Raw genomic sequence first — 266672 nt, forward strand, 5'->3', positions numbered from 1 at the left:
ATCAAGCTGGGTGCTTGCAGAGCCATCCTGAAGAAAGTATTATAGAAGTAGCCAGGAGCCAGAATAAAGGCATTTAATAAGCCAGAGTTCCCACTAGATTGCAAGATTCAAAGGTACAGGGGCTTCTGTTTTATCTAAACTTGTCTCTCCCCTAACATGTAGCACAGGGCTCTTGTGGTACTATAGCTTTTTCATTTTGCCACTGTCAAAAAAAAAAAAAATCACAAAAATATCCACAAACATCCCTCCCCCCCAATCTCTAATAGTATTACATTTTTTTTCTCCCTTTGTGAGTTTTTTTTGATTGATTTTCTTCAGTTGGTATAATATTCTTCAAGAGAAATAAGGTTCCAAATTCTATACTAGAGGTTACCTCTCTATCAAACTATATAGAGTAATTCTCTTAGTGGCACACATATCTCACTAAAGATTCTGGATGATCAAGGAGAAGGTTTGAGTCAAACAACAAAATTTAAAACCCAGCACCTTTCTTCTGTCTCCCTTTAATGGGTTTGGAGTTGAGGAAGGAAAGAAGAGCCAGAATCACAGTTGCTTGAGGGAAAGGAAGCAAAGACAAAGACAAAGAGTCAAAATTGTCCCAAAATATTGTGATAATGGAACAGCAGCAGTAGGTTCCAAGGCTTCAGTTTGACTTTGGAAAAGAAGTAGTTATTGGGTGGAAATTGCAATGAGATGGTGTTAGTATAGGAAAGAAATTTTGTCTCCCTGGCTGATGGAATACATGGCAGGGAAGAACTGAGCAGTAAGGCTGACAGTCCTGTTCTTCTTGGGTTTGTGCGCTTAAGGGTATTTTGCCAGGGCACCTCCCTTTCCCTTATTGACCCTCCCTCCCCAAAATTTTTCTTTCCTTCCTAGAGAAAACTTCAGATAAATGGAAACTTGCCAAGTGTTTGCTGATCATCTCCCACCCCCTAACCCTTTCAATTTCTTAGCCCATATTCAAATTACTCATTGATATTTAAAAAAAAAAAAACCCAACACAACTTTTCTTTCATTATAGCCAAATTAAATTAATGGGAAAATAATCAACAGCTGCTTCTCAAGACCTGCATACACAGTCTGTCATCATTTTGCTATAAGTCAACATTTTAGGATTAGAGAATGTTAAATTAAAAGAAACAATGTCATTCAGGAAAATAAAAAGTAGGATAGATGATTCATTTTTTTTCTTACATGATTAATGGTTAATAGTTGTTTTTTAAAGGAGGATAATGGAACTCCAAAATAAAAAGTATCTGTAATTGCATGGTCTGCTGTCCTTCCTGGGAAAGCTATTTTCTATTAAGAATCCATGAAAAAGAAAAACCAACCCAAAGACACATTTAAATAAAAAGAAATTTAATATTTTGCTTAGAGAAATGTAAAGTGTTTTAGTCTTCTGCTTTTAAATTTAAGAATAGGAAACAGAAAACTTCATTTAAGAAATACAATGAAAGATAAATTAACATTCATATTAGTTAAGAAAGGCAGAGAAAGGGAAACAGCGGGAGGAAAGAAGAGACAGTGGAAAGAGACAAAGAGAAAGAAAAAAATTATAGACAGAGGACAAGAAGAACAGACAAAATGATAGAAGAAAAATAAACATATGGATAGAGGGAAAGGTTCATTAGTTCCTGAGGCCTACAGTTTTACCTAGACAGTAGACTTACACATTATAATTCCTTTAAAATTCTTATTAGGTGAGAAATCAGTCTGTTTCTTCAATTGCTAACAAGACAAAATTAAATCAAGTCAAAGGGAAGCAGTACAGTGGCATGAAAAGAGCACCTGGTTCCAGAATCCTTATCTATATATAGGAGGCTGCTATAAGATATGTATGTCTATAAGGGTTGTCTAAATGCCGCTCACAGGAGGTAATGATTGATAGATATCTCTGGAATCCTGCCCAGCCCTCACCAAGAGAGACTGTGATTCTTAACTTGATCACATCAGGTGAAGGGGGCCACCAGAATGGTCCTTCTGTTCTCTAGGCCCTCAGAGGGATACTGCATTAGAAGTATATCTAAGATTTTTAGGTTGGAAAAAAAAAGCTATTTTCCTGGCCATTACTCCTTATTGGGGCAGCTAAGTGGCTCTGTAGATAGAGCACTGGGTCTGGAGTCAGGAAGACCTAGGTTCAAACCCAGCCTCAGACATGTATAGTTGTGTGATCGTGAGCAAGCCCTATTTGCCTCGGTTCCTCATGTGTAAAATGGAGACACGGGAGAAAAGGAAATGGCAAAAACACTCCGGTACATTTTCCAAGAAAACTCCACAAACAAAGTCCATGGGGATCACAAGATCAGACACAACTGGGCAACTGAACAACAACCTCTAGCTTACACCCATAAATTTACCTCCTCACCAAGGGCTAACTAGACAAAAGACCATCACAAATAGTGAATTAACCCATTTATCCAAGAAAAAAGTAAACAGAAATTAGATCAGTTCTTCAGATTAGAATATGCCAGAAAACAGAGAGGGTGAATGATCTCTTTAGATGGGCGTGAAATGAGATCTCAGCTCAAAGAGGCCTTAATCTCACTCATAGAAAAATTCCCTGAAGTCTCTAGGGCAGCAAAGCAGAAATCTGGGACATGTAGAAGAACCAGTTTCCCATATACGTCTGCAGTTTTCAAAGTTTGTCTTCTCTCCCTTCCTTCCTCTTCCTTCTCCTTCCATCTCCTCCTTTCTGTCTGGCCTCTTTCCCCTTCCTTCCCCCTTTTGTCTCCCTCCCTACTTTCTGTGTCTGTCTCTCCACATGTCTGAAGTTGGTCCTTAAGAGACCTTCCAGCACATATGACTGTTAAAAACAATGTCTTTCCTCCCCAAAACTATTGTAGAAACTCCTGTCTTCATCTAGCTAGTGTTACATCATCACTCTGTCTACCAATTAGGAGAATCTCAGGTAAAAAATGCCCTAGGTTTGATGGGATCTGGTTATATCCGTAAAAATGAGGGACTTGGACTAGATGAGCTGTGAGTTACTTTAAAGCTCTGGAAGCATAAATTATTCTGCTTACTTCAAGGAGCAGAGAATCTCTTGTCCAGGAGTAGCTATGATCTGTATTCAAGATTCCCCACCTAAAAAAAAAATTGTTTTATAGGCTTGAGATCCATAAACCTGGATTGATACCTGGGCTTAAAGTCAGCCTCTGCTTTAGATATACATCTTCCTCCAGTTTAATATATCTTACCTTTTCTGGAATCTTCCATGCCAGAAAATTCTAGCCCTATGATTTACTTAGCTGGGTAGTTATCTCCTGGTACTTACCTGCTTGTGACAACAAAGATGTACCTAAGAAAACTTCTTATAAAATCCCTGGTCCTCATCTGCATTACTGAGCAGCTGGGCTGTGGAGGACAGAGCCCAGTCATTTTGAAACTAAACCTGGAGTGATGAGACCTTAACATAACCAAGGTAGGCCAAATTCAGGGGACAGCTTCTTGGAGGTTCATTGACCCCCTCACTCCTTCCTTCTCCTGCCTGAAGGTCATTGCACCTAAGGCAAGCCTTTCCTTGGGTGAGTTAAAACATACCCATAATTAAAGGGAAAAAAGGAACTGGGTGGGGTTAAGAGGGAGGATAATCCTGTGAGGTAGATCTATGGATATTTATTATCACCATTTTACAGATAAAGAAACTGAAGAAGCTTAGTGAGATTAAGTGACATGCCTATATAGCTAGTAGGTATCAAAGGCTATATCTGAATCCAGAACTTCTTTACTCCAACTCCAGTATTCTATCCACTATGGGACACATTGAAAATAACAGGTGTCAGAGGGTAGAGTCAAGATAGCAGAGTGCGAGGAAGCATTTTTGCCTAGCTCACCCAGCATGTCTCCTTCCACAACTAGAAGGGAAGGAGAAGAAGAGAATACACGTTTATATAGTGCCTACTATATGCCATGACCTATGCTAATCACATAAAAAAAAAGATATATTATCTATTTGTTCCTCATAGCAACGTTGCAATGAAGGTACAATTATTATCCACCTTTTACAGTTGAGAAAACTGAGGCAATCAGCAGCTAAGTGACTTGCCCCTGGGTCACAGAACTGGTAAGTATGTGAGGCCAGATTTGAACTCAGGTCTTCCTGATTCCAGGCATTCATTGTGTCATCAGTTGCATACAAAATATGCCAGACTGAATTCTGATCAAGAAAGTCAAGAGTCACAGTGAGTCATTTTTCCAGGCCAGGGAAGTTTCAGGAGACAGAGAGGTCTGTGGACACATGAGTGGAGGCTAGCCAGAAGCCTGCAGCAGCACAACAAAGGGGGAGTGTGTGAGTGCTCTAGTGCCTAGGGATAAAAAGGGGACCAAGACACAGCACCGTGACTGGAAGCACCAGAACAGAAAGAGATCCCAAGGATGGGAACAAGGTACCACCTGGTAGCTCCATTACTTCTTACCCAGTTCTGGGTCACAGATCCAGGGCAGAGAGGAGTGGTCATGAGCAAGTGGGGCTCTAGCTGATCACTGAACAAGGAACAAGCTCGGGAAATTTAGCAGGGTGGCTCTGAGTTCAAAGAAGAGCAGTCTCCATTTTAACCTTTAGTTTGACCCATAAGCATATAGTGAAATAACCAGGGCAGGAGACCCAAACCAAAGGACAACCAGAAGTTCAATCACTCAAAACCTTGCAGAATCTCCTAGTGGGGTAACAGTGATTGAGTCCAGCAGCAATCTACTGAAGCTCAACTAGGAGGAATACATTTATTCAACATTTTATTGTCCCCTCCATAACATTTAAAAACAATTTTTAACATTCATTTTTTTAAATTTTGAGTTTCAAATTTTCTCCCTTCCTCTCCTTCCCCCTAATTGAAAAGGCAAGTAATTTGACAGTTTACTGAAACTCAACTGTGCACAAACCAACAGACTCAAATCTTACTCTCATATTAACTGGTTAAAGGAGGGGAAAATACGTACACAAACACAGTTGGGAACAGAAATTCTTACCTACAAAAGCAGGAGGAAAATGGCTTAAGGGTAAAGGGAGGAGGAGGGGGGATGAGAGGGAGCATAGATTAAAGAAAGCAGTGGATAGAAGCAAAACAGATTCTTAAGGAGGAGACAGGGAAAGAAAGAGAAGGAAAAGGATAAGAGAATAGGATAGAAGGAAAAAGAGTTAATAGTCATAACTATGAATATGAATGAGATGAACTCACCTACAAAATGGAAGAGGACTGCAGAAAAGATCAGAAACTAGAATCTAACAATATGTTGTTTATAAGAAACATGCTTGAAACAGAAAGATACATAGAGTTAAAATAAGGGCCTGGAGCAGAATCCATTATGCTTCAGTTTAATTTAAAAAAGAGCAGGAGTAACAATCATGATCTCAGACAAAGCAAAAATAAAAATAGAATTAAAAAGAGATAAACAGGGAATCTATATTTTTCTAAAAAGATAAAAGACCTGGCAAGACACACACGAAGACTAGGTGAACACAGTTATGAAAAACTTTTCACAGAAATAAAGACCTATAAATAATTGCAGAAGTATTAATTGCTCATGGGAAGATTGAGTAAATATAATAAAAATGATAAGACTACCCAAATTAATTTATTTATTCAGGGCCATCATACTTAAACTACCAAAAAATTGCTTTATAGAGCTAGAAAAAAATAACAACAAAATTCATCTGAAGGAACAAAAGATCAAGAATATCAAGGAAATCAATGAAAAAAATGGGAAGGAAGGGGGTCTGGTAGTAACATATATCAAACTATACTACAAACTTAAACAATTTGGTACCAGGCTAGAAATAGCAGCTAGGTGGTACAGTGGATAGAGTTCCTGCCTGGAATCTGGAAGACTCATCTTCATAAAATCAAATCTGGCTTTGGATACTTACTAGCTGTGTGACCCTGGCCAACTCACTTAACTCTGTTTGCCTCAGTTTCCTCATCTGTAAAATGAGTTAGAAAAGGAAATGACAAACCACTCTAGTATCTTTGCCAAGAAAACCCCAAATGTGTTCACAAAGAATAGAATACTACTGAAAAATAATAAGAACAAAAAGAAATAGAAAATTTGATCAGTGGAACAGATTAGTTACACAATATACAAAAGCAAATAAAAACAGTAATCTAGTGTTTGATAAACCCAGTTACTGGGGCAAGAACTCACTATTCAACAAAAACTGTCAGGAAAATTGTAAGTTGTCTGGCAGAAACTATATATAGACCAACAATATCTCACACCTTATACTGAGATAAGCTCAAAATGGGTACAGAATTTAGACATTAAGGGTGACATCATAATTAGTGGAGCATAGAAGAGATTACCTGTCAGATCTTTGGATAAAGAGTTCATGACCAAACAACAAAGAGAGGTTTGCAGAAGATAAAATATATCATTTTGAATATATAAAATTTAAAATTTTTACACAAATGTAGCTAAAATTAGAAGAAAAGCAGGAAACTGGGGAAAAATCTTAAGAGAAAGTTTCTCTAATAAAGGTCTCATTTCTAAACTATATAGGGAAATGAGTCAAATTTGCAAGAATAAAAGCCATTCCCCAAATGACAAATGGTCAAAGGATATGAATAGGCAGCTTTCAGAGAAGGAAATACAAGCTATCAATAGCCATACGAAAAAATGCTCTAAATCACTAATAGAGAAACGCAAATTAATACCTAGATATTCCTCATGCCCATTAGATTAGGTAAGATGAGAAAAAAGCATATTAATGCACTGGTGGTGGAACTGTGAACTAGTCTAGACAGTCTAGAAAGCAATTTAGAACTATATCCAAAACTATTAAACTGTGCATAATCCAGTGACACTGCTACTAGGTCTATAACCCAAAAGGATCAAAAAAGGATAAAAAGGAATATTTATAACAGTTTTTTTGTGGTGATAAAGAATTGGAAACTGAGAGATGCTCATCAATTAGAGAATTACTAAACAAGCTAAGGTATACGAATAATGTGATATTATTGTGGAGTAAGAAATTATGAAAGTGATGGTTTCAGAGAAACCTGGGAAGACTTGTATAAATTGATAAAAATGAAATGAGCAGAACCTGAACAAGTAATTAACATATATGTTTATATATTTAATACATATGTACTGTTCATTATACATAATACATATATATTTACACATACATACATTCACACCAAACCACTGGTAAGTTTAGACTTTGTGAGAAACAAATTCCCACATTGTCCATGTCCAAATCTAACTTATTATTTATCCGATATGGGAATCTATTTTACTTGACTTATACATGGTTGGAATTTTTTTTCCTTTCTCACTGTGGGTGAGAGGAGGTGGGAGGAAGGGAATCTAGATCCTCCTACTTCAGCTTTTGAGATAGCTCTCATCTCAGCCCTCTCCCAAGGACTGTGGGGTGGTGGTAGAGAAGGGAATAGATTGAGAACAATACTGTCTTCCTAGGCAGAACACAATGATACACTGTATCTGTCTCCAATTTGTACCGGATTTGCTTTAAGAAGACCTTCAAATCTGTTTTGCTATTTATTAAACTCTCTGATCCGGGCAATAACAACTTCTTTGGGCCTCAGTTTCCTTATCTGCAGAATGATACAGCTGTAACAGATTCTAAGATATATTTTCATTCTCAATCCTGTGAGACTATGTAATTTTTAAGAAATCTCATTCTTGGAACAACCAGCTTTGGTCATTTTATCAACCATTATGGAACCTTGAAAAACCTCTTACCTCTCCCCTTCCCTCCCTCCAATTTTCCCTTTTTCCAGTTCTGAAACAATCAAATCAATGCTGCCGTTGATACTGAAAAAGGTGTATCCATGAAGGTTCCATTTACTATCCGAATGCCCTTCTAAATTACAAAACCCTGTTCCCCTCCAGTCATTCAGTTCCCAGTTTATGTTGTCACCTCATTAAAAAGAAAGCTCCCTGAAAGCAAAGAGTGTTTTAGCAACCCTTTTCATATTCCCAAGGCTAAGCACAATGCTTGGCACAGTTAGGTGCTTAATAAAACATTGTAAAAATTCATTCATTTATTAAAGTGGAATACAGAAGTCAAAAGGGGAAGGAAAGTCAACGCTTTAAGTCTCCAAGGAAAAATTCTGAACATTGGCCCCAACCCGTCCGGGGACAAAGTCTAAACCAGGTCTCCCTACCCTGAGTGAAATGCCAAATATCTTCCATTAGCCTGTGACTCTTTATTATACGCCTTAGAAAAACTAGAAGGAACGCTTGATCACTGAGGACCTTTACTTAATCTGGTGCCTACTAAGGTGGCAAGCTTTGGGCATTGCTATAAAAAATTACCATTTTAAACCTTTATACAATTTCCATGCCGCAAAACTCTTATTTAGAAAAGGTCCGTCTAGTTTTAGGAGCCCATTTTCCCTAAGTTTCTCCCTGGAGTAGTTTTAGACTTTTTTTAGGTGGAAGAAAGCGGAAGGAGGGGGGGTATGGAAAACGAAAGATGAGATGAAGGGTGCTATGGAGCTGCAATCACGTGGCCAGAGGGAATCAGAACACTCCACTCTAAATCGAGACAGCGAGAAAGCAAAGCGTGATCGATTTCTCAGCTCACTATTGCTTGCGCCTGGAATGCGAGGTCGGAGGGGGGACTTTCGGCGTTCGAGGGATTAAGCCTGGAGGAGGCCCGGGGACGCGCACGCCGGAAGGGGCTCGCCACCGTCGTGCACGCTCGTCGCCGCAGCCCAGCTCCCCGCCTTCTGGTCGTCCGGTGCTTCGCTCCTGTGGGTAACGGCTGCTTTCGCCGCCTCTCCGCGGCCAGCTGCCCGGGAGGGATGTCGAGGAGCTCCAAGGTGGTGCTGGGCCTCTCTGTGGTGCTCACGGTGGGCACGGTCGCCGGGGTGCATCTTCGGCAGAAGCAGGACCGAGAGGTCAGGACCACGTGATATAGCCCCACTTTCCCCTCCCCCCACTCCCCACCTCCTCCCCTCCTGGGAGGGGCGGAGTTTCCTTGGACGTGCTCCGCACGCGGCCCGCGGGCACTAGGCGACTGCGGCTGCGCGCTCCGAGGCCCCGCCTCCCGGCCCGACCTGGCTCGGGCCCGCCACTTTCACTTCCTCTTCCTTTTCGCGTGGCCTTCGCGTTGCTGCAGCCCTTTTCGTCTGCGCTCTCACCGGTCGAAAGCCCAGCTGCCTTTAGTGGGGTTTTGCCGCCGTGATCGTGACAGTGGTAATGCTGCTGTGTTCTCCGTTTACCCACCTACAAAATGGGGCGAGTCTTAGTGTTAATACTCCGGGGGTTTGGTGTGGAGAATGGGTCGGTAAAGCCCCAAACGCTGTACAAACGTGAGTCCTTTCACACGTGTTTGTCTCTTTTGCCCTTCTTAGGCTATAAGCTCCGTAAACCCAGGGTACCCTTGTGGATAGAGCTCTGGACCTGGAATCAGGAAGACCCGAATTCCAATTCGGTCTCTCACACTTACTAGCCTTGCGGGTCGCTTCACCTCGGTCCGCCCCCGTCTTTATCTGTAAAATGGGGTAATAATAGCACCTATCTCTCGGGGTGTCTTGTGAGATGCTTATGAATGAGATGAGTAGTTGTAGAGTGTTCTGTAAACCTTGTGAAGCGTTAACGTTAATGCCAGCTGCTACAATTAATTGTAACAAAGTACATAATGTGTTCCATAACTGTTACCAATTTATTGTTACTATGTTGTTTTAGCTCATTGGAGCTGTGACCAGGCATGCTAGACAGGAAGATCTGAGTTGGAATCTTGTTTCACACACTTATAACATTGAGCAAGTCACTTAAATTCAGTTAGCCTCAGTTTCCTCATCTGTAAAATGGAGATAATAATAGCTTCTACCTCACCAGGTTGTGAGGATCAAATAAGATATAAAATATGTAAAGATATTTACAAACTTTATTGTGCCATTTGGGCTAGCTATTTTATCACTTGCCCCAGGGTTACACAGCTAGTAAGCATCTGAAGCCAGATGGGCACTCCAGTCTTCCTGACTCCAGACCTGGCGCTCTATCCATTGTGCTACCTACCTGCACTCCATGCAAATTTATCAAGCTTAAATTTGTTTCCTTTCAACTTGCATTCTTTGCTTCTCACCAAAAAAGAACAAATCTAATCCCTCTTCCTTGTGAACAGTCCTTACAGTACTTGAAAACTGGTTTCATTTTCCCCTGGGGAGCCTATTTTTTAGACTCCTAGTTCCTTCTGCAAACACTGGAGTGGCATAACCTCAAGACTGTTTAATCTTGTAAAATGTGATGGGCCTAAAGCTTCTAGGACAAAGATAGTCTCTTTTATTTTCCTATAGCTAGTGCTAAGCAATCCAATCTTAAAAGTTTACTAAGCACCTAATTTATAAGGAACTGTACTAATCACTGAAAATACAAAGGCAATGGAAACCAAGCTTTGCCTTAAAGAAGTTAATGTTCTACTGGGGGATTTAGCATTTAAATAGGTATGTGCTAGATAACTTGTGACATCAAGTAATTTTTCCATACATTCTTGATGAATAAATGACTGAAGGAATGCTTACTAACAACCTATTGTCCTTTACTAATCCTCCACACTGCTAGTATCCTTCCCAAATTATTCTTATTTTAACTATTCTGTATTTGTTTGCTTTCTCTATACTTACATTGTATATTTATGTACATATGATATAAACGTGTTTTATACTTATATTTACTGCTTCTAGTACATTACACAAGTATGGGTGTATATACATCTGTAATGATGCATACACACATCATTGTATCCTCTGTTAGAATGTAAATTTTTTGAGAGTAGGCATACATTCTTTGTATCCCTTATGCCTAGCATACTGCTTGGCAAGTCATAGGTGCTGAATAAATGCTTGTTTGATTACATATGAGCAGTTTTCAAGTACTGAAGGTTGTAATTTTTTTTCTTCATTTGATCAACAAAATGATTCCCAGTGATGAATTTTATGGAGTAGTCCAGTACTCTTTGTAAATGTAAGTCACCTTTTGTGGGGAGGTTATTTTTAGTATTCTTTATTTCTTAGATTATTTTTACACCTTCCCTTTTTTCAACAATTTCACCTGAAGTAGATTTTATTATACTTGATACTTGTAACAAATAAAAATTCTTTTTTCCCAGTTATTTATTAATGAGTGAGGATAATTTATGATAACTGAATTCTTGGTACCCAGTTACAGTAATTAAAAGTTGTAGTTAAAGCAGTGTGTTTCCTAATTGTGAAATCTTACTCTGGTTTACACTGGTTTTAAAAAAAAAGCCTAAGTAGCATTATTCTTTACTTTCAGTTCGTTCTTAAGCCTTCAGAAGTTTTCTGGGAATATTATGAAAATGTTTTGTTAAAATATGTGTTAAAATACAAGATTTAAATGGTGTTTATTAAATAATCTGTATTATATTGCATATTTGTAGTTAGGTAAATTAGAACAAACACTACTTGGGTTTGTACTTGGAAGTCTGAAGTGCATCTTGGTGACATTTTTTTTCTTGTATTACTAGTGGGTGGAAATCTGGTGTTCAAGGTGTTACTAAAGTTCCTTCCTTGTGTTTTAGAGGCTTCGAGACGGAGTGTTCAGAGACATAGAGAGGCAAAATCGGAAAAAAGAAAATGTTCATCTTTTGGAAGAACAGATTATTTTGACTAAGCATCTTGAAGCAGAAAGAGAGAAGATGTTATTGGCAAAAGGTTCTCAAAAAACATGAGTTGTGAAGTGAACGAAATATTAATGAAACAGGCTTAGATTGTTTTGGAATTTTTTTTGTTTAGCTATGTCGTGTCATAAGTTAAGTGATTGCTTCCACCCATGTAATTTTTTTTGCCCTTTAAACATTCAAAGAAAAAGACAGTGGGTTATAGCACTTAAGTTTTAAAATTGCTTTAAAAATTCCTGCTATTTAAGTGATTTTAATTGTGATCATTCACTTTTTAAAGACAGCCTCTTTTTATCTGTTATGAACAATATTAACTGGGTAACCATACCCCAGTGTTGTCATTGAAAAAAATAATCTTCCTGGCAAGAAAGGATGGATAACAATGTCCACATTGGTGGGCTGATGAGTCGTCATGATGATGATGCGACGAGAACATCCACTTCAGAAGGTCTGGAGGAAGGTGAAGTGGAAGGGGAAACACTCCTGATTGTTGAATCTGAGGATCAAGGCTCAGTGGATTTATCTCATGATCAGAGTGGAGATTCACTGAATAGTGATGAAGGGGATGTGTCATGGATGGAAGAGCAGCTATCTTATTTCTGTGATAAATGCCAAAAGTGGATATCAGCCAGTAAGGACCTTTTATTTTTTTCTTTCTTTCATTTTCTTTCCTAAAGCTTAGTGGTTTTTTTTTAAAGTAACAATAATTGAAAACTGATTTTATTGACTAAACAGAACTTGAAATTTTCAAGGAGGCTTTCATAGTAATATAAATTCAAGTAATATCTTCTTGTTACTTTTCCATGTTGTTAAAGTAGTTGTTATTGAATCTTTTGGTAACATCACAAATCAAACATCATACCTTACTAAGTAGTTAGCCATATAATCTAATACGGAGATAGGGATTCTTCTGTTGGACTTTAGTATAGTATTGTGTGTTAAATGGATAAAAATTATTCCATTGTAGTGTAATTTAGCTTAAATCAAAATCAATGTCTGACAAATTCAGCAGGGTATATTCTTTGTAGGTCCAGTTTGAGAAGGGGAGTTGTCCTGTGTTTTGCCAAAAGTTATGCAGTGGTTTATCATCTGCTGGAATATTAAAGCAATTTATTCCTGTAGAATCAGATAGAATGATATTTATTAAAAATGGATCTTACCCTTTTTTATGCAAATAACTTCAAACATTTTGGTCCTGAAAACTTGACTTAAATTGCCATTTTTTTCGCCTTTTATCTCTTTCCCGCTAAGTCTGTTGAAGTGTTAGATTAGAATTGTAAAGGTATATAGACGTTTTGAAGAGATGACCACTGGAGTGATAGATTGTTGAAAGTTATATAGAAGTTTTTAGGATAAGACTACTAGAGTGACAGATCATTGAAGGGAGAAGGAGGTTTGTCTCCTTGTCACCCTTTTTTTCGCTTACCACAATTTTCTCCTTGCATAAAATAATGAAAGTTTCAAGGTGAAAGGTTGGCATCATAGAGAACCCTTCTACCACTGGAAGAGTTTAGATGGGCAGCTGTTGTCCTTCAGCTTTGAAGAAGACCAAAATGACATCACCATAATAAAGTGAAATTTCAGTGTGTCCAGCTGTGACTGATCAGACCAATACAATCTCGGAATGTTTTATCACAGGTTGGGCACAGATAGTCCATGTGAATATTTGGGGTAGATATCCCAGATTTGCGCATCTTGCCTTTACTTTGTGCTTTCTCAATTCTGCTTTTGCTCAAAAAGCACAGCACCCTTTATGATGTAAGAGTTTAGATATGATCAAAGATAGGTAGAAAAAATTGAACTGATAAAATATGATAACCTTTTTGCCTGTTATGTTGAAAAACTTAAATAATTGTGTTTGCCTTTTACTTTGTTTTAGATCAGCTGAGGGAACAGCTCAGTTATCTCAAAGGTGATAACTTTTTTAGATTTACTTGCTCAGATTGTTCAGAGGATGGTAAAGAACAATTTGAAAGGCTGAGATTGACATGGCAGCAAGTAAGTAAAAATCTATTATAGAAGGTTGACAATAGTATCTCATGAAAGTTTGGTTCATATTAAAAGAAAACAACAATTTAAATTCTCTCTCCCTATGTGTATGTGTGTGTATATATATATATATATATATATATATATATATATATATATATATATATATATATATATATATATATATATATATATATATATATATATATGCAATACTTCAGCCTTAAAGATCTAGTTCATCCCTACCTTTTAGTGATGTAGACACTCTAGAAAATGGTTAAGTGGCTTGCCTAAGGTATTATAGGCAACAGAAAGAAGCATAAATAATCTGCCCGTCAAAGCTAGACTTATACCTTTTCTGGAGGTTGAAATAGCAACTAACTGTTTTAACAACAGCACCTCACCTCTCCTTTTGTTCTAGCTTTTGCTGATGTGATAGCACAGAGGAGAGGCAAAGTGGTATAGTAGAAAAAATACCGCTTTGAATTTGGAGAAGACCCTGAGCTGAAACTATTAGATTGTGTACTCTGGGGGCATTTTGGCCCACATAACTAGCTGAAAGTTATAATGGAAATTTTTTTTCCCTCCTTTCTATTAAAGTCTCAGCAGCATACCTTTGGTATCTGATTTATTTGGGTAGTTGCAGTAACTCCTAACTGCAAAAAAACTCTTGTTTTTTGAAGTGGTTCAAGACATCTATTTTCTTTTGATTGTTCTTTCCTGTTACACACTTGGATTTGAGCCACTGGCTTGCAGCATATGTGAAATGATGATGAAGTTTATCCATTCTCTGAGTGTGCTGCTTTGCCCTTCCTGCAGCTCTCAGCTCCTGTTCTAGGAACTGAGTTAAGTAACCTCCAGATGCCCTCCAGACTTGCAGTGTTCTACTGTAGATGGTAGGTGTGTGGTGGTCTTACCGGTAGGAAGGGATGGTGTCAGCAGGGGTGGAACCTTCTCTGTTTAAGGTGCCATCTTGCCAAGACGAATGACTGGTGTCTGATCACATGCTGCAGCCTTTAAACTGTTTCTTTAATAATGCCCATACATCTGAGTTATGAGTCTTTTAAGAACTTCTCTGGTCACTGTTCTCCTTACATATGGGTGAGAAACCGTTTTCAGACATTTGTGCCATCATCAGGCTTATGCTTTGTCTATAGATGCCATTAACCTGTATAGGATGTAAATAGATAAGTAGTAGGTAGAAAATTTGAGTATTTTTTTGGTGTAGTGTAAAGAGTGCTAGACTACAAACCTGAAGACCTGAATTCTTAATTAGAGCAAGTTCTTTTAGGCCCTTAGTTTGAACTAGATAATTTCTAATTTCTGTTCTGTGATCTTGTAATTGAGGGAAAAAAACAGAAATTAAAGAAAGGCATTAAAATTTTTTTCTGTCAAATCTACCTTCAGATGCAGTTATCTAAGTATAGAACCAAATTAATTTTGATAAGTTATTCTTGTTTATACAAAATAAAAGAAGCAAGGTGATATACGCTAAAAGAGTGCTGAATTTGGTTGGATAAGATGTGGTTTCTAATCTCACTGTATGATGATAAGCCAGATTGCTTAAACTTTCTTACCTTAAGTTGCCTCTTAGGTAAAATCAATCAGTTAACCAAATAATCATGAATAAAAGGTCTAGTATTGTGCCAACTAGGAATGCAGTTGTATAAATGACATAATCTTTTCCTTCAGGGAGCTTATTATATAGGAGCAAGACAGCAGTTATACAGAAAAGTATATACAAAATAAATACAGGGCAAGTTTGTGGATAAGTTTCCGGCATCAGGTGGAATATAATGGTGTGAAGATAATGATCATTGTATCTGCCCCAAAGGATTATTGTGATAATCAAATTACATAAAAACTCTTTGGGAAGTTTAAGGGGCTATATGAATGTTAGCTGTTTTCTTTATTCTTAAAAAAATTGAATTGGTCTTAGTGGCCAGTGCTACTTTTTCAGCCTTCCCTGATTTCCCCTTCTTCAGTTGGTAATACCCTTTCCTCTAATTTCCTATAATAAAAAATGTATTATTTTTATTATAGTTTCTGTGTTATTTTATAAGTCTCATGAGAGCAGGTATCATATGTAAAATTTTCATTTCCCCCAGCTCCTAGAATACTATCCTGCACACCTTAGGTAATTTGGTTAAACAAAAAAAAAAAAAAAACCCTTTAATTATGTGTAAGGTACCAGTACTATTCTCAAGACTACAGCTACTGTTCTTAAGAAGTTCACATTCTAATTTTGCAAATGACTATGATATGATAGGCAAGCTAGGTAGCACAGTGGTTGGAGACCTGGGCCTAGACTTCCTGGATCAGGAAGATCTAAATTCAAATCCACTTAATAGCTGTGTGAACCTGGGCAAGTCACTTAATTTCTGTTTGCCTCAGTTTCTGCAGCTGTAAAATGGGGGTCATAGTAACACCCACCTCCAGGGTTGTTTTGAGAATCAAATGAGATGTTTGTAAAGCACTTAGCATAGTGCCTGGCACGTATTAGATTTTAATAATCTTGTACTAAGATAGCATGTAAATGTTATTAAGCAAAGGACCACACAGTGTATCATGAGAAATTTGAAGACATTATTTTTGGGATAGAGTGTTAGAAGCTGTGTTTGTGGAGGCAAGAAAATCAAACTTGAAGTGGTTATTAGAGTTGAGAAGGGACTTCAGTGGATGGAGAATCAGAGTTGGGGTGGGGGGGCGTCCATTGAAACATGGGAAATGGCTTGTATGAAGAAAGTGGGGTTGAAGAGAATGGGATGATGAGGACAGATCCTTGGGTAGCAACAGGAAGAATTACCATTTAGTTCCTTTAAAATTTATTGACCAGATGTTAGATAAGTGCATAGCAGTGTGCTAGGTTATATCTTGAATATGCCAAAGAAATAAAATATTTGTCTCACATTTTTCTGGAATAGTGTAGGGTTGGCAGCTTACTGATGTGAACAAAATTTCTATTTGTCCTGCCCTGTATAAATCACTTAGTCTCACACTTCTTACTCATCTATCAAAGAAGGGGTTGGACTTAGTGGTCTTTAAAGTCTCTTCTAGCTCTAAACCTAAAAATTGAGGTTCACTTTTCTGCTGCTAATGACTTAGTGACCTTGTTGGACCAGTCACTTAGTAATTTTGGGCCTCAGGTTCCTTATCTGTAATTGAGGTTACCAGACTAGATGCTTTTAAAGGCTTTTCCAGTTCTATGGTTCTTAAGAATTTTAAGATCCTAACATAGAGAAATCATAGAAGTCAGAAAAAGTTGAAATTAGATTATTTGAAGCATCTCATATAAAAAGCTAGTTTGAAAGGAGTGTATCAACAGGTCTTCCTGTTGGACATGCTGTTTGGTAAAATGGTTATTTAATTTTTGTGAATAATTAATACTTTGTTGGTTAACTGTGATACATCCCAACCTCTTACATTCTCAAAATAACCTTTATAGAAGTCCTTTCAGAATCTGATACAAACTGTTAAAAAAAAAATTGGGCAAAAAATGTTTTTTAAGGATTTCAAAATTTTTTGAAAAGAGACGGTGTTGCGTAGTGGAAAGAACATTGTGCTTGAGAGGAGATGAGACGAGCATTTAAGTCCTAGCATTGATCTGTGACCTTGGGCAAATTGTTTAACTTTGCTGGGACTCAGTTTCCCCCCCTTAAAAGAGCATTGAATTAGATGATGTCTCAGCTCCTTTGCAGTTCTGAATGTGTATGATCTTTTTCACTTTTTTCCTCCCATTTGTGTGCCAGGTTGTCATGTTGGCTATGTATAATTTGTCTCTGGAAGGAACTGGACGCCAAGGTTATTTCAGATGGAAAGAAGATATTTGTGCTTTTATTGAGAAACATTGGACCTTTTTATTAGGAAACAGGTAAAAATGTTTATTTGAAATTACAAATTGTGGAAAGTAAACCGTATTACTAGATTTATTTGTGTTATCTTAACCTATTCACTCCAATGAGGTACATAGTATTTAGTGTGGATTCATAGTGACTATTACTATAGTGATATTTGTAGGTCCTAAAAGTTCTGTTGATGACATTTATGGAGCTGGAAGAATGGATAAAAACAGGGACTTTTTCCAGGGGAACCCTTAAAGGATCGTAGCGGATTTCTGGATAGGAAAGGATGGTGATAGCTAGTATATTCACTGCTTTTTTCCAGGTTGGGTAACAATTTAATTACTTGTATTCACTCCTTTGGTACTTAAATAGTGTTTGAATAAATATATACTGACTCAACTAGATTCTAAGTACCTTGAAGGCAGTCTTTATGCTTCCTTTATATTCCCCACTGGGCACATGCTAGGCACATTTCTTTGTTTGTTTCATTAGGTTTTTTTCATATTAACAGTGTCACTACCACTAAACTATATTTCTCTTAAACTTTCCATTCAATCTATTTATGGGGCCCTTCTGACATTTGACTGTGCTATTGAAATTGATTAAATCTACTTACCTTTGAATTTTGTTCAAGATTCTGAATTCATTAGATACTGTATCAAGTCTTGGATAAGATGAATAAATTTTGCACAATTCATTGACTATAGAAGTCTCTGATCAAGTCAGAGCAGGATTTTTATTAATCGCTGTCCTGTTTAATGTAGTCTTTTGTGTGTTTTCTCCAAGGTAGTGAAAATAAATTTACCAAATAGATGTAGATTTTTTTTAAAAAAGCATTTCAGGTTTTGTTGGTGTTGCTGTGAGAATACTTTGGAGTGAGTGAGTCACCAGTAGGGTGTGACCATATGAGACGTTGTAATAAGAGAAATCACTAAGTCTCCTTTTATGATAGGGGTCATTCTAGTTCCCAAATTATTTATTGGTGTTAAGAAAGAAGTTGACAACACAAAGGGTTGTATTCATTAAAAGGGAGGCCTATTGCCTTAGTATTATAATAACTTGGCATTATTTATGGAATTTGTTTTAATGTACCTTTGCTGTGTGGTAAGAAAGAAAGTGAAATTATAGCTTTGAAATGTTTGTGGGTTTTATGAGTGTTTTTTTCTTATAGCATCTTTTAGTAAGAAGTGTTTGCCAAATTTTTGTCTGTTTTTTTTAAAATTCTGTCTGATTTGATGGAATTGGCTTGTTTGTTTGTCCTTGTTAACCCTGAGTCCTGGGGTTTAGTTGGAGAGTCATCTGCTTAGAGCTGACATTATTTTCTTTTTACTATTATAGTATTTTTTTGTTTTGTTTCGTTTTTTTTGCCATTGAATCTAACATTCTGGCTACTTTCAGGTCTCTGCTAAAATGTCATCATCTACAAGAAGCCTGTTGCAGTTGTCCTTATTTTTAGGGCTTTTCCCTCTGATACTATTTCTAATATATGCTGTATTTATTATTTTTGTATATAGTATTTGCATATTTTCTCCCTCATTAGACTGTGAGCTCTTTGAGAGCAGGGACTGTTTTTTGTATTTGTGTCACCAGTATTTAGCATACACAGCAGTCATTTGGTAAATACTTGTTGACCTTCTTTTGAGATGTCACTCCTTATATAAATGATAAAAAGAGTCTTTATAAAATCCTTATGCAATTTTAAAGTTTTAATAATTGAGATTTTAGGTGAGATAAAGACTACAAATATTTTTCAGAGACAAATTAAATTTTCAGAGCTGAAATGCATCCTGATCTTTTGTAGCTGTATGATAGTACATATCTTAAGAGAGTAATTTTTTCTTTTTCACAGAATCTGAAATAAGAATACTGTTTTAAGTTACTTTAAAATGAAATTTATGAATGTCTATAGCATACTTAGAACCTAGATAAAGTTTGAAAGTGCACTTAGGAAGATTGTACAGTGTATGTGAGATATTTCTATTCAGTTCCAGACTTAAATAACTTTTTTGCTTCTTTTTGACTAGACCTGTTATTTTATCACTGTATATACATATTACAGAAAGTCAATGAAAACTTGACTGGTAACCCAATACTACCAATTTAGGTTTCTAGGTTTCCATGTCTTTAATGACATGAAATAATTTTTGCTGGCTCTTGTAAGTTACATTTGTTATTCTAGGTTTAAATTTCTCTAGAGGGTATGTTTTTGATGACTAAAGAACAATTTGAGCATGTCTGTTTCTAAAAGCATATTTTTAATTAAACACAGAATATGTAAATACGTTGTCTGTCTTGTCAAGAAATTCATGACAAAACCCCCCCAAGCTGGTTAATGTTCCTAATATGAGAAATTAACTTAAAATTTGTATATGTCAGAGGTTTAGGCTCAGGAAAATACTGTGTGTTATGATGATAGAAAAAGGTTTACATGTGGATGTCTTTGAGAGTGCATAGTATAATTAATGAGTTTGCTAATTGTTACTCAGTGTTATGAATATTATCAGATAACAGTTTTAGAAATAATTTCATGTTCTCTTTGAGGCCTCCCTTTTCCTCAGAGAAGTGGAGAAATGATCCTCTGGGCTTCATAGTAGAAACCAAAAAAGTTGCTTTCCCATATTATTTCTTATCAACTCAGTCTGCATCTGTTAGACACATGAGCAGATAAGAAATTTGGGATTATGCTCACCAAACACTTCCTAATCTGTTATCGTGAAAAATTGAGGTGCAAGTCTGATGCCTCCTGAGTCTTTTCTAATCTGTATTAAAGACACCGGTGTTTGACTCTTTTTGCCATGGTGTCGTAGAATACTAAAAGGTATTTTTAGAAGAGGCCTTTAACTGGGGACAGTGGGTTTATTTCATTTCTACACCCAGGTCATGGTATGTATGAGGATTTCAGAGAGAGTGGAAGTATAGTGAGGTATTTACTAACCTTTTTTTCCCTTCTGCTGATTCAGCACTTTGAATTTCAAAGGGTGAAAGAAGGAAATGCAGAAGGGTACTCTCCAGTGGAGCTCCAATTAGGCTGGTACTTCTTATCCGAAATATTTCTCATACCCGTATCATTGAAAAAAATGACCTTTTTGCATTTTCTTATTAGTTCTAGTGTTTCTAAATAACCATTTCTTCTTGAGGATCTTCTAATTTAGTCTCTGGAGAGCAGACCATGCATGGCCTTTACATTGAAAATTTTTAAGAGAATTCTCTTAATAGCTTCTTTCATAATGTTGTGAAAGCATACTTTGAAAGTTTTTTTTCCCCTATTAAATAAGCTAACATTTTAGGACTCCTGGGACATAGCATCTTTTTCATTCATACTTTAGAACTAAAACTATTTTCCACAAAATTGAAATTGAAATTCAATTTCCCTGAAGTTTCAACCCTCAGAGCTTGTGGTACATGCCATGCAGTTCTAGTTCTGCTTCAGTACTGCTAATGGGTGTTTTCCAAAGAAGCCCTCAGGCAAAATGAACTGGTCTGGGCAAAAGAACTTTGTAAGCCACTGATTCTCAAGCTTCTGGAAATAGTTATAGCACCTTGTTTAATTTTTTGACATCTGTGCAATATCAAATATATTTTTAATACCTTTAAATGAATTAAAATTTGTTTCCTTGAACATCTCAGTAATGCAATAAACATTGACTGTCAGAAAGTCACATTTGCTGAAATATATAGGGAATATTATTTATCTGCACCTAAAGATAGTTGTCAGTTAGAAAACATATAATTCTTGATTTTAAATAAACTTTGTCCTTTCTTTTAGAAAAAAAACTTCAACCTGGTGGAGCACAGTAGCAGGTTGCCTTAGTGTGGGCAGCCCAGTGTTTTTCCGTTCAGGTGCTCAGGAATTTGGAGAACCGGGATGGTGGAAACTTGTTCATAACAAGCCCCCAACAATGAAACCTGAGGGAGAGAAATTGTCTGCTTCTGCTCTGAAAGTAAAAGGTACCTGGAACAGTACAAGAGGTGCCAGGCAAGCCAAAGTCAACCAAGTTTAAACATAAGAGATCCTAAAGATAGAGCCCTATTTTTAACTGGAATAGCTAGTTTGTATCTGTGTAAACTACTTTGTTGATAAGTTCCATATGACAGTATTTTTAAAGTGTTTTTTTTTTAAACCTAAAACACCTTCCTCCTTTTACTAATAAAAGTGCACGTTTTGTAATTTATCTCAAGTATTTGAAAATTTCTTGCCCAAAATCAGATTTCTAAATATCTTTTACTTTTTAAATTGACACTTTGGAGACATTAAAAAGCCTTATTTTAGCATAATTAGGCGTTCATTGAGTTCTGAGTATAAAGCTTTGTACTAATAAGCACATAGCTGAATGTGTACCCAAAGGATCTAAAGTTGAATGCTTGCTTGAGTAAGGGTCAATAAAAATTTCTTAAGCACTGTGTCTGACTTATAAATCAGAATGAGGATACCAATCTGAAAAAGAAAGACTGTGCCTGCCTTCAAGGAGCTTACTAAGGAAATAGGGAAAGGCTGCATACAAAAGGAAGCTGAAAAGGAAGGGGCGGGGTGCCAGAGCGTACCCCACTTAGGGCTTGAGGTTCTTGGGAATCAAATCAAGCAGAACAGCTTGTGGTAAATGAAATTTTTTGGAAGCCCTCTATATAATGGGAGGTCTTGGGAAGATTTTATTTTTCTGCCCTCCAGCCCTCTAATCTGAAGGGACAGGCTAGTTGGGAGGGTGTGGATTCTCAAAGCTGAAACCTATCTCTGAGATAATGAGGTGGTGAGTTTAACCTGGGGAAGGCTTAATGTTCCTGGAGTTGAAACCAAGCAGAACAGCTTATGGTCAGTGAAGAGTTTAGATACATAAATGGTAAATGAGTGTTTGCATGTTTATTTTCTTTAGCTTCAAAACCAGCTTTGGATCCTATCATCACAGTAGAGGGGCTTAGGAAAAGAGTGAGTCGAAATCCTGTGGAATCTGCCATGGAACTGAAGGAGAAGAGATCACGAACTCAAGAAGCTAAAGACATTAGAAGAGCCCAGAAAGAAGCAGCTGGTTTCTTGGATAGAAGCACATCTTCCACCCCAGTCAAATTCATCAGCCGTGGCCGTCGGCCTGACATGGTTCTTGAGAAGGGAGAGGTGATTGACTTTTCATCCTTGAGTTCCTCTGATCGAACCCCTTTGACAAGCCCATCTCCTTCTCCTTCTCTTGATTTTTCTGCTCCTGGAACTCCAGCTTCCCATTCAGCAACTCCTAGCTTGCTGTCAGAAGCCGATCTTATTCCAGATGTAATGCCACCACAAGCCTTATTTCATGGTAAGAGTTGCCTGTTAGGTTCTGCCAACCCTCACAGTCTTTTCTTCACTTTGATAAATTTTGTTGACTATTATATTTAATATATTTTAAATTTATTTAATATTGTATATTGGATAAAATATAACTCTAAACCAAATTTTCATACATTCTGTTGTTTAAAATTTTTTATTCTGACTTAAATACTAAACATTTCTGTTTACACAACAGAAGACCCAAAAAAGGGCTTCTATGAAACTGAATCTATTTCAATGCTGCCTTGCTTTTTTAAAAGTATATAATAAAATCTACACATTACTTTCAAAATTCATTGTCTGTGATTCTTTCCTAATTTATTTTTCTTTTTAAAAAGTTTTAGTGACCTTTTTTTGCATCCTTATTGCTAACTCCTTTTCAAAATCAGAAGAACAAGAAGGATGAAGAGAAAATCCTTGTAACAAATTAGCATAACAGAGCAAAATGAATCCACACAGTAACTGTTTAAAAATGTCTGTCTCTGCATCTTGTGTTCATTACCTCTTGTTAGGAGGTGCATGGGTAACCTACTACATCATAGATTTTTGGGAGACGTATTTGGTCATCACATTGATCTTAATTCTTTTCTTTGCAGTGTTTCTGTCCTTGGGTAAACTGTCTTCCTGGTTTCCTTCTCTGTTCTGCCCAGGATTCTCTGAAATAGCCTCTCCCTCATTTCTTCTTTTAAAACAAATTCGCTGTTATTTTCAGTTCTGAATTCTCTTTCTCTTCTCCTCCCCCATTTAGAAGCAAGAAAAATAAAGCCTATTACAAATACATGTACTCGTACGATTCCTGCATTCACCGTGTCCAAAAGAAAATAAACTTCAGTTTGTACTCTGAATCCATCAGTTCACTATCTGAAGGGTAAATAGCATGTTTCATCTTGAGTTTTTTGGAGCTGTGTATTGATCGGTTACTAATACTGTCTTTAAAAGTTAATTATCTTACAGTATTGTTACTGTAAAAGTTGTTCTGCTCACATCCCTGTGCCTCAGTCCTTACAAATCTTCCTTGGTTCTTCTGATACCATCTCTGTCATTTCTTAAGCGCAGCAGGATTCCATCACATTAATGTGCTGTAATTTGTTCAGCTACTCCCCGATTGATTGACATCCCCTCGTTTTCCAAGTATTTGCCACCACGGAAAGAGCTGCCACAAATAGTTTTGTTCGTATACTTTTTAGCTTCTTTCATTGATCCCTCTGTGATTTAAATATAGTAGAGGAATTGGAGGGTCAAAAGGTATATATGCGCAGTTTAATTGCTTTTGGGACATAATTGCACATTGTTTTCCAGAATGGTTTTACTAGTTCATAGCTCCACTAACCAGTGCGTTAGTGAACTTACTGGCCCATAGACCTTCAGCATTTTCAGTCTTTACAACCCGTCTGATGGTTATGAGACCTTACCTGAAAGTTAGTTTTATTTGCATTTCTCTAATAGTGATTTAGACCATTTTTTCACATGGCAAATGAGTGGCCTGCCTTTCATCATTTTTACAGCATAGTCCATTATATCCATAAACCACAATTTGCGCGGCCATTCTCAAGCTGTCTAAGAGGCAATCTGAAATATTCCTTTAGTTCCTTGCTTTTCTTTTTGTCATCTTGTAACTTCCCTTTATTAACTGATCGCCTCCATATTTACTCTTCCTATTAAGTTTGATGTATTCCTAGAATAAACTGTTCCTATGTGTATGCTTAGCTCTTGTCCATTTCAGATAAAAGTGAGATTTACTTATATCTGCTCCCTATACCTTGCCTCCAAGTTGTATGTTCTCCTCCCGACACAATTGGAGAAATAGCAATTTCCTCACCTTTTTTTCGTTTTCCACACTAGCATCATTCCTTTTACTCTCCCTTGTGTCTACCCTAGAATCTCTGTTTTCTTTCCTAACTCCCTTAATATACTTTGAAGACATTAAGGTTCTGAAGGGACACTTTCTCCATTATAGTGTTGGCAATAGATTAACGAAGTACTTGGGAGTCTTCTCCATTAAAGGTCTGGTGTTTTGTTTTTTTTACAGAATTGCATTCCACTCTGCACAGTAAGTTATTTTCTTTCCATTGTAAGCTTATCCCTTGCCTTTTAGAATGTTGTATTCCAGAATCTCTGGTTTATAGTAGAAATGACTAGGTCTTAGGTGATCTTGACTTTAGTTCCTCATACACTATGGGGTTTTTTGTGGTTTGGTTTTTTTGATCTTTTTTAAACTTGAGAGCTCTGGATTTGGGCTCTAGCATTTCCAGGACTATTGTTTTGAGAATTCCTTTCAGGAGGTGCTTGATATTCTTTCTGTCTTTACTCTTTACTTGTAAGAGACCTGGGCAGTTTTTATTAGTGATTTCTTGATAGAATGTCTGGCTTTGTTTTTTAATTATAGTTTTCAGAGAGTTCAGTGGTTCCTACATTATATTTCCTTAACCTATTTTCCAGGTTAGTATAGATCTTTTATATTTTCCATCTTTTCAGTGGTTTAGTTTTTCATTATTTCTTGCTATTTCATGGAGTCTGTCATTTTCTATTTGGTCTATTCTTATTTATCTCTTGTTTCTTTTAATTTGGTATTCATGTAGTCTTTCTTGAAGATCCATTTTTTTCCTTTGAGTCTTTGTTTGTAGGTATCATGGAGTTTTACTCACTCTTTTGGAATCTCTAGATTTGCAGTAATTTTAAATAGTATTCTGTGTTTTCCTTGATTTACTCATCTCTCTGGCTTTCATTCTTGAATTCACGCTTTGTGGCAGGATCAGATTCTGCTCCCTGCTATACTTTTGCATGGGATGATTTCCTTGAATGCTCTCACCTTAAGTTCCTTTCCCTTCCTAGACAGGCAGCAAATAAGCATTTATTAAGCACTTAATATGTGTCAGGCATTTTGTTAAGTGTTAGGCACAAGTAAAAGCCAAAAAAAAAAAAAACCACTTGTTTAAATTCTTTAAAAAAAAAATTAACAGTATTGTGTTTTTTCCAGTTACATATAAAGACATTTATTTTTTGAAAGATTTTGAGTTCCAAATTTTTCTACCTCCTCTCCCCAACATGTCACATAATCTGATGTACATGTGCAATCATGTAAAACAGTTTCGCATCAGTCATGTCCTAAAAGAAAGTAAAAGGGAAAAAAATCCTAGAGGATGAAAATAGTATGCTTCGATGTGCATTCAGACTCTCATCAGTTCTCTCTGGATGTGGATAGCATTTTCCATCACGAGTCTTTTGGAATTGTCTTGGACCATTGTATTGCTGAGAAGAGCTAAATCAATCATGGTTGATCATCGAACAGTGTTACTGTATACAATATTCTCCTGGTTCTTCTAGGAGCTTACATTCTAATGGAGGAAGACAGTACAAAAAAGTGAGCTGAAAATGGGTAGTGGACTGGGGATAGAGGTACCCCAGCATGGTCATGTGACAAAGTCTAGCGGTGTCAGAAGCAAAGCTGGATTAAGGATTGGCCTGACTGGGTCTCTCCAAAATGTAGTCCTCCCAGAAGGAATTCACCAATGGAAAAAAGATGTGATGGGTAAGAAGGCAATTTGTCAGTCTGAAATCTAGACCCTTCCCAGGGGTACACACCATCCTCAGCATTGCTGGACCTCCAAGGCCCTCTTTGGCATCTCTGAGCAGGGTATTAGAGACCTCACAATCTCTAAACTGCAGGTTTTAGTTCCATGACACCACACTAACTGATGACTGCTGTCCTGTTTGCCAGCACTTTATGATTGTTCTGTAGCTTTCACGGGGTGTCCGTCCACTCATGCTTCCTGTAGACATGGGCATTGGTGGCACTGTAGTACTACCCTGTCTGTACTAGTGCTGACTTTGCTGATGGGTCCCCTTTTCCTATTGTTCATAGGATTCTGGCTGACTTTTTGGTGTAGTTTTGGGGTGGAAGAAGTAATTTTCTATAGTTTCTTATTGGGTTTCTTGGTGATCATTTGGTCTGATGCAGACTAAAGAGTTTTTGCTGGAATAGGTATATGGGAGCTGGGCTGTATGTCTCTGTGTTAGTGGGAAATGTAACATTCTTTGATTTTTAAAAATGTGTAATTTTATCACTCAGCCAAAGTAATGTAGACAGTTTTCTATGGGCTAATTGCAATGATGATTCTGTAATAGAGATATGTTCTACCATTTGCTATAAAAGCATTGGTAGGTTATTCTGAAAATATATTATCTTTCAAACAAAGGCTATCCTATGATAAGGATTAAAGGAAACATGGGTGGATTAAATGTATCATTATTAACTTCAATCTGAACCCTTTTAAAAAAATCTTATTGAGAATGTTTTCATATCACGTTCATTTTCAAATATATCCTTTCTCCTCCCTACCCGGTGAACCATCTGTTAAAACAAAGATTACAAAGAAAGGAAATCAGTTCAGCAAAACTAATCACATATCAGTAAGGTGTCAATATATGAAGTATTTCATATGCATTGTTGCTTCCACTAATGCAAAGAAAGGGAGGGAGGGAGGGATGCATTTTTAAAAATTCTTTTTCAGGGAAAAGAGTGGTCATTAGAATTGCACATCCTTTGAGGTTTGGGTGGGTAGTTTTCTCTGTTTACATTATTGTGATTTGTTTATTTTTTTGCTGTTTCTGCTGACTTCATTGTGCATCAGTTCATATAAATCCACCCCTCATACTTATTCTTTGGTAATAGTTAATTAAATTCTTATGACATTTTGTCTACCTATTTGCCTGTTGATGGTCATGTATTTGGTATAGATATGAAGTTCTTTGCTACCAGTAAAAGTACAGATGTGAATATTTTGGTGTATGTGGAACCTTTCTACTTTTTGCCTAATTTTTTATATGCTTAGGAAATGAATCTCAGGGTCAAACAATATGGACATTTTACTCACTTTTTTAGTATAATTCCACATTGTTTTCTAAAGTGGTTGGACATTTAACTCTACCACATTTTCATGTGCTGGTCTTTTGTAGCCCTTCAAACATTTATATCTTTTTTTACCTTTTCCTGTTTGCTTGAATGTGGGTTAAAACCCCAGAGATATTTGATTTATATTATTTATTTTAGCGATTTGAAGCAAATCTTTGATAAGTTTTGTGATTTGCCTTCCTTTGGGAATTGTCCATATTCTTTGACTGTTAGAAATGGTTCTATTAATCTTATACATCTTGGATCTCACACTTAGCAAAGGTATTTGATATTCAAATCCTTTTTTAAATTAACAGTTTAAATATCTTTACCAGACTTTTTGCAAAAACTACCAACAAATAATTGATTTGACTTTTATACTTTGTTTGGCTGGAAAGAAAGAGTTGAGGGAGAAAAAAAGGCACAAAAAATATGAAAAATTCATAAATTGAATATTATGCTCCTTTATAACAATATTGCTATAAAGACTCTCAGAATGAGGCAAAATAAAGTATATATCATGGCCACTGAATGAATTCTTGCCTATTTTTAGATACCTCTGCCTAAAATGGCAATGTAAGTTCAGTTCACTTTGAACAATCTCTTTGAAGTCTATTAGAAAAGCATTAGGGTCATTAGTGGTGACTTGTGCTAATTATAATTAAGTCCTTGCCCAAGTAGAAACTAATTCAGTTGCCATTCGTTACTGTTTGTAGTCTGCATGCAAGAAAAATTCTTACACCTGACTCCTGAAATGTCTTTTCTAATGAGTTTATTGGTGGTTTGTGGAGTTTTCAGGGATTTTTTTAGTTATACTTAAAGTCTGATCATTTTAGGTTTACATTTGGTTTTGAATGGCCCTTTGACTGCATTTTGAAAAGAGTTCACCTAGCAATTTGAAAACAGGAAAATTCATTTTCAAATGTGCATGTTTTTACAAAATACTCCCTGCGTAAATGCCTTTAGTTTTCAAAGAACTTTCACAACTGTTACTTCTATGTTACAAATAGACCCATAATAAAGTAAAGTAATATGGTGTCATTTGAACGGGCAGTGAACTTAAAATTCAAGAAAATTGTCAGGACTCAAGGGTCAAGAAAAACCTAGGTCAAATCCTGGCTCTGACGTTGGAAGCTTGGCAAAGTCAGCTTATCTTTGCCTTTATTTTTTCATCAGAAATTAAGTTAATAATATCCATAGTATTTACCTCATCAGGTTATTTTGAATAAAAAACTTTCAGACATTAAAATATATAAACACTAGTTAGTTTTAGATAGCTAATGTGTCAAAATTGGAGCTAGAACCAGTCTTCTTACTCACAAGCCTCTGTTTAAAAAAAAAGGTTTTGTTGAAAAACTTAACACTGAACATCTGTACAGCTGCCTAAACTTGCTTAGTAAACATTTACATTTAAATTAATTTTAGTGAATAAAGCATCATAATTTTTTTAGCTGCTCCAAGTACCCATTAGAATTTTTTGTTCTCATTCACTTTTTCTCTTACATGGGTATAGTATGTATTTTATTATTTTTTCTTTTCTCTGCATTATTTCATTAAAGTCTTTTTAGGTATTTTTTGATCATTGTTACAGTCCTTATACTTGTTTACAAATCAGTGCTTCAGGATTGTTGCTTCTAACCCTTAGAGGTTTGTGGTCATGAGCAAGTCATTTAGCCTTTCAGTATCCCAGGCAGTTTTCTAAGATTATACATTACTAGTGAACTGCCAAGTAAGAAGTCTCCATGTTGAGAGTTTCCTATGCCACTGAAATCATTTCTAGGCATCCTTTCCCTGAAATATTTCATTGCATTAATGTTCACTTTAACCATTCTGCCATTGTTGACATTTACTTTTTTTTTTGTGATTATGCATTTCTGTGAAAATCTTTGGGCAGTTCGCTCTTTGTTTTTGATAATACTTGCAGGGTATATTCTCAAGAATGAAGCTGTTGGTCAAAGGGCATGATAATTTTTCTAACTTTTACTCAGTGCTGTTAGATTAATCTCTTCAAAAAAGATTTTTATTAGTTTGTACTTCTATCAATGAATGGATTTAACCATGTTTTCATAATTCTTTCATTATGTTCTATTATTTTAATCTGTTTAGTAGGTCTGTTAATTTAATCTGTTAAGGTCTATTCTCTTTGTATTAAGCCATCCTTATAGTTATTTTCTCATTTCCATAGAAAATGTTTATTTTGCCTAGTAGAATAAAAACTTTTGAGGATAGGAACTGTTTAGTTATTCTATCTTTCACATAGTAGGCAGTTAATAAATATTTGCCAAATTTAGTTACCTTTAAAGAGAGTGTGTTCATTTAGTTTCCTTTGGTCGTTTTTTTTTTTTTTTTTGGTAATTCTTTGTTTTTGTGCCATGTTTAGATGATGAGGAAATGGAAGGAGATGGCGTTATAGACCCTGGAATAGAATACGTGCCCCCTTGTCCTGCGTCGTCAAGCTCTGGGGCTGCGGTGGGAGGGAGAAAGAAAGTCAGAGCACCGGAACACATCAAGCAGGAGGTGGAGAGCGAGGAGGAGAAGACTGAGCGGGCAGAAGCTGACAGTGAAGACACCGAGGACTCCAGTGCGTCCTCACAGACAAGAGCAAGAGAGAAGAGGAAGCCGCAGCTGGAGAAAGAGAGGAAGCCCAAAGGTCCCAAGTATGCACCCCTCAGCATCTACGAGGAAAAGCTCCTGCTGAGGAGACTGGAGGCCTGCCCCAGGGCCGTGCTGGGCACTCCAGAAGCCAGAAGGTTAAAGCGGAAACTGATTGTCAGGCAAGCCAAGAGAGAGAGGGGATTGCCTCTTTTTGACTTGGACCAGGTTGTTAATGCTGCCCTGCTTCTGGTGGATGGTATCTATGGATCCAAAGATGGAGGAGCATCCAGAATTCCAGCTGGACATGCCACTTACAGAACAACCTGTCAGGACTTCAGAATCCTTGACCGTTATCAAGTGAGTGGTGCTAGAGGCAGAGAACCAGTAAAGTGCTTTAACTGGGCAAATTCGAGTTTGTGTGTTAATGATTGCTGTAGAAAAGAATGACTGAACATTTTATTTTTTGAAAAATTTCAAACATTTTAATTGTATTTTGTTTTGATGCAGCAGATGTGTCCTGACATTCGAACATTTAACTTACTCTGTATTCCCTGAAAATAATAGAATGAAGCTGTTTAATAGTATGAACATGATTGATAATACATTTCACTTTCCACATGGAACATCAGGACAGATTACAACCCATGTTTAATTTAGTGAACAAATTTTCAAAGGTTGTGTGAGGCTCAGAGGCTAAATGAATTGCCTATGGTTGTATAGCTATTGCGCTCACTAAAACTAAGCTTCTTGAGATCAGGAATTGTTTTTTACTTTTCTTTGTATCCCTAGTGCTCAGCATAGTGCCTGGAGGTTGACTATTGATTGTAGGAGGCAGGATTTGAATATAGGTCTTCCTGAAGACCTGTGATCAGTACCCTGCCTACTCTGTCACGCTACCTCCTATATATAGTCTTCTCTCTTTTTTCTGCATTTTAAGTTCTCTTTTGTGTATTGGACACACCCCCAGCATGCGTCCTTGCCACTAATAGGCACTAAGGATTGCTGTTAATGCCTCCTGCTTTATAGTGAGAATATCATGTGTCAACTAGGAAGCACCTACTGTGTTTTAAGTGAGTAGGTTAGGCCTTTGGGAGCAAGAAAAATCTCAGTTCTTCTCAGAAAACTTGGAAGTGTATCTGAGGAGATAGGTGGTATTAAAAGGATACTAGGTGTTAAGTGCCAGTTGAGTGGTACAAGCAATAAATGCTGTAGGACTTCAGAAGAGGGATAACTTAGGTTTTGTTAGTCTTTTACAACTTTGGAAAAAATTAAGTGTAATTTGGGTGACTTGGATTCAGAATTTTCTAAAAATAAAATTAGTGATTGAAGCACAAGCTAGATACTATTTTCCAGCCTAAGAGCCTGGCTACTATATTGAAATGGCTCTTTATTGTTAAGCTTTACCTTCATGCTTCAGGAAATAACCTTATAAAAATCGTGAGTTAAGTAGTTTCTATGCTATAAAACCATAATAGTTCAGGGCTCCATGACTCAGAGTACGTTGTAGTAACAGTGAGAACAGAATATTTCTAATTTGTATTCTTAAGAAAATATATGAAATCTGCTAATTCAGTTACAAAAGGAACAAAAGTTGTGTCTCTTAGGACCTTTTAACTTCTCTTTGGTATGTGCCCTCTTATAACAGTGTATATCTGCTGTCTACAATAGGAATTTGTTTTAGATGTTAATTTATGTCAATACTAGGTTGTTGCTTTTTCAAGTTGGAGAACATAATCAACATGCCTTTATTAAATGCCAGGCATTGTGCTAGGTACTGGGGTTTCTAAAACAAGAGGAAGGTAGTCCCTACCTTCAAGGAGCTTCCAGGAAATTGAGAATACTTCAGGCTTGCAAATACTGAAGTATAGATTGTATTTAAAAACATTCACACACACAAAAGTGTCAGGGACAGAGGAAAGGGGACACTGACAGCTAGGGGAACCAGAAAACCTGAAAAAAAAATTCATGTGTCCTTACCGGTACTTAACCTCTAATCCTAGTCTGGCTAATGCATTCAGTCTATAGATGATGTCTTCTTTGTTATTGTCGGGATTCTCTTGGCAGAGATACTGGAGAGATTTACCATTTACTTCTCTTGGTCATTTCAAAAGGGAAGAAAATGAAGCCAATAGAATTGAATGACTTTCCAACAGTCACATAGCTGATAAGTGTCTGAGGCCGGATTTGAACTCAGGAAGATGAGTCTTCCTGACTCCAGGCCTGGCACTCTATCTATTGAACCTACTGTCCCTAATGTTTGCTTTATTGGTATGTGAAATTGACTGTGTACTCTTTATCTGTATTGTATGGACGTAGAATGTATAGAAATCTAAATGGGGTTAGGAGAAATGTGATGAAATTATGCCAGCTTATTCATCTCTGGCTGAGTATTTAAAAGCCCATGCAGAAATTTAGATAGTTCCTGTTGCAGGTGTAATCCCAGCTGCTTTAAAAAACACTTTTTTTTTCAGACCTAGCAAGAAAAATCACTTCTAAAGTTTTGGAATGTTTCATTCTAAAATATTTGCAGTGATGTTATTCCATAGATTTTTAATATCAAGATAAGTCTGCAAGAGCCTTAAGTTTTCCAGATGGGTAACACAAAAGGACTTGTTTTCTGGTCACAGAAAAAGACTTGTAGTTTAATTGCTGATTAATACTTTGAGTAATCTTATATGACACATTTTTCTTTGTCTTAGACCGCCTTGCCATCCAGAAAAGGGTATCGGCACCAGACGACGAAATTTTTATCCCGTTTGGTGGGATCAGAAGATATGGCAGCGGACCAGAGTATCGTCAGCCCTTATACTTCTCGGGTATTGAAACCTTATATCAGGTATATGGCAACAGAAGTTTTATGTCCTGTCTGTCATTGACGTGATCCTTGTCTCCCTTCCTTTTCGCCTTGTCAGTCTGCTTTCTGCATGGAGCCTAAGGGGAGTGGAGATGAAGGGTTTCTGAGTAAAAGTGAAGGTGGCTCTGTTTTTAACTTCATTCATCTAAAGGCCAGGCTTCACCATTTCTTTCTCATGCTTTTTTTCCTTTTGTCAAGTTTAGCCTCTTGTCCTCTTCCTTAATTTACATTACTTACCTCTTCCAATTTTTTATTTTGGTAGTTCCCCTGATCTCTCTCTTGTTTCATTCTTATTACTTCTGAGGGAGAGAGAGTTTGCACACACAGCCAAGTTTCAGTCATACTCTGCAGTGTTACGCTTACCCAGCGATATGACTTGAACTTACAGTTCTATTTAGTGTCCTGCTCTTGTTGTTACACACAGCAAGAACAGTATTATTATGAGGCATGGTAGGGCAGCATAATCCTCTAAGATCATGCCATAGGATTCTCCCATTGTAGTGAATAAAAACTCCAGATTGTGAGAGGACCTCAGCAAACAGAAGATAAGGCATTTTCAGATTTCATTCACTTACCATATTCATACCTGAAAGCAAAAAAGATAGCTTGGGATATGAGAGTCAGAAAACCTTGGGAAAAAAATATAGACCAAAATTATTTAGTTTCTCTGATTTTTCCAAAGAAGAGATTTTAAAAAGGATTTGGAGATTTTAACCATTAGTCCAACAGATTCAGAGTAATAGTTAACTTTAAAATGAGATCAGTAAAAGTCCTTTTATTAAAATTCTTAGTTTTTGCATGGTTATAGCTATTAATAATAGGAAATAAAGTTGTATGGAACAGCATCCTACTTTAGTGCCTAACTGGATAATACTAACATTGTAATGAACACCATCGTAGTTTATAATAATGGGTTCTATTGTTGAAATAGGCAGAGCAAACAGAAGTTGAATGAACTAATAACTTCTTAATCCCTAGAGTTGGTCATTTCAGGGATAGAATCACTGAGCAAGAAAAAACTTGGACCTGTATTATTTGTGCTTCACATGTTCTGTGGTTGTGTGATTTTTAATTTCTGAGTCTTCAGTCTGACTTTTCTTAACCAGCGCTAAGTTAATGGAACAGCAGTTTCCTTAAGAGACATTTTGAGTGTGTTGTTCATATGCTAAGAATGTTATTTTGTTGTCTACTTCTTTACTACGTCAGCCCTATAAAGAAGAGCAGGTTATCTTGAATTTTCAAACATTATGTGTTCTATGATCATCAAATAGCTTATAATAATAAGGTTTGGTTTTTTTTTTTCACGGTGGTGTTATTTTGTGTTTTCTTCCTTTGATACTGGGAGGCGTGATTATGAATCAAAACCTCCTAAGCTTCAGCTTCTGGCAGAGATACGTGCCTATCTTCATAAGAATGATGCCAATTGGAAACCAGAGCCTGAAGCACCTATTGATTACTGCTATGTTCGCCCAAATCACATCCCCACCATAAACTCTATGTGTCATGAATTTTTCTGGCCTGGTAAGATACTCTGATCTATATTTAACATTTCTTTGTTCTTCACTAAATCAGATATTCTTCTAAGTCTTTCTTTATTGGATAAGTTTTGTAGCATCATTGTTAAAAACCTGAGAAACATAGAATGTTAAAGTAAGACATCAAGTCCAAACAGCCCCCCTCATTTTACAGATTAGGGAGCTGGTGTCCAGAGAGGTGAAATGACGATCTAGGGTCACTCAGTAGAAGAGCCAAGACTTAATTCAGCTTTCCTGATCCCCACCCTTGCATTGTACTCCTTCAGACTTGTGCTGTTTTTTTGGTTTTCTAAGATTAGACAAAAAAGTGGTTAAAGTAGTGAGATAGCTGTGTTTGATTCCTGTGACCTGTCTCTCTGCCTTCAGAATGTATTTCACCCTTTTGTCACAGCCACACGGTGTTAGAGACTGCCTGCAGAGGCCACATAACCCACCCCCTGTCTGAGCCTTGGTGGTGTTCATCTAGGCTGTCTGCCAAACCATATAGCCTCTCATTATCAGCACATTACACATTTGTATCAGTTGTGACATTTGTTTGTTTTCTACCTCATAGGACCATAGATGTAGAACTGGAAGGGACCTTTAGATGTCATCTAGTGCAACCCTCTTTACAGATGAGGACACTGAGGCCCAGACAGGGTAAGGGACTTGCCCGAGGTCACATAGGTAGTGAGCCCAGAGCTGGGGCTGGGACCTGGTTCTTTTGCCTCCAAATCTAGCATTTTTTCCACTAATCCTGCTGCGTCCCAAATGATGCTTAGTGATTTGACTGATCTTTAGCAGTTACTAGAACACATAATCAGGGATCATTTCAAAGCAAGATAAGGAGTGATGAGGGCAAAGAAGAAATACAAAGTACTCCAGGAATATTTGAAGAGGGAGAGAAACTGTCAGCTAAGGAAAACAAGGATACATAGAGAGTTGGTTCTCTAGAACTGATATAAGCAATGTTATACCCATTTAAATATGAAAAACTGAGGCTTGGGCAGGTGTCTCCAGTTAAACTGTAAGATTCTCAAGGGAAGGGACTAATTGTTTATTTCTCCGGCATTTAGCACAGTGCCTGGCACATATTAAGCATTTGATTGATTGATAGGTTAGTTGCCTTGCTCATGATTTGGCAGAACCACGTTTTGAAGTCAGATCTTTCCACTCTACCATGCCACATCTCAGGATTCTAAAACATGGGACATAAGAAGTCCTTTCCAGGCTTGGAGGACAGAGCGTACTGATGAACAGAGGTTGGAGGTGGTACATCAAGTTCATTTCAGCTAGAGTGTAGAATTCATTACAATGAGAGATAGTGAGATTATGCTAGAAGGATAGGTTAGTTAGCTTGTAGAGGACCCAACGTTTTTCTCAGATCTATTTGTCCAGCCCTAGCCTTTGTCCTCACCTGTGGTTATCTTAAACCCAGGATGTCTGTAACAAGCCATATTTTTTCCTCTTACACTGCCACCATTCTGGCACAGACCCTCATTTCCTCACTACTTGATTATCCCAATAACCTGCTGGTGGGTCTCCCTTCCTCAAGTCTCTCCCCACTCTAGTCCACCTTCTATTCATTCTATAAAGTGATTTTCCTAAAGCAAAGGTCTGACCATCTCATTCCCTTACTCTGTAAACTCCAGTGGCTTCCTATTGCCTCCAGTATCAAATACAAAATGTTCTGTTTTGCATTCAAAGCCCTTTATAACCTACCCCCTTCATCCCTTTTTGTCTCGTATGCCTTATACTCTTCCATCTTCTTGGATATATCATGTGTTCCACAAACACAACACTCCATTTCTTGACTCTAGGCATTTTTTCCAGTTGTCTCCTTTGCCTGGAATGCTCTCCTTCCTCAATTCTGCCTTCTCTTATTCCCAGTTTTAATTCTGAACTAAAATCCCATTTTCTATAGTAAGCCTTCCCTCTTCATTTAATCTTTAATTTCCCTCTATTAATTATTTCCTATTGTTTGAACATGTTTGTTCTCTCCCCCATTAGACTGTGAGCTTACTGAAGGCAAGAACTGTCTTTTTCTATACTTACCACTTAGCACAATACCTGTCACATAATAGTGCTTAATAAATGTTTATTGACTGACTGTTTTATACTCCTCCTCCATGAACCTCTGCCATGAACTTTCCTGTTTCTGTCAGTGGCACTATCACCCTCCTGCCCTCTCAAGTTTCCAAGCTCCCAGTCTAGGTGTAATTCTCTACTCTTCACCTGAACTTATTCCCTCTGTCCAGTCTATTGCTCTTTCTACTCTTGTATAGCTCCTGTATACATCTTCTCTATTCACGTCACCACCTCCCTAGGATAGGCTTTCATCACCTCCAGCAGGGACTGTTGCTGTTGCCTTCTGATTAGTCTTCCTGCTTCAGGTCTCTCCTCACACCAATGCTTCCCCTTGTCTGCCAGAGTAGGGTGGAGTTCTGACCATGCCAACCCTCTACTTGATAAATTCCAGTTGCTCCCTATTACTTTCAAGATAAAATTTAAAATTGTCTGTTTGGCTTTTAAAGACCTTCATAACTTTGATGTTTCTTGACTTCCCAATTTTGCAGTGTGCTCCCTCCAGTGACACTGTCCCCTTTGATGTTCCTTGCATACTACACATCATCTCTCCATCCTGCATTTTCATTGGCTGCCCCCCTCCCATGCCTGCAGTTCTGTTTCTTGTCTTCCCCTGACTTTCCTTCAAGATTCAACCCAAATCCTACCTTGTACTAGAGGTTTTCCTATTCTTTCCCCCTCCCTAAGTCCCATCCCTCTGAGTTTGCTTCCTATTTGCCCAGTGTTTGTCTTATACATATATGTATGCATATGTACAGAGATGTGTGTATTTGTACACACAGAACTATGTGTTTCATATATAATTGCTTCCATGTTATCTCCCTCATTAGAATATGAGCTTCCTTAGGGCAGAGCCTATGCTTTTTCCTTTCTTTACATCCCCAGGACTAGGAATAATGCCTCAAATGCACTAACAACATAATAAATATTGATGACTGACTGGATTTTTAAAAGTTTGCAATTTCTCTTAGAGACAGTAGGAAACCACAGAAGATTTCTCAGCAAGTAGAAGAATGACTTGGACATTTGGGGAGATTATTGTCCCGGTAATGTAAAGTATAGATTGGCAAAGGGGGAAATACACAGAAAGGGGGCCTGTAATAATAGTCTTCCAGGGCTAGAGCAGTGGCATTGTGAATGAAGAAAAGGAAATGAAAGAGATAGGTATTGTAAAAAGGGCATAATTTTTGAGCACAGCTGATCAGATGTGGAAGATGAGTAAAGACTCCAAGATTTCAGAGTTGGGTAATTTGAAGGGGATGGTAGTACCTTTAGTAGACAAGTTTGGGGAGGAAAGAATTGGGGGGATGGGTGGACCCAGTAAATTCTCAAGTTTTCTGCATTTGAATTTGAGGGACCAGCAGGATATCTAAGTAGAAATGAATAGCTGGCATCTAGAAATAATAGGAGGAAACCACAGGCAACATTAGGGCAGTATATATAGAGAGAGAGAGAGATTTGGGAGTCATCTTTACAGAGGTGACAACTGAAATGTGAACTAATTAATAAGGAGGAGAGAAATTGGTCTACCACTCTCACTCCTGTAAAATATGACATGATTCAGAACTCCCTTAAGTTAAGCATATGGTTGGCTGAAACTCAGACTTTGGTTCTAGTTCCAGCTCTGTGACTTTGTAACCTTGGGCAAATGATTTCACCTCTCTGGGCCTCAGTTTTCTCTTCCCTAAAATGAGGAGATCAGATTAGAATATTCCTAAAGTCCCTTCTAACTCTAACACTTTTTTTTTGTTCAGTTTGGCTTTAGAGTACTTTATTCTTTCTGTTTTCACAGAATTCATTAAAGTCTCTAGAGGTAATTTTTATGTTTTGAATATTACATCATTTTCTTACATGAACATGTGTTTTTAGCATGTAAGTATGGGTTTTTCATTAATTTCCAAGTTATTGTATTATGAATACTTGATATAAGATTTACTCTTATTTGCCATATCTTAAGTTCCATTTGTTTTTTGTCTTTAGGTATTGACTTGTCAGAATGCCTTCAGTATCCAGATTTCAGTGTTGTTGTTCTATATAAGAAAGTCATTATTGCCTTTGGCTTCATGGTTCCTGATGTGAAGTATAATGAAGCTTATATATCATTCCTATTTGTTCATCCTGAATGGAGGAGAGCAGGAATTGCAACTTTTATGATTTATCATCTTATTCAGGTAATTTATCCCTGTTCATAATAAAATGGAATGAAAAGGTATTAAGCAATTATATTAATGTGCCCAAATACTGTACCTAGTGTGCTAGAGTTAAGTAAAAATAGAAAAACAAGCCAGTACCTGCTCCAAGGAGCTTATATCCTAATTAAAGGAGAGCACACATGTAGGCAGGTACAGCTGCTGTTTGTTCTTTGTTCCCTAAGAAGACCATGACATCAAGGAAATGATGACAAGACTTGCAGTTGACTACGAGTTGAGGGAGGGAAGGCCGTGCAAGGTCACCAGCCTCACTTTCTTCTCTGGAGCCTTTTGGGTCCAGTGGCCAGATATTCATCAGGATGGCTGGAGATGACCCAGGATACAGTAGGAGACCATGGCTATTTTAGGCTAAGACCTCTTCAGGTTTTCACTTTGAGTGAGGTAGTGCCCATTCAGTGAATGGGCCTCTTTAAGAAGTTAATCAAAGGATGACCCTTTTAATTTTAAAAAAAAAAAAAATCAAACAGTCTTAAGAGAGTTGTTTGGGGACTTTGAGAGGTTAAAGTGACTTGCTGAGGATTACCTAGTTAGCATGTATGTGACATGGGGGCACTTGAATCCAGGTCTTCCTGGCCCCAGTACATTATTAATAGAGTGGGCTGTATTTTAGCCATAAAACATAGTTTGCATTCCCCATGCAGAAAAATTCATACTATTTATATACTCCCATTGAATTGGATGGGTTGTTGTTTTCTGTGTAAGAGATTTTTTTTCTGGAATTTTCCCATAAATTCTCCATTTTTAATGTCTCTAGGGATTTCAAGTTAAATAGACTTTTTCAGGAGACTAGAACTGATGAAATGCTGTTTTTCCAGTTCAGGAACTAGATCCAGAGTTTCCAGATGTTAGCAGTTCCTGAAAGCCTTCCTGTCTGAACAGTGATCTTCTTAGTATTTCTCTAACATTTATTATCTATATAACTTACATCTGACCCTTATCCCTGGAATGTTCTTCTCTTGCATCTCTATCTCTTAGTGTCCCCGTTTCCTTCAAGACAGAGCTTAGTTCCCACTTTGTACAGGAGGCCTTTCAAAGTCTTCCCAGGTGTTTTCCCCTTTGCATATTACCTTTTATCTCTTATGTAAATATATTGTATGTGTCTAGTTATTACATGTTTTCTCCCAATCAGAAGGTATATTCCTTCAGACAGGGATTGTTTTCTGCCTTTATTTGTAGGCAGCCCCAGCACTAGTGCCTAGCACTTAGTGAGGATTTTATAAATGACTTGACTAACCTCATAATTTAGAGCAGTATGGGATCTACAAAGTTCCCTCTGGTTTATAATTAGCCTTTTGACAGTTGGGCAAGCCCCCTTAACCTCTTTCTGCTTCAGGCAACCAAGTATTCACCACAACACCTCGTTGTTTTGTTTTTGTTATTATCTTTTACATATTTGTCCTCTTCCCCATGGTCCCTTTGGAGGACAGGGACTATGTATTATAATTCTTTATTATATGAGGTGCCCAGTATTTTATGATGGTCAGAAGCTTAGATTTTTTTTTCCATTTATAATTTAATACACAGATGTTCTTCTCTAGCTTAGCTTCACAAGTAGCTATGGGACTGATTCGGGTTATGGGATGTTCCATGATGTTTTGTTTGTTGAAATAAAATGTAGTTCGTTAAGCAGAAAAACCTGGAGGTTGATCAGGTTAGTGTCAGCTAACCTAAGAGAGAAGTTGTTAAGTGTAGACTTTGGGCACCATCAGTCAGATCTCTAGGAGTATGTTCAGTCTGCTGGTTATACTTTTTGAGAGCACACTACACATGAAAGAGGGAATCTTTTTTTTTTTAATTTTTATGACTTTGGCCTTATTTTTAAACTTTAATTGATCAAAGAGCTTACTTTTTCATGTAGATGTAATAATTATAAGGAAGGAGAAAAGCATTTTAAGTGTTTACCATGTGCCAGGCCTCATGCTGTAAGCACTTTTACAAATGTCTCATTTGATCCTCACAATAACTGTCTGAAGTAGGTACTATTATCTCTTAGTTCATAGTCAAGGAAACTGAGGCAGACTGGTGAAGTCACTTGTCAGGTCACCCAGCTAGTCAAGTTCTGAGGCTAGATTTGAACGCTTCCTGACTCAAGACCCAGTACTCTGTGCACTCTGGCACTACCAGCTGCCTCTAATTATTCAATGTTTTTGAAATTAACCCATTTCTACCAAGTGGAGACAAACAGTGTAAATTTTCCAGGACTTTAGCAATTCCTTATCTGCTCTTTGTGTGATTTTTAACACAGATTTTTAAAGAACACAGCAGGCTTGAGTAGTCATACTAGCTGGCCCTTCTTCAGAAGGTTGGATGGAACATGGTGAATCCCTTATCTTTGTCTTCAGAATGACCCCTGAGAGTCACTTGCTAAGGGGCAGCCTCATTTTGTTCTTGGGGAAAGTGAGGCATGGACAGAGGCTGATTTGAACCCAGACTTGGCTCTTTTCTGTTTCTCCATGGAGGCTGTTTGTCAGCCGCTTACTGGTGTGTCTGGGTATGTGTTCTGTCCATGGAGTCCCTTGCTCGTGGGTGGCTCTGGGTAACTAATTTTATCAGGTAATTTTATTGTTATTATTTTTATTATTATTTTGGCAAGAGAGCACTCAGTTATAAAAACAGATCTCATTTTTTTTTTCCTTCAAGCTATTCACAAGTATTTGATATTGGTGTGTTCTGAAAATAATTAAATGTAATTGAATTGTAAATTAGATTGTAAAGTTGACTATATTACTCCTGATCTCTCCTTACAGGGAAAATAAATCAACTCAGCCCAAACCCTGCAGGGTGCCTGAGTCCTGTGAATGTTTGCATAAGCAGCAGCATTCCATTCTGCTTCCAGCTGTTGCTATGTGTTGTAATGTCTCAGTTTCAGGGCTCTGATTTCTCACGTTTTGCAGCTACTTAAGTACCTACACTTGAAAGAGTTTCTTAACCTACTCATTTTCCCTAGAGGCTTTTTCATGTTATTTTTTCCCCCATCTTTTGGCAGACCTGCATGGGCAAGGACGTAACCCTTCACGTCTCAGCAAGCAACTCTGCTATGCTTCTGTACCAAAAATTTGGATTCAAGACTGAAGAATATGTCTTGGACTTTTATGACAAATATTATCCCTTAGAGAGTAAAGAGTGTAAACATGCGTTTTTTCTGAGGCTGCGTCGATGAGTTAGATGGAATACATAGACATCTCAGTGGAAAAATATTTATGAAGTATGACATTATGGACTACTACAAGGCTTGCTGCTTTGATCTTTTTGTGACTAAGTTGTAAAAATCGGTGTGGTTATTGAAGTTCCTGGTCAGTCTGTAGCGCCAGCTGTGGCGCTTGGTGTGCTACCTGACTGGGACACTGAGATGAATGGAGTGCAGAGAGCCAGTCTAAATGAATTTCCTGAGCTGCTTTTTGGAGAGGCCTTTAGACAACACCTTGGGACACATGGGCACACAAAACTGGACAATGCAGAGTACTGCCTGTTTTACATGGTACGCAGTTTTTTTGTATTAGTGTTGCGTGGGACATTCTCCATGGGACAGACTTTATAAAAACTTTTGGACAGTTTAATTGTCAAGAAAATATTCTTCATGTTGAGCTGAAATTCTCATAATATCTCTTTGTAAAGTTTGTCTGTAATGCTAGTGTGTCCTCTGGGCTCAAGCAGAATGAGTCTGATTCTTCTTCCTTCTTCCCCTTTAAATAAATGAAAACAGCAACTATCTCTCATTACACACAGGCACTGAGCACATCTTCTCCAGGCTAAATGTCCCCAGTTCATCCAGTCCTCATGTCATAGCTTCTAGGCCTCTCCTCAGCTTGGTCTCAGAATGAAAAGGAAAATTTTTAGACTAATAATCATTGTCGAGCTAGAATTTAGTGGTTTTTAAAATCCAAATTAGGTAAAATATATAGGAGTTGTATTCTAAAAATTGTCCTGTGTTTCTAATAATGTCTAAGGAAATAAATTTTGATGTTTGAATAAAGGGAATATGTGGAATCCTGATAACTTTCCCCAACTTTGGATTGTCTTCATCTCTCACTACTTCAGCTACTCAGGTGGCAATTTATAGAGCACAGATCTTGGAGTCAGGGACACTTTATTGAGTTCAAATCCAGTCTCCGATCTTTTCACTGAGTATGCAATTTCCTTAACCTCTGTGAGCCTTTCCCTATACCTATAAAATGGAAGGAAAGAAGAAAAGAAGCTAAAATAGGAAGTCGGGGAAGGGGAGCAGGTTTTGGTTTTTAAGTCCAGAGAAAGCATCAGGAATTAGGCTGGAAGGGAAATGAAGGCAAGCTAAGCCTGGACCCCTTCACGAAGTGGAGACTGTCCAAGGAACTTACCAACAAGAAGAGAGAGAAGGATATACCAGGCCGCAGGGGTGGGGTATTAAACTTCCCAGGCCAAGAGGCCCAGGAACTAAGTAGAGTTCCAGGAGGAACCAGCAGTAAGGGGGAACATGATTTTGAAGTCCAGAGTAAGTCAGGAGCACAGCCAGTAGGGCCATGAAAATGATGGTAGCATCTCTCTCAGTTGTGAGGGTCAAGTGAGGTAACATGGTGCTTTGCAAATCTTAAATTGCTCTCTAAAGTATTAAGAGATCATTATTACTACCGTAAATGTGAGGGTATGCAAAAGTAAGTTGGTTCAGTGTGTTTTGTAGGAATTATAAGTACAGAGTTGGATTTCTTTCAAGTTAGGCTCATATATATTCCCATTTTACAGACAAGGACACTTGAAACCCAGAGCTTAAATGATTTGCCCAAGATCACAGATAGGAAAGCTGGTGTTTGAATCAATCCAGTGATCTGACTCTTAATGTTGTAATATCCTTCCCACTATACTACACCCTGCTACTCTCAAGATGCTAATTTGTCTACTCTCTTTTATAAAAGTCATGAAGATTTCAGTAAAAAATATACACAGGAGGACCCACAGCTAAAGCTTCACTCAGTCCAGTCACTCTGCTGAACCCTAGCTGGATTAAACACAAGAAGGAGGAAACACCAAAGTGGGTAAACATTCTGCCCTAGAGGAGAGAAGCAATTCAGTTCCTCCCTGGCCCATAGAGTGATGCAGTGATAGTCTGCCTAGGCTGTGGTGGGACTTTGAGCTCTGGCCACCGTTTAAATTTGTTTTAAGAAATTATAGTAGTTATAAGGAGAAAGGTTCCGATTTCCTTTAAAGGAAGAAATGACATTTTTACTTTCTCTGTTTAGCTCCTTCAACTTTTAGAACTCTTTGATTAACAAATTGGATTACAATCTTTGATCATGTTTTCCAAATGTGAATACCTATCTTTAACTGTGATATATAATGTGTCATGCCTACACTTGCTACAAAGAACAGATGAAATTTTCCTCTAATCTTGTGCAGAGGAGTTACCTGAAGATTGTAATCATTGCCTTAATTGTCTCCATTTTTATAGAGGTTGTTTGGTGTGAGCAGTTATATGTGTATATGTTGTGTATGGGTGCATGTGTTTACCTGTTATGTAAAAAAGTTTTTTTTTTTTAAGCTCTCAGCAGGGAGAGGCAATTAAAACTTTATAGCACGGTGCTTTGCACTTAGGCATTCAATAAATTCTGAATTATAGCCTCTAAATCTTTGCTGTTTATGAAAATTTGGGATTTACTGAACTCTAGGGGAAAAAAGCACATCAGTCTTTTAAAAATAAAATAAAGCTCCTTCCCTACCCCACCCTTCCATCACAGAGCCTCCATATAGTTTTTCCAGCTTTTATCATTTCTTTGCACCTTTTTTTTAATCTGAAAAGAATCAGATTATAGTTTTAATTTTTTGGAGAACCAATATGTATAATGCATAATAATGTAGTTATATGTTAGTTTTTTATTAGTTTAATAAATATTTGTTGATTGATACAGATGCTGAATACAGCTTTTGCTAATAGTTTGGAGATGACAGATTAAATTGCTTGTTATGGTGTAACAATCAGATTTGCTCATATTTACATAGTTCTTTTTCTTAAAAGAGCCCTTAAGCCTATGAAACAGCTGGATATTTCAGAAGAATCTCTATGAAGAAAATTGCTATTTGATTATATTGTAAGCAAGATTCATTTTCTCTGTAAGCCAGTTATTACCTTAAATTGTAATGCTCCATATGTTGGTGCCAAGGTTAGGAGTAAGTGTAAACCATGGCCCAAAAGCCAGTGTGTGAAGGGGAAGCGGATTTGGGCCTATCCTGAATGGGGAGCATTCCCATGAAATCTTGGCAGAATTGCATGCATGGCCATACAGTTTTCTCCCTCATATCCCTGTATCCATGTCTGGGGAGTAGGCTTTGAATGTTCTAGGTTCATGATAGAAATTCTGCTCATGCACTGATGTTGCTAGAGGTACATGCAGGGAAATGTAAATGACTAAAGAGCGGTGTCCACCTTCACATCACGAGAAAGTACCTACAAGTTACATTTCTGGGAATTCACTTTAAAACAAACTTTGTCCCTTCCCCCAAGGACCCTTAATGAGTCAGATAAGGCCTGTGGGAAGCACCCCAGGTTTTTGTATCCTGATGAATACTAGGGCTTATTCAAAGGATGGTGCCAAATTGAGAGCTGCTTTCACAGTGATAGTGTTTTTCTGTCAAATGGTAGAGTTTTATTTTCTTCAACCACAGATAACTTGTGTGAAAAATGCCCACAGGACTGAAGGCTCTCTCTAGAGGGAAGCTGGATTGAGAGAGCATATCCCCTACTGCCATGTCATCTGAGGAGTGTTTTCGCAACAAAGAGTTTCCATGGGTCTGGATGTGTGTGTACTGGGCTTGTGCTAACCAGTTGTCACTTCCCTAAAAGCCCATCTTCAGGCAGGGGTCCCAACTAAAGTTGTCATGTGCCAGAGATCTGCAAGGGTTCAGATTGCGGCAGAAAAATGCCCTTGAAGCGTAACGCTGTTGGATAAAGCACCCATTGGGGTCATCTAGCTCAGCTGTTCCATTCCCTATGAAAAGTAATAAAAATAGTCTCCAAACACAAAAAAACAAGGTTTCAGAAAAAAGGACGAAGGTCTATTCTACTCTATAAAGTAGAGTTCTCTAAGGAAGTTCTAGTGAACTTAGAAAAAAAAATAGGGAAGAAACAAAAGCTGAAGAGCCAAGGAAGCAGATCAGCTCAAGTGCCGCCTCCTTTGTGACTTTTTAACATTTCCCTATTTGTTAGTGCCTTCCCCCCATGACTTTTTATTTATTTTGCATATATCTACGTGTGTGTGTCTCTGTGGATAAGACTCAAGTTCTTTGAGGGGGGAGACTTGTTTATTTTGTTACTTTTGTAAGCTAGCAGCATAATCCAAGACACACAGTAGGGGCTTAATTGCTATACAAAGTGGCACAACCTGGCCTCCCATCTTGACCAGAGCTTCAGGTCCTACGTATTACCATGACCTTGAGCGAATCGCTTGGATCCTCTCAGTGCCACCAGCAAATTATGGCTATAAATTGCAAACAGTTTTTGATCTGCCCTGTGCTGCTAAAGTCATAGGCCTAAAAAAAGAAAAGAAAATCTCTTAAAATTTGAAATGAAAAATCAAAAGCCACCTCTCATACGCTCCTAATCCCTGGAACTGTATGCTTTTGTTGTACTACATACACACTGTACACACATGCACAGTACCTGGCATGACCCTAAAGACAAATAGTCCTTAATCATTTGGCCATTAAACCATCATGGCTCAAGACCAAGGCACGTGAAGTACTCTAGAAATGACACATTTGTCCTCAAAAGAATTTTTGGGTTGATTTTGCTTTGAAGATCTGGAGGCCTGAAAGTGGCATCTTATCACCTGCCAAGTGACTCAGGGGTAGAGGAAAGAACAGGTTGCATCTTTTCTGTCTTCCAGGTTAATGCTCAGGTTAGTCGTTGGTTTTGACTAGTTGGATTACATTCAAGACAAAGAAGCTTTAATAGGACTTCCCAGTAACTAAACCTCCTTGTCTGGGGTCCAAGACAGACCCAACTTAGTACTGACTTATTGTATGCTATAAATGATAGTAGTCTGAAGAAACTGCAGTGAATTTAGAAAATGGGAGTAGGACTAGCAAGGGAGAGGAAAAAGCTGAAGAGCCGAGAAAGAAAAGCAGTTTAAAACACATTCATCCTTCACATTTTGCCAAATTGCCTCTAATATTTAAATTAAAGATAAGTCTAATAAAAATGTATGTCCAGTGAAAGATTTGGAACTCTGGAAAACAAAGCTTCCTTTGAAGAGGTTATCCTATGAAGGTTTTTGGAAAAGTGAAAACGTTTACTCAGGTTAGGAAATTTTGGCCTGAACTATGACCTATCATGTCTACTTACCTGTACAGTGCTTGCAGGCTCAGTAAAGATGTGACAGCAAATGTGGGTCAAAATGATTAGAATTTCGTGAAGATACACACAGCAAATCACAGAAGATTCTGCATGAAATCATGACCATTTCATACCACTTGCTTTTTAAATGATATAAGTTCCTTATGAACTGTGCATTTTTAAAAAATGTTATGATGATTGTTTGGGAGTATCATTTTTGAAATTTTTATTTTATTTTAAATGTATGAAATTGAAGCATTTCCATAACAGAGTAGAATCTTTAGAAAGGCACTATTACTAAACTTCCAAACCCCCTCTCCCCCAATTAAAAACCATGAGAAAAAAAGCATTTCTCACACTGGCCACATTAAAAAATTTGTCTCTATACGTTGTGTCCATCAACTGTCAGGAGGGGGTTAATTGGACACTGCATTGATCAGAATTCTTAAGTGAAAGTTGTTTTTCCTTCCTAATGTTTCTGCCCTTGCATAAGTTGTTGTTTTACTCTTCTCTGTGTCAGTTCATACTGCCTAAGGTTCTATAAAATCTTCTCTTTTATAACTTCTTATGTAATAATCCATTACATCCATATTCCACAATTTGTTTGGACATTACTCAATTGTTTTGAGACCATTTTAGATGCCCCTTTAGATTCTAGTTCTTTGTTTTTCTTTCACCCCTCTTTAGTCCACCCTTCAGGATCAAGAAGTTTGTTTTGCTTGGGACTATTTTCTCCTTAACATTATCCTCCTTAATCCTCACCCCACCCCTACTCCTCCCTCTCTATATAAAACCTGATTTTTTTTGTTGTTTTGCTATATTTCTACAGCAAGCTATGTTTGTGTATCCACTCATCCTTTTTCCATTTCATCCGATGCTCATGCTCACTCCCCCCATCCCTTCCTCCATGTTTGTATACACTTTTACGTACCCCAATACCCTGATGACTCTGGAGGAGAGAGTGAGGCTGATGACTTTACACATCTCTGCCTCACTTAAATCCAGTTGACTTGCAAGTGAAGACATCATCCCCCAATGCCACTGGTACTCTTTGAGAATGAAGTGTGAATAATAACAACAGTTATCCTCAGAAGAGGGTGCCCTGGAAGGAAAGATAGAGATATTTTATACATCTGTATCTACATGTGTCTATGGATATGTGTGTATATATGTTGAATGGCCATGTGTGCCCAGAACCAGTAGGGATATGTTGATTGTTTTATCAAAAGTGTGAGGGGTGTGTGACACAATGAGATACTCTAGCTTCCCCTAACTCTGGTAGTACCATGAGGGGCCAGCTTTCCCATAATCCTCTCCTATGTCAGATTTCTCCTCAGAAGGAGAGCAATAGGCAAGGGGTAAGGTGGCTGTTTCATAATGTTCAACCATGAGGCCCCAGGACAGGTAGAGAGTCCCAAACACAAACATGTTGAATCTCAGTAGCTTCATCTTGGTCTAGCAGTCCCATCAATGTCCAGCCTTGCCCTGCTTCATTCCTTTCACAAGTTTCTCTTCACCATGAAGGGCCAGGAAGAGAAGACAGGAATATTTTATAAAACACATGGCCAAATGTCACCATAACTAGTAGGGATTTTCAACCAGAACAAGTTCTAGCTTCTAACTCCAGTTACCATCAGGGGCCAGCCTTGCTCTAAATGATATAATGGAAGGATTATATTGGACTCTGAACTAATAGAACCCGATTGATGGCAAGGCAAAATTTCAGTATATAAGCACTAAGTTAAAATATGGCCCCTCCTGTAAGTTGGGTGCATTGGGTGCTTCATAGTCACATATTAAGAATGTTTGAGGAGCTATATACAGGCTTTTAATTTTTCAATGAACAAAACTTTATTTTTTCTATCTCTTCTCCCCTCTGCTCAAAAAAAAAAAAATACAATACCCTTATTACAAATATGCACATATAAGCAAAAAATGTTCCCATGTTGTCCATGTTCAAAAGTGTGTGTCTCATCCTGCAGTTAAGTGGTACAGGGCCTAAAAAACCTAAATTCAAATCCAGACTCATACATTTAGTACTTGTGTGACCCTGGGTAAGTCATATAATCTGCTTCAATTTCCTCAGCTGTTAAAATGGAGATAATAGTACTTACTTCGTAGGATTTTTGTGAAGATTCAATGAAATATTTGTAAAGTCTTGGTCATTTATTAGTCATTTAATAAATAGTTGTCAATCAATTGAGAGACAAGGCTGTCCATTTTTATTACATGTCATCATTATGCTACTTAATCAAATATCTGTACATATTATATTTATTGTATGTTTAAGATTTATTTGTTATAAAACAAATTCTCAATTTTATTTTAATAAAAATTTTAATAAAATAGGAGCCAAAAATCAGTTGTGTTTCCCTGTCAACTGGCCCCCCTCTGCAGCCTGTAGGGTATTTGCCTACACCATGACTGAATGGCTAGGATATGTACCAACTGGTTGGTATAACCTGCCTGGGTCCTACAAACGAGGCAAGCTAGTAAGGAATGAAGTCTTAACCTTCTCTTCTAATGTATGAAGAGATTTTCCTAGTATTTCTAGAACATTTAGTTGAGTGCAGAGTTCTATGTAAAGAGATTTCAATATCTAATTGATTCTTGACATGTAACTTGGTAATGAAGGAGATTTCATACAATATATTTATTAAATTCCTCCTCTTTATTAAACACCTACTATGTGCCAGGCTCTGTGCTAAGCTCTGGGAATACAAATATCAAAGAGGACAGTTCCTGTCCCTAAGGAGCTCATCATCTTTTTTTAAAAAATATATTTTATATATTTCATTAAATATTTCTCAATTACATGCAAAAACATTTTTAACATTCATTTATTAAAATAATGAGTTTCAAATTACCTCCCTTCCCTCCCTTTGAAAGGGCAAGCAACGTATCGATTATATACATGAAGTCATGCAAAACATTTCCATATTAGCCATGTTGCAAAAGAAAACACAAACACACAAACCCAAGAAAAATAAAGCAAAAAAGTATGTTTCACTCTGCATCCAGCGTTCATCAGTTCTCTAGAAGTGGATAGCATTTTTCATCATGGATCTTTTGGATTTGTCATGGATCATTGTACTCAAGCATTTCATAGTTGACCATCATTACAATATTGCTGTCCTTGGGCAGTGTTCAAGAGGCTCGTAATCTAATGGGAAAAGACAATAGCCAAAAGGAAACTGAAAGGAGTAATGAGGCATGACGATAATGGGAGAGTCTTTTTTTTGCATAGAGTAGCCGGTGGCGAAGGAAGAGATTGGTGGGATTGTGACTTTGGGGGAAGTTTGGATCCTTTCTTCAGTCTTCCCATCAGAGGAGCAGAAACTACTCCAGAGTACCAAAGCTGCAACAACCTCCATGATGATGAGTTTCCTGGTGATGAGTTTATGGGGGTGGGGGAGCAGGGCAGGAAAGGGTGTATATGCCGCTAGAGAAATGATGATCATAGAGGCGAAACCAAGCAGAGTAGCTTGTGGCAGATAATTGCTCTCATTATATTTCGATCAGATAATGCTTAGGGAAGCTTTCCTGGAAAAGTGGAAAAGCTATGGGGTCTATGTCCAACTGTGGTTTCCCAACTTGCAAAATGGTGATTTTGCTGCATACCCTAGGGCTGTTATAAGGATATCACTGTATTAAATGTGAGTTGTTATAATTTGTAAGGGTTTCTCTATGAATATCCAAATAGGATTGGAATTCCTGGATCAGCAGACACATTTAGTATACCACTATAGTGGAAATTGCAAACTTTTCTCTCTGATGAAGGCATCACAGCAGGTCAGGAGCCCAGCCTGGGGTCCACTGGCTTCACCCTGTCCCCACGGAGAACTTTAATGAAACAACCCACAGTTGATTTGCATTACCTGGAACTGCTTTTGTGGAGGAAAATGGAAAACAGACAAATGGAGAGCCCTTAACAAGACTCAATAGGAGGTTTGCTGCCTGCCCAGGTAAATGAGGCATCTTCATCATGAGCTGATCCAGAGAAAAATCCACCTGTTTGGGGTGATATTAAAAAAGTAGTGTTTCTAATGCTATCTGAAAATACATAACCAAAATGCAGAAACCGAACGTAAAACAAGCGAAGACAACCCATGGGTCAGGGACAGAATTCTAGAACTCATGTTTCCTTCCTGATTGTACTTCTGACTGTCTCTTTGAATTTTGTCCTGGAATTCTTGAATAGCCTGAAATGCCCAGGCCTCAGTGCCATAGGTCTTCTTGTCCTAGAACATACCTTTTGGGCAAGGGGAGTTCCTTTTGACCTTCATAGCCTTCATTTTGGATACAATCACCAGCTAACCACTTTTCGTTTCTCTCCCAGTTTCTGATGACCTCCACATTTATTGTATGTGGAGGTGTGTACCTAGGTGGGTACTTTGTCTCCTGCAGGCCCCTATTTTTGAGCTACCTTTTAGCATGCTGTCTTCCCCTACTAGTAGGTAAGCTACTAGAGAGCAGGACCAGTCTTATTTTGCTTGTATGTGTATCCCCAGCACTTAGTACCATGCCAGGGACATAGCACTTAATAAATGCTTGTTCCCTGCTCACCTGTCAGAAGAAATTCTAAGGTAATCACCCAACAGTCCAGTTGCTCAAGAGCTAGACCCTAGAGGTATATTCTAAACTGGGCCTGACTTAAGCCAGTCACCTGGTGGTTTAAGTCTGATATTGAAATGAGGTAGTCATACATCCACTCAGCAGTTAACAAAAGTTCTACTTAGCCATAGCAAGGGAAGGCTTTTAAAGGACTTGATCAAGGAAAACTTAAGTTGATTTCAGCTGAGTGAAACTCCCGTCTCTTTGAAATGTCTATCATGGTCCACCAGCCAAACATCAATGGGCACATGGAATGATTATCACCACCTTCTAGAAGGGAGTCAGAAGGGAAATAGCAAAACAGTAATGACCAGGAGAGAGCTGCCCAGTGAAAAAATGCTGAGTCCAAGGAACAGGGTATTTTGGTTACATGATGAGTGTATGGAGCAGTAATGTGAAAGTTTCTAAAGATAAACTAAACTATGACTTTTGGGCCAAGGAGTTTGTGATTTATTTTAGAGGCAATGGGGAGAGCCTAAAGGTTCTTGAGTGGGAGGAAGGCAAGGTCAAGCTTGCCAGTTCTGTTCTCAGGTTCCACTTGGCTAGGGACAACGACCTCAATGAAAAGGTACCTCAAAATACACCAGGCTCTTCAGGTTAAGAGGGAGACAAGCTTCCTCAGCATAATTGTATTGGTGACTCAAGTAAACTACACTATGTACCTTGTGAACAATGGTCCCTAGCCGGAGTCGTCAGGGCATCAGAAATTACAGTACATCCAGACCCTGTTTGAATGGCCCAGGGCTGTGCAGAACCGGATTCGCTTACAATAGCTGGTTGGTTTTGGTGACTAGAGCAGTTGCTGTCTCTAGCCTCGGGTAGTTTCGCCACGGTAACAGTTGAATCTTGCCTCTTTCTTTTTCTCCTCCCTGCTAATGGGTGTGTCAAGGGATGTTGAGAGATGTGAAATCCTAGCCCCAGAAAACCAGAGAACCCACTTGGTGAGTTCTCAGCAGAGTGTGACATGTTTTTAAATTTTTTTTTTAAAGAGAGAATTAGCAGCCAAAAATGCCTGTCAGTAGAATCAATCATTTTTAAAAAAGAACTCTGTTTCTTAAATATAGCAAAAACTACAAAAACAGAGTATGTTATAATAATGTTGAAACTATTCTCTCCAATCATGTTAATGATCCCCTAATGGACAGATCCAAAGGCCTTTTCTCAATCTTCATCCTTCTTGACATGTCTCCAAACTCTGATATCATAATTACCTCCTCCTCCTGAATATTCTCTCTCCTTTGGGTTTTCCTCATTGCTTTCTCTTGGTTCTCTTTCTGTCTGTCTCATCACTCCTCATTCTCTTTTGATGGATCTTCCATGTCATGTCTGAACTGTGTTTGTCTCCCCAGGGTCCCCCCAGAGTCCTGGGCTCACATTTCTTTTTTTCTCTAAACTCTCTCATGTTCAATGATCATCTCTACGCAGATGATTCACAGGAGGAAAACATACTAATTTTGATATTAAGACTTTTGCTCTGGGCCATATTTGATTGTCCAAAGGGCTTTGTGGAAGGCAGGTTAGATTTTTTCTTTTTCTTCCTCTTTCCCCCCATCCCCATTAGTAGTGAAGTCTAGTAGCAGAGCAGGAGATAATGCTTTCAGCAATTTGATTCTTCATTTAAAGAGAGGGAATACACTCCAGATAGATACCATGATGAAAGACAATCCCTGAGGACTTTGAAGAATAGGACCTCTAAGAGCAAAGAAGAGAACAGGCCATAGACTCAAGAGATTTGACCGTGAAAATCTAGAATGGAACTAGGGAAAGGACTAGCCCCTGGCAATTCAGCTAAGCAACTCCCCAGTAGAGTTTCTTCATGAGAACTCTCTCTATGAAGAGAAATAGAACTTCCATGCCCTACGGTGCCAGGAATTGTGTGTTGCCCTGGCCACACATAAATAATATGTGTATATATATGTATATATATATATACATATATATAATATATACATATATACACAAATACACACATATATACATATATGTATGTATATACATACACACACATCACTACCATTGTCTTTTCTCCCCTTTTATTTACTTATTTTTAATTTATTTTATTTTCAATTCATGAAACAAAACAAGCATTTCCATAACAGTACAATGAAAAGGATGATTGTGCATATAAATGCAAATTTACCACATACAACTTGAAATTCCCTCCAAAGATACAACAAAATTACCATGTAAATTTTTTTCTTCCCTCCCCCAGAAATGGCTACCATTAGACACAAAGAGGCATATATACATATATATGTAAAATTATTTTATATATACTTCTATTGATCAGTTCTTTCTCTGGATGCAGATAGCATCTTTCTTCAAATGTCCTTTACTTTTTAATGTCTGTATTTATAATAGTCAAAATGACAGTCACTCAAAGTTGTTCTTAAAACAATATTGCTGTTACTGTATACAACATTCTCTTGGTCCTGCTCACTTCTCTCTTCATCATTTTGTGCAAGTCTTTCCATGCCTTTCTAAGATCACTGAGCTCATCATTTCTTATAGCACAGTATTATTCCATCACAACATACAACTTGTTCAGTCATTTCCCAAAGGACAGGTGCAAGAAGAGATATTATGGTGTCTTGTTTTGCTTCCACAAAAGTTTATTGGGAAATAATCAGGATTTGTGGGAAAGTTCCTTTATTTTATCTTACCAAGACAATGACCATCAGGGGCCAGGAGGATTCCAAAGGGTAAACTGGAAAAACTGGTTCAAAACTGAGGGGTCATATCCTAGTCCCAAGTACTCTCATAACCACCCCTACATAATCTACATAAATCTATATAATCCACATACAGAGAGGATATAGGAAAAAGAATGTGAAGAATTTGAGGAATTTGATTCACCCTAACTCTAGCAGGAGGGACAGAACTGGGTAACCTCACTCCTGCCTCCATACAGGTGTGAGCGTTCCTAGTTCCTAGTTCCCACTTGCTCTCAAGAAACATAATACCCGCTCTGTCTCTGAGTTCTTTCAGTGAGGTGTTTATTGTACTAAGGGGTATATCACTTGGATCTTCCTAAGGCACGCTACCAGGAAAGCAACAGGTAGTGGCAACTCATCCCAGCTAACTTCCTGACCCTGCCTGGGAAGTCTTGTGATCCCCACAGCTGAGTTTCTCACAACAGGGATCTCTGCAATTTCCAGCTCTTTGCCACCACAAAGAAAGCTGCTATAAACATCCCATTCACATTCAAAGTTATAATTACTATTTGTAAATTTCCCTCCATCTTATTTTTACCCACTATTTTCTTTCTCAGGTTCTCTTTTTACCCTATCCCTGTTACCTTATCTTCTCCCCCACCCGCCTATCCTCCACTTCACTCACCCCTCCAAGAGTCCCCCACACCCCACTCTCAATCCACAAACCCCTCCAAAAGTTCCCCCACCCCTCACTGTCCCAAATCCCAATCCATACATTCCTCAACCTGTCCCCCAGTTTTATCACCTCTCTGCAAGTTCAGAAGACTTTTACACACCTTCTACGTTGTTTCCTCTTCAACCCAGAGGAGAGCTCAGTAATGTTCCAACATTACCAGCTTCCACCATGGCTTGCTTTCTCTGTATTAGTTCTTCCTTTCACTCCCCATTTTTATATTATAATTTTCAGAGCTGGTCCACAGCCTGCAGTTTCTTGATTCAGAGGAGTTGGCCTGGTGGTATCTATACTTCACTCAGACCAAACCTCAGCCCCAGGAGTTCCTGTCTTTTCAGAAGTCCTCTCAAGTTCTCCTAGGAGGACAACTGCTTTATCCCTTTATTTTTGCTGCTCTACATTCATTTTGTGGCAATTTTTTGTTTGTGGAAGAAATCTGGAAAGTCTGGAAATTTCTGAGCTACTCTGCCATCTTCCCAGAATGCACCTTCTTGTACTTTTTAAGATTGAAGCCACTCACCCTATATATGCCATATCTATTTATGGGAGAGCCCACCTCAAGTTGGTGAGGGGATTATTTTTAGTTACTATTTTTTCCTGTTGTATTAGTAGATCCCTTTGCTAAGAACTATTAAGTAAGTCTACTCACTAATTATTTTCGGAAAGTATATCAGTAAGGGCTCATGAGCTATAGTGTTAGGAGTACAGATCTAGAGTTACCCTTAGGATCCAAGAAATCAATTACCTTATGGAGATCTAATCCACAAATTGTGACTGCCTGTTGAGTAAGTAAGTAGCAGAGGAAGTGTTACATTTATTTAGTTATTTGTTTTTATTTATATTGAGTTGATTAAGTGTTTTATTTATTTTTCTTTGAGGCAGAAGAACTGAGATGTGGTCTTCTGTAGTATGGGAAAGAATATTAATAGATCAGAAAACCTTAAGCACCTAAGTGCTTAGTGCCTGTGTGCCAGGCACTATGCTAGGTGCTGGAGATAAAAAGACAAATGAAGATAGTTGCCCTCAAAAAGCTTATATTATATAGGGAAGATGATCCATAGGCTCACTTCTTGAACCCCAACCCTTGTCCTTAAAAGCCAATGAAGGCCAGCACAGCCAATTTCTGACCAAAGAACATCCACATGATCCATTCCAGGTTTCAGCAATCTCTTTAACCTTAAGGACTGCCACTAGGGTGAAGCAATGCCCAGGAATGCCATGGAAAATCCTAAGGTACAGCACAGTGAGGAGCAGAGGGAAGAAAAGAAAAGGACAAGAAACAAGAACAAGGAAGCTGTGAACAATGCTGGCACTGAGCTGAGTGCTACCAACAATTTTTTATATATATATATATATGATATGTGTGTGTGTGTGTGTGTGTGTGTGTGTGTGTGTGTGTGTGTGTGTATATAAAAGACCCTGAAATAGCACATTAACAGCACTGTTAGATTTAGAACTTGAAGGAACCTCAGAGGTCATCTAATCTAACCTCTTCATTTCAGAGCTGGGAAAACAATGAAGTAACTTGTTCAAGGTAGCACCAGCTGATAAAGTTGAGATTTGAACCAGCCTCCAACTCCTGTGGTCTCTTCACAGCACCCTGAGAAGAAAAACTACAGGAGCGATGGCCATGGGACTTGGCCTCCCATTAAGCCAGTGGGAGCAGCCAGCTCGATCTAGACAGCTTCAGGTGTCCCCCACTCCCACCGCAGGGGTGCTAGACGGATCCAGGAGGGTGGTAGTAGCCTCGGGTACAACTGGGGGACATTGAATAAAAATAAGGGGGCAATGGAAGTATGAGGAAAGAAGAAAAGATCAGAACATTTTGAAAAGCTACTCATTCATGTTTCATCTGTTGTGTAACAGAGTTGAAGTCATAGTGATTACATTTTTTTTCCCAAATAAGCACAGAAAATGCAAGCTATAACCTATGTCAGTGGTCAAGTCTGTTGACAGGTCTTAACAAGTAAGTGTCAGCAGATGAGCTTGTCATGCATTGTCAGGAAGTCCAGCATGCATTGGAAGGAATGTGTGCGAGTAATGACTTGTTTACAATATGATACTAAATGCTTACATGATACAATATTGCATCTTCAAAATTTCAATGCAGGAAAACCCCCACAATTTATGATAAATTATTAAATTTAAGATATCATTTAAAATGTATATATTATTTTGAAATGATATAATTTTCTTAAAAAACTATTAAAGGGTTAAAGATTTCCAGAGGGGCACTGAGTAAATTTTTTTTTGAAAAGGGGATGGTAAGTCAAATAAGTTTAGGAACCTCTGTTCTAAGGCATTCAAAGCTCTGTCTCCTATTTACAATCCTCTTGTGGAGCCAGCCTTAAGGCTGGAGGTGGGATGGCCTGGTGTCTGTGCAAAGTTCTCCCCAAACTGCATTATTGTCACTTTTCATAGAGACAGAAGACTGAGGTCCCCAGATCCCCTCTCATAAATTATTCCACTGATAAAGGGAGGAACACAGGTGGAGAGAGGAAAGTGGCAAACTTCTCTAGGAAACTAGAGTTCGCAACTTGTCTCAGACACCAGATATGTCTTGTGTTGGCCTCTCCATTTGCCTTCATGTTTCCATGAAATTTCTCCTTCCCTCTTATGCACAATAATGGTTTTTTGGCAAAGCAGGGAGAGGTTCAGAGGGACTCTGGTCCTGGAAGAAATTTCATCCTCCTCCTTTCCTCCTCCCCTTCCCCATATTGTGTATTCTTTTTCTAAACAAAATTTCATTGCTTTTTTTTGTTTCTTACCTCACCTGCATTTCCCAATGTATCCTGACCTTTTCCCCATCTCAGAGAGCTGTCCTTTAAAACAAAGGGAGAAGGCAGGGGAGGGAAACTTCATAAAAATTAACCAACACATTAAGAAAAATTTGACATTATACAGTGTTTTACCCTCAGTCCCTGTCCTACCATCCACCCCCCAACTTCTGCAGAGCAGATGAAGAGCTGCCTTTTTATATCTCTTCTTTGAGACCGAGCTTGGTCATCATAATTTTACACAATTTATCTCTCATTCCCTGTATTTGTATAGCACCTGCCTCCTTCAGGACTCAGAGAATTTCCCTAGGACAATGAGCCTAGAGTCTCATTTTCTGAAATACCTTCTGTCTTTGATGTCACAAGGCTCATGCCTTTAGTAACTGACTTCTGAGAGCTTGCTCCAAATGAATGAATGAAAATGCATTCTTCTGTGCCAAGCATTCTGCTAAAAACTAGAGATAAAAATAGAAAAACAAGACAGCTTCTGTCCTCAAGGAACTTACATTCTTTTTTTAACAATAATTTTTTATTTTATGGAACAAAATAACCATTTCCATAACATACAACAAAACAATAAAAAAGACTTATGTAAAGTTGTTCACACACAACTTGCTATTCCTTTCAAATATACAACATACTTATCATGTAAATTTTCTTTTCTTCCTCCTCCTTCCCCATCACACATAGGAGAAAGATTTTTTTTGGTCTGAGAGGTCACTGCAACCAAAAAGCTGGAAAAGTGGGCAGTCCACTGACACACCCTTTAGAAAGCTGTTCAGTTGTTTTTCAGTCCTGTTTGACTTTTTATGACCCCCTTTGGGGTTTTCTTCACAAGGATATTGGAGAGGTTTGCCATTTCCTTCTCCAGCTTACTTTACAGATGAGGAAACTGAGGCAAACAGGGTTAAGTGATTGGCTTAGTACTCCAAGATATCACCTGTGATGTCACTGGCCCTCTTTAAAAACATAGGATGAGCAGCATTCCATTACATTCATATATTACACTTTGTTTAGCCATTCCCCAATTAATGGGTATCTATTTAGTTTCCAATTATTAGCTATCAAAAAGGTGCTAATTTACATATAGATGTAAATATATATATATGTACATATATACACACATACATAGACATCTACATATCCCTAGGTGTTGCTCTTCTATTAATTATGCCTTAGTTTCCTTCCTTCCTTGCTATTCATAGATTCTAAGGGATGGAGATGACATGGTTAAGAACAGCCACTTAAAAGAATGCCTTCTGTTTTTTTCAGTTGTACTGGTTTGGATAAGGAGAACCCAGAATGCCTATGGATTTGACACATACACACACATATGGCAATTAAATTCTCATCCTGAAAATCTCTGTCATAGCCATGGACAGTACCCTTCACCCCCACCCAACTACCTCAGCCTCATCTGATGGGGTAAGGGATTAGTCCAACAGTTGGAAGACCACATTCTATTTTTCTGCTCCTTAACCCATCCCTTTTTTCCCCTCCAATATGCTCCATCCCAAATGGAATATAAATTTATTGAGGACAGGGTCTGTTTCATTTTTGACTTTATATCTTCAATGTCTACTTTACCCACAGAAGGCATTTAATAGCTGCTTGGTGAATTGAATTGAGTTTTGGTATTTTTCCCTTTTTGAGATATTTTCTAAATGGATGCCTTGGTCTCTCTCTCTCTCTTTTTTTTTTTTTTTGGAAGAGGACACAGTTGTTTATTTTATGATCTAAGAAGCAAAGGGAAAAGAATGCACACTTGGATCAAGGAGAAGGCACCCTCTCCCCGACTCAATGTTCTGACAAGCAAGTATTAGGAGGCCAATAAATAAACAGCACAGCCGGAGGGGGTTGTGGAGGGGGGGGAGCTTAGCTGGCAGGGCATCAAGGACTAGACATCCATGGCCTGTCTATTGATGATTCTGATGTGACAAATGATATCTGGATTGCTTCTGAGGTGGTGCCTTGGGCCCCCAGTATCTGGGGTGTGCATATTTTCATTGTCCATTGATGCCAGAACAGCCTTCTGGATTAAGGTGGCATATGCATAGAGCTTCAGATGGTCCAGCATCATGCAGCTGGTCAACAGGGTGGCCATAGTGATGCTCTTATTAGCAATGCTTTTACCTGTGTTCTGAGTTGCTGTCTCAAACACTGTACTCATGTCCATAATTTGCTCCAGCCACAAGCCCAGGGCTCCCAACCAGGCCAGTGCAGACATTAATGACAATAATGTCATAAAGATTGGATAACACCATGACATCAAGCTGCTGGGGCTTAAATACTAGCTGCATTGTGGTGTTGTCCACAATCATACTCTCAAAAGTGATGTTGGGATTGCCTGCAGCCACATTGTTATATCACTGGAGAAAGAGGCCATCTCCCAGTTTCATGATGTTGGCCTTGTGCATGTTGGTCACTTTCTTGTGCCCAGTTTCCTAGGCCAGGCAGAAAATATACTCAGTGATGTGCAGGGACTTGGCCTTGGTGATGATCTTCAAGCTCTCCACCACGCCTGAAACTCTGTCATTTTCCAGGCTGCTGTACTTGCCCTCTGTGTTCTCCCTAACAATGAGGATGTCTATGTCTTTGTGTCGAGTCACCATGCCTGGCAGGCTCTTACAATGGATGACATTGGCATAGAGGTCTAAGCTGATGAGGAGAATGTTGTTAGAGGACTTATAAGATGGTAGCAGATTGTGGTTGGCTTCGATGTTTCCCTTCAAAGCTACAGGAAGGACTATGTTGGATAGCCATGATGGTATTGCAGATGTCTTCTTCATCAGCATTAGAGCTCACCCGTACCTCATCAAAATCCACAGCTCAGGCCCAATGCCATCCTCAGGAATCATGGTCAAGGTGGGTCAGCCTCCATACTTGGCAGACAATGGAGAAATTGTTTGTGAGAAGAAGCCCCTCCAGCTGGCCTCTTGGGTGCCTAAAACCTCCCAAGGGCAGCTAATAACCCCTAGCCTTAAGATGGCCTTCCAGCTGAAGGCTGTCACCACCTTAGTCGCCATGGTTGAAAGTTGAAAATTTGTCTTTTTCTGCACATACAGATGTCTTCTGAATGTGGCACTCTTTTCACCCTCATCTTCTTAATTTCCATTTCTATGTCTTCATACAGCATAGTAAGGAAGGAAGGAAGTTGTTAGACTCTGAATGAGATGCTCAGCTCTGGCCTTGATTACAGCAATAGCCTCCAATAGGTCTTCTTGCATCCAGTATTTTCTCTACTTTTAATCAATCCTATACATTGACAGATTGATCTTTTTAAAAATGTATTTCTAATGCTCTCATCTCTTTGCCTACTTTCCATGGCTCCCCATTGTCTTGTGAATAAAGTTTATCTACTTAATTTGGCATTCAAAGTCTGCTACCACCTGTCTCCAGACTGCCTTTTCAAACTCATCTCCCACTATTACCTTTCACATATTGTAAGACGGATTCAAGCAGAATCTTTCGAACAAGAACTTTCTGTTCTTGAACTGTTTCCTATTTTCCACCTTTGTTCCTTTGGTCAGTTCAACTCAACATTCATTTATTAAATGCTCCCATGTGTAAAGTATGATTCTAGATGCTGAGCTGGATTGGTTCATGCCAGTGTCACTGAATCACAGAGTATACTGGGAGAAATTAAGACATAACAAAGATTGGAAAGGTGGAAGGGGTCAGATTAGAAAAGGCTTTGAAGGCTAAACAAAGGATTTTATATTTGATCCTGGAGGTATCTCTACTAGACATTGAGGATAAAAGAAAAACATGAAATCATCCCTCTCAGTCTCTTGATCAAGATCCCCAAACCTAGATTTCTAGAGAGAAAAGGGAAGTTATAGAGCATGGCTAGGGTGTTCACAAGATCATGTACATGGCTCCCCCACAGCTGAGGGAGCAGTAAAGGGACAGGCAAGACATGAGGGACCAAAAGACCTCAAATTTGCTAACAATGGCTTTAAGTTGTTCAAACAGTATAAGTCCAATGGGAAGGGAGGCTGTTTCTCTAGCAATTCATTTTTTTTCCTATTGGGAATGAGGGAATCCAAGCCTTTAGAGTACTTATAACTATGCCTGAGGTCAAAATGTGACTGACCAGAATGTTGGCAATCCTGCTCAAGTCCCCATGGCTAAGTCTGGAAGGGGCTAAGATATAATATGGAAAAGCAAATTACTTGGTCTTTATCCTCTGGCATTGCCATGAGCCATAAGCTGGCTGAGAAGAGCATTGCCTCTCTAAGGAACCCTGTTAGTTTTCCTTCAGTCTAAGCTACAAGAAGGCACCAAGAACCTGGGATATTATATAAGTGGGAAGGAAGGTTATACAAAAATGAAGAATCGGTTATAGGCAACTATAAGTTCCTTATGTGTTTCCTGAAACATTTGTGGGACAAAATAAAGGCCTTACTATACTTCATGTGGCACACAATATCAAACTGGCATAAGCCATACTGCATCCAGTGTAGGGGAAAGTCCATGCCAGGCATTGCCTCTGTTAATGAGATCACAGGCCTGGAAAGAAAGAAAAAAAGTGCAATGATTAATAAAGTGAGTTGAGGGGAATGAGTGCCATAAATTGATATTCTAAGGAGTACTCTTCACCTGACTAGAGGAAAGAGTTAATGAAGCATCTACTACACACAGCCATTCAGAGATTGATTGAGAACCTAGGAAACTTGAAGGATTAGAATGTCTGATGTAAATAGGAGTTTGGGAGAGGATTAAGTTTAGGGAGGAAGGTAATGACTCCCATTTTGGATGTGTTGAGTCTGAGGTGTTTATGAGAAACCTAGACTGAGATGTTCATTTTTCAGCTGGAAACATAGGCTAAAAGGTCAAGAGAGTGAGAGGTTAGATATGTTAATTTGGGATTCATATTCATAGAAGTAAAAAGTGAACCCAAGGGAGCTGATGAGGTCACTGAGAGAGAACTAGAGAAAGAACAAAAAGGAATCAAGAAAAGACCTAATATATCTACAGAGAATAGTCAGGATATGGAAAGCCTGAGAAGGAATTGTATACAAATAGGAAGAACATGCTCGAAATAGTAATGGTAAGAAAACTCAAGTAGGAGAGAGTATCCAGGAGGCCTAGGAGAGAAGCCAAGGGTGAGGACGAAGAATAGGTCACCGCATTTAGGAATTAAGGGCTTGTTGATAACTATATGAAAAATTAGTTTCAGATGAGTAAGAGAATTGATGAAATGCTGCTTCCATTACCTATGCAGATGATTGACTGGAGCCTCTCTAGAGCGGTACTGAAGAGATATCACAGCAGAAGCTAAGTGCTTAACCTGTGATGAGAGCTGTTCCTGGAAACAGATTCTAGTGCAGAGAAAGGCCATTTGTGACTCCTGGCTGTGAAAAGGCAAGCATTCAGGTAAATTCAGCTTAAGAATGTCTAATATGAAAGTTATGAACTCAGCAGTAAGAAGCAAATTTACAACATCAGTAGGGCAGTCTCTGTAACATGAAGTTTTTTCTGTTGAATTCCTCCATCAGAATCCATCCCATCCGTGTAATGGGAGTCTGGGGCATTCCAGGCTCCTGAGATGGTGTCTCTTCCTGAGGAGAAGGCTAAGTGGTTGCTTCTAAGAGAATGCAATGACAAGTAAGCAAAGTGCCTTGGAGAGACTGGAACTTATATAGACATTTAGTCATTGGTTCTGGTCAGCTGACCATGTGATGAAGAGGAGGTTCATAGACTGTCCATGGAGTCATTCTAAAAGGCCTATCAACTTCAGATACCTCTCTTTGTCTTGGTGCTCTTGGAATAGCTCAGCAAGTGGTGAAAAGGGTATAATCTTGCCCTTGCAAGTTTAAGAGGTCCAGAGGGGTCTTCCATGTCCCATCATTCCAGAATTGTGGTTTGTGGCATCAGTGTCCCCAAGGTGTGAAGATAATAGGGCAAAGGTTTGCTGGCTTGTGGGAGCCTATAGTGACTGGAGTGGAGCCTCCCTTATCTTGGCATGCAATCTGGGGTTCCCAGATGATTTAACATCATTGTCCTGAGGGGCAAGGATTGATCTTTGGTAATAACCTTCAGGATCAAGTGGCAGTTGAGATGCAAGCTCATCCATCAGTCATACCTCATCTGGACATAACTTTTGCTACGTAGGAACTGAACTAAGTTGAGACTACTTCTCCAGAGGCTGAGGTGATATAGAGGAAAATCTACCTCCGAGAATGGGGTAGGGGGAGGAGTGAGGGAAACTGTAGGGGGTTTTGGGGGTTTTTTTGTTATATTTTAGAAGTAAATATCACTTCGTAAAAGCTAATTCAATGATAAGTGGACACTTAGTAGCTATGTGATCCTGGGCAAGTTACTTAACTCCTATTTGCCTCAGTTTCTCTATCTATAAAATAGGAACAAAATAGCCCTTACCTTGCAAGGTTGTTGTGAGGAATAAATGAGATAACCAATGTAAAATGCTTAACACAGTGGTTGGCACATTGTAATTATGTTAGCTATTACTATTAAATGGTACTGGGGCGCTAGCAACTTTGTGGTTGCGCAGTCAGTCATTTCAGTTGTCTGACTCTTGGTGACCCCATTTGGGGTTTTCTTGACAAACATACTGGAATGGCTTGCTACTTCCTTCTCCAGCTCATTACTTGCCCCAGGGTCACATAGCTACTAAGTGTCTGAGGTCAGATGTGAACTCGCAAAGATAAGTCTTTCTAACTTCAGGTCCAGCACTCTATCCACTGTGCCACCTAGCTGCCAGCGAGTAACTGTTCCTCCCTCCCCCCCATCATGGGGGAACCTGTTGCCGGGTGGGGTTGGAGAAAACACTCCTCCATCTACCCGAAAACCTGAGGGCACCTTAGGTTCAGGGGGCAGGCCTGACCCTAACAGAGGCTACATGCTCTCCGTGGAAAATGGGCATAGGAACACCTCTACACTAACTTGGAGGACTATGGAGGTGCCAGTTTCTCCCTGCCCCCCACGGGGACAGATCATTGGGCACTTGGCCCTAGGAGCAGTCATGGGTACATGATTCCATCTCAGGTACCTTTCTCAATAGTCCACGTGGCCTTGAGCCCAACGAGAAGGAATGTTTTTACAGGTGGAAACTCCCACACCACGTTTGTCCATCATCCTTTTGATTCGTCTCCAGAGACAAAATGAAAGCCCAGGGTCTCAGCGGCTGCCGCCTTGGGAGCCTCGGGCTTCCGTGCTTCCTGGGCTCAGTTGGGCATCTTCAATGAGATAGTGTGTCTGAAAAAAACGCTTTGAAAAATAGCAAATTCCCGCAGGTGGCTGGTCAGAGAGGGCCAGGGCTGTGAGTGGGAGCGGCCAAGGGTGAGGGCCAAGGGTGAGCAGAGGCGGCCGTAGACAGGGGGGCTGGGGGACCCAATTCCTGGGGCCCCAATGAATCCCACGAGGGCTAGCCGTAAGGCAGCGCCCAGAGGTCTCAAGCGGCTCCACGGCACCCTCTAGCTCCTCCGGGGAATGTCCCACTTTCCCTGCCCAGAGGCTCCGGAAGCCCGAGGGCATCCCCAGACCCGCGGGAAGGGGCAGCGGGCGGCCGCTGGGGCTTGGGGGAGGCCCGGCAGTGGGGTTTCTTTTTCAGCCGCAGGTTTTCTCAGGAGGGGAACGTGGTCCTCAGGGGCCTCGAACCGACAGTGGTCATGCCTCCCGCCCACGTTCCTCCGCCTCCTGCCCGCATCCTTCCCTCGGTGCTCCGGGAGGGGCAGCCCCGGGGACCTTCCTGCCCACCCTCCCCCCGCACCCCCAGAGCCGGAATCCGCGCCCCACACCAAATGCCCGCCTGGAGGCAAAGGCGGTGCCTCATTAGCACTTCAGTGGGCCGAGCAGCAGGCAGGAGCTTGCTGTCTCCACCCTCACCCCGCCTTCCTTCCCCTCCTCCCAGGGACTCCAGCCTGGGAGCTCCTTTCCCAAGCAATCCCACCTTCCCAAAGGGGCTGGGCCCTAGCCTTGGGGCAGCCCCGCCCGATTCCCAAGGTGTTATCAATCCCACGATCCGGGGCTGGAAGGGCTAAAGGGTACGTCCTCTCCGCTGGCGTGGCCACACCTAAAACCAGCACCAGATCTGAGCCCGAAACTTTAAGGCTCTGCTTAAAAGGTAGGAGATTCTTTGTATTTGGTTAATCATTCTCCACCTAACAATCTAATTAATTGGGTTGTTAACCTCTTGCAGCCTTTCCCCAAGGACTTCCCCATCCCTCACAAATATTCCTACACTGACCTTCCCCCTCTCCATAGGGTGATAATTAAGTGGCAACCCGAAGAGAATTGATAGCAATTGTGAACCCTCTATTCTCTTCCAGGGTGAGATCCTGCAATATTTCCCTATCACAACAGGAAGACTTAGTTCTTGGTCAGTGAGTGTTTTCCATACTGGAGAGCCTGATCTGTAGAAATAGTGCAGACCACAGGATTGTTTCCCACAAATGAACTCCCTTCTTATCTTCACCCCTTAGAATCCTTAACCACCTCCCAAGCTCACCTCACTCAGGTGCCTCAAAGAGGCATAATAAGGAATAATAAACTGAGTGAGGAAGAGGAGGATCATCCCCCAACAAGCCAGGCCCAAAGCTTCTAGAAGGTTGTCAGAAGATGAAACATTTGGGGAAGGCAGACCTTGGAAGAGGAGAATTCTTGTTGCATCATTTCAATTGTATATGACTTTTTGTGACCTAGTGTGGGGTCACAAACTGGAGTGGTTTTTCATTTCCTTCTCCAGTTCATCTTAACCTTACAGATGAGGAACTGGGGTAAACAGGGTTAGGTGACTTGGCCAGGGTCACATAGCTAGTAAGTGGCCAAGGCCAAATTTGAACTCATGAAGATGAATTTTCTGATTCCAAACTCACTGTACCCATAGAAGGACCATGGGGGTTGGTAACCAAGGGATGGACCAGGAAGTAGGGTGCTTATTTTACAAAAGTAGGCCCCTTTATGGTGTCAACACCTTAGCAAGAAACCACCATTGCTGGTTCTTATTATACTGTTGGGCATATAGTAGGTGCTTAATAAATGTTTATTTATTGATTCCTTGTTAGCTGATTTCCATGATCAAGGGAAACTTAAGGATGGCATAGTAATCAAATCTGTTCCTTCTAGGCAAGCTTTTCTGAGGGCACTTGGGCTGTCTTCAAGGCCAAACAATCTGGGGTGCCAGAAAATGAGGGACATTTAGATTTTCTTCTTTTTGAGGGTTTATAGACCCTTCAGCTCTGCTTTCTTGGTCTTAAGTTCTTTGATTTGGTTTCTGTCTTGGGGAGATAGCTCCTTTCTTTGCCTTCTGTTTATCAGTGTATGTCCTTAGAGGCAGTGTGACATAATGGGTACAGTGTTGCAGTTAGATTCTGAGAGATCTGGGGTCAAATCCACTTCACACTCCAAGTATGTGACTGTGGAAAAAAACACTTAACTACTCTGAGCCTCAGTTTCTTGATCTATGTAATGGGAATAATAGCACTAAATAGTACTGTTGTGAGGATCAGATGAGGTGGCATAAAAGCTTTTCGTCCTCTTAAAATGCTGTAAAAATATGATGATGATGATTCTCCCCAGGAGAACAGAACTTCATTGAGAGCAGGAACTTTTTTGGCCTTTTGTTACTCTATCCTTGGTACCTGGTACATAGTAGGTGCTTAATAAATGATTGCTGCTGTGGTTCTGAGTTCCTAAGCACTGCTAAGGGGAGGAAAGACCCAAGAAGGGGCAATCTCAGAGTCTGGTGATTTATGCTGAAATCTGGCTTTCTGAGTCTCTGTTTTTGAAGAATCCTCCAAGGGGAAAGCCAAGAAAAAAAGAGAATGCATCCTTCATTTGGTATCACAGGACTGAGCAGGGTCCAGAGTGTGTCTGGTCTCCAGATGTTGTCTCTGCCCTTTTCTTCCGAGACTTTGGTGAATAAGGGTGGACAGAGACACTAATAAGAACCGATGGTGAGAGTTGTGGAGCCCCTTGAGAACTGTATAAGGATGGTCCCCTCTGCCTCTGTCTCTGTACCAGGTGGGGACACAGCTCCCCATTAACTGCCAAACCCATCTGGCTGAGAGTTGTTAGGATGAGAAGAAGCCAAGATAGTGCTTCTAGGGAATGTGTCTTCCTTCATGCCCTATGACTTACTGTCTTTCCATTACTCACTCCCCCTATCTCCATATATAAAAAATAAATCTAGCAGCCACTAAATCCTTGTCTGGTGTGATTAATTCTGGTACAGGCTGAGATTAAGGAAGAGGCTTGGATTTTATGGAAGATACAATTCTACTTCACAGCTCAGGGACAAGGGGAAGAAGAGCAGACAGACTGCACTGGAAAGCGTGTGTTCGTCCTTCCTTGCCGAAGAAGACCATGCCAACAGGGAAATGATGACATGACTTGCACTTGACTTTCTTTTGAGTGAGGGAGGGCTGTGCAGGTCACCAGCCTCACTTCTCCAGAACCATCTGAATCAGATATTAATCAGGATGACTGGAGGTGACCCAGGATGAGGCAATTGGGGTTAAGTGACTTGTCCAAGGTCACACAGCTAGTGAGTGTCAAGTGTCTGAGGTGAGATTTGAACTTAGGTCCTCCTGAGTCCTGAACTGGTGCTCTATCCACTACACCACCTAGCTGCCTAGAAAATACAATGAAGGCATATTGAAATTATATTCCTTCACAAGTGTAGTTTTCTATAAATATGAGAGTAAATATGAGAGAATTTAGATAAATAATATTTATATATATTTACCAAATTTATATACATAAATTATATATAAACTCATATATAGTATATATTTCTATAAACTATATATTTTATCATATATAATTTATATATTTATAATGTGTAATTTATATACAAATGATAAAAAACCTCATACAAATATAATACATATTCTGTCTCTACACACACATGCACACACACACACATGCACACATACACATCTCTAGATTTGGTGGAAGTAGAAAGAACTAAAGTCCTTGCCTTCAAGCCAAGCCCAGAAAGTAGGGTTGTATCCTGGGGATTCTCATCATTTATCACACATGGGAACACAGTCCAATACCCCTAAAAGCCTAGAACTAGAGCCTCTTGGTGGGAACATATCTACTGCTGTGCTGTCACATGTGGGAATCACACAATTCTGTTGCATTCATTAGGAGTGGAAACCACCTTCCCCTTTCCCAGTTACACTGAATTGAATTAAATAGTCCATCACTGGGTTGAGATATTATATTTTTCATTCATTCTTTAGCCCTGTAGTAGTAGGCACCTAATAAAGATTGAATTTGAATTTTGAATTCATTCAACAATATTTATTAAAGATTGGTTCATTAATATACAGATATAACTCACAGGCCCAGTCCCTATCACATATGTATGATCTCTCTCTCTCTCTCACTCACCTCCCCCCCAAAAAACATATACACACATGTACACATACCCATAAAAGAGTGGGTAAAGTGTGCTGTCACATTCTGGAGCAAACATTATCCTTGACCCTTCTCCTGAGGAGAATGGGAAATGACATTGGTACTGTTTAAAAACCTGTGAGAGCTTTATGTAGGCCTATAGCCTGTATAGAAACAGCATATCCACATATACACACAATATACATACACATCACCCTATAGGTGATGCAGAAGCATCTACAGGTCATTCATTCCACAAATTTATAGTCTAGTTGGGGAGATAAAATAACCAGGTAATTGTCATGTCATTGCAAAATATATAGGGCATCCCAAAGTTTTAAAATAGCACCAAGACTTTGGGACTCCCAGTATATATAAATATCATACGAGGCCTGAACAAAGATGAGGTCTGCTCAATAAATACTTTTTCAGTGCTGTGGTGGTCATGCTCCAAGGCCATGATGTTCTCAGAGGCAGCAGCAAGGCTCTACCAGAAACAAAATGGTGCATGGGACAGGTCTCAGAGACCCAACAGGACTCAGTCCTGCATAAGCTCAGCTTTCCTCACTGTGATGTTGTTGCAGGTAGAGGTGGGACTGAGTCCTGAAGAAGCAAAGTTAGCTCCCCTCCCCCAGCGGTGGTGATCAGGGCTTCCATTCAGGTCCCTTACACCCGCAGATCTCAGGTATGTCCCAGGCTCATAGGATGTTGGAGTTGAAAGCCAAAGACTTCCAGATCATGCCCCAGGGTGACTGGCTGGAAGAAGTGGGAGAAGAGAAGACTTAGGAGGAGTACATAGGGGTCACAATTCTAGAGCTAGAAGGAGCCAATCCCTTCCTTTTGACATATGAGGAAATAGGGGCCACATGACTTACCCAAGGTCACACTGAGGCAGGAGATGATCTTAGTAATCCTATAACCCCAATATTAGTGCTCTTTCCATCATACCTGCCACACTGGCTTTTCCTCTCACCTGGAATAGTGCAACAGCATCTTGGTTGAAATCCCTGCATCCCCTCTCCAGTTCATCCTCTTAACATGTGGTGAAAATAATCTTTTTAAAGCACTAGTTTAGTTAGGATTTTCCCTTTTTTCTCTAGCTTAAAATACAAATTCATTAACTGGGCATTTAAAGCCCTTAATAATCTTAACTCTAGCCTACATTTCTGGTCTTACTGGGCATGAGTTCCTCTCATGAACGCAAGAGAGCTAAGTGAACATTGGATACAACAATGGACTTGAAGACAGGAAAATTTGAGTTTAAATCTTAATAGTTGTTTGACTCTGGGGAAGTCACTTAACCTTTGCCTGCTTGGTTTCTTCCTCTGTAAATAATAATACACTTCCCTTGTAAGGTTATTGTAATGATGAAATGTATAAAGCATTTTACAAACCTTAAAATATTATGTTTATTATTATTATTAATTCCAGCTAAACTGGAGTACCTGCTACATCTCAAACTCCACATCCCATTTCTAGTTTCTGCACCTTTGCAATTTTCTCTCATGCTTAGAAAGGATTGCCTACTTGATGGGGGATGGGATTTGTGCTAGACTCCTAAAAGGGAAAGACCATGTCTTTGGGACCTGGACTTCCAAGACCCTGAACCTAGATCTCTGGGGTTCCCCTAAGGCACCTGGCCCATCCCAGTCAATAAGTCTTTTAACTGCTCTTCCTACGTGGCCCTCGGAGTCTACACCTGGCCCCACCTCAGAGTACTTGCCACTCCTTAATCCCATCCATATCTTCCCATAGTCTTTCTGTATAAAAGTGTCCATCTTGCCCCCATTAAATTTCTCAGATTCTTAAGATCTGGCAACTTCTATTGGTGATACAATAAACACTGTCTCTGACTGAAAGAATTGTCGAATTCTTTCAAGGTTGACTTGTGCCCCTTGCCCTTGAATTTCGGGGATCCCAGAACGCCTAGACCGCAACATACTGACCTCTGCCTCTAAACGTCCCTCGAAATCATTCATACATGATTACGTCATGCATCTTCTAGTAGGAGAATTTTTTCCAGCTTCTCTTGGCTGTCACTCCAGTCTTCCTCACCAAAGAATATTTGATCCAGAAGGACCCACAGAGATCATCCAGTTTGGTGGAGTCAAACAAATAGAAAGGAAAGCTGGTGGGCCACTCAGCCATACATAAGGATCCATACTGTTTCAAATTGCCTTCGAAAACTATACATTCACAATATCTTGTATTTTGTTGTATTTTTATTTATTTTGTTAAATATTCCCTGGGGGCGGAGCCAAGATGGCGGAGTAGAAAGACACACATACACATAGCTCCGAACCCACAACCCACAGAACGGCTAGAGGGGATCAACTCACGGTGAATTCTGCACCCAGAGGCCATGGAATATTGGAGCGAGGGAGATTTCTGTTCCGGGGAGACCTGCAAACCTCTCGCGGGGGTCCTTCGTGCTGCGAACTGGGCGCTGGGACTGGGAGCTGAGTGCAGCCCTGCAGCGGCCGCGACACCGTGAGGAAAAGATCCGAGCGGGCTACGGAGACGGGATATCCTGCGGCCATGCGGGTCCCTCCACCCACAGAGGGACCTGCAAACCTCTCGCAAAAGGTCCGTCGTGCTGCAGACGCGGAGCCCAGCCCAGACCTGCAGTGGCCGCGGCTCCGAGAGGTACAGATCCGAGCAGGCTTCAGGGACAGGATCTCCAGCGGCCGCACAAGTACCTCCACCCACAGGTGACGGGGGTCGGTGAGAGAGTCTCTTTGGCGGGTCGAGAGGGGAGTGGGGTGCCCCCATGGCTCAGGCCCCCCCCGGGAGATAGAAGCTGAGAGGCGGCTGCAGACAGGGGCTCCCCAAGCGGGCGGGAGCCTGAACCCATTGTGGAAGGTCTGTGCATAAACCCCCTGAGGGAACTGTGCCTGAGAGGCCCCGACCTGACCACCTGAACTTAATTCTCACACTGAATAGCAGCCCTGCCCCCGCCAAAAGCCCTAAGGCTGGAAGCAGCATTTGAATCTCAGTCCCCAAACTCTGACCAGGAGGCGAGGTGGGTGTGAGGAGAATATTCAGAGGTCAAGTCACTGGCTGGGGAGAATGCCCAGAAAAGGGAAAAGAAATAAAACTATTGAAAGCTACTTTCTTGGAGAACAGACATTTCCTCCCTTCCTTTCTGATGAGGAAGAACAATGCTTACCATCAGGCAAAGACACAGAAATCAAGGCTTCTGTGTCCCAGCCCACCCAATGGGCTCAGGCCATGGAAGAGCTCAAAAAGAATTTTGAAAATCAAGTTAGAGAGGTGGAGGAAAAACTGGGAAGAGCAATAAAAGACTTGCAAGCTAAGTATGAACAACAGATGAGCACCCTGCTAAAGGAGACCCAAAAAAATGCTGAAGAAAATAACAACCTGAAAAATAGGCTAACTCAATTGGCAAAGCAGGTTCAAGAAGCCAAGGAGGAGAAGAATGCTTTCAAAAGCAGAATTAGCCAAATGGAAAAGGAGATTCAAAAGCTCACTGAAGAAAATAGTTCTTTCAAAACTAGAATGGCACAGATGGACGCTAAGGACTTTATGAGAAAGACAGATATCACAGAACATAGCGTGCAGATTCGAAAAATGGAAGATAATGTGAAATATCTTATTGGAAAAACAACTGACCTGGAAAATAGATTCAGGAGAGACAATGTAAAAATTCTGGGACTACCTGAAAACCATGATCAAAAGAAGAGCCTAGACATCATCTTCCATGAAATTATCAAGGAAAACTGCCCTGAGATTCTAGAACCAGAGGGCAAAATAAATATTCAAGGAATCCACAGAACACCACCTGAAAGAAATCCAAAAAGAGAAACTCCTAGGAACATTGTGGCCAAATTCCAGAATTCCCAGGTGAAAGAGAAAATATTGCAAGCAGCTAGAAAGAAACAATTCAAGTATTGTGGAAATACAATCAGGATAACACAAGATCTAGCACCCTCTACATTAAGGGATCAAAGGGAATGGAATAGGATATTCCAGAAGTCAAAGGAACTAGGACTAAAACCAAGAATCACCTACCCAGCAAAACTGAGTATAATACTTCAGGAGAAAAAATGGTCTTTCAATGAAATGGAGGATTTTCAGGTTTTCTTGATGAAAAGACCAGAGCTAAAAAGAAAATTTGACTTTCAAACACAAGAATGAAGAGAACCATGAAAAGGTGAACAGCAAAGAGAAGTCATAAGGGACTTACTAAAGTTGAACTGTTTACATTCCTACATGGAAAGACAATATTTGTAACTCTTGAAACATTTCAGTATCTGGGTACTGGGTGGGAGTACACACACACACATGCACACACGCACACATACATAGAGACAGAGTGCACAGAGTGAATTGAAGAGGATGGGATCATATCTTAAAAAAAAAATAAAATCAAGCAGTGAGAGAGAAATATTGGGAGGAGAAAGGGAGAAATTGAATGGGGCAAATTATCTCTCATAAAAGAGGCAAGCAAAAGACTTATTAGTGGAGGGATAAAGAGGGGAGGTGAGAGAAAAACATGAGGTCTACTCTCATCACATTCCACTAAAGGAAAGAATAAAATGCACACTCATTTTGATAGGAAAACCTATCTCACAATACAGGAGAGTGGGGGACAAGGGCACAAGCAGGGTGGGGGGGAGGATAGAGGGGAGGGCATGGGGAGGAGAATGCAATCCAAGGTTGACACTCATGGAGGGAGAAAGGATCATAAGAGAATAGAAGAAATGGGGGACAGGATAGGATGGAGGGAAATATAGTTAGTCCTATACAACACAACTAGTATGGAAATCATTTGCAAAACTACACAGATTTGGCCTATATTGAATTGCTTGTCCTCCAAAGGGAAGGGGTGGAGAGGGAGGGAGCTAAAGAAGTTGGAACTCAAAGTGTTAGGATCAACTGTAATGTCCTTACCACTAGGAAATAAGAAATACAGGTTAAGGGGTAAAGAAAGCTATCTGGCCCTACAGGACAAAAGAGAAGACGGAGACAAGGGCAGAGAGGGAGGATAGAAGAGAGAGCAGATTGGTCACAGGGGCAATTAGAATGCTTGGGTTTGGGGGGGGAGGGGATAAAAGGGGAGAAAATTTGTAACCCAAAATTTTGTGAAAATAAATGTTAAAAGTAAAAAAAATAAATAAAAAAAAAATATTCCCCAGTGACATTTTTATTTGGTTCTGGCCGAGTGTCGGGGCCACAGTTAGCCTGCAGGTAGTGTGACACTCTCACCTTGTCCCAACTGCCTCATTGCACCAGTGAGGAAACAGGCCTTCAGAGGCAGAATGATTTTTCAAGGTCAGACAGGTGGTAAGAAACAAAGCAAGGTCTTGACCTCAGTTCTGCCTTTAAAAGCAGAGCTCTTTCTATACCTGTCTCTAGGGACCTTGAGCTTGGAAAAAGTTTCTGACCCTAAATGTGGGATCCTTTCTGCCTTCCTTCCTTTCCTTATCTGTAAAATGAGCATAAAAATAGATCTCACAGAGTTTTTTGTGAGGATCAAATGACCAGATTAACGTGTAAAGCTTTTGGAAAACTTGAGTTGAAATATAAATGTCAGATAATATGCAAAATACTATGTCAGGCATTATAAGTGCTTTGCAAATGTGAGACATTATTATTATTGTTTTTATCACCTTAGACAATCATTTTGTCTTTCTAGTACTCGTTCTCATCTTCTGTTATGTCATCAAATCAACTAGCATTTATTAAGTGTGTACAAGTGTCAGGCAGCTAGGTGGTGCAGTGGATAGAGTGCTAGGCCTGGGGGCAGGAATATTTACCTTCCTGAACTCACAACTACCTGTGTGACCCTGGACGAGGCACTTAATTAACCCTGTTTGCCTCAGTTTCCTCTTCTGTAAAATGAGTTGGAAAAGGAAATGGCAAACCAAAGGAGTATCTTTGCCAAGAAAACCCCAAATGGAGTCATGAAGAGTTGGATACAATTAAAATGAACAAGAAGTCAGTTGTCACTCAATAAACATTTATTAAGTGCTTATTATGTGCCACACATGATGTTAAGTGCTGGGGGTACAAAGAAAGATAGATTTTAACGGAAAACACAGAATATCAATAACCACATGCATGCAAAATATAAAAAGTGTGACTGGAAGGTAATTTCAGCGGGAAGGGACAAGGAGAATCTGGAAAAGATTTACACAAAAGGCTGAGCTTAAACTGAGTCTTGAAGGAAGCTGAGGAAGCTAGGAGGCTGAAGGGAGGAGAGAGCATTTCAGGGATGGCAATCCGCTAGTAAAAAGCATGGAGGGAAGGAAGCACATATTATCTGTGTTATCAGTCTTCAGTCATGCTCCATTTTTGCAACCCCATTTGGGGTTTCTTGGGAAAGAGATTGGAGTGATTTGCTATTTCCTTCTCCAGCTCATTTTACAGAAGAGGAAACTGAGGCCAATAGGGTTAAGTGACTTGTCCAGGATCACACAGCTGTTAAGTGTCTGAAACCAGATTTGACCTCAGCCAAAGTCTTCCTGACTCCAGACCCAGCTCTCTATGTACTATGGTGCCACCTAATGGTTCCTTATATAATCTGTAAGGAACAGTAAGTAAGTCAATGTAGCTAGATCATGGCAGCATCATGGTAAAGTCAAGCCTGGGAAGTGTTGGAGTAAGGTCCTAATCCAGAAGACAGGACAGATCAGAAGGGGCCAGGCTATGAAATACTGTAAGAGGATTTCATATTTGGTTCTGGATATAGCAGAGAGCTATTAGAATTTCCTGAGTAACGGGGATGACATGGCCAGACCTGAGCTTCGGTAAGATCTGTTTGGCAGCTGTATTGACAATAGATTGAAGAGTGGAGAGACCTGTGGCAAGGGGACTAAATAGATGACTATTATTGCCAAAGTCCAGGGTTTGGGCTCTGTGAGTAGAGGGAAGGGGATGGCGGAGGAGAGATGTGAAGGCAGACAAGATTTGACAACTAATTGGATATATGGTGAGAGAAATGATTATTAAATAACTAGTTGTTACTATTGGGGAGACCCAGGATTTTTTCCCTTCCTAGATCCTCATTCGGTAGTAGGCCAAGCCAGCCTCTGAAGGACACTGTTAATGGATGAGGTTGCTCAAATCCCTGGGGTACAGGGATTCATTCCATCCAGGGTGGGAGTTGTTGCCCCACTTTAATCTAAGGTGAATTCTGGCCCATTGTGTTCTACTCTACCACCTCTGAGCAGAAGTGGACCCCCTTTTGTCTAGATTACCCTGGGGTGTAGTCTGGATAACAGATAAGTCTCTTAGAATAAGACTGGGTAATCAGTCATATCCCCCAGACTCTCATTAGAATAAGCCCACCTCTCATTATAATAGTCATTCTCTCATAACTTGTTAACCAATGAGAGCTGATGGCCACTCTCAGGAACACCCACTCTTCCAAGGCCATATAAGCATTGAGTGGGTTCCATGAGGTGTCTTTTGCCACTGACCCCTTTTATTAATTATTGCTAGCATGATTAATAAAATGATTAATTCGCCAGACGCTGTGTCTCTCAGACTTTTTATATCCCAATAGGATGAGTGTGAAGAGTCTATGATGACAATGAAGTTTCAATCCTGGGGGACCAGGAAGATGGTGGTGCCCTGGATGGTAATAGGAAAGATGGAAAGAAGGGAGGGTTTGGGGGGAAGACACTGAGTTTTGTTTTACACACTTTCAATTGGAGATGCGCAGGGAGCATTCAGTTTGAGATAGCTTAATTCTGAGCTTCATTTTATTTTGTGGGTCCTAAATCCCAAAAGATAAGGGGTTAAAATATGATAAAGGAGGCTAGAAGACAGCATTTAAGCAATGACAAAAACAAACATGTTTATCTAGCACCTACTGTCTATAATTTCTCAATGCTTTTGGTTTGAAACCAGTAATACCTAACATTCCTGGGAGGTAAAAAGAGATTCTGGACTGTTTGAGACCTGGGCAAAAGAACCAGTAAGAGAATCATCTTCAGCAAGGCAGTGATAGGACAAATCCAAGAACTTCATTCTTTGTAGAATTCAGGGTTGGCCTGAGGTACCACCTCATACCTATCAGATTGGCTAATATGACAGAAAAGGAAAATGATACATGTTGGAGAAGATATGGGAAAACTGGAACACTAATGCATTATTGGTGGAGTTGTAAAGTGATCTGACCATTCTGGAAAGCAATTTGGAACTATGGCCAAAATCTATAAAACTGTTCATAACCTTTGATCCAACAGTACTACTACTAGATCTATATCCCAAAGAGATCATAAAAATTGGGAAAGGACCCAAATGTACAAAAATATTTATAGTAGTTCTTTGTGTGGTGGCAAAGAATTGCAAACTGAGGGGATGCCCATCAACTGGGGATGGCTGAACAAGTGTGGGTATATGAATGTAATGGAATACTATTGTGCTATGAGATATGATGAGCAGGGGGATTTCAGAAAAACCTGGAAAAACTTACATGAACTGATGATGAGTGAAGTGAACAGAACCAGGAGAACATTGTACATAGTAACAGAAACACTATGGGATGATGAACTATGATAGACTTCAATCTTCTCAACAATGCAAGGATCCAAGACAATTCCAAAAGACTCATGATGGAAAATGCCATCCACATCCAGAAACAGAACTGATTTGGAGTCTGGATACAGGTTGAAGCATACTATTTTCAATTTTTTTGTTTTTTGATTTTTTTTTCTCATGGTTTTTCTCTTTTGTTCTGTTTCTTCTTTCACAAGATTAATGCAGAAAAATGTTTAACATGATTGTACATGTATAACCTGTATCAGATTGCCAGTCATCTTGGCGGGGGGAAGGGGAGAGAGGAAGAAAAATTTAGAACTCTAAATCTTGTAAAGGTGAATGTTGAAAGCAATCCTTACATGTAATTGGAAAAAAATAAAATACCATTAAGTGAAAAAAAAAAGAATTCAGGGTTGCTCAGGACTTTATAGGACATGTAGTCCCATTCCTCCCTTTTTTTAAAAAGGAGGAAATTGAGACTTGCTGAGGTTGTGATCTTCCCCAAGGTCACCTAGGTTATAAATAATGGAGCTCCAATTTAAACCCAAAGGTCACAGATATAGAACTAGACGAATCCTCAGAGATCATCTGGACTAGTTCCATCATTTTATAGATGAGGAAACTGAGACCCAGAGCAGTTAGGTCATTTATCTAAGGTCACAAAGACTTTAAAGAGCAGAGTTGGGAGTCACCAGTCTTTTTATTACTCTATGAAGGAAGGTTGAATTTGGAGTCAGAGAAACTGGGTTCATGTTTTAGTATGCAACTCACCGCTTCTATGAGCAAGCCACTACTTAGAATCTTAGATTCTTCATTTGTAAAGTGGGGATAACATCCCTTGTTTTGTTCTTCAGCAATTTTTGATTCTTTGTGGCCCCATTTGGAGTTCTCTTGGCAGAGGTACTGGATTGGTTTACCATTTCCTTCTCCAGCTCATTTTACAGATGAGGTAACTGGGGCAAACAGGGTTAAGTGACTTGCCCAGGGTCATACAGCTAGTAAGCATCTGAGGCCAGATTTAAACCCAGGAAGATAAGTCTTCTTGACTTCTTTTTACCCCAACCTAGTCATCAAACTGTTGGAAATCAAAAGTAGATCCCATTAGGAAAAGTTGGGGGACCCCTTGAACTACTTGATCACACGCAAATTGAAATATCCAAAAAAGAAACAAAGTTGCATATTGCAGCATAATGATTTATTCGAACATAATTTGTAGGGCCAAAGATTAAATAAACATATCTGACATAGAAATGGTTTATAAGGATCATAAGAGAAAAAATGTCAGAGTTTTATAAGCAAATATAGATATATTTATCACAATATGGAGTAAATTCGGAGTGGCTTTGTGTGCTAGTTCTATTCTCATTTAATTATTCTCATAAACACAGTCTTCTAACTGAATAAACTGAACTTCTTTAATTCCTAAATTAAAAAATAAATTGAGAGTGTGGTGTGTTAAAATTTTCTTTCAATAAAGACAAAGTGGCATTTAGGAGTAAGGAAACTTAGGGTCAAAAGTCTTCTAGCCTGAGGTTCCTAGATTGGGTATGTTGGTCCAGGATTCCTTGGCCAAGTTTTGCAGCAAACAGTGAGATGATTTCATCATTCCCCATCTTCAGAGCTAAATCATATGCTGACTGGCCTTCTTCGTTTCTCTTTTGAATATCTGCATTGTATCTGCAAATGAAATATATGAAAGAAGTGGCTTGTGGAAAGGGTGTCTAGTCAGCTATATCCACCATACATCATAGAGCTCAGTCTAACTGACCTTTGTACCATCTGCTTTCATAGAGAGGTTATGATTGTATCTGGCATAAGAAATATACATACGTTTGGCAAATAAGGAAAAGCTAAGATCTGTACAATTTATACTTCATTTATACTACATTTCATAAAAAATACAATTCTAAATCTTGGGCACTACATCAAAGCAACACATCCAGGTATAATGAAGGCAAACAACCGAAGGATAATGCTTTCATTGTGCCTTTGAAAGTTATTTATCAATCCAGGGTTACACTGGGCTAAAAGGGAAGGTGGAGCTCTTTCTTTAGTGGTGGCTTTTTAATACTCCAAGAACTCCCTTTAGGTCCTCTTTTCAGCAGTTTTATTTCTATGCCCACATTTCACTTCCCTCTTTTCAATATCTGACTCACCCAAGAACTAAGGAACTTACCTCAATAAGGCTGCTATGCATTTCTTTCCTTCTGGCCCTAGCAGACATGCTTCATGAAGAGCTGTGTTTCTGAGTCTGGTTGGAGGAGGAGGAAAGTTTGTTTCATTCCTGGCTAAGGCTTTGGTATCAATAGGAACAGATACTGTGAGGAGAGGATGGGTTCTAGTGGGTAGGTACTGTACAATGCTAGGAACCAACATGGATTCTACCTCAAACCCCATCACTGACATACTCACTAATTGTGGAAGATCACATCAGTTTCCTCCTTTATCCTTTGCTTAGAAAGAGGCTGTGAAGATGAGTGAGTTTAAGTTGCAGAGAGAAAGAAAAGTCTCATAAATATTAATTTAGAAATATTGATATGAATAAATACAAACGACCCGTGTATCAAACACATCCTCCTTACATGAAGGGCACAGATATATACATATGTATATATAAAATGTATATATGTGTGTCTCTCTCTATATATGTATCTGTATATACGAATATGTGAACACACATACATTTTGAGAACTTCTATGGCTTATTTGTCACTGCCTAGGTGAAATCTGGGAACTTCAGTAGATAGCACCTTCTCCAAGTTTCTCTTACAAGCACTTAGGTTCACAAGGCTTCAAAAAGGCCATAGAAAAAACTTACATCTGAGTCTATGGTGAGTCAAAAAATCCCTTTCTCTTTCAGGTGGATTTCCATCTTTTCCTCCTTCTAGGCACCTGTAATGTCCTTATGATTTATAGTACTACCCTGAATAGTACTACCCCAAAGAAGTCACAACTTCCCCTTCGTGACTTGTATGGTTTCTTTAACTTATAATATTAGATTAGGGTTTATTGGTTGTTTGCTACTTTTTCATTGGCATGTTCCCTGGTTGGTATTTCCTCCACTCCAGCTCTGCTGTTTCTGCTTCATACTGTCATCAGATATTATGGGTCCCTCTTCTCTTTGTCACTGCCCTCTCTTCCTTCCCACTGTTGTTGTCCTCAGTTCATTAGAAAATGAACAGGAAATGGTGTCAGCTCTCTAGCAGGTGAACCATGAAATGATTCTACTAGAGTCTTAACTTGGATTTTTTGATGTTTTAAGAGCCAGGATTCCTCTAAGCTATTTAACGCTCTGATCCTTACAGTTGAGTTCCAGAGTCCTGCAATGTGTCCAAAGGATATCTTTAAGTAAGGGTGGGAATCTTCTTTCACTCAAGTAGAATAAAACTTCTCTACTTAACCACAGACTATTTTCTGCCCTTGATTGGCTTACAGTGAGTTGACTCCACTTCTTTCTTTTTCTGACTGTTAGCACTTTCCAGTGGGTCTTGGGGAGAGGGTACAGAAAGGCTCTTGAACGCTCACCTTCCCTTTCTATTTCCCTTTCTACTTTCCATTCTATTCCTTGGTAGCTGGATCTAGTGAGGCAAATTACCCAAATTCCTTCTCCATAGGTCTCTGAAAGAGGAAAGAGAGGAGGAAGGGGGAGAACCAATGGATGGTGCCAGTGCTCTGGAATGTGGTCAGCTCTGTTCTACAAATTACTGGAGAGACATGTTCTTGCTACATATACAAGAAATTCATTTTTAGTGAATAATGTGTTAAGATGATATCACATATGTAGATAGAGTTCATAGAGACCACTTATGGTACCTGGCAAATTTCTAGGTAATAATTACTTATTTATAACATCACTCACATATGCACTCTTCTCTCCTCTTGCCACTGATACCATCCTAGTACAGGCCCTCATCAATAGCCTGATGGTTGATGTCCCTGCCTCAAGTCCATCCTCCACACAACTTCCAAAGGGATCTTCCGAAAGTGCATGTTTGACCATGTACCTTACCCTGCTCAGTAAACTCCGGTGGTTCCCTATCTTCCGTAGGATCAAATATAAAATCCTCTGTTTGGAGTTCAAAGTCCTTTATAACTTGTCCCCTCCCATATGTTTTCAATCTTCTTACACATTACACTCCCTTGGCACACATACTCTGTGATCCAGTGACACTGGTCTCCTTGCTATTCCTTGAACATGACACTCCATCTCTCAACTCAAGGCATTTTTAATGGTGGTCCTCCTCATTTTCACCTCCCGGTTTCCATGGTTTCCTTCAAGTCCCAGGCAAAGTCTTACCTTGTACAGGAAGCATTTTCCAATCTCCCTTAAGTCTAGTACTTTTCTAAGCAGGTATGATGATTTGTGATCTGTATAGCAGATCTCATATTCCACGCCCCCAACCTGCTCTTTTCCTAACTTCTCTGTTTGTCAGAGGCATCACCATCCTTCTAGTCACTGAGACCTTGATGTCATTTCTGATTTCTCAATCTTATCCAAACACTTGCCTATTCTTGTCATTTCTCTCACATATTTCCTTCTCTGCCCTCATACAACCACCACCCTAATTCAGGCTTCATCACCACTTGCCTGAACAACTACATTAGCCTTCTGATAGGCCTCCCTACCTCGTCTCTCTCCCATTCCAATCTATCCTTCTCACTGTTGCCAAAAATATTTTCCTAAAGAACAGGGCTGACCATGACACTCCTCAAATGAATAAACTCCATTGGTTTACTACAGAGCCTAAGATCATTGAAATATTTTTTAAATCTATTTTTGTTTCTTTTTAAAATAATAGATATAATTATTAGCATAGTAGAATATATACATATATGTGCATATGTGTATATACATATATGTGATTTGTTAATACATAAATATATATGGGTATAGTCTCATTTTTTCATTTTGCTGATGTGATACATTTGCTGCGTGGTCTCCAATGTCTGGAGACCATGCACTTATACAAGGACCTAGGCCTTGTTTCTCTTTGGCCACCCCCCACCCACACTCCTTTCTTAATCATCTCTAGGGTCAGCCAGCCAAATGTCATCTGGACTGTTAATATACTGTTCTGATGAGAATGGATCTTGGTTTCTAGTCACTGGCTTCAGTTTGACAAAATAGCAGGCATGTCAGTTGTCTTGGAATCTTCCCCTTCTACCATCTGTCTTCCTTACCCTTAGTTCAGAATATGAAAGGCACATGCCATGAAGGCACTTCCTATCCTATTTTCTCTCTCCCCTCCCAGAAAAGCCTTCCCTTGCAATTCTACACATGTAAGAAATACTTGCCTCTTTTATGCTAGAGGCCCTGCTGGCCAAGGTCCAGAAGAGCCCTGTTCTTATTCTATGGCTTCCCCTGAACTTCAGGCTGCAAGAAATTTATACAGAGACTGGAACATAATAGTGTTTAATAAATGCTTATTGACTGACCCATAAGCACCTTTTCTTGTTGCTGGGTATCCTAGAACAAATCTTTAACCTCAACCCTACTGCAACTATGTAGGCCTAACTAGATGGTTAAAATCTAATAATGACTTAGGCATCTACAACAGCAGGAACATAGGCACAATTTCCTCTTCCTTCCAGCGTACCCATACCATGTGCCTGCCTCTCCCATGACCCAAAAGCTGTGGCAGGAACCTTTCAATGAGCTCGAGCTCATTGAAATCCCTCGGGCAGTGGATGGCAACAGCTCCACTTTCCCCTCACCCCCATTTCATTTTTAGGGGGACATGAATGTTCCACAGGAGATATCAATATTTGGCCTTAGAAAACTCTGGTCAGAAATTCTGCATTACCTTTAACTATCTTCCCTCTTAATTGATCTGAATGAAGCAAATCCAACAGTCTTTAAAAGTGGCTGGTTTGACCTTTGTTGGTGAATTTGATTTTTCTACCTTATTGCTATATAGTGACATCTGACTACCTTTCTCTATGGCAGTCATGTGGGCTAGGCACCATGAAATCTAATCTGTCATATTCCTTTTCCTGGGTGAATCCTGGGATCTCCATGTTGTTTCCAACTGCAGACCTTCACTTCAGTCTCTTGTTCTCAGAGCACTGGACTTAGAGACACAGGACCTAGATCTTGAATTATACCTCAGATACTATTGGTATGACCTTGGGGAGGTCACTTAATCTTTCATCTTCATTTTCTTCATCTGTGAAATCAGTGAATAAAATCAATGCCCTCTAAAGTCCCTCCAGTCTCTAAATTTGATGACCCTTCCATTAAATTTCTGATTCTGGGATTCTGGGCTCACAGTTCTTTGTAAGATAGACATAACTGGTAAATCCCTGGGGCATATCAACTATGGACTCCCTTTCCCGATCCTCCTGTTGACTCTTCTTATACATATTACTGCTTTCTATGTGTCCTGAATTACTGAGCCATGGTACATGTTCCAGCTCTGGTGTATGGAAGGAAGAAAAGGAATGAAATTTTAATCATATAGTAACATTAAGCCATTCCTTTCATCTGTCAGGGAAGGCTTGTGATATCAAAACCAGTTCAATAATATCAAGTTTATCATCACCGTGGCATGGGGGCACTTTATAGTCAGGTAACATTTGTAGGGAGGCTACAAATGTTTCAGTTATGAGAGATGCGGATAAATGGCAATGCATGAGAAAGCTGACTCACTTATTTCCAGAGAGTGGGGCCTAGACCACATGTCTTAAGATCCCCTCCCAAATCAAGATTTTTTGATAAATTGTGAAACTTGCTAAGGAGAAAAGTTTGGATTAATTCTTCTTTCAATCCAAAACACAGATCTTACCAAGGTTTAAAAGGCAGGATTGCTGTTTTAAAATAAAGTACAGAATTTTGAACTAGAATGAACCATGGAAATCAGTTACTCCACCTCACTCTTTTTATAGCTAAGGAAACTGAGGCCATGAGATGCTGAGATACGTGATCTCCTTTGCTAAAGTCATGTAGCTAGTGGCAAATGAGGCCAAGTGCCTCTAATTTCTATGTTTTAGTCTGTAATCACATGGAATAAAATGAGTGATAGTATATGCAAATGTATCTGGCACCTTATAATCAGACAGAAACAGCATAGGATCATTTTCGTATTTTCATGAGTAAGCCAATATTCTACTGCAAGAAGTTTCGGTAAAAAGAGATATATACCTTTCTCCCTGAAATCTTGAAAGCCTCATCTCATATGTGGCCCAAGAATATTTTAAAATGACTATCATTTATACAATTTAAGTCCCTTTAGCATGTTGGGAGGACCCTTTGTGGAGGATTTATGGAAGAACATGGACAAAAGTCACACAGGATGAGGGAATTAGAAGGGTTGCAAGCTCTTCTTAACAGGATGTACCTATATTGGTGAGATAACAAGATCTCTCTAAGAGAAGTAAACAAAAGACTTGGTGATTCTGCAAAGTTCCAGGTGGAATACACATCTACTTCTGTGAGTCACAGAACAATCTATCTTTCATGTTCTTTGGCTACTTAAATAACTTAGCTAACATTCTTAATGCCAAGGAGGGTTAAATTGTGTGGTTGGCTACTCTACTGTTATGCTTTGTCAGATGAAATCCAAGATTGACCAGGTAATTGCCATTGTGCTAGGCAGCAAAAACGTCTACAAAATGCTTCAAAGGGCAGCTAATGAAGGACTGAGCTGCAGCAACAGACCTCCCTTTTATCAGCAAAAACAGCTATCACAACTCAAGGCCTCGTTTTTTTTTTTTTTAACCTATAAAATGAGGAAGTTGGACTATGGGCTCTAAGGCCCTTTCTAGCTCTAAATTTTATGACCCTATGTTTTATGATGGTGCTTTCCATATTGCCAAATGAGTCTATTATCCCATTAACAGATAATGATAGTGTCCTATCTGAACCACAATGAAAATGGTATGAGAAGGAATTTTGAATATTTTCATGTGCTGCAACTCTAATCTTAGGACATTTTTCAGTTAAGGGTTTTTTGCCTTGGATGAAAATTTTTTTTTAAATCCATTATTATCAAAACTTCTGGAAGTTTCCTTCTTTACAATGAACGTTCACTTTCCTCATAATGTCTGGTGTCAAGGCCATCTTTTCTGAAGCCTTCTTTAGTGGACTAACTCTTCCACTATGATCAAGTAAGGAGCTTCCATAACTTAATTTCATTGATTGATTTATCAGTGATTGACTATCTGTACTACTCAGGATACTGGAGAAATTCTGTTTATATGAAGAATTAAGAAAATGTAGCACAGAAGTGTACACATAGCACCTACAAATGATTGTTAACTATAGAGAAGGATTTCACTCTATGTTTTCAAGGTCAATGTGTTAGGGCACTGTTGGTCTCAAAGGGGAAAAAATTCCTCCCTACAGGTTTTCAGCTTCCAAAAAACAAATCTAGTAATACTCTAAGTGAACTCTGTGCTACATACGTTAGTATATATGGTGATGGTCAGAGGCAAATAGGGTGGATGAATTTAAAATTCAAGTGAACTGGTCTTGGGAACAGAGTCAACACAGCGGGACGATCTGCTCCAAGATTCGTCTCAAGCAAATGAGACTTCTAGTTTTCCACCAACCTAAGGTGTAGAGAAGAACTGAAATTCGATCTGTCCAAGTACACTGTGATTAGGTTACAATCTTCTGGCCAGGTTTGTCTCAGCACCAGATTTAAAGAATAGCCCCGAGTGCTCGTACTCCTCTAAGGAAGGTGGCCCAGGTGGAGGTGATAGGCTTAGAGTCGGAAAGGCTAAGTCAGTGACTGGAGGGTAAGAACTGGTCTGAGTTTAGAGCAGGATTCCCACTTCAGTTGAGAAAGAAATCTGAGTCTAGATTCAGTTCCCTGGGTTTATCTGGCTGAGGGAGGGAAGTAGGAACACACATATACCAGGACCCAAGTTCTGGCCTGGCCTAGAAAAAAGGGAGAGAGGCCCCGCCCTAGCTCTGGACCCTTCAGGGGTAAAAACAGTATCCCTTTCAGGGGCTATTTTTGTGGCACATTTCCCCTAGAGAGGCACAGAAACCCAGCTACCAGCTGGGTCAGGGGTTGAAAGCTACATTGGTCCCTTACTCCCAAAGGGGCAGACCCTTCATATGGGACAAGTTAATGAAGGGACATACTGAGAAATATTTTCGTGGCTAAAAATCTGAGCTGTTAGGCAGTAGAACTGTAGTCAAAGTGTGGTGGGTCAATCAATCAGCCGACAAACACCTAACTGCCTACCGTGAGCCAGGTATTTTCAGAGGGGAGTGTTCAGCAGCCACAGGTCCAGCAGGGGATGAGGGCTAGTTTAGTGAAAGTAGAGAAAACTTCCTCAGGTCTAGAAGTTTTCAGTTGTCTCTGAGAGTGGGGTACAGGGAAGGGAAAGGGAAAGGAATGAGTGCTTATTAAGTACCTATTATATGCCAGGCATTATGCTAAATGCTTTACAAATATTATTTAATACTTAGAACAACCCGGGGAGGTAAGAAAGGTCATTTCAAGTAGCCAACCCTTCTTTCCCTCTGAGTTGTGCCCTCCTCACCTCTCCAGCTTTCCTGCTAGCTAGAAGATGCAAAGTGAACTCAGTGCCAGGATGTAAGTGGAATTTGGACTGTGGTGAGCAGTCACTTGGCTGCTTCTCCTGAGCTATGAAATCTGGGGCAACTGTTCTAGGAGAGCCAGTCCCCAGGAGGTGGGTATGAAGAGTCTAAGTTTCAGTAACTTGGCCAAAAAATCCCTGGAGGAGACAGGACACTGGTGTTCTAGTACCCTCTTTGACACTAATTCTGGGTCTCTGGGTTTTTTCTGTCAAAAAGGGCTGGTCAATGGTATCTCTAAGTAGTTGCAGTTCTAACAGACCGTGAGTCTGAGATTTGGGCTCCATCTGATTCTGCCTTGGCTCAGCCTCAGTTTCTGTAAGGGTTCAATGATCTTTCCTCTGTGGCCAGGGGCAAGTCATTCCCCCTCTCCGGGGCCTCAATTGCCTTCCTCTGTAAAAGGGAGGTGGTTGCACTAGATTAGGGGTTCTTAATCTGTGAATTTAGGTTTCACTTAGGTTAAGTGAACTTGTGAAATTGTTTTAAATGTATTTTGCTAACTATACTGTATTTCAGAATATTTGGTTTCCTTTGTAATTCTTTGTATTTTATTTCATGCGTTTCTGTTTATTTTTGACTATTTGATAATAAGTTGGTGCCTTAGAGAAAGGTGCCTTTTCAGCTTTAATAGTTTACAAAATGTGATGGGAATGGAAGCGATAAGAAGGTTGGATGACTTACCTATAGGCAGATTGTAGTAGAGATAAGATTGAAATTGAGTTCTCACACTCTTTTCCCTTACCCACTGGAGAGTCCAATGTTTATGGTGGTTGTTTTTTTTTAAGAACTTTTACCAGTTGCAATTCCTCTATACCCTTACCATACACACACCATCTCATAACTTAATTGTCTTTACCTGTTACTATAACTCATTCTCTATTTCCATTCTAAGGTAAGGATTGCCAAGTAAAACTGCTTGCCATTCCCCACGTTTTACTCTCTCTTGTCTATAAACTATTATTATACGAATCATTTAGTTAAGCTGGAATATTTTTCCTTGCTATTACATTTGCCACAAAGGCCTCACTCCTTCAAAAATTTGCATCTCAGCCCAATCCCATTTGTTCTAGTTACTCCAGTCATGCAAGTCATCTTTTTATCTTCATCTTTCTCATCTTCCTGATTACTTAGCATTTAAATGTATACCTCCTGTAACACTGAAGTTGGTTGGATATATATGCTTATGTTTCCCTCATTTGGGTTGAAATACAATAAACTCGTCCCTTCCAGTAGAATACAAGTTAAATGAAGGCAGAGCTATCTTTCCCATGTGTTTTGTACTCCCTTCACAACCTAGTCTTAAGTGTTCTATACACAACTGAACTGATGACCTAGATTTAAATAATACCTTATTTGCTGTGAGAATCTCTCAGGTGTGACATTATAAGCCATCTGAAATGTTATAGTAGAATTCTGTCACTGTGTACTTTGTACTAATTCCTTCTTGGTTACTGTTGACTGCATGTAATACTCTTCAAATGACTGCACTGTATCGTGGCACATATTTTTACTTTGGAATACTATGACTGAGGAAATGTAATATGTCCTTTAGTCCTTTAGAGAGTCTCTATTATTTGACGGAGACTCAATTCGTTACATGTTTATTAAGACCATAGGGATAAAAGGACAGAAGTGAGCTTCCAATCTATTTAATACTACATTAAACAGCAAGCTCTGCCCACTACAGCTGGCCAAGGGGCTCCTCAGTAAGAGAAACAACCACAACTTTATCTACAGAATCTGAGTCAAGATGGATTAAGACAAATTTCTTCTTAGAAATTCTAATCAATTAAGGGAAAAAATTCTTCTCAATTAAGCAAAAGAATGTGGGAAAGAACAAAGAGGAAGAGATTATTTTAACCCCTGGGGAGACATAACTATTGTTATCCTTGAATATGGTAAATTTGAGAACTGAGACTTTTTTTTCTGTGCACTTTATGCAAATGCTAACCCTCCCTCTTATCTTTTCAAGTCATTCAGCTAATAATTTCAAGAATCTTCCTTGGAGGAAAGTGTGATTCAGTAAATATGTAGGCTGCTGTTAAATGTGATAATTTTCTAGTGGATATGTATTTTTCCTCAGCAGATTCTGTCAGGTATAGATAGGTTCATTATGGTAGAAATGACATGGAACATAAACCCTTGGAACACTTGGAACCACTATCTCAAAGGGAGAAACATAACCAAATAAATCCTAAATAGCATTAACAGTATACATTATTCTATAATATTGGAGTGAATGAGATTTGATATATGTTATTTATTAATGTATCTATATATTCATTCATTTATTTATTTAATCTGCTTTCACCGAGATACTGGGATAGGAAGAGAGATAATCTTCTATTTTGTTCAGGGAGAGACCACTTGTTCCACTTTACTCCTTCACCTAAATGTGATCTAAATCATATCAATAACAATGATGTTAATAGTAATAAGAGTTATGTAAAATACAGATAAATCATTATAATTATTATACTTAGGAGAAACATTACAAAATCTTATACAGAAACAGTAAATAAATATGTGACTCTGACTCTGGAATTAAAGCAAATGTGGAAAATTGGAGAACAAAGTACCAAACATCACTTCTGTTAGGTAGCTCCCCTAGCTGGGGAACTTCCATATTTTAGGACCAATGAAAAACGGTTTCTGCACAATTCCTTTGTCAAAAGGCTTCTTCCAGTAATAGATAACTATTATACATTAGGCCAATAGAGCTAATAATGCCATAAAACCAGAATCAGATATTATGAAAATATAAAGTAAGCCCAATATAAAAAAATGTATATTAATAACACTCCAGCAATTAGCCCTCAAAAACAAATTGACAGAAGAATTCACACAGTACTTTTAAGATTAAACACTAACAAGATTTGAGACAATTATCTGTAAAACAGATCTTCAGCAACAGGTAAGATATTCTGCTATGTGATAAAATAATGTAGTAATATTATAGATCTAAAGCTGGAAAGGACTTTAGAGACCATGCCATCCAGTTTAGATAGACATAAGGAAACAAGCCCAGAGAAATACTTGCCCAAGGCCATCAGAGACAGGATTTAAACCATGGATGGTCTTCTGCCTCCAGAGCCAGTTTTCTTTACACTATGCTAGCAGACTTTGCACATATAGGTGCTCTGTTTGGCAGAAATATTTAAAACACACACACATACACACACACACACAATCATTCTGGAGAAGAGGCTAAAATAAATTTGAACACTAAAGAAAGATTAAGTTATTTATAATCTTAGTAACTGGAGTAGTTTCATATACACCAGGGGTACATTTTATTGAAATGGAGATATTACTTAGTAGTCAGTTCAGAAGAGTAGCCACAATAGTAAGAAGTTTCCATTCTAATAACAAATTAGTTTAATATCCTTGTTCCACTATGCTATAATGACTAAATACAAATACAATTAATCCATGCTAGAAATGATACCATTTAAAAATACTCAGGAATTGATTTTCAGGGTAGTTTAAAAAGGGGAGATTCCAAAAGGAAAATATTAGTGATGCTATTACAAACTAAAACAACCTGACTGAGATGATAGCAACTACTATAGGGGTGCATAGTGGTCAAGGTATGCTGTCGTACCAATCCCATGCTCTCTGCATGACAGCCACACACACCTGCTTTTCATCTCTATAAAACTCCTCATAAGAATGAACTACACATGTATCAAGGATTACCCAAGTAGGAGACAAATTTGGGGTTATTAAAATAAACTTGTGATTTCTCAAAAGTTAGATTCTAGCTATTTTCTCTCCTTCTTCTGTTCTATTCTGGCCCAGCTAATTGCCCATTTGCAGTATCTGTCCAAAATAGATCATCTCTATAGATCATCTACTCAACTGCACATTATAGTCTGGACAACAGACATTCCTCATCTACTTGGTTTTTCCTCTGTGGATAATTAGGCCAAACTCTTGAGTGGTTATGGATCTCAGTAGGTTTTGGAACATTCCGAAATTTGATGCAATCAGCACATGGTCATTCACAAACTGAAGTATCTGAAGGCCCCTCTGTCTAGAAAGAGTCCCTCTTTGACTTGGACTTGGCACTGGATCTCTTCCAAAATAGTGGAGAATACCTTTGGTGAGCATGTCTCCTTGTTTTATCCTTTGCTTGAAAATAACGAACAATGGATCACTGAATGAAGTTATCAACATCTCTTTAAAGGCATCTAGTACATTTTGGACATATAAATATGTAATGGGGATAAACAGGTGAGTCCCTCTGATTTACAGAACCCAGAGCCACTTTTGGTAGGCCAAGAGTAGTCTGGCTCAGTTCTGAAGAGCTTAGCTCTTCAGGAGGGCAAGCATTTTTTTTAAAGATTTCAAACAAACAAACAAACATGTTTCCAGGGATTTGAAAGAATGTAGATGTCTCTCTCATGACCATTTGTCCATTCCTAGGAAGATAACATCTTCACAGACATCCCCTAACTTTTGGTGCTCTCAGCTAGGAGTAGTACCTAGATCCTAGGGATGGGGACTCTAGTATCCCCTCTGCTAAAGATAAAAGGAGAGCACACATAGAAGAGCTATGAATCTGTAAATCCAGGGTGGCCCCTTGATGTCTCCTGTAATGACAGTAGGACAAAGAGGGTCTGTATCTTCCCAAAGCACCAAATCTTCAGGAATGAGCCACAGAACATTGGAAGTGGCCTAGAGTCTTAGAGATCATGGCAAGGGGAGCTTACCTATTTACTCCCATTACAAATAGGAGATAATTTGTTGCAGTAGAGCCTTTAGGATGGAATTTTACATTAGCAGATTAAATTCTTTTTTTATTGTCAATAAGCAGTAAGCACAAATACATTTTATAGATTTTTCCCCATCTTGTATTTGTTTGTTTTTCTCCTTCCAGTTTCATTCTTAATTGTCCTCAGTATAACTTTACTGAGTTGGATCTCTGTCAGTTAATAAACCTTTAGCACCTAGTAAGTACCAGGTACTTTTCGAATGGCTATGATATAAAAATAAACAAAAGATAGTTCCTGTCTTTGAGGAGCTCACAATATCATGGGGAGACAACAAGCAAACAAAGATGTACAGACAAGCTAACTACAGGATAAACAGGAGATAATTAAGAGAGGGAAATCATTATAAATAAGAGAGAGATTTGGTAAAGGATTCCTGTAGGTAGATCTCAACTAAAATGTTGAAACTTAGAGGAAGCTAAGCAGAGAGGAGGAGGGAGAGCATTCCAGGCATGGGGAACATGCTCACGGTCAAGAGCTGGAATGTCTCGTTCATGCAATAGCAAGAAGGCCAGTGTCTTCCTTTGAACTGTGTTTTCCCTCTATTGCTCTGTGTTGTCTTATTACAGGGCTGCTGTTCGTAATCTTCCATCATCTTTTTTCATAACAGTTTATGATGTTTGAGTGGCAGCAGAGTGAAATGGACAGGGCACAGGAAGGCCAGGGTTCAAAGCTGTATGACTCTGAATGAATCATTAAACCTCCCTGTGCCTTGGCTTCCTCCTCCGGGAAATGAGAAGTTGCCCTCTATGGCCTCATCCAGCTCTAGATGTACGATCCTATCATATTCTAAAGTAGCACTGCCCTTGGCTGCCGTATTGTTCCACTTTTCACTATGTAAAGCATCTGCTGACTAATGCGGTTTTTAGGCCCTAGGTTTTCTCAATTATAGAAGTTTGTTTATATTGGTTAAACTTCTGCATAAATTGTTATAAACACAATGGATGTCCTTTCCTTTATGCATTTCTCCTTTTTGGCAGTTTGTTCAAATATGTCAAATTGGAATTGTTTTAAATGCGCTCCATAGTGGTCTCATTTTTATTTTCTTCTAACTTTGTATGACTTTTTATTCCTATTCTAGGATATCCTTGATGAAAAGATAAGAAGGATATAGGTAGACTTTTACAGCTGTTTTCCAGTAGCAGATCAAATCATTGTAGTGACCCAAATGATTGAACAGCATAGTGAAGATAAAATATCACTCTCTCTATTGTTTCTTGATTACAAACAAACATTTGGTGAAGTAGAACAAAAAGTAACCTTAAGGGCTCTCTAGTAACAATGGATCTTCCAGACTCCAAATCAAATAAGATTCCCTGAAGTATGTGACCAAGGAGATAACTTTGTATACTGATCTGCTAAGAATCAACACCAAAAGAGATATCAGACAGGGAGACAAATGCTCAAAGCTTATTTGCCAGTGTTGCAGCCTATCTCCTTAAATGATATGCAGGTGAGAAGTGGTATAAGCATGTTTAACCGGGGCCAGGAATATAGCAAGAACAGATGAAAGGCCTGAGTTTTGCAACAGTGTCTAGGAGATAATTTTTGAAAGCTACAAGGAGGCTTTTGACTTGTTGGGTGAAGGCTTTATGGGAAAATAAGGACAAGAGTTATACAGGATAAGAGTATGGATACATTTCAATCTGTACCAGCAGAAGGAGTACCCAAACCAATGAAATCATGGGTCCATTAAAGTATAAGAAGTAGTACTCAAAAGCAGAGTTTTCCACCCTATATTCCCAAAAAATTTTGTAGGGGAGCAATAGAAGGAGAAAACTGAGAGAGGTAGGTAAGTAGCCTATTCTTAGCAGGTATTCCTCCCATTTAGTAGATGGAGAATTTAAGATGGATAAGTGATACACTCAAAATTATCTAGTTCCTCAGCAATTCCACTGAGAAGAGGATCCAGAACTCCTGATTTCTTTCTGAGCTCTTCACTGACATTTTAAAGTAGACAATGACGCCTCCTTTATGAGAGACAACATGGACAGTTAAAATCTTGATGATCCTAGACAAATCACTTAACTTCTTAAAGACCAGGCAACTCTCTAAGCTATAAATTACAAAGCAAGCGTTGATCTGAATAGAGGAAGTTTCCTCGCCATAAGTTCCCTGTACCACTGAAATCACAAGTCTAGACCAAAAAAATCTTGATAAAATTTTAAGAATATTCTTTTTATCCTGGATGTTAGCTATAATTGAGGGCCATAAAATAGTATAAAATAATAAGTTAAAATTTAAACTAAGAACAGTTTTGTTGTTTTAATGTTCATTTAACGAGTTCTATGGAAAACCCACTGAAAATAGGTAAATCAAGGTTAAAGAAAATAACCTTTTTAATACAGAGAGATAGCTTGGTGTAGTGGAGAAAGGATTTGCATTGTAGCGAAGAAGGCTTGGGCTCAGGTACTGCATCTGACATATAACCACTTTGTGACTGACTATGTATCTAGTCCCTTAACCTCTCAGCGCTCCAGGTGATGCTAAAATGAGGAAGTTACCATAAGGCAAGGTCCCCCACTGCATCCTGGGTAATCTCCAGCTGCACTGATCTATATCTGGCCTCTGGACCCAGATGACTTTGGAAGAGAAAGTGAGGCTGGTGACTGTGCACAGCCCTGCCTCACTTACGTCCAATTCACTCGCACGTCATGGCATCACCTCCCTGATGTCATGGTTCTTTTACAGAACAAAGGACAAACCACACCAACCGTACGGGAGGAAGTTCCTCATACTCCGAGATCACAGGTCTGCACAGAAACACTGTCAATGACCAAGTGGCTTTAACCATCTTCAAACCATTTACATTGAATAGGGATTGTGTTTTCTTTTCATTGTGCCAAAGGAAAGTCCTAGAATATTTTTAAATGGTTGCTACAGGAAATGAGAATACGTTACTCACGGTCCTGACTGGTGGTCAATGTCTGCACCTTTTTGCAGAAGAACTGGTATTGCTTCATGGTGCTTATTTAAAACAGCCACCGTTAAAGAAGGTCTGTCTTCATTATTCTTACAATTGGGATCAGCTCCCTGCAATGGACATAAAAGAAGATGTTTTAACGACAGTTCTGTAGTCCAGCTAATAGTATTGTGAGGTGACTGCAGAGATAGGTAAAACCTAACTGTTCATGGAAAGGAGATCAGATCCAGAGGAGACATGGAGCAAAACCACTGTAAAACAGAGAAGGCAACTCAATTTGCAGTTCCATGAATTATGGAAAGAGGATTTCCTGGCTTTTAATGAGCTAGGGTTACAAACTTTTTTTTCCAAAGAACCCTCAGGCAAGTGCTGAAGTTGTGCTTTAGAAAAGTGTGAACTTAGAAATCGTCCATACACTTTCAGTCAGAAATCCTACCACTAGTTATATATTACAAAGAGATTAAAAACAGAAGGGGTCCATAGATAACAAAACATTTATAACAGCACTTTCGTGTCAGGAAAAAAAATACAACTGGAAACAGAGGATAGCCATTGATAAAAGAATGGCTGAATAAATTCTGGTTTATGAACAACAGAACGTTACTATGCTTTATGAAAAGACAAACATGAGGAATTCAGAGATATGTAAAACAAAGAAAACAGAACCAAAAGATAAATATACATAATAATTACAGTAATATAATAAAAACAACACCAAAAAGCAGCTGTTTATTGATTTCAATGACTAATCTTGGTCTCAGAGCAAGTTAATGAAATATACATACTCTTCTTTTTCTTAGCACAGAGGTGGGAGACTATTGGTGCATAATGTATTGAATGCTTCCAGACAAGTTTGCTCTGTTGGTTAGTTCTGTTGTCTTTCTTTGTTACAAGAGAAATTTCTGGGGTGAGAGGAGTGGGAGAGTATATAGGCAAATGAATGTGGTATTAAAAATAGCCATCAGTAAATCTATTTTTCTTTTCATTCTTTCCTTTTTTTCCCTTTCTTTGAGGGAATTGGGGTTAAGTGACTTGCCCAGGGTCATTAAGATAGTTAAATTTCTGAGACTGGATTTGAACTCAAGTCTCCCTCATCTAGGACTTCATCCACTGCACCATCTTGCTGCCCCCAATAAATCCATTTTTAAGGACAGATGTTAAAATTTCTAAAATTGTGCATATTGCCTTTATACTATTAAATGGAAAAAAAAAGGTAGCATTTAGCTTAAAGTTTTTAATCTATTGGTTAGATCCATACCAAGCAGCTTTTTTATTTAACACATTGGGCTTAAAACAACATTGAAAAATTGTTATCAGAAACAAATAGACAAGAGGCAGTATATTTAGCAGTTTTGAAGATGGCCTTTGTTGTCATTATTATACTTACTTCATCAAGCATTTGTTCAACCACAAAGATTCTTCCATCTCCTTTTAGACTTATTTCCTTCAGAAGGTGTCTACTTTCAGCCTGTAGAAACACAGAATAGGGTTTATAAACATTCTCTTCTGAGTTATACCCTTCCAATCTCTATCTCAGGCCTAATATTGGGAACAAACCACCTGACATTAAAAAAAAGAACCCACCCAAAAAAAAACCCCCACCAAAACCCAAAAACCTCCTGATGTATCAGTAGCTTAAAGATTAAAGTGGTATTGAAATAGTTTTATTTCAATCACCAACTTTGACAAATTAACATGGGATCACAAATTATTGACAGAAGAGCTGAGAAGTTGGTGGCATAAAGGAAACAAGGAAAGAAATGAGCATTAATTAAGCATTTATCATGTGCCAAACACTTTATAAATATCACCTCATTTGTTCTCATAATACCACAAAGTAAGTTCTATTATCATCCTCATTTTACAACTGAGGAAACTGAGGCAGTAGCCAGTTAAGTGATTTGCCCAGGGTCACATAGCTAGTAATTGTCTGAGGCAGAATTTGAACTCAGGTCTTTCTGGCCCGGGCCCAGAATTCTATGCACTGCCTCACAAACTTCTTCACAATAAGCCTGTGATATGGCTGTGGCAAACAGATGGAAGTGGTTAGCATAAAATGGTTAATTATAAAATCTGTGTCTGAATTATTTATGGGATCCTTTAGGTCCTTTGCATTTTCAGCATCTTCTCTGTGGTATAATAAAGGTTATCTTGTACCATGTTTTCATTGTTACTATGAGTGCTTACATAGGATCTGCAGGAATCCTTTAAACCACATCTATAGAGATGCTAACAAGAGTTATTTGCTGGGATTTCCCAGAGAAAACTCTGGGTACAGGTAATAAAAGAATGTCTTAGGGGTCGTTCCCTAAGATCAGACACTGTCTTTGTAGATGTTACATTTAACAACTAGAAAAATAGAGCTTTTACGTCTTAAAGTTAGAAAGGAACCTTCTTAGGGTTTTTAAAGGAAAAAAGAGAGTAGGCATTAGCAGATAAAAAAAGCCTCAAAAGAAAAAGACTATTTCACCTTTACCCACTACTTTCTGAAGCTAAGTCTGTAAGTCACCTGATTTTGGAGATGTCACAAGATTACTCCCTCTCCCAATGGTCACACAACTTCAGGGATATCATGACTACTTCTTCCTCTCACCTCAGGGTCTCCTAATTCTCGCCACCAAAAAAAAAATCAGGTGTCTCAGTCCCTATATCCTGATTTTTTTCCCTTTTCACTCCCTCCAAATTGTATATTATTTGTATAGAAACCAATGGTCAATGTCCTTGGTTACGGAGAACTTGGACCAGATTTGTTTCTGCCACCAAATATATTGCTAAATAAGTGATTTGCCTGGATGAATCTCAAGTTTCTTTATTCCACTCTAACAATCCTCTTTCATCTGATTACCTGTAATAGTTTTATTTGGTTTCCCTACCTCAAGTTTCTCCCTAGGACAATCCATACATCATATAGCTGTCAAAATAATTTTCCTAAAGAGCAGATCTAACTATGTCACTTCCCTATTCAATAAACACCAATAGCTCCCTATTGCTTCTAGGATATAAGCTTTGTCTGGCTTCTAAAGCCCTTTACAATCTGTATTTCCAGTCTTCTTAAATACAGATGCAACTATATGGGCACAACCAATGGCTCTCTATTATGTCTAGGAAAAATATAAACTCCACCTGGCTTTTATCTTGAGGCAGCTAGAGAGAATAACCAGTGGCTTCCTATGACCTCCGGGATAAAATATAAACTCCATTTGCCTCCTGCATTAGACCATGGGCTCCTTGAAATCAGAGACTGTCTTTTGCCTGTTTTTGTATCCCCAGTGCTTGGCACACAATATGTTCTTAATAAATATTTACTGATAGACACAGCCTATCTCCCAAATTACTTTATTATGCATTGAAGCAGCTGGAGGCCAATGTGGAGAGAGTGCCAGATTTGGACTCAAGAAGACCTCTTGTCAAATCATGCCTCAGACACTTCCTGGCTGTGTGATCCTGGGCGGTCATTTGACCTCTCTCAGTATCAGCTTCCTCGTTTATAAAATAAGGATAATAAATACTAGCACCTACCTGACAGGGCTGTAGTGGGGATCAAAGGAGGTAACTTTTACAAAGCACTTACAAACCTAAATATGCTACACAAAACCGGCTATTACATTATCATTATTATTCTTATTCTTATTACATCACTTCCCTTTATACAGCCTGTGGTTCAGACCAGGGCTGGGGAACCTGAGGCCACTTGTGGCCCTCTAGGCCTTCCAGTGTGGCCAAGAACATTCTTGGAAGTTTGGAATCAGTCCGAGGGCCTAGAGGTGCCACACATGGCCTCGAAGTCATAGGCTCCTCACCTTAGGTTAGCCAAACAGGCCTTCTTCCTGTTCTTTGTACTCAGTACCCTCCATGCCTTGGCAATGGCTGTCCCCTCAAACAGAGGGGATTCCCTCCTCACTTCTCAGAACACTTATTTCCTTCCAAATGCAGCTCAAAGGTGACCTTGTATATTAAGCTGTTCCAACTCCTTGCGTTGCTGTTAGACTTGAGCTCTCTGAGGGCAGGGATGATCTTTTGCCTTTCTCTGTATCCTCAGTGCTTAGCACAGTGCCTGGCACTTGAAAGGTGCTAAATGAATATTAATTGAATGACTGTAACCTTTCACCCATTATCTGTATTTATTTTGAACATAATTATACACAAATATGTTTTCTTCCTTGAGGGAAAGAACTGTTTCACGTTTGTCTTTGTATCCCCAATGCTGGTCAATATCTGACATCTAACAGGAGCTTACTAAACGTCTGTTGGTTGACTAGTTGTTTGAAGCATTCCTTCTATATATATGTCCCTAGGCTTTTATGACAGACCTGAAATGAGAGGGGGCTTCTGTTGAGGCTGCAAGTACTCACAGAGGAGATCTTGGCAAATATTCAGTTCAAAGGCTCATATCCTAGAACGACTCAACTCTAAGGTTTGGTTGGTGTAAACTACCTACAAGGGGCAATACTGCAATGCTACCACAAAGAGTAGATTTTTTTTCTCTGCCACTTATTAGTTGTATCACGTTGGGCAAATAACTATACTTCACTGAACTTCTATTTCCTAATTCATAAAATGGGAATAATAAGATTTTCATTTACTTATCATACAAGGTACATGCAGAAAGTACTTTGAGATAATATTTCTAAATGTGATTTGGGCCCTCCAAAAGATTTCTGTGATTATTTCCCCTTTTAAGAGGTCTTTAAAAATATTGTCTAAGAATTTGAGAGATTAATAGGCAGAATTGTAAAATGAAAAAAAAACTAAAATGGATGATAAATTGAGGAGACGAGTTCTTGCAGTAGTCTGGTTAATGATTTAGATCATCATTTAGCTTCTTTTGACTTATTTCCTTATGTAAAATAAAATAAGACCCTTAAGGTCTCTTCCACTTCCTAAAATTCTGTGATTCTGTTTATTAAATGTACTCATTTTCTATCCCTCCATTTAATTATTGCAAATGGCATTGCTATCCCCTGTACTAGAGAAGGTAATCACAAAGAATAAGTGTTGTACATACTGAAAGAAGGTCTTCCTTTCCTTGAAGTTGTCTTATCTTCCTTTTATTCATTATGTCCCTTGTAGAGTCTGAAGTGCTATGGTTGTTTTCATTTACTAAAGAGAAACATAAAAGAGTTAAGATTCAAAGAAGCGTTCTCTCCTTGCAGTGCAATGGCAGATGAGGCAATCTGTGTTCAAGGGGACATAATCTTCAAGAAGATTAGACAGGAGAATTGGTGTGCCATTTATCCTGTAAGAAGGGTCTCTACAATTTCCACATGAAGTTTTCTCTTAACCAAGCCCCAGAACCGCATCATCTTGTTTCCAGGGCATTTTAGCTGTTATATCCTTAATTCCACAGAAATATTAAGTAAGTAAAAAGTGTCGATATATGAGTTTTTATAGTGGGTGGTCAAGTACATTATTTTCAGATTCTCTTCTACTACATATTGCTATTATCAAGTTATATGGGATACTCTTAACTTGTTGAAAACATTAGGGGAAAACTTACCTGCATACAATTGGCTACCATAATGTCCATTTCGACCTTCTATTGCTGTGCTTGGAAAATGCTTGTCATAATTTACTGGATTGTTGGTAGAAATATTCTGGCAAAGGACATAAATAATGCATTTTAATGGATATCCCTGAAATTTTTTTTCTTAATGAATACAATGATTCTTCCTAGCTAATTCAAATTTTTTTAAAAAGGCAATGTCTGAAACAAAAAGAAACAGTGAAAAATAAAACTTAGCAAGTTAATTTTCAAAACAATTAACTTTTATATAATGTATATGTAAAATATGTATTCAGAGTCAGTTAATATTAAGAACTAGTAGAATACCAAAGAAAAAACAAAGTCTAGAGAATGCAGAGCAGTTTACCATGATGTTTAGCTTGATGTCTAGTTTACCAAACTAGCTGAAAGACCCCAAATTTTAAAAAAGGCATTATATATTAATTTAGACAAGCTAAGAATAATGGGTGCAAGAAAGGATTAAGCCCTAGTACTGATAGTTAGAACATCAAGTAGATGCGACATATTTAAAAGGAGATGAAGAATACTTCAGGATATAAAGGCACAGGCAATCAGAGAACAAATTGCTGCAGCTACAAACACCATTACCAATGTCAGTGGAGATAAAACTTATAAAAAGATTTTTTAGAGTTAGGTGCACTAGAATATTAAAAAAGGTAAGAGTGAAAGATATAAAGTAAAATCAATGAGTAAATTAGATTATATACAATGAGAATTACACAGTATAAACATTCTTTTCATGGTTTCTTTCTACAAAGATAGCTGTATTCTATGCCTGCAATGTTCTCCCTCTTCAGCTCTGCCTATTGACTTCCATGGCTTCCTCTAAGCTCCAACTAAAATCCTATCTGTTATGGGAAGCCTTTTCCAATGCTTTTTAATTCTACTGCTTTTTCTTCTGTTAATTATTTCCTATTTATCCATGTATATATGTATGTATATATATGTACATTTGTTTGCATGTTGTCTCCTCCATCAGATTGTAAACTCCTTGAAAGCAGGATCTGTCTTTTACTTCTTTTTTGTATTCCCAAGTGCTTAGCACAGTGTCTGGCACATGGTAAGCCCTTAAGTATTATTGTGTGATAACAAGGCGACACAAATTCCCACATTGGTCATGTCCAAAAATATTTCTCATTTGCTATCTTAAAATAAATCACCTCTGTCAAAAACTAGTACTACTTACTTTCTTAGGATCCTGGAGGTAATCCTAAACATTTGGGTTTCTAATATTATTACTCATTAGCTCCCTCCATTGTGTCTCCAATTAATAATTATCCAGTAGATTAGTAGACATTTTAAAAAAGTATTTACTAAGGAGGTTGAATAAGAATAGTTCATACAAAATATCATCCCCACAATTCTCTCTCACAAATATACATAGATCCATGATAACAGTAGACTCAAACTTAGAGTACAATTGTAGTGAGAAATATTGGTAGAATTCATGCAAGCCAAAGGGATAACTCACAAATCCTGTTGCTTTGTGGCCTGGATGTACTTTCTCGAATCCATAGCTGGCATTCTCAATAGGGCTGGGAATGGAGGCATCAAAAATAGAAACTAGTTCCCTGTTAGGGGCTTTGCTCTATCTTTGGAACTTAAATCCTCACCAAGCAAACCTAAAGTTTTCCACTGACTTGAAATAGTTTGCATCTATATCTATCTGTGTGTGTGTGTGTGTGTGTGTGTGTGTGTGTGTGTGTGTGTGTGTATCTCCACCCCAAGGTGCGTGTTTTTATATTGTTGACCTGGAAGTTTGGTTAAAAAAGGCAAACAGGCTAAATGCATATTGTTTATTCCCTTAAAGCTAGCAGCTACATGATCATGGAGCCAGAAAAACTTCTGATTGACTAATACGAGAATGACCAGGCTTAAATCTGTTTAGGACATCCAAGGTTGTCTGTGTCCTTCAGATTTATGGTCTCCATGAGTGATTAACTATACCACGAGAAAGGAATTTCTTAATTGGATAGGTGGTGAATATAATAAGATAAAAGAGTGAACAAGGTGTTGATTGAAATTACAACTCAGAACATCTGTGTTTTCTTTATCACTAACATGTCATAACATAGTACATGTCCACAAGACAACAAAAAAAGTCCCACTATTCAAGATAGTGTCTCAGGTTTGGGGTCTCATAAGGAATGCTAAGTCAGCCCCATCTGGCCTTGTTGACATAGGAGGAGGTATTCTCTAAGTTTACTTCAGAGAACAAAGAGACTGTTAGGTCCAGGCTCTTCTTAATTCAAACTTTGGCCCTTATTAAAGTCCAAAAATGATATTAAATATTATCAATATCAATGAATTATTAAGATACTTCTAATGTGCTATCTGATTTCATCCACTGTCTAATATCCTAAAATTCGGTAAAATTTACTAGGCATTTATTCATAAATTATGTTGAAGTTGAAGGAAAATTCCTTAATATCCAGTACACTGATTCTACTGAAGCATCTAGAATTTCTGTGATTATGTTAATTGGGGTGGAGGTACAATCCCCACTCCTTATACTTTTAACTTTCCCAGATCCTCATTTTCCTCAACTGACTGTCAAACATAGCTTAACGGATATCATACATTTACTAGCTGGGTAAATGACTTCACTTCTCCTATTCTCATCTGTAAATTGGAGACAAAAATCCTTTCCAGACTTGTGAGGCTCAAATAAGTTCATATATGTAAAGTGTTTGTGAACCTCCAAGTGCAATACAAATGTGAGCTCAAACATGGTTCGTCAATTAAAAAGTTGAGTTTTTGTAGCAAAAAGAGTTTTGGAATATGAATTCATTTCTTCTTCTCCTTCCTCCTCTTCCCTCCTTTCCTTCTGTCAAAGCTACACTTATTTCATCAATACAGAAAGTACTTTGTGAAAAACTCTCTTTACCAATAAAAGCTCAGCTTTAAAACTAACTTTATTCTTAGAGAGTTGCCTGGGACACTGAAAGGTTAAATGATGTAATAAAGGAGATATTTGTTAAAAGGTAGGTTTTGAAAACCTTCCTGACTGGCAGACCAGCTCTCTATATACTACATTATGCTACCACTAACAAATTCACTGATGAATTAAAAAGTAATAAGAATTTAGCTCTTTTATTTTAAAAGACAACTTTCTCAGATTACAAGTTGCAGAGGTGTGTATTATCATTGGTAGAGGGAGCTTCCTCACTTAGAAGTTCCTTACATTAATGAAATTGCAAGTCTGACGCTGTTGAGTTGTTTTCAGTCATGTCTGACTCTCTCTGACCCCATTTTTGGGGTTCTCTTGGCAAAGATACTGGAATGATTTGCTATGTCTTCCTCCAGCTCATTTTACAGATGAGGAAACTTATGCAAACAGGGTTAATTGACTTGCCCATGGTCAAAGTTATGAGGCCAAATTTGAACTCAGGTCTTTCTGACTCCAAGGCTGGTCCTCTATCCACTGCCACCTAATTGTTGTGTTCAAATCTAATAGCTATTCCTTTTCCCTTTCTTTTCTTTCTGTTTTAAGGGTTTTTATTGATGTCCTTTTTTTTTTTTTAACATAACCATAACTTCTCCCAGTATCTCTCATCACCTCCCAGAGACTTCTTATATAACAAGTAATATTTTAAAGGCAAAAAGGAAAAGAGAAAAAAGTCCACACAACTGATCAATATAACAATAAAGCCTAAAAATATGTGCAATGTACAACACTCGTGGACCTCCCACCTCTAAAAAGAGGGAGAGTGGGACTTCATGTCTCTTCTTTCAAGCCATGCTTGTTCTTTTAAATTTTTTAATATTCACTTTTGATTTTTTTTGCTGATGATTCTTTTTGTATGTGGTAGTTTCTGAGTATATCATTTCCTTAGCTCTGTTTACTCCCCTCTGCATCAGTTCATATAGATATTTCCATGTATTTCTATTCCATTTCCATTCATCGTCTTCATTTATATCACAGTAATATTCCATTATATTCATGTACCACAATTTGTTTAACCATTGCCATTTCCCAATTGATAAGGATTTATTTTATTTTTCACTTCTTTGCTTTCACAAAAAGTATTGCTACAAATATTTTGGCATATATAGGGCTTTCTTCTTAATATTTGCTCATGTCCTTTGATCATTTATTTAATGAGGAATAGCTTTTGGTCTTCTATATATCTATAAATTGTGTATATATTTCAGATACCAAACTCAAAGGAATTTGATACAATGACTTTTATGCCCATTTTATTGCTTCCTTTCTTATCCTAAGTATCTTAATTTTGTTTGTGTAGAAGGTTTTTCAGTTGTATATAATCAAAGTTATCTATTTTGTCTTTTTCCAATTGCCTCTACTCTTTATTGGTTAAGAATACATCTCTCACTCATAGTTTTGAATGGAATATAATCTGCTTTTCTCCTAATTGCTTTGTGGAATGATCTTTAATGTTAAAATTACATGGTTTCTTTTAAAAATCAAGTAGGGAGGGGGGGCAGGATAGGATGGAGGGAAACATAGTTAGTCTTACACAACATGACTATTATGGAAGTCATTTGCAAAACTATACAGATATGGCCTATATTGAATTGCCTGCCTTCCCAATGGGGATGGGTAGGGAGGGAGGGAGGAAGAAAAGTTGGATCTCAAAGTTTTAGGAACAACTGTTGAGTATTGTTCTTGCATACAACTAGGAAATAAGAAATACAGGTAATGGGGTATAGAAATTTATCTTGCCCTACAGGACAAAAGAGAAGATGGGGATAAGGGAAGGGAGGGATGTTAGAAGGGAGGGCAGATTGGTGATAGGGGTAATTAGAATGCTCAGCATTTTTGGGTGGGGGGAGGGCAAAAATGGGGAGAAAATTTGGAATTCAAAATTTTGTGGAAATGAATGTTGAAAACTTAAATATTAATAAAATAAAATAAAATAAAAATCAAGTAGGGAGTTGTTTCCTATGCAATTTGTATTTTCCAGTTTATCAAACACTGTTACTGATTTCCATTGTTTCTGATTTTTCCTTGTCTAGTTGTTCTATTGGTTTATTTCATTCTTTTTTCTTCAATATTTTAATATTCCTTTATTTGTCAAAAGGAAATATAAATGTATTTTTATTTCAGTATTTCTATTAGAAAAATAAATACTCAACAGAATTACTATATTTTAGGCTAGTAACTCAAGATCACTGAATTTGTTGCCCCTTTTAAAAAAAAATTTTTTTACATTCTCCTTCCCACATCTCCTCACCTACCAAAAAGATAAACAATATGATATCAATTATACATGTGAAACTATGCAAAATGTATTTCCATATTAGCCACTGTTGACCTGAAAACTTGGCTGAAGAAAAGGCAACAGGCTAAATGCATACATTTTATAATTTAATTAATTAATTAATCAATTCCCTATTAAAGAAAACGGTTACATAATGCATTATGGAGCCAGAAATGTTCTGGCTACTCAGTGCAGAAATCTTCTGGCTTATATACATTTTGCCATGAGAAAGGAACTCTCCTAGTTGAACAAATCATAAATTTAGTAAGACAAGAGAATTAACAAAGTAATGTCGGTTGGGCCTTGGAATTCCAGGCTGTGTAAATACATGTCTCTGTGACATACAATAAGAAAATCCCACCAGGCTTCCTGTCCTAAACAGGTACTCAAAATAGCTGACACAGGAAAGGGTAAGCAAAGTTTCAATTGAAATTATGACCCAAGATGTCTGTGTTTTCTTTACCATTAACATGCCATAACATGGTATATGTCTACAAATATTAAGATATGGAAAATGTCCCATTATTCAAGATAGTGTCTTAGGTTAAAGGTCTCTTAAGGAATGTTAAGTCAGCCCTGGCTGGCTTTTGTTGACATAGGAAGAGGCATTCTCTGAGTTTGCTTCAGAGAGAACAAAGAGATTATTCCAAAATTTTATATTAAACATTATCACCACATTGCAAAAAAAAAAAAAAAAGGAAAAATTAAATAAACTGAGAAAATTATACTTCAATTTGCACTCACAGTTTATCAGTTCTCTCTCTGGAAGGGGACAGCATTTTTCATCATGAGTCCCTTGGAAATGTCTTGGATCATTGTATTGCTGAGAAGAGCTAAGTCATTCACAGGTGATCATCATTATAACATTGCTGTAATTATGTACAATGATCTCCCAGTTCTCACTTTACTTTGCTTCAGTTCAAACAGATTTTGCCATGTTATAGTACAACTGTAGTCCATTACAATCATATGCCACAACTTGTTTAGCCATTCCTTAATTGATGAGCATCCCCTCAATTTCCAATTCTTTGCTACCACAAAGAGAGCTGCCATAAATATTTTTGCACATAACAGTGCTTTTCCTTTTTCTCTAATCTCTTTGGGGTATTGACCTAGTAGTGGTATTAGTGGATCAAAGGGTATGCACAATTTGGTAGCCTTTTGGGCATAGTTCCAGATTGTTCTCCTGAACAGTTAGACCAGTACACTATTCCACCAACAATTCTGTACTTATTTTTTCCTCATTCCCTCCAGCATTTGTCATCTTTGATAGGTGTGAGGAGATATCTTACTGATGTATTTGCTGTTCTCTAATCAATAGTGATCTAGAGCATTTGTTTCCATATGACTATAGTTTTGATATTTATTCCTGAAATTTCCCTATTCCTATCCTTTGACCTTTTATCCATTGGGTAACAGCTCTTATTTTTATAAAATTGACTCAGTTAACTATTTGAGAAATGAGGCCTTTATAAGGGAAACTTGCTGTAAAATTTTTTGCTATTACTTTATTGTCTATGATAACTTTTAGTAAAATGTACTTTCCCTGATTATCTCTTTTAATTAGTCTATTTTTGCTTTTGCTTTGTCTGAGATCATAATTGCTACCCCTGCCTTTTTTTACTTCAGCTAAAGCATAATAGATTCTGTCCCTAACCTTTATTTTAACTCTGTGTGTGTCTTTCTGTTTCAAGTGTGTCTCTTGCAAACAATATATGGTTGGATTCTGGTTCCTAATTAATTCCACTATCCATTTCTATTTTATAGGTTAGCTCATCCCATTCACATTCACAATTATGATCACTATTTCCCTCTATCCTAATTTTTTCTGTTTATCCTTTTCTCTCTCTCTTTTCACCCTGTCCTGCCTTAAAAGTTCATTTTGCTTCTAACCCTTGCCTCTTTTAATCTGCCCTTCCTTTTATCATTCCTCTCCCCCACAACTTTTATCCCTTTCCCCTCCCAGTTCCATATTGTGTAAGATAGATTTCTATACCCACCTGAGTATGTATATATGTTCTTCCCTCTTTGAATCAATTCTAATGAGAGGTTCAAGCATTTCCCACACCATTGCCCATTTCCTCTTCCACTATAAGAGCTCTTTCTTGTGTGACTTTTTATCTGAGAAAATTTTCCTCATTCCACTGCTCCTGTCTTCCTTCTCCCAGTGCATTCCTCTTTCTTACACCTACATTTCTATTTTTTTGGAGATCATTCTTACACAATTGCCTAACATACATGCCCTCTATGTAGATTCCAACTGCCCTAATAATGATAAAGCTGTTAGGAGTCACATGTATCATCTCCTCATAAAGGAATGTAAACAGTTTTAACTTTATTGAGATCCTTATGATTACTCTTTCATGTTTACCTTTTGAAGATTCTCTTGAGTCTTCTGTTTGAATGCCAGATTTTGTATTTGGCTCTGGTTTTTTCATCAGAAATGCTTGGAAGTTCTCCATTTCAGTAAATTTCCATTTTTTCCCCTGAAGGATTATACTCAAATTTTCTGAGTGGGTGATTCTTGGTTGTAATGCTAGCTCCTTTGACTTCTGGAATACCATATTCCAAGCTCTCCATTCCTTTAAAATAGAAGCCATTAGATCTTGTGGGATCCTGACTGTAGTTCTACAACATTTGAATTGTTTCTTTCTGGCTACTTGCAATATTTTCTCCTTGGCATGAAAGCTCTGAAATTTGGCTATATTCCTGGGAGTTTTCATTTTGGCATTTCTTTCAGGAGGTGATTGATGGATTCTTCCAATTTTTATTTTTACCATCTAGAACTTAAGATATCAGTGCATTTTTCCTTGATAATTTCTTGAAATATGAAGTCTGGACTTTTTTCTTTTTGATTGTGGTTTTCTGGTCGTTCAATAATTCTTATATTATCTCTCCTCAATCTATTTTCTAGGTCAATTGTTTTTCTGATGAGGTGTTATATTTTCTTCTATTCTTTCATTCTTTTGATTTTGTTTTATTGTTTCTTGAAGTCTCATGGAGTCACAAGCTTCCACTTGCTCAATTCTAATTTTAAAAGAATTACTTTACTCAGCGAACTTTTTTATACCTCTTTATTGATTTAGCCAATTCTGCTTCTTAGGGAGTTCTTTTCTTCAGTGATTTTTGTGTGTCTTTTACCACTGGGCCAATTCTGTGGGGTTTTTTTAACGTGTTATTTTCTTCTGTATTTTTTGTGTGCCTCTAACCAGGTTACTAATTCTCTTTCAATACTTTCATTTCTTTTCCCAATTATCACTCAACTCTTTCTTTGATTCTTCCAGGAATTCTTGCTGGCTTTGGGTCCAATTAGCATTTTTTTTAACACTTTGTTTGTAGGTGGTTTCACATTGTTTTCTTCTAAATTCATGTCTTGGTCTTCCCTGTCACTATGGTAGCTTTTCTATGGTCAAATTCTTTTTCTGTTGTTCCTGCATTTTCCCAGCCTATTTTTTTACCTCAAACTTTATATTAAAGTTGGGTTCTACTCACCTTCTTCCTTTACAACTAATATGGATGTATATGCAGCAATTAACTTCATAATAGTTTCCTAGCTTACACGCACCATAAGAAGCATCAGGCAAGTAGACCAAATGTCAAGTGAAATTATGTCTTTGGTGACACAATGAAAATTAATTCTACCGGAGGGCGGAGCCAAGATGGCGGAGTAGAAAGACACACATACACATAGCTCCGAAGCCACAACACATAGAACGGCTACAAGGAAGTAACTCACAGCGAATTCCGCACCCAGAGGCCACGGAACATTGGAGCGAGGGAGATTTCTGTTCCGGAGAGACCTGCAAACCTCTCGCAAAAGGTCCGTCGCGCTGCAGATGCGGAGCCCAGCCCAGACCTGCTGCGGCCGCGGCACCGAGAGAAACAGATCCGACCAGGCTTCAGGGACGGGATCACCAGCGGCCGCACAAGTACCTCCACCCACAGGTGACGGGGGTCGGTGAGAGAGTCTCTTTGGCGGGTCGAGAGGGGAGTGGGGTGCCCCCATAATTCAGGCCGCCCCGGGAGGTAGAAGCTGAGAGGCGGCTGCAGACCAGGGCTCCCCAAGCGGGCAGGAGCCTGAACCCATTGTGGAAGGTCTGTGCGTAAACCCCCTGAGGGAACTGAGCCTGAGAGGCAGCCCTGCCCCGACCTGACCACCTGAACTTAATTCTCACACTGAATAGCAGCCCTGCCCCCGCCAGAAGCCCTAAGGCTGGAAGCAGCATTTGAATCTCAGACCCCAAACGCTGGCTGGGAGGATCAGGAGGCGAGGTGGGCGTGAGGAGAATAGGTCAAGTCACTGGCTGGGGAGAATGCCCAGAAAAGGGAAAAGAAATAAAACTATTGAAAGCTACTTTCTTGGAGAACAGACATTTCCTCCCTTCCTTTCTGATGAGGAAGAACAATGCTTACCATCAGGCAAAGACACAGAAATCAAGGCTTCTGTGTCCCAGCCCACCCAATGGGCTCAGGCCATGGAAGAGCTCAAAAAGAATTGAAAATCAAGTTAGAGAGGTGGAGGAAAAACTGGGAAGAGAAATGAGAGGGATGAAAGAAAAGCATGAAAAGCAGATCAGCTCCCTGCTAAAGGAGAACCAAAAAAATGTTGAAGAAATTAACACCTTGAAAACTAGCCTAACTCAATTGGCAAAAGAGGTTCAAAAAGCCAATGAGGAGAAGAATGCTTTCAAAAGCAGAATTAGCCAAATGGAAAAGGAGATTCAAAAGCTCACTGAAGAAAATAGTTCTTTCAAAACTAGAATGGCACAGATGGACGCTAAGGACTTTATGAGAAAGACAGATATCACAGAACATAGCGTGCAGATTCGAAAAATGGAAGATAATGTGAAATATCTTATTGGAAAAACAACTGACCTGGAAAATAGATTCAGGAGAGACAATGTAAAAATTCTGGGACTACCTGAAAACCATGATCAAAAGAAGAGCCTAGACATCATCTTCCATGAAATTATCAAGGAAAACTGCCCTGAGATTCTAGAACCAGAGGGCAAAATAAATATTCAAGGAATCCACAGAACACCGCCTGAAAGAGATCCAAAAAGAGAAACTCCTAGGAACATTGTGGCCAAATTCCAGAGTTCCCAGGTCAAGGAGAAAATATTTCAAGCAGCTAGAAAGAAACAATTCAAGTACTGTGGAAATACAATCAGGATAACACAAGATCTAGCAGCCTCTACATTAAGGGATCGAAGGGCATGGAATAGGATATTCCAGAAGTCAAAGGAACTAGGACTAAAACCAAGAATCACCTACCCAGCAAAACTGAGTATAATACTTCAGGGAAAAAATTGGTCTTTCAATGAAATAGAGGATTTTCAAATTTTCTTGATGAAAAGACCAGAGCTGAAAAGAAAATTTGACTTTCAAACACAAGAATGAAGAGAACCATGAAAAGGTGAACAGCAAAGAGAAGTCATAAGGGACTTACTAAAGCTGAACTGTTTACATTCCTGCATGGAAAGACAATATTTGTAACTCTTGAAACATTTCAGTATCTGGGTACTGGGTGGGATTACACACACACACATGCACACACGCACACATACATAGAGACAGAGTGCACAGAGTGAATTGAAGAGGATGGGATCATATCTTAAAAAAAAAAATGAAATCAAGCAGTGAGAGAGAAATATACTGGGAGGAGAAAGGGAGAAATTGAATGGGGCAAATTATCTCTCATAAAAGAGGCAAGCAAAAGACTCATTAGTGGAGGGATAAAGAGGGGAGGTGAGAAAAAAACATGAAGTCCACTCTCATCACATTCCACTAAAGGAAAGAATAAAATGCACACTCATTTTGGTAGGAAAACCTATCTCACAATACAGGAAAGTGGGGGATAAGGGGACAAGCAGGGTGGGGGGGATGATAGAAGGGAGGGCATGGGGAGGAGAGTGCAATTTGAGGTCGACACTCATGGGGAGGGATAGGATTAAAAGAGAATAGAAGTAATGGGGGACAGGATAGGATGGAGGGAAATATAGTTAGTCCTATACAACACAACTATTATGGAAGTCATTTGCAAAACTACACAGATTTGGCCTATATTGAATTGCTTGCTTTCCAAAGGGAAGGGGTGGAGAGGGAGGGAGGTAAAGAAGGTGGAACTCAAAGTGTTAGGATCAACTGTCGAATAATGTTCTTGCCACTAGGAAATAAGAAATACAGGTAAAGGGGTACAGAAAGCTATCTGGCCCTACAGGACAAAAGAGAAGACAGAGACAAGGGCAGAGAGGGATGATAGAAGAGAGAGCAGATTGGTCATAGGGGCAATTAGAATGCTTGGTGTTTGAGGGGGGGAGGGGATAAAAGGGGAGAAAATTTGTAACCCAAAATTTTGTGAAAATGAATGTTAAAAGTTAAATAAATAAATTTAATAAAAAAATTTTTAAAAAAACCTCAAAAAAAAAAAAAAGAAAATTAATTCTACCAATTCTTTTATATGCATCTCCCCAGAAGACCTGTGAGGGTGTCCTTCCATTCAGTTCTAACTTCTTTAGATCTTTTGGCATCATTTACAGCCAGGGCACCAATATAGATGTGGTTCAGTTCCATCAGCAATATGTTCATTAGTCATTACATAAAGAACCTACAGTAAGGTATATATACTTTAATACTCCAGCATATCTATAATCTCATTAATGTGGCTGTGCTTCCTCAATCAATGCAAGTCACAATTCATCCACACATTCTCATCTTAAATAATTATTGTCTATAGCCTCCATAAAGTATCTATCTAATACACCAGAAGCATTCCTTTAGGTTTTTTGCTGTTTTTTCTACATTTTGTGGGTTCTAGGGAAGCACTTGGACTATCCATCTACCATTTCTTGCTCTCATTACATGACCATCCCAAGTCGTTTTTCAATAATACATTTACTTGGTGATATCCCTCCTAAAACTTCAATTGCCCAAGCTATGATTAGTAATAGATCACCATCTACTTATGCCTATGTGGGTTACCTATAATTCTGATTCTTTATAGACTGTAATGTTCCATGATATACAGCAATATATTACTAGAAGAAGGTTGTTGTTTAAAAATGCATTTTTGTTTCATTGACCAGTTTGGGATCACTGAAAGAACTGTACAATTTTCCAAATATAATCTAAGATGTTTTTTTATCTCTGATTTAATTCTAGGTCCAGTACATTTGCAGTGCCATCCTAACTCACTGAATTGGCTATCCAGCTTCATGACATAGCATAGACCAGTGTTCTCCAAGGCAGAGAACTATTGAGAGTGCTCAAAATGATTCAATTTAATATAAGAAAAACAAACTAGAATTTCTATTTGTATATTTCCTATTCTTTTAAAAAAGAAAGGAAGTCTTACTGACATTTACTATACAGAATGACACTGGTGACCTCACTTGGTCCATATATCAGATGGCTAAGTGTTACATAGAATATATGAAGTATTTTAAGGGAACAACGGAGTTCTACAAAATGAGAGGGTTGATGGTGATATTCTCACTCATTCATTTTCAGCATGATGTATTGAAATTACATACATTTGTTTAAGTGGATCTTTAGACTACATTATCTAGTTTTAATCAAACTACATATAACACAATGGATAAGCTGCTTTAAAAGATTTAAAAGAGTTTTGCAAAGAAACCATAGGTTTAAAATCATACTAATAATGGGAGCACAAGATTCCTAACAACAAGAAAAAGGCAAAGCTGACACTTCTACTCTTAGCAATAGCCCTTCACGAGGCACACTGCAAAGTAAAAATAATAAAGATTGAATAAGAACTGATAAAAAGCGAGCCCAAAAATTTTGAAACTATCAAAATTATGATTTAAAATATGGACTGATAATTAATAATGTTCATAATTAATCTCACCTTAAGTAATTAATCATAGTACAAAGTCATTACAACTAGCAAGTTATTTAAAAAGCATTCAAAGCCATGAATAATTTTTCCATTGTTACCCAACATTGTGCTGCACTCCCAGTGCCATGCCAAATTTCACTGAATATAAATGTTTATAAATTTCTCTTTTTTTTTGAGGTTTCCTATTGAATACTGAAAAACAAAAGCCACATATCACTGGAGAAACTCACATTCTTGTGGCCATAGTAAAAATGGCTGAACTAATACATGGAAAACAATACTGTGACAAACTGAAACTTGTTCCTTTGTCAGAAAACACTTTTGGAAGATGTATAGAAAAATATTGTTGAAAATCAGAAGAAATGTGTAGAAAATTACATAGTATGGAAAGTGTGCTTTCCACAGAGTTGGATGCAAAGAACAAAAGTGTCTAACATGCTTCCTTGTTATTGTTGAGTTGTTTCAGTCATGTCCAGCTCTTTGTGACTCCATTTGGGGTTTTCTTGGCAAAGATCCTGGAGGCGTTTGCCATTTTCTTCTTCAGTTCATTTTGCAGATGAGGAAATGGAGGCAAACAAGGTGAAGTGACTTGCCCAGGATCACACAGCTGGGAAGTGTCTGAGGTTAGATTTGAACTTGGGAAGATGAGTCTTCTTGACTTCAATCCTGACACTCTATCCATTGTGCCAGCGAGCTGCCCCTAACATGTTAGATTCTTTTTCAATAATGAAATACACAAAGAATTACATTTCTTTTTGTGAGACATGAAAGGAAAGATATAATGGAGAAGATAATTGTCTCAGGAGTAAATTACCTCTTTAATAAAAGCAATGCTTTATGGAGAAACTGTCAAAGTGTAGTTACTGAGGAAGCAGTTACATTGAAATTTTAAAAGGACTCCAAAGTAAGGTTACTGAGATAGAGTAGCACTACTACACATGATATTCATTTACTATATCATCCACAGGCAAGGCACTGTAGTGAAGAAATTAGATCCAGAAGAGAACAGGATGTTGTTGGTGTGTTTATGGTTATTTTTTAATTAAAATAAGATCTTCAAATAACAATCTTTACAACACTTTGTATTGCAGTGGCAAAGGACCATGAATATCCTTGGAGCACAGTGTGCCACATGTGGCAAAATGCTGAAAAGAGCTTAAAGATAAGTTCTGGGTTATTCCCCCATATTTTACCTAGTCAGATGCCTACGTGAGACACAGTGCCTAGGTTTAATCTATTTTTCAATTTTATACTATTACCTTGAAACCCTTTTAAAATTTCAATGTAACTGCTTCCTCAGTAACTACACTTGCTTATTGTAAATGTTAAAAATATATCAGGACAAACAGAAGCAATCCCATGAATTTTTAACTCAGAAAGAATGAAATAAATACCTCCAAACTTGGATGGATTTTTTTTTTAACAGTCTGACTCTTCCCACTCACCTTAATGATTTTCATGTAATTCAGCCTGATACTGACAGCATAACCATCTTCATGGATTGTAGCTGAGAGAAGCTATTAAAAAAACACACACATACAAATGAAGGAGACATTCACAACTGCTTGAGTCTCATTGGCCTAAAAAATATCCTGGAAAATTAGGGACTTTGAGCTATATGTTTGATTTGCCTGTGGATCCTTAGATACTTAATTTTAGTTAATAACTGGATATCTCCTCATTTGTGAAAGGGCAGAGCTCAGGAGAAATACTGGCAATATACTGGGTAGATTTTACACATCACTTAATTGTTTCTGTTAAGTTGTCTTGTCTAAAAATATCTATTAGGAAAGATTTAATCTATTAGATTATCAAATAATAAATTGACAAAGGTAGATCATGTAATATTTAATAATGAGAGAGACAATTTGTCCAAGATATTTTTAATATATGTTAGTACTATCAGAGCAATGAATAAACAAGATCAGGGGGATCTCAAAACCACAACCCCCAAATCATATTAAGCAGCCTTCTGTTCAGATGAATATTTAAGTGCATTAACAAGTTTTGGTGAAGAGCTAATGTTAATGTAAAGTTAAAGATCTTCCCCTCCTCATTAATAGACCTCAGATGGACCCAATTAAGGGGAGTTTGATTAGGGAAGGCTTATTTATAGGAAGACCTGTGCCTTTTGTTAATTTCTAAAGAATTAAAGATCTTCCCCACCCATTAATGGGCCTGCCCATTAAGGGAAGCTTGATTAGGGGAGATTTGTTTTGTAGGAAGGCCCACGCTTTTTGTTAATTTCTAATGAGGCACTAGTTCTCAAAGGTCCTGATGTTCTCTGGATCTGAAAAGTGTATATACATACTCCAAGGTGAGGTTTTGTTTTGGGGCTTACTCAATGGAAGTGTTTGTTCGGCCTGAGGAGACTCAGGATAGCCTCTAAGGAACCCTCCCCCCCCCCCCATCCCCGACCTCTTCCCCCACACACTTTGAAAACCCAGATGTTGGTGCTTCTCTCTCCGGTAACTATGTATGTATGTAACGGTCAGACAGTTAGATCTGTCTGTTGATCTGTGTTGGAAGCCCTGTCTGTTGGTCTTTATTTCTCTGCTTGTATTTTCTCTGTTGGTGAATGTAATTAAAGAAAATTGTTGACCTCTTAAATATTGTCTTTCCTTTTAGAAAAGCAGATCAAGGAATCTGTGATAGCAGGCCATCCTGGATGTTTCAGGGTGCTTGCCTTTACAAAGAGAAGTAAAGATTGAAATAGTAATAGTAGTACCTAAATAGAATGTAGCATATTACCACCTAAGAATGGCACAGAGTGCAAAAAGAGACTTAAAAGATAGCATCAAAGAGATGTGTGAGGTTACATTAAAAAATTGCATTAATAAAAACACTAATGACTCTATTTTGCCTTTATCTACCATTTTTGTGAAGTTAATTTCAGTTGCTTGTAAGTCACCTGCTTTTGGAGAAGCCACAAGATTATTTCCTTTCCCACAGGTCACTCAACTTAAGGAATGTCACAAAATTACTCCTTTTCCTCTCAACTCAGATCTTCTCCACCAGGAAATCAGGTGTTTTAATCCCTATAATCCTATTTTTCACTCCTTCCAATTGTAATACTGTGTAGAGATCAATAGTCATCATCCTTGGCTACTAAGAGCTTTGGTCCTGGTTTGTGTCTACAACTGCATGCATTGTTAAATAAATCATTGTCTGGGTATAACTATTTGGTTTTTTATTCCATTGTAACAGTAACCAAAGAAGGGAATGAGACCACAAGTTTCTATGTGACTTACTGGACCTTTACCAAAGGAATACCCTAGTGTACTCTGATAAGATTTTTACTGGTGGACTTTCTCAGTGAAGGACCTCCTATTCCTGGACCTCCATGCCCTCCCAAACCACATCCAGATGGACCTTCATAGAGGTAAGTAGTCCCTAGATGTGGATACAATGGGGGCTAACTCGAGTAAGCTAACCCCTTTGGGGAAGTTTTTATTGGGCTTTGGAACAGAGAAAACTTCCCATTCAGAAGAGAATAACTCAGAATAGAGCTCCTTAAATTGTGTAAAGACTGATTTCTACACGGGATAATTAAGAATAGAGCTCTCAAACTGGGTAAAGATTGGACTAAAATATAAAAAAAATCCAGATGGGTTCCTCATCTGATCTGAAGAAGCAACTTTCCATTATCTTAAATTAAAGGTTTTGAGATTGCTTTTATAAAATTTGTGTGTACTTTTTCATTAAACTTTCAGTGGGAGAAAAGAAGGAACAACTTTGCCATCAAGTACGTCTATGTGTTTCATTGTATTATCTGTGTTTTGGTAAATCAAACTAACTGTGGTCTGATCAGCCAAAGGGAAAATTTTATGCAAAATGTGGAAACTTTTTCTGAGGAATTTTCAAAGTCTTCAGAAAGATAGTGTCTCTCTGAATTTCTAACTGGTCAAGTTGGAGAGGCAGACAGGAGACACAGACAAAAAAGAAGGGAATCTTTGTTCCCAATCTGCAGGGATTTATGGCATTGTCACTAACTAGAGACTAAATTTGTGTCCAAAATTTCTCTACTGTCAATTTTCAAATTATGGTTTGAATGTTTCTATAAATGTTGAAATGTTTTAGTGAGTTTTGGAGTATTACTCTATAGAATTTGTTTTAAGGAAAAATAAGAATGAAACTCTGAAAGTTACATGGAAACAGGGCTCAGATCTTTTATTACTCTTTCCCCTGGAGAGTTTATTATTTTATTCTTTACTTATTATTTTAGTGCAAGGAAGGAAGATGATTTTACTGATTAGAGAAAAGAGAAAAAAATGGGTCTGCAATTTGCAATTCAAATTTATCTGGTACTTAAGGACTACCTATTATTAACATTTTCTTTACCATGAAAAGAAAAAAAAAACTTGTTTAAATCAAGGAGCAACTTAAAAGTAATTTAATTTGGAAGACTGTTTTGTGCTACCACTATATTCCCTCTGTGAATGATATAACAGAACCTAATTGTTTAGGTAAACTAGAAGCAAAGTCACCAATAGGTATTAGAATAGAGCACACATCTGTTAGCTTTCAAGAACTCCAAAGGCAACAGTCTTGCAATTAATTGGTTTTGTATAATAAAAACTTCTGCTAATTGTAAAGTAAAAATTCAGTGAAGTGAAGATTAGTTCTATAGATAGTCTGGGATATGATTGGGAAATAAAGACTAGAAAATTTAAGCTGGGTGGGGTTAGATTAGATTGTGAAAACAAAATGAACTGAATTGGCTCACTGGGTGATTTTAAAGTAAAAGAAAGAAAAGTTATGGGGAGATGGGTTATAGTATACCAACCATGAATTTTTTTTTCTCTCTCTGAACATGAGTTAACTGAAACAGCCTTTTATGTTGAATTGCATTTTTATTTATTGTGTTAAACATTTCCCCAATACATTTTAACTGAGTTTGACACCTCTGGTGTAGACAGCAATCCAGCCATGCTTTCTCTTCCTGTGCAAACTTTGAAATTTGAAATGCTGGCAGGTGATGACCCTTGGGAAACCTGAGATACTATATGATTCCATCTGTAAATATAGATTCAGAGGCAATTGAATTTGTTTTTGTCACATTTAAGGGAGATGCATTCTCCTACCAGGACAACTGTGGTAAATTAGCACTTAATGAAAGATATATTTGATGTTGGCAGTCAGGAGACATGCTTGAAAAACTACACAGATCAGAAAACCTGAAATAAAATCTTGTCTCAGAAATCATGATCCTCAGCAAGTCACTTTTCCTGTTTGCTTCAGTTCCTTCATGGGTATAGAATGGGATAATGATGGCACCTACCTCCCACGGTTGTTGTGAGAATCACATAAAATAATAATTGTTAAGTGCTTAACACAGTGCTTGGCATACAGTAAGCACCATATGAATAGTAATGATTATTATTATATAATTCCTCTATATTGGATTATGATATTCAGCGGTAGAAACCCTGCAGCCTTGAGGCCACATGTGGTCTCAGAGTCTAATGTGCCCAAAGGAAGTGTCATAAGACCCAAAATACCATGGGACCATGGCATGAACTGAATGGAACAATATGCCAATGGATATTCCAGGCACTGTAGTCACCACTGGACCAACAAGGTCTAGTGGAGAAACACACCTAGCAGAGATGCCATGCTCAACAGACCCAATGAGAGCAGCTTGAGGGACAAAAGATATCAGTGGCCCTGCAGCAGTAGAGGTATGAGTTGTCCCTCCACACATGTATATGTGCCTTTACCACGTGTTCCTCACATATGTACACCTTTTGTGTGATCTCCATATTAAATGTGAGTATATGTATATATATGTAGATACAGATACATATAGGGCAGCTAGAAGGCATAGAACTGGGAACACTCATCTTCCTGAGTTCAAAAAGCCTCAGACATTTCCTAGTTGTTGAGAAAAAATAATGCTGTACTATTATATTAATAACTAATTATTAATTTGTGATCCATACTTTTCCTTTTATTTCTGTTAAAATCCAACTCCTGAACAGGTTAGTCATTCTCTGAGGGGCATGACTGAGTGATGAGATTTGCCCCTAGCCCTACAGGCACAGGCTTATTAACTAGGTGGGTGGAGCCCCACCCAACTGGAAGACCTAATTTCTGTTTAGAGCATAATAGGATCCAGTCTGGGGGAGTCTTTGCCTGGGAGAAGAACCCCCTGTACTTGGCCCCCTCCATGAGAATTTAAGGCAACCGTGGTCATGAAGGAGAAAACTAGCCAGAGGTTCATCTCCCTCATTAAATGTCCACCAATCCGGATTGAGTTTCATTTGTCAGGAGAGTTTCCTTTCAGAAGGGATTTAAGCATTTCAAGATCTCCCTCGTGGTGTCTGGTTACCAAAAGAAACCACTGACCATCAATTTATTGATTGCCAGCTAGTCTAATTAACAAATTGATGATTATTTACTCAGCAACTCTGTCTCCCAGGTTTTCTTCAACACACTGTGACTCTGTAAAAGTCACTTAACCCTGTATACTTCAATTTCCTCATCTGTCAAATGAGCTGGAGAAGGAAACGGCAAACCACTCCAGTATCTTTGAAAAAAAATCAAACCCCAATGGGGTCACAAAGAGTAGGACATGACTAAACAATGATATGTAAAATACTTGTGACATCCTCCTATTATGTCACAGGAATGGACTGAAACTCTTAAGGTGACTTCTAGGTCTGATTCTATAAGAACTTCTGTTGTGCGCACACATGCAGCAGCTTTTGAAGTTATGCTATAGGGACTTCTACAATTTAGAGTTAAAAATATTTAAGAGATCAATTAATCCAAACTCCTTCTTTGATAGATGAGGAAATGAAGCCCAAGGAAGTTAAGTGACCTGTAAAATACTGAGCACATAGAAAGTAGCAGAGCCAGGATTTGAGCCGAACACCCTGAGACCAGATCTAGTGTTTTGCCTGAACAGGTTCTCAATGAAGTGTCAGCAACGACTTCGACGTAGCAAATATTTCTTTCATATTTCTTTAGTAATATCTTCTTCTTATGAGATCTCAGTGGAGCCCAAAGATTATTTTACTCCCAGTTTCACAATATATCCAAGTGAAGTTGTAGCCTTCAAGTGCTATTTACACTTCAACACACTTAAATACAGGTATTACCTAATTTTGGTTTTCCAGCTTCTTGAACAAATGGAAAGCTGCTTAAGGCTCTATAACTGAAGTTTTTATTTCTTACATATAAAATACTCTTTTCCCCCTTTTTGGGTAGGATTTTCCCTTTAAAGTCTGGGAAATAACATTTTTATTAATCTGTTCTATATTTAATCAAATTTTGTGGTGCCATTCAATTCAACTAATATATTCCAACTATATGCAAGGCACATATAGTTTGTGTCCTGGAGGATACAAAGACAAAATTTAAACAGTCCCTGCCATCAAGGAAAATACATTCTAGTAATGTACTTTTTGGGGGGGAGTAGAGGAGGAATTGGAGTTCAAAGAAGTCTAGAACTATGATTTCCTAGGCTAGATTTGAACTCAGGTAGATAAGTCATGCTGATTCCCAGCCCAGCAATCTATCCACTACACCACCTAGCTGCCCCTGTTTTTAGAAAGTTGCCTTGAGTGCTGAATTGTCTAGGGTCACACAACAGGTATACATAGAGATGGGACTTACAGTCAGGTGTAAGATGCCTCTAAGCTTTAGTTCCACCTGACATGGCCTCTCTAGTAATGCATATACTTGCTATTAAATAATTCACTGACTGTTCAGGCAACAAGGCTAGACAAGTTTGGGTATCTTGAAGTTACTGGTCTTGCCTTCTACTGGATATGAGTTCTATGCTGACTCAGAGGGAAGGGCTCTCTGAGTCATCATGATCATTTTCAGCAACACCTGGCTATTTTTTTTTTTTTTGTCAACTCCCTAACTTTGCTCTATGGAAAAGTTTTCACAAGATTATAGCATGAGGTGCTTATAGCTATAGGATGAATACTCTGACTAAGGACTTAGATTAAATGAACCTCTAACATCTTTGATCTGCTTGGAAAAACAAAACCAAACAAACCTCTTTCAATCAGAATGGAGCAGAATTGGCAGAATTCAACAAATTCCTGGATCTTTTATGATTTTTTTCACTAGATTTATAGGGCACAAATATGCTGGGAGTAAATACATTGTAGGAAGAATTCTTTTCTTCAATGCATTCTTTCTCTCATCTTTAGTAGTGCACAGATAAGGAATTGTGATGTTTAGTCATGTATCATGTTTCTAGGAAAACTACGAAAAAATTACCTAGATGTGCCTACTAATTAGGACAGCAGGGCCTAGAAGTGCGAAAAAAACCCAAAACACTATAATTTTATTTCCTATTCCATGTCCTGCCCTTTTTATCCATGTATTCTATACTTTGTTTTCTTACCTTTCCCATCCTTGGTTCTCCAACTAAAGCCCTGAAGTTAGGATTGTTCAGGGTGTAACTTCTGAGATGAGCAAAGATATGATCCAGCTGTTTCCTCCAATATCCTGAAAGTAAAAGGAAAAAATAAAAGCAGATAGTCATTTTGATAATTCTTCTACTGCTAAGTAGGACCAATGATAAAAAAAAAAAGTTCAAATGTGAATTTTCTTGTTCACGTCTTATGCTTTGTTTTTAAAGATTTGAAAATTTTTTGTAATCTTTTGTAATCAGTACTAGAATTGGCTTAATCTTACAACTTACAACCTAAGTCTCATAGAGGTCAGTTATTCCAGTTCTCTCATTTTACACATGAGAAAATTGATGTCCAGAGAGTTAAGTGATTTGTTCATTGCCACAAAGATAATTAGTGGCAGAATGAGAACTAAAATCTAGGTTTTTAAAAATTCCCAATTCAATTCTTTTTCTAAGATTTCAAGCTAACTCTTCAGTAGCAGCTCAATGTGTCTCAAAATGACTCCTAGAAGAACTGGAGGGGAAAAAAAGTCCAGGCTTCCTTGATAGTGGGAGTTGGCAAACAGACTTGGATTCCATGCTTAGCAATAGCATTTCCAGGATACTATGGGAAATTCACTGGAAACCCATTTGCTCTTTTTACAGTTAAATAATAATGACAACAGTAATGACAATGATGATCATATTCATGTAAATAAATATATCTAAGTACATAGAGTGAATAAGAGCAAATATTCTGGATAGTTGCTAAAATGTCCTATTAATTTCAATCAAGTAGACATTGGAATGATGTCAGAAACTTTTTAAAATAAATATTTTGTTTATATTTTTAGCATTATTGTCATTCCTAAAAATCACTCTGTCCAATTTTCTCTTCTAACAAAGGAATACAATTGTGTGTTTGTCCTTCGTTGCTGAAGAAGACCATGCCATCAGAGACATGATGACATGACTCGCACTTGACTTTGTTTTAAGTGAGGAAGGCTTGACAACAATAAGGCAAAACAGACACACTAACTCCATCTGACAGGCTAGGCCTCCTGCAGCAGCACCTGGAGTCTAAGGAGAGGTTAACAAGCTTCATCATCAATTCTCTGGAATCAAGATGGTCATGGGGTTGATTTGAATTCTAATGTCTAGGTGCTATTTTCCATTCCATTACTGTGGAAGTAGTTATATTGTTCTCTTGCCTCTGCTTGTGTGGACTGCTCTGCATCAGTGTAGCTAACTTCTCCCCAGTGTCTCCGCACTCTTCATATTGGTTCTTTTGTCTCTGAACCACACTTGTAATTTCATTGGCACAGAAAGCACCTGAAAGAATCCAGATCTGCATCTGGCCCTGTGTGGAGCACTGACATGTCACACATCATCATGTGTCAGAGGCCAGTAAGCTATCCTAGGCAGCACAAGGAATAGAATGTTGGACCTGGAATCAGGTCCTCAGATACTTACTAGCAGTGTGACCCTGGTCAAGTCACTTAACTTTTCCCTGCCTCAGTTTCCTCATCTATAAAACAGGAATAATAATAGCACCCATCTCCTAGGGTTATTATGAGGATCAAATGAAATAACTGTAAATTATTTTGTAAACCTTTAAGCTCTCTCTCTCTGTCTCTCTCTCTCTATATATATATGTTTATATAAAGGTTTATATATTACTATTATTACCATCCACTATGCCATGCTGCCTTTCACTGTTGTTTCTTATGGCACAACCATATACTATTCAACAACAATATTATACTGAAATAACACATTGATTTACAGTCATTCTCCAACTATTTGACACCTACTTTGTTTCTAGTTCTTTGTTTACCTCAATGAGTTCTCTACTCTAATTTTTTATTTAATGAATCTAATTCTATATACTGCCAAATGGCAAATGATAAAGGGCTGGGGCCTCTACCTTGTCTATTTTCTTAAGAAAAAAAAAATCTATCAGTGATTTAGGGCTGCAAATATTCCCCTTAACTTTCAAAAAAAAAGTAACAAAATAAAAACTTGTACATTTGCAGCCCCTAGAAAGATTCTGAGGTAGTGGTTAGAACCTCTTGCTGCTCCCAACAGTTTCCATCCTACTCAGCAATACTGGAGGCCCAGGACATATACGCATGCAGACTTCTCAAGAGGTCAAGTGCTCTAATCTATTGATGTTAAGGCCTTTGATAGTTGTCATGCCTTGGAGTACTGCTTTTGTTGAATGTGAATGTTTAGCTTGGAGAGAATGAGTTTATGATTGGTCCAGCACTCAGGGCTAGATATTGCCTGCATCACTCTCACTTCCTATCTGTCTCTTCTCTACAACAACATAGTCTATTAAATGCCAATGTTGGTTGTGAGGGTGCATCCATGAAGTCTTGTTGAGTTTATGTAAATGGTAGATAGTGTTAGTGATGTGAAGGTCATGAGACTCTCAAGTTTTCAGTAATAAGTGACTGCTGCTGTTGCTATTCCCAGCTTCATTCCTTGAAAGGACTGTCTGCCATATTGATAGTCTATGCTTACTCTGGCATTAAAGTCACCAGAATTACAAGCTTATCCTCTTTAGGCATGTTAATGATAAGGGTCTCCAGGTCTTCATAAAATTTTTCTTTGACCTTATCATTGTGAGAGCATATGTACTGATGATGGTGATGTAGCACTTTCCTGGAAGTGGCAATTCCATTATCGTGGACCTGGTATTTACTCCTTTTGAGAAGCATACAAGCTTGTTGACTAGATTAGATATGACGCAAAACTTATACCAGCTTCACAATGCTCCCCATCACTGTGGCTACTCCAGAAAAACATGTATCCAGCTCCGACTTCAGTAAGCTGGCCTTCATTTGTGAGCCTTATTTCACTCAGGGCTACTATTTGCATGTGATACCTGCTGAGTTCTCGGTCATTTTTCTTGGATTTCTTGTTATCCATCATTTTCACAAGTTTTTGCATATGTTTTTGTGTTTCAATTGCATGGTGGGATTCCTACCTGCCATACTAGTAGGCCAGGGTTAAGTGAAGCACACAATTTTTGGGTCTTTTCCAGCCCTTTCCTCATGCCAGGAGCTGTGAAGTCCTTAAGAAGGCCGCTCAGATACCCTGGGAACTCCTGAATAGCACTAATGCTTCAGTCTAGTGAGAAGATGACGCTATGGTCTGTGTTGCCTGTGTGTAGGGTTGTGACTACAACTCCCAGTGTATCCACACTTGCTGTTTTATCATTAGCCTGTCATCACAGGATTTCGAGGTAGGTAAAATAGTAGCATAATAAAATAATAAATAATGAAATAGTAACATGGTATGAGTGATGGATTTTGACTAGTGCATAAAATGGATTTAAATAAACAAGAGTTGTATCAAGTCACTGGCCTCATTCTCTCTTCCAGAATCATTGGATCCCAGTAACAAGCCAAAAGTCAAGATAACTAACAATGGCTCTAGATGCAGGGGATGACCTTGGGGCCTTTGGTGTATGACCAAGTTCTAAGTGCTCCACAGTGCTTGCTTCTGCCACCCTCATGCCTGTGGAAACAAAATGTTCCCATCTACCTGGGGAAGTCTTCACATGCTCGGGACAGACACCCCACTAACTCACCAACAGGTTTGAGGCCTGTCAGTTACCATCAACCTGTTTTAGACCATCTGCCAAGATGGTTTTACTGGAGTGTGACCACTGCATATTTAGCTTCTTGGAGTCATAGACAAGAACTGAGTGGCAAGTGGACATCAAAGGTAGATGAGCAGCCCTGAAAAGGCTCAGAAGCTCTCACACCAGATGTACTAGTCCTCCTGAAGACTCCATGTACCCATATTTATCTGATACCACTCAAAAGAAACAGCTTGGAGTATGATAGTTCAGAAGACAGAGAATAGGTTTACAACTAAAAATAATTTACCCAGAAAAAATGAGTGTAATTCTATAAGGAGAAAAATGGATTTTTAATGGAAGAATATTCTTTTTTTTTTTATCAGTCAACTACCATTTATTAAGCATCTACTATAGGCTAGACGCTGTGCTAAGTTCTGGGGTTAAAAAGAAAGGCAAAAAAAGTCACTGCTCTCAAAGGGCTCATGGTCTAATGGTGAGACATGTTAAAGGTTATGTACAAACAAGATACATACAGGACAAATTGAGAGGTAATCTCAGCAGAAAAGCAGTAAGATTGGGGAAGAGTGAGCAAAACTTACAGAAGGTCATACTTTAATTGAGGCCTGGTCATCTTGGGCATCCTTTGATCCTCCCAACTTATAGTGCTCAAGATGAGCATGAACAAAGAGATCACTATGATTATAACCTCACCTCATATGAGAACATCTGTTCTAGATGCTAAAAACAGAACTCCTCTTCTTGATTCTACCCCACCTTTCTTCTGAACCTTTTTATTTTTGTTATAGATTCTACCAGTCTCCCAGTCATCCAGATTTGCAACCTCTGTGTCATTCTTAACTCCTTACTCTCAGCCATCCCATATATCTAACCAATTGCTAAATATTGTTATTGCTACTTCTACAATACCTCTTACAGTTGTCGTCTTCTCTCTCCTTGCATAGCTGCTATCAGACCTTATTTCCTCTTTCCTGGACAACTGCAGTACCCTCCTATATGCTCTTTATGCTTCAAGTATCTTATCACTCCAAGCCACCCTCCACATTGCCTTTCCTAAGGAACAGATTTGAGCATGTCACTCCCCTACTCAATCAACTAATGGAGGAAAATTTTCAAGCATTCTTGATGAAAAGACTATAGCTTCACAGAAACTTTGAAATGCAAATATAAGAGTCAAGAAACATAAAAAGATAAACCTGTGTGAGCAATCACAAGAGATTTAACAAGAATAAGCTATTTACATTCTAATATAGGTAGATGATAGATAAAAGTGTCCCCTCAGAACCCTATCAGGAGTTATAATGGGAGTCTAATTAGATCGAAATCTGGAAATCTTTCTGCTAGGTTTTGATGATCTTAAAAGAAGAATAGAAAGGAAGGAACACATTAGGTGAGAAAAGAGACAAGGATAAGAAAATTATCTCACATAATGGGGACACCCAAGTAGAAGTCTATATGAACAAGGAAAAAAGAGTGAAGGAAGCAGATGACATTTGAATTTTATTCTCATCTGAATTTGTCAAAGGAAGGAAAAATACACATTTGGGTTTAGAAATACATTTCACTCATCAGGGAAAAGAGAAGAAAGAGGGGTAAATAATAGAGAGGGTAGATTGAGGGAGTAGTCTTAAGATAAATTCTGAATATGTACAAAACTATTTATAGTAGCTCTCTCTGCTTTAACAAACATTGAAAACTGAGGGAGTACTGCAATGGTAAGGGAATTTGAAGATCTTCCCTGCCCCTTAATAGGCCCATGTGACCTGCTTTGAGCTTTGACCCAGCCCACAGTCTGAGTCACATGGAGTCAATGGTGGGAGGAGCTTGCTGAATGGGTGGAACAGGAGGAGAGAGTTAAGGTAGAGATGAGAGAGAGATAGCAAGCAGAGCAGAGCAGAGCAGCTAGCCTGTGTGAGAGAGGGACTCTTTGCCTAAGGGAGCTTGTTTGTGGGGAGGCCTAAAGGATGGAAGTCTTGGGGATGGCAGTCCCTTTATTGGTAATCTGTACAAACTTCATTGTTATAATGGTGGAATTGGCTTTCTGGTATCTGAATAAATATCTTGGTTTTGTCTTTCAGCAAGAGACTTTATATTTTGAGAATTTACCCTGGAAATATGCATGCATATCCATAGCAGCTGCTGTGGGTATTGCATTGGCACTACAGGTACCCACTAATTACACTATACAAATATGATAGAAATTGTACTATAAGAAATGATGAAGGGGTAGTTTCATAGAAATATGGGATGACTTTATATAATTTGAAGCAGAGTGAAATAAGTCAAACTAGGAGAACAATTTATACAATAGCAACAATATTGGAAAGACAACCATGAAAGACTGATCAATACAACTTTCTTCTAAAAAAGAATTTTTTAAGTTAATTTATTTTTAGTTTTCAACATTCACTTCCATAAGTTTTAAATTCTCTCCCTCTCTCTTCCCTGCCTCCTCCCCAAGATGGCATGTAATCTGATATAGGCTCTACACATACATTCCTACTAAACATATTTTCACATTAGTCATGTTGCATTAAAGAATTAGAACACATGGGAGGAACAATGAGAATGGAAAAAATAAAATAGTCTGCTTCTCTATACATTCAGACTCCATAGTTCTTTCTCTGGATGTGGATGACATTTTCCCTCATGAGCCCTTTGGAATTGTTTTAGGTCCTTGCATTGCTGAGAAGGCCTAAGTCTATCAAAGTCAGTCACCACACACTGTGGTTGTTACTGTGTACAATGTTCTCCTGGTTCTGTTCACTTCACTCAGCATCAGTTCACATAAGTTTTTCCAGGTTTTTCTGAAATCTACCTTTTCATTTCTTATGGAACAACAGTATTCCATTACATTCATAGACCACAACTTGTTCAGCCATCCCCTAATTGATAAGCATCCCCTCAATTTCCAATTCTTTACTACCACAAAAAGAGCTGCCATAAATATTTTTGTACGTGTGGGTTCTTTTCCCATTTTTATGATCTCTTTGGGATAAAGCCCTAAAAATGGTATGAGTCAGAAGTGGTATGGAAGTAGGTCAAAGGGTATGCTCATTTTACAGCCCTTTGGACATAGCTCTAAATTTCTCTCCAGAATAGTTGGATCAGTTCATAACTCCACCAACCATGAGTTAGTGTTCCAATTTTCTCCAACATTTATTATTTTCCTGTTTTGTCATGTTAGCCAATTTGATAGGTGTGATGTGGTACCTCAGAGTTTTTTTGATTTGCATTTCTCTAATCAACAGTGATTTAGAGCATTTTTTTCATGTGACTATAAATAGCTTTAATTTCTTCCTCTGAAAACTACCTGTTCATATCCTTTGACCACTTATCAGTTGAGGAGTTATTTGTATTCTTATAAATTTGACTCATTTGTATTGTATTCTTATAAATTTCTCTCATTTCTCATATTAAAAAAAAAGCATTTTTTAAGAGACTGCTTTGTGCCAGGTATTGGGCTAAGCACTTTGCCAAAATAATCTCTCTTAATTCTCCCAATAACTCTGATGGTCAGGTATCACATCTACCCTCATTTTACAGCTGATGAAATTGAGGCAAACAAAGGTCAAGTAACTTGTCCTGCATCATTCAGCTAGTAAGTGTTTGAGGCAAGATTAACACTCTTGTCTTCCTAACTCTAGGCCCAGTGCTTGACCCACTGTCCCAACGAGTTGCCTCTATAGTAACCAATTTCAATTCAAGAGGCCTCATAATGAAATATGTCAGTCACCTCCTGAATCGTAATGGACTTAGAGTACAGATTAAGATTATGTATATTTTTGACATGAGCAATGAAAATATTTAACTATACACATTTATAAAGAGTTTTTTCTTTTTTTCTCAATTGGGAGGACAAGTAGGAGAGAAAATGATTTTGTGTTGACTGAAAAAATTATTTTAAAAAGCACTGAATATTGGTAATTGTATTATTGGGTAGAGGAAAGAGTAGAGCAGCTTTGGAGTTTTAGGGATAGTATGATAGTACTCATCAAAGGTTCTCCATTGGAAAACTAGTAATTTAGACTGATAATCTAAATAATTCAGATCATAGTAGATAGTTTTATCATTACAGTTATGTGGTATTCATGACCATGTACCAGTAGGTACTCTCTTGTATTCATGAAACACCTTGAGTTTCTTCTTAGTGTCTTAGGGCAGTTGGTTGCCAACTACCTCTACATTTCACCTCTTTGGGAGTGATGTTGACATTCTACATTGTTTTGCAGTCTGTGTCTACATAAACTAAACAAATCTTAACAGCTTATTTGCCTCCATCTCAGTGGCTCTTCCCATTCTTTAAGTCCTTTACTACATGCTTCATTGATTCATTTCTTCCAAGGTCACTGTGGTACAAGCATTTATTGGGATTATATAAAAGCTAATTACACCTGCAGCAATATCTGCAAGTAATGTATATAGATAGTAGATTGAATTTGATTTTTGGACCCAGTCTTCCCAAACATGGAAACCATTTCTGGGCTGAAATCCATTTTTCCCCCTTTTATATCCATCCTGGATTGAGAACTAACCTTGAAATTCAGTACTCAATCATTCCCATTTGGCATCTGAATGAATGAGATTTCTCAGTTCCTCAAGCACGAAGTGAGGGGACATGTCAGTCACTCAGAATTCATACCAACTGGACACACGCCATCTTGTTCATTCCTCTAAGGACTATAGGAACCATAATTCTGCACCTTAACTTCTCCTCAGCTGCGCTTCATGTTTTTCCCTTAGGAGCTGAAGTTTTAATGGGCTATAATGTGTTTCTCCATCACCTCCCCCAGTTTTGAAATAGGGCACTGAAAAGTACTAATATGAGCCATATTTCACCCAAGTTCTGAACTCATATGGACTATGTCTAATCTTAAGAGTCTTTCCCAAAACAGTCATTTTCTCATCTGGTTCAGTATACTTCTACTCAGAGTTCATTACTAGAAATATCCAAATACGCTCATGTCTAGGTTTCCACAAATATAAATAAGAGGGATTCCATATGAGCACTTAAGATAACAAATGTATATTGGGCATAAGACAGTTTTTGTTTCATTCCCCCAAAATGTAGATGACACAAGTGGATCCAAGACAGACCAGCCTTAATCTCAGTTTTTCAGTATTAAAAAGGGGTTATATCATGTAATAAAAATAAAGGATAACACATTTAAATCTCAAATACTGCATGGGCTTTATCAATACTCAGAGGACCTGTGCAAACACACAAAACACAGAGTTCCTTCTCCTCAGAAGAAACTGATTTTCGAGGCTGTCAATGAGGCAACATTCTGATACTCCAACAAATCCCTAACCCCAAAAGGTCCAATGCTGTCCTTTTTAAATTCATACTTCCTGTGGTTTTGGCCCTCCTAAAAGGCAAACACACACTGAAGCTGTGTAATGGATAATCCATCTTCTAGCAGACCTATACTGTCTGAATTGCTCACCATAAGAGTAGCAGGATAGTAAGGTCTATTTCCCTTGCTCCCTCAAATCAGAGCTTTAGCCTTAACTATTCCTATGGCTGCAGAAACTATGTAGGGTAATACTTTTATTTCTCTAGGAGGCATACTCCTCAGAAAATCCTCTCCTCTCTCTAGAAAATATTCCCAAATTTTTAAACTTAAGGTTACTTTTCAAGCAACCTCAAAGTTAACATTGCCCAAGAAATCAGTAGTTAGAAGGATAGATTCTGGGATTGACCCTGTCCAGGAAATTAAGCTCCTCTACAAAGGAGGTTGGGGTTCAGGAACACTATCTATGAATTCTTCTCTCAGGCCAAATGGGCAAGTACATGTCTGCTTCAGCAAGAGCTTCTGCAGGAACTCTTATTATTGTCTCTGGATGCTGCTGTCTCTTAGGCTAAGAAAGTTCATTATATCCCTGGTCTTTGACTTATGCTAAGAAAGCAATTCAGAATGGCAGAAGATGGCCAGGAATTTGAGGTCCAGGAATTCTCCTCAGGCCACCTAGGCAAGTTTAGGCTGCTTACCAGGCACTCCTGCCATGAGTTACCATTATTTGCTAGAGGAGTGGGAAATTAGAGAAGAAATTAGAGGGGAAAACTCCCTCCCATCATACTGCACTCCAAAAGAAAGATGTAAAGGAAAAGATGAAGTCTAAAAAAGGCCGAGCAGGTATATTTGCAGGATGATCCTGGGAACAATCACAAACCATTAAATTCATGAATTAATGTGTTGTTTCCTTAATATAGTGCCAAATAGGTGTGTTTATATTGCATAGGGGGAGAGAAACGCTCATCAAATTGACCAAAAGAAATTCCCTTGATTAACATCTCTTTAACCTGAGATCCTATAACTACATGACAGTTTGCCTGGCATAAATTTCATACTTACAGAGGCAGAGTCCTTCCTTTTTCATAGCCAAAACTCATGCTATCCTGCCTCTGACATCACTGTCTGTCAGCTAACAGGAAACTGTAATCACACCTTCTATAACTATGATAATGTTACAGGCTTCATAGAAGCCTGACATGAGAAAGAGCTTTTCAAAGGGTTATGTGTCATCTCAAAATATGGATAATGGATGGCATGGAACCCAAGAAAACTCTTCTGAACACTTGTTATCTCTCAATATACTTCCATACTAGGGTGGATCCATGATGACAACATTGTGAGTACTTCCTCCACCTGTACAGAATGTATCTCTTCCCTCGTCTTCTTATCCTAGGTGATTTTTTTCCCATTTATTTCTGTAAATCTTTAACAATGAACGTGCACAATGCATAGCAGTGCTATCTCTTAATCTTTTAATATTTTGTGAATAGCAGTAAAGCATTTTGGATTTACATCTGCTTTCCCTTACTGTTATGACATAACACTTTTTAATTTAAAAAAATTGAGGTGAAGACAGGTCCCTATTTTGAGTCCTATTCAAAGAGATTTAGATATTAAAATATCAGAAAGGTAGTCTGTACTGTGGGCCTAGAAGACAATGTTCTAGCAAGATTCTACCGTAGAGGAATAAAGACAGGACATTGATTAAGAGGCAAGATTTCTGAGTTTGGCTCTTGATCTGCCATTTGTGCAATTTGATATAAATTTACATTAGTTTTCTAATTATTATTATAAATTCTTAATGGTTAGCAAAATACTTTCGTGAAAAGAATTTTGTGAGTGAAGTGAACAGAACCAGGAGAACATTATACACAGTAACAGCAACATTGTGCTATGATCAAAAATGACTGGCATCTCTTCTCAGCAAAAATTCAATAATCCAAGACAATTCCAAAAGGCTCAGGATGGAAAATGTTATCCATATCCAGAGAAAGAACAGGTGGAGTCTGAATGCAGATCAAAGCAAATCATTATTTTCATTTTATTTTTTGTGATTTTTTTTTCCTTTTGCAAATTGTAATTTTTTTTGCAAACTCTTTCTTCTTTCACAACTACTACTCTAATCTATTTTTCTAGGTTTGTTCTGAAATCTATATATGAATGCCAACTATCTCTTGATGCCTTTTTATTTAATCACTGTGATTTATCTGGATTAACCTAGGTGGTATCTAGGTGGAAGAGTAGATAGAGCACTGGCCATGGAGTCAGGAGGACCTGAGTTCACAGACATATGACACTAGTGTCAAGGAAGTCATGGAACACACATGGCAATGGAATTACATATGGTAGGAGGAGGCTACAAAACATTACAAATAAGGAATTATAATTGAGAAGCAGGATAATAGAAATATTATGAAATATACGAACCGAAAAGTATGTTGGTGATGTGCTAAGATGGACAATCCTTGTGTTTTACTGGTATTCTCATGATGTCAAGAGAGTAAAGAAGGCCCCTATCACAGGAGGTGATCCCTCTACAATGAATTTCTGAGAAGAAATGGTTAGGAGTCATCCAGGGTAGGCAGGGAGAAGATTCAATCTGCATCACTGGAAGAGGTACTCGTATCAATAGGTCCAAGATCCATTTGAACATTTTAAGGAAGATAAGACATGTTCACAAATATTATAATGTAAAACACAATATGGTAAGTTCATAGAAGTACAAAGTACTTTGTATGAAAGCTCCAGGGAAGGAGAGAAAGCTTCATGGAAGAGGTACCATCTGTAGAATTTGAATGAGTTTGGAAGAAAATAGGGTATATTCCAAATATATGGCATGACATGAGCAAATGCACAGAGCTATAAAGGTCAAGATAAGTTCTGGAAAGAATAAACAGTCCAGAGTGTCACTCATAGTATTCATGAAAAGAAGTGAAATAAGATTAGGGCCAGACTGACTGTGAAGGGCCTTGATTTCGAGGCATAAGGAATTCGGACTTTATTTGGTGAACAAAGGAGACCAATGAAGGTTTTCAGTAGAGGGTCTTATCACAAAGGCTGGGTTTTAGGAAGATTACTCTGACGGTGGTGTGAAGAATATATGACCAAGAGGAGAGACTTGAGAGAGGGAGAGCAATTAGAAGCCAACTGGAATACTTCTACCAGGATGGAATGAGGACCTGAACTAGGGTAGTGCCTGTGAGCACAGAAAGTCTTGAGGACCAAGAATTGACAGGATTTGATAGTTGATTTTATGTGAGGATTAGGGTTGGAAATTAAGGACAGTAATGACAAAAAATTAATATTTTAAGCATGAAAAGCTTAGGAGGAAAGTGATGTTATTAACAAAATGGGAAGGTTAGAAATGACAATTTAAAGGAAAGATAAGTTTGGTTTTAAATATGTTTAACAAGTTGCTGGTGAGACATAAATATAAAAGTTGTTGCAGATGTGGGAGTAGAGTAGTAGGGCATTGTCAGAGGGAGATACAGTTTGTGGATTCATCCTCATAAAGATAATAGCTGAAACTGAGGGTAGACAAGATCACCAAATGTGAGGAGTGTTGAGAGAAAAGAAGAGGACCTAATATATAACTTCACAGTGAAAATGTGTCCTACTCCTTTTACCAAATAAGGGTAATTTTGGTGTCCATAGGAAATCATTTTAAAGGGTAATTTAACCAGATTAAATGTACTTCCTGAATTTATAAATAACTGCCTCCTAAATTGGTAATTTTGTAAAACATTAGTTGACATGCCCAAGGAAGAAACAGGCTACGTACGGCTCCTAAGGAAGATTACAGGCCACACGGGTATACACATCTGTATATCCTGACAAGGTTTATTGAAGGATACTCTCTGTAGCCAGTAGAGGGCTCAGTAGGGCTGTGAATGAGATAAGGGTGTTTTTCCAGTTTGCTACTCTAGTTGGGTCTCCTGCAATCCTAGATTAATTAGTGGGAAAAGAGATGAAAGGTGGCAGACTCCCCAGATAGTTAGTGGGGGTGGGGTGGGGGGGTTCTTTACTCACTATCAGAACACAGCAGAACCCTGTGCCTCAGACCAGCTACTCAGGGGTAACAACTTCCAGAGGTCTCAGGAAGATGGAAGCATCATAGATGACTTCACCAAGTTTCCCTTTTTATAATCCCTTTTGGTAATGTCTCAGTTTCTGCAGATTCTAGGGCAGTGATTAAAAGGCTCATCTTTTTTAACTTTGCTAGGGAGGCAGAAACTTGTTATCTACAGGGTAGGTTCTTCAAAACTTCATTTGCCTAAATCGAGCATGATAACATTTTAGATACAGGAAGAGATCTTCCCAGCAGTTTAAGTAAAACAAAGTAACTGAATTGCAGGGCAAAAGAAAAACAATTCAAGTATCCCAAAAAGTTTTCTTTATCTTCTAATTAGCTATTTCCATTGTCAAAGGAAATGGCCTTGAGGCTTGCTCCACTGAGAAGAGTCATACAGCCTTTGCTCAAAAGGCAGTGTTATTTTCCCTTCAGATTCTATATAAGAATGCTGACCTAGCTAGGGGAGAAGGAGCAGGACATTTGAAAGGATTCTAATACTAAGGAGAAAAAGCTTCAATTTATCAGTACATAGTCTTGAATGGATATGTATACATTCTCTAGAAAAACCATGAAGAATGTGCATTCAACAAAGAAGAATGACACCTGTCATTCAGAGCAGCTAGGTAGTGCAGTGGATAAGATCACTGGGCTTGGAGTCAGTAAAACCAGAGTCCAAATTTCACTTTGGATGTTTATACCTGTGTGACCCTGGGAAAATCATTTGACTTCTGACTGCCTCAGTTTCCTCATCTGTAAAATGGGGATAGTAATAGCACCAACGTCACAGGGTAATTGTGAAGGTAAAGTGAGATGACAGTTGTAAAGTGCTATATGAATGCTAGCTATTATTACTATTAATTACAAAAATTCTAAATGGCAAACATTTACATATACCATGAAAAGCCAGACATTATGGGAAATACTACAACAGCCATAGTTTTGTTGATACCTATACAGAATATCCACATTTAGCAGACAAAAAAGAAGCAAGTACCAGAAAAATAGAAGAAGGAATGGTCAGAGAGGTAGGAGAACTGTGAATTCATTGTCACGGAAATCAAGGAATTACAGCACCATAAGTTTAGAAGTGGAAAGAACCATGGAGGTTGCTCAGTCCAACCTCCTTTTACAGACAAGGAAACTGAGGTCCAGGAAAGATAAGTAATTTGTCCAAGGTTAGCTAGAATTACCAAAAGGGAGGAGAGATTATCCAGAAGCAGGTTTGAGTGGTACAGAACAAGTCCTGAGAATTTGCCTAGAATACCTATAATTAGCAATGAGAAGGTGATTTTTTTTTTGGAAGGAATTTCAGTAGTGTGTGGGAGAAGAGGGAGTAGATTATATTCTAGCCTCTCATTTTAAATCTGTAAAGTTCTGTTTTACATATATTTTTGATAAGCAACACATTCTTGGGTCTTTTAAAAACCATTTTGCAAACTTTTTCCTTTTTTCATAGGTAGATAAAGCATCTAATGTTGCAATAGCAACATTAAATTTGTTTTTTTTCCTCTATTATATTCTGCTACATTTGTTTTGTTGGTAAGGATTATGGTATAATCTTATTTTATCAGCACTAATCCAACCCTGGACTTTAATATGTGCAAATTATTAACTACAGTTCTTAAATTTCTATTGTTATCTCTTTAACTTTTTAAAAAATTATACACCTGTGTGATCCTGGTCAAATTACTTAACCTCTGTCTGCCTCAGTTTCCTCAGCAAAATGGAATTAATAATAGTACCCACGTCACAGGGTTATTGTGAAGGTAAAGCAGACTCATCTCTCTTTTGTATAGGTATTGTTTGGTATTATTAACTTTCCTCTTTTCCCACAATTCACCAATCATTCATTTGTGATGCTAACAATCTATTTCTTTTCTCCTCTCCTTTTATTTTTAAGATTTGGATGGGGTCAGTATATATGAATATTTTTAGTTACCTATGCCACCTCCAAGACTCCTTATGACTTTTAATTGCTAATCAAACCAATTTTGTTGTTGCCTTCTTTTTTAAGGATTTGCTAATCAAGTCAAAACTATACTACCATGAGGAGAACAATGAAGAAGTATTTGATCATATTTATAATTTAATTATTTTGACATGACAATTTGCAGCTTTTATGTAGTGGTTCATAAATTTAAAGTTTTCTTAGGCTTTACCTTTCTGCATTCTTTTTTCAGGGTTGGTTGGTCTTAGCCAGGAAGAGTTTTTCATTAATTTGATCTCCATTTCCTTCAATATGATTGCTGTGGAATTTTATTGATTAAAACAATTCTGCTGTTGGTTTTCTATCACCTGTATAAAATTTATATTGAGTAAATGATAAGTCATCGATGGCTGTAAAATTCTAAGATTTACAGGCTGAAATTCTGCTTCTAGGTTTGTTCTCACCTTAGTATAACAAGTCCATGGTCTAAACACTGGAGACCAGTGTCCTGTTTGGTTAGGTATGAACAACTTTATTTTTGAGGTTTATTATTCAATACTTGGTAAGTATCTTGAAAATACTTATGATATATAGATAGGAAACTTCTGAGTAGTTTACAAACCTTTGTTTCTTTTTTTAATCCTGAACCCTGTTTTCCAATATATTTTTAACATCTTCCCCTATGTTTAAATACTTTTGCTTTGAAGTCATTGCGTGTTTGATCATTAAAGATGTTTGCCACTGTCAGATTATATTCTATGGATGCTTAAGTTTTCTATTTCTGTTTGTAGATGACTAAACAGTTGGTAACATGAAGTCCCAGAATCTCCTTAATGAGATCTACTTCTACTCAAAAGAGTTCAACATCTCAATCCATGCAGGAAAAACCAAGCAGATGAATAATACCTATTGTTCTGACTATAGCATAGTCTGTCATTTAGTTAGTGTATCAGTGCATGTATCTTGGATACCTCTTGGGCAGACAATGAAGATGGACAATGAGCTAGACTCAGAATGAAATAGGAAATGACTAGACTAGACTGTGTTTAAGAAAATGGATAGCATTTTCAACAATCCCAAGTTGCTCTAAAAACTTACCTTTGGGTTCTTATAATGGCAGGTTCTCAAGCCCTCTCACTGTTCTAGACATCCTCTTCTGGAATATTCCAGGTTATTTATATGCTTCCTAAAATGTAGCACCTGAAATTGAACTCAGGTATGGTTGACAAGGGAAGGGCACAGAATAATATGGCAAAATTACTTTCCCATCATGCCACTTAAGGCATGGAATAGTGTTAGATCTTCCAGTCTCTAGTTCATGAAATGCCCCAGAAACTGTTGTCTAACTATGCCTTCCCCATCACTGGCTGAGTGAATTGTGGATTTGGTTTTTTGAACCCAAAGGTAGAATTCATCCCCTACTAAATAGGCAGCACAATGGCATAGGGAGAGAGTGTTGCATTGAGAGTTGGGAAGATCAGAATTAAAATCCCATCTCTCATAATACCTGTGCTCAGGCCAGTTAACTTCTCTGAACTTCAGGTAACTTTCTAAAACAACACATTATTGCAGTCTGTAATGGTAAAGGGAATTCTCACAGTGATGAAACTGCAGATTGCTAATATATCTCAAATTAATCTTCTTCAATTCAGTACAATTCCAGTTACTCTAGATTCCTTTGGAGCCCTGACCGTCATCCATGATGTTAGCTATCCTTTGCAACTTTATGGCATCTACAATTTTGACAAGAATGACTTCTATGGATTTATTCCAGCTACTGATAAAAAAAATGTTGACTAGCAAAAGACAAAGGACAAATGCTTTGAGTTCCCTACTTGTAATCGAACTATGAGTCACTTGATCCATTAATGGCTACTGTTTGGTTCCAGTCATTCAAACGATTCTGAATTCACCTCTGATCTAGTCCACATCTGTCCATACTATCCACAAGGATAGTATGAAAGACATTGAAATACCTTCCTGAAACACAAGCATACTACTACATTGTAGCATCCCTTTTGATCCATTCATGTCTCCAGTCTTTTCAGAAAGACTGGCATGATTTGTACATTTGAAGGAATGCTACTTGTAGTGTAACTTTCCCTTTCTAATGTTCACAAATTATCCCTTTATTACCATGTTTTACCATGAATTTTCCAGGGACTTAGAAATCAAGCTCACTTTTCTATAGTTCACAGATTCTATTTCCTTTTGGAAATGAGAACATATGCCCTTTTCTAATTCTTCAACATCTCTCCCAATCTGCAGGATCTTTTAAAAATCATTGAGTAACTCAGCAATTATATCTGCTAGAGCCTCTTTTAGTAGCCTAGGATATAGTTTCTCTATAGCTTGAAGTCTTTGAGGACCTCTAAATACTGAACTATTATTTTCTCACTTATTTTGGGTTTCTGCTGACTACTACCACTGTTGGTTTGTCCTTACCAGTCCAAAGATCGTTCTTGAGAAATAAAAGAGGTAATGGAGGAGCTGAGTAGTGCAGCCTTTTCACCATCATCCATTACTGTCATATCTTCTTTGCCTAAGTAACTTTATAGTCCCCTTTTTGATCCTCCTCTTGATGGCAGTATAATTTCTAAAAGCCCAAATTGTTTTGGTTGTCCTTAGTACTTATTGCCAGCCTCAGTTCATTTTGGACTTTTGTATTCCTTACATTTTTCTTATACAACCATGATCAAGTCTTCTTGTCCACATATATAACACCCTAAGCCAAGAGTATTCTAAGGACCCCGAGAAGTCCCTGAGACCCTATTAGGTGGTCTATGAGGCAAAATCTATTTTAATAATAATACCAAGATATTTTAAATTCAAATATGGCAAATAGCAATAGAAATAATCCATATAAACAAAAGCTCTTGTGGGGGGAGTCTTCAATAATTTTTAGGAATATAAAGAGGTCCTAAAACCAAAAGGTTTGAGAACCGTTCCTCTATGAAAGCAAACAGGCCTTTTTTTCTAGCAGTCTTCTCACCTTGGATATATTTTTTTCTGAAGTCCCCTCCTCTAACTGGGAAGTTCCTGCCCAGGACCACCATTTCAGAAAGTATCTGGGTTCTCCCCCAGATGCCCTGACTTTCTGGACATTTCCCCACCAGCTCCCTATTAGGTGTTCTCTTCCCCTATTAGAATGTAAGCTCCTTGAGGGTAAAGAATTGTTCTTTTTTGCTTGTATCTGTATTCCCACCACTTAGCACAATGTCTGCATTCAGTAAGTGCTCCATAAATACCCTACCTATCTATCTATCATTTCCTATCTGTTTAGACACACTCTATCCCCATCTATACATTCCTTTTTTTTAAGTTGTAATTCATATAAATTGAACTCCATTTCTCAGACACTATCTTCTTAGTTAGGTATTCACTTCTTCTTTTGTGACTGAAAAAATGTAATGTAATTCAACCTTTCGGTTCTAAGAGAAGCTGTGATATATGAAAGAGGGAAAAGGAAGAAGGGGAGAAAGGAGGGAGGCAGGAAATGGGACAGAACCCTGAGCAGCCTGGACCTGCTGCCCATTTAGTCATCTCTGAAGGGAAACATAACTGGGGCATAGATGATAACTTCTGAACTACAGAAGGTCAAGGCTGGCTTCTAGAAGAAAGCAGGTATGGGATGGGGGGCCTGTGGCAGCGCCAATGCATTCGGTACAAGTGAACTTTTTCCCAGAGCCACCTCCGGAAGAGCTTGCATGTGTTCCTAGAAGTCCACTTCCTCTTCGTGTTTCTCCAAGGCTTGTAGGCCAGAATGCTGTAAAAAGTCCTGAGCTGCCCCAGGCTGGTGTACAAACAGCAGCTGCAATAGCTCCAGAGTCACCTCGGAGTCAGAAACGGTCAGGATATCTAGCAAGTGGGGCAGGAGTGGACCAGGCCAGAGCCTCTGGCAGTAGAAGGGGCCCTTCTTGGCAGTGTTGCACAGGGTCCTGAGCACCAATATATGTACCACCCGTGAAATGGGTAAGAGTTGCAAGAGGGGAACAACCAGATCCAGGGACAGCATGGAAGTGCAGAGGCCAGGATCTTTTATAGTCAGGCTGTTGAGGACCCAGAGGCACTCAGGAACTAGGCTAGGTGGATGCTGTATGAAGAACTCCATGGGGATAAACATAGCCACTATAATTCGCTCATCTACAAAATCTGCTCCTACTCCTGCATCTGTCACTCCTTCCTCTGCCAGCAAGTTACCAAAGCACTGAAGTACTGGGCAAGCCAACAGATCCAGTTCTGTATTCACAGATCCTGAGCCAAGTCCATCAGCAACAGCCCCAGAGTGGACAAAGATCCTCAGGAAATAAGCAGTGGATTATTCATCTGGCTGCAGATAATGTAGTGAAAGCACCAGGCAAACTCCAGAGCTACACTAGCCCCCAGCTCTGGGGTAGGGTGTAGAAGTCGAAGCATATTCGGGAGGATGGCAGAGTTCAAAACAGAGAGAATGACTTCTTTAGGAGCTTCTTTGGCCGGCAAAAGTTGTGACAAGGTGTAGCCAAGAGCTTCCAGAACAGTTGTATGGGGGGACTGGATGCATAAAGCAAGAGCTGGAATAATGTCCCATGGCACAAGTTGCCTCAGCACAGCCTCACTCTCCACAGCCAGATTGCCTAGTATGTAGAGACAAAGTTCTATGAAGTCAGCACTGTGCCCAAAAAGGTATGTGAGAAGGTAAGATGTGGAAGGCAGATAGGCTTCTGCCACATTCGGCTGATCAGCATGAGAGAGCTCTTGCAGACACTGAGCTGCCTCCATCTGGAGGGAAGACCGGTTGCTAATCAGGAGTCCAGTGAGTGTCTGAATCCTGCCTTCAAGCCTGATACAGGATGCTGTGGGCTATGCTGGAGGCTGATTAATGCCTTCTCTTTTTCCTTCTCAGTTCCCTGTTGAGACATCTTCATTGAGTGTAGCACCTCCAGCTCTCTCAAGGCTTGTTCGGGAACCCATCTCTAGCTTCTTCTAGGTCACTGTCCCTCAGCAATCTCTTGCTGACCAGATGCTGTTCTCGCCTGGCCTTCCTTAAAGCTGCCTCCCACTCCTGCCAGAGATCCGGCTGCTCCTGCATGTAGTAGCCATGGGCCCCGAGGCGGCTGCTGTGGTGACTCCACATGACCCCAGGCACTCCAAGGGCACAAAAGGCTAGCTATTCACTTCTTAATGATACCTTTCTTTTCTGAATATTCTACCTTTAATCGGCAGTAAAGATGAAAACATCACTTGTGGCCCCAAAGTGTTGAGGCTTTTACCCAGGACTCCATGTTCTTTATCAAAGTTTCCTAGGTTTCTCCTAGGGGCATCACTTGGACACACAATGAGTCAACAGATGTGGTAGTGGTTAGCAGGTTTGACAAGTTTGAAGTTCTCCATCACAGCCCAATTTCATGCCTTGGAAAGACTATAGACTTCTCTGTTGTTCACTGTCAGGACAATAAATAGCTCCTTCAGTACCCCTTGGAAAGGATTCTCTAGTCACCATTATCTCTTTTTTCCCTCTGATCAAGTACTGGAAAGCACCTATGGATTCTTGTCATCATTTTTTAGCATGTGAAAAACTATTTTGCCTTAAGATGGTTCAGAACCCTACTCTTCTTCTACAGGAGTAGTTCCAAGTATTCAGATGTCTTTCTTTTCCTTTTCCTTTTTTTGTGTCCCATTCTTCCAATTTCCAACTTTCTAATACAGGTTAGAAATCCTTTTTGTCTCTTTACATTCTGTCTCTTCTTTGCATCCTCATAAAAGTACTTCAAGTATTTCTGTCTATATGATGTCAATTGATCTTCACAATAAACCTGTGAAACTGAAAAAGGTTAAGAGACTGGCATAGATAGTAAGTTCTGGATTCAAGTCCAGTTCTTTCTGACCCTTTGACCACTACTCCCTAACCACTATTATTAGTTGAGTTCCTGTAGATGTTCCCTTTCCTCTTGGGGAAACTGAGCAGTTTAGCTGTTTCAACAGACTCAATCTTTCACAGACTTTTGATTACATTCTACAAATCCAATGACATGTACATGCTATCAGACTTTACTGTTGCCTAATGAAATGATGTTTACTTGTTCCAAAAGCATTTCTGTAGGGTCATATGCTCTACAAATATTACTCTTCTTTCTCCCTTTTGGGGAATAAGTATTCATTTTTTTATAGATGCCTTAGGTTAAATGTTAAGTGTTAAAGGGTCATTAATATTATATGGATTTTTATTAGGATACTTTCCAAAGCTGTTGTGATCCACATGATAGTTCCCAAAACCTGGTATTGTGTAAGTGTTAATAGCATTAAACATGCTCTTTCCATTCAGCTAGATTTCAGAATGACATTACATCTTTTAACATATTTAGACAGACTTCTCTTTGATCTCTTTATGCTCATTATGTCTTTCCTGGAGAACAAGGTTGTTGTGGTTGTTTCTGTTAAACATATCTTCTATTGACCAAAAGAATAAAAATTATAATTGATAGCAGGCTTTATAGAAAGACTTCATATTTAAAAAGATTTGATTATTTAAGCCTAAATAGTTAGTGGGTCAAAGAAGATATCATAGAAATAATTATCAAACAAAATGACAAGAATAAGACAGCATACCAAAAAATTTTGAAATACACCCAGAGCAGACCTGAGAGATCATTGAGTCCCTGGAAATTGATGGCATTATCACAAAAGATAGTATGGCAAGAAAAAAGAAGAGGGTCTAGGACAGAAGCCTTGAGGTACACACAGAGTTAGTAGACATGCCATGGATTAAGATCTAGCAAAAGAGATAGAGGGGGAGCAATTAGGAGAAGATTCAAGAGAAAGCAGAGTCACCAAGCAAGCACAGGGTATCCATAAGAGAAGATGGTCAACAATGTTTAATGATAGAGGGGTCAAAAAGGAAGAGTACTGAGAAAGTAATAAGCATTTATTAAGTGTCTACTATGTGCCAGATACTGTGCTAAATGATTCACAAATATTATCTCATTTGGTTCTCACAATAGCTCTGCAAAGTGGGGGCTTATCATTACCCCCATTTTGCAGAAGAGGAAACTGAGGCGCAGAGGTTAAATGACTTGGCCAAGGTCACATAGTTAGCAAGTGTCCAAGGCCAAATTTGACCATAGGTCTTCCTGATTCCAGGCCCAGTGCTCTATGCACCGTACCACCTAGCTATTGATTTCACCTTGATGTATTGGTTCACAGTGACCTCCAGATTCAAGCTCAGAAACTTAAGTTTCTATTTTTCTTTGGGTTATATTTACAACTATTAGAGGCAACTTTGCAAAAGATCTCCAGAAAGGAGGGGAGAGGGATAGATCCTGGTGCTCCCAATGATGCAAGCACTTGTGTGGAGAAGAAAGAAAGTCTCTGCTATACATATGTTCAAAGGTTAGCAAACATGCCTGTCTCTGAATGGACAAACGCTTAAGCCTTCACAGGACACATAAAAAATGTAAAGAGCATCATATACTGAAAAAGCAATCAATAGTGTAAATAGCAAGTTCCCTCTGACTTGAACTAAGAAAGAATAAATAAGAAAACAATAAACCCTTCAGGAAATATTTGTGAGATATTTAGGCTTTGAAGATTTTGAAAGGCTCTTCCAAAGGAGAAAAACTGGGTCACACTTGAACGGGGCTTTATTCTTTTGTATAAATCCATCCAAATCAGAACTACGGTTTTCAATACACTAAATGATTCTCTGCTCTTGATTATGTGTCTCTGGCCATTCACAGATATGGTCACCAATCTTCAAAAGGATAATTCAATGAATGAGAATTATTATAGCAATGTTAATTTTGCACTTGTTTTCTCAGAGAGCTCAGGGAGGCAACCAAGTGATAGGTGATGCTCTGGTAATAGTTATACCAGAAAATGATTATGTTAAGGGGGTTAAATTACAGTGGGCTAGCAATATTTCTACAGTCAAATAAGAATACCTTATGAAAACAGGAGTGGTTTTTTAAAAGCTGAAAATATTCTATTTAAATACTAGAGAATAATTTCCCCACTGATCCCTAAAGAAATCATATCCTATACATCACCTCTTCCAGGGCTGATGGCTGTGAGCAGAGGCCTGTGATCACTCATTTTCTCCTGCCTTTCTTTTTGAGAAACAAGATCCATTTCTTTTTTCCCCAAAAACTTGTTTGATGGGTAAAACAGGCCAGCGGTTTGTGTGCCTTTGTCCTTCTTTGCTGGCATATTAGATTTCAATATGGGACCATGTGGCCATGCTGATTGAGGCTATGAGGCAAAATAGAAAAAGCAAAAATTAAAATATAATTTAATTTTTCTAGTCTTCTTAACTTCTTTAATCTTCATATCAAAAGTATAAACAAGAAAATCTTTTCTAGAGAAATGAACACTGAACAGAGGAAACTATCAAACTATGCAGGATGTTGTGGAGAAAAATAGTAAATGAAATAGTCTAAACTCTTTACTTTGTCCTCACTCACCCCACTTCACTTGATCACTGTGAAGTGCTTTTGTTCATTAAATAAGTACCATAATTCTATAGGGAGGACAGTTTCCAAAAGGGTCTAAATTATGCCCAGGTAGTTGTTTATGAATTCAAGAATGTTAGTACTAAAGTAGTTTCAGCACTGTTTCTATCTTTTGTGAGAGGTTATAGAAGAAGCAGAAGAAAGGACTAAAGGTGAACAAATGGGACAGGAAAACCATGCAAAATGGTTTAGAGGACTTTGGTCTTGAGAAGGACAGAGATAAAATTCCGGGAGAAAGTGAGGAAAAAGAACTCAGCATGAAAGAGGAGGAGGAAGAGGACTCAGATACTTGGGAAGAAAAAGATGGAGAGAAAGGGATCAAAGAGAAGGAGGAAAGAATGAAGTTAGAGCAGTAAGATAAGTAAAACAAAATGCTAAAACACTAAGTTACAGAGAAAGGAAAGATACGTGACCATTAAGTTGCGAAAAGAAGGTGAATTTGGATGTTAGGAGGATGTAATAGATTGTAAAAGTCTTAGAGAGCTGTTTAAAAGACAAGTTGTAAATACTCACTAGCAGATTTTAAAACAAAACTGAATACCTTTCCCCCCCCCATTCTGCTTTGTCTATGGAAATACTTTTTGTATTTGCATTCGTGGGGTTCTAAATAAAATTATTTTTAAAACAAAGCTAAGAATATTGACTATAAGAGAGAACATATACATAGTATGCTGCCCTACCCCCATCCTTTGTGTATGTCATGCATTAAGTGTGCAATGTTTGTATTTCTGCCATGGCCAAGTGATTCCTATCTGTGTGGCACATGTAGCCTGATCTACCTTCTGGAAGTGAAGATGAGGGAACTCAAGGAATGCATTCCTCACCCCTCACCCTCTGCCCCTTAAAGATTCTTTCAAAACCAGATGTGGAAATTCAATGGAAAAAATAAGTAAACAAAATATAGCATATCCTCTAGCTACTCCAAATTTGCAGACACACTCACAGGTTGGGTCCTCAGAGGTGCAATTGCTACCTTGAGTTCTCAGGGAAACTCTGTATGGCTATTTCTACTACTGTGGCTCACAACCCTCCATCAGTATGCTTCCCGTTAAAAATCAACCAGTACAATTAATTAGCTCTTAGCAAAAGTATTTAATAAGATGGTAAAAAAAAAACCAAAAAACAGTTGGTATAAAACATTTCCCCATAAAATTGGATAGCCCTTTTCTACAGGTACACACAATGTCCCTGGGTACGAGAGTTGTATGATACAGAGGAACAAAGGAGTTGCTTATGACTCCTAGAATTGGAAGTCCTTCCTCACTTTGTAAAATCCTTCTGAGCCCCCTTTGGAGCCTGCTTGGGCCACTTTTAACTCCAACTTCTGAGCTGATGAATTAGTGAACAAGAACTAGACTAGTAAATTTCTGGAATTTCTCCAGCAAATTTAAAGCTTCTGGAGACTCAGTCAACTCACCTGTATAAAAAAATCCTATCATTCCCTTCTTAAACTAACCAAATACATTTGCTCCTCATAAAAGGGTCATAATTTATACTCATTTCTATTTACACATTAATATTTCCCCATGTGTAACCACCCTTACAATTAACACCTTGTGATAACATTCTAGACTTTCCATGATTATATTAATTGAAGTCGGGGGTGGGGGGGAGGAGTAGGGGAGGATGAATCTCTCCCCCCTCCCCCTTAATAAACTATCTGAAATGGCAGAAAAGTGATCTGTGCCAAGAGGATGAAGAGTAGAAGGATATCCAGAAGAGGAAAAGAAGGTAACTGTACATTAAGACCTAAAACACAAATTGGAGTGTCTTTCTCAAGAGGAGGGAGCTGGGTGCTCTGAACAAACAGCTATTTGTCCTCTTAGGACAGATTATAAACAGTGGTCAGATGAGAGATCACTCGGTAAGGGCATCACTGTTCTCCCAAGTCCCTCAAGTTCAAAGCTCTCCTCTGACACTGCCCTCACTCTGGGAGCGCCTTCCTACTTTTCCAGTCTTCTTACACATTACTCCTCACTAGATTCTCTTCAATCTGGTGACAAGAAGGTTCTTCCATGAACAAGACACTCCATCTCTAAACTCTGGGCATTTTCTCTGGCTCTCCCATGTCTGGAATGCTTTCTCTCCTCCCCTCCCTGGCTTCCTTTAAGTCACAACTAAAATGCCCCCTTGTAAAGGAAGCCTCTCTCAGCCCCTCTTACTGCTGGTGCTTTCCTCTCTTCATTATTTCCTATTTATCCTGCACATAGCTGGCTTTGGATGTATTTGTTTGCGTGTTGTTTCCTCCATTAAACTGTGAGGTGATCAAGGGCAGTGACTGTCCTTTGCTTCTTTCGTATCCTCAGTGCTTAGGACAATGCCTGGCACAAGGTAAATGCTTCATAAATGTGTACTGATTGATTGATTCGTCCCTGCTGTGGGTCAGCCTGTTTCAAGTATCTCCCCACTCAAGTCTGTCCTCCACCCAGCTGCCAAAGTGATCTTCTAAATTGTAGTCCTAATCTAACTATGGCACCTCCCCCTTCCCCCCAATTAACTCCTGTGACTCCCTATCACTTCCAAGACTAAATATAAAATTCTCTGGCATTCAAGGTCCTTCCTAATCCACCCCCACATACTCTGCAATCCAATGGCTCTGGCCTTCTCTCTCTGCCTCACATAAGACATTCCATCTCTTGCTTCTGGTCATTTTTATTGGTTGTCTTTCCATCCCTGGAATCTTCCTCCTCATCTCTGCCTCCACCTTCCTTGACTTCTTCAATTCCCAGCTTAAATTTCTCCTACAAGAAACCTTTCTTATTCCCCCTTAATACTAGTGCCTTTCCTGTGTTGATTATCTCCAAAGTATCCTGTATTTAGCTTGTTTGTACATAACTGTTTGTATGTTGTTTCCCCAATAGACTCTAAACTCCTAGAGAAGGGACTGACTTTTGCCTCTCTTTGTATCCCTGGAGCTTAGCATAGTGCATGGCACATAGTATCCTTAATAAATAATTACTAACTGACTTACTCTTTCGGTTTTTCTAGTAACTTTTGTAAAACAATGAGTCCTTACCTGGTTAATCAAACATTAGGCTGTGTTCATTTGATTCTGTATGCTGTGCACCAAATCTATCAACCATATCAAATTACTTGCTTTGGAGTATAATTTGAGATCCAGTATTGCAAGGCTTCCTTCTTTCCTACTTGCATGTGAATTTAATTAATTTTTCTAGCTCTATAAAGTTTTCCTTTGGTAGTTTGATTGGTATAGCACTGAAAAGTTAATTTAGATAGAATTGTCATCTTAACTATATTTGTTCAACCTATCCATAAGCAATGAATATTTCCTCAGTTGTTTTATGCTTGTCTTTATTTCAATAAAGGTTTTGTAGTTAAATTCATATAGTTCCTAGGTAAGTCTTGATAGACTCAGAAACATTTTGTACATTCTGGAATTTGTCTTTCTATGTCTTTCCTACTGGGTTTTGTTAGGGATGTAAAGGAATGCTGATGAATTATGTTTGATTTATTTTATATCCTGCAACTCTGATGAATTTATCAACTTTTAATTTGTTTTAGTTGCGTCTTTAGGACTTTCTAAGAAAATCATCATATAATCTGCAAAATAAAATATTGCTTCCTCTTTATTTTTATTCTCTCAATTTCTCTTTCTTGTCTTATAGCAATAGCTAGCATTTCTAACGCGATGTTAAGAAGTAATGGTGATAAAAGGCATCCTTGCTTATTCCAAATCTTCCTGGAAAAGCCTCTAAACTTTTTGTATTATATAACATTTGTTCTGGGTTTTAGGAAAATATTGTTTACTGTATTGGAGGAATCCACTTATTTTTATATTTTCTAATGTGTTTTTGTCAAATTGAAACAATATTGTCAAAATCTTTTTCAGCACAATTATATATATGATACAATCATATAATTGTAATTATTTATATGATTCATATGGTTTATTACACTGAAAGGCATCTTTTTATTGATGCAATGCTGAATTCTTGGTACAAATCCAACCTGTCTTTGATTTTTAGAATTTCAACTCTGTCGTTTAGTCAGGAATTTTTCATTTGTTGTTATTCTAGTTCTTTTTTACTTGTATGCTAAATTCAGTGATTTATTTGTTACTTCTTTTATTAATAAATTTGTTAACAAAAATGTTTAGAGATATTTTTTCCACTAAGTGTAGAGAGCCAGTACTGATGGAGTCCGGAATGTGAGGTACTTGGGACTTGTACTAGTGTACAGGCTGACATTCTGAGGAAACTGAGTCACCAATTCCACTCCTGATAAGCAAGGGTGAGATGTCCTGACCCTGATTGTGTACCCCAAGGTTGTTATGCAGAAGGAACTAAGATAAGGAAGTAAAAGATGTAAACTAAAAATGTTCTCATGGGAATAACCTTGCTTGCTTGCTTGCTAGAGAGAGTATATAACCTTGACCCTCGGATCAATAAATCAGTCATGTACTAGTCGTGTACAAATGGTACAGGCTTGCTTAGCCCCCGATGCTGTTATCTCTTTCTTTTCTATCACCACCCCGCCTCTGATCCGCCAGTTGCCGGCAACTAAGGACTGCTTTAGTTTTATCCCATAAACTTTGGTATGTTGTTTGATTGTTATAATTTTCTTTGATAAAAATTTCTATTGTTTATATACTTTGTTCAAGGGAAAGAAACTGTGGGCCCCAAGGGCTCCCAAACAGAAGAGTAAAACCATTTCCAAAGCTTTCTAGCCCCAGAAGAGTTCCTCCATCCTCTTCACTCTCAGGGGACAATCATCTGTGACAACATTCTATAGTCATGAAAGACAAACAAGAATTTCTGCATCACTCTGCAAAGGAAACATCACTTAGCAAAGAGACAGAGACTAAACCCACTTTCTTCATAGAAGGGCTTCTTTTCTAGGAAAAAAAAAGGTCCACACCTGTAATTTTGGCAAATGGACTACAGAAACTCAACTGACCAGGAATGCCCTCATTTACTACGTGCTACATATTTAAATACTTTGAGCCTAAGTTCTCCATAAAAACACAAATATCTCAAACATTAATCAGATACACAATGGCAGATAGTACACAAATAATCAGAATATATATATTCCAAAGAATCTATGTGGAATTTTCTTTTTTTAGATCTTACCTCAGAAAGAGTCTCCATTTCTCTACCATTAAAGATCACACTCTTACTAGATTCTACATTTGTGAAGGGTTCCACATAATCACCACAAGATCCACAGTATCGAGCATTTGGATAATTGCAAGCTTTGCATTTAGCACAAATGGAAGAGCCAGCAGGAACAGTAGGCTGTAAAATAGAAGATATTTCTCATTTTAGTGACAATTTCAAGGATCCGTGATTTTATCAATATGGTCTTCCTTCTGCCAATGCAAATCACAGCCCCTATGCAATGTAAGAAATGGTCTCATGAGAGTTATCATGCAGAAAAAAATTATTATCTTGCAATCAATGTGATGATGATGGTCCTTAGAGAAAGACAGAAGAAGAAGAAGGAGGAGGAGGAGGAGAAGAAAAAGAAGACAATGAAGATGAGGATGAGGAAGAAGAGGGGAGAAGGAGGAGAAAGGGAGAGATGGTGAAAGATGGCGAGGAGGGAGGGGATAGAGAGAGAGAGAGAGAGAGAGAGAGAGAGAGAGAGAGAGAGAGAGAGAGAGAGAGAGAATGCCACTGGGTCTTGAGGACTTCCCAAAGTTTGCTCAGGTAGTATCATCTTCAAGAGCACATGGTCATCTCTATACCTGGAGGAGATATCATAATAGACTAGGATTTTAGTCAAAGTGACCCAGGGTTCCCAGTGGCTACGTCAATGGAACACAAATTCTGACAGCAACTACCAGAGCCATGTGGCAGTGATTTTAGTGACTATTAATTCAATTAATAAGGCAGTTCTTTTTTTTCTGAAATAATTTTGGAATTAATAGAAACTACAGAGCAGAAACACCAGATCAGCTTTAAGAAGATCAGGGCTAAAGAAGTCTGAGCTGAATGTACATACCTTAGCTCCACACCAGTCACAAAAACGTGCATCACAACGATTCCTACGGCCACATTTTGAACAGGAAATGGCTGCTCCCTTTTGACTGATAGGAGGCGAAGTTACTTCTCCAGTGAATATTGGCTAGTGAAACAAAACTATTTTTAAGGAAGATAAATAATATTTCCTCCATTCTCCCCCTCCTCAACTAAACAACCAAAACCAAACAACTCTAACACTTAGTGGAGCAATACAGCAAAGCTAAAGAGCACATCACTGAAAGATTTCTGGCCAGAAAATAAAATGGATTTTAATATTTTCTATATAGGACAGACTGTTCCTGGGTTCTCTTTTGTGGGAGGGCAACAGGTATACCTGTAGTAAGCTTATGTAAGGAATTAATCCTAATAAGCATGATAATTGGAATAATGATGGTTAGGCAATAAAATAATTAATGTAATATAACCTGAGGCCCTATTTGGTTCTAATGGAATGGGACTGTCTCCTCATTAGCAGGGATCAATGCCTTAGGCCTGACTGAGAGGCAGGGTGATACAGTGGTGAGGATGGGAGAGAAGAGAGATCTAGACAGTCTTCAACTGAGGGGAGGGATAGTCCAATCTTCAAAGTAATAAAGGGAGAAAGACTCTGATAAGAAACTGACATGTAGAATTTCAGTCATGTCCTCATTCTTAGGAGCTTCGGAGAATTTTGCTTGGGTAAGATATGATTGAGTTTACTTACCACACTCCCAATGGGAAAGTTCCTTCAATATAAATGGTCTGATATATATTCTCATATGTATATTTTCTCTGACTTGGATAAACAGATTTCCTTGCTATTTGCTATATGTGTTCATTGTGGAACCTGTATTTGAGGGGAAGGGAGTGAAGCCTTTGATATAAAGCTTGGGGTTCCTTTTCCTTATTAATGAATAGTGATTAGAAGTTTAGCTTGAACGTGAAAACGACTTCCTATAAACTAATAATGTGTTAGGGAGCAGACAGATAAAATTCTAGGCTGATACTCCCCTCTGGGCAGAGCAGAGTGGTGGCTTCTGGTCCCATCTCCTGCTTCCCTTCCTGGAAGGAATTATGGCCTCTCTTGGAGAACTTTGGGAGGAGAGAGGCTAGAGATATCTAGTCTTGGTTTCCTTTGGGCCACACTCAACACCCCTTGCTGTAGATATGCATGTTTGCTTGTGTACTCAGGGTGATTTGTAGGCTCTGTATCCTTTTCTTAACTGGCAAGAAGATATAGTGGGCATGCACGATCAACAAAAAACCAGGACTTAATTTCCCATAGTGCTTCAAGTCCAGAAAGACTTTCCCATTGGCAGAAATTCCCTAGACTACATTTTCCTAGAAAGGGCTATGTTGGGTCAACAGATAAGGACTGTGGTAGGGAGTATTTTGTAATGCATGAAGTTTCTCAAAAAGTGGGATACTCAAAGCTGAAGGGATTAGAGGAAATAAAAAGGAAAAGCAAACAATGTGTTACAGAGTGGCGGACAGAAAGAGAATGTGTAGAGTGGTGCTACCATGGCATTCCCTAAACCCAGGAGTCCTGGTGGGATCTTGGTACCCCAGATTCTAACCAAGAGACTTCAAAGATTTCCAGCCTGATCTGAGAGAAAAGAAAGGGAGAGTGATTAACAGTTTTCTACCCAGTCTGCACACGTCAAGAGATGGTTTCCTCACCTCATCATAAGTTTTTCTCAGGTTTCTATCCTATCCATTCCCCTTGCAGAAGCATAGGAGACTATATTCATTTGTGCATGCAAAGTTGATGATTTTACTGTTTGATTCCGTTCTTTGTTACTTATGTATTTTTTAAAAGTTTTAATTAAATGTTTTCTTAGGCTATTGTATTTTTTTAAAAATATTTTTTGTATGATCTGATAACAGAGTTGCACTGAATAGGGCCTCATGCTGTGAGTTGCGAGACTGATACCCCAAATACCTATATTTAATTTGGGATTGAAATGGGGTTCCTGAGGCATTTGGGACTTATGCTATATGTTTCTGTAACCCCTGTCTCTTGTGTTGGACAACCCATATCTACTTAGGTTGGGCAATGAAAGTGCATCATAGAAAACACAAGTCCTTACTGTTCAATAATTTCCCCCAAAAGGCAAATTAGCTACTAGGCTTTTAAAAGAAGTATATTGGGTATAGTGTAGATGCTAATGCCAATATAAATATTTCTGAATAATTGGACAAAAATCTCTGGGAGATATTTTCTGTATACCTGGGTACCACTTGATCACTTTACATATTAAATGATATCCTGAAAGAAGTTAATGGATGGGCTACTTTGTTCACTTAAGAACATTCTGCTTTTACCATAGAATCTGACTTAGAAAAGTTGGTGGGGGAATTTAAATCATATTAGATTGCTTTGTGACTCTGAAACTGACAACTCAACGGAAGAAATCTGAAAGGAAATATCTTTACCAACTTGGCAATCCAGCTCTTGTGTTCTCATAGACACAGTGAAGATTCCCACAGTGAGCAATGAGTCTATTTTGCAAGGATTAGGGATTGGTAGCAGAAAGTCCCTTTGTAAAGTTTACGTCTTGGACCTAGATTTGTAATTAATTTATCAAACAGGAAGCTTTTGACACTGCCTTAAAAAAAGGAAAATAAGTCACTTTATTCCATCAGTTATAAATAAGAGATATCAGATTGAGTAGCAAATTTTGCTTCTAAGACATGTCAATATTAAGTACTGCCACAGAGAAATCTCTGATTTATTCAGCATTTACCATCTTGATGAAAAAATTCAATTTTAGAAATCCTGTTAAGGCAATTTTGCTATCAACCATGAGTAGAGCTGGACTTATGTACAGTTTATGAGGTTAATAGGAAGGGATATAAATTTTGGGTATAGGAAGGAATATCAATTTTAAGTATTTATTATCTGTGAAGGACAGATCACAGAGTCTGAGGCAAGAATGGACTTTTGATTAGTAATTTATTTCCCTCTAGTAATAAAGACTATCATAAAGATTCTACACATGCAACATATTTATTTCTTTATTTTCAACCTATAATATTTCTCTTATCCTTTGGAAAATAGTAATTTTCTAAGGTATAATAATGAGTTGATTTTTTTTAATTGTAAAAGTTATTTTAAAAATCACTAAAATATCCTAAACATAAATTCACCCATTGATATTGTGGTTTATGATTTTTAATCTCAACCTAAAAAATCCACATTATAGAGCAGATTCATGAAAATACAACACATGAACTGTGTTTACATGATCATGTAAGTTATTTCCTCAAAGGATCAATTTATTAAATAAAATCAGTCAGTCCAGTCAACCAATATTTGATTTCTTAGGTACTCTAACCATCACAGATCCATACTATAATTCTGTGAGGCAAATGTGAAATAGATTCTTATGGATTATTTTCAGAGAAGAGAACTTACTCTAAATATAGTCAACAATCAATAAAAATAATAAAAATCTTCAAAAGAGAAGAAGCTTCTCTTATAATACTGTCTGCCATTCTAGCAACTTATCAGTAATATTAGGAAAGGAGAACATTGAAAAGGTAAGTCCTAAGTCTTCTCTGAACAGAAAACTAGTTTAAACTAAAAAAGGCTTACTTTTGTAAAAGCCCATATCCATTGCAATTCAATATATACTACTCCTAGTTTCTCAGCACAGGTCCTTCAAAAAGACAACTTGATGCTATGCTCTCTGTATATAGGAAGATGTTGGAGACTAATGCCCACAAATGGAAGAAATTTCCTATCTACTTGAGTCCCCGAGGATTCACTGAGACTGTGACTGGAAGGCAAGCCTCTCTCCCATTCATAAAAGAAAAGGACAGAGACTTCATGAAAAGAGACTCCAGAAAATATAGGCACAAATAGGTTGGAGGTATGAGTACAGAACCATGTCCACCTTGGCTTGTAAAAGACCAGACAAGAAAGCAGGCAGTACTAGGGCCCCATCAGTACCATGAGAATATGAGTGAAAAAAACTGGACCAATTCAATCACTATGGAGCTGCAGCCATGAAATCACCTGCCCTGGACCCTGAGAGGGGTCTGCCTTGGGGCTTGAGACAAGTTTGAGGTTTGTCTGGGCAGATCTTGGTTGTGTTGAAATTGCCCAGGTAGGCAGAAACAAGGATGATGATTCCATTTTCCCTCTCACTACCCAGGGAAAATATGTGCTTATTCCAAAAGCTTAGTTCTATTTCTTTAAAGTTTATTTGCATGCCTGTTCACCTCGTCCTTAAAACTGTTGTGAAAATAAAGTTGTGGTTAACCATTGCATTACTCATCTGTATTTTCTTTGCTTAAAGGCAGCTGAGGAAAAGGTAGTAAGATATACAGGGCAGAGAGAAGTAAAATGTATTACTGCTGAGACTTTCCCTAGGAAGAAATGGGGGCTTGATGTTGAATATATTTTATTGATTTTTATTGTTATAGCTGCCCCAAAACGGAGAACAATATGGATCCAGACTACTCACAGAGAAATGGATTTAGCAGCCTTTGGTGGAGGGGAGGCAGGAGGTTGTGAGTGTGTCCTAGTTGTGCTGAGGTGGTCTACTCAGATAATTTCTCTTCTCACTCTATCTTCCCATGGTAGGCTTAAAAGGAAAACTATTTTTCCCAGGGGAGCTTACTAGAAAAGAAAGTCATGCCTGAAGAGAGGAGCTCAGAAAGAGTGGCACTGCTCACACAAGGGTGGGACCAGCAAAAGTCAAGCTCTCTAAATGTGGGCACACCCCAAAGCCCTTCTGGATCCTCTCAGCTTTTCTTTATACAGACTCTCATTTGATGATATCATCAGTTCCTATGAATTCTACTATCATCTCTATGAAGATAACTCTCAGATCTCTCTCAATCTCTCTCTTGCTCTTTCTATCTCTATTTCTCTCTCATGTCTTTCTGTTTCTCTATCCGTATGTCAATATCTACAGCTATCTGTATGTAGAAATCTATCTGTCTATACACAGACACACACACATAACATACACCCAGACCTAGTCTCTTTCCTGAGCTCAAGTTCCACACCACCAGTTGTATGTTGGACATTTCAAACTGAATATTCTGTCAGCACCTCAAACTCAACATGTCCAAATCAGAACTCATATTTTCATCCACCCCTGTCTTTTCCAAACTTCTTATTTCTCTTAAAGTTATCACTTTCTAATCACTTAGGTTCCCAACTGAAGTATCACTCTCAATTCCTCATTCTCACTATCCTACATATCTAATCAGTTACCAAATCTTGTTCCCATCTCCTCAACATCTCTCATATATCTATGTCCCCTTTTCTCTGTTCATACCAACCACCACCTTAGTTCAGGACCTCATCACCTCTGGCTTGCACTAGTACTGCAGGATCCTAATTTATTTCCCTGTCTCAAGTCTCTCCCATCTCCAAGCCATCCTCCATCAAGTTGTCAAAATGATTTTCCTAAAGCACAAATCTCACCATTCTTTGATGTTTGTAGCTGGATGGGCCTAGCTGGATGACAAATGGATGACAATGTAAGTGCTAAACAACCTTACAAGCTGCCACCTGTTACCATGCTTTTGAGAAGGAATTCATGGAGTGTGCCCATATAATTAGCAGAATGCTTAGGAAGTGTCATTGAGCAGAAGGAGAAGCTAATGAAGGAAGGAAGTACACTCCCCCACTCAGATGAGGAAGAGCTGAGGCTTTGAGCAGACTGTGGTGACATGGGGAGCTTCATTCTTTATGCAGGGAGGAAAGTGTACCCTGTTGTCCATAAGAAACATAGTTTTCTAAAATAGAATCTTCCTTCTGAAAGTTAAAAATTAGAGAACAGAAGCCAACCTGCTCTCTTCTACCGCCTTCCTGTCTCTGTACTTTGCCATTAGAATAACCAAATCAGGCAAATTGGTGGCAATGGTTCATCCTCTAATTAAAATCCATAATTCTGCCTGTCTCTGAAAAGAAGCATTTTGGAAAGTAAATACTTGTCAATGTAGAGAAAAATTTAAAAGGAAAAAAACCCCCAGTCTCTTGTTTAATAAACTTCAGTGGCCTTCGAGGATCCAAACTCCTCTTTGAATATTTAAAGCTCCTCACATCCTGGACTCTTGAGATCTTTCTAGTCTTCTTATATACGATACCCTCTTTGTGTACTGTATGGACACAACCAATCAAACCAGTGGTCTTGCTTTTTCTCACACATGATGCCCCATCTCTTGGCTTGGTACTTTTCCACTGGCTGTTCCTCATACATGGAAGGCATCCTTCTCATCATCACCCATTCCTTCAAGGCTCAACTCAAATCCCACCTTCTCCCCTCGAAAATTATCTTGTATCTGCTCTGTATAGATCTCATATTTATATGTTCTTCCTATTAGAATGAAAGTTCCTTGAGGACAGGGTTCTTTTGATTTTCTTTATACCCCTAGTGCTTGGCACAATGTCTAGAACACAGTAAGTCCTCCATGCTTGTTGGTGGATGGATTGATTGATGGCTCCTTGGGCCTGCTCCTTTCTGCTACATGACTTCAGTCAATGCTAAGTTCATTCTTCTTCCACTGCTGGTTTCTTTCTTTGCTGCCAGGGATCACTCTCCTTGGAGTCACTTCTACTGATTCTCTACTCATTGCTGGGTTTGCTGTCTAACACTGGGAGGACAGCTCCAATACACAAAGCCATGGCTAATGTAGGCTAAGGGGGAAAAGAATTCCCCTTTCAATCTCTACTGCTCTTTGGAAAAGCACAGGTGAAAGAGCAGTCCCTTCTCAAGAGGTGGGCTTTTCCCTCCATAGCTGGCACTTCTAGAAGTCATTGTGAAACTAGGTGTTCCTAGATTTACTTAGGAGAAAGGGGGAAGTCTTCTAGTCTTAATCAATTCCCTCGGCTTCCTTAACATCAGGGGAAATTGTGCTAAAGCCTTCACAACAATCCAATTTTGAGATCAGTATAGTTTGAAGCAAGCTTGATCACAGTTGTGCATTCAACCTACCACACATGTTTCAGGCAGGAGACTCTCACAGGTCACACAGTGCTTAAAGGGAGCAGGGTTTCCAGTTCCACAAAAACGGCAGATTCCCTTACCCTTAGAAATAAAGAATAATGTATTGCTTTAGGTAAACAACTCAACAAAATAATAATCAAGGCCCTCAACCAGTGCCATTCATCAGATGTCTAAACAAATTTTTTAGGAACTGAGCCAGGAACTACGCCCAAAGGGCTATATAACAGTGCATACCCTTTATCCAGCAATGCCACTACTAGGCCTATATCCCAAAGAGATCATAAAAAAGAGAAATGGACCCCATGTACAAAAATATTTATACCAGCTCTTTTCATGGTGGCAAAGAATTAGAAATTGAGGGGAGACCCATCAACTGGGGAATGGCTGAACAAGTTGTGCTATATAAATGAAATGGATTACTCCTGTTCTATAAGAAACAATGAGCAGACAGATTTCAGAAAAACCTAGTAAGGCTTACATGAACTGATGCTAAGTAAAGTGAGTAGAACTAGGAGAATATTGTACAAGGTAACATCAACATTGTGTGATGATAACTATGATAGACTTAGCTCTTCTCAGCAATACAATGATCCAAGACAGTTCTAAAAGACTTGTGATGGAAAATGTTATCCACATCCAGAGAAAGAACTATGGAGTCTAAATGTAGATTGAAGCACATTATTTTCACTTTGTTTTTTGTTTTTTCTTTCTCATGCATGGTTTTCCCCTTTTATTCTGATTCTTTCACAACACAACTAATATGGAAATATGTTTAACATGATGAAGGAATATTTCATATCCCTTGAATAAAGTAAGTTCACTCTGTCCTTTTGGTGACCTCTCAAGGAACATAACATGCGCGAGTTGGCCATGCCTTAATGTTTTGGGAACTAGCCACTCCCGGAACACATAGATAATACCTGGAAGATCTGGCTAGTCCTCCCAGTATATGATTAATTAACTTATATCTTGTGGCCCCCGTATGATATGTCCTTGACGAACAAACACCTGCATTCCCATGGCCATGTGCCTGACCAGCTTGGAACAGTGTGTGGAGCCGTTGGCAAAAAGCCTTCTTTGTCTAGGTCCCTATAAACTCCCCTCGCTTAGTGCAAGTCCTCGGAATCTCACCCATGGAGAGGACTCTCTTCCTGGGACCTCTTTGCTCCCAGTTCGGACCCTGAAGGCTGTATCCCGGGATTCCCCAGCTGATGTAATTCAGGTGTTGGTGCTCCTCGAATTGGTGATGTTTTTCTATTTCCTCTTATATCTATATTAATATTGCTATAATTATATTAGTATTAGGCTATATTAATTATTTCTGCTGTAGCTCTAAATTGTTCATGCATTTGCCTTTTCTGTAAATCAATAAAATATACGGCTTCTTCTTCTCAAATGTGTCTTATTGTAGGTGCGAATCTGAACCATAAATTTCCTTAATCATACATAATTGGACGAATCCGAACCCCTTTTGAAATCACAATACGCATGATTGTACATGTATAACCTGTGTCAGATTGCTTACTGTCTTGGGGAGGAGGGAAAGGAGGGAGGAAAATTTGGAACTCAAAATCTTACAAAAATAAATGTTGAAAACTATCTTTACATGTAATTGGAAAAAAAATTAAATTAAAAAAAGGAAGATGAACCAGGATAAGGGACAGGTGAACGAAGAGTTAAACAGAAAGGACCACTACTATTGGTCTTAAGAAGTCTGTCACTGGCACAAAGGAATGGCTTTAGCTTCAAATTCACATTGGAAAACAATAACTACAATTTGGAGGAAGGGACATGGGATGATCCTGTTATAAATGCTGTAACTATTGTGCCAGTGGATATCCCTGAGGACAGGACAGAATGGGAATTTCTTCACAGCTTTGAAGGTGCTTTGGAAGTTAGAAAAAATTCCCAGAAGCAGTGAGAAGTGCTTTTTTCCTCAAGGTTTTTCCTAGAACTCACAATGCTATAGAAGTGAGGAATCACAGGGGCCACACGGGATCTCCAGAGCCTTTTACTCTTACCAAGGATAAGGACCAGGTTCCTGTTACACTATCTTCCTAAAAACGACTTGGTGAAATATATGGCTAAATATATGGTGAAATATATGGCCACTTGTTTTCTGAGGGGCTCCAATCACATGCATGATGACTGAAGGCTGAGGTCATAGTAAGGTCTGGCTCTTGTTGTATAAGTGTAGCTCAGAGACTTGAGGCTAGAAAGAAGTCATCCCAAAGCTGTTAGATTTTAACAAAGTGAATTTCTAAAGATCTTTGAGAGTGCTATGATAAACAATAAGAACTCTATTAAAAATAAAAAATCAACACCCAGGGCATTTTTTTACCCATTTCAATCCCAGTGACAATATTTCTTGCAAAACAGTAGACAGGTGGGAATCACAATCTAAGGGCCTTGGCCTGCAACTTAAAACTCCTGACAGAAGTACAAAAACTTCAATTTCACGTAACTGAAATTTTCTATTTCATCTTTTGTGATTAGCTCTATCTCCTGTGTGGTCAATGTTCTAGTCATAGCTGTAAAAGGAGCCTGATTTTGTTCTGATCTAATTTTTTATGGTGTGACCTTCATTATTCAAGTTGCATACCCATTTTGATCTTATTTTGGTCAGTGGTACAAGATGTTTATCTAATCCGAACATCTGCCTGACTTCTCTCATTTTCCCAGTAATTTTTGTCAAATAGGGAGTTGTTTCTCAAGTATTTTGTGTTCTCAGATTTATAGAAGTAGGTTTCCCAAGCCTGAAAGGTTACTTTAAATGGAAAACAAAAAAAGACATGTCTATCATTTTAATTACATTATATCATTTGATGATCATAGCAATCTGGTGAGATAAGTAGCATAGGAACTATTATCCTTATTTTACAGATGAGGAAATTGAGACTCAGAGGGTTCAGTGACTTGCTTAAAGTCACACCGGCCTTCAATGTCAAAGGCAGAATTTGAATCCAGGGCTTCCCCAATCAGAATCCAGTATCCTATACATCTCTTCCTCAATCAAAAGATCTGTGGTTATGAAAAACTTTAATATAAGTTATATATCATATATATATATATAGATAGATAGATAGATATCATGATTCTCAGCATAATGTGCTGTGTATCATGTTTTTCATCTGAGTAGCCAGGATAATTTTGAATAGGTTATCTACAAGCATTCTGCATGGTGCATTAAAATAAAAAATAACAGTCCTTCACGTGACATGTGGTCTTTTGTAGATTATCAGCTTCAAAATACTCTATTTTTTTGTTTTTCATTCAAAATATTTTCTTGTCCAATTTAAACACTGTTATTTGACACAGTTCTAGAGTATCAGTTCTCCAATATTTTGGTCTTAGGATCCATTTAATTTCTTGAAAACTATTGAATATCCCTCTCCCAAGAGCTCTTGTTTATGTGGGTTATATATCTATTGTTATTTATTGTTTTAGAAATTAAAACATCTTCGTATCAACTATTCCCAGGGATCTTGAGCCACACTGACAACCACTGTTCCAGAGTATGTAAAACTAAGGGGGAAAAACAGCTTCCTTAAATAATGATACGTGGCAACTTCTTTTAGAGCCTAAATGAAGTCTTTCAAATTTGCTTAAGAAGTCTATCATTAGCTCCCAATCATATATATGTGTGTGTATGCATATATGTATACATATATACACATATGTGTGTATGTGTATGTATATATTCACATATAAATGCATGTGTGTATGTATATGTGTGTATACATATACACACATATACATTCTAATAATAAAGGAAAAATTAGGAGAAAGAATGCTTGGAATAAAATGTTTTTTTTAAAACCCTGTTTGGGAAGATAAGTCTTCACACTTTCCAGGTGACCCACTGGCAATGTTTTTGAACATTAAGAAGGAAAAAATATACTGCTCTACTTAAGTAGCATATCTGCTTCCTTTATTAAATGGCAGCTTGGCATAAAGGACGGAGAGCCAGTTTAGTAGCCAGGAAGAAAGTTCAAATCCTACACATACATGACATACCCTGGCTGGGTAATTAAGACACTTAAACTCTCCAAGGCTCACTTTCTTCATCTGTAAAATTTAATAATAAGAGCACTTAACTTATAGGGTTGCTGTGAGGATCAAATGAGAAAACAGATGTAAAGTGCTTTGTAAATCTAAAAGTGGTATGTAAATACTAGCAATTTTTATTAATAACAAATGGCAAACACTATTGTGAGTGATAGCCATAAGACAACAGGAGTTGATGTCATAAATTATGGCAAAGAAGAAACAAAACTATACCTGTTTGCTGATAACATGATGCTGATAACATGAAGCAGCAAAGAAATTGAGACAATTAACAGGTTTAGTAAATAAACCCACAAAAATCAACAGAATTTCTATATAGCAGTACCAAAATCTGGGAGGAAATATTATTAGAAAACGGAGTCCCATTCTAAATAGCTACAAAATACATAAAATATCTGGGAGTCAATGTAACAATGAAGAGACACTATTATAAAATACTCCACAACGAAATAAAGAATTATTTAAATAATTGGAAGCATATTCACTGTTCATGACTAAGCTATGCCAATATAATAAATAATGATATTACCTAAATCAATTTACAGATTTAGTGCTATAACAATCAGTCTACCAAGGGGATGCATTACAGACCTAGATGAAAAATAAGAAATAATTTAAAGAAAGGTCTAGAATGTCAAGGGAGATAAATTTTTAAAAATCAAGCTACCAAGGGAATACTTCATAGAGCTAGATAAAATGATGACAGAATTAACTGAAAGGAACAGAAGACTTAGAATCTCAAAGGAAATCTTGAAAAAAATATAAATTAAAGAATTCCAGAGGGGGAGGAGCCAAGATGGCAGAGTAGAAAGATACATATATGCTAGCTCCGAACCCACAGCCCATAAAATACTTCTAAAGAAGAACTCCTAACAAATTCTGGAGCAGCAGAAGCCACAGAACAATGGAGTGGAGGAGATTTCTGTTCCAGAGAGACCTGAAAAACTGACACGAAAGGTCCGTCACGCCCTGGACCAGAGCAGAGCCCAGCCCTGCCTCTGCCGCTCCGCATGGAGAAGAGCAGATCTGAGCAGGCTCCAGGGGCAGAATCTCCAGTGGCAGCATGGGTCCCTCTACCCATAGGTACCAGAGGTCAGTGAGAGGGTCTTTTCAGCTCGTGGAGAGGGGAGTGGGGTGTCCCCATAACTCAGGCCCCCTTGGGAGGCAGCAGCGGAGGCAGCAGAGGATAGGGGCTCCCAAAGCAGGCAGGAGCTGGGATCCATTGTTTAAAGTCTCCGCATAAACCCCCTGAGGGAACTGAGCCCTGTGTGGCAGCCCTGCCCCACCTGAGCACCTGAACTTAATCTCACACAGAATAGCAGCCCTGTCCCTGCTGAAAGCTCTGAGGCTGGGGAGCAGCATTTGAATCTCAGACCCTAACCACTGGCTGGGCTTATCTGGAGGCAAGGTGGGTGTGGAGAGGACACTCAGAAGTCAAGTAACTGGCTGGGAAAATGCCCAGAAAAGGGGGGAAAAAAAATAAGACCATAGAAGGTTACTTTCTTGGTGAACAGATATCTCCTCTCTTCCTTTCAGATGAGGAAGAACAAGGCTTACCATCAGGGAAAGACATAGAAATCAAGGCTTCTGTATCCCAAACATCCAGAATAAATATTCAATGGACTCAGGCCATGGAAGAACTCAAAAAGGATTTTGAAAATCAAGTTAGAGAGGTGGAGGAAAAACTGGGAAGAGAAATGAGAGAGATGCAAGAAAAGCATGAAAAGCAGATCAGCACCCTGCTAAAGGAGACCCAAAAAAATGCTGAAGAAAATAACACCTTGAAAAATAGGCTAACTCAATTGGCAAAAGAGGTTCAAAAAGCCAATGAGGAGAAGAATGCTTTCAAAAGCAGAATTAGCCAAATGGAAAAGGAGGTTCAAAAGCTCACTGAAGAAAATAGTTCTTTAAAAATTAGAAGGGAACAGATGGAGGCCAATGACTTTATGAGAAACCAAGAAATCACAAAACAAAGCCAAAAGAATGAAAAAATGGAAGATAATATGAAATATCTCATTGCAAAAACAACTGACCTGGAAAATAGATCCAGGAGAGACAATTTAAAAATTATGGGACTATCTGAAAGCCATGATCAAAAAAAGAGCCTAGACATCACCTTTCATGAAATTATCAAGGAAAACTGCCCTGAGATTCTAGAACCAGAGGGCAAAATAACTATTCAAGGAATCCACCAATCACCACCTAAAAGAGATCCAAAAAGAGAAACTCCTAGGAACATTGTGGCCAAATTCCAGAGTTCCTTGGTCAAGGAGAAAATATTGCAAGCAGCTAGAAAGAAACAATTCAAGTATTGTGGAAATACAATCAGGATAACACAAGGTCTAGCAGCTTCTACATTAAGGGATAGAAGGGCGTGGAATAGGATATTCCAGAAGTCAAAGGAACTAGGACTAAAACCAAGAATCACCTACCTAGCAAAACTGAGTATAATACTTCAGGGGAAAAAATGGTCTTTCAATGAAATACAGGACTTTCAAGCATTCCTGATGAAAAGACCAGAGCTGAAAAGAAAATCTGACTTTCAAACACAAGAATGAAGAGAAGCATGAAAAGGTAAACAGCAAAGAGAAGTCATAAGGGACTTACTAAAGTTAAACTGTTTACATTCCTACATGGAAAGACTATATTTGTAACTCTTTAAACTTTTCACTATCTGGGTAGTGGGTGGGATCACACACATGCACACGCACATGCACACACACAGAGAGACAGAGAGCACAGAGTGAATTGAATAGGATGATCATATCTTTAAAAAATGAAATTAAGCAGTGAGAGAGAAATATATTGGGAGGAGAAAGGGAGAAATGGAATGAGGCAAATTATCTCTCATAAAAGAGGCAAGCAAAAGACTTTTTAGTGGAGGGAAAAAGAGGGGAGGTGAGAGAAAAACATGAAGTTTACTCTCATCACATTCCACTAAAGGAAGGAATAAAATGCACACTCATTTGGTATGAAAACCTATCTTACAATACAGGAAAGTGGGGGAGAAGGGGATAAGCAGGGTGGGGGGGATGATGGAAGGGAGGTCAATGGGAGGAGGGAGCAATTTGAAGTCAGCACTCTTGGGGAGGGACAGGATCAAAAGAGAGAATAGAAGCAATGGGGAGCAGGATAGGATGGAGGGAAATATAGTTAGTCCTATACAACACAACTATTATGGAAGTCATTTGCAAAACTACACAGATTTGGCCTATATTGAATTGCTTGCCTTCCAAAGGGAAGGGGTGGGGAGGGAGGGAGGAAGAGAAGTTGGAACTCAAAGTTTTAGGAACAACTGTCAAGTACTGTTTTGATACTAGGAAATAAGAAATACAGGTAAAGGGGTATAGAAAGTTATCTGGCCCTACAGGACAAAAGAGAAGATGGGGACAAGGGAAGGGAGGGATTATAGAAGAGAGGGCAGATTGGTGATAGGGGCAATTAGAATGCTGGGTGTTTTGGGGTGCAGGGAGGGGACAAAAGGGGAGAAAATTTGGAACCCAAAACTTTGTGAAAATGAATGTTAAAAGTTAAATAAATAAATTTTAAAAAAAAAGAATTCTAGACCTCAAATTATATTACAAAACAATATAATCACCAAGGCTATTTGGTACTGATTTTTCCAAGTGACAGATTAAGTAAGTATGAATCAGAAACAACAACCCAGTAACAAACCCTAGGGAATATAAATTAATTTGGGAAAAACTACTCCCAATTTTATGAGAACTGCTGGGAAAATGGAATGAGATTTGGCAGGAATTAAGTTTAGACCACCATCATACAGTATGCAACAATAAATTTAAAACAGATATGTGACAGAATATCAAAGATCATGCCATAAAAAAATTAGAAGAGAACCAGATCAAATCCCTTTAACAGTAATGACTAGGAGAACAATTCCCAACCAAACGAGACAAAGTTGATCACAAGAGATAAAATAGATCATTTCAATTCCATGAAATTAAAGAAATTTTGCATTTATAAAATCAAAGTAATTATGGTAAAAGTGGTGAACTGGAAAAAAAATCTTTGCATCAAAATTTTCTTAAAACAGAATACCTCATATTTTTCAGGACTAGAAATATGTTTGACTTATAAAATTCACCGCTGGGCACATACTCCAGGGAGATCAAAATGCATTGTATCATATATAAAAAATATTCATAGCAACACTTTTTGTAGTAACAAAATACTGGAAATAAAGTGAATTTTGATTGGGGAACAGTTAAAAAAAACTGTGGCAGAAGTATACCAATGGTGCTGCCATTATTTTACATACTGCTTTTATGGTCTAGAAGTGGTATTTCCTATTTTGAGGTTCTTTCTGCAGTTTTTATTGTAATGTTGAAAATTTATCAGAATCAGTCAGAAGCCATCCTTTGAAGGGCACTTGGCACCCTTTGAAATAACTTTCTGACAAAAGAATAAGTAAATTATGATTTGTATTTCCTTGGTACTAGTTGTCCTTAATAATAACAACATATTCTTGGAGTATTATGGGGTCAGTGACAATTCTGAACATTTCAAAGTATGAGGGCTTGGAAGTGGGAAAATCAAGTAGTAACAAAAGAAGCTAGGGAATTTAGTTCTTATTTCTCACTGACTTAACTAGGTTTTGCCCTGATCAGTTCAGTCTCTAGTAATCATGTTTGCAGGTATTAGAATCTCAACTACAAATATAGGTAAATATTCTAAATTTGACTTGATTCTCTTAACTAAATAATTTTTTTTTTATGTGAGTTTTTCTCATTGCTAATTAGTTTTGTTTTGGAACCAAAAGAATGCGGTGGGGTTTTTTTTGTAAGACAAAGCTATTTTTACAACTATCTCTTTATTTTAGTCACCACTTAGAATTAAAGGGGATAGAAGACTGATCTCTAACTACCTAATAGGTAATAGATAAAACTGCATGTATAGAAGAAAAGTTTCTTTTTTTACTGGAATTTACAGGTCAGGTGATTAGATGAGTGTAACCTTTACCTATAGAAATATAGCTACATCCATGTATTTTTATGGGGCAGCTAGGTGGTACTGTGGTTCAAGTGCTGGGTCTGAAGAAAGAAAGATGAATCTTCCTGAATTCAAATCTGGTTTAGACACTTATTATAGTTCCTTCTATTGTGTCAGAGAACTACATAGCCTCAGCATGGTATCATTTAAATTTTAAAGACCTTCAGTTCATTTCTGTGGCTTTTAAAGGTCTTCAGTTTAGTTTTATGCTTAGGGTCATTAAAATTTAACAATCCTGCACCAGGGCTGGGTGGCTCTCTTTAGTGACCTTGCACAGTTCTTCCTCACTCAAAATAAAGTCAAGTGCAAGTCATGTCATCATTTCTCTGATGTCATAGTCTTCTTCGAAAATGAAGGACAAACAGACCTGTGAGTAGACCGAGCTGCCCTGCTGGGTAACTCAGGTCATCTGCTCCCTTCTGGTCCCCCCCCCCCCCACTCTTTTCCTCTGCAAAGGAAGGTAAATTTGGATGGCTAGAGGACACCCAGTTAACTTGGGGTTTACCAACTAGATCCCTTTCTCCTTCCCTCCCTCCCTCCCTTCCTTCCTTTCTTCTTTTTCTTGTCTTTGCCAGAACCTTAAACCCAGTACACTCTGAAGACCATACATAGCACAACAACAGGTCCCTGCAAAACTCCACTTAAAGGCTCCTTTCAGGACACTCCAGGCTTCAGAATGATTATCAATAGTAACTGTTGCTTTTTCCCTCCCATCTCCAGTTTACTTATTTTTTTTTTTCTTTTGTTCATTAAAGGCACCATTCCCTGTTTAATGCTTAAAGAAGTCTATTCACTGAATGGGCATTACCTCACTCTAAGTGAGTACCTGAAATAGGCCAAGGTCTCCCAGTGCATCCTGGGTCATTTCCAGTAATCCTGATGAATATCTGGTCACTGGATCCAGATGGCCCAGGAGGGGAAGTGAGGCTGGTGACCTGCACAGCCCTCCCTCACTTAAAACAAAGTCAAGTGCAAGTCATGTCATCATTTCTCTGATGGCATGGTCTTCTTTGAAAATGAAAGACAAACATAGACAGACAGATACTTATTAGCTGTGTGACCCTGGGAAAGTCACTTAACCCTGTTTGCCTCAATTTCCTCATCTATAAAATGAGCTGGATAAGAAAATGGTAAACCATTCCAGTATCTTTGCCAAGAAAACCCCAAACGGGGTGACGGAGAGTAGGCCACTACTGAAAAGGACTGAACAACAGCAATGTATACATATACATGTATCAATAAGTTGACAAGCACTTATTAAGATCCTGTTATGTTTCAAGTATTTTACATGCTGGGAACACAATATGATGAATGAAATAATACCTGCTCCCAAGGAACTGAGAGTCTTTCTACCTCTCTTCTCTATCCATTTGTCTATGTATGTCCAGATCTGTGATTTCATTCACACCCTCCACCAATGAAGACTGGCAACTTGTATTAGAAACTTGCCTGGAATGCTGCTAAATTAACTGACTTGCCCATGGTCACACAGCTAGTATAAGTCCGAGGCAAGACCTGAACCCAGGTCTTCCTGATTCCACGGTTGGCCTTCTATCCATTATATCAGACTCTCCGAAACACCCTTCCTCTATGATAATAATTCTCTACACTCTTTCTGTATCATAGTAATTGATAATCAAAGCAAATGGAAGCTTGAGAATAGTTTAAATAAAACCCGGGGTCCATCTCCAGTCATTCTGATCTATATCTTGCCATTGGACCAGATGGCTCTGGAGGAGACCATGAGGCTGGTGACCTTGCACAGCCCTCCTCACTTAAATCCAATTCACTTGCAAATGAGGACACCATCTTCCTGATGTCATGGTCTTCTTTGAGAATAAAGGACAAACAACAACAAATAAAAGCCATAATAAAAAATAAAATAAAAATAAGTCATAATGGTCAATTGTTTATCAAATTTTAAAATTTGTCAAAATATTTATCAAATTTATTAAGTAAAACCAAAAATTTCCTAAAGTTAAGTATTGTAAAATTAACTTATGAGTTTGAGCTCGAAACCTATATTTAATAATTTTACAGACGGAAACTTCATGTACATCTCTCATGCACATAGATACTGTTGGCAGGTTATTTTGTACAAAATGGCTAGCCATGAATGAAAATATCTTTAATCATAGATACTATTTAATAAGCATTACATATGATCAAGGACTTAATTGTGGCAATAGTTCAATGAACCAAACATATGAACTATATCAAAATGTGCATTCTACTACTCAAAAACATTATTTTTAATAGCTTTAATTCATGATTTAATTTTCATTACCTTTAAATGAACGTTGGCCTGGGGCTGTAGCTGTGGAGCAAGAGGGGCCTCACATACAACACATATAGCAGTGTTCACTGGTACCATGGTTCTGCATTTTATGCACATCCTCATCTGTATAAAAATGATGGTTGCTTTTTATTTAAAAAAAATTAACTGAAGGGGAAAACAGACCAGTATGTAAAATAAACTTTTAGGTAATACTGAACTGCAGAGAAAGTCACAGGTAAATGAAGAGATTTCACAAGATCTAAAATTAATCTAAATTCTTTAAGTGGCTGTGCAACAACAATAAATCAATATACTTATTTGAATATATATTTTAAGATTTTTGGAATAAAGGTATCATTGTGATTGTTTCGGTTTCTTCTATAAAATGAAGAGTAAGACAGACTTACTGTCCCTCTACCCCAATTCCAAATAATGAAGTATGGCAACAACCCCAGCTTATCCCTTGCAACAAATATATTTCCAAAGACAAACTACTCTATACATTTTCCATTATCAAGTTTTCTGTTTCAAATAGAAAGCTTTATTCTTGCCTTAGCATTTTCAACATCTAGGTTCACAGTTTATTAATAATAACAATTTCTTCTTTAAAAGAAAGAAATATCTTGTTGGTCAAAGATTAATTAGTCTGAAAGTTTTCTCTTTAATCTCAGAACAAGCTCAAAAAGGATGACATCACTGCTGATTTGCTTTTTGTATATTTCAGCTCTGACTTGGAACAACCACATATGGGGTAACTCTGCATCCATTCTGTCTTTTCCTGAGACTATCAGCAAAGCTATCAATTTTGTTGGATAGGATCTTAACCTAGGCTTCCCAATCCTTTTTAAATTGCTAACAGACTTAAAAATTTCTAAATTTTCCACAGAGAGAATAAACCTTTGGAAAGAATACATTAAACTATGATAATAAAGAAAAAAGAAGGGGTTCATGAATACAGCAATTTAGCTATTGGAGTGTCTGTGAGAATGGAGAAGAGGAATGGAAACAAGGAAGGAAGGAGTTGGGAAGTGTGTCTCACTGCTGGTCTATGATGCAGATAAAGATTAAGTCTATAGCAGTAAAGACGGGATAAAGGAGAAAGAATAGGATGAGCACGGCCTAAGAATAGGTTTGGATCTTGTAGCAGACAGTTCTTGTGTGAGAAGTTAGAAATGGGTCTGCCAGAAGTTCCTCCAGTCGTCACAACAGATCCTGAAGATGCACTGTTGTATTCTGATACAGACTGGTATGCAAAACAGTGTACCAAACAAAGTACTATGGAAGACTAGGTGAATAATTATGATTTATTATATATTCTTAAATTATATTAAAATATATTACATATTCACATATAATAATGTGAATATAAATAATAATTATGATATCTCTTGTTTGTATTATGCTTTAAGGTTTATACAATGCTTTCTTCCCAACACTGTGAAGTACATACTAAGTTTTATTATCACCCTTATACAAAAGAAGAAATGGAGGCTTAAGAAAGTTGCAATGACCTGGCCAGCCTCCTAACTCCATGTCAAGCACGCCATGTTGCCTCTTTCAAACTAACATATATTTATTTTATAAGGACCATAGAAACACTATACTGAAGCCGAATTCTCCCTTGAACATATGTACTGCAGGAAGAGATGAGATTAATGGGTCTTTGCTAGACATGGAATTCTTTCTCCAGCTTTACCTGCTAAAATTCTACCAATCTCTTCACAGCTATCATTTGAGAAATGATTCCTACCCACTTTTCAAAAAGTTGTAAAAATGCCACTTATAACAGCTAATAATATTATTATTAACTAGAATTTATATAGCACATTAATGTTTGCAAATGCTTTACAAATATTATCCAATTTTATCCTCACAATAAGCCTAAGAAATTCTATTATTATCCCCATTTTACAGATGAAACTGAGGCAGAGGCTAAGTGACTTGCCCAAGGTGACAGAGTTAGAATCTCAGGTCATATTTGAACTCAGGACTTCCTGACTCCACTTTCACCACTCTATCCACTGTACCACTTAATGCTTTAAAATTTTATTTAATTTTTTTTAACACTTTAAAGTTTTGCAAAGCCCTTTACATACATTACCGCATTTGATCCTTGTAACAATCCTGTGAGGTAGGTGTTATTACTATCTCTGGTTTACAGATGAGGAAAACAGAGGTTAACAGAGATTAAGTGACTTGTTCAGGGTCACATAGTTAGTAATTGTCTGATTCAAGATTAGAATTTAGGTCTTGCTGGCTCCCAATCCAGCACTCTATCTATAAGTTGCCTTTATACTTTGGATATAAGATTTTTCTGGTTTTCCCAGTGGGAAGTTATTCTCCTTTCCTCCAAAAATGCCTATCATTTTGTACTTCTCAATTATCAGGTTTATTTCATATCATAGCCATTTATTTGCATTTTTATCTTCCCTATTAAAATATAGGCTCCTTGAGGACAGAGACCATTCATCCTTCTATATCCCTCATAGCCTAGCACAGTGAATTGGTCATAGCAGGCTATGAAGAGAGTTCCAGGGAGGGCAACTGGCTGTAGGGCCCTCTTTGAACTATCAATCTATTTTTTGTCAGTCTGAGAATTCCAAGAACTTCCCAGCTACTGCCTTAAGGAAAAAATGGAATACAGGTGGTTAAAGTTATTTTAATTGGCTTATGGACCAGAAGAAAGGATTTAGGCAGATGATCTCTCATAATGTTCCTTGGTGGCTTGTGAATGGAGAAAATTATTGTGAGCTGTCATGAGAGGAAGGGGCAGATGAGTCTATCTCCCACCCAGCCACTGTGTCTATGAATGCATGACATCTCTGTTTATTATGCCTATTTTGTTTTTATTCTTTCCAGATCTTGGGTGAATGAGTATTCTAAGCAAAAAAAGCACGGCGTGCTTGCATCAAAAAAAGGTACTGTGCTCTATGAATAAAGCAGAATTGCAGTAGCTCAAAAGAAATGTGAGATGTGCAAATTCAAAGACATCTCTACGCCAAATGTTCATATGGACTATTTGTACCCACCTGTGGTAGAGCCTTCTGAGCTTGTCTTAGTCTGATCAGACACAGGTGGACACACTGTATGCTGACCCCATCATTTCAAGCAATCCATATATCTTATAGAAACTGCCTCTGTGCTGGCCAGTCAGCTACTGTGTTTCCTTGTCCCTTTATTTGAATCCTATGTGTAATTTACAGACACTCAAGGGAAGTGTGCCACCCCTTTCTTCAGCTCTCCTCTCTGCTGGATAACTTAATAAACATTTTTTTTCTAAATTATCACAGTTTAGAAATCTTTTCTTCTCAGCCCACAAATAGGTGTCAGAATTGGCATCTCTGATGGTTAACCCAAAAGGCTGGATTTGACTTAGAATCACTCTGCACAGAGAAACCTGGGTGGATACCCTTGTGGCTCAAGTGGAACACAGTCAAATTGCACCTGGCTCCAGACTAGGTCTTAGAACTCAGGATTTTGGGTATTCAGAAACCTAGGGATTATGTACCATCTCAACCTGGGGAATTACTTAGGGAGGGTCAGAATTAGCCTAGCCATCCTATGGACAAATGAGTAGTTACTTTGGACTGATCAACCAAGAGTTTTGAGGGGGTGGATCCATTATCCATTAATCTAGGTAGTCCTCCAGCAGTTCTTTCTCCTCTCTGTCTCTCTCTCTGTCTCTCTGTCTCTGGCTCTCTCTCTCTCTCTCTCTCTCTCTCTCTCTCTCTCTCTCTCTCTCTCTCTCTCTCTCTCTCTCTCTCTCTCTCTCTCCTCTTTTTCTTTCTGTAGTTTGCTTACCCTGCAGTTATTATTAGAAAATAAACCAGATACATGGTCTGTGACTATTTAATGGTAGCAGCCATTCTCCATTTGATAAATGGTCAAAGAATATGAACAGGCAGTTTTCAGAAGAAGAAATCAGGTAGTTATAGTCATATGAAAAAGTGATCTCAATCACTATTGATTAGAGAAATGAAAATTAAAACAACCATGAGGTACCACCTCACACCTATCAGAAATGGCAAATGCTAGAGAGGAGAAGGGAAAAAGAGGGATACTAATGAACTACTTGTACAGTAGAAAAGAAAAGAATTCAGAACTATGTCCAAAGGGCTATAAAAATATGCACACCTTTTGATTCATCAATATACTACTACATTTGCATCCCCAAAAGATCAAAGACAAAGGAAAAGAATCTAGGTAAACAAAAATATCTATAGTAGCTCTTTTTGTATGGGCAAAGAATTGAAAATTGAGGGAATGTTCATCAACTGGTGAATGACTGAATAAGTTGTGGCATATGATTTTGATGTGGTAGTATTGTGTTATGGGAAATGATGAGGGGAGTGGTTTCAGAAAAACATAGCAAGACCTATATAAATTGATGCAAAGTAAAGTGAGAAGAACTAGGATATCATTGTATACGGTAACAGCAGATGCTCTGATCAATGCAACAATCCAAGGCAATTCCAAAGGACTCATGATGAAGACATGCTATGCACCTCCAAAGAGAAACTGATGAACTCTGAGTACAAACTGAAGTATAATTTTCTCACTTGCTTTATTTTTCTTGCTTTTTAAAAAATACGGCTAATATGGAAATATGTTTTGCATGGTTTCACATGTCTAACTCTCAGTAGGTGGAAGAAGGAGTAGGAGGGAGAAAATTTGGAATTCAAAATTTAAAAAGAAAAGAGTGCTAAAAATAAATAAATTATAAATTTGAAAATTAAAAAAAAAAATTAAAACCTGCATCCATAGTTAAAATGCTGGGGAAGTTAATGAAGTTTCACACCTGAAACAATTTTTCCACTTTTCTGTAACTTGATGCTAAGTTTTCCATCCCAGGAGGCACGGACTTACTACCACCTCAGACTGTCAGTGAGAGATAAGGTTTTAGGAAGAAAAAAAAAGAGAAAAAAAAAAAACCTGTATCACAAAACTTTTTCTAAGTCATTTCAACCCTTGCCAGATTGGGGTTACAGAGATAAAGTCAGAAAAGCAAAGAAAGGAATACTGCTTTTTTCCTACATTGTAGAAATATATGGCATTATAAACTACTTAAAGATTAGATCTGTAATTGTAATCTAATATCTTTGCTGTTAATTGTGGATTGTATCATTTGAGGTGCTGGCAGCTAATGGTCCCTGAGATAACTGAAATTTTGTGATTATAAATTCAGATTTTATTTGATTTTATCCTAAAACTAAACATAAAACTAAAGATAATTTTGATGTCCGATCCTCTATAGGAAGATCAGACCTTAAATAATACACTTAATACTTGAAAATAAAGTGATATATTTAGAAAGTGCATGAATAAGAATGAAAAGTGCAAGTATTCTATACTGTCTTTTGAAAGCAATTAACCTAGAATGTCAAATTGATAGAGGAAGTGATTTACTAAGTAAGATGATTTGGGCATAGATTCAACAGAATTGATGTTATTTGACTGGCAAAAAAGTTTTGTGGTACATTTGAAAAATTTATAATATTGTTTATGTTACTGTTAGACTCCTAATTTTTTTGTATTATAATTTTTGGGAAATCATTGTATAAGAAATGCCATTAATTTGAAAATTGATTCCTACAGGGTAATACAACTTTATTACGTGAAAATTAACTGTTCCTTTGATAGAGACTATTGCCATTATGATTTTAAAAACCTGCCAATAATTTAATTGGGTATATTTTGCCTAAAATGAATACTACTGTAATTACTTAGAGTTGTGGAAAGCACCATAGAACTTGTAAATATCTAAGAAGTTCTTGGGGGACTTGCTAGATTTTCAGTTTCCTGGATCTCAACCCTTACTAATGTCATAAATCTGTGAAAGAGTTACTGAAAGAATGTTGTGAAGTTCTAAAATAATGAAGCACTTTAATGAGAAACGAGGATCTCTCATAAGTGAAGTAGAGGCACTTATGAATTTATTTTATAAAGAGTGATTTTTATCTTATAGATTTTTAAGCCACTGTTTGTGAAAATTATAAAAGTGCACCTGAAATAGTATTTATTAAAGTTATATCTTTGAGCCAACTTAGTATCAACAGATCTCAGATTTAAAGATTTTGTTTTGGCTTTAGGGTTTAATATGTAATACTTTCAGATAAGGAGATCTATTAGACTCAAGGCCTACAGCAGTCAGTATTTTTCTGGGTTTTGAATGAACTATTTTGTATTCACTACAAGTGTATAATCATTATACACTACATGTGTATAATCACTACATGTGTACAATCTAGGGGGTTATTTTCTTAATTTCTAAAGATGAATGTTTGCTCCGAGATGGATTTGAATTAGAAAGGATGTATAAGATAAGGCTTATGTGTGTTGCTAAGTGTTATTGCAGCAACATGAGAAAAAAATAATAATAGCTATATCTAAATTGTGATTAGTGAGGCAAAATCTTTTGGGGTTGTAATTTGATGTTGTTCTGAATTTTTTTTTTTCAGGTACGATTGCCTGAATTTTCATTGAATCAATAATCTATCATGTAAGAAAAAAGCCAAGTGCTATTCAAAGGGAGTGTGATCTGGGAACTGTCAGGTCAATGTCTATGCCTGGTAATGTTGAGAGGACAACCTTGTATAGGTGAAGGGAGGATCCTCTTGACTTCTCCATTGTGTTATTCCTTCTGAACAGGAAACTTCCCTCCTGGTTAATTTTGAGTATCTATGGTACCCTATGAATAACGTGGAACTTTGCTGTATGCTTAGCTGTTCTAAAATAAAGGCAAACTATAACTCTGATCTGGACTCAGAGTTAAGGAAACTTTATGCTTATGTCAAGTCAGTCGATATTGTTATAACTATGTCCATATTTTCCCTTTCATAGGAAATTTCTAAACAAGGGCAAGTAAATTATAAAAGTTTACATATATGAAGAATCTTCTTATTGCAATACTAAAGATCTCTGAGTTACTACAATTGGTTGCAAGTATGAAAGATCTTACTGTTTTTAATTTTTACTATTTTTGAATTTGTTGTCACCAATAGTTATATCACATATAAGAGTAGGCCCTTAAAATATCTCATTCTTTCTAGGTAATTTGAGGATATTATATCCTCAAAGGGTAGATAGTACAATTAGGACAAAAATGCGATGGGACAAAGATATAAAAGTTTTCAATTTTAATGTAGTAAAACATCACTTTGAGAAAAGCAAGATTAGATTGTTTTCTCTAAGAACTAAGATACATACGTGTATATATATATGTATACACACACACACACACACACATATATATATATATATATATAGCTTTTGAGACAGATGCTTTTAATTAGACCCTTATTTTACTCCAATCAGTATTAATTTGTTTAGTGTGATTTCATAGGGGTAGTGATTATAGTGATACGCATATCTATTAACATACATTTACTTATTCTAGTCAACTAATATAAACATAGGAATTACATATATTAATACATATTTACATGTATTATATTTAGGGATAATTAAGATAAGTGCTTTCTTATAATAACTTTAAACTACAAGATACAAGACAGGTCTTCCCATCTCCAGGTCCAGTGCTCCTAACACACTGCCTTCCTGTTTACTATATGAGATAATCTCAAATCTTAATGAAATCATGAGTGCATTGTTTTTAGCTTCTTAAAGAAAGTTGCTGTTTGAAGTACAAATAACATGTTTCTCCTGGGCAGCACTGCTTTGATTCTGATCTGCTAACAGGCTCTCACTTAACAAGAAGGGCCTGGGTCTCCTGTGGAGCAGGAGAAAACAAACAGAAATCACAGCAGAGCTCATGGAGAGGAACAACATTCCTCTTTATGGCTCTAGGGGGTTTGTGTTCCTCGGCATGGCTTCTTCTCCATCTTCTTTCTGTTCATTAAAGCCATGCCAAACAAGGAAACCTCTCTTCTACAGTCCTTTTTGTGTGGAAGTTTGCCCCATTCAGTTCAATCCCATACAGGCAATGGAGCACTAGACTTGGAGACAGGAAGATATGGGTTTGAATCCCGACTCCTTTTGATGTGACTCTGGTCAGTCGCTGGCCTTCTCTGAGCCTCGGTTTTTCCATCTATAAATGGCAATAATAATAATCATACCTGCTTCAGAGGGTTGATATCAAAGTGCTATACAAATATAAGCTATGGTAATTATTAAAGAGAGTAAATTTTAAGATGTCCACTCAGAATCTGTAAGTGGCTTATGTCTCAGTTCTAGTCTAAGTGCTCTTTACTCATCACTCTGTTCTGCATCAATTAAACAAAGGACTAACAGGTACCTTTCCAGAGAGTGTCATTTTGTATGTCACAGCAGAGGTCCTTTCACTTCATTTCATATAACTCAGTCAACTAAGGAATTCCAGAGTGAGGGTGGATATAAAGAGGAAATTTAAGGAGGCACTGTTTCTAGTTAGGTAAAAAAAAATTAATGGCAAACTAATTTAAATCTTGTCATTCTTACCTCCACAACATCTCTCATATCCCTTCCATTCTCTCTGCTCACACAACCACTACCTTAGTGTAGGAACTCATTCCCTCTCACCTAGATTATTTCAACAGCTTTCTAATTGGTCCCTTTGATTCAAATCTCTCCCCTCTCCAATCCATCTTCCCCTCGACATGTGATTTTCTTAAAGTATATATCTGACCATATTACTCCCGTTTCCCTGAACCTCTTAATGGTTTCCTATTGCCTCTAGGATCAAATATAAGTTCCTCTGTTTAGCCTTTAAAGTCCTTTATAACCTGGCTTCTGTCTTTCCAATTGTATTATACATTATCCCCCTTCCCTCATGCTATGGTCTGACCAAACTGGTTTTCTTCCTGTTCCTCAAATGTGATACACCATCTCCTTTCTTGTTGCATTGACTGACACCATCCCCATCCCCTCAAGCATGGAATATACTCTTACCTAATCTGTACCTCTTAGAATTCTATTTTTTCTTTAAAGCTCTGCTGGAACACTGCTTCCCAGAGGAAATCAGGGGAGATACTATAATATACATAAACAATCAATTAAATAATTGATCAATAATAATTTATATTTATAGTAATATTATGTAATATGTTACAACATACTATATTGAAATTATGTAGTTATGTTATATTAATGTGATATGTTAATATACTTAATAGTTATATGTTATATAATTATTAAGTTATATTAATATATATTATCTCCCCTGATTAAATGCAAGGTCCTTGAGGAGAACTGTTTATTTTGTCATTGCATTTTCAGATGCTAGGGTAGCACCTGGCACGTTTTAAATACCTTGCTAAATGATTATTACTGATATCTATTTAACACGTTCAAGACAAAGCTTCTTATTTCAGATTAAGTTGTGGCTTATTTCAAAACCCATCTATTTGTTCCATATACTAGGGTAATTTGTGGATATGTGCATTCATGATCAGTATTTTATTTAATACTGATTATATACCATTGATCAGACTGTAACTGGAATTGTGTTTGTGTGATTCCATTGGGGTTCTTGTTTTAGGAAAGACACTGACAAACTGTATCATATAAAGAGGATGGTAATGAGGATAGTAAAGCTACTCAAAGTCATATCATATGAGAAATGATAGAGAATGGTTAGTCTGATGAACAGAAAACATAGGAGAAACATTGAGAGATGTTTGAAGGATTGAATAAGGCCATGCGGAAAAGGGATTAGACATATTCTGTGTAGATGCAGAAGAGAGAACTAGTACTAACTGGAGGGAGCTAGAAGCAAATTGATTTCAGCATAAGGAAGACCTACCTAATAACCAGAATGGTCCAAAACTGCCTTGCAAAGTAGTGAGGTACTTAAGCAGAAACTAGAAGATTACCTGTCAGAGATGCTGTAATACATGCAGTAATGCATGTATTAGATAAGAGGTTGGGGTAGACGACTCGTCAGGTACCTTTCCAATTCTAAACTTTTATGACCCTTGAATATTTTTCTTCGTTATATTTATATTATTAATTAAAAGCTATACTGGGCAGGAATATTTTTCTTTAAGTAATATTATGACAAAGGATACTTAAGACAAAGTTGACATTTCAAATCTTTTCATCACCTAAGACCAACAAACAAACAGGAGAAAGAAATACCCAACATTCAGTAAGAAACATGAACAATAAAATGGTTCCAAAAAACAGGTTTTCCCAACCTAAAGTATAAGAAACTCATAATTTTTTAGTATTGTTATGCAGTTGGCTGTTACTATCTATAAAGAGTGAATAAATAAAAGATTGTTTTAGTTTTCTCACCTGAGCTCCTTCTGGGAGTAAAGGGTTTTGACCAAACATAGGTGGAACAGGAGTGCCACATTCTTGACAGAAAATAGTGAAAGGGTCACATGTAGTAGTTAGACAATTTGTACACCTAAAAAACAAGGGTTTATTAGCTGAATGTATCTTATGATTCAGTGTTAAGAATATGAAAAAACAAGCAATCATGGTCATAAGATACTTTTAAAATGTTTTTGACTAAATCTATAACCTCTTCCAGACTCTATAACTGTGCATTCAAAATAGATGTGGGGAGATTAAGGTGTTCATTGATCAAAACATTAGACTAAACTACTGAGGCTTATACGCTAACAGATATGTACAATAAAGACAGGAATGTGGACTAGTAGGAAGGAGTACATTGACCTTACCTTCTTAATCTACCTTTTATTCTGGTTCAAATTAATTTGTAGCTAAGCCAGGGAGGATCTTGGGAATGTGTAAAATTGTCAAAATCCATCAGATAGTCATCTATAAGGAAAAGCTTTGATTTCTGCCCAAAAAGGAAAAAAAAAAGACCTAGACTAGGGGCATGATGCCTGGCTTTTATTAGCTGGTTATGGTGACTATGAGCCAAAAACGGTCAGCCAGTCCTTATAAGAGGAAGGTTCTAGCTACTATATCCTAGCATGCTGAAGCTTGCTCTACCTTTAAGAGATAAATCCACAAGATAGGAGCAGTGGGCAATGCCCAGGAAAGAGACACTAAGATTAGCAAGAAGCAACACATCACTGGAGACTACACAACACACCCCATAGAGACCATCATGAGTCACACTCAGTGAAAAAGGTAGGGGGAGGATTAAGGACATAAGCAGACAGGGTAGCCTTGGAGAAGAGAAAGGCCACCTCTTCACAGAGGATAAAGGAAGAGGATTTTGAAATGGAGAACAGGTGAGAAGAGGAGCTCTTAGATAGATGCCAACTATATTCATATTTCAGTAGGAGGGCCACCTGCACTCTGGCTGTTCTCTTCATCCCCACCAGTCTAAACTCTCCCTCTTTGTCTTTGGTAGGTGAGCTTTTACCTTATTCTGCCTAGAATCAGGTTGCCTTGTCACTGTACAGCCATTTCCAGACCCTACCATTCTGGTTATTCTCTTCCCCGTTCTACTACGTCGTGGCCTCGTGTCCCTGAGACACTAGGTTCTGACAGATGAGCTCTTTTGCATTATTTCAGCTGGAACCAGATGTACATATCACTTCCCAGCCATTCACTTAATGTGTACTTCCTCTTTCCCCTTCCAGCTTCCATTTATATACTGTCTTACTCTCTTAGAATACAAGTTTCTTGAGGGCAGGGATTATTTTTCTTAAATGTATTTGTATCCCCATTGCTTAGTATAATGCCTTGCATGTAGTGAGTGCTTAATAAACTTTTTATCATTCAATTACTCATAGCCTCTCTAGGTCTCATTTTCCTCATATGTAAAATGAGAAGTTGGCAAACCTCTCATTGATTTTTTAGAAGTTGAAGGGTCCTTCTATTCCCAAGGCAAATAATTATTCATTTCTTTCATATCAATTCCCAACCCTAGGTCTTTATCTCACATAAAATGGCAAAACTCTGAAATTTTAATTTTAGTTTATATTCCACATAATATTTTCAGAAGGAGCAATAAACTCATGAGATCAAACAATTAATATTGCAAAGTAGTTTTGGAATAATAAAACCATGTCAAATATGGTTCCTTCTATAAAATTTAAGTCTTCTGAAACTTAGAAACACAGGGGTGGCAATATAAACATGCTTTTCATTCATTAATTTGTTCAACAAATATGGATTAAGTCATATATGAAAGACATAAAGAATAATCAGTCAATCAAACGCAAGCATTTATTGAATCTCTACTATATTCCAGGTGCTGTCCTAGGTTTGGAGGGTACAAAGATAAAAATGAAAGTCAATGCCCCCAAGAAAAAAATATATATACATATGTATATATACACATTATAAATAAGCACAAGTAATGGGGGAGGCACCAACAACTGGAGAGGATCAAGGAGGGCCTCATGTGGATTTGACATGTAAACTGAGTTTTGAGGGAAACGAGGGACCTGAGGAGGACATGTGTTACAGGCAAAGAAGACTGAGAATGTGAAGCACAGATGGGAGATGGCACATCATGAATGAAAAGCAGCCAGACCATGTTGGCTGGACACAAGAATGTGTGATGGGGTGTCATGTTGTAAAGGGCTTTAAATACCATGTTGTTGTGTTCATTGTTTTAGTCTTGTCTGACTTTTAGTGGCCCCTTTTGGGGTTGTCTCAGCAAAGATAGTGGAATTGTTTGCCATTTCTTTCTCCAGCTCATTTTACAATAGAGGAAACTGAGGCAAAGAGAATTAAGTGCTCAGGGTCATATAGCTAGTAAGTGTCTGAGGCTGCATTTGAACTCAGGTCTCCCTGACTCCAGGCCCAGCACTCTATCTACTGTGCCACCTAACTGCCCATTAAATGCCATACGAGTTTGTATTTGATTCCTGAGGAAAGAGAGATCCACTAGAGTTTAATGGGGAGGGTAGTGACATGATTAGACCCATGCTTTAGGAATGCTACTTTGGCAACTGCATGGAATATGGGGAGACTTGGGGCAAGGAGACCAATTACGAGGTTCCAGCAAAAATCCAGGTAAGAAAAGATGAGGGCTTGAACTAGAGTCATAGGCATGTGAATAGAAAAGGACAGGAATGTCAGAGATTTTGTAGAGGAATGTAGGGTGAGTGTGAATGAGGAGTCAAAGATAACTCTGAACACAACTGACTAAAAGAATGATGATACTCCCAACAGAAACAGGGAAGCTGTGAAGATGGTGGGTTTGGTTGGAAAAGAGAATGAGTTTTGTTTTAGACATATTGAGTTTAAGATATCTAACTATAACAACCAGTTCAAAATGTCCAACAGAAAGTTTGTGATGCAAGACCAGAGCTAGGAAAAGGTATAGCTCTACTTTGGACTGGTTAAGGGAAATGAATGGCTATTTCTCATCACCTTTCCTTGCTGCCAAGAGGAAGAGTCCCATGAGTTCAGGTTCCTCATTGTTTTAATGTTTGTACTAAGTCCAGAGAAAAAGGTAAAATGCTTTTGTCACTGGCTTTGTTAATTAAGAATAAAATAACTTTTATCTTCATTAAGACATTACCTTAAAATCTGATTATAATTTAAATAAAAAAAATAATAAATCTTCATTAAAAAGATTAAGAAAATGTTACTTTTGCCATTAGCATCTAGCTCTCAATAAAAGAACATAACAATGACACCTGTAATTACTAGAACAATCCTTAAACATAAGCTTTGGAAGACTAGTTTATTGTTCTTTTAAAAAAATCTCTAGAAATTAATATTACTATTCACAATAAAAATAAACCACATTTATAGAGAGCTTTTGCAATATGCAATTTGCAAGCACCTTCCTCATAAAAACCTTGTAAGACAGAGATGCAATTATTATTATTATCCTGATTTTTGGAAGGTTTGACCAACACACTGTATATATTTTTATATAATATATCATTGTGTATATTGATTTTATTTGTATAGACAACTCCCATTGAGAAAATTCTCTCTCCTAATGCAGATTTGCTGGGTCATCTTCAGTTATCCTGATCGGTATCTGGCCACTGGACCCAATTGGCTCTGGGGGTAAAAGTGAAGCTGGTGACTTTGCACAGTCCGCCCTCGCTCAAATCAATTCAATTACAAGTCTTGATATCTCCGTGATGTCAAGAATGAAGGACAAACCGCAATACACACACACACACACACACACACACACACACACACACACACACACACACACACACACACACACACACACACACACACACACACACACACACACACACACACACACACACACACACACACACACACACACACACACACACACACACCCCTGCTCTGCAATTCAGTTATATGGCCACAGAGAGAGGTAAGTGCCTAAGGCACTTAGCCAGCAGGTTTAGAGCCACCACTTAAAGCCCTAAGTCCTGGAAGCTGTGTCTGTATCCACTATGCCATGTTGCCTTTCATTTCCATTTGACCAATGGGAGAACAGAAGCTCCCAGACTTTAGGGGACTTGTCCAAGGTCACATAAACCTTTTTGGGGGGAGTCTGTAATCCAAACCAGGTATTCGGACTTCAAGTCCGTATATTTTTCCTTTTACTATTTCTCGCAAAAACAAAAAACAAAAAACAAAACAAAAACTATTCAGAAAAGCCTGGAAAGACTTCTATGAGCTAATGCTGAGTGAAATGAGCGGAACCACAAGAACATCATACACAGTAAGAGCCACAGTGTTCCAGGACTTAGCCCTTCATAATAATGCAAGGACCTAAAACATTCAAAGGACTCTTCATGCAGAATGTCATCCACGTGCAGCAAAAGAACTATAGAATCAGAATGCAGAATGAAGCAGACTATTTTCTCTTGTGTTATGTTTTGATTTTGTTTTTCTCATGGTTTCTCCCATTCATTTTAATTCTTCTATGTAACATGACTAATGTGAAAATGTAATAAGAATGTATGTGTAGAACCCATATACTATTGCAAGCCACCTTGGGAAGAGAGGGGGAGAAAATTTAAAACTTATGGAAGTGGTTATTGAAAACTGAAAACAAATAAATTAATTAAATTAAAAAAACAAACAATAACACATTAATATGTTTTTAATAAGTCTATATAAGCAATGAAGTGGAGGATATAGGTAATAATAAGCATAATTCAAAGGAGAAGAATTCTTTTGTTTGAAAAGCTTTAAATCAGATTTTGGTTATGTGATTTTGCTATTTCTTTCTGCACATGAAGAGACACAGTCCCCCAAAGATCCTCAGAATATTGACAAGTGATATTAAATCTCTGACATATGAGGACAGTTTGTGACTTCTAGAGTCCCCAATCACAAATCCTAAGCTGTCGATCTAAAGTTTACTTCATGACTTACCTTCTTTAAAATAAGGACTGTGCACTATTACACATAACCATTGGACAGGACACCACTTTGTTTTATCTTAAAGTAAGTTTGTCCTAGGCTCCATTTCTATCTCAGCAACTAACTTACTTGCAATCTGAGCATATAATTAGCCTTCTTTACAGGGATCCATACAGCAATGTTGAATTAGTGAGTCTCATAAATTGCTAAAAAGAGAATGCAAAAAATATCCCTACTCCTGGACAGTCCCTCCAGATAGGGCCTAGATGTACAGAAATGGGGTGATGAATGCCCTAGTGGGGCTAAGACGCTGCCTTTACTGTACCTCAAATTCTCTTCTTTAAGAGCATGATCTTACTATTACTACCTCCCTAGCTATTAGAAAATTCCTTTAAAGTACTTTAGCTCCCCAGCATTCACAGAATGAAACATATATTTTGGAGCTGATGCAGGAATTTGTTTTGCTTGACTATGTATATTTTTCACAATTTTTTTTGGAAATTTTTTTAATTGAGAGGAGGCAGGAATGAAAATACATTGTGGAAAAGAAAGAATGGAAGCTCCCTGAGGGCAGGGTCTATCTTTGCTTTTGTATTTTTATTCCCAGGGTTTTGCGGAATACTGGAATGCTTGGCACATAAGTTCTTGTAAAATGCTTTTTCATTCAGTATAAAAAAAAAAGAATTTAAGCACTAAGTAGGATCTATTATGCGCAGCTAGGTAGTTCAGTGGATAGAGTGCCAGGCCTGGAGTCAGGAAGACTCATGTTCCTGAGTTCTAATCTGACTTCAGACACTTACTAGCTGTGTGACCCTGGGCAAGTCACTTAACCCTGTTGGCCTCAGTTTCCTCTTCTATAAAATGTACTAAAGAAAGAAATGGCAAACCACCCCAGTATCTCTGCCAAGAAAACCCCAGATGGGGTCATGAAGAGTTGGACATGACTGGAAAAAGACTGAACAACAAAAGATCTTTCATTAGCTGAGGCAATTAAAAACTACAAGTTTTTAACTAAAAACTACAAGTTTTAAGTATCACAATATGATGTTTTTGTTGTATCTTTCCTTCAATTTGCCAACGTCCTTTTCCCTTAGTAGAAGCTAAGAATAAAGAGAAAGCTCTACTTACTTGAAAAAGTTTGTTGCTTTATTAATTCTCAGGACCTGGGCATTGATCAGCCTTTTCTGGCCATTTGCACACTGTGAATTAGTAAGCTAAACAAATAGAAATGTTTATTTATTATTTTAGCATAACACTATGAAGACAGGCTGAATGTAAAATTCTATTATATTCTCTCACCTAAAAAAAGTTCAGGAGTTATAAAATAATCTTAGCCCAAAACTCCAAGTACAGTTTTAGAACATTTAACTAGAGTTTAGTTGCAAATATAGTATCTACATTTAAGGAGGAAATTTTACAATTATTGAAAAATGCTTTTTGACCCAGAGATCCCACTATTAGGCCTGTACCTTAAGGAGGACAATTGCAGAAATAAAGGCCCCATCTATACTAAAATATTCTTAGGGGCCTTTTTTGTGGCAGTAAAAAACTAGAAACAAAGAGTGTACCCATAAATTGTTCAGCAGGGAAAGCTGAACAAACCAGTATATAATTCAATATCATTAGGTACCAAGGAATGACGAATATGAAGGATTCAGAGAAACATGAGAAGATGTATGAAATGATGCAGACTGAAGCAAATAGAAGCAGAGAACAATACGGTTAATGACAGATGTACATGATAAGAATACTAAAAGGAAGCTGAAATCCAAATAACTATCCAAGTCATTATAAAGACCAATCTTGTGCCCAGAAGAGAGATAATGGACCAAAGCATCCTTTTCTTATCAGAGAGGTAGAGACTATAGGGCAGAATGTTACACATGTTGTCAGACATAGTCTGGCATCATATCAGGTATATTATTTAACTGGTTTTTCTTTGTTCCAAGGAAAGGTTCAGTGTTAGTAGAATGGGGGTGGGAGTGCAGTGGTATAAGTAGAAATGAAGGTTATATGTAAAATGAATAAAACAGATTTTTTTAAAATGCCTTGAATTAAGTAGCCAACAGCTTAGTACTAGAATGCTTTACCAATATTTGTTTTTTTCAAAGACTTTACCCCAAAGAAATTTAGGAAACAAATCACTATGAAGCACCTCAACTCAGGGCTACTCTGGAAACAGTGTTCCAGCTTCCTGGCGTTTCTGGGCCATCCCTAGTCATGGCTCATATATTCTGCTTTAAATGTAAGCACATCTCTTTGGCAGCTGCTAAAATGCCACGAGTTACCGTAAAGGCATCAGTGTGTTATTAGAACCAATTTGCTAAAGTGTAACCCGGCAGGCCCCTGTTTGAGGAGGAATGGAGAAAATCTTTCATTGACCTGAAGAACAGCAGGGGGAAAAATAACTTTTGCAACAGACCCTGACCTCTCACATTCCTACAACTTGGACTCTGAGTATTCTTTTCATTGTGTTGCTTTGATTTGTTTTTTTGGATATCATTTTGTTATATTTTTCATTTTAGGTAATAGCTCTGCCAAAGACCTACTGGTAAGGTAAATCTTATAGATATGTAGAAGGAAAACAGATGTCTCTGGACTTGAAACAGGCAATTATCCCATGGGAAAAATAAAGACATGAGAACTGAGACATAACTTAATGTGACACATGTGAGAAGACAGACAGATGGTCCCCTAGGTCTGAAGAGCACTCTCTCCTCTTTTGAAAAAATGCCTAGTTTCCTTTACAGCACCCCTCAGATGATTTCTCCTACACCAGGCCATGTGTGATCCCTTCCATTGCTGGTGCATTCTCACTCCTGAAATCTCTTTTTATTACTTGTATACTTCATGTTTACTAATCTGTGCTTAAATTGTACGTCTTCTCCAATCCCCCAGCCTAGAGGGTAGGGACTTCTTAAGAAATCACATCATCACTTTATTTTAAAGTTGCAAGAAACCTTAATAGTCACCTAGCTGAACCCATACCTGAAAAGGAATTCCCACTACAACAAGACAATAAGCAGTGACCTGCCCTTTGCTTGAAAACCTCAAGTGGGAAGGTGCCCGCTGCCTACAACGCCGTACAATCCTGTTGCTCCCCTGATCAAACATTCTTCAGTGGATCCCTATCACAAACTCCTTAATTTGGAATTTAAGGCCTTCTAAAATCAGCTCTTCGCATTCCTGTCTCACATTACTGCCCTCTACACGCTCTTCATCTCAGCCAAACTGGAACGCAAATTGGCCTCCAAAATGCACAGTCCATGTCTTGCTTCTGACTGTGCTGTACTTCTTTTATTTTAGAGTCCTCATACTCTTACAAAAGACTCAGCTCAATTGCTCCCTCCTCCATGAAGTACTCCTTGATTCCCCTTCCCCCAGATGTTAATATTCTCTCCCTTTTCGAACATTCCTCGATCATTTTCTCTCCTCTCACTCTTACTTCCTGCACTCCCCACCTTATGTCCTTTGTGCCATACTTATTTCTGGATGTACTGCCCCACAAGCAGGACACAAACTCCTTGAGAGGGAGATATTATTTCACTTTTGTCTTTGTAGCTCCAACACTTAGCACTGTGCTTTGTCCTTAATGTCTGATTAATTGAACTACCTGAATGATAGCAATGGTCAGAGATAAGCAGAGGAAGGAAAAGGAAGTCTGAGCTATGGTTTTGAGGAACAAGACAATGGACGTGGAAACAGAAGGCCAAGGCACAGAAGAAAAGAGAAGACCAGGTCTCAGGGAAGATAAGGATTCCGAATCCCAAAAGTCAGGTAATTAGATGGAGCCAACTTGATCATAGGGCATCAATAGTTTGCTCTCTGATAGCATATCTGTAATGTCCTGAGTAGTCCTGAACTCACAGATACACATAAGAGATCATTTTAGGTCAGCTGAATGGGAAATATTGGTCTAGGTGTGCTCTCATTACAACTATGGTAAGAGTAAGAAAGTTAGGGCAGAGAAGTGTTCTTACACCTTAGAGATTTAGACTATTGTTCTGAAAAGTACAGAAACCTACACTAATGTCCTCTCCCAATGCCTTGCTTTGGCGTACTGGTTATAAGGATATGCCACAATATAAGTTCTAGAAGGTCCTACCAAGCTGAAAGGGTTTTAGTACAAGCGTGGTGATACACTCCATGCGTCTGTTATCTCCAGGCGTGTCTCACTAAGTGATGATAGTGCTTCATCACCCGTCTGGCTTGGCCACAAGTACATGAAGGTTTTTGCTGGTTTTTCTTAACAGAAATAGAATTTTTATTTCCTCAGAAAAGAAAATTTAGTGATGGTGTTCTTGATGAATAAGGGTAACTGCTTATCTTTTGCAGTTCAATAATAGTAATAAAAACAACAACAAAAATATCTTAGACAATCAAGCTAGAAAGACAGGATTCACCCCAGATACCTGGAGATGTTGTTGCCTGAGTAAAAAAATCTAATAACTCTTAAGGAAAATAAGTTAATATTTAGCACAGAAATGGACATTCTATTTCAATGAAGTAAGTAAAAAAAAAGCTACACTTAAGTAGTCTTCAAAAATGATAGCACAATGATACAGTTCTTTATCTGATTTACAGATATTACAGCCTGATACAGAAGGAGAAAAAAATATAATCGACACAGAATCAGTTAAAATGAAAAGACAATAAACACCCCACCCCTCCCCTTACCCATGCCAAATATGTCTAGAAAAGAAGGTATCATCTGGCCAAAGGAATGAAGAAAAAGTCCAGGGATGATTAAGTTTCTGAAAATGGAAGTGCATGAAGGTTTTGAACACAGTTTCAAAGACATTCCACTAAGTCATAAAGAAGTCGTGTTCCATATCCACGCAGGCAATACCCACACCAACCAAAATCACAGATCCTTGAAGGACCAAAAGGGAAAAAATCATAAACGTTCTCAACAAAATTCAGTAACAACTAGTACTGGGAGGACAATGATACCACTAATGTTATAAGCTTTCTGTGTTACAATTAGATACCTACATGTCATTAGATAGACAAATTATCGATATTTTAGAATGACTGGTAGGGGGGCACTTTTGAATGACTAAGTATGGACTATACACTAATCTTTACAAAGTACAATTTATTACTTTCGAGTACATACAATTAAAATCAACAAACAGTAATTACTCATTGTGTACCAGGCGCTATCCTAAGTAAAGAAAATACAAAGAAAAAAACCAAAGTCATCCCCGGTCACAGGATGACAATAATAAATAAACTGACAATATATTACATGATAGCTATCATTAAAGGACTTGTTTAAAAGAATATGTAAGGATGACATTTTTAAAAAGCATATTAATTACATATGTTGCTTAGAATGTATTCAATAAAGAAAAAAGGTCTTTTTAAGCATTTTATACAATCCTTTAAAAACATTTTTTGCATTATTAATTTGTATTCTCTATAAAAAAAAGCTTTGCATTATACATAGTGGGTAAGTATTTAATAAATATTTAACTGAATTGCACTGTGTTGTTATATCATAACAAACTGCAAATTATCAGAGTCTGTATATCCAAATCATGGATATAGGAAAATACTTTACAATAGTAATTTGTTGTACTATTTAAAATATCTGACATATGAAGTACTATAAACAGTTAAGGTAATAGAAAATTTAGAAATTAGAACCACAAATGTTTCTTTTACCTGGGATTGATAATTGGATTGTGTAAAATCTGGTTCTTCTTGGCAAGATGGGGTTTTCATTGGACTTTCTGGGGAAAGATAAACTCACAAAGATTTATTTTCAGTTCTAGCCTCTCTGTTGAAGTCTAAAATGACAATACATCATTGTTTTATGAACAGCAATAATTATACATAGTCACAAAATTATTTTAATAAAGGACCATCACCATTATTTCCTTTCTTTAAAATAACAATTGTGAAAAAGCACAATTCTGGTTGAATTTAAGTGTGTGGCTCAAAATTTGAACTTTTTTTTCTGAGCATTATTCTCATAGTTGTTCATATGAGGAATTAAAACATTATTGTGGCTTTGAAATGTTAGACCTAGTCTTAATTATATCATATCATACCTTGGCATTTAATTCCAGCATTACAACCAGGTTTATTTTCAGCATTTCTATCTCTTTCTTCAAGTTCTGATGCCAAAATTTCATTTTTCAATTCCTAAGAATGAAAAGATTATATATTAACAATTCTATTGTACCTACCTAACACTCTACTATATAAAATTAAAAGTTACTGTAGGAAAAGAATAATAGTTAAAACCTGCTACTTGAAATTATCTAAGGCAACTTATGTAGGATAACTTTAAAAAACAGTTTAAAAATTCACTACATCATACCAACTACATGAAACCCAGAGGTTTATATTAATTATACCAAGTCATGAAGACAGTAAGGCAGAGCACAACAAGAATAATCAGGACTGCCTGTCAACAAGACCAATGTGATAGATAGTTAGGCATAAAAGGCACAAATAGTTGGAGCAGAGAAAACAATGAGTACAGGTCAAGAGTTATTAATTTGCAATGCACAACCCCTAAGGGGACTATAGATAAGTCTCAGAAGTCCATTAACTTGGATGAAAAAACAATTACAACTTTATTTTCACTAATGAACATAAGCAACAAAGAACATTCTGAGAAGGGGTCCATTAAGGCTGCCAAAATCAGTGGTGTCAAACTCATATAGAAACAGGGGTCACTAATCCATATATAAAGATCCCCGAGGGCCAGATTTTGATATAGTTTTAAAATGAAATCTTATCTATATTTTTAAAAATATTTTATTTGTTAAATGTTTCCCAATTACATTTTAATCTGTTTTGAGATGTACTAAGAAGAGTCATGGGCCACAAGGAGGCCACATGTTAGTTATTTCAGAGAGAAATCACAAAGCTGGAGTCTGGGTTATCAGGCTAATTGGGGTGCACATGCTTTGTGGACACATCTCTATCAAATCATAAGATATCAGTCACAATGTTCAGACTCTAGTCTCTGCCTGGTCTTCCAGTAGGAGCCTGAATCTTGACCTTGACTATATAATTGGACTCTGCTTCTCATTGTGCCCTTGCTCCCAGTCGAGATCTCTAGACATTGATCTGATATGTACCAGACTGACACAACCACAGGCAAGAGTTGTCTGCCCTGTCTTGGTTTTAAGGATCTTTCATGGTATAATCAGATAAGAGTCAGAAAGTCTACTGCTATCCAGAATAAGGGAAGGCAAGGCATTTGAGATTCTAGCTTGAAGCAAAGGCACAAGGCTTTTAAGGAGGTCAACCAGTTCTTAAGAGTTTGACTTCCAATAAAGAATAATTATCAACTAAAATTCACTAAATAGAATATTTTGGTAAGAATATAAGTTGGATGTAGGTGAGTAGTGACAGCCGAGGCTAGAAAAGTAGTCTGGACCCACAGAAAGGAAGACTTTGAATGCCAGGTTTAATGATTTGGACTTTATTCTTTATGTGATGAGGAATGTATTTGAACTGGGAAGTAAGTGCTACCATAAGGAAATCAATCGAGGGGTTGGTATGTAAGGTGGATTAGATATGCATGGGAAAAAAATAGAAGGGATGCCAGTTGGGAAAATATTACAATATAAGACATACAGTAATAAAGTTCAGATTTATGTTACTGACATTAGGAATAGAAAGAAATTGACAGATTAAAATGAAGTTGTAAAGGAAAAAAATTAGGATTTGGAGACTACTTTTATTATAACTTGCCTGATTTTTAAAGTTTTTGAGAATATTTTCATCGTCTTCTTGAAAAGAAGTCACACTTGTTGGCTCATAGTCTACCTGAAATGTCTTTGTTACAATGCCACTTTGCCTGCAGTCTCTGAAAATTAATAAACAAAAGGTTTTCTTTAACAGAAAGGAAGAAAAGATACTTGCAGTTAAGCAATAATAACAAATTTATCATTGAACATTTTTAGTTCAACTAATTATTGAAACACATTGACAAATGGAAATATTCTATGGATTAACGTCAGTTTTCTCCCCTCACCATTTACTCATGGTCAAGTGAAAATATCAACATCCTATAGCCTATTTTATCACCAAATATTAGGCTGCCTATGCATATCATTCATACTATATTATAAAAATTCATTCTTTTGACTAAAATTATCATGTAATATGATTCAACAAGGGTTTATTTTTTTTTTTTTACCAAGACCAAAGATTGCATACGTGAGCATATGGCTTAATTGGATTCATTTTAATAACCACATCAATATTTTAGCTATGGTTAAATTTGATGCCTCTAGTTTTCTTTCCATAAACATTGAAAGATAAATGAAATATTTTGACAGAGTTGTTAACACAGTATCTCAAGAAAGAAAATAATATTTTCTGCCCAGAGAACAAATGGCTAGTTCTTGAAGTGTTTGGTAAAAGACTTAGTAAAATCTATTAAAATTATGTCACATTTATCTATTACCATGCCTTTTTATTTTCCTATGTAACACTTAAAAGTCTAATTAGAGAGCATTTACAGCTATTTAGTGATGTAGTTCAAACAAATTTCTTTTTTTATCTTTTTCTTTTCTTCTTTTTATTATTTTTTTTTATTGTTCACTTTATTAAAATGTTGAGTTCCAAATTCTCTCCCTTTCTCTTGTCCCTCCTCCATCCACTTAGAAGGCAAGCAATCTGATATCAATTATACATGTGAAATCATGCTAATCATTTCCATATTAGCCATGTTACAAAAAATAAAAAATAAAAAGCAATAACCATAAAGAAAATGAAAAGAGAATGCTTCAATATGAACTCCATTCATCAGATCTCTCTCTGGAGGTGGAGAGTATTTATCATCATAAGTCTTTTGGAATTGTCTTTGATCATTATATTGATCAGAGAAGCTAAGTCTTCATAGTGATCATCGTTACAATATTGCTATTACTGTATACAATGTTAAATAAATATTTCTAGATATTTTCTATGACTTTATCTCAGGCCCTAGTCAGATGCCCTGCTACTTGGGACCCTGGCTCCAATCCCAGGAGAAAAATTAGGCAACAATCACCCATAAAAATTCAAAGGAATTAGTCTCCATTCTGTTCCCTAGGCCCCAAATTATTACACCAAAAGAAAAAGAAAATTGAGGTTTTCATGCAATGTGATTTTTCTCTGAGGTATTCAGAGAAACGCATCAAGACACAAGAACTGATACAGAGTGAAGCAGACAGACTCAGAAGAATATTATACACAATAACTATAATGATATAAATGAAAAACAAGATGAAAAGGCAAAATCAGATTAATTAGAATAAGCAATCCAGGTACCAGAAGACAGATCATGAGACAATGCCTTGCTCCTGTGGTAGGTACGTAAGAGGTAGAATGCCACATTTGCTGAGAGTAGTCTTTTTAACAGTTGGTTTTACTTAACTATTTGTCTTTATAATTCAATTGGGAGGAGAGAAGGAGCAGAAAATAACTACTGTATAAGAAATGAAAGACATCAATAAAGATTTTAAAATCAGTAAACAGACATTACCCAAATAGCTGACTGGCATAATATAGAGAACTTTGTAACTAATTTAGAAATGGGGAAAATCTGGCCAATTAAGAGTCAAAATTGCCTGGGATGAACTGACATTACCAAGTAAGTGTAAGTGGTTTAGTCCATGGGAAACAATCTATAAATCCTAGCTGATCTACTTGAAATGTTAAATTTATTTAGTATTTTGCATTCTACTTTTGAAATTCTCAGGTATCAGCTATTTTGAAAGATCCTCACTGCATTAAACGATTTCCCAAAAATGCACCTTGAAGGTAGACCAGCAGGAGGAGTATGAAAGGCACTTTTCGGGTCTATATTCTCTAGGGATCCAGACAGGTAATCATGCAGCATTGTGCATGAAACCTAGAAGACAGTTCCATAAATGCTGACAAACCTGTCCTGTAGGATATGATATATCATTGCCACATCACTAAATCAGTCACACAGTTGATTCTTCTTTCAGAAAACACAATACTGAAAGTTTCTAAGTTTAATAAAGTGAGCCTTTATATGAAAATAAGAAAAAGTTATTGAGTAGGAAGGGGAAGAAATGATAATGATGAAATAGGTAATATCAAGTGTAATTGGAGTTTGGCACATGCCAAGACTAGCTATGATGGTGTTCACCCACATGGAAGATTCTAAGGAGCTACCACCAGGAGGCTGGAGTTCTAGAGCATGCACAGATAATCTGTACTGGCCTACCACATGTTTGAGAACAGTCTTTCTCCATTGGCTGTCTTTAAAATAGTCTGATTCAGCACGCGCTTGTGGCTTTTTCTGCATGTCTGAGGAAGGAGGTGAAGTGGAAAACCTTGGCACCTCCTTCTCTCTCACTGAAGCCTTATGGCCCCGAAAAACAGGTTTGGATCTTTGGCTTTTTTCAGTTTCTTTTCTAAGCTAGCTCAGGAGCATAAGCCACAGGGATACAGGAGTTTATGAATCCAGGTCAGGTATTGCAGCCAGTCTAGCAGCAAACATCCTGAGGAGCAAGGGGTCCAGTGACTTCATCCTAGCAGAAGCAGGCCCTGCCATCTTTGAATTTGATCTTGGTGAGATCAAGGCCATGTAGAAACTTAGCTAAATTATAAGACTGCTTGATCGTTTTTTGGTCGTGTCCGACTCTACATGTCTTCCTGATTCCAGGACTAATACTCTATCCACTCTGCCACCTACCTGCTCTAATTATGAGCCTACTTAACTCTAACCTACATTAGGTGGTATGGAGGGGGATCATGTCCCTAAAGAACCAGGGAGAAATGTTTATACATTTGTTCTTAATATATCCTTGAAGTAAAAATCCGACTGTATAATCGATAGCAAATGGTTAAATGGAACTGGGGTGCTAGTTACTGGGCCCCTAAAAGTTAGGGGAACACAGCCAATGGTTGGCTTGAGCCAATGACAGAGAAAAGTGACCCTCTGATCCTTTCAGGTTACCTGAAGAAACCTGAAAGGGGTTAAAAGTAATAGATCTGGCCCTGAGAGAGTGGGGCCAGAATCAACCATATTACACAAAACAGCCAACATTCAGCAGAATGTAAGCTCTTGAGGGCAGAGATTTTTTTTATTTTTATGCTCATGCTTTATACAAAACAGATGCTTGTAAGTGTTAAATTAATTCAATAGACATATGTTGAATATGGTAGCACATAGCATGTTCAAGAAGCAGAAAAATAAATTCTGGGGTAAAAGAAGGTGGATTTTAGAAGTAGTGAACTGAAACCTGAGGCTTGGAACATAAGGAAATTAACCATAAGAATATACTATTTCCATGGGAAAAAATTTATCAGGCCTGCCATTACATAATAATGGCTATCTTCTTCTCTCTACCCACCTTCAAGCTTCCACCATCCTGTGCCCCAGTCTCTACCTCTATCGAATTAGGACTTTAAGTTCCATCTAGAGGTCTGAGGCTACTGATTAGTGAGCATTTAGCTTTTCTAGCTCAGACCCAGACTCATGATGCTCTTTTCCAACCATCATAATGCCATGATGTGCTACAAATACTCTTCTTGCCCAGACCTTGGTGAGGCTCTGAGACAGGGATAAGGGCAGGATCTGTGATTTCACTGGTATAGAGCATATCTGTCAAACATGTGGTCCACAGGCCACATATGGCCCACAACAACCCTAAGTGTAGCTTAAACTACATTAAAATGTTACTGGGAAATATTTAGCAAAACAAATAAAAATAAAATAAAAGCACAAATAATAGTACATTTTAAAACTAAGTTAATATGTTACCCACAAGCACGGTGTTCATGTATGGTTTGGGGTTTAGTGGTCATTTCTTTTTGACTTGGCACCACCAGTGTAGAGAACTTCCTCAACCAATGCAGACTGGAACCTTCTCTGCAACTTGTAGTCTTAGTGAGATGCCTAGAGCACTGAGAGGTTAAATGACTTGCTCAAATTAATGATGTATAAGACAAAGTCAGGATTTGAATTCAAGTCTTTCTGGCTTTGCCAGTGGCTCTAGAGCTCTGGAAACAGGAATCAAATCAACACTACTATTCTTGCAAAGGAAATGTCAATCAATCACCCTATGACATTCTCGTCAAAATACTCCTCCTTGGTCATTCCTCCCCTACATGAATTGTCTTCCCTTATTAGAATATAACCTCTTAAGAGTCAGCAACTGTTTTATTTACTTCTATTTTTTATCCACAGCATTTAGCACAGTGCCTTACATATAGTAAGCATTTAATCAATGTTTATTCAGTCACACTAATTTTTGAAGAAATATAGTGCTAACTTACTTTGTGACTGCCATAGCTTTAACCTGTATTTTTCCATCAGGAAGAGTGATTGGTCCTGTATATTTAAAAGTGGTATTTTCACCATATCCTTTTCTCTTTAATAATTCAGGTTTGCTGCCATCCAAGGTGTAATATATGTTGACAGCTGTGGTGTCTAGAAGTCACAAATAAAACAAATGTCATAAATAACACAAGAGCCAGCAAAAGTAATCCATAAAGAGTAATAAATTGTGACTGCAGGTTTTTCTACTCATTTGTTATGAAGGCTATGGAAAACTTCTGGGGCAGCTAGATGGCGAAACAGATAGAATACCAGACATGGAATCAGGAAGACTCTTCTTCCTGATTTCAAATCTAGCCTCAGACACTTACTAGCTATGTGATCTTGGGCAAACCATTTAACCCCAATTGTCTGCCCTCCTCAAAGAAAAAAAGAAAAGAAAAGAAGTGGGAACCCCAAATGGAGTCATGATGAGCTGGACATTTATGAAATGACTAAACAACAACAATAAGGAAGGAATTAGGGAGGAAGAATATTCCAGGCATGAGGAAGTCAATGAAAAAGCCCATGGTCTGGGTAAGAAGGCTGGGATTCCACATGTATAATAGGCATCGGATAGCTTACCTTCTCAATGGTGGGAGAGGGGCTGAAGAGAGGGAGAGAAACCTGGAACTCAAAATTCTTTAAAAATGAATGTTAAAAGTAAACATTAAAAAAAACTCAAAGCTAAAATTCAAGCTCAACTCAAGAGCTACTTGCTGTCAGTTAACATGCTTATGGATTCACAAGTAATCATTCTCACTGAAGACTGACGCTGAGCCCACACTCCTACTTTCAAAGTCCTTTTTGTATTTGGGGAAGAGGGAGATCTAGATATCATCAACCTTCTTCAAGCAATATTCCATTCAGAAAAAGAACAACAAAAGGCATAATCTCTAACACTGATGTCAAAAAACATCAATGGTACACCAGGGCCCTTGGAAGTGCTATGTTCATGATCTCAAAACTAGGCCAGGAGGATGATAGGATTATTATAGTCTTGAAAAGGTAGCCTCTAAACCCTTTTTTCTTAATGTGCTTCTCTTTTATTCCTTCCCTCTGTACGTAACTTAAATGCAATTAAGGTAATATCCTCCAATGTTTAGATAGCTCTAGTGCCTCTCAGAACTCACCCATCTGTCTTTTCTCTCCTGTACCCCATGTATGAGCCTATGGGAGCTCAATGACCTCCCCCCTTTACTCATAGCACTTATTTGAATCTTTCAGCTCTCCCTTGAAAAACTTCAGTGTTGGACTCTGAAGTCTCCACGCTGGGGTTTAAACAACTAGTTTATTGCAATGCATGATTATTAGACTTTAAAGATATACATAGAAATGGGAAATAAAATTTCACTCTAAACAGGCTGATAGAAAAAAATCTCTTTTAGTAAATGACTACACTATAGGATTCCTGAAATGATTAGGTAAATGAAATTCGCCTTTTAAAGCACATGATAAGAAACCAAGTTGTTTCAAAATACACATATACAAAAGAATACTTCCACTCCCTATAGCTGTAAAAGGTGTATGATCTGCTTCTCTTCTATTTTTTATCGTATTATCTTGAATATTAAGGTTATGTATCCATTCAGAATGTACTGTAGAATATGGTGTAAGGGGCCAGTATGAGCCTAATTTTTTCCAGGCCAGTCCTCCAAGGAGGTCTGTCAAAGACAACATGCAAACAACTATATAAAACCAGTCTATGTACAGGATAACTGGAGAAAATCAATAGAAGAAGACAATGGCATTGAAGGGGATTGGGAATAAAATGAAATTTTAGCTGAGGCTTCAAAGAAGCCAGGAAAGTCAGGAGGTAGAGATGAGGAGGAAGAATATTTCAGGCATGAGGAAGTTAACAAAAAAGTCCACACACTGATAAGAAGGCTGGAAATATGTGCTCTCTTACTGCCTCATCTGATGCTTACTACCTGTGTAAACTTGGGCAAGTCTTCTAACTTTCTAGGACTCAATTTCCTCATCTGTAAGTAAGGGAGTTGGACTACATGGCTTCCAACATCCTGTGTAACTCTAAATCTATGATCCTAGGATCTTGGGTATTAATTCCCTGCTAGCTAACTTTGTTCTGTGATTTCCAATACAAAAGTTATTCTCACTGGCAGAGAAAACAGAATTGAGCTGCTCTCCCTTCTCTCTGTTATCAGTCATCATAATCCCATGTGCCCCAAGAAAAAGTTCTACCCATTCTTGGATCTTCCTATTTCTCCCAACATAGCTTTTAAACCCGACCATTTTAATTGCTCTTGGCTTCACTTTCCAGTCTCGGCTCATTCTGAGCTTGAGATCGCTGGACATTATCGATCAACCAGCAAGTATTTATAAAGCTCACTGCTAGGTGCTAGTAATACCAGCACAAAAAATGAAAAAAATCTCTACTAGCAAGCAGTTCACATTTTTATAGGGAGATAAGTATATATGTAAATATAAAGTAAATGAATACAAATAAATACAGAGTATACACACACAAAGTAGGTGGGGGCTAGGGGTGAATAAAAAAAGGCACTAGCGTCTGGATCAGGATCAGGAAAGGCTTCACCCAGAAGACGGTACTTGAGCTACATCTTAAAGGATAAGAAGTATTCTATGAGGCAGAAGTAAGGAGGAAGTGCATTCCAAGCACTGGAGACGGTCAGGACAAAGGTGAGAGATGAGAGATGAAGAACAGAGAGAAGTTCCCTACGGCTGGATCACAGAAGGTTGTGGAGAGAGTAAAGTCCAATGAGGCTAGAAATATACGTTGGGGCCAGGTTATATAGGGCTTTAGAAGCTAAACAGCAAAGTTTATATTTATATCATATTATTGATTATAGTTATATATTGATTATATTATTTATATTATATAATAGGAAACCACTGGAGTCAGCTGAGGAGAAAGTCACATGGTCAGATCTGTGTTTAAGACAAATTACTTTGACAGTGGTGTGGAATACAGGGAGAGATGAGGCAAAAAAGTCAATTAGGAGACTTGGAATAGTCTAGGCAAGAGGAGACAAAATCTGAACCAAGGTGATAGCTGTAATGACTGGAGAAAAGGTGTTAGATGGGGAAAATGTTATGAAGGTAAAAAAGTCAAGCTTTGGCAACTGATCAGAAATGTGGAGGAGGGAAAGTGAGGTATCCAAGATAATGCTGATGTAATGAACCTGGGAAACTGGAAGGATGCTGATGCCTTTTACAGAAATAAGGAAGTTTAAAAGAGAGGAGGGCTTTGGTGGAAAGAAAATTACTTCAGCTTCTGGCATGCTAAATTTGACTTATCTCCAGGATATACAATTTAAAACATCCAATAGACAATTGGTGATGTGGGGCTGAAGCTCAGGGAAAAGACTGGATATAGATAGATCCAGAAGTCAAGGGAATGAAGATGATAGCTGAACTCATGGGAGCTTATCAAGAGAGAATGTATTGAAGAAAAAGAGAAGATGACCTAGAACCTTATGGAACATCTGCAGGGTTTTGGAAGTGTGATATGGAGGATGGGCCAAAAAAGAAGACTGAGAAGAATAGGTCACTCCTATAGGAGGAGGGAGACTCAGGAAAGCGTAGTACCACGAAAACTCAGACAGGGGAGAACATCTAGCAGAAGGTGGCCCACAGTACCAACTGCAGCAGATAGGTTGAGAAGGATGAGAAAAGACCATTAGATTTGGTAATTAGGAGCTCATTGGTAACTTTGGAGACAGCTTGTACACAACAGATACTGGGCAGTCCACTGGTCCTCCTGTTGGTCCTTTTGGTCCCCTGATAGCAGAGACAGCTTCTGGCTCACTCTCTTCCTCCAACTCAACATAGGGCAAATAGTTCTCCCTCACCTGGCTTGCTTCCAATAAGGGTTTGGGAAAGGACCCCCCCTCCCCTTCCTTACATCACCAAAAATGACCAGCTCTGAACATGCAATGAAAGAACAGGTGGAACAGGTGTTGGTGTAGGTAGCCTCAGCCTAGGCTTTGGGCCTCTAGCTTCCTTTCCTTCTTTGCTTTCCTACTATGAGCATAGGTGATAAAGCAGCAAGGGAGAGTGGGAGTTGACTAACGTCCAAAGAAGCCTTGTGATTGCAAGAGGTCTAACTGTCAGAGCTGATGGGCAGCAACAGAATTAGTGTTCTACAACTACACTCTGCTTGGAGGAGGAACATGAATAGGAGGAGCAGGAGCCAAGCTCTGGCCTGACTGAAGAAGACACAGACCTTGAGGGAGACAATACAGAATTAAGGTGAAACATAACATGACTTATTTAATGGTTCTGAAAACTGCTTTACATTTCTGGTCATTTTTGATGGTTTTACCTATCAACCTCCCAGGAAAGCATAACAGCGTTATAAATAACTGGTTCTTGTTGAAGTTTTTGTCAGTGGGGGTCTTATGTGTGTTAAGTATTTGTTCTGAGGTGAAGAAATAAATAATTGTCCTATACCTAATCTACATTATCCAGAGTAGTCTTTTCCCTTTCGGGGAGACTCTAGAAATAAGCTAAACCTGAGCTTTAAGTAATTTGTCATCAAACTCTGGAGTGGAGGTGTAAAAAGACCAATAGTTAGAGAAAGAATGTCATCCCTCTTTTTAAAAGTCAGGCATCTTCAGGACTTAATCTAAGTATTTCAAATATATGAAATCAGAGCTAGCTGTCCTTTAACAGAGAGGAAGAGGGCAAGCACACCAGCCCCACTGGACCCAGCAGTAGTTTTTCTGGTTACATTTAAAAGTTGAATTCATTGTTTGATTTGGATTGGGCAATGTCAATTCACCAAGAATACTGTGTGTGCCAATGTTCTATCAAAGAAAAGTAAATAAAAAACCAACAAAATTTTCTTTACATTGAATACAAAACATTCAAATATAGCGGGGGAGGGAAGGAGGAGAAAGATTTTAGGGGATCAAAATCTCTTGAACATAAAATGCAAAAGACTTTTTTAAACATATACATACACACCCCATTAATCAGAACAACAATATTGTAAAAAGAAATAACTTTGAAAGGTTTAAGGAACTTTCATCAATACAATGACCAAACACAATTTCAAAGGACTCATGATGCAACATATTACCCAAAAAGGTGGTGGACGCAGAGTGCAATATTTTTTTTGGACAGAGCTAATGTGGGAATTTGTTTTATTTGACTGCACATGTTTGTAACAGATTTTTTTTTTCTTCTACTTTCTCAATGAGTGGGAAGGAACATGTAGGAGGAAAAGAATTAAAGCTGAAAATAAAAAATCATTTGTGAAAGCATTCATTACTTTTCAAATTAGCCAGCAAAAAACCATTTAAATGGTAACATTTTTTTAAAAAAGAAATTGATTCTTGTGTGTCCCTGCTCTATGTCTTTAAACTCCATGAAGAGAAAAATTAGGAAATGAAAAAGGCACGTTAAAGATCTTCAATTTTTGCAATTTTATTATTTTGTATATTTTGTATGATCTACATGTATTTATCTAATATTTTTTACTTTAGTGATAAAATAACTGTTATGACTTATTGAAGAATTTCATATATGTATATATTAGGAAGTTAGGTGAAGACACAGGAGATACAGTCCTGGGTCCGGAGTCAGGAAGACCTGAGATCACAGTTTTTTCCAACATGAATAGCATGACTTTGACAAATGATTTCTTAAAATCTAGTTAAACTTAATATGCCATTCCCTTGATTACCAGTTTAATAATCCAATCAGAAAAAGGAAATAGAGTTAATCTTTATGGCCTCTTAAAATTAATCTAATATGACCTCTTCTTGATGAAACCATTCTGGCTCTTTGTGACCACAGTATCCTTTTAAAAATATATGTATTTTTTAAAAAGATAAATAAATAAAAGCCAGACCTACCTACACAAAATTAAAATCAACTTTGGTAGACGGCAAATTTGTATATTTGCCCTTCTGCCTCCTCCCCCTGCTTAGCTCCCCCTCCCCCAGGTTCTTCATATACAGCAGGCTTCTGAGTTAAGAACTTCAAAAAATTTTGTACTAAGATTTTATTATGTTGATAATAAGTTCTACACACTCACAATTCTTTGGCTAATTGTTGGTAGCTTAGTCATTAAGCAGATTAAGTATCTGGAACATTGGTACTAGAACACTACTATACTGTATTTTTTTCTGTCCTTTGTGGCTAAACTCTTTGAAAAAGCCTCCACTTTCTCTCCTCTCACTCTTTTCTTAACTCCTTAAAATCAGGTTTCCAATATTATTCCACTGAAAAAGCTCTCTTCAAATTTACCAGTGATCTCTTATTTGCCAAATATAGTAGTCTTTTCGACTACTCTTTGGCCTTTGACACTGTTAATTACCTTCACCTCCTTGATACTCCCTTGTCTCTAGGTTTTTGGGACATCCCTTTCTCTTGGTTCTTTTCCTATCAGACAACACCTTCTTAGGTTCCTTTGCTGGATTCTAATTCAGATCACACCCTCTAACCCTTAGGGTTCTCTCTGGGGCACTCTTCTCTTCTCCCTTTATACTACTTCACTGGTGATCTCATTGGCTCTCACAGATTTAATTGCCATCTCAATGTTGAAGATTCTCAAATCTACCTATCTTGACCTAACCCATATGCTCATCTCCAGTCTTATTATCTTCAACTGCCATTCAGACATTTCAAATAGAATGTCTAGTAGACCTCTTAAACTAAACACATCCAAAACAGAACTCATTTATCTTTCCCCTAAACCCTCTCCTTCTCCTACCTTCCTTGTTAGCGTAGAGGGCATCACCATCCTCTCAGTTCCTCAGGCTCACGACATAGGAATCTTCCTCAACTATTCACTATCTCTCACTATTCATATACAATCTGTTGTCAAAGCCTTGTACTTCCTTTTTTTTGTTATTTCTTTATTTTTAGTTTTCAACATTCATTGCTACAAGATTTTGAGTTCCAAATTTTCTCCCCATCTCTCCCCTCCCCCCACCCCAAGACACTGTGCATTCTGATTACCCCTTCCCCCCAATGTGCCCTTCCAGATTCTATCACACCCCTTCCCTTATCCCCATCTTCTCTATTTTCTTGTAGGGCAAAATAGATTTCTATACCCCATTACCTGTATTTCTTACTTCCCAGCTGCATGTAAAAACAATTTGTAACATTTGTTTTCAAAACTTTGAGTTCCAACTTCTCTCCCTTCCTCCCTCCTCACCCATCCCCACTAAGAAGTCAAGCAATTCAATATAGGTTATACATGTATAGTTACGCAAAAGACTTCCATAAAAGTCATGTTGTGAAGACTAACTACATTTCTCTCCTTCCTATAGTGCCCCCCCATTTATTCTATTCTCTTTTGACTTTGTCCCTCCCCAAAAGTGTTTATTTCTAATTACCCCCTCCTCTCATTTGCCCACCCTTCTATCATTCCTCCACACCCTGTTTATCCCCTTCTCCCCTACTTTCCTGTAGTGTAAGACAGATTTTCATACTAAATTGATTGTGCATGTTATTCCCTCCTTAAGTCAAATGTGATGAGAGCAAGCTTCACTTTTCCCCTCTTACCTTCCCCCTTTTCCCCTCCACTGAAAAAGTTTTTTCTTGTCTCTTTTAAGGGAGATAATTTGCCCCATTCTATTTCTCCCTTTCTCCTCCCAATATATTCCTCATATTTTAATTCTATTTTTTTAGATATCATCCCTTCCTTTCAACACACCCTGTGCCCTCTGTCTATATGTATATAATCCCTCCAACTACTCAAATACTGAGAAAAGTCTTAAGAGTTACAAATATTATCTTTCCATGTAGGAATGTAAACAGTTCAACTTTAGTAAGTCCTTTATGATTTCTCTTTCCTGTTTACCTTTTCACACTTCTCTTGTTTCTTGTGTTTGAAAGTCAAATTTTCTATTCAGTTCTGGTCTTTTCATCAAGAATGCTTGAAAGTCCTCTATTTCATTGAATGACCATTTTTTCCCCTGAAGTATTATACTCAGTTTTGCTGAGTAGGTGATTCTTAGTTTTAATCCTAGCTCCTTTGACTTCTAGAATATCATATTCCAAGCCCTGTGATCCCTTTATGTAGAAGCTGCTAGAACTTGTGTTATCCTGACTGTATGTCCACAATACTCAAATTGTTTCTTTCTGGCTGCTTGGAATGTTTTCTCTTTGACCTGAGAACTCTGGAATTTGGCTACAATATTCCTAGGAGTTTTTCTTTTCAGATCTCTTTCAGGAAGTGATTGGTAGATTCTTTCAATATTTATTTTACCCTCTGGTTCTAGAATATCAGGGCAGTTTTTCTTAATAATTTCATGAAAGATGATGTCTAGGCTCTTTTTTTGATCATTGCTTTCAGGTAGCCCCATGATTTTTAAATTGTCTCTCCTGGATCTATTTTCCAGGTCAGTTGTTTTTCCAATGAGATATTTCACACTGTCTTCTATTTTTTTCATTCTTTTGGTTTTGTTTTATAATTTCTTGATTTTTCATAAAGTTATCAACTTCCATCTGCTCCATTCTAATCTTTAAGGAATTATTTTCTTCAGTGAGCTTTTGGATCTCCTTTTCCATCTGGCCAATTCTGCATTTTAGGGCATTCTTCTCCTCATTGGCTTATTGGATCTCTTTTGCCATTTGGGCTAGTCTGTTTTTTAAAGTACTATTTTCTTCAGCATTTTGGGGGGTCTCCTTTAGCAAGTAGTTGACTCATTTTTCATGATTTTCCTGCATCACTCTCATTTCTCTTCCCAATTTTTGCTCTACTTCTCTTGATTTTCAAAATCCTTTTTGAGTGTTTCCACAGCCTGAGACCAATTCATATTTTTTTTTTTTGGAGGCTTTTGATGGAGGAGCTTTGACTTTGTTTTCTTCTGTTTGAATGTTTTGGTCTTCCTTGTCACCAAAGTAAGATTCTATAGCCTGATTCTTTCTCAGGTTTTTGCTCATTTCCCCAGCCATTTACTTGACTTCTGAGCTTTTTGTCAAGGGCAGTTCTCTGCTTCCAGTGGGGGTGGAGAGTGTACTGTCAGCTGCTCTATCCTCCACAATCTGTGGGCCAGGAGCTCCAGAAACAGTGGTTGCAGCTGCCCCTGCTGCTGCTGTGGCTACCATGGGTTCCTCTGCCCCCTCCCCCCTCAGCTGCCTTGGGGGGTCAGACCACTCCATTCTCCTCCACAGGCTTTTCCCACTGACCTCCAATTTGTCCTCAGTGTTTTGGGGTCATGAAGTCTGGAAACCACCACAGGTATGAGAGATTCAGTCTCCCCAAAGCCTGTTCAGGTCCCCTCTGTGCACTCAGGGCCCTCACTGGACTGCACTCTGTTCCCAGAGTGGCATGATAGACACTTCCCAGTGACCTTCAAGGTTGGGTTGGGCTGGAGATTTGCTTCACTCTGTCATTCTGCAGTTCTGTAGCTCCAGAATTTGTTCAGAGTCATTTTTTACAGATATTTGGCTGGGTTTAGGGGCAGCGCTCTAGAAAATCCATGCTGTTACTCTGCCATCTTGGCTCTGCCCTCCCAAAGCCTTTTATTTCTGCAACACCTCTCAAATATTTCCCTTCTTCCTTTCTCCTTTTTCTCCTCTAACATGCCACCACTCTGGTACAGATACCTATCACCTCATGTCAGGACTATAGCAATAACCTGCTGGTAGGTCTGCCTGCCTCCAGTCCCTCCCCAACTTCAATACATCCTCCATTCAGCCACTAAAGTGATTTCCCTAAAGTGCAGGCCTAACCATGTCCCCCCCTCCCCCCATATTAACTCGTGTGGCTATCAATTGCCCCCAGAATCAAATTCAGAACCCTCTGTTTGGCATTCAAAGCCCTTCACAATCAAGCCCCCTTCTACCTTTCCAGTCTTCTTATACCTTATTACCTGACAGACTCTTTGACCCAGTTGATTCTGGTCTCCTGGCTGTTCCATGAATAGGACACCACATCTCTTGACTCTATGGATTTTCTCTGGCTATACTCAAAGCCTGAACACTCTCCTTTCTCATCTCCACCTAACAGCTTCTCTGCTTTCCTTTAAGTCCCATCTAAAATCCCATCCTCTCTAGGAAGCTTTTCCCAGCCCTTCTTAATTATTTCCTATTTATCCTGTATACAACATATATGTGTAATATTCCTTTGTTTGTTATCTCTCCCATTAAATTATGAGTTCCCTGAGGGCATGAGCTATCTTTTGCCTCTTTTTGTAACCCCAGCATTTAGCACAGTGCCTGGCACTTAATAGGTACTTAATTCTTATTGATTGATTGAGTGGTAATAGAAGAGTTTGAAGTAAAACTTCCAACAATTGCTGTGGATACCCACAGTCAGCAATGATGTCTGTTAAGAGGTTAACACTTTTTTCATATTTACTTTGGGCTTATAATTCCTCATCAAGGTGTATCTCTTCAAGAAAGATCTTCTGAACTTCCAAATCTTTTAAAATCAAGCAGCTTGGCTACATGGCTAGCTCCTTTCCTAAAACGGGCAGAACTTTTCTAGATCTCTAGAATTTTCTAGATTTCTTATCATTTTCTTAGTAATACTTTCTAAAATTTTGCCAAAAAGACAAAGTGTCTAAAATGAGGGAAGTGATACTCCTGCTACATATACTCTATTCAAGTCAGACCATATCTGGAGTATTTTGAATAGCTCTGAATGATACATTATAGAAAAGACATTGACAAGCTTCATCCCCCAAGAGAGCAACCAGAATGGTGAGGGGAAAGAATCTAAGAACTAACAGAATAAGTTGGGGTTGTTTAGCCTAACGAAAGGAGAAGTTTGTGGGGATATGACAAACATCTTCGAGTATTTGAAGGTCTGTCATTTGGAAGAGATATTAGATTTGTTCTTCTTAGTTCCAGAGGTCAGAACTAGGAGCAGTATGCAAAGATTATAGATTCCATATAAAAATGTCATCTTCACATAAGAAAAAAATGTCCTAACAATTACCAGTATCTAAAAGTGAAATGGGCTGCCTCAGGAAACAGTGGGTTTAGGGATGATGGTAGAGGTTTCTTCTAACTCTGAGATTCTGTGCTTCTCTCTGATGAAGAGGTGGCCCTTCTCTGCAAAGACAATTCCTCTACTTAATATCCTTGATCTACCTCTTAAAGCAGACTGCCTATGGGATTAATCCTTTTCTCTCTAATCTTCAATATCTTCCTATCTATGGATTCTTACAAACATGTTGACATCCTTTAAAAGTTTTCTTCTTTTGACCCTGCTATTCCTTCAGATATTATTCTCTTTTTGCTTTTTCACAAACTACTAGAAAAAAGTGTCCATATTTATTGCCTCCAGCATTTCTTCTATTCTCTTCTCTTAATCTTCAGTCCCACATCAATAACTGCCTACTGGACTTCTCCAACTAAATGTCTCATAGGCATCTCAAACTCTTCATTTCCAAAATGGAACTTGTTATCCTTCCTTTCAACCAAACCTTTTTCTTAATTTCCCTATTTCTATGAAGGGCACTGCCAAGTCACCCGGGTTCCCAGTCACAGTCATCAAATATTAATTGAAATTACCCCCAATATTAAATTCTATGCTAAGTTTATCAATTCTACTTTTACTACTTCTCTACTATCTATCCCTTTCTCTCCACTCATTCAGCCACTCCCCTAATTAAGGCCTTTTTCCACTTCTGACCAGGACTACTGTAATAGCCTCCTAATTGGCCTCTCTGCCTTAGGGTTCTACCTATCCTCCACACCATCCATCCACATCCATCAAAGTAAGTCTGACTAGGTTATTCTTCTCCTCAACAAGCTCCAGTGGCTCCTCTCTATTGCCTCTGGAATAAAATACACAGTCCTCTGCTTAACTTTTCAAAGTCATCACAATTTGGCTATAGCTTATTCTTCTAGGCTTATTACAGTCAAACTGACCTACTAACTGTTCCTCACGCAGAACAATCCAACTCCTACCTCCCTGACTTTGCACTGGAGGTCTCCCATGTGTAGAATGCTTTCCTGCCTCACCTCTACCTCTTAGAGATTTGTTTGAGTGCTACCTCCTATACCAGGACCTTCCTGATGCCACCATTAGTCTACACTTAACTTTGTATAAGCTTGACACTTACATATAAGTGATATTTCCCCAGATAGGTTACAAGTTCTTTGAGAACAAGGGCTGTTTCATTTTTGTCTTTTTATCTCCAGCATCTACCACTGCACATGACATATAGTAGTGTGGGAAAACATTATCACATTTTTTTTTAACCTAACCTTGTGTAGCTGAGAAGCCAGACCTTTGCTTAGAGATCAGACTTGGTTAATGCTTAACTCAGGACCTAGGTTGTGCTGACCAGAAACCCTCTCAGATCCACAAGGAATGTGAGTAGTTTTCTCCTGTTATGCATTTGAAGCAACCCATGTGTGTTATTTGGAAACTGCCTCTGTGCTGGCCAATCAGTTAATTTCCTTTCTTCTTTATTTGGATCCTATATTATGAATAACCTACAGACGGGGGGGAAAGGGGGAGACGGGCTACCCTATTTTTTGGCTCTCTCCTCTACTGGATGACTTAATAAATTTATTTCCAAATTATTTCAATTTGGAGTTTTGTTCTCAGCCTAAGAGTAGCTATTTAATAAATGCTTATTGACTGATTGGCCAGTTTCCTCCTCCATAAAATGAAGTTGTGGGTTATATTGCTAGTCTCTCCAAGGGCCCCTTCAGATCTAAATGGAATCCTATGAAATACAAAAGTCTAAAATCATCAGGTCAGAAGGCAGAAACATACATAATTTAACAGGCTCAATCTTTTCCCTTTCCAAATGATAACATTTGTTTGTTTTTATATTTATGTAAACAGAAAACCAATATTTTCTACAACATAAGAAAATCACATTTCATTAAGCAGTTAGAGTTTGTCTATCAGTCATTTAGAAGTGCCCCCAAGGAGCTATGTGTATTTGCTTTATTCTCATATAAAAATGCTGGTCTTCCCTGAAATGATGAACTCCCTGGTAAAGTTTGAAGGGGCTCTAGGGACTTTTTATAAAGGCATATAAAAAAAGTAGATTTTAAAACTGCAGAAAAGAAACACTATAAGCCAGGTAAGCACTGTATCATCAACTATGATTTAAATCATTCTTAATTCTTACCTGATTTCATTTCTATAAGAGTATTGGTATTTATTTCATGTTTGTTTTTTCCTGGACAAGGGACCCTTAATGGGATAATCTGAGGAACACAAACTGAACCAGCAGTCATTTTCTCTGTAACAGCCTAAGGAAAACAAGACACATCCGTAAATAATACACAATGCATGCTCTCCTGACAGTTTTACCCAGTTACTTGAATATAATTGCTAATAAGAAGCAACTCTTTCTAAATTAAATAGAAAACTATAGAGGAAGGATGTTTCTTAAAAAAAAAAAACAAAAACAACTTTGGTCCAATCCAGTGATTTCAGCACTGTACCTGGCACATAGTAGGTACTTAATAAATGTTTATTGACTGATTTTATTGGTGTAGGGAACGGAACTCCTGATGATGAAACTCCCTCCACCATGTAGATCCAACCAATCTGAAATTTGTAATATTAGAGAATTGTTTGAGGTACTGAGAAGTTAAATGACTTGTTAATTATCACATTATAGCCAATACATCTCTGAGCCTGTATTTTCTACAAATATGGCTTACACACACACACACACACACACACACACACACACACACACACACACACACGAGGTTTCTGCCAGTCCAACAATCCAGACAACCAAAAAATCTGTATCACACTCTTCAGAGCTTCCTAGAAGGACTAACTCCTTGAAGGAAGCTCTTTCTGTCTCCTTTCTACCAGTGCCATCTTGATCTTACCCTTCCTGCCTTTCAGCAGTTGAAGAGAACATTTAGGAATGGCTACAGCATAATCTTTTCTCCTAAATAAGTAATGGGGGACAAACCAGAGCGCTCACCTCCACCATAAGGTATTGAGGATAAATGTAAATAATGTCTAAATCTCTTTAGCTAAATAGGGCCACTTTCTAAAGAGCTATTTTGTAATTAACTAAAAGTATAAGCTTCTTCCTGGATTTTTTGTGATCATATACAAGTTAACCTTAGAGAATTAATCACTATCTCACTCTACCTTTCCCATCTCATTACACAGTCTAGCCCAAAAGGTCTATTTGGTATTCTCTGCATGCAAAATTTTATCTCCTTCTTTTACACCTTTGCACAGACATGCCCCTCCCCTCCACGTCTGGAATGTCACTTCTATCTCTTTAGAATCCCTAGCTTCTTTTAAAGCTCAGTTCAAGTACAACCTCCTAGAAGAAGCATTTTCTAACTCTTCTAGGTGCTAACACCTCTTCCCCACCAACTATTTTGTATACATTGTAGCCCCAGACCTGGAGTCAGGATAAACCTAAATTCATATCTCGTCTTAGATGCTTACTAGCTATATGACCCTGGTCAAATCATTTAATTTCTACATTTTTAAACTTCTTGGGCTATAAAATGGGGATAAAATTTGTTGTGAGGATCAAATGAGTTAAAATTTGTAAATCACTTTACAAACTTTAAAACTAAACGTAAACGCTAGCTATTATTATTATATTGATATGTATACATGCTGACTCTTTCAATAGAAGGGCTCCTTAAGGGGAGGGGTTGTTTTCTTCTTTTTGTGTTAATCTATGCCTATATCCCTAGGCCTAGCACAGAGCCTGGTGCAATAAATACATGTTGTCTGATTAGTACTATGCCAACAGAAATAGATTTCAGGGTATGGTTTGAGGTTAAGAGATGGATGGATTTCTTCCTCTAATATTTTTATACATATAAGATTCATTTAAAATTGACATATATGAGATAGAATGGGAAAGCAGTGGTAGATCAAAGATATCTATCTGGAAAAGTGAGAAAGCATTTTCCACTGCCTGAGCCAGTGTTAAAAGTGCTAGTATTATACGCACTGATTGTATTTTATTGTACAGTATTGATCTGTTCCTTCTGAGGCAGCTAGGCGGTCCAGTGGATAAACCTGAGCTTGAGTCCTACTCCAGACTTTGATTAGCTATGTGACTCTGGGAAAGTCACTTAAAATCTTTCAGTTTCAGTTTCATCATCCATTAAATGGAGATAATAATAGTACCTACTTTACAGGATTGTTATGAAGATCAAATGAGATAACACTTTGCACTTTGCAAACCTTAATGCACCACACAAGTTCTCAATCTTCTTAGTTCCTCTCTCCTCAACTCTACCTGACAGTTCACCAGCCCATAGTTTCTGTTCCCTATTGTTAGGTCTGGTGGGCAACAAAATATTGGGTTAATTGTATTAAATCTAAAAAGGAATCCTATGCACTGGTAGAGGGATAGTCTTCACCAGAAGTTCCTTATACCAATGAAATCACAAATCTCATCCTCCCTATGATATAAAAAAAACATTAAAGAAATCTAGTATGATCTTAACATATTTGTGGAAGACAATATTGGAGGCATTGAATACACATTTAAGTATACATTTCAGTCTCTTCACCAAATCCTTTTCTGTAATGACTAACCAAAAAACAGAGACCTCTTGGTCAGTTGTATGATTCAAAATGTGGTCTAATGTGGAAAATATTCCAACACATGTCCTTTTCCTTCGAGGACTGAATTATATCTCACTTCAGATTAAAACTACAAACTTGGAGCAAGATATTTTCTTCCTTCTAATACAAAGGTTCTTAACTTTTTGTGTGTCATGGATCCCTTTGGCTGTCTAGTGAAGCTTGTGGACCCCTTCTCAGAATATTATTGTTGTCTACATTCACAATTGAAGTACACAATACATTTCCGTTAGAGGTTGGTAAAAATAAAGATGTAATTTATTTTCCCACCCAAATTCACAGGCTCCAGGAAATCCATTTGTGGATCCTTAGAGGGTGCCTTGGAGGGGTTTTTAGATTCTAGGTTAAGAACCCTTGTTCTAGAAGCACCTTGGAAGAAACTCACAGTGTTTGCACCTTCTTTGCCTCTTTATCAGGTTGGGTGTAAAATATCATTCAATTAACCTCATTATGATATGTATATACATATATAAGCATATACACTTGCCATGATATATGTGGATATACACTTTGCTATGAAATGTATTTATTCAGATACACTAGCTATATGTATATACTTATCTATGATACACACATATATAGACACTCTCTCTATATACACATATATATACGTATATACACTATATACGTATATATCTATACATATGCAGTAGCTGTGATATATGTGTGTGCATACGTATGTATTTATGTATGTATACACATATATACATATACAGAGGGCAGCTAGACGGTGCAGTATATAGAGTGCCAGACCTGCAGTCAGAAAGACTCTTCTTCCTGAGTTCAAATCTGGCCTCAGACAATTACTAGCTAGAGGACCCTGGGGGCAAGTCACTTAACCCTGTCAGCCTCAATTTCCTCATCTGTAAAATGAGCCAGAGAAAGAAATGGCAAATCACTCCAGTATTTTTGCCAAGAAAACCCCAAATGGGGTCATGAAGTCATACACAACTGAAAATGATTGAACAACAATAAAACACACACACACACATATATTATACAAACACACCACTCACCACACACTAACCTGCAACGAACACTCTAGCTCATAATGGTGGATGATGAACAAGTCTGGTTTTCCCAAAAATGAAGCCTTTACATCTGGGCTCCAAAACTCCACAAAGATATTTTAGTGTTGTTGGCTATGCCTTTGCCTCCTCCATTGTCCCTTCAGGCAGATACCATATTTAACAGTCAGGGTACAAGTATTAGTAGTGCAATGAAGCACTGGAGCAGGAGTCAGAAAGACCTGAGCTTAAATCCGGCCTCAGACACTCAGACAAGCTGGGCGACCCTGAGCAAGCCACTCAACCCCTGTTTACCTCAGTTCCCTATGGCAAACCACTCCAGTATTTTTGCCAAGAAAATACCACAAAGTACATGGGAGTCACAGTAAAGTCCGACATAACTGAACACCTGAACAACAACAAAATACACTTGCTATGTGTGTGTATATACATATACACAAGTTATATGTGTGCATATATAAATATATACATCTGTTATGTGTGTCAAAGTCACGTGCAAGTCATGTCATTATTTCTCTGACGGCATGGTCTTCTTCAGCAAAGAAGGACAAACACACACACACACACACACACACAAGCTTGCTGTATTAGCTGTGATTTCGTGGGGAAATTGTTCCCCATAATTATATACACAAACACACATCTATGTGTACAGAGGTGTGTATATATATATATATATATATATATACATATGTATACACACACATCCACACACATACATTTATACACACATATACAAAGCTTCCTGCATTAGCAACGATTTAGGGGGAAAATTGCTCCCCACAATATATATATTTATATATGTCTACTGTGGGGGGGGAGACGGGGTGGAAACTGTTCCCCACAATTACACACGTGCATAAGCTTTCTGCAGCAGCAGTGACTTTGCAGGGAAATCCTCGAGAGCGAGGGGAACCCCCAAAAGGTCTAAAAGCGCCCGCCGAAGCACACGCAGGACGGGCCTCGGGCAGGCGGCTCTACACGGCTGCGGAGGCCCCAGCAGCGGGCCCTCCTCTCTCCCACGCCAGCTTGGCAGCAGCAGGCATCCCGGGGCCGTCCGCGCAGGTGCTCGGGGATGTGCCCCAGGGACGCAGAGAAAGTCCGGGGAGCCGCGGGAAGGATAGGGGTCAGACACCCGAAGCCGGCGGGCCAAACTCGGTCGTGGTCATGCCCAAGGTCATGCCCAAACGCAGGTGTTCCCACCAGGTAAGGGGGTCCCCCCATTCATTCAGACCAGATGCTTCCCGGGTGTTGCCATCCTGCTGTCCTCCCCTGGGGTGTCCTGTGCCCGCCTAGACTGACCCCAGTTTCCGGCCGCTCCTCACCTGGCGGGTCCTGAGGACTCCAGTTACCAGAGACGCTTCAGCACCAGCCAAAACCGAGGAGACTATTTTGATTGGTTCAAATCTAGCTTCCTAGCAACTGGCTCCGCCCCTTCCAAGCCGTTCAGAGAATCCTGCTAGTTCTCTTCCTACCTCTAACTCAAGAAGCGTCTTAGGCGTTTCAATATTCGCCTGATCTATGGAAGGGAAATATTGAAGAGGAGAGCCTAAGGGGACAAGGAAAGCAATGAGTCCGTTGAATGTGTGGAGAAATACTTTAAATAGTTAACTCTGTGCACGAACCACGCAGCACCCAATTGTCAAACGGGACCGGCGTGACTTAGACAGCTCAAAGAGGGTCCTTGGCTGAGATGCGACTCAGAGAAAAAGGCCCCTTTCTGCCCAGGTGGGGGCGGAGGCCCGGGGGAGGCTGCTGGAGGTTCGAGCTAGCTCCTGCTTTCTCACCCCCGGCTGAATCATGGCTGAGGTAAAAGTGAAGGCACAGCCGCCTGATGCAGACCCAGTGGAAATAGAAAACAGGTAAAAAGGAGACGCTGGGAATGAATGATCTATAGTTTGCGTTCTCCTCTCCACCAGCCCCCCGCCTCCTCCCGGGCCCTCCTCCTTGGGATTCGCGTGGGGTCTTGGGGAGTGAAAGGTCCTGGGGAGGGGTGAGAGAGACTGTCCCGAGGGCTTCGGCCCCTCCTAACCTTTACCAGTCTTTGTGTCTGGGTCAATTCGAATTGATTTCGGGAAGTTTGCAAACGAACTCTAAATCACTTAGCTTGTTTTTGTTACAGTCTAGATAGTTAACTAAAGCTACACGTGTAGACTGAGGTGACAGTGCTGGGCGCATAGTAAGTGCTTCAAGGCTTTTTCATTCATTCATGAAATGACGTAAAAACGTGCTTTGAAAATCATTCTACTAGTGGTGATAATTGGACTATGTCTGTGGTCTAGTGTGAGGAAGTATCAGAGTTAAGGAATGCAGAATGGAACCTAAGACCTCAGGCTCTACCCAGGGATTCTTAAATTTTTTTTCTGTCAAACCTGTGAATCTCTTCTTAAAATGTTATTTTTTTAAACGGATAAAACAAAATAACATAGGATTACAAAGTTATATAGTTATTACAAAATTATAATTATGTTGCTGTGTGATTATCAATATATTTAAAAAGATAAGCGTCACAGGGCTTAGGTAAAGGTCTTTACTGTAACCTAAGGACATTCATAACGTTTTATTAATTATTCTGTCAGTAAACATACCTGTCAATTCCCCACCTAAGAGCTGGGGATACAAGGACAGAAGTGAAACAGTTTCAACTATGCTTCTATGGAGGGAAACAACGTATACGTATATAAGCACATACAAAATACATATATGGAGAGGAAAGACACTTGGAACTATTACCTTTGGTCCTTAATGCCCTGACTGGTGAAAGCTCATCGTATTTAGTTGACCCCATGCCCCTGACCGTACTTTCTCCCTATTAATCTTCCATTCATGCTGCTGCCCTTTGCTTTCCATCGTGCACTCTTCCTACCTCTTACTCTAGGAACAGCAATCAGATCAATACTTTAATTGCTTTTGGAAAGACAATCTCATTTTAAGAGTCCAGTTAATACCCTCACTACTCTTGTACTTCTGGGCCAAACTGTTCTTACCTAACCTCCACTCTCATATATGCTTTGTTTCTTCCTATTAGAATGGATGTTCTTTGAGGATTTGAATTATTTCTCTTTGATCTTTGTATTCTCAGTACTCAGTGAAGCACATAATACATAGGAAATGCCTAATAAGTGCTTTTTTTGTTCATTCACTAAACAGTTTGGAGGAAGGAGATTTTATTAAGAAGGTCAAATCAGCAAGCATCATTAAGTGGCTACTATGTGTCAGGCACTGTTCTAGGAGATACAAAGAAAGGCAAAAAAACCCGTCTTCTCTCAAGAAACTTGTAGTCTGAAACATTATGCAAACAAAATATATGCAGGGTAAAATGGAGATAATCTCAGAGGGATGGCACTAAGATTAATGAGGATCAAGAAAGCTTCTTGAAGAAAGTGAAAGGGAAGCAGGGAGGCAGAAATAGGAAGAAGAGCCTTCCAGGCATCGAGGACAGCCAGTGAAAATGACTGGAGTTAGAATTTGTGTGAGGATGTGTGAGGAAAAGCAAGAAGATCACTATCACTGGGTTGTAGAGTATATATTGTGAGAAGAATGTACAGGGGAAGAAGACTGGAAAGGTGTGTGTGTCAGGGGAAGGTTATAAAGGACTTTGAACCCAAACAGAGGATTTTATATTTGATCCTGGAGGTATTTAGGAACCACTGGAGTTTATTAAGTAGGGAAGTAACATGGTCAGACTTGCACTTCAGGAATATAGTTTGATAGCTGAACGGAGGATAAACTGGAGTGGGGAGATACTTGTTAAGGCCTACCAGTAGCTATTTTCATAATCTATGGATGAGGTGATGAGGGCCTGCAAGAGGATTTTGGAAGTGTCAGGAGAGAAGGACACCTAAGAGATATTTTAAAAGTTAGATTAACAGGATTTAACAACTCAGTGGCTATGAGGACCGAGAAAAAGTGAGGAGTTAAGATGATACTGTGGTAGAAAGGAATAAAGGGTAATATTTATGAAAAGGTATGTTGGGACCAGGCTGTGAAGGCCTTTAAATGTCAAACAAAGGAGTTTGTATTTTATTCCATAGATTGTAGAGAGCCACTAAAGCTTCTTGAGCAGGGGAGGGATGTGGTCAGATTTGTGTTTTAGCTGTGTAGAGAACTGAAAAGAGGGAGAAATCCGAGACAAAAGGAAATTACAACAATGGTTAGCATTTATATAGTGCTTTACGGCTTTGATCCTCACAGCTATTCATATCTCCATTTTATAAATGAGGAAACTGAGACAGGGAGAGTTTAAGTAATTTGCCCAGGATCACATAGCTGGTAAACATCAGAGGCTAGATTAATTGTTTCAGTAGTCCAGGCAAGAGATGATCAGAGCCTGAACTATGGTTTGGGTGTATAGAAGGGGACAGATATAAAAGATGTTTTAGTGAAAGAATTGACAAGACTTGATTGGATATAGTAGCTGTGGGATGAGGGAGAATGAGAAAGTAATTGATTTTATATGTAAGAAGAGAGAGAGTGACGGAGGATGATTCTCAGTTTATGAATTTGAGTGACTGGATGTATGATTGTGCCCGTATCAAAAACAGGAAAGTTAAATAGAGAGTTGAATTTGGGAAGTATTGAAATGCTTATTGTATATACAGTTTGAAAGTTCCAGTGGGCAATAGGTGATGAAATAGAATTTAAGTTCCTTCTTTGAGAGTAAAAACTTTGATTTTTTATTTTCTCATTGCCTAAACCAGTGCCTGACATATAATAGAAATTTGGTAAATGATTTACTGGAGCTAAGAAGAGAGACTAGGGCTAGATAGTCTGGGAATAATCTTTATAGTGATAATTGAATACATAGTGGTTAATGAGGGCATTGAGTGAAAGCAGAAAGAAAGGACAGTCTTGGAGTCCACCCATAATAAGGGGAAGGGACATGGATACAGAAAAGGAGATTGGATAGGAGGAAAACTGAGGAACATAGAAAAGGCTAGTTTGGCTAAAACACAAAAGACTTGAAGGAGAGTAATGTCTAATGATGCTGAAAAGATAGGTTGAAGCCAACCTATCTTTTGGTAACAGATTAGACATGTAGAAAAGTGAAGCGTCCAGAATAATGCCAAGATCACAAAGGCAGACAACTGGGAAAATGGCATTGGTCCATATGACATACATACTTGGAGCAGAGATAACAAGGCCAGGCACATACCTAAAGGAGGTCAACATTTCAAAAAGAGCTCCAGTATACCCCAAAATAAAGGAAGTGGGTGGCAAATCAGGGAGGAGGCATATTATAAAACAGAAGATAGCACTGCATTTTTCACAAATGAAAATAGAATCATTGTTAACTTTGGAAAGCAGTTTTGATTGCGTGGTAAGGTTGAGCAAGAGCAAGAATGAGAAAGTGGAGGAAACTAGTTTAGATAGCTTCTTAAGGATAGAGGAGAAAGAATAAGATGTGTTTGGAGGCAACAGGCAAGGAACCATTAGACAGCGAGAGATTGAAGGGGGGTGGGGTGATTGTATGAGCAGTGTGCTGGAGGAGATGGATGGGGATGATATAAAGGGGACAGGTAAAGTTCTTGGCATTGATGAAGATAAAGGCTACCTCTTCTGAGACCATAGTAAAGGAGAAAATGAGGAGTGATATCAAAAGGTTTTTGAGATATAGAATAGGGAAGAAGGAGGAATCATATCAAATGGCTTCTATTTTCTCAGTAAAGTGTGAGAAGAGGTCCTTTTTTGAGAGAGTCAGGAAGGGGTGGGATGGAAGGCTTGAGAGGAAAAGATTTGGTTTAACTACTTTGGGAAGTGTGATAGAGAATCATTTAGGGAAGAATAAAAGGATTGCCTTGCTGTGGTTAGAGCTCAATTGAGATTTGGTATCATAAATTTACAGTAAACCCAGTTAGCATGGTTGAGTGAATTTCCTCCAGCACCATTCAGCAACTCTAGGATTGTAGCTGATTATAAGCTAGATTCTTTGCACAGTTTAATTCTAGTCAGCAAACATTCTGAGAGCACTGTGTCAGGGAAAGTACTTATGCTGGATTCTGGCAGGGATACAGAAATAAATCTGTTCCCTGCCTGAAAGAAGCTCAGAACTCAACACAAACTGTCCAGTGATTGGGGAATATTCTACAGGGAGTTTTATTTGGTAGTAGAGGCTAGAGAAGAACATAATGGTGAGGTGAAACAATGATATTATCTTCAGAAATGTCAATAACAAATTTATGAAACAGGAAATTCCAAGTTTTTTGTTTTAGGTCTTGAATATTTCATGCTCCATCTTAAGGCATAGTCAGTCTATAAATATGACAGACACTGTGCTAAGTACTGGGAAGACAAAGAAAAGTAAAAGATGGTCCCTCCTTTCAAAGATTTCACAATCTAATGGAAAAACGTGCAAGTAACTAAGTATAAACAAGCTATAGTGGGATAAATTAGAAATAATCAAGGGACACTAGAATTACAAGGGGTGAGAAAGGCTTCCTGTAGAAAGTAGTATTTTAGATGGGACTTTAAATCTACAACTTTAAGTTTCCCTCCAAATGTTCTAATATAAGTTTTACTCTAATTTAAAACTCAAATTTAGTAAAGAGTGTGCAAAATCAATCATAACAATTATCTGTCAAATGTGGAAAAGATGAAACATTATTTCACAATGCTAGCCTCTTTACTCCTTGAAAAGGGTTGTATAAAATATTATTGTTATTTTTGTTCATAGGATTATAGAATTATGTCATCAGTTCCCTCATGGGATCACAGACCAAGTTATTCAGAATGAGATGCCTCATATAGAAGCTCAACAGAGGGCAATGGCCATCAACAGACTCTTATCTATGGTAAGGTAAAATCTAATTTTTTAGATTTAAGTATTTATTGATTGACAGTATTGGCTTCACTAGCTTTGGTGAAGGTGCTGGCTGAAACTATTCTCTTAAAATGCCTGGTTTTTAGTGCCTGGATTCAAGTGTGCCTATAGAATAATTGACACCTTGCTGGAGAAGTAGGAAGTCCTGGTTGACTAGGTGGCAGACCTGGATGTCTTCAAAAAGTCCTGCTCTGTTCATATTTGAATTTTAGCAGCTAACCCTGGGAATGCATGGTTTAATTATGTAAAAATCATATTGGCACAATTACTTGAAGTATTTCCCATCTATGTCTAATTATAGCACAACATAGTAACAATTCATATCATTGTGGGTCAGATAATTCATAACAATAATTAACATTTCCATAGTGCTATTGGGTTTACAAAGCCCTTTCCTCACAACAACACTGTGAGGTAGTTGGTCGAATTCTTTTTGTCCCAGTTTTATAGATGATGAAATTGAGACTCCAAGAGGTTCAATGAATTGCTCAGTCATATAAGCAATAAATGTTAGAGCTTAGATTTAAATCCAGGTCTCTCCTGATATTAAATTAATTATAAGTATTGCAAGTTTTATTTGATTACAGAACATCCATGCTTATATATGCTGAATGTGCATATTTTATTACTTAGGGGAGTTGCTCACAATTTTTTAAAGTTTTTTCAATAATTAGTGGGAACATAATTGAATGTACCTTTTATTGTTATGGGTAATTCACAGAATTGTAACACAGAAAGATATCGCAAAGGCTACCTAGTCCAAACCCTACCTGGACAAGATTCTTCATGAAGGCTAGTTGATTCAAACTAGGGGTTCATGATTAAATGAGAAGGCAGAGTATGTATTTGAGTGTTTGTGTTAGAGAAAACTATTATAATTAAGTATTTTGAAATCCTTTATCAAATTCAGTGTCTCAAATAATTAACTGTTTTCTATAAAAACAACTATAGGGACAGTTGGATCTCTTAAGGAGCAATACAGGTCTTCTGTATAGAATAAAAGAATCTCAAAATACTGGGTAAGTTCTTATATTTGTAAATAAGTAAATGTAACAATATAATATTTTAATCCATAAATATTTTCAAAACCAAGGATAAACTTCAGAAATAATATTCTAACTTTTTTTGCTTTCTAATAACATTATTTTCCAGTAAAATGAAGGGATCAGATAACCAAGAGAAGCTAGTGTACCAAATCATAGAAGATGCTGGAAACAAAGGTATTGAAGAATCATGTCTAAAATATTTGTATTTTAGTATATAGTATTTAGTATGTGGTAGAAAGTACTCTTTGGATTCTATATTGATGCTTGGAAAAGTGTGATACCATTTGAAATTGTAACTTTGATTTTATATATTATCAACTGTAATGAAATTGTTTGTAAAGTAAATGGTAAAGATTGCATGCTGTGTGGAGAGGAAGGGGGTGAAAATTTAAAACTTATGGAAGTGATTGTTGAAAATTGAAAACAAATAAATAAATTTGGAAAATAAAAAAAAAGAATGGTAACTTTAGCCTGACAATTCAATAAACAGCTTGGAACAGTGTCTTCATAGTCAGGAAGACTCTTGAGTTCAAGTCCTGCCTCTAACTCATAGGGGCTCTGTGACCCTGGAAAAAGTCACCTGATCTTCAGAGCTTGGGCATCTATCTGTTCAAGTTGCAGAGCAGGTATTGCTGAGTTAGTAGAGGGAGTTTATACCAATGAAACAACAGTCCAGAAAATTCCAGTAAGCAATTTTAGATTTAAAATTTGTTTCCTCAGTTCATTTCAATCTATAGTTTTCTAAGCCAATAAAATACAATTCTGTATATGTATAATTTATATATGCTGTACACACATGTATGTGTGTAGGACTACATACACACACAAAAATATGGTACACTTGTGTATTCCCCTAATCTCCCTATTTAGGAGAGAAAATCAAGAAAAATATCTTCTCCATGTAGTTCTTTACCAATATTTATACCAGTTTTCTGTTTTGAAACTGTCATGATTGCTAGGATAGGTTTATAGAGAACTTTGGGAACATTAGTTAGTTTCATTGTTGGAGGCAGACAGCTTTCCAACACTTTTCCAATAATTTGCAACAGATAACGTGTTTTTGTCATCTAGGGCAAAAGGTTAAATTAAAGTACCTATGAGCATGAAAACAAACTGCTTACCTGGTTCTATATAGAATAAGAGAAGGCAGATTAAGTAAGATCTCATTCCTGTCTCTGTTAGCTAGCAACTACTCTTCTTATTCATTTCCCTTTTACTTTCTTTGGGTCTTCAGTAAGCTTAGCCAAGAAATCTAGCACCTTCATTTCTACCAAGAGACCTATATGAGGGCTATATAGCCTTTCTTCTCAGAGGTACTTAAAAGGAAGTTCAATTCTAAATTTAAAAGGAAGAGAAATTTTTAATAAAAATACTACTTTTCAATAATTTTACATGTCACTTTGTGCTTTCTTCCTTTTTTTCTCTCTAGTTTTTTCCCTCTCATATGTTGGCACATACACTAGCTTTTCTCACTGAAATCTTTCCTTAAAATCTTTTTCATGCTGAGGTAAGGGTGGAATGTTTACTTAATCTTCCCCATCCTGATGACTAGGGAGAAAATAGATATATTAAATATTATTTTTAACTTTTTAATCTTTTTTAGATACTTAAAATTTACAAAATTGAATTAGTAGGACTTGAGATTTTTTAAAAATTAGAAAATAGTGTATTGACTGGCTTGATTTTCTTTTTACAATCTAAGTACGGTTAGAAACCAGTGAGTGACTATAGTATTACATACATTTGTTTATATATTTTGTTATCCTAGCCAGTCTGGGAATTGTAACAAAATAGTTAGCATATAAACACAAATCAGGTATGTGTCATTTGTTTGACATGAACTATTTTGAGGAGTTCAGCTATTTAAACTTTTTTTAGGTATCTGGAGCAGAGATATTCGATATAAAAGTAACTTGCCATTAACAGAAATCAACAAAATACTAAAGAATTTGGAGAGTAAAAAGCTCATCAAAGCAGTTAAATCTGTAGCAGTAAGTAATTTTTTTTCCTCTTTTCGCTCTTCAAAATATACGCATGAAAGTTATGCTATTCTTGACTGCTCTCCTTAGCATAAAGTACTTGGTAATCAGAAATGTGAAGCTTTAAAAAATTATATTTTGTTTGGTAGATTCAAAATTCCTTTCAGATATAGTCCTATTATATCTTCTTGCTGTGGCATGGCACAAAAGAAATTTTAAAGCCACGGTACTCTTTAAGGCAAGAATTGTTGCTTAGTGGTATTGATCATTTCTCAGGTAGTTATCCAATGGTAGACATAATTTCCACTTTAGCACCTTAACTCTAATTTATTGATATTTCTCCTATTTCTTTCCCCTAACCCCATCACACTGATAAGCTCTCTGCATTACAATGGAGGTAGTTTGAGTAGTAACTTTTAATGCTGACCCTTCAGACATGTATGTCTAAGTAACTCATTTTACATAAGTTTGGTTAAAACTTGAAACTGATTTTCAGAGACTGAGCTATTTACCAGTATATGCATATTGAGACAATGAAAAACTGGCTTTTTGGTATTTGGACTGTATTCACAGATTAAAGATTATGCTATAGTCTTTCTCTGTTTTAGAGTATTGCCTTCCTCTCCATACATCTTTTTATGGATTAGAATAATAATCTTTAGGGTTTCGGAAAACAATTATATTTGTCAAACTAGTAAAATAAGCTTTGCATATTTCCTCACAGGCCTCAAAGAAGAAGGTTTATATGCTGTATAATTTACAGCCTGATAGGTCAGTAACTGGTGGAGCTTGGTATAGTGACCAAGATTTTGAATCTGAATTTGTAGAAGTGCTAAACCAACAGTGTTTTAAATTCTTACAAAGCAAGGTAAGACAAGTATTACTGCAATAATCTTTTTTTTGTACATATGTAATCCTTTTAAGTAACATTGTTTAGAAATCAAAGATGCTAGACTGGGTTATAAATATAAATATTTGTTTAACATAATTTCTTTAGTTTGGCAGTGTTGTATAAATTGTGGATTAAAAAAAAACATTAACATTCCTCCTAACTGAAATTTTCCCTTAACTCTTTCAGGCAGAAACGGCTAGAGAAAGCAAACAGAACCCCATGATACAAAGAAACAGTTCATTTGCCTCATCTCATGAAGTATGGAAATATATTTGTGAACTAGGCATTAGTAAGGTCAGTATCATGTTTCTAACCTTTTGGCTTCATCACATTTTTAGCTCATAGGAAGTGTTCTTCATCAGTCCTACTGCTTTGCAGTCGCTCTAAACTTTTGTCCAAAGGGTGGAATTGTATTACTTCAGCTATTACCAGAACTAAGAATGTGAACTTAAGTAAGTATTTAACAAGTTCCTTTCAGAATTTGAGAGCTAGATGAATTCTTTCACTTTTAAGAAAATAAAAAGGGGAATGAGCAGCATGTTGACATAGAGCTAAATCAGATTAAGATCCAGGTTCTAAATAAGGATCTTGAAAAACATTCTTTGATAAAGGATGAAAGAGGGAGCTGAGCACATCTGGCCAGGTTTGTCCGGTCAGACAGGGCAGTACCTTGTGTCCCAGAAAATGAAACCTGAGCCCAGACTGGAGAGGGGTGGCACAGAGAAGACTGCAGATAAACAAAATGGCTTGGTGCCTTTCCAGGCTGGCATGAGGATTTGCAAAGCCTCAGACTAGTTGAAGAGAATGGAGAAATGAAGAAAGGAAAGAAGGATGCTTTATATATATTATTTCATTTGATCCTCACAACAACCCTGGGAGGTAAATGCCTTTGTCCCCGTTTTACAATTGAGGAAACTTAAGCAGGCGGTGGTTAAGTGGCTTGTCCAGGGCGACCCAGCTAGTGTCTGAGGCTACATTTGAACTCAGGCCTTCCTAACTCTAGACCCAGCATTCTGTATTGCCACCCTCTGCCACCTATTACATGGAATGTATAACAAAGGCACTTTCTCTTTTATCAAGCAGTTCTTAGTTTTAGAAGTAATTCTTTTTTCTGTGAAAGACTTAGATTTCTAACTTGGAAGAATGAATATTTTAGCAAATATTTTGGTTAATTGGACTGGAAATGTGAATTAGTTGGGTTCTGTTGTAAGCACTGGGCCATGTGCTGACTCTGTATACACCTTTGGGATTGTGGGTTTAGACCTGAAAGAGGCTGTGAGACCATCTAGTTCAATCCACTTATTTTTACCTATCTTTACTTTACCTCCTTCATACACTGTATAGCAGGTTGGTGCTTTCCTCATTTCACTAACTAATTGTGACACGTTGATAGTTGTAGATGCTGAAAGGCATATTCTCATTAGTTGCTAAATCCAATGTCATTTTTTCAGTCCTCATTTTTCTTGAGTTCTCTGTAGTATTTGATGCTGCTACCCCATGTGCAGGATAATCTTTCTTTCCTGTGTTTTCATGACTGCTTCCTCCCGATTTTTCTCACTCTTAGCTGTCTAGTCCTTTTCCGTTTCCTTTACAGAATCATCATGCATGTCCTACCTCTGAATCTGTGTACCCAAGGGCTTTTTCCTGTGCCCTGCCTTTTTCGTTCTGTACTCTGTTGGTAATCTCATCAGCTCTCATGGATTCGGTTATTACATCTATGTAAATAACTCCCAAATCCCTGTCTCCAGCCAGCCGTCATCTAGCCCCAGCTCCAATTGCCTATGGGACATTTAAACCTGGATGTCTCATAGATACCTCAGATTTAGCAAAAAGAAGCAGCATAGGATAGCAGAAAGATCACAGCTCCTGTAGTCCCAGGACTTGGGTTCAAATCCTCCCTCTGGTGCTTATTCTATATGTGACCTTGGGCAAGTCATTTAACCTCTGTGGGCATCAGTTTCTTTATAAGTTAAAGAGCAGGGGGTAGAGATAACCTCTAAGGTTCTTCCTAATACTCAGTCTAGTAATGTTCTCCTTTATAACCTCTGCTTTTGTAACCTAGGAGTTACAAACTAGGGCTTAAGTGCTGCCTCCTGTGTAGAGCCTTGACTAATCCCTCTAGGTATTTTCACTTCTCCTCTACCCCAACAAAATTGCTTTGTATTTAGTTTGCATATATTTTGTATTTACCTATCTGTACTGTTTCTGCCCAGAATGTAGTTGGTGCTTAAAACAGTCAATGGCCTCAGCATTGATTGATTATGGTCTGTTGAGAACACTATGGAAGTGTTCAGCCCATCTCTCTAGGATCATGTCCTTATCACTAATCAGTGTGGCTCCATCAGCACTGAGTAGTTGTGATGCACCATAGGTTTTTGGTCCATAAATAGCTCTCAGGTAATCATAAAAGCACTTTGGATTATTACTATCAGCATGAAACTGAATTTCTTCTGCCTTCTTACTGAACCAGGAATCCTGCTTCTCTCTAAGCTTTGCTTGTACTTTGCTTTTGATGGAATTAAATGCTGCCTTCTTAGAGGTGGATGAACTATCTTGCTGGTATATCCTGTGGAGTTCTCGTTTTTCATTTAGCAGCTTCTGAATTTCCCCATCATTTTCATCAGACCAGTCTTGGTGTTTGCTAGTGTTCTGACCCAGATGAGCAAATGCAGTGCTGTACACCAAATCTCTTCAGAGCTGCCTACTCCTTTCCTGCTCCATTGTTAATAACAATAGTACTTAATAACTATTTGTTGACTTAACTCAAAATAAAAATACTACTTAATAAACCTTAAAATGACATATGGTCAACCATTATTTCAGTTTTTATAATTTTTTACTGCTTTTATTTGTTATACATGTGACAAATATGCACAATTTTTATATTAAAAACCTGAAAAAAGAAGCTTGTGTATGAAACTGACAATTTTGTTGTATGTAGATAGTATCATGAGGGATGTTTTTTGCCTTTTTTTTTTTTTTTAGGTAGAGTTGTCCATGGAAGATATTGAAACAATTTTGAACACACTTATTTATGATGGAAAAGTGGAAATGACTATCATTGCTGCCAAAGAAGGTACAGTTGGCAGTGTTGATGGACATATGAAACTGTATAGGGCTGTTAGTCCAATCATACAGCCTACTGGCTTAGTCAGAGCACCTTGTGGACTCTGTCCGGTAAGTTAGGCTATTTTATATTTTTTAATTGATTTCAAAATGAACATAATAAATAGCTAAGAAAAATAAAACTTATCTACTTTAAACACTGTTATAGGTACCATTAGCTGTCACATGTGAATTTTCTATCATAATTTTTGGCCTCATTGGCCAATTATTGAGCAAATCATGTCTTTTATGCACAGTCATATTTATCATGAGAACAAGGATTAACTGCAGACCCTGAGAGTTAGAAAATTTAAATTCTTAGCTCCAAAGCAAATTAGTTTTGTCAAGTGGATATTTACCTTTTTTTTCTAGAAAATAGTTCTTAAGCTGCTTGTCTTTTATTAAAGCCTGCTGTTGAAGTGCTGTTTATATAACTGGGCTTTTTATGCCTCAATTTCCTCATCTATAAATAAAGGTAAAATTAATTTATTACTGACAACATTCTGGCATTAAAAAGGTGTTCTTTTGCAAAAATTCTTGCAAGAATAGGAAGAAACAAAATGTTTAGTAACAAAATTTTCATATTTATAAATCTGCTTATATTCATTTATTTGAAAAAATGTTTATTAAATACTCACTATATATACAAGGCATCATGGGCAGTACAAAGATGAATAATACTTCTGTCCTCAAGGAGCTTAAAACTAGTGGTAGGGGAAGACAATATGAAAACAGCTCACATTTATATAGTATTTAATGGTTTACAAAATGATTCCTCACCACATCCCTGAAAGGTGGATTACCTAAGTATTGTTGTTCCTTTTTATCAATGAGGAAATAAGCTCACAGACATTAAGTAAGTGTCAGAACCAGGGGATAAACCCAATCCACACTGCTCTTACTACATTTATACAAATAACTCTCTACAAGGCTAAATATTGAAAATGCACAAGAAGTAGAAACAAATTGCTGTCAGATCCGGATGACAGAGAGATCATTTCAGCCTCTGAGGACAGTGATTTGAAAATGGAGATTTAAAGATGAGTAAAATTTCAACAAAGGGAGGAAGTTTAAGCAAGGCTTTCTAGGCAAAGGGATAGTCTGACCAGAAGTACACAAGTGGAAAACCACAAGACAGATTCAGAACATGATTAATGATATGGTTTGGCCAGAGTGCAGGTCATACTTAGGGAAGTAATAGGAAATTAGACTGAAAAAATAGTTTAAGGCTAAGTTGTATTTAGCATCTCAGGATACTGAGGTGCTGTTCGGTGCCATACTAAGTTTGGACTTCATTTAGTAGGAAATGAACAACCACTAAATGTTTGTAAACAGTTTCATAACATGATCAGAGTTTTGCTGTAACACTGGAAGGACCAGGCACACTAATTGACACACACACAAAATAATTTTACTTTGAAACAAAATTCTTTATCCTACTATCCCTATTTTCTTTGCTTTATGGATAAAAAAAAAAGCTGCATCAATTGATGCATGTTGGTCCTTCAACATATTCTTAAATTCCAATCTTTCTAGTGATAAGATTAATCTGGTAACAGTATAAAAGAAAGATTGGAGGAGAGGGGAACACAGTAGAGGCAGAGAGATCATTTATGACACTCATACAAAAGTCTTGTAATCACAACTGGCATTCATATAAGGCTTTAATATTTACAAAGCACTTATAAATAAATTATAAAGTAGCTCATTTGATCTTCACAATAGCTCTTTGAGGTAAATAATATAGGTATTAACTCCTTTTACAGATGAGAAAATTCAGGCTCATAGAGATTGAGTGATTTGCCCAAAATCACCCCAGCTAGTCAATTTCAGAGTCAGGATTCAAACCTAGGGCTTCCACACATTTCAGTGCTTTTCCATTATACTGTTAATGGTGCAGTGGTAAGATAAAAGAGACCACAGCTAAATACTGGGAAGGTGGTTATAAATCAGGGAAAGATGTATGTTCAATAGCTCTTAAGAACTGATAGTATTTGAAGGATAAGAAAGAAAAGAATGGAAGGACCTCAAGATTTTCCAGCTTAAATGAGAAAGAAAGAGAACTTCAGTATTGTGATGTTAAAATATTTGCCATTTACTACCTGTCTGACCTTAGGGAAATCACTTTCTTTCTGGGTCTGTGCCTTCATCTGTAAAATGTTGACTTAGATGATTGCTTAGATGACTGCTTCCAACTCAACATCTGATCCTATGTTTAGCATGCCTTTAGATCCTAGTGTTCAGGAGAGAGATTAGAACTGGAGATAGAGATTGGAAGATCACCTAAATAGAGGCAGTAGCTGCAGCTCTAAGATTAAATAAGATTGCCAAGGTCAATGTATAGGAATAAGCATGAGCAGACAATACAACCTTAGGAAATGTTCATGTTATGTAGGAGAGAAGAGGAGCCAGTAAATCAGTCCGAGAAGAAGCATCTCAAAAGATAGGATAAGAACCAGAAGAGTGCTATTACACAAAAGCAAGTGGAGTAGAGGATTTCAAGGCGTGCTCTGAAATTTCACCTGCTGCAGAAAGAATAAGAAAGATAAAGCTATTAGACTAAAACTCAGGAGGTCTTTGTTGAACTAAGCAGCACATTGAGTAGAATAGTAGCAATAAAAATCTTATTGCATGGATTTATAGAGGATGGAAAAATAGAGGCAACAAGTAGAAAAGTTAGTCTGCTCTCCTTTTGGGGGAGGATTGGAGGTGTAATGGGGAAGGGTAGGATTGGAGAAAACTGAATATATTGGTAGGCACATTTGATAAAGAGGGAGAGATTAAAAATGCAAGAAAGGAGAGATGATTAATAAAAGCATGGTCTTAAGGAAGAAGGAATTGAGAATATAAATGAAGGAAAGGAGTAAATGAATTAAGACAGAAATGTTAAGGTAGAGAGATAAGGAAATTGAGAAAGCTCAAGTCATGTGGCCTTACAAGGTCATCTGGATAGACTTTGGGGGATATGAACTTAAAAAAATTTTTTTTGATAACTAATTTTGATAACCCCCTATCTTAAAGCATTGCCTTCGGCCACAGAGGAGTTAAATAATTTGCCCATGTTAATACAGCCAATAAGTACCATAGGCAGAATTTAAGCTAAGGTCATCCTTACACCTAGTCCAGTACTATATACCATTCCATGCAACCACCCTAGATAAAATGATTAATATGAGCATTTAATTTTAGTGGCTTATTAAAAACTCTAGAAATTACTAATAAATTCACCTTGTAATTGAAGGTCAGATCCTGTGATGATACATTATTAAGCACTGTACCAATTCCTTTAAAACTCAACGAATTTCATTTTGAATATTGCCTGAAATAACTGGACTATCAAGTTAATCCTAAGAAACTTATTTTTGTTGTAGTGGGGTATAACATAATTGATATCTATGCCTGTATTGAAATTGGTTTTTAAAATTTAAGCTTAATTGGAAACTTTTTTTTTTGTTCTCAAAGGTTTTTGATGACTGCCATGAAGGTGGTGAAATTTCCCCATCGAATTGTATATATATGACAGAGTGGCTAGAATTTTAATACAAAGTGTACATTCTACTCAAATTTTACAAATTCAGGAAGAAAATGAAATTACTTTGAAAGCCAAGAATGTATTTATCATGAAGTATTGAAGTTGGTTAAAAGCAAACTTCACTAAAAGACTTCTTACTGTGAAGAACATATTTGTACTTATGAAGATTAAAATTTTTTATATATTTTGCTGAGTGGGCCAAAAGTATGTGAGGCAGCTAGTAGAGATTAATAGCGAAACTATTCCTCCTGCTAATAAAGGATCATGAAAATATAAGGAATTCATCTACTAAGCTGTCAAGAGGGATTATTTTTGAATGGCTGTTAAGAGGAAAATAAACTACAAGATAATTCTTACATTTGCCAAGGACAGAGGTAATAAAGGGAACTTGAAATTTCCGCTTCCTATATTGCTGCTAGAGGCAAGGAATTTTTAGCTAATGCAGATGTTGTGATAAAGCATTATGTCTGGTTCATTACAGCTATTATCATTTTCCCTTCATCAATTGAGCAAGAAGTTGAAAGCTTCCAGATGAAAAAGCTTAAAGGTAGTAAAAGCAGCAACAATGAGGACAGCGAATGCAGAGTAGGTGGATATGTGAAGGTTAGGCGTTATTCTTCCCAGGCACTCTATTCTCACATAATGGAATGGAAAAACATTTGAAAAGTACTTACTGTTTGGCAAGAACAGTGCTTGATTCTGAAGACACAAAAGGAAAATGGAGATGGTTCCAGCCTTCAAGGAACTCACATTGTAATTTGAGTAGATGACATATAAGGGAGAATTCAGCTTTATGGCCAATGAAAAGACCATGAGTCAAGCTGACAAAACAGCAGGGCAGATGGTAAGGCTCTGTGGACCTTGGGGAGCAATGGCAAGGCAAACAGTCTTCAACCAATGACTGGTGGGAAAGGAGTAGTTGGGTGAGACCAAGGGTTAAAGTGGAGTGTCTGGGATACCTCCACCAGCCAAGATGGGTGTGGGGGGATGGTGCTAGAGGTAGGTCAGGATCCTATTGAAAGTGGATATCCATTGCTTGGTGGGAGCTTGGGAACTACATTTAGGATTAAGTTCCCCAAAGCTAATTCATTAGGTGCTCGTTGGTGGACTGAGGCAAGTGATAGTAAGGTCCTCATTTCCCTGCCATAGTGACTGCTAGCATTGGTCTTTTCAGGCCATCCTGTTGTTGAACTGGGGCAGAGAAGTAGTTTAACAGAAGTGAGAAAACTTCAAGCCAAAATAATGACAATTACCAAGGGTATATGTTTTTTCAATGTAAAGATGTTAATTACTATCTTTGTTTAATAAAATAATTAATTTCATTTGAAACACTTGTTTCATTTCATAGTATCCTAGGCTTAACTCAGTGACTCAGTTCCATTGTTGCCCATCATTCTTATTTAATGACAGATCATAATTGCCCTTGGAAATATTGCATTTTGAGCTTTAAAGGGGTAGAAAATAAACTTGGTCTTTCCTCAGTACAGGTTGAATAATTTTGTGTATTTAATATTCTTTTTTGCCCCTCCTTCGGTGTTATTTAAAGTGATGTATATGTTGATGACTCTGATTTCATCAAGGTGTAAATTCCCTCTGATTGCACTCTTTCCTTATGGGTTCATCCTGTGCTAGATGTTCATCCTTGAATAAATCCTTTATAGCTGGTCTACCAATATTCTGAAAGCCTCCTTCTAGGTCTTTTGTATTTGTAAATTATATTTTGTATAAAATACATTTTGTATAAATATGGATTTATCCATCAGGCTTTTGCCACATTACTAGCCCATCTTTTTTCCTGTTATGTCCTTGATCTCTTTTATACTACTTGTCTAGTGGGAGGGAATAAACATTTATGAATCACCTGTTATGTGTCAGATGCTGTGCCAGTGCTCTACAAATGTTATCTCATTTGATTCTCTAGTCCAAGTCATCAATAACAGTATGCTAAAGGGGCAGTCTGCAAACTGTAGCACAAGGACAGTGGGCTACCTATTTTTGTACTATTTTAAAAATTGTATTTACTTACAGTAAAACTTTACTTTAAAATGTAAAAATAATTCTTATTGTGAGGTCCTGCAATAACAGGTGTCAGCCCAGCCTCTATTTGGCCATACTTTCCAATAATAGCTGCACCTTCACTCATTCTCCTCTGCTCACTCATTTAGGAAGCTCCTCATTGCCACTTCCAAGATCTCCCCTACTTCCATCAGTCAGAACTTTCTTTGAAGTTCATTGCATTCGTTTCTACCACCTAATCAGAATCCTGGAGATCTATAAACCTCCAGCTCATTCCCCTTTTTTCTTCATTGAATTCAGTACATAGCTCATAATTTTGCTCTTTTTCCCAACACCTGCTTTCATCTAGGAGATTCAACATTCATATTGACTCTTCCTCAAGCACCCTAACCACTCAGTTTCTCAACCTACTCACTTCCTAAGACCCTCTTCTCCCTCTACGTCAGCCCTCACAAAGATGATCATATTCTTGATCTTGCCATTCATCAGCCACAAATACACCACCACCATGTTAAAGAATTACAATATCCCCTTATCCAGTCATCCATTGGCTTTTCACTTCTCCTTCCTTCCCTTACCAAACTCTATCCTTCTTCCACACTGTGGTCTCCAAACTCTCAACCCAATTCTTTCCTAGGCCATCTCCCCTGCACTAGCCATTCTCTCTTCTTTTCCCCGTCTTTACCCCTTAGTGAACCAGTTCAGTTCTCTATTGTCCTCTTCTTTTGAGTCCCTAGCCTCCTTATCATTTTGCCAGTTGCATAGTTCCAAGTGTCAGCCTTGGATGACATTCACTGTCTTCACTCCTAGGTCCTGTTGAATGGAGGAGAAAATCACAAAACCAGATAGCGTCCACTACAAATTTATTTTACACAACCTCAACTGGGCCTTCACTGCTGCCAGCCTAGCCTACTATACCTTTCTCATCAGCTCACTATCCCACTCTCCATAGCAGCTATCTAAAACCTTTTCATCTTTCCACAAACCTCCTGTGCCTCTCAGTTCAGAATCTTGTTTCATATCTAACAGAAAAAATTTGAAGTCCTTCTGACTTCCTCAAATCCTGTGCCTTCATGTGCCCTCTGCTATTACTGTCTTCTTTACTCATGTCTTACTTAACGTGATGAGATGACCTTACCTGCTTACCAAAGTTAACCCTCCAACCCATACCTGCTCAAGATCCCATTCCATCCTGTCTCCTCCAACAAATGATATCCTGTCATCTCTACTCTGTCACATTTTCAATCTCTTCCTGTCTGCTTGCTCTTTCCCTGTTGCCTATAAACGTGCTCATGTCTCCTCCATTCTCAAAAAACCCTCACTTGATCCTTCCATCTCCTCTCACCATGATCCTATATCTCCTTTGCCCTTTGTAGCTAAACTCCTTGAAAAGACTATCTATAATAGGTTACCCCACTTTCTCTCCTCTCATTCCCTTACAATCTAGCTTCCAACCTTATCATTCCACTGAAACTCCTCTCTCCAAAGTTAACAATGACCTTTAATTTCCAAGTCCAATGGCCTTTTCTCAAACCTCAAATCTCTTCAAACTTTCTGTAGCCTTTGACACTGTTGATCACCTCCTACAACACTTAGCACTGTGTCTGGCACATAGTAGGTACTTTGTAAATGTTTATTGGTTGATTGATGCTCTCTTTAGGTTTTTGGGACACCATTCTCCTGGTTCTCCTCTTACCTAGATGACCACTCCTCAGGCTGTGAGCTTTGCTGGATCCTCATGCATATTACACCCTCTAAATATGGTTGTTCCAAAGGATTCTATCCTGGGTCTTCTCCCTCTACTACTTCACTTGATCTCTTCAACTCCCATGGATTTAATTACCATCTCTATGCTGATGATTTTCAAATCCATGTATCATGACCTAACCTTTCTACTGACTTCCAGGCTTGTATTTCCATTTGCCTCTCAGAGATCTCAAACTGGATATCTAGTAGACATCTAAACTTAACATGTCCAAAATTGAATTCATTATCTTTCCCCCAAACCCTCCCTATCTACATACCTCTTTATTACTATAGAGGGCAACACCATCCTCCCAGTTCCTCAGGCTTACAGCCTAGGAATCATCTTGGATTCCTCACTGTCTCCTTCCCATGTCCAAAGTGTTGGGAAGGCTTATCAATTTCACCTTTTCAACATCTCCTGAATATACCATTTTTTCTTCTCTGACCTCTACCACTCTAGTGCAGACCCTCATCACCTCATACCTCCACTATTGCAGTAAATTTGCTGCCTACCTCAAAGTCTCTCCCCACTTCAGTCCATCCTCTCTATTCAGCCACTGAAGTAATTTTTCTAAAGCATAAGTCTATGTTACCCCATTACTCTAAACTCCAGTGGCTCCCTGTTACCTGCAAGATCAAATTCAAATTCCACTGGTTGGTTTGCAAAGTCTTTCATAACATAACCCCATCCTACCTTTCCAGTCTTCTTATACCCCACTTAACCCTTCACCTCCCCAATCCATGCCCTATACTCTTTGGTCCACCCTCTAGACTATTGGGGAAACAAGATATTGCTTAGCTCCAGGCATTTTCTCTGACTGCCATTTCTAGAATTATTTCCCTTCTCAATAGAGCCTACTCATTTCCCTGGTTTCCTTTTAGTCCCTACTATAATTATATATTCTGGGAAGCTTTCTCTAACCCCTCTTAATTCTAGTGCCTTCCCATTCTCAATTATTTCCTATTTATCCTGTATAATGCTTGTTTGTAGATATTTATTTACCTGTCTACTGAAGAACAGGGACTATCTTTTGCTTCTTTTTGTATCCTCAACGCTTAACACAGTGCCTGGCATATGGTAGGTAAATAATGTTTACTGACTGACTAATTTGCCAACTAAACTTGCATAGATGCCAGCATTAGTCGTTTAATTTCCATTTGGGTGGTATCCTACAGTTTTAATTCTTTTGATGTTTTGATATTTGATCATTTATAGATGTGAATCTGGCCTCTACCAGAGCATGAAAGATGTGTATATATATATATATATATATAAATAAGGAAAAATAGACTTTCTAATTCTCAGTTTTGATTCACAGGGGACTCTACGTGAAATTTTTTGTTTTTCTATATGGCATCCATGCTTCCCTTACATGCACAACATTTTTGTGAAAGAGGCAGAAACGTAATGTACACTTTTTGTTGTTCAGTTGTATTTGACTCTTTGTGACCCTTTGAACCATAGCATGCCAGTGCTGTCTATGGGGTTTTCTTGACAGATATTGGAATTGTTTGCCATTTACTTCTCCAGAGGATTAAGGCAAACAGAGGTTAGTTGACTTAACTAGTGTCTGTGGTCAGATTTGAACTCAGGTCTTCCTAACTCCAGACCAGTGCTCCATCCACCTAGAACCACCTAGGTTCTTCCATAATACACACTTAGCTATTTAATATTTGACTTTCACAGTTTTTATGATCATTAAAAATTAGGCTAGCCTATGTATCTACCTACTTAAGTTTATATTCTAAGATATTATTTATTGGTATAGGCTACATGAAAAGTGACCTCAGTTCATATTTTTCATTGTTTTAAATATCAGAAAATTTTTAAAAATATATTTTAAAATGTTTTATCTTATATTGTGGGCTTGATGTAAACATGGCAGGGAAAAACATATCAGATGAAAGAATTTGAGTCTGCCAAGCATTTTTAACTTGAATTTAACAGAAATTTTCATGAGCTGTAATCTGTAGCCATAAAAACACAGGACACAAGAGTTTTCCTTTCACCTACTTGTCCATTATGTCCTTCATTTTGATGAGGAAGACCCTAGTTATATTTTACAAATGAATATTTTAAGACAGTCATTCTCAAAGTGTGGTCTGAGGGTCCCTGAGATACACTGAGAGGGTCTGAGGGATCAAAACTATTTTCATAAATAATACTGATGTTATTTATATAACCCACATAAACAAAAGTTCTTTGGAGTCAATTTTTAAGAGTGTGAAGAGTTCCTGAAACCTAAAAGTTTAAGAACCACTGATCTAAAACGTATTTTGAGTTTTATGTTGGTAGAGGTTTCATGACTAGGCTTCTATGCTGTCTTCATTTTTCTTCCTGAAAAATAAATGACTGTGTGCTTTTCATGAACAGTCAGTCTTTCAGTAAGAAAATGAAAATTTCTTTTAGTTAGCTACAAGATTCCTCCCAACTTTTTTTCCTGAGATGTTCCATAATAATAAATGGCATTTATATAGCGCTTTGAAGTTCACAAAGCATTTTACAAATATATTCTTATTGCCTTCTGGATGAGCCTTTTGGGATCAGGGTTTAGTGGTGGAAGGGTTGGTAAATAGTCAGTTTACCTGAAACAAGAGTATATAAAAGGTAATAGTGTGAGATTTGAGTGGAAAGGTAGCTTTGGGCCAGATTGTATAAAGCCTTGAATACTATGATCACAAATTTTGGTATCAAAGGTAATTGAAGATTTTAGAGAAATGATATATTTACAAAACAGTATATTAGGAAGATTAAGCAGGGTGATTAAAGAGGGATAGACTAAGGCCCAAAATCATTATTAGAAGACACTATAAAATAGAATTGGTAGGATTTAACGACTAATTGAAGGAAAGTAGGTAGGAGAGAGTGGGAGAAAAAAGAAACATAATGAAGGTGACTAGGTGAAAAGTGGTATCACTTAAAAAAACAAAAGTTAGTGGAGGGAAAGGCAAGCGTTTTGTCATAGAAGATAAGTTCACTTCTGGACATGTCAAGTTCCAAGTTACAGTAGGATTTGAACACAGATCTCCGCTAAACCACAAAATCATTCTGCTACTTCTACAAGCATGGAACTTGCTAAAGGAAACATGGAAGGCACGGGCATATATGTGCTTATGCTCCTACAGCTTGGCAGGAGCAGTGGGATACTTGAGTTAGATGAGCATGTCAGCAGAACATCTAGCATTTGAAAAATCCAACCCAAGTTTTAGAAAAGCATTAGTAGACTGGAAGACTAATTGTAGGAGAGGTAAGGAGGACACTCCCTTCCATCCTCCCAAGATTCACAGAGTTTAATGTGGGTGTGTGTGCCTTCATCCTTCGTTGCCAAAGAAGACTGTACCATCAGAACTAATGACATGACTTGCACTTGACTTTGTTATGAGTGAGGGAGGGCTGTGCAGGTCACCAGCCTCACTTCTCCAGGGCCATCTGAATCCAGCAACCAGATATTCATCAGGATGACTGGAGATGACCCAGAATGAGGCAATCAGGGTTAAGTGACTTGCCCAAGGTCACACAGCTAGTGAGTGTCACGTGTCTGAGGTGAGATTGAACTCAAGTCCTCCTGACTCCTGCACTGGTGCTCTATCCACTGCACCACCTAGCTATCCTGGTTTGATGTGGACGTGACAGGGAAAAACACAAACAGTAAAGTAATAGACTGAAGTTCAAAGGCACAGGTACAATTTCAACACTTGGGCAAACCAAGAGAAGCAACAAAATAGACACTCTTTAACTAATTTCCAAGTAATTAAGACATCAGTTGAGTGAGAGGGAGAGTAAATGACTTATAATGGTTTAATCGAATAGAACCTGTTATGTGTGTGGGAGGGAGCTCTGAAGTCTCTAGTGCAACTTCAGAATTTAGGGACAAATGCTCTCTACCAGAAATATCTCATGCAGTGTACAGGAAGGAACTTAATGTGGGTGTTCTTCACAGTTGGGGGATGGGGTGAAGGAAGAAGTATCAGTGATTTTGGAAGGAGGAAAGGGGAGAGATTGATTCTCTTAAAAACGTAGGAGTGGGAGGATAGAGCTGGGGTTTCTTTGTTAGAGGAAGAGCATTAACACTCCCCTAGTTCCACTGTCCCCTAAACCAGTGCAAATCCTAATCTCTTCCTTGGTTTTTGGCCAGCACCTGACCTCCTACTCCCTTCTCCTTATTCTCTGAAGAAATGATTATGTTAAGTTACTCAAGCTTGAGTAAATATATGCATATGTGGGACTGGCTTAGAGGTTCTTGAATTACTGGACTGACTGATAAAAGCCCACTTTGGCAAGATGCAACCTTCTGATTACCCTTGATTCTAACAAAACGTGTTTTATGGCCTCAGATGGAAAGCTTGGAGTAATTTTTAATGCAAGGTACTAAGGATGGTGAAAAATGGCCTTTACTTGGTAGGAAGTTGTCCTGCAGAAAACAGGCTGTGGTGAAAAAGTTGTGTCATTAATACCTCTGTGGCAAGCCCTTTTTTCCTTCTAATCCCAACATAAGACTGATACGAATAACTTCTGTGAAGAGGCCCAATTGGAAACCGCCCAAGTGATCATGGTTTTTTGTAAAACTTCAGTTTCAATATCAGATATAAGCTAATTCTCTCCACTTCTGCAGATTCCTTTTCCAGGAGTTTTTAAAGAACTTTGATCTACTAACTCACAAGGAAAGGGAATGTTGAAAATTGAAACAGGGGTATGATTTTATTTTTAGGTGGGAGAGGAGGTAATACTGGAATACATCTCTGATCCCATGCCTTAACATTCTTTTAGAGTTCTCACCTTGTTCTTATATGGTGCTTAGGCTGTCATCCGTTATGCTTCCTTCTCTCTACATGGCGAGCCCACATTCTTTTCTGATTACGTATTTCCTGGATTATCTCTTTTATATCACTCTTTGAGCACAAAGCACCATCAATATATTTGCAGCCTGTTTACCCCTACCATTTATCTCTGTTACCCTTTGAGTCCTCCATAATTTTGACTCTTCACAAGTTGTGATGTTCCATAACTGATAGTCGTAGAATTTCCAGAAAAATACTGGTCATAAAAAGATGAGTTTTATGTGAATGAGCAGTCCAAAATCCCACAATCCATTGTGCAGTTTCCCAAATGCAATTTAATTTCCTCTTCTTTCAAGCTCATGGTCCTTCTGTACTGCCTGTCCAATACATATGTACTTACAGATTCAGTCCAAGTGCTTGTCATAATCTAGCCAATATCTACTCATCCATTTAGCTTTTGATTGTTGTTGATAATGTTGATTGTTAAGTCAGTCTCTTTTTGAGTGACCCGGGATGGCAAAAGATCTAAAATTATTTTCCTGCCTAAAGCAGGGAGATACTTTATTTGGAAACTACCAGTTGGGAATCTCCTTAGAAATGTAAATGAGTGCTTTTTTATTCTCAATTTTCATAATGCTGTAGGCCCCACTTCTCCATTATATGCCTGCTGTTTAGTTTTCAAGATAAATCCCTTTAAAAACACCCAAAAGGTTGGGGTGCTATTATCAGGCACTAGGGGAAAGGATGAGGGATTAAAAAATGTCTTGCAGATTTTCTCCTTTATTGGATTTGGTTTTTCAGGTACTGCATGCAGTAAGCCAGGGATAGCTAGATGGTACACTGGATAGAACGCTGGGCATGGAGTGAGAAAGGCCTGGTTTCAAATATGACCTTACACACTTACTAGCTGTGTGACCCTGGGCAAATCATCTCAGTTTCCTTATCTGTAAAATGACCTGAAGGAGAAAACGGCAAATCACTCCAGGATCTTTGCCAAGAAAACCCAAGAAAATGAGGTCATGAAGAGTCAGACATGACTGAAAAGTGACTGAACAACAAGTAAGCCAGGGAGAGTAGCAAAAAGTGAAAAGCTTGAAAGGGACAACAGTGAGCCAAGAAGCCTGGACTTCTGGTAGAAAAAGGAACTTCCTGGGATGCCAATGGACATCACAAGGCTAATTCTAGAGACAATATTGAAGAGATGGGATTGCAAGGAGATGAGAAATTTTAAAAGTTTTAACCTTAGATTTTCTTTGGTATAGAAGACTAGATTCATTTTTAAGACCACAGAATCAGCCCCAGAGCTGAAAGGGACTTCATATTATTCAATAGTCCCATATTATTCAGTATTCTCTGCCCCTTTCTTTTACAGATTAGGAAACTGAGGCCCAGAAATGTTAAGTGAAGGTCACATAGGTATTAAGCATCAGAGGAAATATTTGAACACTGAACCTAAGTTTTCTGACTCCAGAGGCATTATTTGTGACTTTTATAAATCTATAACTTGTCCCATTTTAATAATTCTAAACTAATATATTTTCTCTTGCAGGATACAAGCAAAGATACCTTAAAAAAAAATCTATACATTCTAAGTCCATTAGCAGTGCAGGAAAGAATTAGAAGCCTGACTTGGTAAGATCACTAGGCTGGGAGAATGGATGGTACCAGGTAAATATCAGTAAGGGGAGGCAATAAAATAGACCCCGATGGGACTGGGGGAAGACTAGGAAGTGTAGCACCTCTGTTGCAAAAGAGGAAAAAAACAATTTTATGGAAAAAAAAAACTGAGGCTTAAATCCAAGGTCTTTTGGGTCTTGTAGAGTTCAACCTTCATTCTGTAGAGGACAGTAGATACAAATATGGCAACAGAACACCAGAGACTCTGACAATGTGAGAAGCTCTCCTCACTTGTAAAATGAAGTACTACTTGTGTATCCTAGTAGAGTCTTCTATATACGATGGTCTTGATAATGTTCATTAGCTATGTAGAGAGTGCATGATTGCTGTCTTCAATAGCTGAAGTGCTACCATATGAAAAAGGAAGTACTTGTTTCCTGTAGCTCCAGAGAACAGGTCAACAAGTAGGAGTTACAGGGAGACAAGGGTCAATTCAATATAAGCAAAAACTTTCTAACAAAAGAGACTTTGCTACAATTGAATTGGCTGCCCTGAAAAGTAATGAGCTCATTATAAGAAGTATTTGAATAAGTTGTCTGACCATCTTTGAAAGATGCTGTTCAGGATGTTCCTTCTTTAGCTATCCATCCAATGCCCAAGAAGTTCCATAATAGTGCAGAGAACCTCTTATCCCAGTGGAAGATTCCAGCAAAATCTATATAAATGCTAAGCAGTAGCTTGGGAACTGAATTCACCAAAAGATGCATCTAATTTGTTTTTCATCAAGGTGTCATATTTTGTGGATGTATTCATTCTAGAATGGTCTCTGATCATCTGCAGATTCACTGAACCATAGATCACTAGACCATATCTTACGAAATGTCTAACCCCTCCTTTTACAGATGAGGAAGCTGAGCCCAGGAAATTCAAGTGACTTGTCCAAGGTCACACATACAGTAAATGGTAGAGATAGGATCTGAACCAAGGTCTCAGAGTTCTGAATTAAGTGGTCTAATTAAGTGGCTCTCCATACCCCTCAACATTATGGATATGATAAAAGGACATGTTATAAAGAACCTGGCCCTCCATGACATAAAATAATCTGGAAATTCACACAAATGCCTTGAATGACACTGGAATATGAAGCACAACAATCCACATTTCTCTTAAAAAAAGAAAACCACATACTCTTTTCCAAAAAGATCTGTCCATACTTCAATGTTACATGAGAACAAAAAAAAAATATTACTTGGTGAGGCTGTAGTCAAGCCAAAACTATATAATGTACCTGGTTTTTGAAGGAGGCAGAAATCTTGGGCCCAATTAGAGGCCTAGACTAAGAACCCCCAGAATTACTTACTGTTGGTCTGTTGTTTTCAGTTGTGTACAACTCTTCATGACCCCATTTGGGGCTTTCTTGGCAAAGATACTGGAATGGCCTGCCATTTCATTCTCCAGCTCATTTTACAGATGAGGAAATTGAGGCAAACAGAGGTAAGTGATTGGCCCTGGGTTACACAGCTAGTAAGTGTCTGAGGCCAGATTTCAATCAGGAAGAGGACTCTTCCTGACTCCAGGCTCTTCATTCTATTGATTGTATCATCTAATTGCCCCAAAATGACTTATACAAAGCAGGAAACTCAAGATGCATTGATGCTCAGTGAAGGTTCTTGAACAAAGATATAGAGGCAGTAATTGTCTAGTGCAGGGCTTTCACCCCTGTTTGTCTCAGTTAGGTGGCCAGAAGGCATATGCAGTGCAAAGTGTCCATGCTTTGTGTTCAGAAACTAGGCTGCAGTCAAGTTGTATGATGCAACACTGGCAAGCACAGCCAGAAATACTTTGGATTCATTCCTTGTTTTGATTTTTAATTAATTTTTGGTTGTGCCTTCATAAACCTTTTACTGTTGCCAAATTTTCCTCCACTCCTTACAAGGTTGAGATCCACAGTTTAAGAAGCGCTAGAGTGAATAGTGTGCTGGAACTGAAGTCAAGACCTAGGTTCAAACCTCCCACACCCTATTGATACTACCCATGTTACCCTGAGCAAGTCACTTAAACTCTGGGTGGCTCCAGCAAGTGCCAGAGCCCAATTTAAGGATTACAGTATGTGTGTGGGCAACTGGCAATCACTGTGCTGTTGAAATCCTTCCTGTAGAATGCAAGACTCTGGGAATAAGTCCTAGTCGAACTACCTCTACCAGTATCTTCCCACTAACTCTTTCTTTTATGGGAGAGTTCATCCCTTCACATTCACAGTTATGATTACTATCTGTGTCTTTCCCGCTATCCTCTTTCCCCCCGTTTATGCTTTTAGTTCTCCTTTCTCCTTTCCCCACTAACTCTTTTTCTTTTAAAATTGTGTTCACCTATTTTAGTCCTTATGTCTTTATAGCCATTCATTTAGCACACATTTCCTAATCATTCCTGTACTATTAGGTGCTGAGGGATAAACTTTGGTACTTCCAAAGATCACTCGTTTCACTGATTTGAATCTTTTCCTCCACACTTTAACAGAGATGATTTTTGCGGTGTAGCGGGCCCCAGAAAGTTATCACTTAGTGGCCCAAACCTGTGAATATGAATCTCTAGGATAATACACACAAGCTGTTATTAAATCCATACCAAGTCACCACTCATACCTTTTAGAGAATGAAGGTTTCTTAGGGAACACCCAGTCCCTTATTTTACAGATTTGGAAAGAGCAGAACTGAGATTCAAAAGTAGGTCCTCTGACCAAATACAGGGTTTTCCCCACTACACCTGCTTGTCCTCATCACTACCCTGTGGCCTGAGCAGCCCTCCAATAAAACAAGTGGAGTTTCCTTAGCTACTCCCCAGGTACTGTGCACAGCAGGAGGCATGACATCTCAGGGATCTTTTCAAGTCCAGGGTTCTGCAGAAGCCATGGAAAACCTCCAAGAGGATGGGACCAAGAATTCTCAAGGACAGCTACGACCATGCTACCTTGCCTACATTGGGAATCTTTTCCCACTCTTCAAAGCACAGCAGCAGAATACTGGGCAGTCCACTAACATCCAACATCCATCATGTCCACAGTCTCTCTTAAATACCCCTTGGTTAGCTGCTGTGCCCAGAGTCAGCTGCTACTTCTTAGAAGCACTGCTTGTATCCTCGGCTCTAAAGTTCCCTTCCCTGTCTGTTACTCATGCTAGAGGCTTCATGCCCAGAGAATAATTATTTGGAAACCTGGGAGAAACACTGAAACAACTGTGCTTTGCACCAAGCATCTGGGCAGTGTTACTTAATTTTTGCTGTTTATTGTCCTTTAATGAGGGTCCAGACTATAAAAGTACAGATCTGGTCACAACAGACTAACAATTCACTGAGTCTAAGCAGGTACATTCAGCATAGACTGCACTACACTGACCAGTTCACTAAATTCAGTGTTTTGAAAGTGGCCCCGGTCTGTGAATTTGTGCAATTTGGCTCCCAACTCATCAGCCACTTCCTGCTGTTCACTCCAAGGAAGGAAAGGATCATCAGTGGACCCAAACTGTACGATATGTTGGCAATTGGATTTGATCTTCTCCCACTGCCAAGGACGGTTGAAGTATCCTATGAAGTACAGGGGAAAAAAAGCTCATCTTAAGTCTGGTAAAACAACTTTTAGCATGATCCAGACATTTTACTCCAGCTAAGACACAGCGGACCAGAACTTTCTGAGTATAAGCCAGATGCACTACTGTTGTACCAAATCAATAGGGCTTTATAGCATAAATGAAACTTGTTTAGATGAGTAGGGTCCTGTACCTGTAGATTAACTAGATATAAGAGACTTGTGCCTCAGTGAATAATTGGTAAATGGTTTTGCACACTTGAGAAACCTTTTTAAAGCCTTCCTGTACTGTATCACAACCTAAAAATGGAAACCCTCAAAAAGGGCAAAAGCCTCTCTCAAATAATAGCTTAGCTTTTCTATAGTCAATGCTTTCTTGGATGAGGAAAAAAAGTAAGAAATATAGCCTGCATTTTCATTGATTCCCCACAATGTGCTCAAAGTCCAAATTTATTCCCTGTCTTTTTGGTCCTTTTCATTCTCCATCCTTGCCTCCCCTGGTATTTTTTTTTTTTTTTGCATCAGTAAAAACAATACATTTTTGGCTCTTTATCAATGTGGACCAGATTTGACATGATTATCAGAATGGTATAATAAAACTGAATGAGTTTAACTTGTGCTCTCATGTGAAAGATCACGTAAGCAAAAGGTTGGTATCAACCATGTCTCTCAGGAGAGTATATAAAATAAATGAGAAAATTTGGTGAAGTCATGTATAATGGATATCATATTGCTTGTCTTGTCAAGGGATGGGGAGGGACAGGAGGGAATGAATTTGGAACTCAAAATTTTCAAAAAGGAATGTAAAAATTTTTAACATGTAATTGGGAAATATTTAAAGAAATAAAGAAATGAGCATTGTAGGTGAGAATAAGAAATTTGAAAATTGACATTTGAAAACAGTGCATAGATAAATGAGAAATAAATGAGAAAGGGATCAAAATAAATAAGAAATTGTAGGCAGGTAGAGATAGAAGGGAATAAAACCTAAATTACCGCTTGCTCGTTCATTCTCATCCCCCAAATCTGATGTATATGCAGACACTAATATGATAGCATATACACGATGTGTTTCTGCATACCTGGGAAAAAGAAAATAGTGTTAACTGAGCCACAGTACTTCTTTCCTGCAGTTAGTCAAAGTAAATGATATGAAAAATGTTAAATCTAATTTTACTTTGTTTTCAGAAAGCCTATAATGGAACAATTTGTTATGAGAAAGAACTACATCCTCCCCTCCAAACTCCTTCCTTCAAAGGAAACTCAGAATCCATAACCCAAAGCCTAATCACTGAAGCTGTCTGCAAACTAGTAGGCTAAGTGGTTTCTGGAGATCCCAGCAACGAATATTTTAAGATACTTTTTGTGGCTGATCTACTTGGTTATATTTGTTTTTGAAAAACATATTTCTGAGGATCCTCCTACCTTCAGTCAACTTCAAGGGCTTTTGAAACATACAACTTTTATAAACTAGCTTTTTCAGTACTACAAGGACTGGTAATTTAGTTCTTTAGTACTTCAGTCCTTTACCACCACAGAATTCAGATCCTCTATAATTTTGATGGGGTGCTTGCGTGCTTGGACCCCACTTCCAAGATCACATTTCTCCTTCAAAATACTGTCCCTGACAGTATTCTCCCTAGTCCAAGAACACTATGCCTAACAATTACTCATGAGTGAGCCCCAGAGAGCAAACTGTCTCCCCCTGTTATAAGAACAAGCTGACCTCTGTAGAATTTCCCTTGTAAAAATAGGACTGTCTTGTACCCACAGAATTATCATATATTAATTCCCACAGTTGTCGTATATAATCCCAAGGTCAAGCTATAGACATCATCTTGCAAAACTATCTTGTAAGACATAATAGACCAAAAATACACCCCTTAGAAATCTTTTCCCCTAGTTTCCAGTAGTGAATGGTGCCCATGACTAAGGTTGTAAGTTATCACCTAATTAGCATATCTGCCAGATAATCCACTACTTTCCCTATATAAGCTTTAGCATCATTCCTGTTAGGCTGCAAGTTCCTTAAGGATCTCTGACCATCATCTGCCTACCATATTGGCGTTACAATAAATCTTGACTAACTTGACTTAAAGAATGCCTGAGTCCATGAATTCATTTCAGATGACCCTGTCCTGCTCTCTGGTCCTTGAGGGGTCCCTGAACCCATTACCCCACATCATTTCCAGTAGAACACCTATAAATATAGCAGTAGTTAACTGCAATTGCCCTGGAAGTTTTAATCCTTTCACCCCCAGTTCTGCCCTGCCTACACCACTGCCATCCTTATTTTCTGATCCTGATTTGTAGTCTTTTTCTACTGCAGGAGGGCTCCAGCCATGCTTCACTTCACTCCCTACTCTCATGGCATAATTTGGATAGTCTCACCAAGCCCCTTGCTTTCCAGGTAACCTCTTCAATTATGCTTCCCTCTCCTTCCAGTTCTGGAACATTGATCAAACCAACTCTTCCATTGTTCCTGATTCCTGGAAGACGTGTGTTCTTCTCTTCCCCAGTGGCCCCACTCACCATTCCAGCAACTTTTAGAATCAGCGGTCCCCATTTGGCCTAGAAGGTCATCACCGATCAATGTATATTTCTCCCCCTATTAGAATGTAAGCTAGAGGGAAGGAATTTATAATTTATATTTATCGTATATTTTTATTTATATTTGTGTCCCCAGTTTGACACAATGCTTGACACATAGTAGGCAATTAATAAATGCTTTTTCAGTCATTCATTCAATTTCCCAAGAGATAAGTAATGGAGATATATGAACAAAAAGTCTGTAAAGAATTGCTCTTAATAAGCATATGAAAGATTGAGGAAATGAAAAGTAAAACAACTTGGAAGTTTCACTTCCTATTCAGAAATTGGCAAAGACCATAAAACGTGGGAATAGTTAATTTCCATTGACTCTTTGAGTTGCAGGAACACAGGTATAGTAATACACTGTAGGTGAAGCTGTAAGTTGGTCCACTGGAAAGCAATTTGGAATTGTAACAAGAAAGTGACTAAAATGCCCACAATGCTCTCACCAGTACTGACCACTTCTAGGACTTCAGGGAGGTCAAAGACAGAAAGAAAGGTGCTGTGTACACCAAAATATTTATAGCCACACTTTTTAGAGTAGCAAAGGACTGTAAAACAAAATAAATGTCCAGCAGTTGAATTGGGAATGGCTCAACCATATGTGGAATATGAATGTAATGAAATATTACTGTCATAAGAAAAGATGAATATGAAGAATACAGGGAGGCATAGGAAAATATAAATTGATACAAAGTGAAGTAAACAGAATTAGGAAAACAACACACATCATGATTATAACAAAGAAAGTAGAAAGACCGTAAGAGCAACAAAAATAGAACCTGGACACTGAAAGTGTAAAGATCAAGTATGACCCCAAATAAAAGACAGGAGAATGTACTCCCTTTGTTGCAGAGGTAAGAGACATGGAGGTGGAACACAGCACAGATAGTCAGGCTTGAGTAATGTGTAGGTTAATATTGATAAACTACTTTCTCTGGTTTTTTATTCTTTTTTATAAGAGATGGATGGCCCTTTAGTAAAGAAGAGGAGAGGAATATATCTTGAAATGGTCCTATAAGAACAAAAGTTAGCAATAAGAAAATTTCTGAAGAGTTGCAGAAGATAATTCATTGCCCTACAGTTAATCTAGAAAAGACCTCCAAAGCTGGCTAGGCTGATCCCTAGGAAAACAGACATATATTGTTGCCAGATCAATATTCAAAGCTTTTCTGGCTTTGTGGAATCTTCCAGAACTTGTGTTCTACCTGAATAGTCTGAAAGAGCCCAGGGTCCCCTCTGTGCCACAGTGAGGCCTCCCAATGGGGCTATAAATTAAGATCCTGAGAAAATGTAGTTTAACAGTACTTGGAACAAGTTACCAAAAGCAACATGTTCCTTCGTTTTTCAGATACCTCATTGGCGCACATTAGCATTTTTATTTTGTCATTTTATTGTTTCACATTTGACCCCTTCTTTTATTACACTGCTAATTTGAATGGATGTGACAAGAAGATTATGGTATTTCATTAGCAATTCTTTAATGTGGAACTAATTTGATACTTTAAGCTGCTTCTAGATGCAAAAGGTCAAGCAAACAAAAACATTTAATACAGTGGAGCCCTGTTACTAAGAAAGAAACCCAGCCTTAAACTACTCATCTAGCCAGTTACTTATCTACCCTGTGGTCTTTATGTGGGATAAAGGGAAAGAGTGCTGGATTGAATATTTGCTATTATTTATGTATTAAAGCTGAAAACAGGTGATAGGGATGACAGCATGGAAGTGTTGTTACTCCAATTTCCCTTTTCTATTATAGCTAGAGAATAGCAGGTGAGAAGGAAGTGCATTCCAGCATGGGAGACAGACAGCCTGTTCAAAGGGATGAAGATGGAAAATGGAATGGTGTGTCTGAGAAACAGCAAGAAAGTGATTTTGACTGAACCAAAGATTACATGTAGGAGAGAGGATAAAGTTGGACAGGTAGGTTAGAGCCAAATTGTCTAGGGCTTTAGACACAGAAACAGAAACAGAAAGCTTAAAGTAGAAAGAGGCAGGCAAGCAGAAGACCTTCAGTTGTACTTTTGTAGGTGTGGATAATATCATGAAATATTTTACAAGTATTCATACCTCATGGCAGCAATGGCACCAGAACTGTGTCCTATGATGATTGTCTTTTCATCACAATGGAACTCAGACTCCATGAAAGGCAGCCAAATACTTTCTCGAGCTACAACTAATTTTAAGCAGATAGATGAAATGTAATATTACTGGATAGTGATAATTATAATCTGTTAAGATCATGCTACCCATTTTAGCAGTTACAGTATAGAGTTTCATAAACTCTTAAAACTGCATAATAATTTCCAAAAAGAGGGTCTATATATTAGACACAAATCAGGACACAGGATCAGAGCCAAAGGATTTGTTGATGCTAGACAGTTTGATAAGTGTGATCTGGCACGTGGTTTTATTTTACTTTGTTCTCATGAGAAACCAATGGCCACAGTTCAAGGAAACAGATTAAAAATTCTCAAAATGCTAGTAAAATATATAGCAACATAGTCAGTATATAGATATTAATATATTTCTAAGCACCCTCTCAAACATACTGTCCCCAAGTATAATTTCTTTTATTCCTCATGGAAATGTGACTTTCAGAAAGGTATTCCTCTGAGAAACTATTATGAAAATATGGACTGAAAAACCAGGCTCAAGAAAAAGTAGAAAATTGAATTTTGCCTCATGGTTCAATGATTATTGTCCCTAAAGAAACTAAAAATTCATCTCTCTTGGAACCATTTGTTCTTAGGAAATTATTATACTTTTGCTTCTCATGTCATTCCTGGACTGATGGTAAAAAAAAAAAAATGAAAAAAGATAAAGTAAAGTAGAGGGATTTTTTTCATAAAAACTTACTTGGGTCAGGCATATTTTGAGACAAACACTGGAAATTGGGTATCTGCAAGAGAAAGAAGGAACCAACTTGATTAGTTAATACTACATAATTTCCATAACACATGGTTTTTGATATTACTGTTATCAATTCGTTTAGTCATTTACTAGTGTCTACAATGTAACAAATGTTGGCTAGGTGCGGGGAAGGGATACATCTGCTATGGTAGAAGTACCATCCATGAAGGTCCCTGACACATAGGCTGATATTTTTCCCTAAAAGGCAATGAAATCATCCTTAAGATGTAATTGGTCCAGGACACTGAGTCTCAAACTGTAGAAGTAGTTTCCTGGTTGCCTAAATACAAAGACTTAATAGTTCTAATAGTTGAGGTTCCTCAGACTTGAAATGCTTCCAACCAGGCACACCACTGAGGCAAATGTGGAGGCAGGGAACTTGTGCCCACCTGAATCAGTTCCGTCTCCTTGTTCACTATCCTTTCCCTTTAATTTTCGGTAAACCTCTTTTTGTTAAGTGTTAGACGAGCTACACGCATTTCATTGCAGTCTTGAACCTAACAGCTGAACAACTCTGAATCAGGCCTGACCCAGAAAACACACACACACACACACACACACACACACACACACACACACACACCATTTCAGAGGTGAAAGATATCTGAATCCATCTAATCCAGCTTGTAACTGAAAAATGATTCCCTCTAAAACAAACCTGACAGATGGTCATCCAACTTCTTGAAGACCTTCAATTAGGAGGAGCCCATTACCTCTCAAGGGAGTCCATTTCCCATTTGCATAGTTCTAATTGTTTTGAAGTTTTTCATTACTTCGAGGTACCTCTTGCAATTTTCACTCATGCTTCTAGGCTGCCCTCTGGAACCAAAGAGAATGGGTCCAGTGCCGTATGATGACCCTTTAAATTACTTGGAAGACAGCTCTCATGTTTTCTCTCAGTCTAAACATTCCCAGTTCTTTCAACTGATTTTCATATGGCATAAACTCAAGGCCCTTCACCCTGGTTGCCCTGCTCTAGATACTCTCCACTTATCAGTACTCATACACATGAAACAGGGGACTAATTAATTACTTAAACTGAATTAATTAAACAGAATTAAACTGGCAACTGCTTAGGCAAAATATAGCAGCCTGGACTAAACTTCTAATGTGGAAAGTTGGGGCACCCTCAACAAACTCTCCAAAAAGATAAGTCAGCCTCTGGAGCAGCCCCAGCTCGGTATTTTTTTAAAATAAATTTACTATTTATTTTTAACATTCATTAAAAAATTTTTTTGATTGCCAAAAAGGCAAGAAATGTGATATCAATTATACATTTGAAATCATGCAAAACATATTTCCATGTTAGCAATGTCATAAAAAAAGGCAAGAAAAAGTAAAAAAATTATGCTTCAATCTGCGCTCAGGTTCCATCAGTTCTCTCTCTGGAGATGGATAGCATATTATATCATATTTTATCCTAAGTTCGTCAGAATTGTCTTGGATAATTGCATTAATCAGAATAGCCAAGTAACTCCCAGCTCTGTATGCCTGTTGGTGCCTCTGTCTCCACTTTTCAGTTGGGTCTGAAATTGTACTAAAGACTTTATTTGCTTAAAGCAGGTAATTCAATTAAATACCTATGAACACTGTTTCCGATTAGGGATAGGAAGACTAGTAAGACAGTTCTTGCCCTGACAGCACTTACCACTTAGTAGGTGGATGTAATACATACACAAATAGTTATATTGGAAAATGAAGAAGGACAGTTCATTAGAGAAGTGTTAGCAAAGTACAGGATGTCCCAAGCTTTACTAGCTTAAAACTACACTAAGACTTTTGGGAAACCCTGCACTATTTAGGTAAGAAAGCTTCCCAGCTTATTAAAACCTCAGGCAGCCTGGAGGAGACAAGTACTTCATACTCTCCCTGGGGAAGAAAGGCTGGGGCTGAGGAGATGTGAGAGGTGCAAGGAGAAAGTAAAAAAGCTGAGGAAAGGGGCAAAGGGGAGGCAATGTCTGAGCTACTACCAGACCTCAGTAGATTGGACTGGGCTGAGTAAAAGGGCTGTTCTGCTTTCCTTAGCCTGATGTAGTGGAGACAGTCAACAATCATTTATTAAGCCTTTACTATGGGGCAGGTACTGAAAAGCAAAAATGTCCCTGCCCTAGAGGAGCTCATGCTCTAATGGGGGACAGGTGGAGGGGAAGGAGCAATATGAAAGTTCATACAGTGTAAACATTAATTATTCTTTAAAAAGGTGCTAGCATTAAAAGGGAACTGAAAAACACTGCCTGCAGAAGATGAGATTTGACCACAATCTTTAAGCAAGCCATCTGGGAAAACTGAATTCAAGTCCTGGTTCCTAACCATTTACTCAGCAAGTTGACCTTAGGCAGGTCACTCACCTCTCTGAGGCTCTGTTTCTTAATCTGTGAAATGGGAGGAAGTAGCCATTTTACTGTCTACCTCACTGGATTCCTCTAAATTGTGAAGCACTATAAATGTAAGTAATTTTGATGATTATGTCAAAGAGGAACATTTAGGTCTTAATGTGTTGTCCAGCAAAGTTTTGGGAGCAGATATGTTTCAGAAAAAAAAAAACAAAAAAAACAACAAAAAAACACCGTTTCTCCCCACCTAAAAATAAACATGAAAATGGGACATGCAGGAAGAAAATAAGGGGAGCAGTAGAGAAAGCTGAGGTTATAGGTAATTGTTTGCCTGTGACTAGTCCACAAGACTGAGCTAGGAAGGGAGTAAAAACTGCATGGTTAATTCTTAAAGAAAAAACAAACATTTCCTAGAGTCTTACCTCCTCCAGTCTCTTTTTTACCCATCCGTACCAACCATGGGTCACCACATTACCTCCTCCGTTCCCAGGAACAATCACAGCCTTGCTAGGAGAAACCATCATCCCAACTGGAAATGTTGGATCCCCAGCACACTTATATTTCTCCACTGAGGAAAGCTGTACCTATCACGAGAGAGTAGGATCCTAAGGCATCATGGGACTTGTAGTCTTTGCAGCAGTAGGTCCTAGAAATAGTAGCACTCTAGCTAAAGACTTTTCAATTCAAAATACAGTGATGAAAGCATATTTTTAGCGCTTTTTTTGGCAACATGGCTAATATGAAAATATGTTTTGCATGACTTCACATGTATAACAGATATATTGCTTGCTTTTTCAACTAGTGGGCAAGAAAGTGAGGAAAGGAGAGAATTTGAATCTCAAAATTTTAAAAATGAATGTTAAATAAAAATAAAAAATAAAATCAAGTACAGTAATGGGTAATTTGAAATTAAGGTCATGTCAAAAACTATTGACACAACATTTTCCTGCTAGTAATGAGAAGGACCTGTCACATATGATGAAAAGTGTATATTTTTCCTTGTAAACTGACTAAAGTTAGGCTTCCACTAACATATGGCAGATGGCATCTGTGTTTCCTTCCAGCACTGTGATCCTAAGATCACTTACCAGTTCTTTGATAAGTCACTTACAGTCTCCAAGTCTCAGATCTCTATCTGTAAAATGACAATAAAAAAAATTGTCCTACTTTCTTCAGAGGGCTATTTGAAGGCAATCTATATAAAGCACTTTGCATACTTTATATCAGGGTTATTAGCTGTAGTACTTGTATTTTTGTGATTTTATTGATGTGGAAAATCCCTCCATTTGGCAGGTAGCAATATAGCTATATCTTATAGTCTTAGAGAGTTGCCTGAGGATCAGAGGTACCAGTGGCAAGTTTTAAAGCTATATGTGTCTGACTCCAGACCCAACATTAACCACTATACAACATTGCTTTCTTACAGATTTTGCGAGACTATTAAAGGATTGTTGTTATTGATATTATTATCTCTAGCATCCTGCTGACATAAAGCCAAATTTCCATCTTCCTTAAAATAAAAGAATATTGAACTACACTTGTGATTTCATTAAAACAGGAAATTTCCAGATGAGGGGACTCCCTCTGCTAGTAAAAGTCATCTTTTTCTAGACTTAGAATTGCCTAGCACTGACAAGTTAAGTGACTTGCTCAGGGTCAAGAAACCAACATGTATCAGAGCTGCGACCAAACCCCAGGTCTTGATGACTCTACAATAAATCACAAATGCCTCTCTTCTTCACATTTAGCTTGTATTTTTCTCTTGCTAAAGACTTCTTTCTTAGTCAGTTCTGCTAAAATGCTTGTTTTTAAAATGCTGATGTTCCGATGCAATTGATACCTTAGGAAACCATTTGAACAGAATGAATTTTGGTCTGCTTGTTCTCTATTTCATCTCACAAAGAAAAGAGGACAGTGAAGCACACTCAGTCACATTTGGGGCTACAGTTGTGCACCCAGTTTCAGATACCTCTCCTTCCATCATTCCACAATAATTCACAAGCTACAACCTTTCCAACTCCCACATCCACAAGCAAACTTCTGTTCTTTTTTCAAGGTAAAATGCAATATTTATTGTATATCTTTTGTTGCAATAGGAGCTGTGGGCAGAGGAAGGCTAACAGCTGAACCCAGGAATTCCTCCCCAACCACGCATCCCTTCAGCCTTGGCTGAGGCCCTCCCTTCTAAGTCCTGGAGTTTCCTCTTCCCTCAACTGTAGCTGGCATCATTGAACTTCAGTGTCGGCTGAATGGTATCCCTGTGGATCCTACCACTATTTATGATGGTATTTATGTATTTCTTAACCACTGAACACACATAAAACTGTACTACCCTTTTTACCAGGTTCCTATCTTTTTAATGTATCACTAATGATATTTTTGAATGTTGTCCCCCAACCCCATTTCCTCCATAAACTCTATGGTTTTTGTTATGTGATTTTTGTGGTGATTGTTAATGCATAATGTTATATTGGAACAGACTGGAATATTTTTTCTTTTGATCCTAATGCAGTTGTTAGCATAACAACAAATTAAACATCCCCTTGGTTTTATGGTTCATTTCTTTATGCCTTATATTTGCCAGAGGCATGACTATTACCAATCGTAGTCTGGAAAGTGCCTGTGTAGCAAACAGGATATTCAAGCTTATATCCATTTTGTGGACTTCCATCTCCCTCCCCCTCCCTCCCCCATCCAATCAGTTACTAAATCTGCTTCATTCTACCTCTCTGATATCTCTCAAAGGTGTCCCTTAGCTCTGCTCTTACTGCAGTCCATTCAGGCCCTCATTACGTTTGCTTTGGACTGTTATAAAGGTGGCCCAACTAATTTTGTGGCCTCTAGTCTCTTTCTCCTTTCATTCCCTTATCCTTCACCCTACTACCGGAGTATTCTTTCTAGTACGTAGATCTGCATATATGACTCCCCTGCTCAAAAAGAGGCAATGTGTACAGGCCTCAAAGTTCTTCAGGAAGTATAAAGTCAGAATAATTTCTGATATCCTGTTGGAGCTATAGCAGGGGACAAAGGCAGCTCACAGTAGGTGACTGGCCAAGGAGATAAAGGTAGGGAAAAGATGCCCATGTAGCCATCCTGGGCAACTCTCATGGAGGATAGGAAAACAATGATGTCTCCCATATTTGATGGCTACCACCTAAAGATAAAGGAAATTGAGATGAGGCAGAGGCAACCCTGTGTCTTCCAAGAGGCCTGCAGCCAGTATTACCTCAAAAATCTAGTTGGCACCTTTCAGGGCTGCTGCAGGAGGCAAAGTCAACTCCAGGTGGGTGATCATGCAAGATGAAAGAGACAAAGATGGAGATAAATACAAGGCCCGTGCCTGTGTTGGGCAGAAGGAGGTAGAAGCCTAGGATTATGGCAGAGGGTGTAGCTTGATCCTAGCTCTGTGTCATAGGCCAGGATTGAAGGAAAAGTCAGGAAAAGGGACCAGGAACTAGCTGTCCCATCCATTACTGTGACAGGCCAGGAGTAGCCTGTATAAATAGTATAAACTCCAGAGGAAACAAGACCAGAGCATTGCCACCCCATCCAAGAGTGCAAGAAGGGGCAAAACCTGGTACCGACACTAACTCCCAACCCAGAAGCTAGGACTCAAGACATGAGTAAAGTGAAGAAAACACCTAATAAAATGAAGAAATACTGTGAAGCAAGAAAAGTCTCAGGAGTTACACCGAAAAGAAAGAGTAACTCCACAGTAAATATAAGCAGATTTTTAAAAAAAGTCTTGGCTTCAAGGACTTTGACAGTGATAGAAGAAAGGAAGCAAGAGATAAAAACTGAAATTAAATTGTGAAGGTCAGGACTAAATTTTATATTCGTAGGCTCATAGATAGAGAGCTGGAAACTCTCCACAGCCATGTAGTTTGATCTCATCATGTTACAGAGGAGGAAGCAGAAGCTCAGGAAATTTAACTGACTTGCATAAGGTCACAAAGGTATTAAATGTCAGAGGTATTGTTTGAACCCAAATCCTTTTACTCCCGACTCAGTATTCTTTCCACTGTAAGAACAGAGTGGACTCTTCACATCCCCATTCGTAGAAGCTAGAAGAGAGATGAATGCCTTGGTTTTCTAGGCTGCCATATCACACTATTGATTCATGTCAAGTTTATATAGGCCATTAAAATCCTTTTCAGGCAAACTGTTGTCTGGGCACAGCTCCCTCATTTGTACCTGAGAAACAGATTTTTTAAAATTCAAGGGTAAGAATTTACATTTAGTCCCATTATATTTCATTTTATTTGATACAGATTAATTTTTTTATGCTTTTGTATCATTACTTTGTCATTTAGTGTGCCAATTATGCCTCCCAGTTTTGCATTATCTCCAAATTTGATAAACTTTCTATCTATGCCCCTAAGTCATTTATCACCCTATTAAACAGCACAGAATCAACCATAGATCCATGGGGACCCCCACTGGAGAGACTAGCTTAATTAATTGACATTGAACTACTTAGGACTTGCTCTTTGGGTCCAGTAACAAATTGTCTAGTCAAATGTGTCGCCTACAGTCACATGTTGCTCTCAAAAGTCCAAAGTGCCACCTGAACCAGATTAAAATATTCTTGATAAATATTTAACAAAATAAAAATATAATAGAACACTGATAGTGGTTTTCCTTTTTTTAACCTGCAACCTGCAAGGATTCTTAGGTAGTTTAGTGGGTCTGTTTCTGTTTGAGTTTGATACCACTGATGTAATCCACATCATTCCATTTTCCCCACAAAAATATCTGGAGAGATTTTATTACATGCTTTGCTAAAACCTAAACAAACCATCATTCAGTATAGAGCAGTAGAAATAGTCAGATGACTTAAGTTCAAATCCTGCCCCTTGCCCCCTATTTGGTTGTCACATAACCTCTATTAGACTAAGCTTCCTCATTTGGACTAGATGACTTCTGATTCCCTCCTAGATCAAAATTATGATCTTGTGAACTCTGCTCTATCAGTTTAGTAGCTAAAGTTAGAGATTGGATCTAGGATTTCATGGGTCTGGGGAGTGCCCAGGTGGGGGCGCTCCCTCTCCTCATACATAATCTGCACTTTTTCTGCAGCTTAAAATCTTTGAGAGTTTCCTTTAAGTTACTTGTTGTTACTCCTTCATTCTTGAAGAGAACTGATGATAATATAAGGTGATTAATTGATTTGCTAACGAATTGGATTTCAGTGAGGCAGAGCTGTGCTAAGTCAACTTCACTCTCTCTTCCAGTCATCAAAGTCCAGTAGCAAGCCAAAACTTTAGAAATTAAGTGACTTGTATAGGGTCATATATTCAGTAGGAAGATTTCAACCCAGGTCTTCCTGACTCAAAGGTCCACTCTGTAGCCACCATGTTATTCTGACTCTTATCCTGCCAATAACAGAAATAAGATTAGTATGGTATGACTTGTTCTTGATGAAGCCATACTGACGAAACCAAGGGAAATTAGCCTGGCACTCAAGGCTTTCCACAATCTGTCTCCAACCTATCTTTCCTGGCTTATCATATAGCATATATTATCACATATATTGGCTTAAAGAGTACCATGTTGGGGCAGCTAGGTGATGCAGTGAATAGAGCACTGACCTTGGAGTCAGGAAGACCTAAGTTCAAATGTGACCTCAGACACTTAGTAGCTATATGACCTTAGACAAGTCACTTAATACCAATTGCCTTGCCTTCTCTCCCTCTGAAAGAAAAAAATAAATAATTGAGTTCTACGTCTTCCCAAACTGTATGGTTCAGTATTTCTTAGTTTCATCCTACACTTGCCTTCTTCTTCATCTTTCTGCATGACATCCCCTATGTTTGACGTGATCTCCCCCCACACTGTTGTGTCTATTCTAATTTGTCCCTTCTTTTGTGGAAGAATATTTTTAAAAACCTCCTTTTTAGTTCAACTGGAAACACTGAGAAAAAATATTTCTCCAGCCAAAACTTTTTCCAAATTTTTCTCTTTAGGAAAATTTTTAAGAGGTCAAGAACAGAAAGCTAAGTAAGGTCTGGAGGAAATGGATTAATGGTGGTGATCAAATTTAAAACAAAAAATACATCTGGTCTAGATAAAATCATTGTCTTTTCCATATTTGCGAGGTATTAAAGTATCAGGGTAGTTGCCTTTGATTTCTCCAAGAAAACACAGGGAGCACAAGGATGGAATTGAGTCATCACTAAGGACTTTTTTTTTTTTCAAGATTGTTAACCTAGAATATACTGACTTTTAAAAGGTTTATTATGAACTTGGATGGGAAAAAAAAATCCTCCATTTTCACTAGCCTGTAACTAAAATTTAGTATTTCCTTCAATTATGCATGTAGGCAACAAACCACACCAGAATTAACAGTAACTGGGACTTTGGTACTAATAGAAAATGGATATTTTCATATCATGTTATAGTTCTTACAGCTATCTTAAAATACTGTTTATTTTCATCACTGCTTCCAGATTATAGTTATTAGACCTACCACTAGACTGCAGTAGATCCCAGTATATGTTTTGAATTGAAACAGAGATAGATCAGGTTCATAGATTTAGACCCAGAAGGGATCTTTGAGTATGGGAAGCTTCTCTCCCTCATTTTGCAGATGAGGAAACTGAAGCACTAAGAGGTATAAGAGGATTGCACAGTGCCCCACAGCACTAAGTGGCTGAGGCAGCGTTTAACACAGGTCTAGTCCCTTGCCAAGTCCACTGACCTATTTATCCACCATGTTGTCCTCCTTCTAGGCATAAATTAACAAAATAATTAACCGAAGTAGCTCAGAGGGCTCAGTGAAGTCAGAAAGGTCTTTTATTTTAAAAAGTCAGACACTTACTAGCTGTGTGACCCTGTGTGAGTCATTTACTCTCTCTCAACTTCAGTTTCCTTAACTGTTATATGGGGATAATAGTGACATCTACTTACCAGATGCTAGGGGCTCAAATGAAGTAAGATTTCTATAATGTCTGGCACATAGTAGGTGCTTAATAAATGCTGCCTTCTAGGAAAATGCAGCAAAAGTTTGCTTTTTCACAAAGGAACGCAATGTGAATCATGAATTTAAACTTTTTAAAGTTAACAAACTGTGTAAATAAACTTCCTTAGATGTGAAAGTGAGTCTATGTGTACTTGTAAGAATAGAAATTGCAAGTCACAGAACACTGATATTCTACGTGATAATGATATACTTCTCATAAGAAAAGGTGGCTCATAGTTTATTTTTTCTAGACATCCCAATCAGTCAGAGTAGTCATTTATGACTGGCAACCCAGGGAAAGCAAGCCCTGGAATCTGAGACTTTTCTGAGAAAGTCATCTTTAAATTTTATTTATTTAAGAAGCTGCCAGATGAATTACCTGTGCTGAATTGTTTGCTTAAAGGTTGTAAATTCCAGGAACAATGAAGTCACTGCTAACCCGGATCTGAGGCCTGAAAAAGGATTTATCTTTCTCAAGATCTGCCCTTAGGAGAGGTGAGCTGGTGCTCATACAGTATGCTTTGCTGAGAGGAGAAAATAGAGCAACTGTTTGTCAACAACATATATAGACATAATACAGTTTTGATGTAAGTCCATATGATTTTATTTTTATTTTTTTTCGAATGTGTTGCACAAACATTTTATGAGCATACCATCATTTGAAAGACAAATTGGCTTTTTAGTTACAGTTTGTTTTGTGAGTTGACTCAAAATAGCCAATTCATTTGAAAAATATAAAAATAATTCTGAAAAGTCATCCTCTGATTTGTGTATTTTGTTTTCTACTATTGCTTTAATGCCTCACGCCTGATAGAAACAGCAGTATTGTGGATAGAATATATAATTGATTTGAGGTCAGAAAGACCCTCAAATCTTACCTTTGACATTTACTGGCTGAGTGCCTCTGGACAAATATTTGTGCTGAAGGCAGCCTCCCTTATTACCAAGTCAAAGCTGTGTTTTATTAAGGGATCCCCTAAACTTATCTTTTGAGTTGTCATATTTTCCAGAAACACTGGAGCAGAGTAAGCAGAAGGCCGTGAATATGTCAAGGATGAAGTGCCCCCTGAGCTGAAATAATTAGTTGTTGTTGTACCCTTTGCGTCTTTGGGAAGCAGAATAGGAGCCAGACAGTCTTTGCTAGGCCAGGATAATGCTTGTGCAGCTGAGGTCCTTTGCAGATAGGCAGGTTCTCTATCTTCACAGTCTAGCAGTTACCAGGGGAAAAAAATCAGGCTTTTGCCATCACCTTGCTCCTCCCCAAGGGGAGTGGTCTTGTCTTTTTCCCACCTTTGCTGCATTGTCAGCCTTTCCATGTCACGCCTCTTCCTGCTATCCTCCCCTCCATTTATCTTTCTATTATAAAAATGTAAATTTCTGTAAAGACTGGGAACCCTTTGGGCTCCACAGGCCTGTTCATTTCTCTTGTAATAAATCTGGTTTTCACCTGAGTCTTGTGACATTTTGATTGCCTGTTGACAGCTTCCATTAACTTTGGTTCCAGCACCTAGAAATCCTTACAATGATTAAATCATATCGTCACAGTGATAGCCTTCCTACTTCTGTGCCTTGTATTGTACATAGTAATCATTTATAAAGTTTGTGGAATCATGTGTTTCTGTTGAATTCTCAAAGAAAGCTGGCTTTCCTACAACTTATCCAGGATAGATATCAACTTATTTCTTGTGGTTTTAATTATCATCTTGATTCCTTTATTAACCTTTAAATGCTCTACAAATATGCTCTACAAAATATTTTTGTCTGGACCTTTGAAGAAACTCCCTTTGTCACTGAAGATCAGATATTGTACTGCAATTTATAATCTTAGAGAATGCATGTGACATGCCCTGTGTCACACTTGAACCCTGGTCTTCCTGACTCGAAGCTGCTTCTTTATTCATTATGCCAAGTAGCCCTGCCATTATCATTAGTGGCATCATTGCCATCATTTAAATCTCTTTTACTTTGAACCATTTCCCTCTCACCATCTTCAGGCAATTCATCTCCATTTGTCTACTTGCTTAACATTCTGCCCAAATTTTTATCTTTTTCTTTCCCTTAAGGTAAATTTTTTATTCCTATTGGTATCTAGTCATGGGGCAGCTAGGTGGTGTGGTGGGTAGAGAATGCTGGGTTTAGAGTCAGGAAAACTTTTTTTCCTGAGTTTAAAGCTGGCTTCAAACACTTGCTAACTGTGACTATGGACAAGTCACTTAACCCTGTTGGCCTCAGTTTCCTCATCTGTAAAATGAGCTGGAGAAGGGAAATGGCAAACCATTCCAAAGTATCTTTGCCAAGAAAACCCTGATGGGGTCATGAAGAGTCAGACATGACTGAAAATAACTGAACAACCATAATCTAGTCTTGAAGAAACTATTTTTTTGTCTGATAGTTTGAGGCAAAGGAAAAGGATTTATTGCTCACAGGCTGTGCATTTGGACAAAATGTTTGTCCTTGCCTAGTTTCTAAGTGTCTAATTTGTCTTAGACCAACTCTAGATTGGTTTTGGATATAAGAATGCGCCTTTTAATATAACAGTGAAGAAGTTAAACTAGAGGGTCATTATTAAGAATCATTTAGTGATGGTTCAATTAACAAATTCTCTTGGGCACAAAGTTCCTTTTTAACAAAATTGACCTCAGTATTAAGGAAGTTGGGAAGGTTTCTTTTGTCTCTATCACTAAATTGTTAGTGACTAAAAGGTCACTGAGACTTTCGGGACTCCCTGTATTGACACGAATCATAACTGACTGCTCTGTGCCTAAATAGCAACACAGCTGGTCTTTGTGGGCTGCTGTGCTAAAAAATGAGTCAGCGGAGGGGATGAAGATGATGAACCTCTCCAAACTTATCTAGGCTGGTCCTTGGATGATATACAGTCCTTTGTCAGGCCAGCATTGATCAGGACTGGCTAGACACTTAGATTCTGCCATCATAGCCTTTAGTAACTGAAGGTAACCTCCGTGAATTTATATAATATTGCTCTAGTTTGTTAATTCTTAAATTTTTAATTCCAAAAGTATGCTTATTGTGGCTAGCAGTGGGATTGTAATGATAGAAATGAAACAGTTCTTGTTTTTAAGGACCTTATATTCTTTCAGGAAAAATAGTGTGTCCATATAATTTTATCCATATAATCCATAAAATATAAGGTAATTTCCAAGGGGAGGGACTAACAATGAGAAGGAGGGATCAAAGAGGTCTTAGATTAGGAGATGGTGCTTTGTGTTGATCTTTGAAGGAAATTAGGAATTCTAAGAGACAGAGGTGAGGGGATAGTAAACTCTAGGCAACTACAGTCTGGACAAAGGCACGTGGATGGGAGATTGAATGCAATGTGTGAGGAACCACAAGATAAGGTAAGGAACAGTAAGACCAGTTTGGCTGGATTGTAGAATATGTGGATGACAGTAATGTAATAAACCTGGAAAGGTAGTGTGGAGCCAAGCTGTGAAAGATTTTAAATGTCAAAGAAGAATTTATATTTGAGCCTACAGGAGTCAGGGAGCTACTGGAACTTGAGCAGGAGAATGGCTTTTTAGGAAGATATATTTCTACCTTTACAGGTCTATGTAAGTGCTTATATAAATCCATGGAGATGGATATCACATTGGCAGCTAAGTGGGAGGATGGATTGAAGGGGAAAGAGACTTAAGTCTGAGAGACCAGTTAGGAAGTTATTTCTTCCTTTTATTTTATAATGCTTTATTCCTCCCTCCTCCTCCTCCCCAATTACATGTTAAAATAAATTTTAAACATTTTCAAAAAGGTTTTGAGCTCCAAATTCTATCCCTCCCTTCCATTCTCCCCTCCCTCCTGCCTGAGATGGTAAGCAATCCATTATAGTTTATACATGTACAATCAGGTAAAACATTCCCATGTTAGTAATTTTGTACAAGAAGACTCAAATTTAAAAAAAAGAAAGAAAATGGAAAATAGCATGCTGCAGTCTGTATTCAGTTCTTTCTCTGGAGGCAGACTTCATCACGAGTCCTTTGGGATTGTCTTGGATCATTGTGTTGCTAAGTCATTTACAATTCTTCAACATGCATTATTGCTGTTACTGTGTACTGCAGTCTCCTGGTTCTGATCACTTCACTTTGAATCAGTTCAAGTAAACCTTTCCAAGTTTTTAGGAGGTATGGAATCCAGCTTGAGCCTCTTTGAAATGCTTTTTGAGTAAACCCCAAAGTTAAGCTAACTAGGAACATTCTTCTGTTTATGACTGATAAGGATCAGGTGCCTTGAACTGGATACTATCTTGATTAATGGCATTTCTCTTATCTTGTTTCATGGACACTATTCTGTGATGACACTTTCTTATTTATGACACCCCCCCCTTGTTTATGGCTGACAAAACCCAGTGCCCTGGGGGCACTCTCTTGTTCTTGTTCTATGAAAACTAATAATTTTGACTGACACAGGCATCCTGAGTCAGGGGGAAGGAACATTTACTCTATGGCTATATAATCTCCTTCAACTAACTTTCGTTTGAGCTCATTTCCAAATGAACTCCAGGGTGCATGGACCCATGAATGCCTGCTGCTTTTAGAGAAATAAACATGTACATACAGACTAACTCTTATTTGTCTTAGAATGAACTGTGGTGGGTTGACAGAGGTTATTTTAAAGGTTAGAAGGGATTGAGCCAGGGTATGAACCATGTTAGTCTCAAGAAGGAAACAGATCCCAGATCTGGAGGTAGCAATAATAAAACTTGACAACTGAATGCATATGTTGATGACCTCATAAGTAAAGCATTTTTAAAGTAAGTACTTACTATGTGCTTTTAAGTAAGCATTTTTTAATGCTTTTTTAAATGAGTAAAGCATTTTTAAGTAAGCATTTAGTATGTACAAAGTGTAGGGATACACATAGAAAGTTAAGATAGTCCTGGCTGTCAAGGAACTCCAGTTCAAAGGGAAGAGCAGTACATATGGAAGATTTTGGCAGCTAGTTAGATAGAAAGTTACCATGGTCCTTAGTGTGTAGCAGCAAAGCAGATGGTAATGTCATGTTGTTCTATAACATCGTTTGTACTGATAAAATAATATCAGTTTCTGGTGCTGAACCATGTGACAGTGCCAAGGACTAGGATAACAAGAAGCTTCTTTGCTAGGTCTTCAGTAGCTGGGAATCCTCTAGGAGTAGTTAGCTACCAGTCTGTATTTCTACATTCTAGGATGATGCTTGTGGTCGCTGGATGGGAAGCATTGCTATGGCTCTTGGGTTTGGAGCCCTGGGTTGTCCTTCCCCAGGCTGCTGTGGAACTTAGTTTTTATACCTCTTCTGGAGGCTTCCATCACCTAAATAGTTCTTTTTAATATTGTGAGTTTCCCTGTTGACAGTTTGTTTTTTTCTGATATAGTTCATCCTGCCTCTGATGTGTGCGTTTGTGGGTGGTGTCACACTAGACATGTGAAGGAGGCATATAACAAATACACAGCGTGGTTCTATAACAATTTCCTTTCACTCAAGCCTTTTTTCCCCCTTTCCCAAACCAAGAGTTTGCTCTTGGTGAAAGGAGTAAAAGTGTTGGATTTGGAGCCTGGGGACCTGAGTTCAAATATACAAAATGCCATTTCTATCTGTGTGAGCCTATTAGGCAGGTTCATGGTATTTATTATTAAGCACTTGCTATGTGGCAGGCACTGTGCTGGGAATACAAAAAAAAAAAGGCAAAAAGTTCCTGCCCTCAAGGAGCTTTTATTCTAATAAGGGAGACATTATGCAAATAATTATGTATAAACAAGTTATTGTTGTTGTCTTATCTAACTCTAAGTGACCCCATGGACATTGTCCACAGGGTTTTCTTGACTAAGACGCTAGTTTGCCATTTCCTACTTCAGTGTGTCCCTATTTTACAGAAGAGGAATTAAAGTAAAAAGGAATTAAGTGATTTACCCAAGAGCTAGTTAAGTGTCTGAGGCTGGATTTGAATTCAGAACTTCCTGACTCCAGGCCTGGTGCTCTATCCACTGCACCACCTAGCTGCTTCTATAAACAAGTTATAGAAAGGATAATAAACTTGAGATAACAGAGCAAATTAAGAGGGACTAGGAGAGGCTTCTTGTATTAGGTGGTTTGGGGGTTGACTTGAAGCAAGGAATACTGGAGATGGATGTGAAGGACAGACTTCCAGCTGTCAACCTGAAACTTTGGTTAAGAAAAAGGCAAACAGGCTAAATGCATATTGTTTATTCCCTTAAAGCTAGTGGCTACATGATCATAGAGCCAGAAAAACTTCTGACTGACTGTTACAGGAATGACCAGGCTTAAATTTGTTTAGGATAATCCAAGGTAGTCTCCATGAGTGATTAACTAGACCATGAGAAAGGAATTTCTTAATTGCATAGGCTGTAAATACAATAAGATGGTGGAGTTGACAAAGTTTCAATTGAAATTACGACCCAGGATATCTGTGTTTCTTTACCATTAACATGCCATACCATAGAATATGTCCACAAAATATTAAAATATGGAAAAAGTCACTATTCAAGATAGTGTCTTGGGTTAAGGGTTAAGGAATGCTAAGTTAGCCCATCTGGCTTTGCTGACATAGGAAGAGGTATTTTCTGAGTTTGCTTCAGAGAACAAAGAGACTGTTAGGTCCAGGCTCTTCTTCTGATTGATTAATTCAAGCTCTGGCTCTTATTAAAGTGCAAAATTTATATTAAATGATTATCAAGGCTTAGAGGACAAGCAGTGACAATGCACAGAATCTGGAGATAAGAGTTTTTGCCCGGAGCCTCTCAGAGTCTCAGTTTTCTAATCTGTGAAATGAGAACTTTGCCCTGAAACAGCAGTTTTCAAAGTGGACCCCACGCCCATTTCAGGGGATATATTTTCATAACACCAAGATTTTGCTTTTAAAAATAATTCTACTTTTCAACCACATATCTGTGTAAGGCTAGATTTTTAAAAAATCACATTGGACTGAATGCAGAAGCAGATGAATAATAATAGAATCCATCTGTCTTCTAGTAAACCAAATATAAAT

The 266672-nt window shown here is 38.1% G+C and overlaps 5 protein-coding genes, 1 long non-coding RNA gene, 1 other non-coding gene and 2 pseudogenes across 12 annotated transcripts; 5 read left to right on the top strand and 4 right to left on the bottom strand.

Moving 5' to 3' along the window:
* The first annotated feature begins 8731 nt into the window (after positions 1-8731).
* On the top strand, positions 8732-11674 carry PET117 (PET117 cytochrome c oxidase chaperone). Its single transcript, XM_072634534.1, has 2 exons — positions 8732-8861; positions 11507-11674. The coding sequence occupies exons 1-2, from the start codon at positions 8766-8768 to the stop codon at positions 11654-11656; spliced, it is 246 nt and encodes an 81-aa protein (XP_072490635.1). The 5' UTR covers positions 8732-8765; the 3' UTR covers positions 11657-11674.
* Positions 11675-11798: 124 nt separating this feature from the next.
* KAT14 (lysine acetyltransferase 14) lies at positions 11799-44476 on the top strand. Of its 2 annotated transcripts, none has more exons than XM_072634532.1 (10): positions 11799-12236; positions 13485-13603; positions 17344-17465; positions 21203-21384; positions 22305-22721; positions 30004-30575; positions 32918-33054; positions 34418-34593; positions 38652-38842; positions 41868-44476. In XM_072634532.1, exons 1-10 carry the CDS (start codon positions 11978-11980, stop codon positions 42039-42041), a joined length of 2349 nt encoding a protein of 782 aa, XP_072490633.1. In that variant the 5' UTR covers positions 11799-11977; the 3' UTR covers positions 42042-44476. The 2 variants fall into 2 exon arrangements, with proteins under 2 accessions (XP_072490633.1, XP_072490634.1); XM_072634533.1 differs by lacking the exon at positions 41868-44476 and adding an exon at positions 38464-38543 and having other exon boundaries at positions 38652-38740.
* On the top strand, positions 14356-14598 carry LOC140521874 (small nucleolar RNA SNORD17). The gene has a single exon (XR_011973152.1). It is a non-coding gene; the product is annotated as a small nucleolar RNA SNORD17 (small nucleolar RNA).
* A 13992-nt stretch (positions 44477-58468) lies between the features above and the next one.
* Positions 58469-65858, bottom strand: LOC140520552 (isocitrate dehydrogenase [NAD] subunit gamma, mitochondrial-like; annotated as a pseudogene).
* A 31-nt stretch (positions 65859-65889) lies between these two features.
* On the top strand, positions 65890-159770 carry LOC140520555 (uncharacterized). The gene is made up of 4 exons (XR_011972570.1): positions 65890-66047; positions 116905-117079; positions 125103-125303; positions 155114-159770. It is a non-coding gene; the product is annotated as an uncharacterized lncRNA (long non-coding RNA).
* DZANK1 (double zinc ribbon and ankyrin repeat domains 1) lies at positions 79016-215184 on the bottom strand. Of its 5 annotated transcripts, XM_072634535.1 has the most exons (21): positions 215087-215183; positions 210272-210395; positions 197189-197342; positions 192641-192755; positions 190981-191074; positions 190592-190659; positions 186050-186135; positions 179969-180083; positions 169745-169858; positions 158368-158460; positions 151413-151535; positions 150539-150703; positions 144984-145185; positions 122063-122166; positions 115143-115214; positions 100585-100681; positions 100093-100187; positions 96475-96555; positions 95070-95197; positions 80016-80090; positions 79016-79516 (listed from the first exon to the last, which is right to left on the bottom strand). In XM_072634535.1, exons 2-21 carry the CDS (start codon positions 210378-210380, stop codon positions 79351-79353), a joined length of 2256 nt encoding a protein of 751 aa, XP_072490636.1. In that variant the 5' UTR covers positions 210381-210395; positions 215087-215183; the 3' UTR covers positions 79016-79350. The 5 variants fall into 5 exon arrangements, with proteins under 5 accessions (XP_072490636.1, XP_072490638.1, XP_072490640.1 ...); XM_072634537.1 differs by lacking the exon at positions 158368-158460; XM_072634539.1 differs by lacking the exon at positions 210272-210395 and having other exon boundaries at positions 215087-215152.
* On the bottom strand, positions 138599-144965 carry LOC140520550 (transmembrane and coiled-coil domain-containing protein 6 pseudogene; annotated as a pseudogene).
* A 278-nt stretch (positions 215185-215462) lies between the features above and the next one.
* Positions 215463-232464, top strand: POLR3F (RNA polymerase III subunit F). Its single transcript, XM_072634540.1, has 9 exons — positions 215463-215623; positions 220435-220552; positions 221533-221600; positions 221734-221801; positions 223506-223618; positions 224331-224474; positions 224685-224792; positions 227484-227675; positions 231066-232464. The coding sequence occupies exons 1-9, from the start codon at positions 215562-215564 to the stop codon at positions 231141-231143; spliced, it is 951 nt and encodes a 316-aa protein (XP_072490641.1). The 5' UTR covers positions 215463-215561; the 3' UTR covers positions 231144-232464.
* Positions 232465-244554: 12090 nt separating this feature from the next.
* On the bottom strand, positions 244555-253309 carry RBBP9 (RB binding protein 9, serine hydrolase). Its single transcript, XM_072634541.1, has 5 exons — positions 253134-253309; positions 250325-250367; positions 249536-249641; positions 245870-245955; positions 244555-244872 (listed from the first exon to the last, which is right to left on the bottom strand). Exons 1-5 carry the CDS (start codon positions 253233-253235, stop codon positions 244646-244648), a joined length of 564 nt encoding a protein of 187 aa, XP_072490642.1. The 5' UTR covers positions 253236-253309; the 3' UTR covers positions 244555-244645.
* Between the last annotated feature and the right edge of the window lie 13363 nt (positions 253310-266672).

The sequence above is a fragment of the Notamacropus eugenii genome, chromosome 1 (genome assembly GCF_028372415.1).
Source record: "Notamacropus eugenii isolate mMacEug1 chromosome 1, mMacEug1.pri_v2, whole genome shotgun sequence".
Classification (NCBI taxonomy): Eukaryota; Metazoa; Chordata; class Mammalia; order Diprotodontia; family Macropodidae; genus Notamacropus; species Notamacropus eugenii.

Bases quoted from the DNA above. Each gene is read 5' to 3' on its own strand.
- PET117 (XM_072634534.1), top strand. From the start codon at position 8,766: ATGTCGAGGAGCTCCAAGGTGGTGCTGGGCCTCTCTGTGGTGCTCACG. The intron at 8,862-11,506 runs GTCAGGACCACG...CTTGTGTTTTAG, and splicing joins GGCAGAAGCAGGACCGAGAG to AGGCTTCGAGACGGAGTGTT.
- KAT14 (XM_072634532.1), top strand. From the start codon at position 11,978: ATGGATAACAATGTCCACATTGGTGGGCTGATGAGTCGTCATGATGAT. The intron at 21,385-22,304 runs GTACCTGGAACA...TATTTTCTTTAG, and splicing joins TTCTGCTCTGAAAGTAAAAG to CTTCAAAACCAGCTTTGGAT. The intron at 34,594-38,651 runs GTAAGATACTCT...TTTTGTCTTTAG, and splicing joins TCATGAATTTTTCTGGCCTG to GTATTGACTTGTCAGAATGC.
- DZANK1 (XM_072634535.1), bottom strand. From the start codon at position 210,380: ATGACTGCTGGTTCAGTTTGTGTTCCTCAGATTATCCCATTAAGGGTC. The intron at 197,343-210,271 runs GTAAGAATTAAG...TGTGACTTCTAG, and splicing joins TCTTATAGAAATGAAATCAG to ACACCACAGCTGTCAACATA. The intron at 151,536-158,367 runs GTAGGTTGAATG...TTGTTTCACTAG, and splicing joins TCCTGCCTGAAACATGTGTG to CCAATATTCACTGGAGAAGT.
- POLR3F (XM_072634540.1), top strand. From the start codon at position 215,562: ATGGCTGAGGTAAAAGTGAAGGCACAGCCGCCTGATGCAGACCCAGTG. The intron at 223,619-224,330 runs GTAAGTAATTTT...ATTTCCTCACAG, and splicing joins AAGCAGTTAAATCTGTAGCA to GCCTCAAAGAAGAAGGTTTA. The intron at 224,475-224,684 runs GTAAGACAAGTA...TAACTCTTTCAG, and splicing joins TTAAATTCTTACAAAGCAAG to GCAGAAACGGCTAGAGAAAG.
- RBBP9 (XM_072634541.1), bottom strand. From the start codon at position 253,235: ATGATGGTTTCTCCTAGCAAGGCTGTGATTGTTCCTGGGAACGGAGGA. The intron at 250,368-253,133 runs GTAAGACTCTAG...TTTCTCTTGCAG, and splicing joins TAAAAAAGAGACTGGAGGAG to ATACCCAATTTCCAGTGTTT. The intron at 249,642-250,324 runs GTAAGTTTTTAT...GCTTAAAATTAG, and splicing joins TCAAAATATGCCTGACCCAA to TTGTAGCTCGAGAAAGTATT.